This window comes from Pelodiscus sinensis, chromosome 7, assembly GCF_049634645.1.
Source record: "Pelodiscus sinensis isolate JC-2024 chromosome 7, ASM4963464v1, whole genome shotgun sequence".
NCBI lineage: Eukaryota > Metazoa > Chordata > Testudines > Trionychidae > Pelodiscus > Pelodiscus sinensis.
The window spans coordinates 41,070,796-41,314,588 of NC_134717.1; the positions used below are offsets into that span (position 1 = coordinate 41,070,796).

General features: G+C 43.7%; 3 protein-coding genes across 11 annotated transcripts; 2 read left to right on the forward strand and 1 right to left on the reverse strand.

Annotated features, from left to right (window-relative positions):
• Positions 1-36,382: 36,382 nt before the first annotated feature.
• METTL8 (methyltransferase 8, tRNA N3-cytidine) lies at positions 36,383-241,810 on the reverse strand. 8 transcript variants are annotated; one of them, XM_075933621.1, is made up of 12 exons: positions 241,687-241,810; positions 74,016-74,125; positions 70,379-70,423; positions 69,059-69,223; positions 58,504-58,595; positions 52,992-53,389; positions 52,207-52,256; positions 45,054-45,117; positions 44,580-44,719; positions 41,037-41,143; positions 40,864-40,929; positions 36,383-36,761 (listed from the first exon to the last, which is right to left on the reverse strand). In XM_075933621.1, exons 4-12 carry the CDS (start codon positions 69,214-69,216, stop codon positions 36,598-36,600), a joined length of 1,239 nt encoding a protein of 412 aa, XP_075789736.1. In that variant the 5' UTR covers positions 69,217-69,223; positions 70,379-70,423; positions 74,016-74,125; positions 241,687-241,810; the 3' UTR covers positions 36,383-36,597. The 8 variants fall into 8 exon arrangements, with proteins under 8 accessions (XP_075789736.1, XP_075789735.1, XP_014436997.2 ...); XM_075933620.1 differs by lacking the exon at positions 241,687-241,810 and adding an exon at positions 81,614-81,834; XM_014581511.3 differs by lacking the exon at positions 241,687-241,810 and adding an exon at positions 81,474-81,834.
• DCAF17 (DDB1 and CUL4 associated factor 17) lies at positions 81,901-131,708 on the forward strand. Of its 2 annotated transcripts, none has more exons than XM_075933616.1 (15): positions 81,901-82,056; positions 82,345-82,577; positions 85,967-86,070; positions 88,384-88,474; positions 101,633-101,769; positions 103,573-103,651; positions 104,065-104,154; positions 106,036-106,143; positions 106,663-106,768; positions 116,859-117,001; positions 117,885-117,994; positions 120,504-120,591; positions 122,733-122,816; positions 128,551-128,706; positions 129,854-131,708. In XM_075933616.1, the coding sequence occupies exons 2-15, from the start codon at positions 82,371-82,373 to the stop codon at positions 130,049-130,051; spliced, it is 1,701 nt and encodes a 566-aa protein (XP_075789731.1). In that variant the 5' UTR covers positions 81,901-82,056; positions 82,345-82,370; the 3' UTR covers positions 130,052-131,708. The 2 variants fall into 2 exon arrangements, with proteins under 2 accessions (XP_075789731.1, XP_006139041.2); XM_006138979.4 differs by lacking the exon at positions 81,901-82,056 and adding an exon at positions 82,063-82,202.
• CYBRD1 (cytochrome b reductase 1) lies at positions 170,327-189,636 on the forward strand. Its single transcript, XM_006138978.4, has 4 exons — positions 170,327-170,694; positions 181,465-181,673; positions 184,175-184,329; positions 184,530-189,636. The coding sequence occupies exons 1-4, from the start codon at positions 170,508-170,510 to the stop codon at positions 184,831-184,833; spliced, it is 855 nt and encodes a 284-aa protein (XP_006139040.1). The 5' UTR covers positions 170,327-170,507; the 3' UTR covers positions 184,834-189,636.
• Positions 241,811-243,793: the final 1,983 nt, after the last annotated feature.

A 243,793-nucleotide genomic window follows, 5' to 3' on the forward strand; every position in this document is an offset into this window, starting at 1 on the left:
CGGGAACTTTGCCGGCTGTTGAAGATTCGACGACTACAGACTTCCGTCTACCACCCTCAGACGGACGGATTGGTCGAAAGATTTAACCAAACGTTAAAAGGGATGCTGCGACGATTCGTGCAGGACGAACCCCGAGGATGGGACCAGCTGCTCCCGGGCCTCCTGTTCGCGAAGTCCCCCAGTCGTCAACGGGCTTTTCACCCTTCGAGCTCCTCTACGGGCGTCACCCCAGGGGGATTCTAGACTTGCTGCGTGAGGGATGGGAGAGCCAGGCCACCTCGGGAAGGGGGACCGTCCAATACATTACCGAACTGCGGGAAAGACTAAGCCGACTCGGAGAATACGCCCGATTAAACCTGGAAGACACCCAGAGGCGGCAGACCCAGTATTATGATGCCAAGGCACGGCTGAGGGAGTTCCAACCGGGGGACCGGGTGATGCTCCTACTGCTGACAAAGGAATCCAAACTACTGGCCCAGTGGCAGGGACCCTTCGAGGTGGTGAAAAGAGTGGGAGAAGTGGATTACGAGATCAGGTTGGCGGGGAGCCGGCGGGGCACCCAGGTCTTCCACGTAAACCTGTTGAAAAAGTGGGTCCCCCACGAGGCCCTGATGATTGCCACGCCATCCGAAGGAGAAGACCTCGGGCCTTGGGGCGGGGAGGGAGAACTGGAAGGAGAGGGCGCGATAGGAGCGGAGTTGACGAACCCTCAGCGGGAACAACTACGGGACGTCCTCCGGAGACACCAAAAGACACTCACCACCCGACCCGGACGCACGACCCTAGGGACACACCGGATAGAAACCGAAGACGGGAAGGTCGTCCGAGAACCCCTCCGTCCGTTGCCCCGAAAGGTATGGGACACCGTCGCCCGGGAAATCCAGCAGATGCTGCAGTGGGGCGTGATAGAGGAGTCCAGGAGCGAGTGGCGGAGCCCGATTGTCCTGGTCCCGAAGCCAGACGGGTCGACGAGGTTCTGTATCGACTTCAGAAAAGTCAACTCCATCTCCCGCTTCGACGCGTACCCTATGCCCCGGGTGGACGAACTCCTCGAGCGACTAGGCCAAGCCGCGTACATATCAACATTGGACCTCTCCAAGGGGTACTGGCAGATCCCGCTAGACCCCGAAGCCAGGGAAAAGACAGCCTTTTCGACCCCAGTGGGACTACTCCACTTTATAACCATGCCTTTCGGACTACATGGGGCGGCGGCCACCTTTCAGAGGGTGATGGACCGCATGCTGACCCCCCACCAGAAGTACTCCGCTGCCTATATAGACGACATCGTCGTCTACAGCCAGACGTGGGAAGAACATCTAAAACATTTGGAAAAAATACTAACGGCCCTCAGCCAGGCCGGTCTCACGGCCAACCCAAAAAAGTGCCGCTTCGCACAGCGCGAGGTGTCGTACTTGGGGTACACAGTCGGGAGGGGGAAACTGAAGCCAATTTTCAGTAAAATCCAAGCGCTCCGCGACTACCCGAGGCCAACAACAAAGAGCCAGGTACGACAGTTTTTGGGGCTCGCGGGTTACTATAGACGGTTCGTACCTCAATTTGCCACCCTCGCGGCGCCCCTGACGGAGATGGTAAAGAACACCGAACCAACGCGGGTGAGGTGGACCCTGCTAGCAGACTGGACATTAAAGGACAAACTGTCAGACGCCCCCGTGCTGACCCAACCCGATTTTAACAGACCTTTCTTCCTGTACACAGATGCCTCAGAGGTGGGCCTCGGGGCGGTACTAGCCCAGGAACGACAGGGAGAAGAACACCCCATTCTATACCTCAGCAGAAAGCTCCTGACCAGAGAAAGAAGTTACGCCACCGTGGAAAAGGAGGCCCTGGCGGTGAGGTGGGCGATTGACGCCCTGAGATATTACTTATGGGGAAATAAATTCAAACTGGTAACTGATCATGCCCCCCTTGTGTGGCTAAATACAATGAAAGATACGAACGCCCGCATTATGCACTGGTATCTAGCGCTACAACCCTACTGTTTCGAAGTGGTACACCGGCCGGGGGCCACCCACAAAAACGCGGACTTCTTTTCGCGGATAGGAGAAACCGCGAACCCCCCGAGGGAGTCCCTCCCAAGGGAGGAGGTGTGTGACGGACCGCTGCAGGTCTGCACTAGAACGGGGGCCACTGACGCCCCCTGGAGGCCGCCGGACGGTCCGGCAGGCAGCCCTGAGAGCAGGGGAGAGCAGGCCAGGGAGGAAACCCCGCAGGGGGAGGGGCGCCTAACTCCCCGGCGTGCAAGGAGGGGCCAGGGACAGCCCCAGCTGAGGGGCGAGGAGCCCGAACCGCGTTCCGCACGGCCAGAGCCGCGCGGAACCAGCGTCAGGCCGGGATGCCCCGGCCGTGACGTCAGCGGACGCCAGGACACCCGGGGGGGCGGAACGGGCGCCCCTGACGTCATCACCCGGGCCGTTTGAAAAGCGGCCCGGTGGAGCAGGACGGGGCGGCACTCGGGAGAGCTGCCGCCACCACCGCCGACCTAGCCGCCGAGGGGAACCCCCGCCGCACTGGAGGAGACGAGGGAGCGACCCTGAACCCTCACGACGGCCGCAGGACGAGACCGGCGCCTCGGGCGGGGTAAGTGACTGCGGGACTCCCCCCCGCCGGGGAGGAGGGGAGCGGAGAGTGGAAGCAGCCCGGGGCGGGGGCCTTTTGGCGCCCGTGGACAGGCGCGTTACGGGGATAAACCCCGCCTGTCGTGGGAGGAACGTACGCTTCGTTCTCCCCCCACTTAGGGCCCCGGGCTGGGACCCGGTGGAAAGGGCGGGCCCGGGTCCCCCACATCCCCCCTCCCTACCACAAGACCCCAACCCACAGAACCCCGCTAGGGTGACTAGATAAAAGGGCGAGGACCCTGTCACTTTGACTGTCCCGACGGGGACCCGACTTACGGGCAGGCCGCCGGAGGCGACCCCGTCCCCTCGCCGGGACCCCGGGCGGACTGGTACCCCGTGCCAGACCCGAGGAAAAGGAACCCCGAGTTCGCTGATCCCCGGTCCGGACTCGCGGCCGGGTGATCGCACTCAAGCGGCCAGACGGCGGGTCCGCTGAACCCCCCTTCTCCCGCTGGAAGGGGGCGCTCGCACCCACACGGGCCGTCACACTGAGGCTGCCTGGGGAAAGCTAGCTCCAGCCCTACCCCTTCTGCTTGAAGTCCCACCCCTTCCAAGGGGGTGTCTGTGCACAGCCGAGCCCCCTATGCCCAGCCATGCTCAGGGAGTCTGTTGAACCCGCTGACTACAGACCATCTAACCATGAAGAAGAGGGCAATAAGGTTTTATTTAAACAACAAAATCATCCAAAGCACTGGACTTGGTGGTGGTGGTGGTGGGGAATTCAGCTACCTACATATCTGTTAGGAAAATAACACAGTAGGGCACAGATTATCCAGCAAGTTATTGGAATGCACTGGAGACCATTTTTTATTTCAGAAGGTTAAGAAAGCTACTGGGGGAGGCTGTTTTAGATTTGATTTTGACAAATAGGGAAGAACTGGTTGAGAATCTGAAAGTGGAAGGCAGCTTTGAGTTCATGATTCTAAGGAATGGTAGGAAGGAGAAGAGCAAAATAAAGACAACGGATTTCAAGAAGGTAGACTTTAGCAAACTCAGGGAGTTGGTAGGTAAGATCTCAAGGAAAGCTAGTCTACGAGGAAAAATGAGGACAGTTGGCAGTTTTTCAGAGAGACAATATTAAAGACACAAGAACTATCTATTCTACTGAATAGGAAAGATAGGAAGTATGGCAGGAGACCTTCCTGCTTAACATGGAGATCTTGAATGATCTAAAAATTAAACGGGAGTCCTTTACAAAGTGGAAACTAGGTCAAATTACAACAAGAAGTATGTAGGGTCACAGCTAGAAAGGCCAAGGCACAAAATGAGCTCTAATTAGCTAACAGATATGAAGAGGAACAAGAAAAATATTCTACAATACATTAGAAGCAAATGAAGATTAAGTACAGGAGTATGGCCATTACTCAATGAAGAAAGAAAAACAATAGCAAAAAATGTGTAAATGGCAGAGGTACTTAATGACTTTGTTCACGTGTTTCCAGTTTTGCAAGGATTCTTTTTTCATTTTTCTAAGCCATTTCCTTTCTGTAATAACCCATGTTTTCTGTCATCCGGTCTCAAAATTTTACTCCTTGGTCTTCATCTGATGCAGGGTATCAAAAGAACTAAGGAGGTCTGTGTGGGTAATGAGGAAGAAAGGGCCATTAAGAGACCACCATGTCTTAGTAATTGGTAACATTCACCAGATCCTAGACTTCTTGGATCATGAAAGCAATTTTACTTATATTAAAAACCTCCATAAAGACAACAGAGTTAGTACAGTGTTCAATTACTATGTACAAATCTGAGCCTACTGATATCACCTCATTGGTAAAACATTCTACCTTTTTCTTCTCCACAAGAACTAACTTATGACCCTCTTACTTGCACTGGTGAGCAGTTACTCATATGAGTAATCTCATTAACGTTTCTGATCACCATTCTGAGTAAGGGAATTCACAGTTTGATTTTTGTTTGTTTGTTTTATGATGGATATATTTGTGTACTGAGGCCTGTAAACTACATTGTCATTTTATGTGTTTGAAGGTAATATTTTTACATAAATCATTGGTAAAGTTTTAGTCACATACTTGATCCATCTTTGATTTCAAATTATTTTTATATTATATATAAAATGCCCTGAATATTTCCCAAAGCAGCTGTGAATAGATTCCTGACACTTAACAGTTTCAGTCACCTATTGATGTTCTGTCCTGGATCCATACTGACATACTAACACATTCATAACAGGAGCACACAGAAGTGCTGAAATTAAAAAAGGACTGAAACAGACATATTCAACATAGCTTGTATATTCAGGTAACTAGATTTTTTCTCATATTGCTGCCAAATATATACATTTCTATCTTAATTATAAGGGCAATACTTTCCATGACTATTATCTACAAGAATGTTCTGCCAGATCACATCGCCCACTGTATAAAAATAATAAGATTAGTCTCCATTTTGATCATCCTATCTAGCTTCTAAACATATTCATTTTCAAAATCTTTGTTCAGTAATACAGGAGTCTGGTTATGACAAAAGAGTGACTATGAAATGATGGAGATCTCTGCTATTCAAAAGGCCTGCCTTTTGTTTAATTCCTAAACTGGATGAAAGGTACTCAGGAGTGAATATTATTACAGTATTAAGTAAATACCATGCCATTCCATCATAACAAACAACTAAAATAGGAGCTCACAAAGTGTTCTGAATAGGAGCATACTACTAGCCACAGGAGCTGTATTACATTATGGAACTCCTAATGTGCCAAAATCCCAGCCAATCGAGTTATTGTTAAAGCTGCTCCTGAATGGCCAAGAGAGTTTGTATCATTTATTTCCAAGTCCTTCACAACCTCAGTTAGACTAAACACAACTGTAACACAGCCAAACTGATTTCCAAGGGCTAGTCTTTCATTTAGGCAAAGCACTGGAGATGCAACTTCTGCGCAGTAGTAGTGGATTCAACAAACTAGCTGCACAGGAAAGGCACAGATTGTCAACATGCAAGTTATTCGGGTAGCGAATGAATTTCTTAAGGAACCAAAGAGCAACCTTCTCTTGGTCTAATAAATGAGAACACAGAACAGTTTAGTTTCTTCTTTAAAGAATGCTTAACTCATCTTGCTGCTTCTATAATTGATCTTCTGTATAAGTGCAGCTCTGAGATGCTTCTGCCCTTTATGTAATCTGAACACCAAAATTAACCTTGAACTAAGGCTCTTGTAAGAAGTTAAAAGCTAGTTATAAGTGATGATAATATAAGTATTAGAAACATTAGCTGATATTCTAGTAGTGCAAATGTTTTAATTCCCCCCTTTAATTTATCTGAAGGATCTCATGTTCTCATCGCTGTAAAAGTTAAATCAGAAATACCTAAAAAGATACAGAAGAGCAGCTCAATATTCATTGTCTCAATAAACCAGATGCAAATGTCTAAGGCTCAGCATGAGCAACAACACATAATGGCAATAGGGTTGAGTACTCGGTCAACTATTCTCCAAACCCTGGCCTACACTGAGGAGTTATTTCAAAATAACCCCCTTTATTTCAAAATAAGTGGACCATACATACTACCAAGTCCATTATTTCAAAATAAAGGGCAGGTTATTTCGAAATCTGTACTCGTGCTTTCCTTGGGGAATAATGCTTATTTTGAAATAGTTATTTCGAAATAGCATTAGCGTGGACATTCTACTGCTGCTAAGTACTCGTCAGAGTAATTTGAAGTAATTACTCCCCAGGGCTTCCTGGGGCTTTAGGTTAAGTTGGCATGTCCACAATAACAGAGCCTACCTCGGACTAATATCGAGGCTCCCCCATAGTGGGGACATGCTATTTTGATTTTGTTATTTTGGGAGTTATTAAATTGATTTTAGTTATTTTGAAATAATTTCCTAGTGTAGACATGCACCAAAGATGTAATCCTGCTTTGACAGAGCCAACATTTCACCTTGAATATAAAATTATTTCTTTTTTTGCACAGTGCTTTGGGATCATAACATCATTAGGAAAGGTGTTACATAAAAACAAATTTGTTCAGCTCCTCTGTAATGTGCATAACTTCCTGAGTCAGTCCTGTACAATAGTGTCATCTGTCATCGTAAGTGCTAATAGTTAGATTCTAGGATGCTATTGTGGACCTTTTTGGCAATGGCTTGTCGACTGGAATAAATTTCAAGAATATTTATTACAATAAGCATAGTTAAAGCTATTCTCATCACTACACTCAAAAGGGCACCTTCAGATCTAATATTAATGATCATTTCTTGGGATGTAAGACCTAACACAAGAGAGAAGGTGGTAAAATGGAAAAAAACGGAAACAAGAATTCAAATGGGAATAGCGTGCATCTAAGTACCTGATTGGTGGGATAGCAGTGGGATTTGCCCTGCTCTAGAAAAATATGCAGGTCTCATCATATGATGATCTCATAAGCAATTCTCATATAGGCACTTTCCCTCAATTTCCCGGAATGCAAATGGTGGTGGCCTTAGACCTTCCTATTCTCCATGGTCTAAAACATTCTAACTAGTTGTTATGGGAATTATTTTAAAGTCTTAAATGGTGTTTTATAGTCAAAGCAGGAAAGAAAAGGTATAAATTCTATGATAAACAGTCTAATGCAGGGATGCCAAACACCTGGACACCAAGGCATTTTGCAAGTTTGCCAAGTCTAAGTTTCCATTTTCAACAATGTATATTTCTAGCCCTCAAAAAATTGAAAAGGAAATCTTCCAAATGCAACTTGAACATCACTGATCCTGGAATATCTTCCTGGCTATGCAGACATCTGGAACCAATGCATTTCAGAAGTGTGATTTCTCCCTACTATTTTCCACTAACAATTAGGGATGTAAAATCCTGTTTAATTGGTTAATCATTTAAACATATTGTTTAACCAACTAACAGATATGGGGAGTTGGGTAAGAGGGCCTCTCCAGCCCATGTGTAGCAGCCCCTGTCTGCTGCAGGCCAGGATGCCCCACAGGCAGGGGCTGCTCCGGCATCCCAGTCAGAGCAGGCTCTGTCTGTAAGGCATCCAGGCCTGCCATAGACAAAGGCTGCTATGGCCAGGATGCTGGAGTAGCCCCTTCCTGTGGCAGGCCAGAGCACCCCGTAGGCAGGGGTTGCTCCGGTGTCCTGGACAGAGCAGCCCCTGTCAACAGTGGGACTCTCCATGGCAAGTGGAGAGCTGCTCCAGTCCCCACTGGTTAAGCTTAACAGGTAAGCCTCACCCATTAAGGGTAAGACCAGTTAACCATTTAAACATTCACATCCCTACTAATAATTATAGTTATTATTTGTATTACATAATGCCTATAAGCCGTTCTCCAGAACCAGGACCTCCTAATCTCACTAGGGTATTAACTTTAAAGTTTGGTGATGACTTTACTTAAGTAACTGCTGCTCATTTTGGCAAATGAGGATAGGATCAAAACCCATGGGAGCTAAAAATGGAGAGTAACTGCAGGGAAAAAAATTCAGATGGGAGTCAGAGTAGAGACAGGAAAGAGGGAGAGAAACAAAGTAAGCAATTTTCCTACTAAGTGATGCTGAATGGAATAACAAGGTATTGAACGCATAATAAATAACAAAAAGTTTAGCTACTACATGATGGTCATACTCTACCTTAGATCTCATGCAAGCCAATCAGTGACATCAGTGGGAATTCTGCTGTGGACTGAGTGTAGAATGGAGCCCAAAACCTATCTCTGCAGAATAAAGTCCATAATCAAAACCGGCATTCAATCTTCTCCACAAAATGAGTTTGGCTGCCCTACACAAAATCATTGGCTAATGTGTGTAGCACGTTCCTCATGTGGAAGAAATCAGAACTGCTGAGCTGCATGTGACAGTCCCTATACATCTAGAGCAGCCAGCAGAAGTGCTTTTAGGCCATGTGTTGGGACCTAATCTTTCAGAGCCTGGAAATCTGAATTCTATCCTCGTGTGACTGTAAGGTTCTAAAAGGCAAATGTGTAAAGCAAAGCAACAAAATCTAGGCTAGAAACAGATTTATTACAATATATTGTGGTAGCAGTGGAAGTGGAATCAATAAAATGATCTGTCCAGTTTAACCAGAAACATGATGGAGATAGATCAGGATCACGTTCCTCTGAAAAATGAGCAGCTCCCTTTTCTGGCCTTGTGACAGAGAGAACAGACACACATTCTTCAAGATTTACTTAGCAAAACAAGACAAAAGTTGGCTCCTAATAGGAGCAAATATGGGTTGGACGCAACTATGAGGTGGTAGAAACTGTTTCCAATCAGCTAAACATTCTGGCAAGCCAATCATATTTTTACAAGATTTCAGTCTCAATCTCCATAGCTGTTGTGCCGACTTCTGTTTTTACCTCATGTTAGTGTCTGCCATAAAGATTTGAAAAATCATTTTATTATTAACTATTTGCTCCATGAACCACTCTTCTGCTTTGAGGTTATTGTCCACATTCTTAATATACATGCAAACTGTGCACTCAAAGTTCAAAAATGAGCTGAGTTCTTCCATGTGCTCTAAACAATAGCATCAGTACCATATTGGCTTTACCATTTAAGATTAGCATCATATAAGTTTATCTACATGATATTTCCCACCCTCTAATCTACATTAATATTATAACCACCTGCTGATGGTTTAAAAAAAGTCCTCTCAGCCTCTAATTAAAGGGTTGTTGAATATTGTACAATATACATATTTTCTCCCCAGAGATTCTTAGGCATTTGAGCTAAAGGGGTACTTATGAAAATAAACTGTGCCCTGCCTAGATATCATGTCTGTTGCTTTGCTTCACATGTTGCCCCTTCAGAACTTCACAGCCACATGAGGATAGAATTCAGATTCCCAGGTTTTGAAAGATTAGGCCCCAACATATGACTTAAGAGCACTTCTGCTGGCTGCTCTAGATGGATAAGGACTATAGCACACAGCTCAGTAGTTCTCATTTCTTCCACGTGAGGAATGTGCTACATACATAAGCCAATAATTTAGGGCAGTGGAGCCAGTTAAGATTTAATCTTTGGCCCCATTTCTTATTTTCATACACCTAAATGACTAGCAAGGAATCTACTTTTACCTTGAAAATTGTCCTGATTAGTCTTAGTCTAGAGGAGTGAGCATGTGAAAGTTTTCCAATTTAAAAACAGACCAGACTTTATTTCACAGTTTGATAATCATCACATTGTATTCATTGAGCCTACTCATATCAACTCTTGAACAATGATGAGATACTTGATTTATCTGGAATAAAATTATTATTGTGTTTGTCACAGTTTTCATTTCAAATCATTTCATTTCATGCTAACTGGCCAAACAAAGTCTCAGCACCTCATACTTTGTTGACACACACTTTGGCTGTTAAATCACAGAAACACAGAGAGAATGAGCCCATGTCTTCATTTGCTGGAGGAGCAACACTCTGGCAGTTGATCTTCCAGAGTTTGATTTAACAGGTCTAGTAAAGACCCACTAAATCAAATGCTGAAGGTGCCCCTGTGAGCACTGGTACTCCTTGCTGTTGTGATGAGTAAGGGAAGTTGACAGAAGCATTTCTCCCATCGACCTCCTGCTGTGGGGCTGCCCCTGAAAATCAGTGCAAGGTACAACAACATGCATATGACATTTTGGAATGTCCAAACAATAACCTGGACTCCATCTTGGCTGCCCTTCTCCTTCCACTCCTGAGGACACCTTCCCACTCTTTTGGCGGGAAACTAGGCAGGCATGTGACCTGGGTTCTGCCTGGTAACAACAGGTGATTTAAGGGCTGCCTTACCAGTTCTAAGAGACTGCCCTTCCGAGTGGAGATGTCTGGAACTGCTTAGGAGTGCATGCCAGCACCACGCATATAGATCTGGTTGTAGGAAGGTGAGCTTGCCTGCACACAAGGGGTGTGTTACCAGCTGCCACCCCTAGTCACTGAGGACATAAACACACCCATGATGATGCAGGGAGGGACAGTAGGCCGACCATCGCCGGAGCAGAGCTGACATTGCCATCTGGAGATAGGATCTGGAGCTGTCACATCGCCATGAGGGTCCTCAAGCTTTAGGACATGGTAGAGATTTCCTAATTATCCATTTGCTTACCTGGGTCTTGTCCTGGAAGAGGGAACTCACCTGAGTTTCTGTCAGCACACCACTTCTTGCTATTTACATTTAGTTGTGGGGGTCCTTGTTATACCTAGATTCTTAATCCTTTGGTTTACCTTTCATTTACCTTGTTTGAAACTGTTAAATAAATACCCAGATTGTTTGCACCCACATTCTAGTTGGTTTTATTTCTCCTAAGGTGCTGAGACAAACCTTGATGACAAAAGCAGGTAGGGAGACGTACTTTTAGGCTTGTAGGCTTCACTTGGAGTTACACCTACTTATTCCAAAGATTAATGTGATACGTCCCGAGTGATCATAGGAGTTTCCTTCCATTATTTATTTTTATTCTATTTGGCTATTCATGTTAAACTAAACTCTGTTCTTTTGCTTTTTAAAGAAAAAATGTAAAAGGGACTCAAGTATTTTTCACTCACAATGGTCATTTGGAAACAAAACCAACTTACAAACCAATTATAATAGAAAACTTTTTCATGAAATGGTTTGGTCAGCTCAGGGTTTCCATGCTGCGATGTGCATGCACTTACAGTGATCATCATAACTTGGACTCAACTCCATCATGCTCTCGTGATATACACAGGCACTGCAAGTTCCAGACATGGATTTTTAAAATCCCCGAGAAAATTCACTGCTACAACTTTCTAAAACTAAAACAAGGATTTTCCCCTATATTAACTTAGAATTTTATTTTCATAATAAAGAAAATATATGAGAAAACACCTAAGCTATATCTAGACTGCCCCCTCTTGTGCAAAACAATATGCAAATGAGGCGAAGCATGGAATATCATTGCACCTCATTTGCATAATTAATGAGGCTCCGTTCTGCACAAAAAAACCCTCTTGCGCAAGAGCTTTTCTCCCTGAACAAATGAGGAAAAACACTCTTGCACAAGAGGGGGGTTTTGCGCAAAACGGAGCCTCATTAATTATGCAAATGAGATTGCAGCTATATTCCACGCTTTACTTCATTTGCATATTTTTTGTGCAGGAGGGGGGCAGTCTGAACATAGCCCTAGATAATCCAAGACCTTGATCCCTTTTATCCTAATCCTATTACTTTCTAGGCTATTTTCAATCTCTTACTCTCAACCCACACCTTGAATCACTAAGGTCTCTCTCTCACTGTAAGAGGTGTTGTAATTGAGGGACCAAGGAAGATAATTAAAACAGTTTGAGTTTGCAGTGTAGGTGGGTCTGAATGAAGCTTGTCCCTCGCTAAAACCTGAGTACTGTAGCATGGCTTGAGAACGTGATTTAATCATGGTCCAGTAATATATACCTGCAGAAGCTGAACCACAGGCGAGGCTAGAGGGCTGCATGTTGTAACTAAGGACCCTGAACTCCCACAGGTTGTTTTTTAGTATAAAAGGAAGCCAAGATATGCACATCAGATGTCCCTATAAAAAACAGACAGAACCACCTCACAAACAAGTTCCTGGTTGTTCAAGAGACTCAGGTTTGTTCCTAATCTCAGATAGGCCCTCATCCCACACACACATAGCAACTCTCATGATTCTCTCAGAATATTTGACATTGTTTCTTAAAGCCCTAGCTTATAGAGACAAGTGACTAACAGAATCTCAGTTTTAACTTTTATAAAAGTACGTTTCTTGTGATGATTGCAGAGAAAAATCTCAAAACATGACCTGAGGGAAGCTACAGCTCAGAAACAACAGGGCAAACTAAAAGAACCATACTTTTTCCTTCTCATAATTTTGTTGCCAGTCTCATGATTTTGGGAGGCATGACTCATGATTTTTGAATGCCCATGGTTGACAATACTGCATACTTAACTTTAACAGTGGGAGTAGTATTTCCACTCATTCCCTGCAATGGGAAATAAGCCTGGGTAAATCCTCAAAGCTGTGGAGAGAACTGTTCACCTTATCAGTGATCTCACATGTTAATAATGTGAAAGAAGAGTTCATACTGAATAACACCAATAATCACAGAATGTGCCATTCACAGCCGACACATCTATTTCCCACTTATATTTTCTCCAGAGCTAACATTATATACCATAATCATTCTATGGATTCCATATGTTATCTTTTTTCCGAGATAATTTCATAACATTATTTTTACATCTACAAAAGCCACACCACATGAAAATAAGTTTCTATTATTATTAAGAACAGCGATGGGCCTGAACAAGAATCTTCACACCAAACATCCCTGAACTCTGAAATGGGTACAGGCAGTCCCCGGGTTACATGGATCCGACTTACATCAGATCCCTACTTACAAACGGGGTGAGGCAACCCCGCACTAGCTGCTTCCCCCCAGCACACCAGGGAGACGCGGAGCGGCTTTTCTCAGCAGACACCTCAGCTTGAGAATAAAGCACTGAAGGAAGTGAGGTGTGGCAAATAAAACTGAGCTCTGGAGAAATGTTTGGCTAGAGTTTCCCCTACAATATGTACCAGTTCCGACATACATACAAATTCAACTTAAGAACAAACCTACAGTCCCTATCTTGTACGTAACCCGGGGACTGACTGTATTCAGGAAATATGTATCTGAAAGTCAAACAATTAGATCCTATCCAGAATCCCAACTCTCGACTCTGCCAAACACAGAGAGGTTTGAAGCTTCAGGGGTAGCCCAGTGAGGGTATGTCTACACTACAATGTTAGTTCGAACTAACAGACGTTAGTTCGAACTAACATTCATAGGCGCTACACTAGCGCTCCGCTAGTTCGAATTTAAATCGAACTAGTGGAGCGCTTAGTTCGAACTAGGTAAACCTCATTTTACGAGGATTAAGCCTAGTTCGAACTTACTAGTTCGAATTAAGGGCTGTGTAGCCCCTTAATTTGAACTAGTGGGAGGCTAGCCCTCCCCAGGTTTCCCTGGTGGCCACTCTGGCCAACACCAGGGAAACTCTATTGCCCCTCTCCTGGCCCCGGACCCCTTAAAGGGGCACGGGCTGGCTACGGTGCCCGTGCCAGGTGCAAGCCTGCCAGCACCCAGCCAGCAGACCCTGCACCTGGCACGGCACAGAGCCACCCACCCGATGTCCCCCAGCCCACCCCCTCTTCCCGGGACCAGGCTGGCGGCTCCCGGGAGCTTGCCCGGGACTGCAAGAGGCGGGCACCTTCCTGGGCTAGTGCAGACATCGTGGACCTCGTCCACGATCTCCGCACTAGGCAGAGGAAAGTGGCCGTCTAGGGCAGGAGAGCTGCCAGCCTGGCCACCCAGGAGCAGGTTGGCATGAAAATCAAGGGGGTCCACTGAGACCCCCGACCCTGAGCCCTGAGCTTACAATGGCCGTACTGGGTCAGACCAAAGGTCCATCTAGCTCAGTAGCCTGTCTGCCGACAGCGGCCAACCCTAGGGACCCTGGAGGGGATGGACCGAAGACAGTGACCAAGCCGTCAGGGACACCACTCCTACCCCCTGGCTAAGACTACTCCATGGACCCAACCTCCATGACTTGATCTCACTTCCCTTTAAACTCTGTTCTAGTTGTAGCCTTCACAGCCTCCTGCAGCAAGGAGTTCCACAGGTTAACTATTTGCTTTGTCAAGAACAACTTTCTCTTACTAGTTTCAAGCCTGATACCCATTCCTTTCCTTTGGTGTCCTCTAGTCCTTCTTTATGGGAACTCATGAAGAACTTTTATGAATGCACCCTCTCCACCCAACCCCTGCTTTTAGAGACCTCTATCCTGTCCCCACTCCATCTCCTCTTTTCTAAGCTGAACAGTCCCAGTCTCTTTAGCCTCTCTTCATCTGGGACCTGTTCCCAACCCCTGATCATGTTAGTTGCCCTCCCCTCTCCCAGCCTTTCTCTTCCCCTCTCCCACCTCCTTTTCCCAGTCTCCCCCAGTTTTGTTCAAGAAAGACAGAGTCAATGTTGGAAGAAACGTTATCTTTATTTTGTACATCAGGAAGGGGGGCTAGGGAAGGGTAAGTGGAAGGAGGTGAGGAAGGAATGGGGTACGAGCCCCCGATGGGGAGGACTGGGCTGGCTCTGCGGGCTTCTGGGGGTGGAAGCTCTCCTGCAGCCCCCCAATTGCCTCCTCTCCCCAGATGGCAGCCTGCGGCAAGTGCAGCCGGGCTGATGGCCGAGTGCTGTGATGTGCCCAGTGTGGGCACTCCGGGCACTCCAAGCCAGGATTGGTTTTCAAGCGGGGCACCCCTGAGAACTGTCTGTCCGGGGTGGGGGTCGGGTCCCTTTAAGCGCAGCCCCCGGCTAGCCTGAGACAGCATCTCCACGCTCTAAGTCCTCCTCTGATGCCCTGCCGGCACTGCTTCCAGCCATCCTTAAGCCCTGTTCAGGGTCCACTCAATGTGGACATGCTAGTTCGAATTAGCAAAACGCTAATTCGAACTAGTTTTTAGTTCTAGATGCGTTAGTTCGAATTAGCTTAGTTCGAATTAACTAATTCGAACTAAGTTAGTTCGAACTAACTCTGTAGTGTAGACATACCCCGAGTCTGTACAGGATAACCTTAAAAAACAACAAATGGTCTGGTAGCACTTTAAAGACTAACAAAACATGTAGATGGTATCATGAGCTTTCGTGGGCACAGCTCACTTCTTCAGACGAAAGCTCATGATACCATCTACATGTTTTGTTAGTCTTTAAAGTGCTACTTGACTATTTTTTTTAAGTTTACAGGGAGTTTTGACATTTGGACCCTAACACATCAGATTTTTGCAGACAGACCCTCTCTCTATAATGCAGGGGTGACGAACCTCAGGCCTGGGGGCTGGATGCAGCCCCCAACGTGCTTGGATCTGGCCCCCCGAGAGTAGGGATCCCCCCCACATTGGGGATCCCACAGTGGCACTCCAGCTCTTCTGCCTCCCACCCACAAGGCTGGAGCATATAAAATCTATTAGCCCTCCCACCCCTGCCCCCAGGCTCTGTTGTGCAAGGGGAATGTGAGGAGTGTCTTTTTCCTTCTTAGTCAGGGGTGTCTCACTTGGTTTCTCACTTGTGTGCGATCCCTGACTGATTTTTCTGTGGGTCAGTGGCCCCTGACCCAAAAAAGGTTTCTCTCCCATGTTATAATTGGATGAACCAGAATCCAAACAGCTCCAATTTGCAGAGGCTGGAGTTGAAATCCAGATCAATTTTAGCAGAAGCGTTCACCTCTAGTTCAGAATAAAGACAGCCTTTTGTAAAATGGTGTCACCCAAGTGTGAGCATAAAGGTGATCTTTCTAATTGAGAGTCCCTGGCACTTTCTTTCCACCTTCTCACCCACATTACTTCCTTATTTATGTCAACCACAATCAAAATCTGAAGATACTGAATTGGCTGATTCTCTAGAATGGCATCTAAATATTATGATCAGTAGGACAGTGCTAATAAATAAACACAACTATGACATCATTGGTATCACAAAGACTTGGTGGGATAATACATACGATTGGATTATTGGTATAGAAAGGTACAGCTTATTCAGGAAGGATAGGTGGGGAAAAAAGGGAGGAAGTGTTGCCTTATATATTAAAAATGTACACACTTGGACCAAGGTGGAAATGGACATAGGAGACAGACTTGTTGAGAGTCTCTGGGTTAAGATAAAAAGGGGTAAAATCAAAAGTGATGTCATGCTAGGGGTCTACTGCAGACCACCTTCCCGGGTAGAAGCGGTGGATGAGGTTTTTTTAAACAACTAACAAAATAATCTAAAGCACAGGATTTGGTGGTGATGGGGGACTTTTACTATCCAGACATATGTTGGGAAACTAACACAACAGGAGCACAGACTATCCAATAAGTTCTTGGACTGCACTGAAAATAACATTTCAGAAGGTTGAAAAAGCTACCGGGGGGAAGCTGTTCTAGATTTGATTTTAACAAATAGGGAAGAACCGATTGATAATTTGAAAGTGGAAGGCAGGTTGGGTGAAAGTGATCATGAAATCATCGAGTTCATGATTCTAAGGAACTGTAAAAGGGAGAACAGCAAAATAGAGACAATGGATTTCAGGAAGGCAGATTTTGGTAAGCTCAGAGAGCTGGTAGATAAGGTCCCATGGGAAGCAAGACCACGGGAAGAGGAAAAACTGAAGAGAGTTGGCAGTTTTTCAAAGGGACATTATTAAGAGCCCAAAAGCAAACTATTCCGCTGCATAGGAAAGATAGAAAGTATGGAAAAAGACTACATTGTTTTAACCAGGAGATCTTGCATGATCTCAAAATAAAAAAGAGTCATATAAAAAGTGGAAACAAGGACTAATTACAAAAGATGAATATAAGCAAGCAATACAGGTATGCAGGGGAAAGATTAGAAAGGCAAAGTACAAAACGAGCTTAAACTAGTTACAGACATAAAGGGAAACAAGAAGACTTTCTATAAATATATTACAAGCAAGAGGAAGAATAAGGACAGGGTAGAATCACTGCTCAGTGAGGAGGGAGAAACAGTAACAGGAAACTTGGAAATGGCAGAGGTGCTTATTTACTTCTTTGTTTCGGTCTTCACCAAGAAGTCTGATAATGAAGGAATGTCTAACAGTGAAAACTACTGGGAATGGAGTAGGTTTACAAGATAGAACAAATTAAAAATTACTTAGAAAAGATAGATGTCTGCAAGTTGATGAAATGCATCCTAGAATACTCAAGGAGCTGATAGAGGAGGTATCTCAGCCTTTAGCTATCATCTTTGGAAAATCATGGAAGACAGGAGAGATTCCAGAAGACTGGAAAAGGGCAAATATAATGCTCATCTATAAAACGGGAAATAAGAACAACCCAGGAAACTATGGACCAGTCAGTTTAATTTCTTTGCTAGGAAAGATTACTGGACCAAGTAATTAAGGAATTCATTTGCAAATATCTGGAAGATAATAAGGTGATAGGTAACAGCCAGCATGGATTTTTAAAGAACAGATCATGTCAAACCAATCTGATAGCTTTGTCTGATAGGATAACGAGTCTTGTGGATAAGGGAGAAGTGGTGGATGTGGTTTACCTAGACTTTAGTAAGGCATTTGAGATGGTCTCGCATGATCATCTTATCAATAAAGTAGGCAAATACAACCTAGGTGGGGCTACTATAAGGTGGGTGCATAACTGGCTGGATGACTGTTCTCAGAGAGTAGTTAGTAACAGTTCACAATCCCACTGGAAAGGCAAATCAAGTGGTGTTCCACAGGGGTCTGTTTTGGGACCGGTTCTGTTCAGTATCTTCATCAACGATTTAGATATTGGGCATAGAAAGTCCTTTTATTAAGTTTGCAGATGATACCAAGCTGGGAGGGGTTGTAAGTGCTTTGGAGGACAGGGTCATAATTCAAAATGATTGGGACAAATTAGATGTCTGAGGTAAATAGGATGAAGTTTAATAAGGACAAATGCAAAGTGCTCCACTTAGGAAGGAACAATCTGTGTCACACAAAGAATGGGAAGTGACGGTCTACAAAGGAGTTCTGCAGAAAGAGATCTAGGGATCATAATGGACCACAAGCTAAATATGTCAACAGTGTGATGCTGTTGCAAAAAAAGTAAACATGATTCTGGGATGCATTAACATAAGAAGTCATTCTTCTGCTCTACTCTGTGCTAATTAGGCCTCAACTGGAGTACTGTAACCAGTTCTGGGCACCACATTTAAGGAAAGATGTGGAGAAATTGGAGAAGGTCCAGAGAAAAGCACCAAGAATGATTAAAGGTCTAGAGAACATGACCTATGAAGGAAGACTGAAAGAACTGGGCTTGTTTAGTTTGGAAAGGAGAAGACTGAGAGGGGACCGGATAGTGGTTTTCAGCTATCTAAAAGGGTGTCACAAGGAGGAGGGAAAAAAATTGTTCTCCTTGGCCTCTGAGGATAGGACAAGAAGCAATGGGTTTCAACTGCAGCAAGGGAGGTTTAGGTTGGACATTAGCAGGGCTCGCCACGCAGAAGCGCACGCTGCGCATGCGCAGACCGCGCTGCACAGCCCCACCAGCTTAAAATCTACTCGCCACGGGCGAGATCGTGCCTAGTGCGGAGATCGTGGACTTTGGAGGCCTCCCCCCAAATCTCGATGAGGTCCACGATCTCCGCACTAGACCAGGCGGGCGCCTGCCTCTTGCGGCCCCGGGCAGGCTCCTGGGAGTCGCCAGCCTGGTCCTGGGAAGAGGTGGAGGGCTGGGTGGCAGCAGGTGGCTGGCTCATGCTGTGCCAGGTGCAGGGTCTGCTGTCTGGGTGCTGGCAGGCTTGCAACTGGCACAAGCACTGTAGCCAGACCGTGGCTCCGGGGCCGGGAGGGGGGCAGAAGAGTTTCCCTGGTTTGGCCCAGAGTGGCCACCAGGGCAACCTGGGAAGGGCTAGCCTCCAGCTAGTTAGAATTAAGTGGCTACAGAACCTTTAATTCGAACTACTTAATTCGAACTAGGCATTACTCCTCGTAGAATGAGGCTTTCCTAGTTCAAATTAAGTGCTCCGCTATTTCAAATTAAATTCGAAATAGTGGTTTGCATGTATAACCGCTATTAAAGTTAATTCAAATTAACGCCTGTTAGTTTGAATTAACTTTGTAGTGTAGACATACCCATAGAGTTTAAGGCCAGAAGGGATCACTGTATTTTGTTTGACCTCCTGTATACCACAGGCTACCAATATCCCCACCACCACCACCACTACTGACACATAAAACCGAACAACTGAAATGACACCAAAGTACTCCAGCCCACAAGAGGCTGAACTATTATGTACCAGAGCCAGAGAACAGGAGAATCTGACATGCAATGGTGCCCAAGGCCCATGCAAGACAAATTATTAAGTGAGATATACCCATATAATCCTGGTGACTTGTACTCCACATGCTGCAGAATATGGCAAAAACTACCATAGGTCACTGCCAACTTGACCTGAGGGAAAACTGCTTCTTAATTCTACATATGATAAATACAGACAATGGATTTCAAGCAAGCAAATTTTAGCAAACTCAAAATGTTGGTAGGCAAGATCCCATGTGAAGCAAGTCTAAGGGAAAAAACTGTTCAAGGAAGTTGGTAGTTTTTCAAAGAAAAATTATTAAGGGCTCAAGAGCAAACTATCCCACTGCATAGGAAAGATAGGAAATATAGCAAGAGATTACCGTGTCTTAACCATGAAATCTTCAATGATCTGAAACTCAGAAAAGAGATCTACAAAAAGTGGAAACTAGGTCAGATTATGAAGCATGAATGTAAACAAATAACACAAGTATGTGGGGGAATAAACAGAAAGGCCAAGGCACAAAACAACACTCAACTAGAGACATAAAGGGTAACAAGAAAACATTTATCAAATACATTAGAAGCAGGAGTAAGAACGAGGACAGGATAGGCCTCATTGGGAGATGGGGGAACAGTAAAAGAAATGTTTAAATGGCAAAAGTGCTAAATTATTTTCTGTTTTGGTTTTCATCAAAAAGTAGCCACCGGCCATCTTACACAATGAATGTCAGTGAAAATGAGGTAGGATCAGAGGTTAAAATAGGGAAAACACAGGTTAAAAATTACTTAGACAAGTTAGATGTCTTCAAGTCAAGAGGGCCTGATGAAATGCATCCTAGAATACCCAAGAGCTGACTGAGGAGATACCTGAGACATTAGTGATCATCTTCAACAAGTCACAGAAGATGAGAGAGGTCCCAGAAGAGTGGCAGAGAGCAAACATAGGGTGAACCTACAAAAAGGGAAATAAGGACTACCTGGGATATTAATTATAGACAGCTTAACTAAGTACCCAAAAAATAACAGAACAAATAATTAATCAATTTGAAACACCTAGGATACAATAAGGTGATCAATAACAGTCAGCATGGATTTATCGAGAGCAAATGAGGTTAAACAAACATAATAGCTTTCTTTGACAGGGTTACGAGCCTTGAGGATGGGGGGGAAGCAGCAGATCTGGTATATCTTGACTTTAATAATGTTTTTGATATGGTCTCACATGACCTTCTCATAAACAAACTAGGAAAATACAACTTTGGAGCTACTATAAGGTGTCTACATAACTAGTTGAAAAACTATTCCCAGAGAGTAGCCGCCAGTGGTTTGCAGTTAAGCTGGAAGAGCATATTGAATGGAGTCTTGCAGGGATAGGTTCTACTCAATATTGTCAGCAATTATTTAGATAATGGCACAAAGAGAACAATAATAAAGTTAGTGAATGATACCAACCTGGGAGACGTGACAAGTACTTTGGAGAATAAGGTTAAAATTCAAAGTGATCTGGACCAACTGGAGAAATGGTCTGAAGTAAATAAGATGAAATTCAGTAAGGACAAATGTAAAGTACCCCACTTAAGAAAGAACAATCAGTTGCACATGCAAAATAGGAAATTACTGCCCGTGATAAAACTGTAGAAAAGGATCTGGGAGTTACACTGGATCACAGGTTAATAGGATGTAGGGGTTATATTGGATCACAAGTTAAACATGAGTCAACTGTATAACCCTCTTGAAAGAAAAGGAAACATTATTCTGAGATGTATTAGTAAACCTGTTATAAGCAAAACATGAGAAGAAATTCTTCTGCTCTACTTCATGCTGATGAGACTGGAGTATTGTGTCCAGTTCCGGGCTACACATTTCAGGAAAGATGAACCACCTGTAGAAACTCCAGAGAACAACAGAAATGATTAAAGGCCTAGAAAACATCACCTGTGAAGGAAGACTGAAAAAACTGGGGCTGTTTAGTCTGGATAAGAAGGGACATGATAACTATTTTCAAGTACATAAAAGATTGTTACAAGAAAGAGGAAGAAAATTGTTCTCCTCAACTCTGAAAATAGGATAAGAAGCAATGGTATTAAGTTCAGCAAGGGCAGTTGAGGTTGGACATTTGGAAAAAAACTTTGTATATTGATGGTTAAGCCCTGGAATAAATTGCCTAGGGAAATCGTGGAATCTGAATCATTGGAGGTTTTTTTTAGGTTAGACAAGCACATGTTGGGGTGGTCTAGAAAATACTTAGTCCTTGCCATGAATGCAGGGCATGGAGAGCTCAAGGCTCCTTTCAGTCTTATGATTCTTTGATTATCAGTTAGACCTTGAGTATGAGATCAAGAACCAAAGTCCGTTTGCTTGATCTCATACAACATAACAGCACAGTGAGTCCAAAGATGCAACTCACCTATTTTAACAGTACTTGCTGTTTGGAAGGAAACAGATCAGAGAAAGTCTGACAGGAGAGAGAGAGAAAAAAATGTCTGCCTGCACATTTCAATCATCCAACACAGGCAGCTTCAATGAGGCATAATTAATAAATTTCACATACATTTAACAAATCAACTTTCTTTTTTATTTCCTCCATTTTTGAGTAGTCTAAATACCTCTTTATGGTGACACTGTGATGAGTCACAGGAGAATGAAGCTGACATTTATGTTCCTCTTTTCTGCACTGTACTGAATTTGTCAACTTGCACATATTACTGCTATATAGACTACCTGTTGCAATATAGATGAGTTCATATCCTTTTTTTTTTTTTTAATGGTGCTTTCCCTTCTACCTGGTTTCAATAAAGCTTGCTTAACAATTACCCTATAGTATTTGGTCAGTGGTATATCCTATCTCAAATACTTCAGAGACAGGTGCAAGAAAACTTGTAGTAGAAAATGATGTAATAATCCTGTCCATCGGAGAAGTTTCTTTTCAAACCCAACAGTTAGTGGTTGGTTTAGGAGCCAAAGAATAAAAGTTTATGTTCCTAATTATTTTTAGCCTAAATAATGTAAATTCACATTTTTTCATTCTCCATATACACACAGAGTCAATTTTTAAAATCCATCTGAGCTCCTAGCACCAGTGACAATGAATTTCTTGGGATAATTATATACGACTTAAAAAAAATTCCTTTTATTAGTTTAAGATCATTGCTTGTCAATTTGATTGAATTAATCCCTTGTTTTTGTATTATATGAAAGGATAACTAGAAACACTCAGCTGACTTCTACATTATGCATGACTTTATACACCTCTATTGTGTTCCTGCTTATTCATCTCCTTTTTAAATTAAATAGTTCTAATCTTTTCTGTGTCTTCGGATAATATCTTGTCATGCCTCTAATAATTTTCACCATCTATTTCTGCTATATTGTTTTTGTAATTGGGAGACCTAAACAGAAAACAGTTTTCCAAAGGAGCCCTGCCCCAAATTTACATAATAGCAACACACTATTTTCAGTATTGTTTTTATCCCATTCTTTATACATCTTAACATTTTGTTTGCTTTTCTAACTGCCAACATACATGGAGCAGTGGTTTTCATTGGGCTGTTCATAAAAATATCTAAGTTTTTTTCCCTGTTTGGTCACAGTTAATTTAGAATGTAGCAATGTGTATAAGTAGCTCACATTTTTTTGCAATATTCACTACCTTATATTTGTCAACAATGAATTTAATTTGCTCCAAACTGCCCATTTCACCTAGCTTCTCTAGACCATGGCCCTTTAAGGGCTCTGGGGCCAGGAGGGGGGCAGAAGAGTTTCCCTGGTTGTGCCCAGAGTGGCCATCAGGGCAAGCTGGGAAGGGCTAGCCTCCCACTAGTTTGAATTAAGTGGCTACACAGCCCTTAATTTGAACTACAGGCAGACCCCGAGTTACATAAGTATATCCTATCTTGGGGTGGCGGGACCGCCCAGACACGCCGCGGTCCCACCGCCTGCGTCCTCCGGGGCGAGAAAAGTGTCTCCACGTCTCCCTGGTCTGCTGCAACTAGTGCGCCCCCCCTCCCCCCCCCAAGCAGACCAGGCTTTTCTCGCCGACGCCTGTGGTAGAGCAGCTGGGGCGCTGCCGGGTTGGTTCTGCAGCACCGCTCCTCGGTGCTACTGGACCAACCCGGAAGCACCCCAGCTGCTCTGCCCCAGGCGTCTTGATTCAGCTGCTGCTGGTCAGTTTCAGCAGCGGCTGAATCAGGACGCCTGGGGCAGAGCAGCTGAGGTGCTGCTAGGTTGGTCCAGTAGTGCCGAGGAGCGGCGCTACTGGACCAACCCAGCAGCACCCCAGCTGCTCTGCCCTAGGCGCCCCCAAGTCAGCCGCTGCTGAAACTGACCAGCAACTGACTACAGGAAGCCCGAGGCAGAGTTGCTCTGCCCCGGGCTTCCTGGAATCAGCCGCTGATCAGTTTCAGCAGCAGCTGACTTGGGGACACCTGGGGTAGAGCAGCTGGGGTGCTGCCGGATTGGTCCAGTTGGTCTGCCTCGGGCTTCGTGTAGTCAGCTGATGGTCAGTTTCAGCAGTGGCTGAATCTGGACGCCAGTTCCGACTTACGTACAAATTCAACTTAAGAACAAACCTACAGTCCCTATCTTGTACGTAACCCGGGGACTGCCTGTACTTAATTCGAACTAGGTGTTAATCCTCGTAGAATGAGGTTTACCTAGTTCAAATTAAGCGCTCTGCTAGTTCGAATTAAGTTCGAACTAGCAATTTGCATGTGTATCGCCTATTAAAGTTAATTCAAAATAACGGCTGTTAGTTCAAATTAACTTTGTAGTGTAGACATACCCTTAGTGAGTTAAATGACGCAAAAGACACATGGCTTTTTTACAAAGGCATTAGGTTTAATACTCCTGAGGGATCCTGAGAAGTAAGGCCCTTTGGATGTGTCTCTCATTAAGTGAATTTTTCTGTTTGGGTTGGCTGCTGTTTTCTAAAAATAAAAATGTTGAAGAAATGTTCCTGCCATAGACAACTGTGTTAGAATCCCACATACGGCTCAAGGACTACCCAGCTGTAGTTCTTTTTAAACAATATTTTTAGTTTATATACATGCACCAAAGTTCTGTGGTACAATTGCAAGTGTAACTGAAACTAGGATTAAGAGTAATTTCAAGGTGCTAATCTGGACACACTGTACTGATTTAAATGGAAAAACACACAGTGAATTTAGTTATTCTACCTTAATTGAATAAACATAATCCGTGTATACAGACTTGTGGTTTCTTTCTTTCTTTTTGCACTAGTGTCATAGGAGGTGAGCATTTTAGCTTCTGCAACTTCATCATTCTGCTTGAAAGAAGGAAAAACATTTTAAGCAGGTATATTATAGGCCTTCCTGCAGTGTTATGAACACATACAATTGGCACATAAACTACAACAAATAAAATATTCAATATAGTGAAATATATTGTATTACATAGGGACTAAAAGGAAAATATTACAGTATTTAACCTTAAAAGTCACAAGATAATACAAGTTGGATCTCTCTGGTCCAGAACCCTCGGGATCTGACTAGTCCCAGATGAGGGATTTTGCTGGACAAGGGGAGGTAATTTCTGGCCCCCTTGCTGCCGGCCCCACCCCCTGCTCTGCTCCCCCGAGTGAGCTTCCTGGTACCCCTGAGCAGCCCACCTGGGTTGTGTGTTGGGCTTCCTGCCCACCCCTCTCCTCATGTAGCCCAGCTGAACCTACTGCCCACCCCCAGTCAAGCTGAGCTATATACCCAGCTTCCTGGCTCCTGACCTTTCTCCCATGCAGTTCAGCTGAGCCACATCCCAACCTCCACCATATCACACCGGGCTTTCTCCCCCCACCCCGCCCCGCCCCGCCGCACCGGGGCTCTCCAATTCGGGAACATCTGTGGTACAATGTTGCCAGACCAGAAAGTTCTGGTTTATAGAGGTGCAACCTTTCAATGCCCAAGGGGGAATATGCTTTGGAGCTGAGTCAATTTTTTTGGTATTAGGTTTAGATAATAGCTCTCTGCTCTAGTTAGTACTAGATTTACCCAGTGTTGTGTGGGTCCTTCAGAGAAGGGAGCTGGAGGTGTGGGGTTTTGCAGAAGTCAGGGTTGGAGGGGGGTAAGGGACTCAGGGCAGAAATATGGTACATATAGGAGGCAGGACAGGAAGTTAGGTGTCGGGGAGCTCAGAACAGGGGTGTGCTTTAAGTTATAATATTAAGCAGCTGTATACCGAATCTGGTGGTCCTAACTCTTACTGTTTAGGAGGAATTCTTGAACAAATGGACTAACAGACAGACGGACACATAGAAAGACAAAGACAGATGCACAAACTCTCAAATATACAGTAGATTAAAATTAATGTTTTCTTTCTTTACACACACACACACACACACACACACACACACACACACACAAAGCCAAAAAATTAAGGTTGCAGAGTTAGGTGCTCAAAAGTTAGGATATTCTAGGATTAGGGCTGTCCATACAACCTTAATCTGACTCCCTTGTGCATATGCATTATGGTATAGTCTTCAATTACCTGTTCTCTCTCACCACTTTTTCCACAGGACAGTTTTCACACACAGCAGGAAATGGTTTTTCTTGTGTTATTGGACTCCGTGTCACACCATTTGGCATAGGAGCTTCGTCTACACTGCTAGTTTTGCCGGCAGTGAATATGCAAATGAGGTACAGATTACCATATGGTCATGACTCATTTGCATAATTTATGTAAGCCATTTTTGCGCAAAGGGTTTTTGCAGGAAAAATAGTAGTATGGAAGGGGTTTTTTTGCGAAAAATCCCCGTTTTCCACAAGATCCTTATGCCCCCCCGGAGCACACAAGTGAGAAGCAAAAAAACTCCTCCACAACCCCCCAACTCTCACTGATGTGGCCCCAACTGAGACACCTCACTCCTCTAGTGCCACAACTTCACGGGGTGAGGGGAAGGAAAGGGGGAAACTGAGGTTCAGGGCTTCCTATAGATCAGATTTACTTTTCCGGGGTTCTGGAGTTTGTGGATTTTATGGACCTCCTTAGGCTCTAGGATAGGAACAAAAATGAGGGTTATAGTGTGTGAGACATGACTGCCAGCAACTAGGATAGGGATGGGGTGCAGGATCTGGGAGGGAGGTGGGGTGCAGAAGCAGGCTGGGAGTAGAGTGTCTGGCCAGGTGGAGGAAGCAGGAACAAGGGAGGGTGCAGTGCATGGTCAGGACAGAGGGTGAAAGAACAAAGAAGGGTTTCGGAGCAAGCTGCGGGTGCTAGGTATTGGTAGGGGAGAGAAATGACAGGACTTGGGTGGGGTGGGGAGGTCTGGACATGAGCGGGAACCTTACCTAGCTTCATGCTCCCTTGCAGCAATGGCTGCAGCCATGAGGTCCCAGTAGCCCCAGAGGGAGGCCCTGTTGCTGTGGCCAAACAGTCCCGGAGGCCGGAGACACTGCTGCCGTAGCCACGTGATCCAAGGCTGGCCCTGAGGCACCATGGCCACAGGCCGCTCTGGAGGCCAGAGGTGCTGTTGCTGCAGCCATGCAGCTGACCCCAAAGCACTGTGGACACAGGCCACCTGTGAGGCTGGAGGTACCTCTGCCACAGCCTGGGGCTGGCCTCAGTGGTGCTGCGGCCTGGGGCCAACACTGCTGCAGCTACATGGCTTGGAGCAGTCCCCAGAGACGCCACAGCCACAGGCCACTCCCAGAGGTGCCGTGGCTCTGGAGGCACCGCTACCACATGGCCCAGGGTCAGCCCCGGAGGCACCATTACCGTAGCCTTGCAACCCTGGGCTGCCCCCAGAGGCGGCGTGGCAGTGGTGCCTCCAGCCTCTGGAGCTAGCCCGACTACATGGCTGCGGAAGCAGCCCCATTGAGGAGCCTCAGCCCCAGCGCTGCCTCCTCTCCAGCAGCAGCGTGGGGGATGGAGGGTCCGGGCTGAGCTCCTTCCCCCCCCAGCATGGCCTATAATTAGGGTGCGGGGCCTGTAATTGCCTCGTGAGCTGGATGAAAGCCCAAGGTGGGCCAGATCCAGGCCACTGAGAGGCTTTTGCCCACCCTTGTCCTAGAAAGAAGTTTCCTTTAGTGCAACAGTGTCACACTACTGACTTGCATTTAGCTTGTTGCCCACTATGTACATTACACTCCCTTGTCCCTGTAAACTAATTATAAACCACTCTCAGGGTTTCACATTTCCCTATAGTTCTCTCTGTGATTTCTTTCTGCCACCTATTGCAGCCACTACATTAAGCATCCCCTTTTGGCAAAACTGGAGGCATCTGCTCTCCGTAACAACATCACAGTATTTGCAAATACTTTCAGATCACATACTCGATGGATACTTTTTTAAAAGAAAGTTAAATTTCATAAAGCTAAGACACAAAATGCAATATAGTTAGAGTCTACAGTTCACATCTGAACAGAACATCTGCCTTCTCCCATCCCTCCGATTATCAATTTTTAAAATATTTCAGACTGCTCTGATAATATGTTTTTCTATTAGAGTAATTACATTGCTATACTTACTAGTCTATCCTATGGCTTCTGAAGTGGACACTATTCAACACTCTAACTGCCACTCCTGGAGGAGAAACAGCCAATAAGTTCCAGGCCTTAGGAGAATTCAATTAGTCAATCAAGCACAAAACGCAAGCTTTTTGTTTTATTGGTGCCAAATATTTGTAAAAACTAGTCAGTCAGTCAGTCAGTCAGTCAGTCTCTCTCTCTCTCTCTCTCACACTCACACTCACACACACACACTCCATTATCAGCATATCATTCTAAGTTAGAGTGAGTGGGTTTTTGTTAGTCTCAGCCTAAAGACTGTAACATCCTCTGGAGTTTAACAATGATCATTCCCATCATCGCTTAGAAGCTTCCACAACTGAAAATGCATTTTGTTTCAGCCAGCATAAAACTAGCAACATAGTGTAGCTAGTTAATATAATGTATTTGCAGATGTGTATTTCAATGTATTCTTTCTTAAACTATACAGATTGAATAACTGCCTAAAACCCATAGCCAAATTTAGGGCCTAGAGGAAGACAGCAAAGCTTTAATCTTGGACTTGATTTATACTTCAGTTTTGTTACAGTTCTGAAACATGCCTTAAATTAGATATTGCTTACTTGAAAGAAAAACACACAGCTGCTTTACTTTAGAACATAACATCTGATAACAATGGGAGTTTTGAATACACAAGGTATGCAGGATTAGGATTTACTGGGGATTCCTCTGATCTGCAAGGTATATGATTTTCTTAAACATAAGCAGGTCCTCAGCATTGCCACAAGTAATAAAGATCCTGACACTTCTAAACTTTGCTCTATCACCAAGCAGGTGAACAGCTATTTTGCTGTTTTAGAAGATAGTGAATTTCTCTTTGTTTCATAGTCAATATCTGACAGAAAAACCATGGTAAGACTGCACCATGTGCACCTGTCAGACAAAATCAAAAGGGAGAAAGAAAAGACCTTGGGGACTCCACTGGTTGAATGGTATTCAAAGTTACATGTGTTCAAAATCCTTTTAAAATAGCACTGATGTTTGCTTACTCATTCACCTGCTTCTTGTCCACTCTCACTGAATATTAAGTGACTGTAAGGATTGGTGTCCATTGCTTCAAATACTAGCTTAAGTGGTCATACCTCATGATCTGGCTTTGAAAAGAAACACCTGCCTCTCAGGTAATTTTTTTTCTTTTTAAAACCACTTAAAATGTTTGTGCTCTGTGGATCTTATTTGCATCTCTCTGGATTGCAGATCATATTGCCTTTTGTCAGGTTTTTAAGCCATTGGGTAAGGGCTCAGAAACCCCTCTCTTCTGTGACTAATGACACGATATCTTGGATGTGTCCATTATACTAGCTTTACTGTTGTTTACATTATGTTGTTATAACATGTCATACAATGGCTTTCTCTATTCTGCATCCCTCAGCTGGTCCTAGACTGTATTTCTGATTCAGATCAGGAGAAATAAGCAATTTGGCTGCAATATGCTCCCCTCCATCCACATAAATGGGGGACTGCTTCTTTTTGGCATCCCTTTCTTATGTGAATTTCGGATCTCCACCTAAAGAGCTTTAAATATATTGTATACATAAGTTTTTATTCTATCTTTATGAGACTTATGATCCATCCTGTGCATGATGACCTGTAATTACCATTAGGCTCTTTGGTTTTTAAAAGCTATCAAGAAAAAAAATTGTTTTGTTTTGAAACTAAACAAATGTCATTAATACATCAAAGATATAATTTGTTGCCTTATAAATAACAGATAATTTGGAGCGGAAGACATCTTATGCATCAATATGATATATTGGTAATGGTTACATTAGCGCTGGATATGTCTGAAGACATATGGAAAAGACTTTTCTGCACTGCCATCTAGTAAACTGAATGTTAACAGGACTTGTGGTGCAGAGTTCCTCCATCTCTCATTCAAGGATGTTAACAGAACACTTAGAAGGAGTCAGCTGAGTATTTGTCCTTACCAGACTGAATCCAAAATATCAGAGGGAAGGCAAGCTGAAAAACCACTGAAACGGACTAAAGTATTTGGTCACCATGAGTGGTCTGTTAGGTCTGAAAAATGGAAGTATAAAGATTAGATACTAAATCACTGATTACAGTTTAAAGATAGAGCACATGATCTATCATCTATTTAAAGTGCAAAATACTGCTTTGAACTGCATTTTATTATCAATCTAAATTTTAAAGATTATTAGATCATTTTGTTTATTTCACTGTTAATGATTCAACTAAAGGCTACTTTTCCATGCATATTTAAAAAAATATCATGCACTAACAAGTGGACTGCTCATTCCTCCAAGAATAAGATCAATAAACTTGCCTGGCCAAAATAACATTCATATTAATATTATATTGTTGCATTTTTTAACCAATTTGTCTTTTGTATGAGGTATCTGGAGGTGCTGAGCTCTCTGATCAGGAAAGATCTCATCATTTTTTCAGAGGGAGAGATGTCCTCCTTTTGTCCTTGTTAAATTTCAACTAGAGGTAATTACATTCTGTCTCCTGAAGATTCCCATTATAGTTCACAATAAAAGTGATCATCTCTTCTTGTGGTGTAATGTATCTGTGCAGTTAGAGAACTACCATATTTCACCCTACAGGTGGCTAAGCTTCAATGGTGGATAAATGATTTAATGTCAGACATTGCACACAAAATTCCCATTGACTTCCACAGGAACTACATGTTGATAAGAAATGCAGGATCAGGTACATAAAATTATTCTGTGTGAAATACAGAAACATAAGTAATTGTTTTCTACAATCTAGCCCAGATACTAACAAGGGTCTAGAAATTTAACATTTTATATGCCCAAGAAGGAAAATGGTTTAGATAATCTAGGTCTTTCCATCTATAACTCCTGTGATTTAAAATGCTACTAGTCTAAAATGATCATGACATATAAAAAGAGACACTTCATTTTAGTGTTAAAGATAATGAAAGAGATGAAGAATGAGTGATCATTGTTTCTTACTTTCTGCCATGCTCTTTGCCCTGAGTAGGAGGGGGAAGCTCAGATTTTTACCACGTTTAAAATCACTTACCTGTAGAGAATATATTAAAAACTTTACAGAAATATTTTGACAAATTATGAACATTTCACATCTACCATAGTAGAAGGAAACATGGAAATGAAGGGCTGGCAGGATTAAGTATACCTAGACCATCCCTGGCAGACATGTGTCAGATTCCATAGCCCTACTAAATTGCCTGCTCCAGACCTTAACAATCCTTATAGTTAGAAAGATTTTCCTAATATCTAAACTAAATATCCCTTGCTGAAACTAAACCAATTTACTTCTTGTCCTACCTTTGGTGGGTGGACAAGGAGAATAATTGGTCACCATTCTCTTCATGACAGCTCTTTATATATTTTACGGCTCCCTCTGAGCCTTCTCTTCTCTAGAGTACATATCCTGAGTTCTTTCAACCTTTTCTCATCAGACATGTTTTTGAAACCCTTTGGCATTTTTGTTGTTCTCCTCTGGAGTCTCTCCAATTTGTCCACATCTTTCTTACACTGTGGTCACAGTACTCCTACTACCTTTTCTAGAATTTAATCTTGCTTATTTTTTCAGCACCCAGAAATAGGTCATGTAGCTTCACACTACTAACAAACAAGGTGGCAGCTGCTTACACTTAAAGCAAACAAACAAATACATACAAAAGCTTAGTTATACCAGACAAACAACAAAAGAAAACTAAAAGCATGATGGGAAGTTTGTATGTGTAATGCCTAGCCCCAAATTATTTTATGCGCCACTGAGACTTAACCACCAGTATGGCACAATATGCAGTTATATAACATTTTGACTGAAACACCACCAATGTTTAAATAAAAGACTCTGGGTAATATTTACTTAATCTTTTAATAAGGCTCTCTGTAAGCCAATACTGCTGATTAAGGAGATATGTAATTATCAGAATAAGTGTGCCTGTGAACTGCTAACAAATTGATTTGGTGATGATGGTCTATATTTATCTATCCATCTATTAAGATTCCAGCTCTTTTTGGACAGAATATCAACAAGGTTGAAGCATCCATGGGTTTTGTGGTCTGTTGTCCAGTTTTTAAGAACAGAGTCATTTTGACTTTACAAATTATAGCTGTGCAGCCACAGTGTCTATGGCAAATGCCAAGAATCCTATACCAGTGTGATATCAGAGATAATTCAACCAGTCATCTTCTTACTCTACAGCTAATCTGCATGCAACAACCTGACTGGTTGTATAAGGGAGACCACACAGATGGTGGATTACTTGGCCCAAAGGCCATACCTGTGTGACATACCACATCCCAAAATCAACATTACTCTCCAATATGGTTCCCCCCCCCAAAAAAATGAACCCAACCACTCCATACCATAATAACTAGCATAAGATCCCCAAACAGGTACATCCCTTTATTGCAGCATACACCCATTCACCACCTACACAAATGTGCTAGCACAGTGCTCCCAAACATAAATCAACACAACCAGCATACACAATAACTCCAAATACGCATAGCCCTTCACGGTAGAAACCCCCCTCCCCCCCCCACACACACTTCCGCTATTCTTATAAATCAACACTACTCTCCCAGCAAACACAACCCCACACAAATCAACAGTCACCCACACAACCACCCCATACATCAAACTGATGCTTAGACTATCTTTGAAGTGAGGGAAACAGCTGCAGCAAGGTTCAGAGCCCTTTTTAGCTTAGCATAGCTGTGAGATTTGTGGTCTGTGACCGTCCAATTTTTAAGTCCTCAGCCATTTTCCACTCTTTTCCACATGACTTTACAAATTAATACCCACATGACAGCATGGACTTTCAGCTACTAGTCTAGAATATACTGCTGACATTCTTCATTGTATGCAGACTATTTAGATTAACTTGAGAATGCTTCCTGTTTATTATCATATAATGAACTAAATGAACCTGACGATATTCCTACAGAAAATGAGGCCAGAATCCACAGACTGTGTTAGCACAGGGAAGTTATGATTGAGTTAATAGGACATAGCCTCACAAGAATACACTGAAACATGATACTCATCCCCTGACTTTGGCCTTCTCTTTAACCCCTATTTCTTGCACATGTGGGTATGTCTACATTTGCTCCCTAGTTTGGACTAGGGATGCAAATGCAGACGAGCGAAGTAGCTAATGAAGCCGGGATTTAAATATCCTGCGCTCCATTAGCATGATCTCTCTGGTGCGCTAGTTTGAATCACAGCTGATTTGAACCAGGAAGTGCATGCCGGGACGCATTAGTTCGAACCAAAGCCCTTGGTTCGAATTAACGTTATTCCTCATTTATTGAGTAACATTTATTGAGGAGAAAGGTTAGTTCAAACCAAGGGCTTTGGTTTGAACTAACGCGTCCCGGCATGCACTTCCTGGTTCAAATCAGCTGTGATTCAAACTAGCGCGCCAGAGAGATCATGCTAATGGAGCACGGGATATTTAAATCCTGGCTTCGTTAGCTACTTTGCTCGTCTGCATTTGCATCCCTAGTCCGAATTAGGGAGCAAATGTAGACGTACCCTGTGTTCTGATGGGCTACTGCCCTTGGAATCCTTAGATTTATCTCTGCAATGACCCACTATGACCCGTCAGAGCATGACTCTTCCAGCCAGGGTCTCTACTGATAGGCCTGCTGTCTCTTGCAAGGTCTAGTAGTGGTGCTTTCGACCTCTGGCCAAGGCACACTTCAGTCTTGTTCCATCCAGGGTATTAGGTTTATAAGAAATCAGAAAACACCACAAGTCAAAACACTGATCATCCAATGAACCTGCAGTGCTCATTTTGGGTCAGATTTCAGCTAGTCTCCCAGTGTCTGATCATCCCTTCCACCAAGACGCAAGGGGGAGGAAAGGCTATCTCAACCTCAATCTCTGGCTGCAACCCAGCCTTCTCTCCTATCAGGAGAAGCCAAGCTCTGCTCTCCTTCCTGGCCAGTTTTGAATTGGGTTAGGTCTCCTCTTTTTAGATCCCCTCTACAGGCCTGACATCTATTGCTGTTATAGCAGGGCAGGGCCAATTGGGTCCGCAGACTCTCATTAGCCCTCTTCCGCCCCACTACAGTCCCCAACAAACATGACTGCCTCAACTTCTGCCTCCTTCACCCAGGGCCGGACCCAGCCATTCCAGTGCCCCGGGCAGACAGGTTAATTGCGCCCTGGGTTGGGGGAGGGTGCATGCATGGCCCTGCCCCTGCCTGGCACGTGGGGAAGGGTGCGTGGAGCTGGTGGCAGCAGGACGTACGTACCTGCCTCGGCCCAGCCTGGCTACCGCCACTGGCGAGCCGAGCCTGGCTGTGCAGGGCCCTGCGGCTGCAGGGGGAAGGGTGCTGCTGGCTGGCACTGTGGGGGTTAACGCAGCCCCCACCCCAGGCAGCCGCTGCAGGGTGGCCGCTGGGAGCTGCTGCAGCCCGCGATCCGGAAGCCCTGCCTTCACCTAACTCATCTCAATCTTCTCAATAAACTTCCATCCCCTACTGCTACTTAGGAAATGGAAAAGGCTTAGCTTGCTCATCTAATTGAATACAACACTTTTTAGCTTCATTATGCTGAATTTAACACTTCCTTTTAGGTGAGATAACTAGATAGGGAGGGAATAAGAAGCTGAAGTTGGCATATTAGCTGTAGGCCCTTAGCTGGGGAGTGAAATTTTGAGACATGCAGCCAATCAGAATGTAGGAACTGAAGGATGAAAGACTTTGAAGAATTTGGCTAAAGTCCCTCAGAGGATGGACTGGCTACTGTTTGTAAGAAATAACAAGTCTTTATGCAAATCAGAAAGGAACGAAGGGACAAACTCCACCAGAGAAACCCATCTTCAGACCAGGGAATAGAAGGCATATACACAAAGACAGTTCCTCCAAGAGATGAGAATACAGGCAGTCCCTGGGTTACGTACAAGATAGGGACTGTAGGTTTGTTCTTAAGTTGAATCTGTATGTAAGTCGGAACTGGCGTCCAGATTCAGCCGCTGCTGAAACTGACCGCCAGTTCTGACTTACATACAGATTCAACTTAAGAACCCCAAGTCAGCTGCTGCTGAAACTGATCAGCGCTGATTCCAGGAAGCCGGGGCAGAGCAACTGTGCCTCGGGCTTCCTGTAGTCAGCGCTGGTCAGTTTCAGCAACGGCTGACTTGGGGATGCCTGGGGCAGAGCAGCTGGGGTGCTGCTGGGTTGCTCCAGTAGCACGGCTCCTTGGCGCTACTGGACCAACCCAGCAGCACCCCAGCTGCTCTGCCCCAGGCGTCCTGATTCAGCCGCTGCTGAAACTGACCAGCAGCGGCTGAATCAGGACGCCTGGGGTGCTGCCGGGTTGGTCCAGTAGTGCCCAGAGCGGCGCTGCGGGACCAACCGGCAGCGCCCCAGCTGCTCTGCCCCAGGGTCCACAACAAAAGCCTGGTCTGCTGGGGGCGGGGCAAACTAGCTGCGCCCCCCCCCCCCCCCCCCCCAGCAGACCAGGGACACGGGGAGCAAAGCCGCAGCGGCGGGGTGCCTCGCCTCTGAGGCTTTGCTCTGGCGGGGGACCCGCTTTGCTCCCGGTGCCCCTGGTCTGCTGGAGACGGTCCCCAGCAGACCAGGGACACCGCGAGCAAACCCACAGCAGCGGCGCGTTTGCTCCCGGTGCCCCTGGTCTGCTGGAGACGGTCCCCAGCAGACCAGGGGCACCGGGAGCAGCTTTTCTCGCCCCGGAGGTCAAGGTGGCTGACCGCTGCCTGTGAGCTCCGGGGCAAGAAAGCCCCGTTCGTAAGTGCGGATCCGACATAAGTCGGATCCGCGTAAGACGGGGACTGCCTGTACACTTGTGAAATGCACAAAGGTGATGGTGCAGAGCCTTTCAACCAGGGGAACATGTACCCCTGGAGGTATCCAGTGGTCTTCCAGGGGTACATCAATTCATCTAGATATTTGTCTAGTTTTACAAGTTACATAAAAAGCACTACTGAAGCTAGTACACATATTTCATATTATGTCCTGTTATACTACTTTATATAATATACACTTACATGTAAGTACAATATTTGTATTTCAATTAATTTATAATTACATGGGAAAAAGAGGGAAAGTAAGCAATTTTTTCAATAATACTTTACTGTCACTGTTGTATTTTTGTGTCTGATTTTGTAAGCAAGCAGTTTTTAAGTGAGGGGAAACTTAGGGGTATGCAAGGCAAATCATTTGGAAATGTTGAGAGCCATGGTTGTAGGGGATTTCTCAGAGTATGTCAGACATTGCAATAAAACATTTGGGATTAGCCCAAGTTAGCTGAGTCAGGCTCCTTGCAATGTAGATGTTTGGGTTTGAGTTTGCAATGGAGTCCAGGCGCTGGGGCCCTGCAAGAAGGGTCGGAGCAGCAATAACTACGAGAACTGACATTGCTCTGCTCAAACCATCTAACAACTCCATATCAGTCTAAAACTCTTTTAACAAATTATGGAAGTTACAGCAGCAAGTTGACTGGTCCTATTTTAATAATATGTTTTGATTACAGAAACCAAATAACGAGAGGTCACTGAGATGTGAATAGGTTAGAGCACAGCCATTTTTATTATTTATACAAGCAAGGATAGGAGACATTTTTCCACATCACTTCTTACCAAAAAAATACATTTAATAAAACAGTAAGAAAATGCTTTTGATTCAACATTTCCCCGACTTTTCAGCAGTTATCACAGGAAATATAGGTGCATGTACTTCTTTTGGTCTCTGGGAATACTATATATTTAGCTATTAATTTGCCTATTGGTGGCTATTTTGAGGTTGTTGAAATGGTTTTTGGAACTTGCCTTGTATCCAAACTCGCTGCATTTTCACTTTTTTCTTCCTGTTGACTTGTAATCTTCGATCAACTAGATTCTGCACTTCAATTAACCCAGCCTGGGTAAACATGTTGTGGACCTCATCTGTTCCACAAATAAGAAGTAGAATTACTATAATTAAAAAAACAAACTGAAACAGCCAATTAAAGAATTTATGGATTGAATACATATAATTCATCTGAGCAGGAATCATCTCTGCTTTGTCATCTGCTAGCCCAAAAACAGCCTACGAGAAATCCTTCTGTAAAAGAGACCACCTTTGTGGCATCACTGATTTCTCATAGTTTATATCAACCTTTCATCAGAGATCTAAATTACACTGGATTCAAGGAAGGCAAATATATGACATTTTGATCGTTCTGGGTATGTCTACACTACAACCAAAAACTTTCAGCACCACATTTGAGTTTGACAGCAGGGAGACAGCAAAGAAAAGCCCCACTGCCATGAAAGGCTCCAATAGCAAGGAAAGGCTTTTTGCCGAGGCATGTTACTACATGCCACAAGCAGTGAGGTACAGGTTACATGAAGCCCCACAGCACAGATATGCTGCCTAGCACCCTACCCTGTTAATTATATGGGACAGAATCTAATACATTAAAACTCCTTTATACTTAACATAGCTTACAAGAGAGTACAGCCCATACAAAACAGCAAACACCACATACCCTGCATTAATTTCCTTCCCACTACAGGGCATTCTTTGCACTGGGATTAGAGTCCATTGGGTTGACCAGTTTTTAGGACCATATGAGCTCAATGATGTAGATATTGGGATAGAGAGTACGCTTATTAAGTTTGCAGATGATACCAAACTGGGTGGGGTTGCGACTTCTTTGGAGGATAGGGACATAATTCAAAATGACCTTAGCAAGTTAGACAAATGGTCAGAGGTAAACAGGATGAGGTTTAATAAAGAGAAATGCAAAGTGCTCCACTTAGGAAAGAACAATCAGTTCCATACATACAAGATGGGAAGCGACTGTCTAGTAAGGAGCATGGCGGAAAGGGATCTAGGGGTCATAGTGGACCACAAGTTGAATATGAGTCAACAGTGTGATGCTGTTGCAAAAAAAGCAAATATGATTCTAGGTTGTATCAACAGGTGTGTTGTAAGCAAAACTCGTGAAGTCATTCTGCCGCTCTACTCTGCACTAGTTAGGCCTCAGCTGGAGTACTGTGTCCAGTTCTGGGCACCACATTTCAAGAAAGATGTGGAGAAATTGGAAAGGGTACAGAGAAGAGCGACAAGAATGATTAAAGGTTTAGAGAACACGACCTATGAAGCCAGGCTTCATGAACTGGGCTTGTTTAGTTTGGAAAAAAGAAGATTAAGGGGGGACATGATAGCGGTTTTCAAATATCTAAAAGGGTGTCACAAGGAGGAAGGAGAAAATTTGTTCCTCTTGGTTTCTGAGGACAGGACAAGGAGCAATGGGCTTAAAGTGCAGCAGGGGAGGTTTAGATTGGACATTAGGAAAAAATTCCTAACTGTCAGGGTGGTCAAATATTGGAATAAATTGCCAAGGGAGGTGGTGGAATCTCCCTCTCTGGAGATATTTAAGAACAGGTTAGATAGACATCTGTCAGGGATGGTGTAGACGGAGCTTGGTCCTGTCTTGAGGGCGGGGGGCTGGACTCGATGACCTCTTGAGGTCCCTTCCAGTCCTATTATTCTATGATTCATAGAAGTAGGAATGCCCCCAGGAAGCTGCTATGTGCTGGGTGACCTTGATCCCTCCTGTCTCATGCTCTCTTTCCCTATCTGGACCTCTCTGTTCCTGTGTGGCTTGGTATTCTACCCACTCCACAGCTTCCTCTGTTCTGTCCTTCAGGTAACTTTTCACTGCTGCCACTTTCAAGGGGAAGCTAAAACTGGTTTTCTATGGATGCAACTAAACCTAGAATAACCCCTGTGTGGTCTAAGTGCCATCATTAACATTAAATATTCCCCAGTTTTGCTCTCTCATGTGTACCGGCTACAGGATCTGTCAGTAATGGTGGATCCATATACAAATAGGCAGAGCAGGTTTTAATAATACAATTTCACAATAGCAACCAGATTTCAGAAGCTGTACAGACTATGCCTGAATTTATCCCAATAAGCTCTCCCCATTTTCTGTAATGATCAAGAGATCTCATCGCATGTTACAAATTCTCTTTGCCCCCACTGCTAAAATCTTAATTCCTCCTACTCTGATCCCCAGTCGCATATTACACAGATGTCAGGCCAGATCTTTGGCTCCAGTTGAACTGAATACAGTGAGGGCCAGGGAGGCAGAAGCAGCATAAAACTTCCCTTTAGGTTCCCCAAACCCTTGCTGCTGGTATAGGGCCTGTCTTCCTGTGCCAGGTTTTCCTGGTTGCTAACAGCTCCAAGAGGCTAACAGTCATCCATAATCAGAGCTGTGGGACATTCTTCTCAAGCAATAGGTGCCTGCCAGCGACAGTCAGGAGCTGCCAGGAGTGGAGCACCAGCACATTCTCTCCAGTCCATTATGTGGCCCAACATTTTTACTTCAAGCATAAAAGATATTTAAAATGTATCATTCACAGTAGGAAGGATCTTTAAGTATTAGAGGAGAGACTCTTCAATGGACTCAAAATGCAGTAAAACCTGCTGGAGGGAGAACATCCACATACCCAGACTGCTCTAAGTATTGGTCATGGGAACACAACCAGCTTCTAAGAGTGACTGTTTAGCTGCATAATGGCATTTCTTCAAGAAATCTGATTTTGAATCTTATGCCCTCATTAATCAGGAGCTACCACTATGCAACTCAGAATTATACCTGTGTAACACTGCAGCTGCTATTAGAAGTAGGTAGAAGGTTGTGACCCCAAAAAACCCTCAGTGCCAACTGACAAGGGAGTTACAGGAATATCCCAATTCTGGTATGTACATTCTGGTTCGCTAAAGAATATCATGTGAAGCCGGGTCATTAATATCATTATGCAAGTTACATACAAATGCTGAGTAAGGAGTTTTGTGTGTATACTAAAAATATGGCCCTTCAGTCAGTATTAAGGCAGTTGACACATAGGATTATGTCAGACAAAGGATGTTTATTCTGCCTCTATCAGTCTGTATGCAAATTAAACATTATATGTTAACTCAACAGAAAGTCATTTACCTACCAAGTCAGAGGGGATATGTGAAGTCAGCAAGAAGGCAGCACACCAGAGAATAACCTACAATAGGGACTGGCCTGAGGTACAAGCAATGAACTTAAGGGTATATCAGGTGAAGGCAAGGAAGACACCTTTTATTCTACATGTAGGAGGTCATCAGGCAGTGCAAATGCATTCAAGAAAATGGATCACAACCAAGTTTGGCTGACACAGCGCAAAGGACATTTGGTTGAGAGAGACACAGACTGAAGATTAGCTTGTTAACTTCAGTCTCTGTGCACTGTATTATGATTTTGTTTTATATAACCATCTGTTTCCATTATTCTTACTCACTACCTCTTAAATCTTGATTGCTGGTAATAAACTTATTGTTTTCAGTATAAATAAATATCTGTGCTGTGGGGTTGAACAAGGAGACCACCTCAAGTTGAATCATTCAAGCTAGTGTGCTCACTGTTCCTTTTTGCGCAAAAGCATCCGTGGCCAGTATAGATGCAATTTTGCGCAAGAAAGCTCCGATGGCCATTTTAGCCATAGGGCTTTCTTGCGCAAAAAATTAAGGTGCCTGTCTACACTGGCCCTCTTGTGCACGTATTTTTGTGCAAGAGGGCTTATCCCTGAGCAGGAGCGGGAAAGTATTTGTGCAAGAAGCACTGATTTTGTACATTACAAAGTCAGTGCTCTTGCACAAATTCAAGTGGCCAGTGCAGACAGCTGGCAAGTTTTTGCGCAAAAGCAGCTGCTTTTGCACAAAATCTTGCCAGTCTAGGCGCACCCATAGGGTAAAGAGGCACTCAAACTACAGTTTAATTAAAATAACCGAAATATAATAATTTCAGTTTCAATGACACAGCTGAGGAAGGGAATGAAAGTATCTGCTGTAAAAGAAAAGAGCTTCCACAAAAATGAGTTTCACATTTTTGAAAAACAGAGAGTTAAAGGGCTATGAAAATGACTTACATGGCTTTTTAAGAGGCTTTGTAGCCCATGTCATCTAAAGAGGCATTCAGAACTTTACTATAAAACTGAACTTTGATTTTACAGCTATTCATACCTTCTGTAAAGAAATAAACTCTGGTTCCGTCTCCTCGTACATAAAAATTCTCTGACAAACAGTGACCTAAAAGATAATAATTGTGAATAGAAAGTCTGTGCTGTTCCCTTAAAAATATGCAAAGTGAAAAATAAATTCTAGAAACAAAACAAAAAAAGTCTCTTATGAAATACCTTTTTTGAAACGAAGCTGCGATGTATCATACCTTCCATAGTCTCGAAATAACAACATTCCTCCAGGTTTCAATAATTTGGCCAATCTATTTACAACTGTTTGCATCCTTAAAAAATAAAATGTGAAATGGATGTAAATCCAAACATTGCTTTTCTCTTTCCACTAGGTCCAATATGTAGCGTTTTGGCGGGTTTTTTTGGGAGGGGGGGAGGGTGTCTATCTTCAATCATGTAAAAATTCCAGACACTAACAAACAGCTTCAGTAGGAAGAACAAAAAATGTTTACAAAGATGTAAAAGGACAAAAATGCAAAATGAACTTTCACTAAATAATATAAAATACAGGGAGAGGCAACGAGTCTTTTACTCCTTTTTAGCAAAATACCAAGGATGGATTAAAATAAGATTCCTGAGTTCCAATCCCCCATCATCAGAGGAAGCCTGGACCTACAGTGAGTTGCAGGTAAAGCAGCAGGTAATTGCATGGCATACAGCTGAGTGAACAGCCAGTTACCCGCCAAGACAGGGTGGGTTGGGCTACCTGCCAAGATGGGGTGGGTTGAACTGTCTCCCTTGGCATGAAGATGAAAAACTCAGGAGTAGGAGTCAGAGAAGCAGCTCCCTCTCTCTAATCCAGTTATCCATCTAGGTATTTATACTGCACACACAACAGTAGCCTGTGAGCACCTATGCTAGGAGAACAGAAGGAAGAGATTGAGATCTGTCAATAAAGGGAAATTTGGTAAGAGAAACCAGTCTGAAGATACTGGCAGGAAGCAGGGAGCGGAAAAGTTTAGCATCCTCTGAAGTCCTGAAATTTTGGTAGATCTGGGCCATGTCTAGAATTAATCTACCTTATCAAAGATCACTCAAACTATTTGCATTTACTGTAGGATTAAATGGCACACTTCTGAAAAGGTTCTTTGTTCCATCTCCCCTTTCTTTGGCCAGTATAACTTGTTTTTTTCCCACATGTTATCCTGTTAGGACCACCTTATTTATGTGCGTCTTATAAAAGGACTGTGTGTAATCTGATGTGCAACCTAACAAGAGTTTAAAATTGAAAACCTCAGATTAAAATGTAAAACACTCACCATTTAGGGCTCAACTGTGCACTAGTATTCCACAGCTGTACAGAAGAAATTTACTCCTATAGGATACTATCTGTATTCTTTTTTTAGTCTCTAAGGTACTACAGGACCACTCTTTTTTTAAGGTTTTTTTTTAATTCTACAGAAGGTCAAGTTACCCAATAGAGCTACAAAAGACTCTCTCATTATAGCTCCTGACATGGGAGCAGGGCAGCAGCTGCATGCCTGACACTCCCCTCCATCCCACAAGCAAGTGGATGGGTCGTGTAGAAGCTGTAGCTCTGTTCCTCCTATTAGCCAGCCAGTGGGTCTATCTGGGTGATAAGTGGAGGAAGAGTGAGTATGCTATACCCTGAAAAGAGCTGTTGTAAAATATGTCATCCTCAAACTCAAGGTGTGAATATAGAGGCACTTCACCTCCCAGGGGTGCCTTCTGGGCTCCTCTAGCTCAAACACTGGCCTTTGCTTCAGGCTAGCTGTAAAAGCACATTTTAGCAAAAGAGCAGAAACCCAGTCTTGATCTTAATGACTTTGAGGGTGAAGGCTCAGGCCCTAACTCAGCAGAAAAGGAGAATTATGAGCCAAGAGAAACTGTACAATAAGGAAAACATGCACTTTCAAAGGAAATCCTGTGCTAAAATTAAGAAACAGAGGAAGACAAACATTGTAAGGGCCTCTGTTTGGTTCACACACAAAATTTGCACGTTTCTGCCCAACCAAAAAATGAGCAGCTACCTGTACAAAAGAGCATGAGACTCCTCAGAACTGGTAGGTGGGCACAGAGTTACAAATTGTGCATATGAAAATGTGCATTCTGTGCACTGACATGGGGACATTGACATTCTACACACATGTGAAATAGGAACCCTTTGAAAATTTGGCCCAGTATAACCACCACGTGGCATGCAGAAAAGTTAATGGCTTGCAAATGATCTTGTTTTTGAGAACACCATAATTTCAAAAGGGGGCTACTAGCAGAAAAGTGTAGCTTTATAAAGAAAAAGAATAGCAACTGTCAAAATGAAAACACGGTAGCTCACAAAATCAATATACCATCAAGTAACAAAGAAGCTGAATGAGAATGTATACATCTGAGCAACTTACATTTCCCAGGGACCCACGTATCTTTATTTCAGACACTGCATTATCATTCTATTGGTTTTCCTTGTCATTTCTTATATTTCAAGCTGTTAGACTACTGTTATAAAAAGCAACAAAGGTATAGATGACAGGTTTTTATGCAACCACTTTATTTCTAGGGGATACTGTAATGAAGCAAGTATCTTTTAGTACTTTAACTTTTGGCAGTTGGGTTATACTGCATAGGAATCTACACACAGAAATCTATATGCATATACAGATATAAATGCCCATATCAGCCTTCATTAGCTAATCTGGAAGGTGGGGGGAGGGAAGGAATTATACTCTTAAGGGAAAAACATCTTCAGAAATTTTGTTTGTGAACATTTTATCATTGCTTCCATGGACAAAAGGTGTGATAAAAATATATTTTGCCTGGTATCCTGCATTGCTGCACTTACACAGATTTCAATCTACTCTTTGATTTATGTTTGGAATCTACATACAGGTTTAGCAAAACACTCTTCTGCACATGACTCATATGCTCATCTTTGCACAAACAGGAAGGAGAGATATGCTTTCTGGGAAAGATTGTCTTTCTGCAAAAGCTAATGATTAATAACTCCTCAGCCATTCAGGCAAGAAAACAGTTCTCAGATGATTCAGGTGAGTACTGTTGTAATATTTGCTGAGCATGGATGATCATTTTTAATGCAGTTCTTGAAACAACACACTTACTAGTATATGGACAATAACCTTTTTGTACAGTCTGGTTAAAGGAGGAGTTGAGTAGAAAGCAAGAATAGTATACATGGGAAAGAATATTCTTTCAAAATTTGTCACTGTTACTTGCTTCATTAGATATTGAGAATTGCTCCAGTAATAAATATAATAGCTCCCAACCCAATATAGTGCATGGAAATTAGTTAAATGGCCTAATCCAAATAAGAAAGATATTCTAAGTAATCTTCATATGAGGTCAATATGTATGCAGTTGTGTGCAACTAAATGAATCAGTAGCCTGGGATATTTGTTTTTGATCACCAAGAATAATTCCTCTCTGGAAGACTATATGGCTGTTTCAGAATTTGTAACTTCTTGAAGCACTGTCACTTTTAATAGGTATGTGTCTTGTAAAAAGAGGTTCATTTCATTTTTATGATGACAGGAAGCTCACTAATGAAGTAGTTTGACCAGCTTCTCTTTCAGATTCTGAAAAGAGGAAAGTGGCATTTAAAATGTCCTGTATTATACATAATGTAGCTTGCTAAATAATAAATTCAAGATTCATCATCTCACTTTGATATTCTTGAAAACCACAAGTGATAAAAGAGCTTTAACACATTTGCTTTGCCCTTTAGTCTTCATTTACCTGTCAGGATGAATGGCAGAGAGCACAAAGACAAGGAGAATGACATCCAGAATCTCATCTGGAAAAGGGTAGGGTAAGGCATCATCACACACATCATGAACAAAGGCAGAACACCAGGCTGAATTATAGGACAAGTGTGACTGTAATGATAAAGATTAAGAGAAACATAGAGAGCACAGTAGTAGTTAGTCCATTTAGCATGACCCAAGAAACGTTTTTTTGATTATTCAGTTTTGTAAAACATTTCACAAAGCTGATTCTGTTCTGGGATCTTGTTCAGCCTGAGATAGGCCCACTGGCAGCATTCATTCCTCTCTTAACAGAGAAGGTCTTTGTTCTCTGAAGTATAAAAAAATCCAGTTCAAAGTTGTCAAAGCCATTGTGCTCCATTTCACAAAAATGGCCTCCTTGCAGCCTTCTGAATTACAGGTTCATGGGGCAAACCGCGCTTTCTAAAATGAACACTTGAAATACCTTTACTAGCTCCACTGCTTCTGACGCAAAATCACAGCAGTACAGAAAGGCCCCAGGAGTATTGCTATGAAACAAAACAAACACCAATTAAATCATTGCTATTATACTAATCACTCTTTGGGAATCTCCATGGGTTTGATCAAAATCCATTTCACTGGTCTCAGCAACAAGCCTTATATTGTCTAGCACTAAGCAAACAGGCCAGAGCTGCAGGCATTTTTGCCAAGACTTTATGGGGTAGGATTTGGGAGGGGAGACACCAAGCAAGGAGGAAAGTGGAAGTGAAAAGGAAGAGAAGGAAGACACCACTGGATGGAGTCACATATACAGCCATCAAATACTTGTGACAATGCCCAGGTTGCATTGCATTAAATAAGATAATGGGTCACAATTTCACTCTACAGTCGTTTTGTGCCTTTCTGAAACTCTATTCAGAGATTTTCCAACACTGGCCTATGCATATAATTTAATTACAACCTGAAAAATATTTATTTCAGCATCAACTGAGGAAATTATTTAACAGTTATTAACTGTTCTGAATACATTTGGATTTCCAGGTGCCACTTGTGCTGGTTGTGATCAGATTTTGTGGTTTTGATTGTTTCCTTCCATTACCCTGTCCCTAGGCCTTTTTCATCAAAACGCAAGTTGGTTTCCTGTAGTGCTAGTTTCCCTTCCCCTCATATTCACTGAAAAACCAGTTGCAAACTTCCCTCATATCAAATCATCAGATGTCAGGAACCCAGCGTAAGATTTTTTCAACTCTTCAGCAATCAACATAAGTGAAGGCAAGATGAGCAGCAGACTTCCTGATTAAGGAACAGGATTAGCCTTCAGAAAATCCCTCTCTCCTAAAGTGCTGGAGATTTTGGAAAGGGAGTCTCACCAAAGAAAAAATGTGTCCAGCAATATACCCAGACCAGCAGACCATATCTCTAAAGGGGCTCAGCAGGAGAACCCTCTTGGACCAAAAGCAACCCATGCTGATCTCGCTACTGAGTAGGGTTGCCAGATGGTTTAACCAAAAATACTGATTCCCCCCCCGGCCAAAAAAAAAAAAAAACTGGGAAAAAAATTGAGAAAAAAAAGGGGGAGACCAAAGTTGTTGAGAGGAAAAAAAAAGGGATCCCAACAGCAGTTAAGCAAAAACTTAAAAAATAAAAAAATTAAAAAATCAGCATGGCCCCTTTAAGAGGAGGCTTTTTTTTTGCTGGCAGCCATTACATTTTTCTGTTTCAGCCACAAGACAAGTCCCTGCGGAACCAGGGAAGTGGGGTAGGGGGTGGAGGTCCGGGGGCTGGAGGTCCGGAGGCTGGGCCCGTTTGCTGAGTGTGTCATAAGGTTGCCAGGTGCCTGGTATTTTCGCCTCCTGGCAGTGAAAAAAAAAAAAATCAGAAAATACCAGACATTTTAGGTGTCCGATATTTTCTGAATTTTTTTACCGGACAGGAGGTGAAAATACCGGACTGTCCGGGTTAATACCGGACACCTGGCAACCCTACTACTGAGCAAAATCTTCATCAGTTCTGTGAATAGTAAAGAGATGTATTCACATAAACAGTGGAGTTACAGGTCCCAAACAGGATATATCCAGCAAAGTCCTGTGGAGCCTGGAGCCCCTAGCACATGGGTGGGCAAAAGGGCCTCTGCGGGCCGCATCCAGCCCACCAAGCAGGTGGATCCGGCTTGCGGAGGCCCTGCTGCTCTCCCGCTCCCAAGCCAATTAGGGCCTGGGGGCGGGGGAGCAGCCAAAGCTTTCTCCGCTCTGCCCCCATTCTGCGAGCAACGCATGGTGCTCCAATCAGGGCCTGCGGGTGGGGGAAAATGCAAAGCCTCCTCCCGCCCTGCCAGGAGCACGTGGTGCTTTGAAGCTGCTTGCAGGGCAGGGCAGGGCAGGGCAGGGGAGAGAAGAGTGGAGGAGGCTTCGTGTGCTCTCCCGCCCCCAGGCCATTCAGGATCTGGGGGCAGGGGAGCTGCATGAAGCTTCCTTTGCTGACCCCGCGGCACTTCAAAGTGCCACGTGCTCCTTGCAGGGCGGGAGGAGGCTTCGCACGGTCTCCCACCCCCAGGCCCTGGTTGGCCTGGGTGTGGGGGAATGTGCCAAGCCTCCTCCAGGGCATGGGTTCCTAGAGGGAAGGGGGGGCAAAGGGGCTCCCCCACCCCCAAACCAATCATAGTCTGGGGGTGGGGGAGCCCCACCCCTTCCCATTTAAGCCCCGCCCCCTTCTGGGGTAGCTTGGTGCTACTTCAAAAATTTTTGAAGTGGCCCCCGGGCAAAAATTATTGCCCAGCCCTGCCATAGCATGACTGAGGGGAAGCAGCTGGGTTTTTGACTGACTTAATGCTGCTTATCCAATTGATTCACTAAGGTGTATAAACAGCTGTTCTCTTCTCAGAAAGTGGGAAGCAAGCTGCATGAAAAGCCTCTGTCAAACAACAGGAATAGTTCTGGTCTGTTCAGTTATTTTACTGCTGGTGTGCGTTAAAAAGAACTGTGTAAAGAACCATCCCTTTTTATTGTTAAGTTTGGATCATTAAAAAAATAAATAATATTTCACAAAAAGGGGAAGGTTTTCTTTCAAGCATTGTGTGACTCTACATTGTATTACTATTCTTTTGTGCAGACAAAAGGCAATTTTACATTGCCAAATATAGTGTGAATTGTACTTAAGATATAAGATGTGCCTTCTAATAGATAAGGGATGTTTCCATCAATTCAAAGATTAAATCAATGCATATTCTTAACTTCAATCTATTCTTAACTGCAACTAGACTTCAGTTGCACCTGTTTTAAATGACAAATACTACATAGCTAATGCACCTATCTGGTCACGTTCAGGATTTGCCTATAAACTGAGATCACGGAGAAAAACAGTAATTAATAATAGGACTCTTAACTAAAACAAGTTTTGCAGTATGAATAATGTCACCTGCATAATACACACCAGATTGAGTTTTTTCCCTGTATACACATCTAATAATGTCTTTTCTCCCTCAACACTACTTTCTGTTTTCATGGATAATGTGGGTTACTCCATTCACAGTATAATCTGAGAAGGATTGTTTCAGGGTTAAGGCCTTGAGGTTTTGAGACTGGATTCTATTGCTAACATTGAAACATACTTCCTATGTGATCTTGGCACCCCATTTAGACTATGGTGCTTTCCCATGTGGGTGGGCAGATCGAGAAGAGCCAGTGTGTGTCTAACTAGGACAGAGCATGGTGACAGCTTGGGCTAGCTACCCTCGTATGTACCCAGTGTATCTGCTGGTTTGTATTCAGGCAGCTAGCCTGAGCCACCACCTGTGCCACTGTGGCCACACTGTTATTTTTAACATGCTAACTAGAGCAGAGCTAGTGTGTGTATGTCTGTCTGGGCTGGGAGGCCTGCTCCCTCTACTGTGTACACATACCCTGAATCTCTCTGAATCACAATTCCCATATCTGTGAAAGGTACACAACAGTGCTTACTTATACCACAGGAATACAGTGGCTAACAATGTTTGTGAAATGGACTGAAGTCCACAAGAAAAGTGCACATTAGTAGTACTGGTCTACAGAATATGGATATAAGCAAGTAGACGACTATTCAACTACTCGCGGTTCCCCCACCCCTTGCTGCCTCTGTATCAGAGGCAGCGGGGGCAAGGTGGGGAGAAACAGGAGCTAGTGCTGGGGTGAGCCAGCTCAAAAGCAGCCAGGCTCCCTGCCGGGACTGCCTGCAGACAGGGGCTGCTGGACCTGGCTTGAGCCAGGACTGAGCAAGCCCAGCTCATTTTCGGCTTGCAGTGCAGTGCAGAGCCACAGTGGGAGGTAGCTCCTAAACTTAGCGCAAGCCAGAACTGAGCGCTTCCTCCCTCAGGGTATGTCTACACTACAGCGCTAATTCAAACTAACGTAGTTCGAATTAGTTAATTCGAACTAAGCTAATTCGAACTAACGCATCCAGACTAAAAAACTAGTTCGAATTAGCATTTTGCTAATTCGAACTAGCATGTCCACATTAAGTGGACCCTGAACCGGGGTTAAGGATGGCCGGAAGCAGTGCCGGCAGGGCATCAGATGAGGACTTAGAGCGTGGAGATGCTGTCTCAGGCTAGCCGAGGGCTGTGCTTAAAGGGACCCGCCCCCCGCCCCCACCCCAGACAGACAGTTCACAGGGGTGCCCCCGCTTGCAAAGCAGTCTTGGCTTGGAGTGCCCTGAGTGCCCACACTGGGCACATCACAGCACTCGGCCATCAGACCGGCTGCACTTGCCGCAGGCTGCCATCTGGGGAGAGGGGGCAATTGGGGGGCTGCAGGAGAGCTTCCACCCCCAGAAGCCCGCAGAGCCAGCCCAGTCCTCCCCATTGGGGGCTCGTACCCCATTCCTCCCTCACCTTCTTCCACTTACCCTTCCCTAGCCCCCCTTCCTGATGTACAAAATAAAGAAAACATGTGGTCAAAAACAGAATCTCTCTTTATTGAACAAAACTTGGGGAGACTGGGAAAAGGAGGTGGGAGAGGGGAAGAGAGAGGGTGGGAGAGGGGAGGGCAACTACAATGATCAGAGGTTTGGAACAGGTCCCATATGAAGAGAGGCTAAAGAGACTGGGACTTTTCAGTTTAGAAAAGAGGAGACTGAGGGGGGATAGGATAGAGGTCTATAAAAGCATGAGTGGGGTGGAGAGGGTGCATAAAGAAAAGTTCTTCATTCGTTCCCATAATAGAAGGACTAGAGGACACCAAAGGAAAGGAATGGGTAGCAGGCTTCAAACTAGTAACAGAAAGTTGTTCTTCACAGAGCAAAGAGTCCACCTGTGGAACTCCTTGCTGCAGGAGGCTGTGAAGGCTAGAACTAGAACAGAGTTTAAAGAGAAGTGAGATAAAGTCATGGAGGTTGGGTCCATGGAGTGGTATTAGCCAGGGGGTAGGAGTGATGTCCCTGCCCAAAGTTTGTGGAAGGCTGGAGAGGGCTAGCCTCCCACTAGTTCGAATTAAGGGGCTACACAGCCCTTAATTCGAACTAGTAAGTTAGAACTAGGCTTAGTCCTCGTACAATGAGGTTTACCTAGTTCGAACTAAGCGCTCCGCTAGTTCGAATTAAGTTCGAACTAGCGGAGCACTAGTGTAGTGCCTATCAAAGTTAATTCGAACTAACGTTCGTTAGTTCGAATTAACTTTGTAGTGTAGACATACTTAGTGACTAATCACGTAGTTGTTAGAAATTCTATTGACTACACATTTATCTAATTACTCACTTCCTAACATCCCTACTGCAGAAGAACAATTTGTGTGTTGCACACAAGCTTCAGAGATAAAAGCAGAAGAGAGTCCATCCCTTCCCCGACGTGCGGACATTGTTTTTAGTGAAAGCGAAGCATGTGCACGGGAAGGAGAACGTTCTCTCACAGCACTTCCTTCCAAAGACAAAAGCTAAGTGGATGGAATGGACTGGAGATTTGGGGGATTTGTCTCTCTGTGTCATTAAAACTCAAGCTACTTTGATTGATAATATGGGCCAAATTCAGAAGTGACGTAAGTAAGATCCTATCAAATTCAAAGCCATGAAAAATGCATTAAGACCATGAAATCTGATCTCCTCTCTGAAATTTGGTGTGATTTTAACCTACACTATAAATAATTCATGGAGGAGAACAGTGTTTCTCAAATTGAGGGTCCTGACCCAAAATGGACTTGCAGGGGGTCACAAGTTTATTTTAGGGGGAAGGGTTGCAATATTGCCACTCTTACTTCTGCCTTAAGAGCTGGGCAGCCAGGGAACAGTGGCAGCCAGGGTGGTAATACCATGCCATGCTATCCTTACTTCTGTGCTGCTCCTAAGGATGGCATGGTACAGTACAGTATTGCCATGCTGACTTCTGCCTTCAGAGCTGAGTGGATGGAGAATGGCGGCTGCTGACTGAGGGTCCAGCTCTGCAGGCAGCAGTGGAGAAGTAAAGGTGGCAATACCACACCATGCCATCCTTTCTCTGCGCTGGTGCTAGTAATGGCTCTGCCTTCAGAACCGGCCTCCCAGCCAGTAGCCTCCACTCTCCAGCTGCCCAGCTCTGAAAACAGTGCTGCTGCCCACAGCAGTGCAGAAGAAAGAAAAGCAGTACTGCAACTCCCCCTACAATGGCCTTAATACCCCCCACAGCTCCTTTTTGGGGCAGGAGCTCTACAATTACAACACGGTGACATTTTAGATTTAAATACCTGAAATTTTGTAATTTACTATTTTAAATACCCTATTGCCATGAAATTAACTAAAGTAGACCATGAACATGGTAGGGCCCTAGACATAAGGAGTCAAAGACAGTACTCACAACTTCTTGCCACTGTGGTTAATATTCACTATCATTTCTATTGCCTCTGAATTTGGATATTATGTGATGGCAATTCAGTCATCTATATGACAAGTATTGGTGATCTCAGTCCAGTCCCCATTGGACTGCTGTAAACACCCAAGCTAACACCACAAGTGACAGACACATTGGTGTGCATGAGCCTGATGACTCACCTACCACCTCAACACCAGGGCTACGTCTACACTACATCCCTTTTTCGTAAAAGGGATGTAAATTAGACATATCGCAATTGCTAATGAAGCGGGGATTTAAATCTCCCCCGCTTCATTAGCATAAAAATGGCTGCCGCTTTTTTTCGGCACGGAGCTTTGCCGGAGAAAAGCACCAGTCTAGACACTGATCTTGCGGAAAATAAAGCCTTTTCCGAAAGATCCCTTATCCCTCTTGAAATAAGGGATCTTTCGGAAAAGGCTTTATTTTCCGCAAAATCAGAGTCTAGACTGGTGCTTTTTTCCAGCAAAGCTCTGTGTGGGGAAAAAAAGTGGCAGCCATTTTTATGCTAATGAAGCGGGGGAGATTTAAATCCCCGCTTCATTAGCAATTGCGATACATCTAATTTACATCCCTTTTACGAAAAAGGGATGTAGTAGACATAGCCCAGAGGTCTTCCTTTCTAAAATCGAAGCTCTGGCTCAGAAGCACGGGGAGCAACTTGTACGACTGCTACTGCCCATATTGGCCCTGTTCTGTGGGTCACTAGAAGGCTCTGGTGTCCAACACTGTCAATCCAGCATTTCCCACAGTATAAGACCAGTTTAATTTTTTTCATTAATATTGGGCATGTGGGGCTGTCATTGCTTACCACATAACTTTCAAAATAGGAAAAGCACTGTTTCCAGCACCACAACCAACCTGGAATTAAAACAGAAACAAAAATGAACACTAAGCCTTCAGATAAAGGCTATATCTCAGAGGGTTAGTCCCAAATTAACTGAAACTTTTACAATTGTTAAAGAGGCAAAAAGGAGTAAAATTACTTTGTTGCTCCTTAAACCACAACTCTCAGAAGCACTAACTCTTCTGCTATTCTCATGGGCCAGGATTTGGTTCTACAATCTCTCCCATGAAAAGATTCTTCTCCCAGAGGCAGTTGCACAGGAAATTGTACAGTTTTGTTGTATAATTTTGCTATTCTGTCACAAAGCACTGGTTTAGAGTGAAAAAATATTTTGACTGGGATTTTCAGACAGGCCTAAGGGAATTAGGTGCAACATTCTCTGTAAGCTGTGTGGTTGGGAGCCACCGAGGAGAGATTCAAATGCCACCCAGCGAATTACCAGAGCACCTACAGCCAACAGCATGACTTTCTTTTGATGGTGCACATCTGCATGCGTGCACATAACAAAATGTATTCTGCAACTGGATGGAAAAAAATTACAGGGAACATTGCTTAGGAGCACAGCTCCCAACAACTTTCAATGGGAACTGGGCATCTTTCTTGGGTGCCTCTGAAAATTTCAGGTACAAGTCAAAAGTACTGTTATGAGCTCTGAATACCTGTTACCTTGATCATTACTAAGCAACCACTATATTTGAAGCCATCATTTGGCGTTGTAAATTATGCGTTGAATATCTGCAGTAAAGTACCTCTAGTATTCTGTAAGTAGCACCACTGCCAGGAAAGGATTCTTGCTTCACAGGTTCTTGTTCACAATTCTTAATGTGTTTGTTGTCAGCAACAGGTTCTGCTTGGTTTTTGTTGTATGCAAGTCCTTGTATAGAAGTTAAATCATCCACCAAATTATTCTGGCAATAGTCTTTGCCAACTTCAAACATTCTAGGAAAGCTCATATTTGTGCAATTGTTTGTAGCATTCAGTTTTGCATGGTCCCAAAATTTTTCCTCTGTATTCATCTGATCTTTTCTTCCTTTTGGAAGAATTTCGGGAAACTCCAGAAACAACCAATTACGATCCCTGAAAAAATTATTTTTATGAATCTTGTAAAATTCATTCCAGTATTTACTAGCTTCTCTTTCATATTTGTCTGGAATTAAAAAGAGAGAAGATGGGCACTTAACTGACATAATAAAACAATATGACAATTAAAAATTAAACTAGATAATAGCCGAGATAAAAGTTAAGAAATCTGATGCTCTCCACATGGTGTTTAAATGAAATATCAAGACTTCTAACCCCGTTCTTTTGTCTTTCTTCAAGGAAACTCTTACAGGATTTTAAAAAGGATTTTACCTGCATAAAGACTGAAGGATGCTTTCTGCATCATTCATTCTATTTTTGTTTAGTCATGCCCAAGGAGAATGTCACCAAAATGCAAAATAACCTGCTTACCTCAGTTGTATTTCATATAAACCAACTCCTAAAACTTCCATTTTTATAAATAAGAGATACATTAATTTACATCAACTATAAGGAAGGATATATAGAAATCTCGAAATGGGTTTGTAAAATATACATGCGCAGCAAAATATTAGTTTGCAATTCTCTCTCTATTATGTTATTACAAATCCACTCCTTCAAAGCCATATTTACCAATCACTATTATTGCATGTGGTCAACAGCAGCACACACTCTTTTAACCAGACCTTTGATGTGCTACCTAAAATGATAACATGTACAGGAGTAGGAGGAATGCTTGCTTACTTTGTAAAACTTTTAAAGAGATCTGCTAAAAATTGGCCATTCACGTTCAAGAATTCTGATTTCTGTCAATGTATGTAGTATTTAGTACATGATTTAACAACACAAATTCAGGGCCACTAATGCTGTATCACATTTTCCTGTCATTTTCCTTTGTATTTTAAAACAAAATTGCCCACAATCACTCCCACTTTTCAAAGTTAAATAAAGCTCAGAGGAACTAGTACAGGTGCTTGGATTAGGAGAGGTAGTAAGACATGTCAATGGGCTGAAGGAATACCTTGTACTAGAAATCTGCATAATTCAATACTAAAGAGCAAGATCCACTCATGCTTAGTAACAGTGCAGAGTTGTTTTACACTGTAAGTACAGAGTTAAATGAGGTAATATGTATTGGATTCAAAAGTCTGTCTTGCACTTGTATCCACATGATGATAAAAATGCAAAGCCAAGTCTCCTGCTCAAAAAAGTCTTAAATTAAATATCTTTGTTAGATTCACAAGTTTTCCTAAATATCTGACCAAAACACAGTTAAAAACCCTTGCATTTAACTTCCATGAAAGATTTCTAGATTTGATAGCTTGTTTAATACAGGAGCACAATGCTTAATATTAAAACCTTTTCATTCAAGTTCATTATTAACACTAGTTTGCTGGTCAGTCTTATGGGTTTTTTTGTTTTAATTCATCCTTCACTGTGTTGTGTCATTGCCAATTAGTTTCCTATCAATATGACAAAACCCATCATTATTAAATTAGTTCATTTAACAATTTCTTTATACTTCGATTGGAAAAGAGTGTATTACTCATCAAATTCAACCCACAGTGCTCCTGCGCAACTGTTCAATTTTGTGGTTCAGGCATAGAGTCAAGTAATGTGGTTTCCCATCTAACGAAATTATTAACTTTCCTTTCTTAATACCTGAAAGTTTCATAAGTAAGACGTGTCAGTCTATCTCCTGAATCATGTTTTTACTAGCTTCTCTTTATTCTGCCCAATTGTAGCACTTTCCAAAACCTGGGAAAGCACACAGTTTAGTGGTGCACTGAGCTTCTCAAATTAAGACCATGAAGAAATTTGTTACTTTGCCTAATTTTTAAAAATACACTCTTCAGTGCAGTTACGCTGCCACAGCCTGTAGCCATAGGTGCAGGAACTAGAAGTATGGGGGGTGCTGCCCACCCCTACCACCTTGTGCAGCAGGCGCTCTGCTGCCAACCCCATGTGCTGGCATTTTGCTGCCAGCCCCATGTGCTGGCATTTTGGTTCGAGTCCACAGGCTGGGGGGCCTCTGCTGCTGGCCCGGGGCTTTGCTCCCAATCAAAGCTGGGGTGCGGGTTGACAGCCATTAGGGGGCTCATCACCCTCACTTCTAAAAATGTTCTCGCGTTACTGCTGGTAGCCCGGCTTGAGAAAAAGCTGAACGTGCTAATGAACAAACCAAATGCCCCCATGTGGTGGTATCAGTCCATTCAGTTTTGCATTTCCTGCTTGTATTGAGGCTTGTCACCACTGATATTACAGTGGTGTGGAAAAAAAATCATTTTTTCTTACTGCAGTGTCCAAGGTACCAAAATACCTGCTTCTTAGCTTTAGTCTAGTTCATTGGTAATAGAAATAAGCCAAAATGTGCTACCACTTACAGAACCAATCTGGAGTTTTTAAGACAATATTACTGGCAATGCTCACCTAATTCAAGTTTTAAATAGAGCAGTATTTTTAAAAAATTTCCTTGGATTCTTACATTTCTTGGCAATAAACAAATGAGTGCTTATTAATTTCTATCAAGTGCTAACTACATTATAATTTACTTTAGATGAGGAGTAAGAATTTCACATTAGCCACCTGTGCATACAGTTAGTTTTTCGGCCGGGGCTCATTTTCCTCTGTTTTCAATGAACAGATGAAAATATTAGATATAACGTTTCTCTTTTAAACTTTGAATTTGTGGATTTAGATAAACAATGAGAGGATGGAAAGAATGTAAAAGAGCAGGATACACAAAAGCATCTGAATAGGTTCATTTTTCAGTTAGTTGTACAGAGTCACTCCCATTAATCATGCTGGGAAATGCATGTCCTGTTCTCAGGGTACTATGCTATAAAGAAATACGTGTTAGAAAAAAATCCCTCAGTCCAAGTTGTTAAAAGCAACGAAAATTCAAACATACTCCAACATGTGTATCAACTAGGGATGTCAACATGCAGTCGACTACAAGATTAATCAATAAGCCTAGGTTTATCACTCCCCTCCCTTCCTGCCTCTGTATTAGGGAGGTTAAATTTAGATTAATTAACTAATCAAATAGTTGATGAGATTTCCATTGACTATTTGATTACTCAATAAGGGTGCCTCTGCCCCCCAGGGAGCATGAGGTCTATGCGGAGCTCCCTGCAGGGCTTCTGCTTTTGAAATGTACAAGAGCCCCACTGGGCTCGCTCTCTCTCTGATAGAGGGAGGAACGGGGGGAAGCGACTAGTTGCATCACTACCATAATTTAGCGAATATACCCCGTGGGTTTTAGCTGTTTGAGTAAAAAAAAAAAAAACCTTGTATACCCCGTGCATGAGTATAACCTGCAAGGTATACGAGATTTTTCTGTGCCGGGGGTATATTTGTTAATTTATGGGGTGGGGGGGAGGGGAAATTAGCCTCCCCGGTTCCTGCGCAGCCACCAGCCTCTGGGCGGGGGAGCACTCATCCCTCGGTTCCTCTGCAGCCGCAAGAAGAGGCGGGGGAGCAGGAACCAACAGCCGTTGGGCGGGAGAGCACTCCTTCACCCCCCCACCCCCCCCGCCCTGTTCCTGCGTAGCTCTAGGAACCACCAGCCTCCGGGCGGGGGAGCGCTCACTGCCCAGAGAGTTGCTGGTGAGTAAAAAAAAACCCCTCTATATAACCTGCGCACAACTACAGCCCGCGCGGGGGGGGGGGGGGGGGGGGAGGAGGAGAACGCGGGGTTTGTAAAAAAGAATATAACTTATGGGTTATCTTCACTAAATTATGGTAGTCAACTATCCGATAAGCTTTTGGTGATTGCTACTCTGTATCAGAGGCAATGGGGAAGAAGGGGAGTGGAAGCTAGAGCCTGTGAAGAGCTGGCTTTAAGCAGGCGCCCCACAATCACCAAATCTGCCTGTCACCTGTGCTGTTACCTCTGATAGAAAGGCAGCAGCGTGAGGTGGCAGGGGGCTCCCAGGGAGTTGGTCCAGGAGTACACTGACTGCTGACCCTGTTCCCGGGGACTATCAAATAGCCATGTAACAGCTAAGATTTCATGTGGTTACATGACTATTCAATTACATGACATCTAACATCCCTAGTATCAATGTGTGTAGGCTCATAATGACAGTCTAGTTTGACGAAGTTCAAGTCCTGCCATCCCCATTGATACCCCTATACACACAAAATCACTGTTTTCAGAATATCTTCCTAATAATAGAAAGATTATCAGCCTCCAAGATTAATGCTGCAATAGATTTAATGCCTGAATTCTGGGAATGTACAAAAACCAAATAGAACAAACCGAGGATTCTGCATTTCTTGCACATGGAGATCTCCTTCCCATTCCTACAAAGAACACTATTCATGGAATAAAGAGCTGCAATATTCTATATTGCTGATTTTTCATTGAAATATGCAGTATAACCTGCCTTACTCGCCTCCTTCATTCCAGTAGCTCAGAAATTCTGCAGTACGTGCACGTGTGGAGGCAAGTGCTGATTTTCAATTGTGGGTAACTGAGTCATTCGGGATATGAATTCAGTGAGATCTAACTGTGAGCAGAAATTCTACTGTGAAAATGCCTCCAGTGCATGTATGCTTTCACTTCTGTAAGAAGGTATTCTACAGACAAGGCAAAGCCATGAAAATTTTAATTCCTTTTCTTCCCATATCCACCATCCTTCTGAAGAGGGAATTTACAGCCAGACAAGGAAACAACTCAGTTCACATGAGTCACTTCTGAATTATAAGAAAAAACATTTTCTGCCTAGGGATTGAGCACTATGTCTCTAAAGCACATCTAGCACAAAATGTCTAGGGCATAACCTGGGACCAGAAATCCATCTTAGATCTCCTGGGAGACAGCACTATGCACATCTACTGGCTCATTAAGCTGATCTGCAATCAAACAAAAAACAAATGTGAAAATCTTCATGAGAACTTAAGGTTTCATTACCCCAAATGACTGGAAATGCACTCCTTTTCACTATGGTGACAGTATAAGCAACAATGTGGGGTTAATGTGAAGCATTGTAAAGGTGAGGATTCACAACTCTGGAAATCATAATTTGTAGATTTCATCATATTAGGCTGAGGCCTGTTGCCCTGGAGAGAGGTAAAATATTTTAAAAGGATAACTGAATAGCTAAGTAAAGGTGAATGTTTTTGGACAAGTTTATTGTGGTTAATAAGACAAAGATAAATACGATGAAAAGGTGGATTTAATCAAGGAAAAATATAAATAAATAGAGAGCATTCTTTGGAATTATGGTTAATTACCTTGATCTTCGGGGTCAACTCGCACAAACGAGTTCTCTGTAGCTTTTTCCCTGGCCCTTTCTTCTTCTTCTTGGGTCCACTGCATGTGGTCCCTGCAAAAAGACAGTTACAGAACACATTTTAATATGATTTCTCTATAGCCTTTTTTGGGGGGGGGAGGAAGAAGTGGGAACTGCTTACATATTAACTACATTGTATGTTCCAGGGTCATATAAATACTTTCTAGTGCAAGATAATTCTTTAGCTCATCTGGATGCAACCTGGAACTCCTACAGTTCTTAAGTTTAATTATTTTGCTTTGTTCTGTGTTCCAGCAGCCTCTGTACTGGCAGCTAATATAAAGTGCTCGCCTAACAGAGCACCCTACAAGCTGATTATTTGAATGAATCTGTGGCATGTTGTCTTTTGTTGCTCTCTCTGTGAGACGTTCTGTAGCTATCCCTTTACTCTATGATTTGTTCTCACACTGGCCATGATGGAAATCATAGTGCTGCTTTTTTATATTTTTGTAATTTTTTAAAAAAGTCATTCGACTTACCTTGCATTTCTCTATGTTGTTTTGTTCTTGCATAAAGCTGAATCATTAAGTTGAAGCAATATATTGTATATTACATTCCAACCTCCCTCCCCAAGTGCATCACCTTAACTTTTCCTCTGTGCGTTTACAGTTATACAATCTGGTATCCCACTATGTCCTACAGAACTGTAATTTTAGAAACATATACAAAAATTTAATACAAAAATATTATTCAATGGTTTGATGAAAGACATTTGCCATTTCTATGTTTGCTTATGGACTACAAATCATGGATACAGCATCCAGAAGGATGGTGCTTTGAAGCAATTAATAACCAAGCATGAACAATCAGACAGGAATAAAGATTCAGATCTCTTGGCCAATTAATAACTTGTAAATGTCTACCAGACTGGAGTTAATGAATACTGGAGCCAATGCCCTAAAATCACACTATGCCTGTGTCTCCAAAGCACACTTCAATTTTTTGCAATGTGAGCAAATTCCCAGGACTGGCACAGATTCAAAACTGTGAGCTTGTTGGAGTTGAAAATCTAAGCTTTTGTGTGTTACAGAAAACGATGAATCACCAGTGACATAAATCTCAATCAGTAAAATGATTAAACATAGATGTCCAACTGCAAATAGGGCAAAATAACTGGCATTTTGTTTTCTTCACTGGATTTAGCATGCACCTTGTCAGTTAACTCTGTTTATATGCATTTATTTTGTATCTCATGTTAGTTGCATCTTGATTCAGTTTAGCGGACCTGTTAGCACAGCTTCTGATCCAAAGAATACACTTGTTAGTAATATTTATCATGTGAAGGGCCAAAGTTCAATTAAATAGGAAAATATTCATTGCTAAGACAGGGAAACACTTTTATCCACAAATTCTTATCCAGCCTAAATGGAAGAAGGAAGACCAATCAGTAGAGCCCTGCATAGTTACAAAGTTTATATCCGCATCCATATCAGCAAAAATGAGCCATGGATATCTGCATCCACCTGTGGATTTAAAGCAGATATCCACAGATTTGCAGGGCTCTACCAACCAGTTTCTTAAAAAGGTGAGATATGCTGCAATGCTTTGTGGTTCCAGAACACATTACTGTGCCATGTAAAACTGTTCATCTTGATCATACAACAAATTCATATAATAAGTGGAACAAAATAAGGCTCCGACCCAGGCTAGTGCTGAACTCCTGAAATTCCTATTCAAAGGTAACTCTCAGATCATGCCCTAAAGACCTACTCCTGATCCCATCAGAGTCACTGGCAAAAACTCATTTACTTCAGCATAAGCAGTATTGGGACCTAACTGGTTTACTTTAACTTCTTCTTAAGATTGTTTGAAAACTATAAGCTTTGGGAGTAGCATCTTTCTCTTCGCTTCCTAGCAAATTTTGGGTACTGCTATAATAATCATCTCAAATCCATACTAGCGATAAAGGTTAAATTTATTTTATCTTGTAAATTAAATTTGAATAGAACTGAATTCTTCTGCTTTAAAATGCACCAGACGCTTTTTTTGAGCATATTACTAACCATGCTATACTGATTTTCAAATAGGGTCAAGTATCATTCAAGACTCCCCCAGTTAAGTTATTCCTGAAATCATCAGCTTGTGCTATGTTCTTCACAATTGAAAATAAAATTCTTACATCATGAAGAAGGGGCTATGTGACCTGAAATGCGGAGCAGGGAGATAGAAACAAGTCAAGCCAATTCTTGAATGTGAAACATAAAAACTAAAAAATACAAAAAGCCTTCTGAAAGTTAAACAGCAAATAGATATGGCAAACAGACATTGATGTTGTCAGCATTACATAAGGAAGTTTACACATAAAGATGATCAGAGACTAAGATGTGGACAAGCCTGCTTTCCATAACAATTAGGGTATGTCTACACTACACTGTTATTTCAAAATATCTTATTTCAAAATAGTTATTTCGAAATAGCTTATTTCGAAATAACGCGTCTACACACAAAATGCATTTTGAAATAGCATTTTGCTATTTCGAAATAGCATGTCCACACTGAGTGGACTCTGAATTGCATTAAGGCTGGCTGGAACCAGTTCCGGCAGGGCACCAGGTTAGGACTTACTGTGTGGGGCTGCTGCCTGAGCCTATCTGAGGTTTGTGCTTAAAGGGAGCCCCCCCGACAGCCAGTTCTCAGGTTTCCCTGCTTGCTTGTCTACTTCAATGAGGGACAGTAAAGCATTTTGTCTCTGCGTGCTCTGCTTGCCCTCACTCGGGACACCACAGCACTCTGCAACATGTAGCCAGAGCTGCCCCTGGGCACTCTGGTGCTTCTCACGGACACGTTGCTGTGAGCCTGGCTGCACTTTCTGCAGGCTGCCATCCGGGAGGTCCATCGGGGGCCGTCAGTATTCAGGAGGCCCTGCAGTAGAGCTTCCACCCTGAGGAGCACTAAGAGCCTCCCTGGTCTGCCCCACTGGGGGCTTGTGCCTCATTCCTCCCTCACATCCTTCCATTTACCCCTCGCTAATACCCTTTCTGATGTCAAATAAAATAAATGTATTTTCATGAACACACCCACTCTTTATTTAATAAAACTGGGGGGGGGGGAACGAAACTCTGGTGAGAGTGGGAAAAGGAGGCGGAAGAGGGGAGAAGAGAGGGTGCGAGAGGGGAGGTGGAAACCTGAGAGGAGGGTGCTGGAAGGGGGAAGCAAGGGGGAGGGGAAGCTCAGGGTCTTGCTGGACCAACTTGCTTGTCATGCAAACCTGCTCCTGGGTTTGTATGTGGCCTTTGGTGGCCAGGCTGGCAGCTATCCTGCCATAGACGGCCGCGTTCCTCCATCTAGTGCGGAGATCATGGATGTTGGAGGCATCCCCCCCAAAACCTGAATAAGTTCCATTATCTCTACCCTGAACCAGGAAGGCTCCTGGGAGCTGGCAGACTGCTCCTGGAGAGTAATGGAGGGCTGGCTGCCAGTGGCTTGCTGGCTCATGTTTTGGGGTCACTGGGTCAGGGGCAGTGACTACTGGCTCTGGGCTGGCAGGCTTGGAGCTGGCACAGGCACTGTGGCCAGAGTCTACCCCTTTAAGGGCTCCAGGAAGGGGGGAAGGGAGAGAAGTGTTCTTGGTTGGGGCTGGAGTGGCCACCAGGGCACCCTGGGAAGACTGGAGGCCCCCTATTTCAAAATAAATGTCTACACAGCACTTATTTCTAAATAGCTATTTCGAATTTGGCGTTATTCCTCGTAGTATGAGGTTTACCAAATTCGAAATAAGCGCTCTGATGTTTATTTCGAAATAGCGGTTCGGCTGTGTAGACGCTAGGAAAGTTATTTCAAAATAAGGACTGTTATTTCGAAATAACTTTGCTGTGTAGACATACCCTTATATATTTTTTCTCTCTTCAGATGCATGCTTTCTTTAACAAGTCTTTGTTATGGGTAAAGCAAGGAAAATCGCACCTATGTCTGATTTTGCTGTGTTTCTCTTAGTCAATGATGTAAGAGAGTAGGGGTGGGAAACCTCAGGCTCGGCTTGCCTAGATCTGGTCCCCGAGGCTCAGGGCACCCCCAGCATTGGGGAGCCCACGCTGTCGCTCCAGCTGCTTCCCCAACCCCTGGGGCTGGAGCATACAAAGTCTATTAGGCTGGGCCCCTATAGGCTCTTGTGTGCAATCGACACTCTCTGCATTCCTTTCTCTTCTGTTAGGGGCCACAGTAAGGATCCCCTCCCCCCCCCACTTCTCACTTGTGTGCGGCCCCCAACCGATTTTTCTGTGGGTCAGCAGCCCCCAACCCGAAAAGGTTCCCCACCCCTATAATAGAGCATGTTCCACACCCATTTGCAAAATGTGGTATCCTTATACCACAGTTTGGACACTGAGGTTCAAGACTGATGGTAGGTAAACATATAGAGTGTGACCCTAACCATGGAGGACAGGAAGACCCAATATGAGAACAACAGCATAAGTAGCACACAAGTAAGGTATGACTGTTTGGCGGTAATCCTTCCATGTGCTCAGAAAGCCAGTAGTTCCTATGCAATACAAACTAAACTCTGCTCTCAGTGACATGGGTGTAACTGTTATTGACTGGAGCAGGAATTACACATATGTAACTGAGAACAAAATTTGGTATGAAATATAAAAGGAAACTTTGTCTTATAAGCCACGAATAATGTCTGCAGTCCCCTAATAAAATGGAAAACAAGAATCCCTTTGCCAACATTAATTGAAATCGATGCTTAAATGTGCAACTGGCTATTCAATTCCCAACCATACAAGTGAATCTCATTCTGTATTTTGAGGGGGTTGTTAATTAATTTAATTCAGCCAGTTTACTCAAGCTGCTGTTCACAAGACACAGAGGAAGGATAAGAGATAAACCTGTAAAATAAAATAACAAAAATAATCAAATCTGGAGTCCTGAAGGAAGCCAGTTAGTCAGCACATGTATTACAAAGGGAAAAGGAAACTAAAGAGCTCTGGTCGCTCTTAAAAGACAAGGAAGTCTTGATAACCAAGGAATTTTTTTCATTTTCTAATACCTTACTTAACATAAGGAACAGCATTCCCTGACTATCCCACAGGGATATGCCTCATGCTATGATAATGTGCTTCAGGTATCATGGTGGCCTGAAATTTTCATTCTCAATTTATGACTTGTAGATTTTGTTCCAATTATATTTTCATTAAGGGGAACAAAAACTCTTGTTTTTTCCTGAAAGTCTGTATCAGATGGGTGACATGTCTCTCACATTGTAAGACTAGAATTTGGATGCTTTAAAGGAAACTGCTTGTCCTTTCCTACAGGCCAACTAGAATTATGATAAAACTTACAGAAATACTTTAAACACTTCTTTCAATAGTGCTCCCTACAGGGGCCCTACGAGTTATCCATCTCAACTCCATAAGGATAATATTCACTTGAGTATGTCTGATGTAAGATCCAACAATTCTACCTTCAGTTTTCCCACTTTCCACTAACTTTCCTATTAACATGGGGCCAAACTGCCCCCACATGAAAATCCAGCAGATTTCTGGCCTGATCAGAGAGCATGAATGGAAGCAGACATTTTCTGCACTGTTTTGCATAATTTTTCACTTCTTTAAATGATGAAAGATCATGCAACAAGAATCTACAGAAACATGCCAAAGCATAGAAGCCAAAAGGAAAGGATACAGGATTCCATGTAAGCAAAGCCCCATCTAATTACTTGACAGCACTCCCAATAAATCCTACATGGGTTTAACTGGGAAACCAAGATTAAATAAACCTATTAAACCTGTTAAATAATAGTACACCACCACCACATTAACCAGGAGAGAAAAAATTCTGCAAACCAGCAAATTATCTAATGAGCATCTTAATTACGCAGATTCTTCTTCTAAGATGTACACTCTCCTATGAATATGTAGGTAACTAAAAACAAAACTTGGAAACAAAGCTTGGACTGGCCCTTTTTATGCTTAGCTGTGGCTTGTTTTAAACAGTATTCCTCAAAGTGTTCCATGGGCCCGTTTTGGGAAAGCTACTAACAGGCCCACACGGCCGTATTTACCTAAAATGTCCATAACCATGGAGCCCTGCAGCTCCCATTGGCTATAGTTCGCTGTTTCCAGCCAATGGGAGCCATGGGGCTCCATGGCTACAGACTTTTGAATGCTAGTATAAGGATAGAGACATTCCCAAGGCCCCTTACTGGACAAATCCCAATAGAGAGGAAAGTGGGTGGGTCATGACATAGACATGTGCAACATTTATGAAGAACAATTGTTATAGAAAAGTAAGTAACTGTTTTTTCTTCTTTGAGTACTTGCACATATCCAAGCCACTGCAGGTATTCACGAGCAGACAAACATAGAGATGGGCTTGGTGTGCGCCTGACCTGTACTAAGAAAACCTACTGAAAACTGGAATTGTCCCTGGATTGGCATAATTGGCAGAAACGGCATAATTTAAAACAAAAGTGTGCACACATGATCAAGTTGCCACTTCACAAATGTCTATGACAGGTACTTGTGCCAAGAAAGACGTAGATGTTGCCTATGTTCTAATAAAATGTGCCAATACCTACCTGGTAAGGTTATATTAGCCAAACAGTAGCATAAACAAATGCATGAAGAGATCAAGGAAGAAATCCTCTGAGTAGCCATTGATCTGTCTTTAGCTCTGTTCACATTTGCAATGAACAACAGAGGTCTAAAGGACTTAGTATGTTCCAGACAGAAAGCAAGAATCCTTCTCATATCCAGTGAATGCAGTCTCTTGGGGGGAGAGGGGGGTTGAGGAGGAGAGGGAGAAAGAAAAAAAGGGGAAAATAAGAAAACAAAAGAAAGAAGACAAATAGACTGTCTGGTTAATGTGAAAATTAGAGACTACCTATGTGAGAAATTTTGGATGAGGGAGAATATAAATCTTATCTCTATGGCAAATTATGTAAGGAGGGCCTGTTACTATAGCTTTTAATTCTCTCACTATTCTGGCCACGGTAATGGTCCCAAGAAATGTTGCCTTAATACACAGGTGCAGCAGAGAGCAGGCTGCACAGTGCTCAAGAGCTGGTTCCATGAATTTTCTTATAATCACAGAATTCTAGAACTGGAAGGGACCTCGAGAGAGCATTAAGTCCAATCCACTGCCCTCATAGCAGAACCAAACACCTTCTAAGACCATCCCTGAAAGATGTCTATCCAAACTGCTCTTAAATATCTCTATTCAGGAGATATTGGCTGCTCCTGGGAGTGGTACGTGGCCAGGGAAGGCAGGGAGTCTGCCTGAGCAGCAGCCCTGCTACACCACCAAAGAACAGCAGAGACTGGGAGAGTCCCCAGGATAGACCAGTCAATTGCGATTGACTGGTTAGTGACCACTGTGTTAGCCTGTCACGTTACTGGATTTTAGGTGAGCAGCCAGGTCACTGCTGTGCCCATGGGGGGGTGTTTGCCTGAAAAGTTGGTACAAAAGTGGCCATGTGAGGTGTCAAACAAAAGCTTATTGTCTACAGATTCTGTATATGCTTTTCATATACCTGTATAATGTCTGTGTATGAAGTTATAAATATGTACTCTGTGTTGATGCTGAAAGATTCTCTGTCTGAGGCAGAGCAATGGGCCGGGAATGTTTGCCCATAGACATGCTAATGAGCAAAGCCCCAGGGAACAATGGACCTCTGGAGACCAAAGACACACCTGGCCACTGGCCATGTGATTCACTCCAGCTTGGAAGAAGCCAAGAGGGGATATAAATAGGCCAGGTGGCCGACTCCATCTTGGTGCTCAGCTCAGCTCTTCATCCCAGAGGCAAGAGTGCAGGGATCGAGGAGCCAGAATGAACAGTGGACCAATCTGACATAGGATGTACACCAAAGACTTTTAAGCCAGCAGTTATAACATCTCTGCTGCAAGCCTGCATCAAGAACTGGGAGATTCAATGCATGTAATGTATGATAATTTAACAACCTTACTCTCGTGCTTTTCTTTCTGGTAGTAATAAACCTTTAGATGTTAGATTTAAAGGACTGGCTCAGCGTGGTCTTGTGGGTAAGATCCAGAGGGTAAACTGACCTGGTTGGTTTCTTGGAACCGGACAGAACTTGTTCGGGGTAGATGAGATTGGGTCTTAAAACCCCTCACCTGTGGGAAAGCCCGGGGCTGTTTGGGGCACGGAGAGAGCTGGGCTATCAGAGGGGTTTTGCTCGTGAGGCTTCACGCTGGCCAGGCAGGCAGCTGAAGTGCTCTGTGGGAGTGGTTTGTGGCCTATTTGGGAAGGTCTCCAGTCTAGGGGCTGTAAGGAATCCCTAGTTTGAGCAATTCGCCGTGAGCGGACGCCCTCAGCGGTGCCCAGACCCGGCCCGGTCTGTCACATAGCCCATCAGCTGAGCAGGTCCTTTTCCAATCACCATAACTAGCTGAACTTGTCAGGACCAAGTTCAGATCCCAAGGAGGTATGGGATTTTGCATGTGTGGGTACAATCTGACCAAACCGTTTAGAGGTCTGGTGGTAATGGGTTTGGAGAAAAGGGATCTACTATCCACTGAAACGTGGAAGGCTGAACTGCCCTGCCAAATGCACTCTTATAGAACTAACAAACAAACTTGTAGATATAGAATACAATCCACTATGAAGTTCTGGGAGCCCACCCTGGAGATGTGCCTTTCTGATGGTACCAACACATGGAAATGCCAGGTAAGTGTTCCTAGTTGAGGGTTTTTTGCTATTTAGAAGAACTTTCTGAATGTCCCTTGAACCGGATCTCTCAAATGGTGCTAACTATGAAGTACCTACACTATAAAATTAAGGTCTCAGAGGCTAGGACAGTGGGTGCCTGTGGACCAGAGAAATGATGTCTGGATCTAACAGGAGAGACAGTGGAGGCTCGAATAGATGAAGCCATGCTAGTGCTATAAGGATGAGGCAAGCATGATCTCATTTGACTTCCAATAAAAACCAGGGTAACAAAGGAACTGGAGGAAAGGTATAGAGGAAAGAATTCTTCCAGAACAGAAGAAAAGCACCTGTCAGTGAGCCTGGGCTGAGACCTCCCAGGGCACAAAGCTGATGTCATTTTCTGTTTGGTTTTGTTGTAAACAGACCACTTGGGGAGTTCCCCAAAGCCGGAAGATGGATTTGCCCATGTCTGGGAATACCCTTTCTCAGTGATGAGCGCTTCTTTCCTGAACAAGGGGAGGGATAGCTCAGTGGTTTGAGCATTGGCCTTCTATACCCAAAGTTGTGAGCTCAGCCCTTGAGGGAGCCATTTAGGGATCTGAGTCAAATCTGTCAGGGATGGTACTTGGTCCTGCCGTAAAGGCAAGGGACTTGACTCGATGACCTCTCAAGGTCCCTTTCAGCTATATGAGATAGATATGCTAGGCAGAGCCTCTAACTTCACTTGACTTCAGTACCAGCACACTCAATAGAAGATCTAACTTGAGGAAGGCCCAAGGTTTTTTCTTTGGCATCAGCAAATGGCTGATGGGTTTATGAAGTGGATAGTTTGATGAGGTAACATGATCTTGGCAATTAACTGACCTTTCACTATCAGGGTAAATAGGCCAATGGTGGGAAGATAGGAGTTACTATAGAGAACTTTTTTCTGGGTGTCTGGTTGGTGAGTCCTGTCCATATGCTCAGGGTTCAGCTGATTGCCATATTTGGGGTTGGGAAGGAATTTTCCTTCAGGGTAGATTGGCAGAGGACCTGGAGGTTTTTCACCTTCCTCAGTAGCATGGGGCACGGGGCACTTGCAGGAAGATTTTCTGCAGTGGGTGGGTGAGATTCTGTGGCCTGCATTGTGTAGGGGGTCAGACTAGATGATCATAATGGTCCCTTCTGACTTTAAAGTCTATGAGGCATCAAGCAGCTACAGACATCTCTGCTGGGCTGCTCCATACCAAAGCTGATGTAAATGGGCTGCTTTTCCCATGTGATGACCCTGAAGAAGGGCAAAGCAACTCCTCCATAGGAAAGTACCCAAGTTTTGCTGCTCTGTCTTTTTGCAAGCAGGGCTTGAATCCTTTACAAACGTGATATTAGTAAATAATGTGGGATTCCTTCTAACATCTGAAGCAGGCTGGGGTTTCTGACTGGCAGAAGCTTAGTGGAAGTCCAGCAGGCGTAAACGCTGGTGTTCCAGTACTGATCCTGGTATTGCAAGATAAAGACTGGCCAAAATAGACCTAAAATGAAATCGAGCACTAAAAACTAGCTAAAACTAACATTGAACAACAACAGGATATAAAATATACACAAAAGGAGTGAGGGAAATACTTTTTACAAGTCTGGACTCATTCTGATAACTATCACAGGTATCAAGAAGGAACAGGGAGGGGAGGCGGGCTAACTCTGTCCTCTTATACAGTATGTAGTGGCAACAGAGGGCACTCAGACCACAATGACAGGTTCTTCTGACAGTACCAGTTGTTGATATTTCTCCATCAACTGTGCACAATGTATGCATGTGCCTACTGTGCAGTGGACATGCGCAACATCTGAAAGAAGATTAAAAGTGTTATGAATCAGTATCAAAGATCAAGCTTGAAGAATCAACTCACCACATGTTATGTTCAAAAACTTTAGTAGGATCAGTTAAAATCCGTGACCCAAGTGGAGCAATTGGTCGTCTGCTACTTTGGCATCTCTTTTCCTCTGGCATCATCTTACTTTTCCTCAGATATGATGCAGATAGCCTTTTAATGACATTCATTTTCATTACAGACCTGTAAAAACACAATCCACTGAAATGATAGCTCTGCTAGAACTTATTTGTATATGCCACTTACAAGAGACTTTGGCCAAGTTGTCAAGCTGCATATGGCTTTAACGATCCAGCATTTTTTAGTCAATTAAAATATTTTTTTTAAATTTTGACATCTTTTAAGAGTGCTGGAAACCCAAATAACCCAAAATGTGCTACTGCTACATAGGGGGTAGGAGGTAAAACTTGTCAATTTCTACTTGCAAAGTCCAATCAGACAGTGATAAAAAGTCACACACACACTGGTGAATAAGTATTTTGTTTTTCCATTTGAAAAATGTAAAATGTTATTAGTAATCAAATCAACAAAATTATTTTTGGATTATTTTGTTTTTATCTTGATGCTGTCTCTTTAAAAAATAATCAAAAACTGATCTGAGAGCAAACTATTTGTTCTAGTGGAAACATATTGTTATTCTGCTTGACATTTTTCACCTCACTCAGTAGGTTACAGTCTTCAAAGGATTTCATTCTAAAGCGGTTACCGTGGTTTCACTCTTTAAAATAGAAAGTGAAAGATTCAGAAATGTATTATATACAGTATAAATATGACACATTTCAAAAATGTCTACTGCATAATGTAGTAATCTGTATTCACTGCCTCATGTGAACTGAATGTTTTTAGATGTTAATGCTACATCCACATGAATTATAAAGTGCTTGAGATTTTTCTATTAAACATGTAATTCTAACTTTACACCACTGTATTTCTATATTATATATACTCAAAAATGTTAACTCTAAATCCGTTAAAACAAGTCTAATGAGCAAAGATGAGAAGTATGCTGCAGTTAGTACCAGAATTCTGTCTTGGTAGGGCTTTGTTTTGGAGGGGTTCTTTTTGTTTTGTTTTTGTTGCTGTTGTTTTGTTTATTTGTTTGTTTGTTTTTGTTTTGGTTATGTCCCAGTTAATGCAAGCTCTTTTTTTAGGAGAGGAATAAAAATTAAATGGTCCTCCTCCTATTTTTACTCTGATGTCTCTTTGTTCTTTTCTCCTTCAAGTACTCTGCATATAACAAAAAAAATGCTAAGTGTCATTATTTTAGAGTGCTCTCTCTGTATACAGCATGCATGTAAATCTAAGTCATGTAGCACTGAGAACACAAAATGTACTTACAAAGAAGCAGGCACTATTAAAATGCAAACATTCTCTGTGAGCTGGCTAAAAAATGAAGATTTTTATCTTAAGGAAAAAAATCAGTAATGATTGACCACGAGTCTTGCAAGGTGAACAAAAAAAGATTCATTAACATGAACATGTCTACACAAAGTTTTGTAAAGGAATCAGTTAAATAATTTAAACAATTCCTCAATTAAGGTATGCTTGTGAATAATTAATCATTTAGAAATGCTATTGTTTATTCATTTTAAGCCTTTAAGAAAAACAATATTAACATGTACTTGTACTTGTCTGAAGAGTTAAAAACAGTTGTTGTTTTCCTGTGTCAAATACAGTGGTACATCAGGGCTGCTGTACCTTCTCTCTAAAAGCTCCTTTATCAATAGATAGGTGCCCCCTTATTGCAACGTATGATTTCACAGGGTGAAGATATAGTACGTAATCATATAACACCTAATTTTTTTTTATCAAAACCACTCCCAATTTGATCAATTAACTTTGTCTGGTGGCAACATATTTGGGTAACTAAAATGATCACTCTAATTTACTAGCGGGCTGAGCCCTATGCTCGCTACGCTTGCCAACCCCCCTCACTCTGGCCGCTTTCTGGCCCTTTCAGAGGGTGAGAGCATGATGATGTCATTCTGTCACCCAGCAGGAAAAACTTTTTTTTAAATGTATAGAGACAATTAAACCGCTGCAAGAAAATCAGTTAGACTGTGATTCTGTAAAAACTTACACATCCATGATTTAATAGTCTATTCATTGGGACTAGGACTACCCGTGTATAAAGTTAAGCATGGATCAGGCCTTAGGTAGTTTATGTAGGATCAGGCCTTAGGTAGTTTATTTTATTTACAATAAAACAACAGATTCATATCCTGATAAAACTTACATATAGATTGCACAAAAAAGTTATTAGAAATGCTTCTGTACAGTTGCTAGGATTAAAAATTAATATACTCACTGCTTCATAATGTGAAATTTATATTATGGTAAAATTAATATTATTCAAAAATTCAAAAAACAAATCAAATCCCAAAACCAAACTGTGACCTCAAATTATTAACAGATTATACAGGTGCTTGGAGGCAAATTACATTATTACATTACATACTGTTTCAAAATCAGTTCCTTCTTCATTTTCTTGTCAAGGCCCGAATTCATGCCCTGAATTTTCTTTGCTACAGTTGATATTCAATACCGAATAATTATTCAGAGACTAGGCTAGTGACATAATTTTGGTTGGCTCTCTATCTCATTAAGAACATGAAAAGATGCACAGATGGGAAATACAGACAGGTGGCTAATATGATTTGGCATAAGTAACAGGTGAAACATTGGAATTTGTATGAGAATTTGACCTTTGTAGGAGAATTTGTAGCTGACTAATTGCGAAGCCTGCAATATTCAAAACACTGAAAGGATATAGAGGAAAAACAAGTGAACTATGGAAGCTAGAATTGATAAGAATGCAGAAGAAAGCCATGCTTAGCACTGACTCACTGATGGATCAACTGATCATGTGATTAATGGACAGTGCAGCCACTAAGAATAAAATTTCAAAAAGTACCTAAGTGACTTAGGTGTCTGAATCCCATTTTCAAAGGTGATTCATCACTCAATTGCTTCTTTAATTCATTAAAGGTCTATTGAAAGGGGTAACTACCACTTTGCCAGATATCTGCACACTGTGGCTATGTCTAGAATGCAAGCCTCTTTCGAAAGAGGCTTTTTCGAAAGATACTTTCGAAAAAGCCTCTTTCGAAAAAGAGCGTCTAGACTGCAAGCGGAATTTTCGAAAAAGCAAGCCGCTTTTTCGAAAGAAAGCAGCGAGTGAGTCTGGATGCTCTCTTTCTAAAAAGCCCTGTTGGCATTCAAGAATGCCTTTTCTCGAAAGAGCACTTTCGAAAAAAGGCGTTCTTCCTCGTGAAATGAGGTTTACCGCCGTCGAAAGAAAAGCCGCATTCTTTCTATTTAATTTCAAAAGAACGCGGCTGCAGTCTAGACGCAGGTGAAGTTTTTTCGAAAAAAGGCTACTTTTTTCGAAAAAAAACCCTGAGTCTGGACACAGCCTGTGGAATTGACATCAGGGAATGTTTTAATGTGTTGGTTATTTGATATAGAGCCACAGCCAGTAATAAGCAAAATGACTGTACACTTGATCATAATAGCAATAATAATCAAGCCTCCATTTAAAAACCCTTCATCTTCCCAGAAATTACCACCCACAAGATTTACATACAAAATTACCAACCACAGGAAGCAGCGCCATTCACCCATCAAAAACACACTAGAAAAGGAGTAGAAATTGTCCTTCCTGTGAAGTAATGTGTTTAAGCTTTTAGAGGTTATCAGTCAGATGTTCTCCTTCTGACTATAATCTTGAAGACCACAGACTCTGCCTCAGCTGAGCTAATGGAGGAGATTCTTAAAAAGAAAAGAAAAAAAGCTACAAACTCAGTGCAGCTTACTCAAAGTGCAAACACAGAGAAGCTGTTATGTGTAACTGTCAGTTGAACTGGAAAATACTATTTTTTAAAACTGAAGTTGGCATTTGAGTTTCCCAAGATAGTCTCCACCCTACTGGAACCTCACATTTGTAAAACTGGCAGGATGGGGAAAGAAGAGTTGTTTCCATTCTACTGTAAATAGCAAGGTCAAATTTTCTTCTGGATTGGAACAACAGATCAACACCAAGCCATACTGCAAATGGAGGAATAAAGCCTAGAGGAGTATCAGCTCTGAAACAGGAATCAGACAAAAATAAAGAAAATAATTTTGCTACTTGAAAATCAGTTTTCAATAAACTCTGACAACCACCATTTGTGGATTGATAGATCTCTGGACTACAAAGCTATTGATTCATTCTACTTGCAACCATTGAACCTACTTTTGTTGCCACAAATAAATTTATAAGAGGACTAACGAGACTACATTTGTAATAATTTGGGTCACTCAAATTACCTTCTTATGAAATAAGATATGCTAAAAAAGTTGAACTTCATGTTACTACTCAGTGCTCACAAAGCTGGTTGTACAAACATTGAGAACTCTCCTGCAAAGCAGGTACCGTACTAATCTGTTTTATTATTAGAATGCTACTAAGGCTCAAAAGACCATTACAAGAGATAAGAGGCATCTATGAACAGAAGGTGGAAGAGTCAGTCTGAAGAAGACCTTACAGAACAGAATACTGAGTTGGTGGTGGATAAATTATCTAATACTTGAACACTGATGTTTTTAAAGTCCAAGTATAAGTGGATAATACCCAAAACCAACCAACAATAATGGACTATTAAATACCAGAAGTTTCAGAGGGTAGCTGAGTTAGTCTGTCTCAGAAAAAACAACAACAAATGGTCTGGTAGCACTTATAGACTAACAAAACAGGTAAATGGTATCATGAGCTTTCGTGGGCACAGCCCACTTCTTCAGATGACCGCAGTTATGAGTTTAGGATGTGTCCATCCTAAACTCATAACTCCAGTCATATGAAGAAGTGGGCTGTGCCCACGAAAGCTCATGATACCATCTACGTATTTTGTTAGTCTATAAAGTGCTACCAGACCATTTGTTGTTTTATTAAATACCAGTAATTCTCCATAGCTTACACCTTGCAGCAAAAAGATACTATTGGTCTTGCCTTGAGCTGTGTGAAGAAGCAGATATTACAGCCTCTCAATCTTCTTTGCCACAACAGGGACAATATGATGAAGGCATCATCCTCTTGGGAAAATAAAGCTGCAAAAGAATTCACAGAAATTTATGGGTTAGTGAGTGGGAAACAATGCAGAAAATTACATAAAGAAGCTAGAAAAAACTAAACGGATTATTTGGAAGGAAAGCGAAGGCTTTGCAGCTGGTGTAATAAAGAACAGGAATTTGGGAGAGAAAAGTGGAGATGCTGAAAAACCACCCAAGATGAAATGGGTGATTTCTGAGAATCCTTCAAGGTGAGAAGTGAGTACACTCAATGGGCTTCAAGTGGAAAGTTATGTCATCAATGTACAATAATGGAAAAGATCTGATTTATGTTAAGTGCCTTTATAAAAAAAAAAGCCCTTCTCAGGCACTATAGTACAGGTTGAACCTCCTTCATCTGGCACCATACGGACCTGACCAGTCCCAAACAAGGAGATTTGCCAGAACTGGGGAGGTCCCTCCCCTCATGGACTGTTCTGACCCACTGCCCCTAGTTAGGGCTCCAGCCCCTCCCCTCTGCTGCCTGGCCAGCCATGGCTCCCCAGGCTGGAGCTCTCTATCTACCCCAGCCCTGTTGCTGCTGGGGACCAGAGCTCCCTGGCTGCCGCTGGGGCTGGAGCCCTGTGGCTGGAGCTCCACAGCCAATGGTGGTCCCCCTCTACTGCCCGGCCACTGGAGCCAGAACTCCCCACTGTGCTGTTCATCACCCACCCTTGACACCAGGCTCCTGGCTGAGTCGCTGGTCCCCACTGCTGCACTCCTGCCCCGTGACCAGACCCTCCCTACACCTGGGCTCTGGGGTCCAGGAACATCTGTGGTCCTATTGGACCACAGATGTTGCCAGATCAGATGGTCCCAACTGGAGTTACAACTTGTATTGTCAGACAAAACTGAAAAGGACACAGTTTAATTCTACTTTGTGATTCTTCTCTGAAAAGTCACACTAAACATAGCATTGTGAGGTTGCATATTCATTTTCTCGCAATGGGATAAGATAGTCAATTTGTAAGTAAAATGATATTTTTCTAGATGTCAATCCCACCAACAATATGTAATCAGAGATTCAAACCTAGTACTTTCCTTCTTGTGAACTTTCACTGGTGATGATGCAGGCCAACTCAGGCCCATAGTGACTTCTGTGAAGTCTCACTGTCTTCAGAGGATTTGCATAGATGTAACTATGGGAAAACATAGGGTACGTCTAGACTACATGCCTCTGTCGCCAGAGGCATGTAGATTAGGCTACCCGACAGAGTAAAATGAAGCGGCGATTTAAATAATCGCTGCTTCATTTAAATTTACATGGCTGCCGCATTGAGCCGACAAACAGCTGGCATACCTGGGTTGTCGACAACTCCCTTTGATGTCGGCAGGGAAGCGTCCAGACTATCGCGCTGAGCCGACAAACAGCTGATCAGCTGTTTGTCGGCTCAACGCGGCAGCCATGTAAATTTAAATGAAGCGGCGATTATTTAAATCGCCGCTTCATTTTACTCTGTCGGGTAGCCTAATCTACATGCCTCTGGCGACAGAGGCATGTAGTCTAGACGTACCCTTAGTCAATGATTTTCTTGGTGTACAAGAAGGAATAGAATCCAAGCCTTTTTGCTCAGCACCACTGGATCAGTACAGCTAACAGAAGTAATAGAGACTTATTTTTGCCACTGAGGTCAAGAAACTGTGAATACACACAAGCAGGAGATCAGCTGGATTTAAGAAAGCACCATTTTAAAAATCAGATTTCAGAGTAGAACTGGTCTTTAAAAGTAGTTAGGAAAAGAGGAAATGTTCTGGACAATGGCAAAGAGAGTTTATATTTTTCTGACCATATCTCTTTAACCAAGTGTTGTAGAAAGGAAACAGTTGTATAAAAAAGCCTTTCTGGAAGCAAAGATTTGGTAAAGCCATCTGACATTCAGCAAATCAGCAGCTGAACTATGAAGAATACATTCTTTTGGGTAAAAATTCTGCAGCTATTCTTGGCTCCTGAAAAAGCAAGACAACAGGCAGCACACCACTAATGTGGAAGGAGTGGTGAATTAAAAATGTCTAATATTACAGAACAGACATACTAAAATTGGAAAAAACAATCTTAACCTATTTTGGAATTTTTGGAGATTTATTCCCCAGTCATTGTTCCCTCTCTGGAGACTCCTGTTAAAATTATTCTGCTAGATAACTCAAGTCTGTGATGAAGTGCAAAGCTATAGGAGAAAAACAGTGAGTTATCAATATTTCTTTGCTAAGAAATAATTATACTACTACCAAAAGAGAAAACTATTTATCTGATAATGCATGTGACTTGGAGTGTGAATGGTATGTTACATTTTTAAGAGAACACTGAGGGTATCTACTGTGTTAATATGTTTTTAATCTAAAAAACACTGCAGTTAAAAGTAAAATGTAAATGCAAGTCAAGCTGAGCTAATGTCAAATACAAGAACAAAGAGACACAAATGGATTGACAGGTAGGAAGAAGTATGTACCTTAGATATTATTTATTTAGAAAATCTTTAATTATGTAATACAAATGCAGTGAGAGAGAAACAACTAAAAGAAACAGTTTGAAAAGAAATCATGCAAAGAAAATTGCATATGGCTGCCAACCAAAAGCAAGGACAGACCAGATAAAAGGCTGCTTGGACTCATTCCATCTAAAACAACTAGTACCCTTAATTTTATCTTTTTACTAATTAAAGCTGTCACCTTCCTGATGATTCTGTCTCTTTTCTGTATGGATGTCTAAAAAGCAATCCCATTCCAGGCACATCCCATTTTCCTGGCACAGCCAGACTTAACTCTATCCATGAGTAGTCACATTGGTAAGCATTTTCATTTTCTGGGATTTAGAGATACATATTTACTGTCCTCCAAAAGGCTGAAAAAACCCTCTCCCACTTCTTTCCCATTTTGATATGTCTACACAGTATTTTGGAGTGAGACTCCCAGACTGGTATGAGAAACTAGGGCTGATGTGGTGCACTTTAGTGCTCCATTTGTGACTCTAAAAATTGTTAAAAGTGACAGTCAGTTTAGAATTTGAAAATAAAGATTTGAATGCTGTACAATATTAATTTAAATTACTATAAAGCTAAAACTACATTCACATAATTGTCAATAGTTAAAATAGCTCATTTTAACTAGGAGTCCAGCTCTTGATTTGCAACTTAAATGTTCTTAAATGTTCATTTAATAAAATAAGATTAAATCTCTTGATTAGATATGTTAGTTGTTTAACTGGTTACTTTGTTTTATAAAACAGACATTATAAAAGGAATAGTTTGTCTGGTAAAGATTCTAAACATGTAGGTAACCTAACTAAATACACAGGCTCTGAAACATTACCTGATTAACGGAGGGAGAAGAAGGGAAATAGTAGTTTTCTCTTATTGATTTTAAAATATTATTTTCAAATTAACTAAAGCAGCCAAAACCAACATCTGTGAGCAAAACTACTTAACAGCATCCCTTTCACAAGACATATTCTCTTCAGTTATTTCTTTTAGCTATCCTTTATATTTATTATAATATGATGAGTTGATGTATTTATTTTGTTTAAAATGTTGCATGTTCACAGAAAGCTTGACAGACATAGCACTAAAAGATAAATAGCCTTAACACAAAATAAACTTTACCTAAACTTTACTTTTACTGTACCTAAAACATTAACAAAGATTAACAGAATAACTCATCACTAACATGAAAATCATAAATTACCTTTGATTTATATTTAAGAAACCCACTGTTGGCCACTACAAATCTAGCTGCACAAGAGACCCTCGAGACTGTAAACAAGCCTTATCCATGTACGTATAGCATATCCTGAAAGCAGAGGTAAAAGGAACTTAAGTTTCTTGCAGGTACTGTCATGCTGCATTCCCTTTTCAGGTGGAGGCCCCTCAAGGCAGAGAGATGGGGTGCGATATGACAATACCTGCAACAAATATAAGTGTGGAGGGGGTCAGTGCAGATGGAGAATGGGGGTGTACCAGAAGTAAGGGCAAGAACTTGGGGGAAGAGGAGAAGCTCAGGGCAGAGGCCTGGGGGTGTAGGAGTCAAAGTTGGAGGGTATGAGGAGGGGCTTAGGGAAGGAGTCAAGATTGGAGGGTGTAGGGTGCAGGAATCAGAGCAGAGAGTGTGAGGGACTCAGAGCAGGGAAGATGTGACAGGTGCAAGAGTCAGGGCTGGGGTTGTGGGAAGATGTAGTAGTCAGGGTTGGAGATATGAGGAGTGGCTCAGGGCAGAGGGTTGAGGTGTGGGATGGGAGAGTGTGGGGGGGGGAGCTCAGAGCAGGCAGGATATGGGGGTGTGCAAGATTCAGGGAAGGGAACTGGTGTGTTTAGTGGTGAGTGTGGGAACAGCAAGGGCACCATTTCAGGGGGCAAGAGGGCTGCAGTCGCACATACCAGGTCACTGTTGCTATTCCTGCTCCCTCTGACAAGGGACTGAGGAGAAAGTGCAGAGGCTGCTGAGTTGCTCTCCCTCCCAACTAGCCAAGAAAAGGGAAGAGCAGGAATGTAAATCAACAAAAAAACTCAGTCCTCACAAAGATTCTAATGACCCTTTTAATCTTCTGTATCTCTTCTACAAAATAAATAAATAAATATCAGTCTCTATAGTTTTAAGACCAGCAACTTTTCCATCCCCAAATTTATACTTAAAAAACAAATGACCACTATCATCACTGGCTTCTCACTAATTCACATGACTACACAAAGAATGGTGATTATTACCGTTTCAGTGAGCTGCACAGTATAATTGCCCCACTGATACTGTCAAATATTATTGGAAAGCAAGAGAGCCTGGCATAAGCAGACCTAAATTATCTTGTTTTTCTTAATCATCAATAAATGCTATAAATTTATTCCCCGTTTTGGTTTTTTTTTTAAATAAATGCAAGATAAAATGCCTTCATTTAGGAGGGATTTTTAAAAATGTGACATTATTTTTGCCAGATATAAGGAACCTCAAGCAAGGAAATCCTTATAATGCCCTAATTTTGCAAAGATTTGCCCATATGCTTAACTCTTGTGCACACAGAAAAACTTAAATAACAATGAATAGTTTAGTAGCACCTTAAAGCTTTTGTGGGCATAACCCACTTCTTCAGATGACTGGAGTATTAAAAGTCCAGATACAAGAATAAATAAAGGGGGAGTGGAAAAAAGGAGAAAAAAGTCAGTGAATAGATTGTTCAAGTTACAAAAGGCCAATCAGAACAATTAGCACCTCCATTGGTTGGTTAAGTCATTAGGATGTGGAAGGTAGTGTGTGAGCCAGATGACATCTCTGTTCATTCTAATCTATTAAGAATTAAATTTGTAAATGAAGTTACTTGGAGACCCATTAATCAGTGTCCAGACAGATTAAGTGTTCTCCAATAGATTTCTGTATGTTGCCTTTTCGAATATCTGATTTGTGTCCACTAATTCTTTCCCACAGAGACTGTCAAGTTTGGCCAATATACACTGCAGTGGGGCATCTGATGGCATAGATCACATTAGGGTAGCCTTCCCAAACTATGGGCAGTGGCCCGATACCAGGCCGCAGGAAAAAAATACCGGGCCTCTGCATGGTTGCTGGGGTGTTCTGGGCTCCCGGAGTGCCTGTGTGACACCGGGTCCGCCAAGCCCTTGGCCAGCCTGAGCATAACCTGCAGCCCAATGTTCCGGATCCCGGCAGAGGAGTAGCTAGGGGAGGTCAGGAGTGGGGGGGAGGGGAGAGACCAGGGGAGGAGGAGGAGGAAGGGAGAGCCGGCCACCAGAAGCAGCACTGGACAGGGGAATTGGGACAGGCTTTGGAGATTTGGGGTAGGGGGCAGCCCGCGGAAGCAGGGCTTGATTGGGAGGAGGTGTAGGGGAGAAGCAGGTGCCGGAAGCAGGGCTTGCCTGAGGCATCGGAACTGGCCGGGAGAGATTTGAGGGGCTGGCGGAAGCAGGGCTGCCGGGGGTAGGGAGATGGCCAGGGAAGATGGCGGGGGGGGGGGGGGGAAAGAGAACCGGCAGCCAGAAGCAGGGCTGGATGCGGGCAGCTGGTCTGGCCAAGGGAGATTGGGAGGAGAAGCAGGGGAGAACTAGCTGTCTGGGAGGGGGTTGGGGGAAGTGGGGCTGGACAGAGGTGCAGCGGGACTGACCCAGTCACATAGCTCTCGGGGCACTGCCCCCCCCCCACACAAAGCATGAGTGAGTCCGACCTGGGGATTCTATTGTGACCCCACCCCCACGAGTAGTTGCGAACTGGCTGGCTGGTAGACACACTCATGCAGTCTGAGCACATTTAGCAGCCAGGCAGTTTGAAACTACAAACTGATACATCTAGTAATAATAAAATGCACCGAATGAGAAAATACCAGACGTTATATGTCTGGTATTTTCTCAGTTTGTTCTTTATGTGTTTATATTTTTAGTCTGCAAAAAACAGTACTGAAAAAAAAGGGTTCCAACTAAAGTAAAAAGTTGGGGAAACCCTGGTCTAACCAGCTTTCTGTCTGTCTTCCACTCCATTTTTCCAATCCATATTCTTTAACTTGATGGCAAGAATGTTGTGGGTGACCATATCAAAAGCTTTTTTAAAGCTGGCACTGGGGGCTTTGGGAGGACCAGAAACAACTTATTTGAATATTCATCATTTGATAAATGAATATACAAATGAATGTTACCGGTCCTTCAAAAGTTCGTGAATGGATTTACTGGTCCCCGTGTCAAAAAGTTTGGGAACCCCTGCATTAGGGGATGTGCCAGGGCAGGTTAAAGTGTTCTTAACCTTAACACTTTAACCTGATGGAGATCCATTAATGAGTGCTCAAAGTCACCATCTTGTTTCAGGCCAATTCCAGGAGCCAAATGCACAGGGAAAGGTTGGAACTTAACTTCACCTACAAGGTTAATTCTTCCACATCCTAGTGACTTAACCAAAAAAACAAACAAGGAGGTGATAATTGTTCTTATCAGACTCTTGTAAGTACTTGAATAATCTATTCACTGTCTTTTTCCCTCCCTCCCCCCCCTTCTTTATTCTTGGATCTGTACTTTTAATACTCTAGTCATCTGAAGAAGTGAGTTATGCCCACGAAAGCACATGCTACCATCAACATGTTTTGTTAGTCTTTAAGTGCTACAACACTATTTGTTGTTTTTTAAATTTTTCTAGTTACAGACTACCTCGGCTACCCCTCTGAAGCTCTTCTGCACCTTGCTGATTTCACTGAGTCCACTCTCCTGTATATAAGTCTTTGCAGGTTCAGGGATGAAATGTGTGTACTTCACCTCTTCTCGTTTACACCCACAGTGTAAATTTTCATGATCTTTAAAAAGACATTTTGCTAGTGCTGAATACCTGATTTGCTGAACAGAGCCAGTAACATTTGAATTAACACCCCAACACATACCTTCCAAATGCTCTAGTTTATAGAGTAAATCCTTTAAAATAATCACGGGCCATTTGGCTACTATCTTCCCCGGGGCTGCCTCTCTGTGTACGCTTAAGGGGACAGGGTACCAAGTGCGTAGCACGCTGCCCCGGGCTCACCGCATCAGCTCCATCCCACTCAGGCGCTGCAACCTTTCTACATGCAGCGTCCGCCCCGCGAGCGGCTGAGACAGCAACGCCTGTAACGGAACGCGCTGTTCGCCCCGCGCCTGTAGCTGAGGGAAGCCGCTCGGCGAGCTGGAAACATGCCCCCGGAAGGCCGGCAGGCGCCGCGTGGGAGGAGCGGCACAGAGAGCGAAGAGCAATGGATTTGGGGCGTTGTAGTTTTGTCGCGTCATTGGAAAGCGTCTGAAAAAAACTCCCCGGCGCTGAGCGAGGCCGGGGGGGGGGGAATCTCTTGCAGCAGGGACAGCTGGGAAGTTGTGTTACTCTCTCCAGCCCCCGCCATTGGCTTCTGCTCTTTGCATGTCTCGATGTCAGCCCCGGGGAACGGGCCTGCTGCAAACGTGACCGAGTCAGACACATAAACAGCAGCAGCCCGGGTGAGTTGCCACCGCCAACAGGCAGAGCACCGAGACGTGGGGGAACGGGCCCCGACTCCAGCCTGCAGCGCCGAGCCCGGGAGGCTGCTGCTCAGGCAGGAGGAGTACGTTTGCATGCAGGCTGGAGCGTAGCGGGGACTGTGCAGGTAGCCCTTTCCCGGCTTATTTCACCCTGTGCTCACAGGAGTCCAGGGTTTGGGGGAGGGAAGGGTCAGCAAGTGGGTCCATGCTTGTGGCATTGAAAGATGAAGCGGTGTATGTGCCTTGTTGTCTCCTTGTGTCGCACAGCCCCGCGCTTGCTGGCTGAGCCAGGAATGAGAAGGAATTCGAGCTTTTCCCCCAAAATAAAAATGTTTCCAGATTCAACCACTTCCTCCTCAGCCAGGAGACTCCCCTCCAATGCTTTTAAAATACACAGTGTCTGCCGCCTTCTAACCAGAAGATCTCATGGATTTTACACAAAAGATGCGGGTATCGCTCACAGAAAAAACATGGGAATCCTAAGACAGCTAGTGTGTCAGGTAACTGCTTCTAACATTTTCCAGGAATGAATGAATCCTTGTTCAGAATATATGGACTAAAGAAATCAGATTCTAAACTCCAGTCTAGTGCAGGAATTTGGGTAACCTCTGGATTACATGCAAAACAGGAGAAGTGTGTGAGAGGGCAAACTGGCTGAGTTCTTGATTAAGAATGAGTTAGCAATACTATTAAACTTACCTCAGAAAAAAATCTGGAAGAGATGCAACATCTTTACCGGTCAAACCTGACAAATATTTTATGGCAGAAAAAATGACAATGCCATGTGTAAATCACTTTTACTCTGCAATATAACCGTGTTACTCTTTCTAAGACCATTCACTCAGATTACTTGAATCTGGGTGGCTACTGTAAATAATGAATACCATAACTTTAATATTATATCAATTTAAAGGGCACCACCAACTTTAAATTTTACTTCAAAACTCATAGGTTTTGCCTATTTGTGCAGGCTGCCCTAAGGGAATTCTGTGCTAAAAAAAAAAAAAAAAAAAAAAAAATCTGCACTAAAATAACAATTCTGCACATCTATTTTTTAAAAATTTGAAAAAAGTCATATTTTATTTGTCAAAATAACTCAATATAATCATTCTAACATCAATTATTTTGGTAAGTTATTTCAAAATACCAGTCAGCAGGTTCAGGATTTTTTTTAACTAATACATTTCTTACTGGGCATATTACTACAGAACTTTGAGCAATTTATTTAAACTTCAATACAGAACTGCATTTCCTGTTCCCCTCAGAAGCAGTGCAAAGATTTGGGGTAGGCAAAGGTAATGCGGGAGCTGAGGGAGAAAAAAGGAGCATGGGAGTGAACCTGGAGAATTGTTGGATGTGGCTGGGAGAAATATGGAACAGCAATTTTTGGCAAATAGGGGAATTATTTGGGAATAAAAGACCCTCTTCCATGCTGCCCCTGGCTGGTCCCATGTGGCACTGCAGGGGTGCTGGCATGCCCCTACTTTTAACCAGCCATAAGGGGGAGTGACAGGGGCATAGGGCCACAGTTCAGATGCTTCCACCACTCATGCCTTACTGTTCGGCCCCTCTCTCAGTGCTGTCACCCCACTAGTCCTTCTGAATAGCAGTCTGTGACCACCCCATCCCCCTTGTGCCACTTTATCCCCTCCAGATCCCAGAACTCTTTAACTGGGCTCCATGAACAGGGCCCTGTAAGAAACACAACCAGCTGCTGGCTTTTGCTACTGATCAGATAACTGCTGGGTGTTTTGGCACCACAGTGGCCCCTGGTGAATAAAAGGCAGAACTGCAGAGCCTCTCCAAGACAATTTTCTGCAGAGACATGAATTCTGCATGTGTGCAGTAATGCAGAATTCTCTCAGGAGTAACTATCGCACTTCAGTAAAGCCTCTAGTACACTAACAAGAGAGCCTCTCCCAGTGGTATAGTTAATCCAACTACATAAGACATATTAGCTGGTGAGAGAAGTTCTGTCAATATAGTGCTGACTAGTTGGTGGCTAGATTGGTATAAACAGGCCCATGGATAGGCATGGGGGAGAGGGAAATTACCCTGGGACATGTAGATTCAAAGAAGCCTGAACTCCCATCTGCTGCTACTACTGCTTTTGCAGCTGGAGTCTTGGACCCCTTTGAATGCTGCCAGAGGGTGGCTCCATGTAGCTCTGAGGGCTCGGGGGGGGGGGGGGGGGAGCCCATAGCACTAAAAGGTGTCTGTTCCAGGCTCCATCTCTTCTGGGGGCAGAGTCACCCCCCCCCCCCCACACACACACAACTTGCCCCTGGGCTCACAGTGGCTGTCAGCCCCATTCGGTATAAGTTAGGGATTTTTCACAACCCTTGGTGACATAGTTATACCAGTGTAAATTTGTGGTATAGAGCTAAACTAAGTGCAACAGAATGACTTCCACAATTTAAAAAACCAGGAGTTGTCTTTAAACAAATAAACATGGCTCTGAAGTGGAAACCAAACATTGCAGCAATAGGAAACTGAAGTTGAAGATGACTATAAATCAAAGTGAAACGGATTTAAAAAATAATTGCCCAAGCTGAGAAAAATGTACAAATAGCTCAAATAAGGATAAGTAAATTAGTATATATAAATCACTTCAGTTTTAACAATCTAAGGGCTTCTGCCTTATTCATGCAGCCAGATGTGTGAAAGGGAATTCCTGCACCCAGATGAGGCTCCCTGAAGCTAATGGGACTTTGTCTGACCATAACTTGACTACATACTTCTCATTAAAGGACTGGGGTCTTAATTAATACAGATAAAATTATTTACAACCCCATATCCTGATATCATTAATGTACAAGTAATTTTTTTTATGCATGTGAGTAATTCAAGTGAAGTCATTAACATCTTGGCTACGTCTAGACTGGCATGATTTTGCGGAAATACTTTTAACGGAAAAGTTTTTCCGTTAAAAGTATTTCTGCAAAAGAGCGTCTAGATTGGCAAGGATGCTTTTGCGCAAAAGCATCCGTGCCAATTTAGACGTGCTTTTGCGCAAGAAAGCTCCGATGGCCATTTTAGCCATCAGGCTTTCTTGTGCAAAAAATTAAGGAGCCTGTCTACACTGGCCCTCTTGCGCAAGAGGGCTTATGCCTGAGCGGGAGCGTGAAAGTATTTGTGCAAGAAGCACTGATTTTGTACATTACAAAGTCAGTGCTCTTGCGCAAATTCAAGCAGCCAGTGTAGACAGCTGGCAAGTTTTTGCGCAAAATCTTGCCAGTCTAGATGTACCCCTTGAGTTCCTTATGCAAACTACTGTGTATATTCTCTTCTATGCCTTCTTCTAAGAACCAAGAGTAGGCTGGATCCCAAAACTCCACTAATTCAGCGGGACTACTCACATATGTATGGATATTCATGCATATTTGCAACATAAGAGCCTATCATTAAGCTGAAAGACTTCCATGAAAATTTTATTGACAATTTTATTTTTAACCTATCAGTTAATAATAAACATTTATTTCCCTTAGTGCCCGGATCTAGTAAAGCATCTCTTTTCTTTTGTTATTGTTGTTTGTTCTCTTATAAAAGCCCATACATAAATGTTATTACATTTTCCTCTACCCTACCCCCATCCCACCTCTTCTAGACTTTCTCTTCAAATATTTTTTAAATCAAAATCTCGATTGCCTTATTTCAGTGACTACTGTATTCACAACTGGGTCCATCTAGTGCGCAATTATAGAAAGAATAAAATAATTTTTAAAATAACTATATAACTTCAGGAAACTTTATTATTTATTAAAACAGTCCTTTATGCGTTCAACGGACTATGTTCAGCTAACATAAGCTATTAAGTAGTAGGGGCAAGTGAAATACTTTCCAAAGCCGCAGCTTGTCATAAAAGCCTTCTATTCATTGATTATTTCAGGAAAATACTAAATTCAAGAATGTTTGGACAACTCATTCCACATCTCCTATTGTGTATGAGCAGGGAAGAATTTATTTTGACAATTATCGGTGCTGCGTGAGCAGGTAATTATTTGACTGCTAAAAATTGCAATTATTTTGAATTTTATTGCACAGGCTCTGATCTTAGAAACTCCCATGAGTAATTCCACTGAGTTGAATGGGATCACTTGTGTAAATGTAAATAGCCATATGCCTATTGTTCCCAGGATTGGACCCTTATTTTATTATCTCTAAGTGTTAGACAATAACTGTAGCATTAAATATTGCATTGCTTTTGGCAAAGTAAGGCTTGACCCTGAGAGATGCTGCCAATGTTCAACTATTATTGGTCTTTAAAGGGAATTGAAGATGTTCAGCACAGCACAGAATTCAAATTAAACAGACTGAACACAAGTTTTATTTCTTGTAGTTGTCACCATACCTCTGTGGGTCACATCTGAGGATGACAGATTCAGGACAAACTCCTGGGAAATAGGGCAGTCTTACCATAAATTGGTGGTTATTCTATCATTAGATTATAACAAGCCAGTAACAGAAATAAACTTCACTCTTACCACATTGATTAATAAGAAGTCAAAGGTGTAGTCTCTTAAGACATTAGAGTCCTTGTCTCACCTTGCAGACACTAGACTCTATGATGAGTCTTAACCAAAAAACAGTTGCATCAAACATAGGATTCTTCTAATTCCATGAGATCAGAACATAGCCAGATAAATGTATGTGTCAGGTATTACCCAATAATCATGCTGATGCCAATCCTTTAGTAATTATAAACTAAAAGATTAATAATAATAAAAAAAGAATAAAAAAGTTAATAATAGTTAATAGATCAAAGATGTACAAATACTTGCAGAGTTCTTATATCAGGTTCATAGCAATGATGGGATAAACTGTTAGCTTATAAGTTGCTCAGGTGACTTCCTGAAGATTGGAATCCACAGTCCAGAGAATCAGGGCAGGAAAGAGATAAAGAGGAGATATCTCATGGGTCTTTATCCTCTGCGATGTGCCTGGAAATTTACTGTCTCAAAACAAAGCTCACAGCCCAATTTGTGGAAAGTTTCCAGCAGGTAAAACGCTTCGAGAAGGATGTCATATAATAAGTCCAAAGAAGACAGAACTAGAGACAGAGTTCATTTTAGGAAACATTTGTTACTATTTTTAAACCATACAAGAATTCTCAATTTCTGGCACCTACGCCATGAAAGGTACAACAGTCTGATACAGTGGAAGAGATTCCTCCTGATAACATTTAATGGATCAAATTCTGCTGGCAGCTACACAGTACAAGTCAGTTAAGTGACTCTGCATTTACATAGGTGTAACTCAGAAGAATTTAGCACAATAACATGTTATAAACTGATAGCTCCCCCTTAGCCCAAGTTCAAATCTATATAGGTTCTTATATCACCACATCACTGTAGAATCTGAGTACCTTCTAGTCATGCAATAAGCAACATGACTAACATCTGTCATGTGTTCCTCATTCTTTTTCTTCTCTCATGAGGCAGGGGGAATTGTGCATTCTGTGAAGAATTTTGGTTGGGGGGGGAGAGAGAGAGAGAGAGAGAAAATGCTGCTATAAATTTGCATTAGAGAAAGCAAGGTGGAAGAAGTGTGTCATGCACTTGTAGCTGCAAGTGATGAAGTTTTTGATGGTCTTTTGTTCCTGAGTTAATTTTCTTATTTCCTGTTTAATTCTTTTAAAAATTATGTTACTAAAATAAGAACATTACTGGTACATCTTGACTTTTCACCTAGCTAAACATTTTAGACATCTTTTTAATGGCATATTATCTTGGGAGGGTGCGCATCTTACTCAAATTCTGAGATTACTACAGAGAAACAGTGGCCAAAATAAGAATAGTCCTGAATGCTGACTGCATGAGGAGAAAGTAATGATTTAACTGACCTGTTAACAGATGAGCTACGTCTAGACTGGCATGATTTTCCGGAAATGCTTTTAACGGAAAAGTTTTCCGTTAAAAGCATTTTCGGAAAAGAGTGTCTAGATTGGCACAGATGCTTTTCCGCAAAATCTAGACGCGCTGTTCCGCAAAAAAGCCCCGATTGCCATTTTTGGGATCGGGGCTTTTTTGCGGAAAACAAAGCTGAGCTGTCTACACTGGCCCTTTTGCACAAAAGTTTTGCGCAAAAGGACTTTTGCCTGAATGGGAGCAGCATAGTATTTCCGCAAAAACACTGACAATCTTACATGAGATCATCAGTGCTTTTGCGGAAATTCAGGCGGCCAGTGTAGACAGCTGGCAAGTTTTTCGGGAAAAGCGGCTGATTTTCCGGAAAAACTGGCCAGTCTAGACACAGCCATGTAGTTTATATGTAGTAGACTGACTGTTTGTAATCCTTTCTTCTTAGCATTGCACAAGAGCCAAGAATACTTTATCAATTGCCATCATGTTCTAAATCAGAAAAAATAGAGGATGCATTATTATTGGAATGCCCATTGGTAAGGTTACTTTTTTACTGAGTACATTTTGAAACATAGTAACTGTTTTAGCTGTGGAAGAACAGTTCACTGATAATGTAGACAAAATTGAAACCAAACATTTCATAAAATGGGGATGATGTTTCTTATTAAATTATAGCCAATTTCTGTCTTCAGATGCCTGCAGAAGGCTTCCATTGAAGTTGGTTGGAGCTTTGCTGTTATTTCATGGAAGAAGCCAAGTATTTAGAGACCTATCTGCTCCCCTCAAACATTTTCAGTTAACCTAAATATCTTTTTCAAAACATTATACATTAATACATTATGTTATTTGCTTGGAGCAATTACAGGCAGTCCCCGACTTACGTCGGATCCGCAGTTACGAACACGGACTGCGGGACCTCGTGGTCCCGCAGCCCGTGTACTCCCGGGCAAGAAAAGCTGCTCTGCGTCTCCCTGGTCTGCAGACCAGGAAGACGCGGAGCAAAGCCGCGGAGGGGCTCTGGCAGCGGAGCAGCCCAGGTGCGCCTGGGCTGCTCCACTGCCCGAGCCCCTCCGCGGCTTTGCAAAACTGCGGGGGAAGCCGGCAGGGGGCAGCCCAGGCGCGCCTGGGCTGCTCCGCTGCCTGATCCCCTCCGCGGCTTTGCAAAGCCTCGGGGGAAGCCGGCAGGGGGGCAGCCCAGGCACGCCTGGGCTGCTCCGCTGCCAGGGCCCCTCCGCGGGGCCGGCTTTGCAAAGCCGCGGGGGAAGCCGGCAGCGGGGCAGCCCAGACGCGCTGCGGCTGTCCCGCTGCTGGCGTCCTCAGAGGCTTTGCTCCCGGTCTCCCTGGTCTGCTGGTCTCCAGCAGACCAGGGAGACTGGGAGCAAAGCCACGGAGGACCCGGGCGGCGGGACCGCGGTGCGTCTCGGTCCACTACCCGGGTCTTCCTGGTCTGCTGGGGGGGGTTACGTACAAGATAGGGACTGTAGGTTTGTTCTTAAGTTGAATCTGTATGTAAGTCAGAACTGGCATCCAGATTCAGCCGCTGCTGAAACTGACCAGCGGCTGACTACAGGAATCCCGAGGCAGAGTTGCTCTGCTCCGGGCTTCCTGGAATCAGCCGCTGATTAGTTTCAACAGGCTGAATCTGGACGCCAGTTCCGATTTACATACAGATTCAACTTAAGAACCCCAGGCGTCCCCAAGTCAGCTGCTGCTGAAACTGATCAGCGGCTGATTCCAGGAAGCCCGGGGCAGAGCAACTCTGCCTCGGGCTTCCTGTAGTCAGCGCTGGTCAGTTTCAGCAGCGGCTGACTTGGGGATACCTGGGGCAGAGCAGCTGGGGTGCTGCTGGGTTGCACCAGTAGCGCCACTCCTCGGCGCTACTGGACCAACCCAGCAGCATCTCAGCTGCTCTGCCCCAGGCGTCCGCAAGTCAGCCACTGCTGAAACTGACCAGCAGCGGCTGAATCAGGACGCCTGGGTCAGAGCAGCTGGGGTGCTGCTGGGTTGGTCCAGTAGCGCCCAGAGCGGCACTGCGGGACCAACCGGCAGCGCCCCAGCTGCTCTACCACAGGCGTCCGGAGGAAAGCCTGGTCTGCTGGGGGGGAGGGCGGGACGCACTAGCTGCGCCCTCCCGCCCCCCCCCCCAGCAGACCAGGGAGACGCGGGCGGCGGACCGAGACGCACCACGGTCCCGCTGCCCGGGTCCTCCGCAGCTTTGCTCCTCGTCTCCCTGGTCTGCTGGTCTCCAGCAGACCAGGGAGACACGGAGCAAAGCCGCGGAGTACGCGGGCAGTGGGACAGCCCAGACGTGCCGCGGCTGTCCCACTGCCGGCGTCCTCAGAGGCTTTGCTCTCCGTCTCCCTGGTCTGCTGGTCTCCAGCAGACCAGGGAGACGCGGAGCAAACCCCGTTCGTAACTGCGGATCCGACATAAGTCGGATCCGCATAACTCGGGGACTGCCTGTAATTTCCTTCTTTGACAGGATTACTTAACTAATGGATTGATGATGGGGAAGAGGAGAGAAATCTGTACACATAATATATCTTGCTTTTTGCTTAGGCTTTTGACACAGTTGCACATGACATTCTCAATCAAACTAGGAAAATGTGCTATAGAAAAAATTACTGTAAGGCAAAATGGTTGAAAGACTGTACTCAAAGAATAGTTATTACTGGTTCTCTATCAAACTTGGGGATATATCAGAGGGAACACCCGAGGGGTCTGTCTTGGGTCCAGTACTCCTCGATATTTTCATTTGATGACTTTAACAATGGAGTGGAGAACATGCTTATAGAATTTGCTGATGACACCAAGCTTGGAATGGTTGCAGCTACTTTGGAAGGCAGCATTAGAATTCAAAACAACCTTGACAGATTTAGTCTGCAGAGATTTAGTCTGAAAACAAAAAGATGAAATTCTGAAAGACAAGTGCAAAGTAGGGATGTTAAATTTCAATTAATCAGCTAATGGAGTAGTTGATGGAATTTCTGTCAACTACTCGATTAGTCATTAAGAGGGGGCGCTCGCTAATCCAGCTGCACGTCAGCCTTTTAAATGTAGTAAGAGCCCCACGGGGGCGCAAGCTTACAGAGTCTGTGCTTAAATCTTCAATTGTAGTACAGGCAGTCCCCAAGTTACGCGGATCCGACTTACGTTGGATCCGCAGTTACGAACGGGGCACTTCCTCTCCCTGGTCTCGAGCAGACCAGGGAGAGGAAGCAAAGCGGCGGCGGAACACGCGGCCAGCTGACAGCCCAGACGCGTCTGGGCTGTCAGCTGGCCGCGCGCTCCGCTCTGCTCCCCCCCCCCCCGTCTGCAGACCAGCGGGAGGGGGAGCAGAGCGGAGCGGAGCAGAGCAGAGCGGCGGAACGCGCAGCCAGCTGACAGCCCAGACGCGTCTGGGCTGTCAGCTGGCCGCGCGTTCTGCCGCTCTGCTCTGCTCCGCTCTGCTCCCCCTGGTCTGCAGACCAGGGGGAGGGGGAGCAGAGCGGAGCACGCGGCCAGCTGACAGCCCAGACGCGTCTGGGCTGTCAGCTGGCCGCGCGTTCCGCCGCTCTGCTGTGCTCCGCTCTGCTCCCCCTCCCCCTGATCTGCAAACCATGGGGGGGGGGGGGAAGCAGAGCGGAGCACGCGGCCAGCTGACAGCCCAGACGCGTCTGGGCTGTCAGCTGGCCGCGCGTTCCGCCGCTCGGCTCTACTCTGCTCCCCCTCCCCCTGGTCTGCAGACCTGGGGGACGGGGAGCAGAGCAGAGCAAAGCCGTGGAGCCCGAGGGCAGCAGGATAGCCACAGCGCGTCTGGGCTGTCCCACTGCCCCCGTGCTCCGCGGCTTTGCTCCGGACGCCTGTGGTACAGCAGCTGGGGCGCTGCCGGTTGGTCCCGTAGCGCCACTCTGGGTGCCACTGGACCAACCCAGCAGCACCCCAGCTGCTCTGCCCCAGGTGTCCCCTAGTCAGCAGCTGCTGAAAATGACCAGTGGCTGACTACAGGAAGCCCCTGCCCCGGGCTTCCTGGAATCAGCCGCTGATCAGTTTCAGCAGCAGCTGACTTGGGGATGCCTGGGGTTCTTAAGTTGAATCTGTATGTAAGTCAGAACTGGCGTCCAGATTCAGCCACTGTTGAAACTGATCAGTTTCAGCAGCGGCTGAATCTGGACGCCAGTTCCGACTTACATACAGATTCAACTTAAGAACAAACCTACAGTCCCTATCTTGTACGTAACCCGGGGACTGCCTGTACTAGTTTTTAAATAATTATTAGTGCCCTACAAAGGATGTTAAAATGAGTTTATCTTACTAATTGAATAGTTGATAGAATTTTTATCGACTACTCAATTTGTCAGTGGCAGCCATGCTTAATTCCTAATGGCTGGAAGGTAGCCGCAGTGGGGTTTGGTCCCGGACTTGGTGCAAGCAGGGACTGACTTGGGCTGCTTGCCCTGCCAACCCAGCTCCTAAATACAGCAGCCCCTTTCCGTGGAAGCTGACTGCGGACAGGGCTTGCTTCGCAGCAGCAGCTCCTGTTTGTGAAAGGTCCCAACTCCCCACTGGGATCCCCCATGGGCAGGTGCTGCTGCCGGAACAGCCTTCCCTGGCCCACCCTTGCTGCTGCCTGTAAGAGAGGGACCAGCACAAGGGCAGGGGAGGCAAGCTGCACTGCAGAGATGGTGCTGGGGGTTAACCAGCTTTTAAGCTGGCTCTCCCAGCACCAGCTCCTGCTTCCTGCCCCTTTGCTGCCTCTGATATAGAGGCAGCAAGGGTGGGGAGAAATGTGAGTAGTCGACTTGATTATCTGATAAGCCTAGGCTTATCAAGTAGTCAACTAATCAACTACTCTTTTACATCCCTATGCCCTACTGAGCTAAAAATGCTCAGATTTATTCTGCCTCCAGATAACATCAAGTAGGTTTAAGATTGCATGTTTAGTCTGTAACACAATTTCATTATATTATACATGGGTATAGGAGGATTCTAGGAACATACAGGTTAAGTTAGTGCCTACTGAATCACAGCACCACTATTTGTCTCACTTATTTGAACAGTGCATCCTTCAGATGAGTTTTTTTGAAACAACGATCCAAGTAACAGTGTGGAGCACTGGCTAAAATGTGTTTCCATTGGTTAGCAGAGAGAAATTGACCTAGTACCTCCTCCAATTTATTTGTTAGAGAATCCATGTTTAGTTCAAATTTGCTAGCCAAGAGTGCAGATAGTGTTGCTGTAGGTCTTGGCAATCTGGGTAACATTTGAGAAATGAATGTAGTTCAGTTAGGTCGGAGCAGTACAGGCATCGGGAACAACAGGTAGGAGATGACCCATTTAAGTTGGACATATTACAGCTCCTTAGTCTATAGATTAAACCTTTCTTTGAATATTGTAAAAAGTTGGATGGTATAATTTTCAATAAATTGAGTAATAGTCAAAGATGGAAGGAAGTAAGGGTATGTCTACACTACCACCCTAGTTCGAACTAGGGTGGTAATGTAGGCAACCGGAGTTACAAATGAAGCCCGGGATTTGAATTTCCTGGGCTTCATTTGCATCTTGCCGGGCGCCGCCATTTTTAAATGTTCGCTAGTGAGGACTCCGTGCCGACTAGGTAGTTCGGAATAGGGCTTCATTTGCAACTCCGGTTGCTTACATTACCACCCTAGTTCGAACTAGGGTGGTAGTGTAGACATACCCTAAGCTATTGCACCAGTAAGAGACTGGCCAGTTGGGGCTGGGCTTTGGATGTTGCCAGTACCCTGGGCTGCACAGCCACAGATCAAACAGGCTCCAACCCCGTGCTCGGGCAGCATAGGCAATGTGATCTCTGGCCAGCCCTAGTACTTAGATGTCTGAGCAGCACGGTCCCCAACACTCCCGCCAGCCCCAGTGTTTGGGCAGCTCGGCAGTGTGGTCCCTGCCGCCCTGGGGATCAGGTGTCCGGGCAGTGCAGTGGCCACACTCCCAGCCTTGAGCCCTCTCTACCTTGACTCATGCACCCCCATTCCCCACCCTGGACTGTTCTTGTAAGAATTTAAGTTACTTTCTGATGGTCAGAAAATCTTTCCTAATTCAATCTGGCCAAATGATGAAATTGTCAGCTATATAAAGTTTCAAGTTACCCCAATAGAGAGTTCTTGGTATGTAGAAGAGGGCAATTTTTAAATTTAGTAGACATAGTATGCCAAGTGTTTCTGGCTGCCACAATAGCTGGTAATTGCTCTTTAGGGGAATCAGTAGAAATCCAAGTGCAGCACATTGGAAAGGGGGGAAAGAAGCAACCAATTCTGCTTCCAGCTGGAAACAGTCTGAGTTTCTACAGCATGAAGGAATGGGCCACTATGCCAGTGACTTAAGAATTATTGCTTGATGGTAAAATTTACATTTGGGATAGCTAAAACTTGTTTTGACAGGCAGTGTGGTCTTTGTATGGGGATTCTGGGTTTGTTACTAGTGCCTGACAAAAGAGTCCAAAACATATTTTCATATTTGGTAAAAATAAAAGGGAAAAATATGGATGGAGAAGGAATTCAGAGTAAAAAGAATGCTCAGAATGGAATTCATGTTAATTGTTTATTTTTGCCCAAAGGGAGAGAGTTAGTGTCTGTCATCTAAGTATACAGTTTGCTAACTGCATGATTAATGGGGTGAGGGTAACTTTGACTGTGCTTTTAATTTCCTTAGGGAAAAGGATGCCAAAATATCTGAGTTTTGTCTTGCCATCTAAATAGCCTTATACAAGGAGAACCACTTCCATCTAAAACCAATGAGATTTTTATTGTTTCAAATTTATTTCAATATATCTTGTAGCCAGAGAATTCACCAGTTTTCTGTTGTTTTTAGAATATTTAGAATAGATTGATCTGAATTTTTAATCAATAGGAGGATTTTATCTGCACATAGAAACATTTGTCTCTTGAGTTTCTGTTCCCTTGAATATTTTCATGTTCACTAATTTGTATTGCAAGCAGTTCTAATGTTAAATTGAATAGGAGAGAGGACTTTCCTGTCTTGTTCCCTGAAACAGATGAAAGGGGCAGGGGAGATAATTGTGGTATTTGTTATATTCCAGTCACAACTCTAGGATCCTAAAATTTTTATCCATTAAATGAATATTTTCCCAACCTACATTTATCCAGGATCTGAAACATATATTGCCAGTTCACTCCATTGAAGACTTCTCTGCATTGAGTGAAACAGTTGCATGGGAATTTTACTCCTGGGGAAATGTTGCATGTCTGTACATGCACAGAATTACTGTCCCATGTAGATTTTTTTGCTTTCCCACAGAAAAAATTACTTCTCATGGGGAAGCAAATGGAAGTTGCAAGAATGATCACATGTCCCTAACTGGAAAGTTGTTTTGGGTACCCAGAGCAGCTAGCAGAGATGTAAATCACTGGGGATGTGCCATCCTGTCGCAGGCTCTATCCCCTTAGGCAGAGCAGATTGCAGCAGACTGCCTGGTTAGTGAATTGTTCCAATTGTCTTTGTGAATTCCCCTATGACTATACAATAGATATAAAAGTTTTAAAGCTTCTTTACAGTGCCAGAGTTGTGCAAAGAACAATATGGTCTTATAAATGCTTATGGTACTTTAGAGCTGGTCTTATTTTTTTGACTGAAATTACAGGCAGTCCCCGACTTACGTGGATCCGACTTACGTCGGATCCCTAGATACGAACGGGGTGAGGCAACTCCCGCACATGCGCAGCAGCATTCCCGGGGCTCGCTCACCTGGGTCCTAGGATCCTCCTCCTCCTCGGGCCGGCTCCGACTGGGGTCCCGTAGAGCTGCCGGGCAGAGGAAAAGTGCCACCCCCACGCCCGCTGCCCCCCCCCACCCCCCTGCCAGCAACAGGCTGCCCCCTCCCCTGAGCAACAGGCTGCCGAACAGCAGACAAAAGCAGCCTCTCTGCCCCTCCTCCCCTCTATACATGCCTGCCGGGCTCCCGGAGCCCAGCAGCGTCCCCGGGGCTCGCTCACCTGGGTCCTAGAATCCACCTCCTCCTCCTCTTCGGCCGGCTCCAACTGGCCTCTGCCTGCAGCAGCTGGCCACAGGGACAGGGATCCCGCAGAGCTGCCGGGCAGAGGAAAAGTGCCTCCCCACGCCCGCTGCCCCCCCCCACCCCGCGGCCTCGCATCCTGCACGCCTCCCCCCTCCCCTCCTGCCAGCAACAGGCTGCCCCCTCCCCTGAGCAACAGGTTGCCGAACAGCAGACAAAAGCAGCCTCTCTGCCCCTCCTCCCCCTATACATGCTGGGCTCCCTGGGCAAACAAAGACTCCACCAAAACAAACAAAGTGCTGGCCTCATTGTGTTAGCAAAAAAAGGACCCTCCTCCTAGAACCCTGGGTGGTGTGTGGAAATAAAGCTATTAGCTCAAAGCATGGTGCAGAGCTGTTTGGTATTTGATGAGTTACTCCTTTAGTCCTGAGTTTGTCACAGGGACAGAAATAGATGTGAAATCTTCTGAACAGGGGAACAGACAGCAAAACAAACATTAGAGGGGAGTTAACCTTTCCCTATGCTATCCAAAACTAAAAAAAATGTTTGGCTAGAGTTTCCCCTACAATATGTACCAGTTCCAACTTACATACAAATTCAACTTAAGAACAAACCTACAGTCCCTATCTTGTACGTAACCCGGGGACTGCCTGTATTTCCTATGAAAAGGTACTCCCTGAGCTGTTTGCTACTGACCTTTCTGGAGATGATCAGTAGCCCATATAAATTTTGAATTTGATTTCCTAGCTTTCTCATGCTCCTCAGTTACCTATGATGTAGCACTGAGCATATGGTTGCACATACTTGTTGACTAATAACTAGAAATAAGGGATCAAACCTAGCTACATTACTGTTAGGCAGTGTGGTTTGGGGATTTTGTCTAATGCTCCCAACTCCCATTCTCCATCCATTGTATTGTAGTTAAATAAATTATTGAAATAATTGAATCCAGAATGATTATATTGTATTATTTTGACAAAATATTTGGAAGTTTGCAGAATTTGAAAATACTGTGCACAGAATTTTTAATTTTCTGGCACAGAACTCCCCGGGGTAGAATTTCTGAAGTGCTGATGAAATTACATAATATTATCAACCAGTGTGTAAGCTGAACTTTGCCCTTTTTAATTAATTCTACTTGTTAAGAATTAACCATTTCCCTCATTACTTTTTCCAGTGTATTTGCTGTCTCTCTTATTAGAGGAAGCAGTGTGAGGTGGTAGGGAGGAGCCGGTCTTGTGAGGGGAGCCAGTTTAAAAAACAGCTTCCTGAGCAGACCAGATCCCACCTGCCGTTCTACACTGCTACCTCTGATACAGAGGCAGCAGTGCAGGGTGGCAGCAGTCCATGTTCACTGGGGTCTGAGCTCCCCGTGGATAGAGGCTGCTCTGTAGCAGCAGATCCTATCCGTCGGGAGCTCAGACCCTCCATGGATGGGGGCTGTGGGTTGACAGAGCAGCCCCTCTCCATGGGGCGCTTGTACTCCCTGCAGACAGAGTCCCCACCGCTGCAGGAGGCACCACAGAGCTGGTGATGGGGGGAACTGGCTCTTAAGATGGCTCCCCCCAGCACCAGCTGCTGCCTACCCCCCACTGGCACTGTAGGAGGCAGCAAATAGGAGGAAGACAGGTCTGCAGAGCCAGCGTGCATGGGGAGCCTGCTTGAAAACCAGCTCCCTGTGTGTATAGGGTCCCACCTGCCCTCCTCACCCTCCACACTGCTGCCTGTCTATTAGGAGCAGGTGGATTAGGTGCTTGTGGGGAGCCAGCCTTTAAGCCAGCTCCTCACAGGCACCGGGTCCCACTGCTCTCACCCCCTTGCTGTCTCTGATACAGAAGCAGAAAGTGGAGAGAGAGTGCATGTAGTTGACAAGATTAACTGATAAGTCCAGGCTTATCGGTTAATCGTGTAGTTGTCAACACACTGACATCCCTAATGAACTCCATAGTCACATAACCAATGAAAATCAGCATAACATTTATTTCAATTCTAACAAAAATAAAAACTAAAGAAAAAACAGAACTAATATTACTAAAAAATCAGACAGCTATAACTACACTGCATACAGCATTGTCATAATAATACATTATCAGTCATTTGGTGAAACCAAACAGCAATAATAGTAATAATGCTCGAATAGGCTATTAGGAGATCAGATTTCTTTGTGTTTGAGGAACTAAAACAGTTCATCATTCAACTACACTACTTAGATCTGCTATCTCTTTTAAGTGTACATTTAGGGCCAATGTATTGAGCATTTCAAGATTTACTACAAATCCAAAATCTAGGAAATTAGATGGGCATGAAACAAAATTATCAAGGATGAGGAAAGGGGAGGAAGATTTTAAAAATAAAAAAGGCGGGGAGAGGTCGGAAAAGATATCAGGAACAAGAGTGCCTCAGGCAGAAAACAAAATCACACGTCTCTGTTGATCTTTACTCATCCACAGGCCGAGGTAAGCAGTTTGGTTACAGCGAGGGTCTTGAATGTGCTCCCAGTACACTGTATTAATGAGGGGTGGGATAGAGTGGATGCAAGTGTGTCCATATTGTCAGGGCTCGACGATCGTGGTGAAAACTGCTTGCCAGCCCCGCACTGCGCATGTGCGAACCGCCGGTGAACGGGGCAACCAGCTGAAATCTACTCGCCACAGGCAAGTAGATAAGCGGATTTGTCGAGCCCTGCATATTGTAACAGTCCAGCATAATCACAGCAGCAGCTGGAGCACATAGCTGCTGCTTGACTTTACATGGAGGGTCAAAATTAAAATCGGAGATGAAATCCTTCTTCCCAGCCAGCTCCCTCTGCTGATGAACCAGGGAAGTTCAAAGCAATGAAAACTAAAGGGACAAAATGGTGGACTTGTCCTCTACAATTGTTTTGTTAGTCTGATAACTAAATTCCACCACTTGTGCAGTGAGATGATTCACTTTTCAACTTATTTTGTCATAAAACCATCTTGCTTACCTTTTTAACTTTGAAAGTAGCAGGGAAGGAAATTAAATAGTCCAAACTCAGTCCTGTGGCTATGGCTCTTGATCTGTTGAATTTAGTTCACTTCCTTGATTTAATCTGGGAAAGACACCAGCCCAGGTCCCTTCCATGTTAGGTTTTTAAGGTTGCAACTTTTTTTTTTTCAGAATGATTTCCTTAAAACTGTATTTTGAAAATCTTAAAATTATCACCTAGGACTTGTATTTGGAGTGGGTTTTTTCATAAATGAGCAATGCGTTATCTCAATTTTAATGGGGGAGAGAGGGAGGAGACAAAAAAGCTGGCAACATAGTACATTAAAAATTCCATAAACTTCCCTTTTTCCAGCTCCTCCTGGAGACCCTCAATTCTCAGATATTCTTCTCCTTGATCCTCCCTCAAGATCATTAACCTTCTTCTGCAGTGTGTTAGTAGTCTTTTCCTAAAAAAGCCAACAAGGAGTCTGGTGGCACTTTAAAGACAAACACATTTATTAGGGCATTAGGGCATGAGCTTTCATGAGATACAATTCACTTCCTCAGATGCTGAAGAGAAAAAGACAGACAGACAGAAGGGGAGAGAGAAGGATTCAGAAACGGGAGTATGACGACAGTGCTAATTAAATCAGAATGGATGTGGCTAATCTCTAAGGGTATGTCTATACAGCAAAGTTATTTCAAAATAACAGCCGTTATTTCGAAATAACCTTACTAGCGTCTACACAGCCAAACCGCTATTTTGAAATTAATTCGAAATAGCGGAGCGCTTATTTTGAATTTGATAAACCTCATTCCATGAGGAATAATGCCAAATTCGGAATAGCTAAATCGAAATAAGTGCTGTGTAGACACTTATTTCAAAATAGGGGGCCTCCAACCTTCCCAGGGTCCCCTGGTGGACACTCCAGCCTCAACCAAGAACACTCCTCTCCCTCCCCCCATCCCCAGAGCCCTTAAAGGGGTTAACTCTGGCCTCAGTGCCTGTTCCAGCTCCAAGCCTGCCAGCCCAGAGCCAGCAGTCACTGCCCCAGACCCAGCAGCCCCAAAACATGAGCCAGCAAGCCACTGGCAGCCAGCCCTCCACCACTCCCCAGGAGCAGTCTGCCAGCTCCCAGAAGCCTGCCAGGGCCCAGAGAAGGCGGGTGCATTTCTGGTCCAGGGTGGAGATCATGGACCTTGTTCAGGTTTGGCGGGGGATGCCCCCAACATCCATGATATCTGCACTAGATGGAGGAATGCGGCCGTCTATGGCAGGATAGCTGCCAGCCTGGCCACCAATGTTCTGGGGAAGTGCCTCTCAGAGCTGACCCCAGGCTCCACTGCCCTTTTGAAATGCCGTACTCCAGCCTGCCACTTTGAAGTACTCCTTTCCCCCCCCCCCTTTGCTACCTCTATCTTATAGAGGAGGGGGAAATCGACTTGTCAAAATGAATGAGCCTTTGATGGTATAGCTGATGTGATGGTCCTGTTGCTCTGAGGTTATGTTCATAGTACTCATTATGTCTTCTAGAGAGGAGATTTCGTTTTCAGCTTTCTGTAATTTTGATGTTGAATCTTGCAAATTGGCTTGATGTGTACTAGTAACAGTTTTGATTTCAATAACATCTTCAGATATTTTTCTCAAGATTGTTCACTTGAGGTTTGTTTTAGCCATTCTGTAATTTCATCTAGTCTCAGGGGAACAGCCTCTTCCTTAATAACCATCCAGCTGCAACAGGGCTGTCTGATACCTTCTGCTTTTTAGGGTTTTGTAGTAAGTCTGGAGATGGAGCAGCTTGCATAATGGTATTAAATTAAAAGAAAGTTATAGATGGGGAAGGTGGGAAAGTGAATCAGTTGCTGGTGTTTGTAGATTTTTGGAGGTGGCAAAGGTAGCTATAAAACTATGCATCCACCTTCCCTCTAGTGGGTCCTAAAAGTCCTATTACCTATTTTAAAACTGTTGCAGTCTTGTGTCTGTATGTTTCATTTTTTGTAGGACATTTTAATTGTATCTGTGTTTTAGTGAGGTATGAAAATGCTGTCCATCACTAAAACATACTGATTTTGAGTTTGGCATCTACTCCCATCTTTTTTGCATCTGCAGTTTTGTAAGCACAATTAGCATGACACCCAGCTGCTTAATATCAAGCAGTTATACCTCTAAGACCTTGTCTGCATGGGGGAAATTGACCAGCATAGCAGTTCTGGAATAACTAGATATTCTGATATAATGTATTTATTCAGTAATATCTACTTGGGTGGATTCTCTATTTATTCTGGAATAATTACTTCACTCGCAAAGTATATCCACATAGGGAACTATTCTGTTGTAGCTTGATCATTGTCAACTATTCTGTTGTAGCTTCAGACAAATCACTTGATCGTTGTCTTCGGTCCACCCTGTGTGGGGCACTTGGCATTGTCCACAGACAGGCTACTGGGCTAGATGGACCTTTGGTCTGACCCAATACGGCCATTCTTATGTTCTTAGCTTATTCTGCATAACTTTGCCTGTCAATTTCTCCATGTAGATTCAGCCTAAGTGGAATCACTTGCACCTGCAAACAATTGTGCCTACAGTTATTTCTGCCTACAAACTGAGTGTTAAAAGGGAGGATGATGGTTAAAAATCTGGCTCCTAATCTCAATCTAGGACAGGTAGTTTGCTTTGAAAACTACAGAAAGTAGGCAATATGGCTTTCCTCATGTACACGTGCAAACTTTTTACTCATAATTTCTTTTTGTATAGGGAGAAATGCTTCCCAACCCATCAGACTATAAATCTTCGCTTGCAGTTTTGACTGCTCATAACTGGCTCCTTCGTCTTTCTGCTAATACTGGAGCAATACTGGAAAAAATATACCTCCCACCCTACTGCAAATTCAGGTATTAAACAGTGGCTGGGCTTTATACAAGTTATGTTTTAAATATTTACTATCTTAACAGTACTGGAGGGAGAAAATCACTTAATTTGTAATATATTAAAGCTATTTTGTTCCTCTGCATTAACAATGTTTTCATATTCATAAATACAGTGTTTAACATAAGGATGTTAAAATGCGGTTAATTGACTAGAAATTCCATCAGCTAGTTGACTGGTCAATAGGCACTTCCACATTCCTCCTTTGAAATGTACAAGAGCCCCTACTGGGGCTCTTGTACATTTCAAAGGAGGAATGTAGAACTCTGTGTACAGCCCAGGGCCAGTGGGAAGTCCCGCTGATTCCGGGCTGCAGGCGGCATGCCTGCTTTGAAATGCACAAGAGTCCCTAGCGGGGGCTCTTGTGCATTTCAAAGCCATGGAGCCCGGGGTCACTGGGGGACTCTCAGTCCCCCACTGATCCCAGGCTCCATGCTACACTGCATGCTGCTGGGAGCCCAGGATCAGCTGGGGAGTCCCCAGCTGACCCCAGGCTCCACAGTTGCCCCTTTGAAAGGCGCAGAGGCAGCAGTTTCAAAGGGGAAGCCGCCATGCAGCTGATCCGCGGGTCAGCTGTGCAGCTGCTGCCTTGGAGTTTCAAAGTGGCAGCGCCGCTATGCAGCACTGCCACTTTGAAGAACTGCTTCACCCCCTTTGTGGCAGCAAAGAGGGGGGAGATATTGACTAGTCAGAATACTATCCAATAAGCAAATGCTTATCAGATAGTCAACTAGTCTTTTACATACTTAGTTTAACAATCTATCACTTTGTAAGGGCAGAATCCATATTTAGCCAGAGGTATGTAAATTCATTTTTATGGATGGGATTTCTCTCAAATTCTAGGCAGGAAAAGGGTGAAGCCCAAAATTCATCAGCAAATAGCACCCTTCTTTTCAGATTCTGTGGAGGTGCAAGTGGTTGAATAAGCACTGAGTTGCACTACCCTCCAGATCCGAATGAAGGCACATTGTTGGCACAATGAATGGCAGCTTACTGTGTTGGGGAACTCTGTGCCTGCTCTATAGGTTATTTTAAGGATCTCAAGCAGATATTTTTCATAAGTACAGTTCCTACACAGAATTTACTTTTAGAAACATTTTTAACTTCAAGTAACATAAATGTTAGGAACTTGAATTTACACTTACATTTCCAGTTAACTCATCTGGAAAAGCAAGAAAACCACAACATCCAGCTATCACTTGCTTTTCTCTGCCAATTTTGCAACTTGTAATATTGCAGTAACAGCATATCAGAATGTACCTTTTAAGATATGCAAAAGCAAACATCGCATAAAATGAGGAAAATATTATCAATTCAGAAATAGGCAATTTTAACTTACTTTATGCAAAGGAACATTAATATCTATTTTGCCATTTAAGAGAAGGGAAATTATTGTTACTGAAGAACTGCAAGTTTTTCTTTCAATTCCCAGAAGAAATTAACCTTTTTGTGCACAGAATAAAAAAATGTGTTTATGAAGGGAAGGGGAAAAGTGGATTGACCAGTCTTGATATATAAAGAGCTTACAACAGTGCTTGTCTCATGTCCCTGATAAAAAGAGCCAGATCTTAGCCCCCATCTCCATTATTGCTGTGCTACTCCAGGTTTCCAAAAACATTCTACCCTACATCATGCTCTAAGCATCCACATGATCTGACTTGTGTTATAACCTGTAATACAAAAAGGGTTTTGTATGAAATGGGGCATTTGCCTTAGGAAAGTCTAAAAAAAATTACTACATTTAAAAACGTATTCTTATTTCCCAATAGATATCTGAGCTGGGACACTCCTCAAGAGATGATGGTTGTAAAGTCAGCTCAGCATAAGTTTCCAGCAACAGCACCTCAGGTAGCTTTACTCAAACATTCTGAGAGGGGAGGTGAGATATACATAGCCAAATTATTTATAGGATAGGTACAGAGGTTTCGAGAGAAATCTTCATGGGCTGCTCCTGCGGCATTACTTAATGCAGGTATGGGAACACTCTCCTTTTTTATATTAATAGAAGAGAGAGCATGACTGATTTCATGATTAGAGTACAAAACTGGGTCAAGAGATCCTTCGCTCCCCGTATAGATTTGGTTATGACTACAGATTCTCTGAGCCTCAGTCTCACCTAATGAAAGAAGATGATAATCCTAACTCAAAGATGTGAAGCTCTGAACAACATAGAACATAATTTCATTTTATTAGATGCATGTCCCAGCATGTAATATTGACTGAAATACAACAACTTAGTTCACTGTTACGTTTTTCCCCAGGCAAGCAGCCAACAATCTGTGCTATTCTTTCTTGCTGTATTCCGAGTTCTACCTCTCAAATTTATTGGAATGCTGGAGATAAACAAAAAAGTGAGTTCCTTTCCATATTTACTATGGTCCAAAGTGTGATAATTTAAAAAAGCATTGTGTTGCCTCATTGCACATCTCCATAATGCAAGACTAATTCCTATAACCTTTAGAAATATTGCAGTGGCTTATTTTCCTCGTGACTGTGGCAGTATCCCACTTTCCTTGGACAGAAATGATTACAGAGTGATTCTTCACACAAGTGACCTGCTGGGAAAATACCAAGTGCACAAGGTCTTTTATGTAGGTGCTAGGGACTGATTTTTTGAAATGGGTTTCTCTTAATAGGAACAAGAGAGTTGGAAATTAATAGGTATTTGTGGGTTTTTAAGGAAGTTACCTGTGAGCATATCCCCATCCACCATTAGTGATGTAATCGGTAAATACTGCATATAGTAAGAGAGGTTTTAAGTTGCATTGACATTAAGCTGGAAAGATACTACAAAACTAATAAAAATGTGAGCCTTTCTGTTCCAGTCAAGAGGAAACATGTTCCATTTGAAACTTGTTTGTAATAGCATGTGCATTAGAAGGCTATTTGCTACGTGTAAATCACTTAAGTGGGGTTATTTTATTGCAAAACTATAAATTACTCTTATGTTTTTGTTTAAAGTTTACCACAAAGCCTGAATTTGACATAATTTAAAATAAACCCATGAAGGGAATTTAATTAAGAAATTTCAACTGTAAGGGTTAAATTTATGATTAAATTGTATGTGCCAAAAACACTTGTAAGGAACCACTGGTACACTCTGCTTACAGGCTCCATTCTACACTACTGAAATCATTAGGAGAGTTTGCTATTTGATTGTACTAGGTGTAGAATCAAAGATTAATGCAACCTAGCAAATTAGCATCAGAAACTGGTGAAGTGCTGATCCACTGGTGCAGATGAGAATCCTTTTGCCATTTCAGACCTCTAGCTGGAGTTGAGGGGAACTGGAACCTCTGGGGCAGAGGGCTTGGAAACATGGCCCCTCTGGCCATGTGTTTCTAAGACAGCCAGAATCTGCCAGCATGCTTTTGGTATGTGATTCCTGAGATGTGCTGTGGATCCAAGTGGTTTGGATTTTTTGTCCTACATGTGGGCCAAGGAACATCTGAATTTGATGCTTGTTTTTGGCTTTTTGCCCATCACCATTTTAACCACATTTCAATAATATATATCTGATTAGCACAAAGAACACTTTACTCTTTATAAATGTAGGAAGAAATGCAGCTTGGAAGTGCAAGTGTGGCCTGTTAAATATTAAGAAAAAAGCTAATCTGTTTAAATCCAACAAATGTTTCTTTTGTTTTTTTATTGTTTTTCTTAGTGGAGATGCATGAGGCACTCTGGACAAAATGAATACTGCAATATCATTAAGAGCTATAAGCACCTCTTCATGTATCTATCTAAACTGGGTTGAAGTTCAGAGCTTAAATGCATTAGCAACATAGTTAACTTTTCAGCTATATGCAGTCCTGGACTTTTGAGCAGCATGAACATTTGCCTCCAGTTATAGAAGAGCAGTGAACCAGGAATCAGGATTAAAAGATTCTCTTTACAGCTCTGCTATTAACTTGTCATTTGCCCTTAAACAACTTCATCCCTGTGTGCATCTGTAAAAACAGGGTAACAAGTTACGTATGAAAGAGGCATGTTGAGAATGAATGTCAGTAATGATTATCTGACTTCAGATGCTACAGAATTGCAAAGTATTATTATTGAAGTGTAAAAGAACAGCTGATTTGCTAAACCATTTAAAATAAAACATCTGTCAGCAATTCTGGAGAACAGTATAGCAGCAAATGAGACTGTAAAACAAAGCAAGTCAGTTAATATTTACATTTTCTTTCTAATGATCTCTTTCCTGATGGAATATTTTCTTTTCCTTGAGCCAGATATTTGGAAACAATGTGACAGATGTTGCAGTTTCTCATGGAATGCTGATTGTAATGTATAGTGTGGGTCTGATCAGACTCTATAGCTTCCAGACAATCTCTGAGCAGGTAATTTGACACATAACCTATCCTACTTTGAGGAAACTGATTATTATTATTATTATTATTATTATTATTATTAATTAGGCACTGTGTATGACCATGGCAATTTATAATAGGAGACATGCACCAATCAAAGATAGAATCCATGCTTTAAGAAAATTACAGTTGAAGGTATGAATGGGCACACTACCATACCAAACAACTCTTAACAGCATTATTCTCAAATAGTAAAGTGTAGATACGGTGGGTACTGACATAAATAGAGATCTTACTCAGACACTACGGTAGAGACAGCTAACCAAAACAAGTATTTAAAGACTGCTACATCTAGGAATAATATTCTCAGATGTAAATAAAAACATTATTTATAGAGCTGGAAGTGAATTTAAATTCTGTCAGTCCAAAAAAACCTACTAATACTTAGAAAACAAGGTTTTTGGTTCAAATAAACCATTTGAGTAATGCAGTAAAACTGAACAGCAAATGTGTACGTCAGTAAAACCAATCTGTTTTTCATTATTTTAGTTCACAGAGCAGCAATTTGATTTGGGATGCAAATGCAACTGGAATGGTAAAGTTGGAATTGTAGGAAAGTATCCATTTGGCCTTCCCTGTAACATAAAAATAACAGGTATTTTATCTTTGCATTCTCAAGATTGATGGTTGTTATGTTTTATCTGTGGATCTTTCACTGTTGGCAAGAACATTTAAAACTATTGTGTCTCATATTGTGTTGTAGTGTACCTCTATTGTTAGTGCAGTACTCAGCTATAACTCATAATGTTCTCTTTTATACTTTCAAACCCAAGACTTTACTTAATAGGACTTATACAGAAAGTTAGAACAGGAACAATACTACTTCAGAAACTTAAAAGCTACATAAAGAGGAATCCTTTTATCTACCAGTATATTGCAGCCACTTCTGGGGTGGAATATGATAGCTGTAAAATCACATACAAAAAAGCTACACAATGAGTAGGACCCCACCAAATTCACAATCCATTTTGGTTAATTTTATGAGCCTGACTCAAAAAGGATTTGTGGGGAGACATTACAAGGTTATTGCAGGGGGATTGCAATACTGCTACCCTTACTTCTGTGCTGCTGCTGGGGACAGTACTGCCTTGAGAGCTGGGCGGCTAGAGAGTGGTAGCTACTGGCCAGGATCCCTGCTCTGAAGGCAGAGCCACTGCCAGCCTTACTTCTGCACTGCTGTCTGCAGATATGAGCCTTCAGCCAGCAGCCACCACTGTCTGACCAGCCAGCTATAGGTGGCAACAGTGCAAAAGTAGGGATGGCATGGTACTTCTGCCCTGCTGCTGGTAGGGTGCTGCCTTCAGCATTGGGCAGCTGGAGAGCAGCAGCTGTTGCTGGGCACCCAGCTCAGAAGGAAGAACAGAAATAGGGGTGGCAATACTAAAATCCCCTTAACATAATCCTGCCACCCCGCCCTGCAACTCCCTTTTGGGTCAGGACCCCCAATTTGAGAAATGCTGGTCTTCCCCGTGAAATCTGTGAATTAGGGATGTAAACGAGCAGTTGACTACTCAACTATTTGCATTTCTCACACCCACATCCCCACCTTGCTGCCTCTGTATCAGAGGCAGCAATTTGGGGAAGCAGGAGCCAGTGCTGGAGGGACCCAGCTCAAAAGCCGGCTTCCTGCAGCACCATCTCTGCAGTGCCATCTGCCCCATCTCCCCTATTAGAGGCAGCAGTGTGGGATGGAGGCAGGGAGGCTGCTGCGAAGCTGGGTCCCTCGTGGACAGGAGCTACTGGACCTCAGCACGAGCAAGCCCAACTTAGTCGTGGCTCACACCAGGTCTGGAAGCTACCCCCGCTACAGCTCTACGTTTCAAATGTAGAACCACAGTGGTTCTGGACCTGGTGCGAGTCAGGACTGAGCCAGGCTTGCTCAGTCCTGGCTCGCACTGGGTCTGGGACCTACCCCTGCTTCGACTCTGCAACTTGATTGTAGGAGGAGCTAGGCTGCCTGTGTACCCAGCTTCTATTACATTTAAATTGCAGAGCTGCAGCAATGGTCACCTCTGGATCCAGAATGAGCTGAGACTGGCTAATTGTATAGTCTACACCAGGGGTCTCCAAACTTTTCAGCCCGAGGGCCGCATTAACTATCAAACAGCAGTTCGGGGGCCGACTACACACTTGAGGTCCAAATAAAAAACAATCAAAACATGGATGTTGTTTTTAATTATTTATTTAATATTATTTTATTCAGTTATTATTTAATAACACATTCATACACTACACATGAACACCTGTATTAGTGTGAATGGTGAAATTGTTTCCTGGATGCCAAAATAGCAGACATTTCTGGCTTTAGATTTGTTGTCCCTAACATCAACAGTGACCTGAGATTATCATCGGACAAGTTTGTTCTCAAATTGTTCTTCACGTATTTCATTCTTGAAAATGTTTGTTCACACAGGTATGTTGTTCCAAAGATTGAAAGGTACCTTGATGCAAAAGTTTTGACATTAGGAAAGTCTTCCTTGGGCAAAAACTGGTAAAAACCCAGCAGTCCTATTTTGAACTTGTCCCTAAGGAGGTCATTTGCTTGCAACTCAATGACTTCCAGCTGCAGTTCATCTGGGCAACTGGCCACATCTGCTTCAAATGGGTTTTGAAACAATCTCACTTCTTCTGCCTTTGAATCCAAAAAGGTCTCCACGGGCCGGATGAGAGAGCCTCGCGGGCCGCATCCGGCCCCCGGGCCGTAGTTTGGAGACCCCTGGTCTACACTATTAGTCAATAAGCAAAAGCACTCAATTACCTGCATCTTAACATCTTTACTGTGAATTTGGTAGGGCCCTACCAATGGTATACCATAGGAAGTGAGAAACAGATTAATATATCTAATCTAAACTGCAGGGAGAACTTAAGAGGACAGAATGTAATTTATTCAAATTGCAGTTTGACCATTCTAGCTGTTTGTCGGTCACATTGAGCTTAATGCTCAGCGAATAACTGACCTATTTTGTTTAGACACTAAGCAAATAACTCTTACACCTAGAACTGTAAGTTTATAATCAGGATGTTCTATACAGTTATTTTGTATGTATGTAAAGGTCTCAAATACAACAGGCTTCTTTGCACCAGTTCATCTCAGCTCAGAATCTGGCCTTAAGAACTTCAAGGTGGATCCCAAGCCCAGGATTTCCCCAATTTCAGCACATGGGTTTTTTTTCCTCATTAAAAAGAAAATATATTTTTTTATCCCCTTCCCTAGAAAAAATACATTAATATTTAGGCACAGATGTGCTAAGTAGTTACCAGCTCCCACTGCTGTCAAATATGCACGTAGAATACCAAATTTAGACTCCCTTTTTGAAAATAAATCTTGGGCCTTTTGTAGTTGATATTTTAACAAAGCATTTTCAATATGAAAAGTGCATTTCATAATGTAATGTTAATTTTTTTAAAGATTTTCACATTGATAGCAGACAAAACAAGCCAGATACTTCAGCCTAATACAAGTAATACACAAAGATACAACGTAGAACTAGATAGTAATCTAAAACCTTATTACATAACTAGCCAATTAGCCCGTCATAAGACGGGATTTTCAGGTCTCTCCTCCACGTCCGTCTTCTCTCCTGAGCCCCCGGTCTCTCGCTCCATCTCTCTCTCTCTCTCTCTCTCCCCCTCTCCTCCTCCTCCTCCTACTGCCTCTCCCTCTCTTAGCTCTCCTCCACCTTCTGCCTCTCTCTCCATCTCTCTCTTTCTCTTCTCCCCCTTCTGCCTCTCACTCTCTCTCTGCCGGGGATGCATGCTCATCCAGGCCCGGCCCCCTGGGCATGTACGTCACCGCCCTGCCCCCCTTTGCCTCCCGCCATGGCGCTCAGCTGACTTCTGCGCCGCTCAGCCAGGCCACCGCGCAAACGGCCTCTCTCTCTCTTCTCCTCCTACTGCCTCACCCTCTCTCTCTCTCAGCTCTCGTCCACCTCCTGCCTCTCTGTCTCTCTCTCTTCCTCTTCTCCCCCTCCCATCTCTCACTCTGTGTTTCTCTTCTCCTTCTCCTGCTGTGTTTCTCTCACTCTCTCTCTCTCTCTCTCTCTCTCGCTGTCCTCTGCCTCCTCCGTTCTCCTCTCTGTCTCCTCCACGTCCTCTGTATCTGCTCAGCTTTCTTCCTTTTGAATCTAGTGCCCTTGCCTCACGTCAGAGACGCATGCTCGTCCAGGCCCCACCCCCTGGCAGTTTCCTCTGGGTGGCGCTGTTGCCTCCCGCCATGGCGCTCGGCTGACTTCTGCACCGCTCAGCCGAGCTGTCGCACGGAAGCAAGCAGCGCAAGTGGCCGTTTGGGCCTCGCGCTTCCCATGCACCGCCCAGAGGGAACAGCCAGCATTTCAGCGTTACAGGCATTGGGCTACTATATATATGATGTCTATTATAAAAACAAGAAATGAGACCGTACAATGATCCCTGGATCAAGTTCTACAAAGGACAGAGAGTTTAGGAAATCTCTTTTCAGTTTCCTCTCTGACTTGGTATCCTAAACCATGATTTAGTGTTGGAGGCCCTGTTGAGAATAGGCCTGTTTTGAAAGGCAGCTTATAATAGATACATTTTTCATGGCTTGTGAATCATTAGAGTTTTGGGTCATGACTTTTAAACACAAAAGAAATTTTTTGATCTTGAACTTTATTTAAGAACAGTTTGTGGTTAGGACATTTTTAGTTTCTGATGAACTTTGACTATAGCTGCTGTTTGGAGATAGTTTCATTCCTGTGATTTTTGGATCACAGGCAGCCAGGAGTGGGAGCAGAAGCAGGTACTGGGGTGAGCAAGCTTAAAAGCAGGATTCCCCCAGCTGCATCTCCATGGGAGGGCAGGGGGGGCAGAAGTGCAGCGAGGGACCTGGCGTAAGCTGAGACTGAGGAGTCCCAGCTTGCACTGGGTCCCAGACATTGCGCCTTTGCTTTTTAACTGTAGTAAAAGCCAGGTTGCGGTGGGTCCCAGATGCTGTGGCTCTGCTTTTTAAAAATGTAGTAAGAGTGCCAGTGTCAGCTTGTGCCTAGTTCCAGACTGCTGTGGCTTTGCTTTTTAAATGTAGTAAGAGCCATGAGGTCTGCCAACAGTGACCAATTCCAGATACCCCAGAGGGAGTGAACACAACAGGTAATCACACTTGATCCCTCTCCTGTCATCCATTTCCAAACAAACAGAGCCTAGGGACACCATTCCTACCCATCCTGGCTAATAGCCATTGATGGACCTAACCTCCATGAATCTATCTAGCTCTTTCTTGAACCCTGTTAAAGTCCTAGGCTTCACAACGTCATCTGGCAAGGAGTTCCACAGGTTGACTGTGCGCTGAGGGTGTGTCTAGACTACATGGCTCTGTCGCCAGAGTGATGTAGATTAGTTTACTAGACATACTCAAATGGAGCTGCAATTTAAATAATCACGGCTTCATTTAAATTAAAATCGCTGCCGCGCTGTGCCGATCAGCTGTTTGTAGGCTCAGCATTGTAATATGGATGCTTCGCGGTTGACATCAAAGGCATTTGTTGACCTTCCCGGTATGCTTCGTGGGATGAGGTTTACCAGGGAGGTCAACAAATGCCTGTCATGTCGACCGCGGAGCATCCAGACTACAGCGCTGAGCCAACAAACAGCTGATCGGCACAGCGCGGCAGCCATTTAAATTTAAATGAAGTCGTGATTATTTAAATCGCAGCTTCATTTGGGTATGTCTAGTAAACTAATCTACATAGCTCTGGCGACAGAGACATGTAGTCTAGACATACTCTGAGTGAAGAAAAACTTCCTTTTGTTTGTTTTAAACCTGCTGCCTATTAATTTCATTTGGTGACCCCTAGTTCTTTTATTGTGGGAACAAGTAAATAACTTTTCCTTATTCACTTTTGACACCAGTCATGATTTTATAGACATCTATCATATCCTCCCTCAACTTCCCCCCTCCCTCCACCGCCTTAGTCTCCTCTTTTCTAAGCCGAAAAGTCCAAGTCTTTTTAATCTTTCTTCATATAGGACCCATTACAAACCCCAGTCATTTTTGTTGCCCTTTTCTGAAACTTTTCCAATGCCAATATATCTTTTTTGAGATGAGGAGACCACATCTGTATGCAGTATTCAAGATGTGGGCGTACCATGGCTTTATATAGAGGCAATAAGGTATTCTCTGTCTTATTTTCTATCCCTTTTTTAGTGATTCCTAACATTGTTTGCTTTGACTGCCGCTGCACACTGAGTGGCTGTTTTCAGAAAAATATCCACAGTAACTCCAAGATCTCTCTCTTGAGTAGTTGTAGCAAAATTAGTCCCCATCATATTATGTGTATAGTTGAGATTATTTTTTCCAATATGCATTACATTACATTTATCAACTTCAAATTTCATTTGCCATTTTGTTGGCCAATCACTTAGTTTGGTGAGATCTTTTTGAAGCTCTTCACAGTCTGATTTGGTCTTAACTTGAGCAGTTTGATATCATCTGCAAACTTTGCCACCTGTTTACTCCTTTCTCCAAATCATTTATAAATAAGTTGAATAGGATTGGTCCCAGGACAGACCTTTGGGGGACACCACTAGTTACCTCTCTCCATTCTGAAAACGTACATTTAAAAAGCAGAGCTGCAGCAAGGCCCATTATTGACAACTCGATTAGCTTACTAACTGCTATTTAACATCCCTAGTTTTTTAGTTGTCTTATGAGTGAGATGGCTGATTTTAACCTATGTGGTGGCTTTTAGTGTTTTTGTGAAGAAGAAATGGACCTTTTGAAGATTGTGGAGTCTAAACCTTGTGCTTGTTGAAACTTAACTGTTTGGGATGCTTTGTGGAAGACTTGGAAGCCATAGGGACTCGAAATCTTGACTTTTTTTAATCTCTATTTTTTGATAGCGTAGTCTCCATGATTATTCACTACTTGGCTTCTCTGCCAAGACTGACAACAAAGGTGCCAGTTATTGTGAAGGTTTTGTGATGCGGACAACTATTCAAGAGGCACTGCACAGACATTAATAAGTCGGTGTCCATTGGTCACTACATAGCTGTTGGCTGGTAATGATTTTCATTTACTGCTGACCATGGCCAAATTTGAAAGAGGCAAAAGGCATCTATAAACGTTCATAATTTAGGGATGTTAGCGTATAATCATTTAAACAATTAACTGAGAAGCCTGGGATTATCAGAGGCAGCAAGAGGAGAGGAGGCAGGAGCTGGCTTCCCACATATGCTAGTTCCTGTGGAGCTGTTCCCCCCTCTGCTGTTTCCCATAGAGGCAGCAGTGTGGGGGGCAGGTGGCAGCTGGAGTTTAGGGAGAGCTTGCTTAAAAGCCAACTCCCCATGAGCATCAGCTCCTTGGAGACATCTGCTCACACCCTGGTACTGCTGTCTCTGATAGAGAGGTAGCAACACAGAGAGTGAAAGGGGCAGGCTGGAGCTGGTATACGTGGGAATCTGGCATTCAAGCTGGCTCCCCACATGTATTGGATAACCTGGAGTCACCTCTCCCTCCCCCCCCCCCCCACTATGCTGCTGCCTCTCTCTCAGAGGCATCAGTGCAGGAGGGATGCAGGCAGGAGTCAATATGCATAGGGAGCCAGCTTCTAAGACAGCTCTCTGCATATGCAGGCTCTATGGAGCCGTTTGCCCCCTCCTACCTTGCTGCCTCCCACGTAGGCAGCAGTAGGGGCAGGCAGGAGTTGCCTTCCCCCCTCACCTGCACTGCTGCCACTGTATCAGAGGCAGCAGCACAGGGGAGGGGCACCATCTGCAGGGAGCTCAGGCCCCCTGTGGACAGGGACTGCTGCTGCGGAGCAGCCTCTGTCCATGACGGGCCCAGGCTTGCCGCGACAGGGGCTGCTGCAACCCTATACTTTTGCCTCTGTATCAGAGGCAGCAGTGCAGGATGGCAGAGGGTTCTCCCGGAGTGGGGTCGGAAGCACACTGGCTACCAGTCCTGCCTCTCGGGAGTATTTTAGTAACTGTGTAACTGGTAAAAATGTTTGTAGTTATATGATTACTAGAATAAACATTATCTAACATCCCTATCATAAATCCACTATGTAAAAAGTCCAGAACTTTAAAATGCTGTCTCCTGTTTAAAAAAACAACATTTATCCTGAGAGGATTTGGTAGTTCCATAATAATGAAGAAGAAGATACCTCATTCATTATTTTTCCACATTTAGAATAAATATACCAGTACTGCCAGGAGCAACTTGGGCTTTGCTTTTAGATGATTTTAGAGTATTTTGTGGAAATGAAATAAAAAGGCTCAAAGAGTTATTGAAAATTGTTATTTCTAGGGGGAGCGTTTAAGAACAATGACAGCATTCTACCTAAAAGTGGAATGCCGGGTAATGGGAACAAGTGATATATAAGAAAGAAAAGAGAAGTGGGAAATAGTGACAGAGGTTGTTGTGTTTTGGGGGGGGTCTGGTCTTTAAAATTATTGGCAAAAGACAACATACGTGTAAAAAGAGAGACCTGAGAAGTCTTTAAATGTTGTCTTTAATGAAGTCTTCCTAAAGTAGTTATGGTATAAATGGACTCAGAGGGTGCATCCACATTGCACCATTATTTTGAGATAACTAGCATTATTTCAAAATAACAATGTTCAAAATAACACAGCCATTCCATTATATCGAAATAATTTTGAAATAAGGGATGGCTTATTTTGAAATCTGTAAACCTCATTCTACGAGGAATGATGCCTATTCCAAAATAGCCGTTTCAAAATAAGCATGTGTAGATGCTCCACTGCTGCTATTTCAAAATAGAATAAGTTATTCCTCTTCAGTGCCTCCCAGGGCTCTAAATTAAGATAGCACCTCTATCCAGAATATCTTATTTCAAAATAGCTGTGCAGTGTAGATGTACCCAGAGTTAGTAATTTAATCCATCTCCCTGAACTTTTTCAGGATTCTTTTAGAAAAGCCTGTCAGATAATGAGGTTTCATGAGGTTTTCCTTCCATTTTTTTAACCAACTTTATTTACTATCAACCCTCTCTGCCTGTGGTTCTAGTCTACTAGATACTGCACTTCCGTTTCCCCAAAAACATTATTTATTATTAACCATACCTTATTAAATATTAGATATAAAACCATACCTTAGAATCTCCCAGTTTACTAAACGTTAGATCAGATAGAGTTGTCTTCACTTCCTGTCCTAACCTACAGGCTGCAACTAAATGGCTGCCACTTTCCATCTCAGAGGTGACTTCATTTTCATGACAGATAAAGCGACTCCTCTCAGAATATCTGACTGGGCACTTTAGGATCTTGAGGTGGTGGGGTGGAGCACTAGCTAAATGTAAGTTCTGCTTGCAGTCATACAACTTCCAATTCTAATTTTCTTCAGTCTCACCAGTTAAGCAGCATAAAATGATGTTAGAATTTAACTGAGACATCTAGGGAAAGAAAGAAGAAGTGTTGCTGATTCAGTTGGTGGCATTTTCCCCCTAAAGCAGCACTGAGCTAATGCCCCAACACAGCACAAGAGGGCACTTAACTGCTGTAAATTCAGTCTTTCAAAGGAGGTTATCAACTGAAGTCATAACCAGATGTTGTCGTTAAAAGTACCACAGCATATTTTACAAAAGCCAAGATGTGAACCTTATTGCTCTAGCCAAACTCCAAGATAGGTAATTACATTCTACCTGTTTCAGTTCCCCTGGTAATTTCTAAAATCTTTTCTTCCTGTCAGATTGTTTTGTAGTATCACAATGTGCTGATATGTAGGACTGTTTTTTCAGATCCAAAGCTGTATTCATATTATTGGCTGTAGAAATTATTTGTAGAATACTAGGTAGTAAAGATTTGTAAAATTTTCTGGTATCCATTTAGATACAGGTTGCTATGCAAATACTTCTCCCATAGCATAGAGGATTTATGAGAATAGTTATATTAGTGCTGAATGTAACTTACTCCATGGGCTGTGTCTACACTGGCATGAATTTCCGGAAAGGCTTAAAACGGAATACTATTCCGCTTTCAGTTTTTCCGGAAAAGGAGCGTCTACATTGGCAGGCTGCTTTTCCAGAAAAGCCCTTTTCCCAGAAAAGCATCTGTGGCCAATGTAGACGTGCTTTTCCGGAAAAGAGCCCCAATCACCATTTTCGCGATCGGGGCTTTTTTCCGGAAAAAACTACTGGGCTGTCTACACTGGCCCTTTTCCGGAACAGTGTTCCGGAATAAGGACTTATGCCCGAGCGGGAGCAGAATAGTTTTTCCGGAATAGCAGCTGATTTTGTACAGTAGAGCATCGTTGCTTTTCCGGAAATTCAAGGGCCAGTGTAGACAGCTCGCAGCTTATTCCGGAAAAGCAGCTGATTTTCCGGAATAAGTGGCCCAGTGTAGACACAGCCCTTGTGAGCTGAAAGGAGAACTAGATTCCGTTTGCCATTTATTGCACTGAATCCTAAGATTTTCCATTTGTATAATTTATTAACTAAACTGCAGATTACATTTATTGTGATTCCTTTCCTGTTTTCCTTGCATTATAGAAAGATAGTGGGAGTTCAGACTTTTTTTGTACATAGGCAATTGACTTCTGCCTAGCATAGTGGCATTATCTGCACTGTATTTCTTTATGCACAATGCCTTCACACACTGTGCTGAGCTTTTAGAAATTCTCAAGAATGTATAATTTTCTGGGAATTTAGAATTCTACAGGCCAATGGAATTATGAGGCTGTTAATAATGATCCTAACATTACACAATGTTTACAGATACCCCACCTTTGCTATTTGAAGTGTCTTCCCTGGAGAACTCATTTCAAATTGGAGGATACCCTTGGCATTACATCATCACTCCTAACAAGAAAAAGCACAAAGGAGTCTTCCATATTTGTGCTCTGAAAGACAATTCTTTGGTAATATATCTATATAGTAGCCTCATTCGTCCTATTATCTGATTAATGCTTGGAACAATAACGATTTTCCTATTCTCCCCTACAATGCCCTCTTAATATGCTGATTGTCCCCCTATTTAATGGGCTTTATCCAGTGTTCCCTATAATCTGTGCACTTGTGTGGCCACGCAGAGATTCAGATACTGTCCAGTTGGTTAGCAGAGCGTCCACAGATAGGTCTTTATTTCAACTGGTACACATAAAACACATTTGCATGTGCCTTGGTACACATAAAACATTTATTCCATACATAGATGAGAAAAATCTGCACATGGGTGGAAGATTAGAGGGAACATTGGCTGCATCTATAGCCCTGCAATGCTGCTTCTAAAATTGTCAGAAGAATCAACACAAAACAATGGAAATATTTAATAGTGCAGAAAAGCAGTAGGAAGAGGGGATGATCGAGTAGGCGAGGGTGCTACCCGATAAACTCCTGCTTATTGGGTAATCAACTACTCGATTACTCATTCACATCCTTAATAAAAGCTTCTCATGGATCTCATTTCAAGTCAAAGCTCACTTTGTTTTGAATTACTAAAAGTATCTGAAGGCGAGGTTTTTAATTTTCAGTGTGTAGTTTCAGGAGAAGTAGGAACAGGTCTAATCATGTTAAAGGCATTGTTCATTATATACTAAACAATTTTACAACCCACTGTGATGGAATTTCTTTAAATCTTGGTGTTCCATAAGGGTTTGTATATTCCCCTGACTCAACTCCACTACTGCTTCAACTTTTTGTAGTATCTATATGGTTCTACCTAGTACTGTAACCACTCAGATGTTAATGGGTGGGAGCTGAAGTTTTCCAGTTTAATCGGATCTAAGTCTTCTCTTCCTTCAGGCAAAAAATGGTATACAGGAAATGAAGTGCTGTTCATTAGAACCAGACTGGATATATTTCCATCCAGATACTTCAGGCAGAATAATCCATGTGGGACCAAATTTGATAAAGTAAGTATGAGAACTAATTTTTTAAGGGCTTGTTTTTTCAGAGACTACGAGGTAACATCTATAGAGCATCCTGGTTTTGGGAGACAACTTAAGAGTTAGACAGGGTAATGATGGGGTTCCAGTAGTAATGCTATTGTTAATATGTGTGTAGAGTCAGAAAAGCAACTGTGTAAAAATGACATCATGACTTTTTTTACAAATGACCGCTACAGAAACTTGGACAGTAAATAATTAACATTATAGATGGTTATGGAAGGGCAAGCTGAATCCTGTGTGATACATGGGGTAGAACAGAACCCAGCTTACTCTTCCATGAGAGAGTGCATGTATATGTTACATAAAATGTATAGTCAGCCTGCTAAAAAATGTACACACGTTCCCACCCTCCAGCCAGTAGTCTATAGCATTAACCTATAAGCTTTTGCTTACTGGTTAATTGACTACTCTATTATATCCCTAGTCTAGAGCACTATCTAGAGGGCAATCTGCAAGAAAAGAAGCATGCTGGGAAAGACACCTGTATAAAGGATGAACCTATAGTTGCATTTAATAGTGCTGTTTAGAGAGAACAAGCTTAACTCTTGTGTGAAAATAGTTCTAGAAAAAATAATAAAAATAGCTGTTATTTTGCTTATTTAGGAAAATTTGTTAAATTATATTTTGCCAATGTGTGTAACAATCTAGACGCTTCTTAAGAATTCCAATTTCCACCATTACAAGGTCATCCACTTCCTTTAAGGATAAACCTTTGAAATCCTTAACCCCTTTTTGGAGGCATTAGCCTTGATCAACTTACGCTGTGCATTTTCTGTTTCCTACCAGCAGATTTAACCTGTTAAAATAAATCATCTCTAACTTTCTGATTATTGACCTTTCTCTACTGTCGTGCAGTCCTCATTTACCCATTCCTTTTCAACAATTTCCTCTTTGTACTTCACCCCTGTCAGGGCTGTTCCCCACTCTGCATGCAGAAGGTGGGGGCCCATAAGAGACCTTAATAATAGCTTGCATTTATAGGCTTTGCTTACAAAAACTCCCCAGAGTCACAGATTCCTGACCCTGGGAGATAGGCTGCCACAATCAAGTGAATTAAATAAAACCCTGAAAACCAGGAAGAAACACTTGAATATCTTCTCAAGTGGTACCCCAAGTTCTTTTGCCACAAGAGAGCTTGAAAAAAGAAATAAACCACAGAAAACCAACTGTGTCTCTGATTGCTGACCTCTCAATGTAGGCAGGCACACACACAGGCCTCCTCTTACCTTCCAGGACACAACAATCAAATCATTGCTTTAAAAAAGGTGATTTTATTAACAAAACAAAAAGATATACTTGACAATGCATACTTGGTTGCTAGGTGTTACAGAGCAACTGAGGAAAGAGCACATTAAAACACATTACAAAATGGTAGCTCTGGGCACAGCTTAGGTATAGTGAAAGAGGGGAGGGAGGCAGATGGATTTCACACACAGAAGTTTAACCAAAGAGCAAAATAAAGAAAAATAACCAGATCATGACTAAATACACATTTTCCCTCTACTCACGATCCATACGGTTCTATACTTCAAGGGTCCATTCCCATGTCCAATATTTCTTGAAGGTATGTTAATTCTGTTTGAAATTATTTATCTTGCTTCCTCCAGCTGCTAACTTAGAACTCTAACAAAGGAAGAGCAACCAGGAATCTATATTCAATTTAAATTTCAACAGTCTTACCATTGGCTTTCCTGACTTTCTGCCAACACCCCTTAGCTACCTGAATTTGACCCTTTAATCACCAAGTGCTGGCCAACACTCCTCCTATCCAATCCCAAAGTTCATTTATGGAAATTTAATTCCAAAGTTTGCATATTTTATGGTTTTTCACTCTTAAACATAAGCAGAAAAATAACACCTGAGGGAGCCAAGTAAGCAATCAAGTAAGATTTGCTCTTCAGATGCCATCTGACAAGAGTAGAACCAGGCCAGATATTATCCCCTCCACTACTTTTACAATGATATTCAAATGAGCCCAGCATATCTGCCAGTCATTTTAGTTCCTCTTCCAGACCCATCAATTAACATTTTGTACACCCGGGAATGTCAACTCTAGAATATGAACATTTTGATTTGAAGGTCTCAGTCCTCCCCTACACAACTCCAATTTAAGCTGAGAAGTACTAGACCAAGGAATTACGAGCAACCTATAGGAACTGGAGAATTTGTAAACCAGACAGTATCCAGAATTCTAGAAGAAATTTCTGCAGGCTACCACGTGGTGGATGTGAACAACAGTATAATTTAATAAGGAAACGTACTGTATATTCTAGAACGGATGTGCTAATCAGATATATTAAAACAGCACAGATAAATGTGTTATATATAGTAATAGCATTATTTAAATGTGGTATCCTGTACTGTATTTGAAAGAATTTATGATTAACTTATCTTTGCTATTTTGGAACATCTGATTTTTAGAAATCACAACATTTAAAATTTTAACATGACTCATTTTATATCTTCTTTTAAGAGTCTTGAAGCTGAGAGAAACTGAAAATAATAAATACCAGCAGGAAATTACAGAAGATTTTGTCATAATGGCCAACAGGCAGAACAATGTGAGACTATAGCAGGAAATTTTTAATAAAAACAATGTATTTTACTTTTGCTTGATTACATAGCATATACAGGTGGTTTATGTGTATATGTTTATCAGTGTATTATGTGGGATTGATCCAAAGCTCAGTCCCAGCTTGCACCAGGTCCAGAAGCCTCCTCCACAGACCATGAGCACAGGCTACTCTGGAGGCAACCCTGTCCATGGAGGAGTCTCAGCTCCCAGCTGGGACTGTGGAGCAGCGCATGCCCGTGGTGAGCCTTTGCCCACCATGGACAGAGGCTGGCAGCCTCCCCTGTCTCCCCCCGCTGCTGCCTGTGTTAGCCTTTTAAGCCGACTCCCCCAGCAGTGGCTCCTGCTTCCCTTCTCCCCCTACTTACTCCTTCTGATACAGCAGGGGGGGGGAGGGAGATGCAAGTAGTTGAGTAGTGGACTCAACTAACTGATAAGCCTGGGCAGTACCTTCTTTGCATCTGGTCTGTATGAGAGAAATTTCAAAGATAATTATATTTTCAGGTTATATTACTGAAATTTTCTTTCACTTTTTAGGTTCTTGGCATCTATTGTGGTGAACAATACAAATAGTTGCCTTGGGTGTAAACCTTAAGCAGCATACAGTGATAGATTTCCTTGGCAAGGAGGTATCGCTGACTTAAATCATAATTCTATGCAGATTTGATAGCAATGAAGCTTTAAAGCTGATAGGTCAAATGGCTGAAAAATATCAAGCCTGGTGAAACACAAATTTTGTGAAAGCAAACCACAAAAACCAAATGAGAATGCTTCAGAGGGAATTAACAGAACAGGCAATTAGAGCTTCTGGCAATCAGAGGCTAAGGGACACTCAGATGATGGGGTTGCATCCCATGGGATGTTTTATTGGAAGTCTCATTTTACTTATCAGTGTACCTATTTGCTAAATTAAAGGTTTTCCATTTAAGAGATCCTTATGAGTTGGATTGCTGCCTGGTTATTTTTATTTTAATTTCCTAAATATTAGATTATTGATGTAGGCAGGAGCGGTCCGAGGCTGGCTGCGGCAGCTGGCGCCCCAGGCAGAAGGCACGATTGGTGCCCCCGCCTGCATAGCTGTCAATGGATGTGACGTAATCACAGGGCGCTCCGGCGCCCCGTGACGTCATCATCAGGCACCTGGGTCAGTGGCGCCCTAGGCAACTGCCTAGTTTGCCTAGGCTCACGAGCCGCCCCTGGATGTAGGCTACATTGACACAACCCAATTGACTTTAAATTTGTTGTGCATAGCCAGGTGCAGTTCTGGGACCAAAATTGCTGGCTTGACTTTGGTATTTCTAACTAACCCCATTTTTCTGTGGAAACTATAATTACCTCAAGTCACCAAAAATACTGCAATCGACAAAAATAATCAATAATATCACACATAAATGGTAGCAGCCAGCCTGGGCACAGCATAATAATACAGTCAGTCCCCGGGTTACGTACAAGATAGGGACTGTAGGTTTGTTCTTAAGTTGAATTTGTATGTAAGTCGGAACTGGTACATATTGTAGGGGAAACTCTAGCCAAACATTTCTCCAGAGCTCAGTTTTATTCTCCCACACCTCACTTCCCTCAGTCCTTTATTCTCAAGCTGAGGTGTCTGCTGAGAAAAGCCGCTCCACGTCTCCCTGGTCTGCTGAGGGGGGGGGGGCACTAGCTTCGCGTCTCCCTGGTATGCTGGGGGGAAGCAGCTAGTGCGGGGTTGCCTCACCCCGTTTGTAAGTAGGGATCCGATGTAAGTCGGATCCATGTAACCCGGGGACTGCCTGTATAACAAATGTAGGGGAAGTCTGGCTGAAGGGCACTAGGGCAAGGATATCCTGCTCTTAAAAAAGTGCTATGGAGTCTTCACTGTCCTCTCATGTCAGGCTTTTTAGGAGATCTATAAAAAATCTCAGATAAAACAATAAATGATGCTTAATAAAATTATTTATTTGCTCCTCTACTGATTGTCTGTACTTTCAGTTTACTAAAGATAGTACTGCCTTTTAGTCTTTCTAAAAGCTTTACCATATTTCAAATAAAATGAATATATTGATAAAAAGAATGTACATCCTATATTACCACCTGCTGTGCAGATTTACTTCTCTCTCTCTTTCTCTCTCTTTAAATTATGTGTCTAAGGTGAACAACTCAGTAACTGTAACCGCTTCTGGCCGAGTGGTGAAAAAGCGTTTTAACTTGCTGGATGATGACCCAGAACAAGAGGTAATTGTGGTACAGTGAGCTAAAAAGGGCAAAAAGATTGGTCAAGGAGTCGAACCATCAAGGCATATCTCTCATAAGTGCAGACTCTGGAACTTTAAGCTCTATATTCATTCTTTATCATCCTCCTTCTGCTGCCTTACTTCCTACCGTCCCTTTGCTTTTCTTCTCCATTCTTTATCTCTTTCTTTTTCTTTGCTGCTATTTGTGCCTGAAAGGATACGTCTACACAGCAGTGATATTTCTGATGTTATTCCAAAATAACATAGTTTACATCTACACTACAAGCAGTTATTTTGACATAATGTCAAAATAATGTCAAGTTAGAGGACTTCTTACTCCGACTCCTGTAACTCTCATCTTTCTCGGACTTCCTGCTGTGTAGACAGTGCCAAAAGTCAAAATAAGCTATTTCGACTTAAGTTATGCAATTGATGTAGGTTAAATTGTGTAGTGGCCTTTCAATGTAGACATACTCAAAGAGTCTTCCTCATTTAAGGACTGATATTACTTCTGTTGAAGTCAATGGAAAAACAGTGAGTGACTTAAGTGATATGAGATGAAGCCCTTAATGGGAGAAACTACAACCATTCTCTCTATATAGATCTCTCCTTAAAACATTTTCACCAACAAACTTTTCAACAGTAAATCCAAAGAAACAAAATTGTAAATAATGACATTGGATTGTCTACTTTCCAGATACTGGTGTGGTTTGTGTGAAGAACAATGTCTCTCCCCTTTACTATAGTATTTAAACTCAAGCCAGGGACTCTCTCTTCTTCTACTCTGTACTAAGGATGTTATGTAACTGTTAATTAACTAGTTGAGGAATCAATGGAATTTCCATCGAGCAGTCGATAGGCACTTCCATATTCCTCCTTTGAGGAGGGCTCTTGTACATTTCGAAGGAGGAATGTGGAACTCCCACATACTCTGGAGGCTGCACATGGTGCGCCAGCTTTGAAATGTACTAGAGTCCCCAGAGGGGGCTCTTGTGCATTTCAAAGCGGCAGTGCAACATGGAGCCCGGGGTCAGCGGGGGACTTAGGAATCCATGCTGCGCTACTGATTTGAAATGCCACTCGGAGCTGGGTTCAGTTGGGGATTCCCCAGCTGACCGTGGGTTCCGTGCAGCATTTCCCCAGAACTGGGGGTCACCTGGGGACTCCCCAGCTGATCCTGGATTCTGCGGAAATGCCACACTGAAGCCCAGGCTCAGCGGAGTGTCCCCAGCTGACCCCGGGCTCCATGCGCAGCAGCGCCACACAGCTGAGCCGGGGATCAGCTCTGCGATGTTGCCCCATTGAACACTGCCTCCACGTTTCAAAGTGGCAGCACAGCACAGCTGAGCCCGGGATCAGCAGTGCGGCACTGCTGCTTTGGAGTACCTCCTCTTTCCCCCCTTTGCTGCCTCTATCTCAGGGGTTCCCAAACTTTTTGACACGGGGACCAGTAAATCCATTCACAAACTTTTGGAGGACCAGTAATGTTCATTTGCATATTCATTAATCAAATGATGAATATTCAAATAAGTTGTTTCTGGTCCTCCCAAATCTCCCAGTGCCAGCTTTAGCAAAGCTTTTGATATGGTCACCCACAATATTCTTGCCAGCAAGTTAAAGAATATGGATTGGATAAATGGGCTGTAAGACAGTCAGAAAGCTGGTTAGACCAGGGTTTCCCAAATTTTTTACTTTAATTGGAACCCTTTTTTTTCAGTTCTGCTCTTTGCAGCCCAAAAATATAAACACATGAAAAACAAACTGAAAAAATACCAGACATATAACATGTCTGGTATTTTCTCAGTAGGTAAGTTGTATTATTACTAGATGTATCAGTTTGTAGTTTCGAACTGCCTGGCTGGTAAATGTGCTCATGCTGCCTGAGTGTGTCTACCAGCCAGATAGTTCGCAACTACTCGAGGGGTGTGAGGGGAGGGGCAAAGGGGGACAGTAGAACTAACTCGTGCTTTGTGGGTGGGGGGAAGGCGGGAACGGGGTCGGGTCAGTCCCACTCCCTGCAGGCCGATTCATTCCTCCCCCCTGCTCCCCTTGCTGCGCCTCTGGCCAGCCCCACTTCCCCCAAACCCCTCCTGGGCAGCCAGTTCTCCCCCGCTTCTCCTCCCAATCTCCCTTGGCCAGCCCCACTGCCTGCGTCCAGCCCTCCTTCCAGAGGCCGCTTCTCTCACCCCGCCCACATCTTCCCCAGCCAGCTCCCTGCCCCCAACCTCACACCCCCGGCAGCCCTGCTTCCACCAGCCCCCCAATCTCCCCAGCCTGCCCTGATTCCCCCGTCCAGTTCTGCTTCCGGTGGCCAGCTCTCCCCTCCTCCTCACCCCAGAATCCCCTGGCACCTGCACCTTCCCTTAGCCCTGCACCCTCCTGGTGCCTCCCTTTGCCCTCTTTTTCCCTAATACCCACCCCCTCACCAGTCTCTGCCCCATTCCCCTCCTGCCCCTCTGTGCCCTCACACACGATTTGCTCCATTCTGACCTTCCTCATGCCCACCCCTTCTTTCAAGCCTTCTCCCAGCACCTCCCTCTCTAGCCCCCAGTGCCCCTCTCCTTTCCTCTCCCAGCATCACCCTGTGCCCCTCCCACTGACACCTCTCCTCCTGCCCTTTCCCTCATGGTCTGCACTTGGCCCCCTGGCATTTGTCTCTCCTGCACCCTGTCCCTTGGTGCCTTCCCCTCCCCGGCCCAAGCCCCTTCTCTCCCCCCCCCCCCCGTCTCTCCTCTCCTCCGCTGCCGTATGAGCCGGTTCCCCACCTTCTCCTTCCATGTTGCGGGGCCGGAGTCTGCACTCAGGCCCCGGAGACGGAACCCGGAGCCAGCCAGGCCCCGCAACGTGCCTCCCGCGGGTTTCAAAACCCTGGGCCATGACGTCACGTCACGCCCAAGCATCCTCCCCGCCCATGTGCAACACCGCGCATGGGTGGCAGGTGGCGAGGAGGAGCTGCGCGCAGCAGGGACATCCGGGGCCATGGGAAACACTCTGGGGGAGGGGTGGGAGGATGTGCGGGGGGGGGGGTATCCAGGGCCCGCTCCAGGCAGAGCGAGGGAGAGACTCAGCTCCACATAGTGCTGGAGCAGGGCACCAGCTCTTAACTCGCCGGCACTTCCAGGTGCAGGGGCATGGGGCCCGATTCAACCAAATGGGTCAAATCGGCCTAAGGGCCGGCAGCCACCAGGCACGCTGAGGCCCGGCATTTTTTGGGAAACGCTGCTCTATCTGATAGGGGGTGGGGAGTCGACTAGTCAACTGACTATCGAATTAACATTTGGTTATCGGATAGTCGACTAGTCCTTAACACCGCTACCCCTAACACACAACTAGCCCTTAACACCCGTAGCACTGAGCAAACTCTGATAATATTATTGATTGTGAACAAAAATACAAATACACTGTCACAAGTCACTCGTGACATTTTTCTTTCAATAAAACTGAAGAATTTTAAAAAAGTGGGGGTGGGGAGAACTCCCATGACATCACAGTTCAGATTTAAGCTGCAATGTGGCTATGTAGAATTATAGGGCTGGAAGGGCCTCAAAAGGTTATACAGATAAGTCCCCTGCATTCGTGGCAGGACTAAGTATGTTCTAGACCAGGGATGGCCAAACCTATTGACCCTGTGATCTGCATGTAATAAACTTAGTAAGTTTGAGAGCTAGGCACATCTGCTGGAGCTTGTGGCTTCAGCCCTACTCCTACGGAAGTCCAGAGCCTTGGCAGGTGCCTCCTATGGGGCTGAAGCCACTAGCCCCATCACTCTGCCACAGGGCAGAAGCCCTGAGCTCCCTCTGCCCCAATCTGGTAGATGGAGAATGCGGGGGATGAGTGTCAATCCACAAGCCATACTTTAACTGTAAAAGAGATGTGTATGGCTCACAAGCCGCAGTTTGACAAGCTCTGATCTAGACCATCCCTGACAGGTGCTTGTCTAACTTACTCATAAAAATCTCCAATGATGGAGATTCCACAACCTCCCTATATAATTTATTCTAATACTTAACTGGAATATAGTTAATATGTGAGAATGACCCATTTCCTCAGCTTAATCATGATTCATCCCTCCAGCTCGCTAATCTCTTTCCAGTTTTAGTTTTTCTGTGTTTCATTATTCAGTATTTACATTTTGTTTAAACTTGTACAAAAAACAAGTATTGAAATTACTAGTTCACCAAGCTGGAGCTTACCCCATGCTTATAGTCTGGAAGTGCAGAAAAAAGGTGAAAATCTTCAAGTAGTCTTCCTTTTCATTTTGTTTATATTCATTTTATTTTGCTCTGGATATAATTACATTATAGGCTTGAAGACTACAAAAAATGTTCAAGCCTTTTGTGGCTTTGCCACTCTTAAGTTATGCAGCCATCAAAAACAGGTGGGTGGAAGTGAAAGGAGTGTGAAACTGAATCCTCCAGGAGCAGTATCACTGTATGACTTTCCTAGATCATTCTACCTAACATCTCTCTTCTCTCTAGTCTTCTCTTCCCATCTCCACAAAGGTAACTATGTAATGAGCTAGAAGGCTTTCTCTAGTTATCTGATCAGCACTTTTCTAAAATAGGACTGTTATATTCACTGTTAAAAACAGGACCCTGACATTCCCCTTGTTAGATAACGTGGGCTGTCACATTTATAACATTTGGATAGTGTAGGCTACGCTGTTATGAAAAAAGGTCTGAGGCAGCTAATTGACCAATGATTGTTCTGAGTGTTTGGGCACCTGTGTAACTGCATAGTTCATTATTCTTTGGTCTGTTTAGCCTAAGCCTAGTTTACAGGGGTTAGTCAGCCATCTTGCTAAATTGCAAGGAAAATATTTAAGGGGTTTTTTTTAATTGAATATTTTCAAAGTAAAAACACTAGAGAACTGAGGACTCCAGTTGCTGAGATAGTCAGACAGTATTTGAAAAACATTTTTAGGATTCAGCTGAAATTCACACTGACATGAAAATTCTAATTCCTCAATTTCTGGCAGCATTTCCACTCTTGTTTCCATAGAAATGGATACCAGCTCATTGAAAACAGGATTAATTTTTTACATGGGCCTTAAAGCTTGGAGTTAATTTATATTAATTTAAAATTAACAGAATAAAAATTACAAAGATGACACTTCAGTAGTCAGAACTTCACAGATTTTGTTCATTTTCTTGGATTTAGACAGGAGACAAGCAAAATAAGTCATATAGGGTATGTTTTCACTGCATTTGGGAGCAAGCCACTCAGCCCGGTCCACAGACTTGCGCTAGCACATTGAAAATAGTGCTAAAGATGTTTCTTTTCTAAAACAGTCTGGAGCTGTTGATTATGTATATATGTAGGAGTATATACATCTAAAGAGAGGATACTGGCATTTTTGTGACTTGTGTTACCCTTGTAATTTTTTCAAATCTCACGGCATAGATGTTGACAATAGGACAAGTCGTATTGCTGTTAATGTTATTTACACTATCAGGGTATATACAATCTTTACACTCATACACACTGGGGCAGTACAGGATGTTCTTTTCTCTTCCGGCGGCTCTGCTGAAATGCACTGAAAAGCCTGTGGTTGGAAAGATGCTTACAGCTTATTACCTGGATGGCAAAGATTTTCCCAATGAATGATGATAGACCTGTGAACAGGAACTTTTTCTTTCCTTTCCACGTCCCAACAAACATGTAAAATTCTTTTAAAAATAACTGTAAACATCTATTTATTAATTGGTCACCTTGAGATTTTGTGTTTTCATAAGACTTTCAAAATTGTGGACTATGAAGATGAGCTGGATTTGTTATCCGTTGTGGCGGTTACTCAGATAGGAGCTGATGGGAGAGCACACCTTGACTTTCACTGTAATGAACATGGGATTCTACTTAAGAGTATTCCATTAGTGGAGTCTTGGGATGTGGTGAGTATACTCCACTAAATTAAGTTTACATTAACATTCCCCTGTACCCACTTGCCATACTGCTTTGCATCCAAGTGCAGTAAACTTCCGATAATCCGGCACCTTTAGGACCCAGGGGGTGCCGGATTATCAGATATGCCGGACTATCGGAAGGGGGGGCTATGAGGAGTCTGGGTGGGATGGAGGGATGGGGGAAGCGGCAGCGCTGCGGGACCAACCCGGCAGCACCCCAGCTGCTCTGCCCCAGGCGTCCCCAAGTCAGCCGCTGCTGAAACTACCAGTGGCTGGCTTGGGGAAGCCCGGGACAGAGCAGCTGGGGTGCTGCCAGGTTGATCCCGTAGCGCTGCCCCTCGTCACTGCGGGACCAACCCGGCAGCACCCAAGCTGCTCTGCCCCAGACTTCTCCAAGTCAACCGCTGCTGAAACTGACTAGTGGCTGACTCTGGGAAGCCCGGGGCTCCAATTGTCTGGCTGCCTGGAGCACTTCCGGGTTCCAGGTGGTGCCGGATCACTGGATGCCGGACAACTGGAGTTTTACTGTAACTGTTTTATTCATATTTTCGAGTCAGATATACAATATAAACCCCACTGGAAATTCCCATGTAAAGTATCTGTAGCAAAAGTTAATCAGCTGGACTTGCAAGTATTCTGTGATACAGTAGTTCATTTATCTGAAAATCCACAGAGTCTTAAATTAGGATTTCGCTCATATTTTTTAAGGCAATCGATACACGTTCTTTTGACAATCATAAAATACTTAACCTAATCTTTGTTCCTACAAACACATGTGTGTATGCTTAACTTTACAACTTTTGAGCGTTCTGACCGAGAGCAGTGGAACCTTTCAGGTGCAAAATTAAGTATAGGCCTGCCTGTGTGGGAATTTAAATATTTAGATATCTAACTCCCCATTGATTTCAATGGGGATTTAGGTACCTAACTATCTTTGAAGATCTGAACTGTGATTCTTAAACACTTGCTTTATCTGAAAGACCGTTTATCTACATACGCTTTTTGTCATGTGTAGGAAAATGAACAGTATTTTGCTGTAATTTTCTAATCAGTTTTAGGGAAGTCTTATTTATATGGTACTGACATGAGCATCTGGGAAATGAAGCTATCATTCAAAATTATTTTCTTATTGCAGACTTACAATCACCAAGTTTACTTTGATAGAGACATTGTGTTACATATAGAACAAAAGCCTAACAGGATCTTCAGCTGTTATCTGTACCAAATGGTCTGTGGTAGTGCAGAGGAAGATGAACATTCAAGCCTTGAAAAAGTGAAAAAAGTCTTTTGTAAAAAGGGGGAGAGAATTTTTGAATATTTTAAGAGAGAATGAGCTTCCACTGAGGCTTCACACTACATGGACATTGTCTCCTTAGACTAGTCAAATATTATGTACTAAACATTGTGTTAAAATGTGTATTTTGAGCTTGAATATTTTATTATGGAGTATTTTGCACATAAAGATGGTCATTGTATGTATTTTCATAGACTATAATTTAACTTCATTTACCTTTTACAGTTGCTACTGGCTACTGATTATGATATTGTAACACAAATAATGATCTCATTTATTGCTCTTGTCCACCAACTACTGGTAATCTGATTGAAATACTGAATATCAGGCCCAAAGACTTACTGATATCCATACTGTACTATATTTTGTTTTACTTACACTTAGATCTTCTCTTGCAACTTTATTTTAAATTGTCTATACTGTAATAATGTTTTTAGGATAAAATTTTATATAGAATAAAAGTGCCAGAGTTGTTATCAAGTCATTTAGACATGAGGGAACTGTGTCCTTCTGTAAATTCCTCTTGACTGTGTAGAAACACTTTCTTTAAAAAAACCAAGTGTTTAGTAATTAACTAATTATTCTTTCTTCTTTGTGGTACCCACTAATTTGTTGTTCTCTTCCTATGTTACAGTCCAGAAATTCATAAATCTGAGCTGGGGTGTCAAACACTAAACCAGTTTGATGCATTTGTATATTCCCTATGACATACTGAGTTTTTGCAGACTACAAACATTGATTTCTAAAAATCAGAAAATGTCTAGACCTCCTGACTGGAACAAAAGCTTTCCAAATATGAGCCATAAACACCCTAAATCGCCCCTCCCCTAATTCATCTCTTACAAGTGTTAATTCTCAATCTGTTTAATTATATTTCAAATGTATACTTTACATTATCTGTTCTATTGATGATTATTTTAGCAGATGGAATGAGGAAGGGCTTGAGTGTAAAGCCAGTTGAGGGTGGACAGTGGGAGTCACTACAAAAAATGGACTGCAGATGTGGAGGATGAGGAACAGGGAAGAAATAGCAGTGGTATTAAACATTTTTTCCCTCTCATAATAAATGTTAGAATAAGACACTGAACCAATGATAACTAAGGATGAGATTTTTGTCACAATTATTTTTAGTAAGACAAGGTCATGGGCAATAAACAAAAATCTATAGAAGCCTGTTACCTATCTCTGACTTTTACTCAGGTAGGCAATAAAATAACAGCAGCCTGCAGAGTTAGTTCTTGGCAGGCCACCACCTCTGCAGGTATCAGCAGATCGCAGCTCTCATTGGCCACGAATCACTGCTCATGGCCAATGCGAGGGGTGGGAAGTATCGCCAACTGGGACACTGCTTCCCGCCGCACACATTGGCTGTGAACAGTAATTCACAGCCAATGAGAGGTGCAATTGTCCGATACCTGTGGAGGTGCAGGTAAACGTGGAGGTGGGGGGCCCGCCAGGGATTAATTCTGTGGGCCAGATTTGGCCTGCAGCCTGGAATTTGCCCACTCCTGCTTTTACTAAAAATAACAGGGGGACTGACAGCTCCAGTCTCTGCTGTCGCTAGAGGCTGACAACCCTGGGATCCAGGGGCAGCTGATAGCTCTGGAGATATTTAAGAATAGGTTAGATCATGGATTCCCAAACTGGGGGACGTGAAAAAATTCCGGGAGGGGGGGAGGATGCAACCCAGCTCCCCCTTTACATCCTCCTCCCCCCCCAAGTTTTGCTGCTATTTTTGTTTTTCCACCCCAGTCAGGTTTTTTTTTTTTTTTTTTTTTGGCTCAACAAGTTTTGCTTATGAGGGAGCATGGGGGTTTTTCAAAAATCAAATGGGGGCATGATGCCAAAAGGTTTGGGAACCACTGGGTTAGATAAATGTCTATTAGGGATGGTCTAGACCTGTGGTCATGAACCTGTCAATCACGAGGGCTCAACCAGTTGATCACGAGGTGTTTGGGGCCCCCCCAATTTCCCCCACTCCCCAAGAAACCCCACTACCTACCTCCATCAACAATGGAGGTAATGCCGGCTTCCTGTGTGGTGAAAGGAAGTTCAGCAGCTGCGTGCCACTTCCAGGGTTTCAGAAAGTGCGCTGGCTGCTCCCCCTCCCCCAAACAGCCGGTGCGGTACCACAACCCAGGTCTGTGGCATGCCAGGGACTTGCTGAACAGTGGGAGCAGGGGGGCGGGGTAGGAGTCCCCAGAGGAGACGTGCGCCGGGGCTTCCCTCCTGTGGGGGGGGGGGGGGAGGGAGTAGGAGTCCCGGGAGGAGGCTCGTGTTGGGGACTCCCTGTCCCCTCTCCCCACCAAAACCCTGTTCCCTGCCACAGAACCCTGTCCCCTACCCCCACTGGCACTCTGTACCCTGCCCCAGCAACCCGCTAGCATCCTTCCCCAGTATTATGTCCCCTGCTCCCGCCAACACAGTTGGGGCCACATTAGTGAGGCTTGGGGGGTTTTGGAGGAGTTATTTTTTTGCATCTCACTTGTGTGGCCCCAACTGACTTTTCTGTGGGTCAGTGACCCCCTGACTCAAAACAGGTTCCCCGCCCTTCTCATAAGACCATGCTGAAACATTTTGTGTTTGACATATTTTATTTAAAAATTAAGCGTGGTCAACAAACCCCCAATTGGGGCCAAGCTCCCATCTGGCTGCAGTGTCATAACACTCCTGCACCCGCCCCAGACCCTAGATCTGAGCCTATCATGCACTGGAACCCTCTTTCCTGAGCTTCTCACATCCCCAAACTACTGCACCCCCACATCCTCAGTCTTCTGCCACAACACTCCCGCACCATCCACACACCGCAAATCTGCGTCCTGAGCCCATCATACTACCTGCCCTGAGCCCCTCACATACCCCAACCCAAACTCCTGCATCCTCACATCCACAAGCCTGTGGCTTACTCAGCACCCCAACTCTCCACCTGACTCCAACACTCCCCAGCCTGGAGCCCCCTCCCTGAGCCAGTATCTCCTTCTCCACCTCCTCCTGCATTCAAATTCCCTCCTACAGTTTGCACATCTCACCCCTTCCCACACCCAAATCCCTTATTCCCATCCCAGGTCCCACACATCCTGTCTCAACCCAGTGAGGGTAGGGCTAGACTGCAAAGGTTTTTCTGGGATTCCAGAGGTATCCCGGAAAAACTCTTCCGCATCCAGGAATGCATTTGTTCTTCCGCTTTCTTTCCAAAGAAGGGGGTTTTCTGACATTTGACCCAGTCTAGAAAGGCCAGATGTTGGAGAAACCTCTTCCTACAGAAGAATCGAAAAGAAAAAGTGGCAATGTCTCAGGACTGGGGATAGCAAGTGATGGAGAGGAGGAGAACAGTGAGGGCAGGGCTTCAAGGAAGCGGTGGGGTCTTGGGGGAAGGATGGGGCGGTAGAGCTTGGCTTGTTCTGACATTTAAAAAGTGATCTTGGGCATAAAAAGGTTGGAAACCACTGGTCTAGACAGTGCTGGGTCCTGCCATGAGGGCAGGGGACTGGACTTGATGACCTCTCAAGGTCTCTTCCAGTCCTAGTATTCTATGATTCTATGATAAGCCAAAACTACAAAAATATTTTGTAGGCAATAGACTAATCTCACAAAGAGAATTTAAAAACCCCAAAATGTTGTCTCTTTCCCCTTCCAAGTTTTAGAAGTGATTAGCAAAGGACTATTTGAGCATCAAAAGGGCATACTACACATTCCATTACTCTTCTATAACAGAAGCTCCATGCAACCCTGAACAACTAGATTTGGCAGGAAGCAATAACAGCAGAGACACACAGGTTGCCAATTGGGCAAAGCTGGTATTGAATCTGTCTCTGGCAATATTATGGAAGATAAGCAGAGTTGCTATTGTAAGTATCATTCACTAATCTCAAAAAGAGGACCTGAAATATATTTCACTCCCATCTTCAATTAGCACCAAAAACTGTACAACAGTAATAATTCAGATTTCCTGTCTTTCCAAAGAAATAGTACCCATCTGTCTCAGAATCTCAGAACTGCTTTCTATGAGGACTGTGAGGACAGAGACAGGAACTATTGTTGATTAACAAGAAGGAAACAGAACTTTTGCATTTGTATTTATCAATTGGGATCAATTTATAGTTTCAAAAGTGTTATTGTGACTTAACAGCATACTAATACCAAAGGACAAGGGGCTTACTGGTATCAAGTAGTGAGTTTCAGCTAGTGTAATCAGTTGAATGTACCCCAATTCACAGATGTTATAACCTGTACGTAAAAGCTGTCATGTAAGATATCAACACTTATAACAGACTGATCATTAATATTATTGTGTGGTGCACACAGGACAAATTCAAAATGTCAAATGTACTGAAAGTTATCATAGAATACTAGAACAGGAAGGGACCTCAAGAGCTCATTGAGTCCACTCTTCTGAATATAAGAACATAAGAACAGCCATACTGGGTCAGACCAAAGGTCCATCTAGCCCAGTATCCTGTCTGCCAACAGTGGGCAATACCAGATGCTGCAGAGGGAGGGAACACAACAGGTAATCCTCACATGATCCCTCTGCTGTCACCCTCATGGCAGGACTAAGCACTGTCTAGATCAGGGATGGGCAATAATTTTGAGCAGGGGCCACCCTGGTTGAGGTCCGTCCTGGAAGAGGCAGGGCCTTGGGCATAAGGGGCAGAGCTTCGGGCAGCAAGGGTGAAGCCTTTAAATAGCAGAGTTGCTCACGCCTCCCCTGTGGATCCTAGGCATCACGTTAGTTGGAGATGGGAGCTGTGAGCCCTTCCAATTCCTGCTATTTAAAGGGCTCGCTGCTCCCAGCCTCGCTGCTAGCGTGTTGCCTGGGAGCCGGGGACATGCGAACCCTTTCAACTGCTTCTACTTAAAGGTCCTGCGCTTACCGGGTTGCTGCCCAGCAATGCAGCCATGCAGGAGGCATAAGCCCTTTAAATAGAATCAGTTAAAAGGGCTCATGCATGGCTTCTTCAGTCTTCCTTCATAGATCATGTTTTCTAGACCTTTAATCATTTTTGTTGCTCTTCTCTGGACCTTCTTCAATTTCTTCACATCTTTCTTGAAATGTGGTGCCCAGAACTGGACACAATACTCCAATTGAGGCCTAATCAGCACAGAGCAAAGCAGAAGAATTACTTTTGTGAAACTGATTGTTCCTTCCTAAGTGAAGTATTTTTCATTTCCTTAACACTACAGTACAATTAAATGTTGGGCAAATTTCTACCACCTTATACCGGAAATCTACTGACCGTTACACTTACCTACATGCCTCTAGCTTCCATCCAAGATACATTTCCCAATCAACCGTTTACAGCCAGGCCCTAAGATACAACTGGATTTACGCCAATTTCACAGAGACAAAAACACCTACAGGATCTGTGTCAAGCATTCTTAAAACTTAAATACTCACCCTGAGATGTGAAAATACAGATTGACAGAGCCAAACAAGTACCGAGACATCAGCTTCTTCAAGATAGGTCCAACAAAGAAAACAACAGGACACCACTAGTCATCTCCTATAGCCCCCAATTTAAACTCTTCTAGCACATTTATAACAATCTGCAACCCATCCTGGAAAATGATCCCTCACTCTCAGAAGCCTTCGGGGACAGGCCAATCCTCACCTACGGACAATCCTCTAACCTCAAACAAATTCTTTCCAGCAACTATGCAGCACATCTCCATCAAACTCACCCAGGAGCCCACCCCTGCAATCAACTCCGGTGCCAACAGTGTCCACACATCTATACAAGCGACATCATCACAGGACTTAACCACATAAGCCACAACATCAGAGGCTCATACAACTGCACTTCCACCAATATGATCTGTGCCAGCAATGCTCCTCTACCATGTATATTGGCCAAGCTGGACGGTCCCTGCGACAAGGGATTAATGGACACAAATCAGATATTTGAAATGGTAACACATGGAAACCTGTTAGGAAACATTTTAACTTGCCCAGGCACTCGCTAATGGATCTAAAAGTGACTACACTATTATAAAGACATTTCAAAACCATCAGAACTTGGTTTCATTTACAAGTTCGACACCTGTAATCAAGGTCTGAACAAAAACCTGACCTGGATGGGCCGCTACATTCCACACTTTAATAACATAAAAAATCTAAGCACCGGGTACTTACAGACCACTCTATTAGCCTCATTTAGCATGGACACTCTGATAATATTTTCCCCCATTTTTTCCTTGTCTTTCCATCCCCATCCCCTCTCTTTGCTATTTATTTAGACCCTGGACCTCTTACTCCATTCACCTGAAGAACTGGGTTATGTCCACAGAAGCTCATGATACTATCTACATTTTTGTTAGTCTCTAAGATGCTGCAGAACTATTTGATGTTTTTAAAGTTACTTTGCATTTGTCCTTATTAAATTTCATCCTGTTTACTTCAGACCATGTCTCCAGTTTGTCCAGATCATTTTGGATTATGACCCTATTCTCCAAAGCACTTGCAACCCCTTCTAGTTTGGTATCATCTGCAAACTTAATAAGCGTACTCCCTATGCCAGTACATAAATGGTACAGTAAACCCTGCCCTATCCGGAACTTAAGCATCTGGAAAACTGTAGAAACCAGCAAATTTTTGATGCTGGGAAAAGCAAAAAAAACAAAAACAAACAAAAAAAAACCCCAACAACAAAAAAGAAAACTGGCTCTTTAAGTGCTCCTCAGACGAGTGTGCAGCATGTATCTGGGGGAGGGGAAAACAGCAGCCGAAAGTAAGCATCTTGGCTTCCCCCATGGCTCCTGGCACCCCCAGCAAGCCAGCCCCCCTGCAGCTCCTGTGCCCTCCCCCCCAGCAGGCCGCCCCCACCATCCACACCCCTCACCAGACCACATCCCGCCCCCCCTGCAGCTCATGGCCCCCCCGAGCAGGCCACATTCCGGCCCCTGCACAGCTCCTGTGCCCCCCTCCCGACTTCTCCCCCCCCCCAGATAACCAGAAATTTAAAGTTACCGGCACACCCTAATCCCCGGGCATGACGGATAACAGGTTTTACTGTACATAGAAGATAAAACAGGGCCATCAAGCTAACAGGGGAAGATGCTGCAGGAATCCTCAGATCAATTTGCAATTTAGCAAACACCAGTGAATAAGAAACCATCAAGGAACTTTCACCATCAGACTATGTTGCCATCTTGACATCTTGAATGAACATTACTTTAAAGCAGTGGTCTCCAACCTTTTTACACACAAGATCACTTTTTAAATGTCAGGGCAAGCCAAGATCTACCCCATCCTTTCCCCAAGACCCTACATCCTCTGTTCCCCATCTCTCCATCATTTGCTGTCCCCAGTCCTTACTCACTCTCACTGGGTTGAGACAGGAGGTGCAGGCTCTGGGGTGGGAATAAGGGATTTGGGTGTGGGAAGGGGTAAGAAGTGCAAACTCTGGGAGGGAATTTGAATGCAGGAGGAGGTGGAGAAGGGGATGATGACTCAGGGAGGGAGCTCCAGGCTGGGGATTGTTGGGGTCAGGTGGGGGTTGGGATGCTGAGCAAGCCACAGTCTTTCGGATGTGAGGGTGCAGGAGTTTGGTTTGGAGTGTATAGGGGCTCAGGGCAGGGAGGCTGGGAGTATGATGGCCTCAGGACACAGATCTGTGGTGTGTGGTTGGTGCAGGAGTGTTGTGGCAGGAGACTGAGGACGCGGGGGTGCAGGAGTTTGGGGATGTGAAAGGGTCAGGACAGGGGGTACTGGTGTATGGATCGGCTCAAGATTGGGATCGGGGGTGTGTGTGCAGGAATGTTATGATGCTGCAGCCAGATGGGGTGGTGGCCCCAATTGGGGGCTTGTTGGCCAGGCTTCATGTTTAAATAAAATATTATGTCCAACACAAAATGTTTCAGGATTGTCTTTATTTATGAGGGACGGGGAACCTGTTTTGGATCAGAGGTCACTGACCTACAAAAAAAAAATCAGTCAGAGACCACACAAGTGAGATGCAAAAAAACCAACCCCTCCAAACTCCCCCCAAGCCTCACTGATGTGGCCCCAACCGAGACATCTCACTCCTCTGGCACTCCAGCCCCGTGGGGAGGAGGTGGGGGGGAGGGGGGAGAGGGGAGGTAGGACTGACATTCAAGGCCTCAGGCCAAATTAACTCTTCTGTGGTTCCAGGGTTAGTGGAATTTGCGGGACCCTCTACACTCTGAAGTGGAGCCAAAAATGAGAGATCCAGTTGCGGGACAAGGTTGCCAGGGAGTGGGATAGGGAGGGGGGGTGCAGAATCTGGGTGGAAAACAGGGTACAGGAGCAAGCTGGGGGTATCTGACCAGGAGTTAGGGGACAGGCACAGGGTGCTGGTGGGTTTCTAGCCATGAGGCAGGGGCAGGATGGTGTCTTAGCAGAGTGCTGGATGGGGTCTGGCCAGGTGGCAGGGGCAGGGTGGTGTCTGGCCAGTGGGTAGGAGCAAGGTGCTGTGGGTGTCTGGCCAGGGGGCAGGGTGCTGGTGGAGTTTTGGGCAGGGGGGCCTTGGCAGAATACTTGTGGGGGTCTGGGCAGGGAGCTGTTGGAGGGTCTTGCCAGGTTGCTGTTGGAGGGTCTGACCAGGGACAGGGATAGCTTGTCAGTACCTGGGGATCCCGCAGCACGCACTGCTCCCCCCATCCCCAAAACAGCTGGTATGCTTCCTAAGAAGTCAGCTCTGGTGCACAGCCGGGGACTTCCTTCCCCATGCTACCTGCTTTCCTTCCTTCCTGCATGGAGGGGGAGGAGGGATCCCTTAACTGCGCGCCAGCTCTGACTTCTCAGGAAGCATGTGCACTGCTCCTCCCCTCCCCACAACAGCTGGCGTGCTTCCTGAGAATTCGGAGCTGGTAACCAGCAGAGGACTTCTCTCTCCACCCTCAGGCACAGGAAGGAAGTCCCCAGCTACGCGCCAGAGCCGGCGTCTCAGGAAGAGTGCCAGTTGTTTTGGGAAGGGGAGAAGCAGCACGTGTGCTTTCTGAGATGCCGGATCTGGCGCACAGCCAAAGACTCCCCCCTCCCCTCCCACCCATGCTGCAGGAAGCTGGTGCTACCTCCATTTTCCCAGGAGGTAGCACCAGCACAGGCTCTTTCTTGAGGGTGGGGGAATAAGGGGTGGGCTGGAACACCTTGCAATCAACTGGTTGTGCCCCCAAAATTGACCAGTCGATCGCAATGATGAATTGGTGACCATGGCTTTAGAGGGATAATCTTCAGATGAATCTATTTTAAAGGTTCACTGGACTGAAAGGAAAGGGGCAAAGAATTCCAATTTTTATTTCATCTAAGACGACAACGGAACTAAGCAACCCTGGACATTGTGGGAGATACTGACCAGACCAGAGGGGTTAGTCAGCCATCTTGCTAGCAGGTAGTAAGATGAGAATCTGTTAAGTCAGCCTCTAAGAAGTGGTTTTTCACTTTTATTGCTTATATCTATTTCCAACTCTGTCCTTTATACTTAAACTCACTTGGCAGCGATCTCCTTTTGTTAATAAAACAATTTTGTTTTACATTTAATAAACCAACTCAGTGCTGTGTATGATTTAAAGTGAATGTTTACTACAGTGAATGTGGCAAGCTTCTAGGTGTTGTATGTTAAAAGAAAAAACAGATATCACTGTGAAAAAGAGGGCTGGACATTGACAGCAGATGGTTTTGGGAAATTCTGGAACTGGGGGCAGTTGGGGTCATCTTGACAGGTGTAGCCAGTACTAGTGCACTGCAGAATGTGACTGGGGTGCAACAAACAGGTTGCTGGAATCAGAGCTGCAGAACACACAGACGCTCAAACATGATTATACGATGGCTGGGAGCATCCAGACAAGGGAACTACAGCAGCAAAGCATTTTAAGGCATTCAAGGTTACAGGGTAAGTAGTGACACAATCTCCCATTAGCCTGGATTGCACCCCATTTATCCATTACAGTTTTATTAAAACATGTTCTGCCATAGAACTTGCCTTCATATAACTTCACTTCATTATACATGATAGAATAGTATAAAATCAGACTAAAACAAGGCAGACTAGGGATGTAATAGTATAGCTGCTTAACCGATAAGCAAAAACGTCTAGGTTAATACTACAGACTACATGCATTTCCCCTCCCACCCCTTTACCAGTAAATGTTTTAGCAGGCTGGCCAGCAGACCAGCTCAGTCCCGGCTTGCGCCAGATCTGGGACCTACGCCTGCTATGGCTCTGCATTTAAAGTGTATTAGGAGTCAGGAAGGCGCACAGCCCAACTCAGTTCCAGCTTGTGCTGGATTTGGGAGCTCAGACCTCCCTCCCCTGCCCCTGGACAGGAGCTACTGCCACCTTGCATTGCTGCCTCTGTATCAGAGGCAACAGCACAGAGTGATAGGCAGTCGGTCCACGAGGGAAGCCGATTTTTTAAACCATCTCCCCTTGTGGACCAGCTCCCACCTAGCACGCCACGTTCTGCCTCTAATACAGAGGCAGCAGCACAGAGTGGCAGGAGGGTCCTCAGGAGTGGGGCCAGAGAGCACTGGCTGCCAGCCCCACCCTCGGGAACTAGAGAATAGTTGAGTAACCAATAAGAATTCATGAGGTGAATTGAGTATTCAGTTAACTGATATTTAACATCCCTAAGTCAGACTCTAAGACTATATTATAGAAGCACAGAGACTTGGATAGTCCTATTCTCTTCTGCTCCCTCCCCTTCTTAGTGTTCATCTGAGTAAAATGCTTGCACAGAGCAGTCCTTACTATGCTCAGCTGCACTGTGATCACTCAGCATACTAGTCACGTAGCTCACAGTGACCTGGGGACACAAGCAATGTCAGGTCTTAATACCACTGTGTGTTCATGCAAAGCTCTGTCCCCTATTCACATGTTAGGGAATACACACAGAAAGCAGCAACTTGCAGTGATATACTTTGGGTCTTTGTCATTTTGCTTCAATAGGCATTTCTACTGCCTCTTCAGTCTCCCAAAAACACACACAGCCACCAGTTTGACATGACAGAGGCAGTCGTCAAATTATCATTTGTTAAGAGCCTCATAATTTCCTTAGCCAGAGTAACAAGTGGCGTGCAGGCTCCTTGTTAAACATAGTTGGCACTGAGATCTCTCCAGTGTAAGGAAAAGGTATTCTTGCACATCCCATCCTGTACAAGGTTCATATAATATTCTAGCAACATGAACCTTGCTAAGCCATCTTGTGTTTACATCCATGAAATGTCCTCTGTAGCGCACCACAGCCTGCCCAATTACTGAGTAGTGAGACATTCAGTTTTAGAATTCGGAGTCTGATTAGGGTAGCAAATAATTGGAAAATTAGTCCCTTGAGTGACTCCAGTACAGTTTAGGAACCTTTGGCATTGTTCAAAGCCATCCATTATTTCAAGATCACTCATAACCTTGATCACACAAGTCTACAGCATTTGCTACATTGTACTCCACTCCTCCGGCCCAATGTGGTCTTCTACATGCCAAAGAGCATGTGTTTGGAGCTAGTTCCCAGACACCTATGACACCTCTCATCACCTGGGACAAAAGCTTGTGAAATGGGCTGGATGCATGATGTAAGCTAAGCCTTTATAAAGAATATCAACTACAGCTTTCTCAATTAGTCACCATCAGTCTAGGAGTCACAATATTGCCCTACCCGTGAATAAAGCTAGCCTGATCTGATTCAGAGTCTGCCCGCCTCACAATTCAGTTTACAGACCTGTACGCAGGAGGAGCACGAGGGGTGCAAACACACACTCCCCAACATCCTCTAGGGTCCCCCCAAACATAAGGGGGAGAATCAGCCTCTCTCTGTCAAATTCACTGCTTAGAGTTGTGCATGCTCACTGGAATGGAGCATGCTCAGTAAGCGCTGCTGTGGCTGCTACACTCACATGGATTCTTACACTGTTCCTGGCTTTAGTTAAAAAGAGGTTCAGGGCAAATCGCAGCAAGGGGGACGGGCAGGGTATGAGCAGGGTGCACAAATTAACTGGTGTGGGAGGGGGAGATCAAGCAACTTTAGGGTAAGGTAGAAGAAGGGATGGAAGGGAAGAATCAGGTGAAAGGAGGGTAGGAGCTGAGGTTTGGCTTGGGGGGAGGGAGATGCTGTCAGCCCCTGTGCAGTGGTTTTGACCCTATATAGGCAGTGGGTATAATAGTTACCCAGGGAGGTGAGGCAAAGGTGTGAGGAACAGAGAGGGGTTTTTATTTCCCCTCTCAGGGCAAAACTTCAGAGGACCTGAGTACAGAGCAGCTATAACTGTGCTCTTAAAGGCACAGCTGCCCTAATGCCTTGGCTCTGACTGCTAGCCCCCAGAGCCTCTCTCTCTCTCTCTGCACTGCTACAGCTAAGGGGACTGAAAGATCCCACATGCAGCATGTCAGGGAGCGTGTAACACATTTTGAGGATTTAAAAGTCTCTTATCAGTTTATATGTCAATGTAAAGTCTCATAAGAGTTCATAATTAGTCTTATCAGCTGATGCGAGTCCTTGAATTGCACTCAGTCCATGTAACCTATTTTAATTACAGTTTTGCTCCTTTGCAAACGCTATTTCTATTATGTTTATTACTCTGCAATGCATGTCACTGTACTATTTGTTTTTATTTTAATAGCTAATGCTTAAAATCGTTAACTAGTAGTTACTGGTTTTAGCAAATCCATCTGTGTTTCTATGATAGCACTTGCTGTGGGTTTTGTACTTTGATTTGTACCCTGGGAGTTTATTTTACTTTTATTTCTTTGTATAGCACAAGTTTTATTCTGTTGGCTCTATTACTACCAGCTCTGTGTTCTTGGAGAATAAAAGCATAGTATCTAGCCTATCAGACTCATGAAAGATCCCTCCGCCCATCTGTGCTTAAATCAAATAAGAGGCTGCTTCGTGGCAGCCTCCCATGCTTCTGCCCCTCCCCCCCACTGCTGCCTTTGATAGGAGGGGATAGGAGGGTGAACAGGCAGCACTGCAGAGATGGTGCTGAGGAGAACTGGCTTTTAAGCCGGCTCCCATCAGCACTGGCTCCTGCTTCCGCCCTAACTATCTAGCCTAACTGTTCATATCTATCCAATGGTACTTATGGGAATCCAGCTAACAAAAAATTTAATTATGTATTCCAGTGATCATCATTCCTGGGCATATAAAGAAAACCAACCATGGAAAACCACTGACGTGTTTCAGTATGTGGCCCATGAAAGTTTGGGATATGTGTGTGGCGATCAAAACTTACAAGAAAGGGATGAATGTTTCTATGTAAAAGACAAAGGAACTCAAAGATGTATATTTGGTATATCAGGCCTGTACACAGGGTGTGTACACGAAGGGTGCAAATGCACCCCTATGGTCCCCCAAGAAGCGTGCTCCGGCTGGTCGGAGAAGGCAGGAGCGGCGCACTGCCAGAGCCTCCCTCCCCCATGCTCTGGTCAGCCGGGGGAAGACTGGGGCAGATTTCCCCCTCTCTTCCAGGAGTGAGACCGGGACTGGGCCTTGTTCTTTGAGGGGGGGGGAGAGGGGAGGAGGAATCCGCTCCGGCCAGCCAGAGCACACTTATTTGGGGAACCATGGGGGAGGAGTGCATTCACACCCTTGTGGTCCACATTTATATAAAAAAAGCACACCCTCCCCACAAAAATTCATGCCTACCGGCCTGGTTCAACACATAGATAAACCCAAATCTATATATATATATCTTTGTTTTCTTTTCAGCTACCACCACAGAATGCTCTGGATATTGTTACAGTTTCTGCTCTGCTCTTCTTCAGTATGTCATGCATCACAATTCAAAACAGAAAGGTCTTTGATACCAAATGACCACTGTGACTCCCTTGGAAGAAGATTATGGGCTTTATATAATAAATCTTATAATCCTAGGTGGAGTCTGAAACACCACTAGAAAAAAAGCAGCATGCATTGAAACACTGTCATTGAGCCCAGTTTTGTTCTGCATTCAGTCCTGGTCCATTTTACTTTCCAGCAGACTCAATATAAAAAGCACTAAAGCATTTCCTTGGTTGCTGTTGTTCATAGGCCAAACTGCTATGCAATCTCAAACTATTGTGAAGTTTGAATAGATATATGAAATCAGGACACATCTAGCCTATGGGCCAGGAGTGTGATAGACCCATATACCAGCGTGAGACTGTGGAGCATTTATCTTTCTCTTTGATATAACCAGTGTAAAACAGATACTTCAAAATCACTTATGTTATCTGAATTATTCAATATGCTAAAAAGTAAGAAATAAGAGTAAAGTGAAAAAATTCTAAAGATTTCCATATGGTTCCCATTGCAATGAAAAAAAACATTTGATGTCCACATGCTCAGCATAATTGTCTCTTTCAACATCAAAGTGTGGCACTGGCACAAAAAAGGAGGAAGGAAATACCTCTGAAAATTGTGTGTAGCTTTCCAATGCATGTAAAATGAAGAGGAATCTTGTATTATTTTTTCAGTGTTCATTTGAAACTAAAATCTACATTTTCTTTCCAATAGAGTTCAGCGATTTAAGATCAGGACAGTTTAAGCCCTGAACTGCCTGGACTTATAGAGTGTAATGCCAAACACCATTAATTTCTGTTGATTTCAGTGGGAGCTCTGGGTGTTCAGGTTCTTACAGGACTAGACCCTAACTTCTATCATTTTGGGATATATTCAAATAACATTCAGACTTCCAAGAATGAGAGTAAGGACTGAGGTACACTGGCAGAAAAGTTTGCACTGCCAGTCTTTGTGTTATATGTACAGTAAACTTCTGATAATCCGGCACCTTTAGGACCCAGGGGGTGCCGGATTATCAGATATGCCGGACTATCAGAAGGGGGGGCTATGAGGAGTCTGGGGTGAAGGGGGATGCGACCCTAGACCCCTCATAGCCCCCCCTTCCGTTAGTCCGGCTCTGCCCCATGGGTCCCCGATTCAGCTTCTGCTCGTCAGTTTCAGCAGCGGCTGAATCGGGGACACCTGCGGAAGAGCAGCTGGGGTGCTGCCAGGTTGGTCCGGTAGCGCCGCCCCTCGGCGCTGTGAGACCAACCCGGCAGCACCCCAGCTGCTCTGCCCCCGGCTTCCCCGATTCAGCTGCTGGTCAGTTTCAGCAGCGGCTGAATCGGGGAAGCTGGGTGCAGAGCAGCTCCAATCCAGCTGCCCGGAGCACTTCTGGGTTCCCGATAGTGCCGGACCATCAGAAGTGCCGGAGCATTGGATGCCAGACCAATGGAGTTTTACTGTATAAGTATGTGACTTTTCACAAGCTCTACATTCAATGAGAACATAATATATAATACTCAAAATTGTTAAAACTTAAAAAACAACGAATAGTCTAGTAGCATCTTAAAGACTAACAAAGGGTATGTCTACACTACCCCGCTAGTTTGAACTAGCGGGGTAATGTAGGCATACCGCACTTGCTAATGAAGCCCGGGATTTGAATTTCCCGGGCTTCATTAGCATAAGCGGGGAGCCGCCATTTTTAAATCCCCGCTGCTTCGAACCCCGTGCAGCGCGGCTACACGGGGCTCAAACTAGGTAGTTCGGACTAGGTTCCTATTCCGAACTACCGTTACTCCTCGTGAAATGAGGTGTACCGGTAGTTCGGAATAGGCACCCTAGTCCGAGCTATCTAGTTCGAGCCCCGTGTAGCCGCGCTGCACGGGGTTTGAAGCAGCGGGGATTTAAAAATGGCGGCTCCCCGCTTATGCTAATGAAGCCCGGGAAATTCAAATCCCGGGCTTCATTAGCAAGTGCGGTATGCATACATTACCCTCCTAGTTCGAACTAGGAGGGTAGTGTAGACATACCCAAAACATGTAGATGGTATAATGTGCTTTTTGTGGGCAAAACCTACTTCTTCAGATGACTGGAGTATTAAAAGTCCAGATCCAAAAATAAATAAAGGAGGGGGGAAGAGGAGAGAGGAAAAAAGGAGAAAAAAAGACAGTGAATAGATTTTTCAAGTTACAAAAGGCTGATAAGAACAGTTAGCACCTTCAGTGTTTGGTTAGTTGGTTAAGTCATTAGAATGTAGAAGGTGAGATTAAAGGTATTCTCCAGCAGGTTTCTGTGTGTTGCCTTTTCGGATATCTGATTTGTTAAACATGTATCACAAAAATAAAACTGGCAGGGCAATACAGGCAGTCCCCGGGTTACATACAAGATAGGGACAATAGGTTTGTTCTTAAGTTGAATTTGTATGTAAGTCGGAACTGGCTCCAGATTCCTGGGACAGAACAGCTGGGGCGCTGCCCGGTAGGTTCCCACAGGACCAACCCAGCAGCACCCCAGCTGCTCTACCCGAGGCGTCCTGCAACAAAAGGCTGGTCTGCTGGGGGGGGGCGCACTAGCTGCGCCCCCTCCCCCCCCAGCAGACCAGGGAGACCCGAGCAAAGCCGCCCAGGCGGTGGGACTCCCGCCGCCTGGGCAGCTTTGCTCCTGTCCCCCTGGTCTGCTGGGGGAGTCCAGCGGCTTTTCTGGACCCCCCCAGCAGACCAGGGGGACAGGAGCAAAGCCGCCCAGGCGGCGGGGGTCCCGCTGCCTGGGTGGCTTTGCTCCTGGGCAAACGAGCAAAGCCACCCAGGCGGCGGCTTTGCTCGGGTGTCCCTGGTCTGCTGGGGGGGTCCAGCGGCTTTGCTGGACCCCCCCAGCAGACCAGGGAGACTGGGAGAAGCTTTTCTCGCCCCGGAGGACACGGGTGGCGACCCACCACCCGTGAGCTCCGGGGCGAGAAAAGCCCCGTTCGTAAGTGCGGATCCGACATAAGTCGGATCCGTGTAAGTCGGGGACTGCCTGTACTCACGCACCACTATGCCACTTAACCTTGTAGTTCTATGACACCCAAATATTATATAGTATTTTGTTAGTCCATCTTTTTTATCTTTGCCCTTTCTATTAAAACAGCTTCTTTCCTTATTTCTCTTATTCGCTGTTCTCCTCCATCCCTCTTCCTGTTCCTAAGTAAAATGATGCTTATGTGATGCTAATTACTTCAATTACAAACAAAATGGCACCATGACAGCAATATCTTCTGAGAGTTATCTTTCTAGGAAAGGATATAACATGATACAGTATTTTGTATTAGTCCTTGTTTTGTTAATAATAATCACATATCATGCCTGCATGTGATGAATCCTTTTTCCTATATCCCAGTGTTTCTCAACCAGTGGTACAAGTACCCTTAGGGCAGTGGTCTCAAACCTTTTTACACCCAAGATCACTTTTTAAATCTCAGAACAGGCGAAGATCTACTGCCCCGCCCCTTCCTTGAAGCCCCGCCCCTTCCTTGAAGCTCTGCCCTCTCTATTCTCCTCCTGTCCATCACTTGCTATCCCCAGCCCTTACTTAAACACTCTGATAAACAGTTTATTTTTAAATTATGCGATACATACAATTTAAATCACGTGTTTATAGTTATGAAATAAATGGTCTGTTTTTTATTCATGCTATTTAAATCTAAAATAAAGCATTTATAATTATACATTTTGTGGGGACAGAGTACTGCGGCTGGGGGCAGGGGAGAGGGAACAGGGTGCTGGGAGGGCAGAGGACAGGGTTCTGCAGCAGAGGACAGAGTGCCAGTGGGGACAGGTTTCTGCAGCTGGGGACAGGGTGCCAGTGGGGACAGAGTTCGGGGAGTGGGGACGGGAATAGGGACAGAGTTCTGTGGCTGGGGCTAGGGGAGTGGGGACAGCGTCCTGTAGCTGGGGAGTGGGGACAGCGTCCTGTAGCTGGGGAGTGGGGACAGCGTCCTGTAGCTGGGGAGTGGGGGCTGCGGAGTGGGGTGCCAGTGGAGGCAGAGAGTCCCCTGCATCTCCCTCCTCCCAGCATTCTCCCCCCGCCCCCAGGGAAACCAGCGCGCACCTGCCCAGGGGGCCGACCCCCCCACCCGCGCAGGGAAGCCCTGAACATGCTTGTCCCCGCGCCTCAAAAGTATGTGCAGCTCTGGGAAAAATACAGATAAGTTTACCGGCTCATTTATATGGAATGAGGATATGACCTTAGGAAAGTATTTTGTATGCATGCAAAGGGTGACCTTCTCCATACAGAATATTGTAAAAGGTGGGTCAGCCATGAGTGCTGTCATATCTCCCACACAGCAAGCAGATGTGATGGCAACCAGCAACATGACATTCATGATAAAAAGAGCAAGAGGTGAGAGACCTAAAGGGTGGTCTGGGTAAGGCTTGAAGCACTAGACCGAGGTCCCACGGAGGTACAGGTTTTGTGTGATGTCCAGATGAAGGAGGCAGCTCTTTTAGGAATCTTTTGGGTGTAAGGTGTGTAAAAATGGACCACCCCTCAATATTGTGTTTGAAGGCTCTGATGACCGCTAGATGTACCTTGATGGAACTGAAGGAAAGTGATGATTGCTTGAGAATAAGGAGGTAGTGCAGGATAAAAGACAGAGGCACTGATATTCGAGGTACACCATGTTGAAAAGTGCTTCAACTTGTAGATGTAGGAGGCGCGGGTGGAATCCTTATGGGCTCTGGATAAGGATTGTGTGTATTTGCTCCAAAAGCCCTCGTTTGGAGTGGGAGAGCCATGGAGGAGCCAGGCTGTTAGATGAAGTTTGTGTAGCTTCAGGTAGGTTTGTGTTGTCTGACCCAGAGTGGTGAGATTGAGCTGGAGATGAAGAACAATTGGCGTGCCAATTGACATTCTGAGTAGGAAGGGATACCACGGTTGTCTTGGCCAGGTGAAGGCTATTAGTATGACCCTGGCCCCATCTGTCCTGATCTTCTGAACAACCATGGTGAGAAGTGGTATCGGGGGAAATGCGTAATAGAGCTTGTGATTCCATGGAACAAGGAAAGCATCTCCAGGTGATTCCCTCCCAATGCCCACTCTGGAGCAAAACTGTGTACATTTGGTGTTGTAAGGTGTTGCAAACAGGTCTACTAATGGGCGACCACTTCTGCAGAATAAGGAGCATACCACCGAGGCTCCCATTTGTGGTTCAGGGGAAAATGTCTGCTGAGAGTGTCAGCCATTATGTTGCTGAAGCCTGATATGTGAACCTATGAGAGGTGAATTTTGCGGGTGATGCAAAAATTCCAGTTTTATGGCCTCAGTGCACAGGTATCAAGACCTGGCTCCCCCGGCCTGTTGGTATAAAATATGCAGGCAATGTTGTCTGTAAGAACATGGGCAAGGACACATATTTGTCGGCAATGTAGGACAATAAATTCCAGCAAGCATTGCACACACTGCACAGTTCCAAAATGTTTATGTACAAAGTAATCTCAAGGAGATTGAAGGCCCTGAATGGTCTGTTCGTGAAGATGAGCTCCCCAGCCCGTGCATAAAGCATCTGTAGTGATTGTGCATTACGGAGGATGTGGGAAGAATAGAATTCCCATGCAAAGACTGGATTGTTTGGTCCACTGGAGGAGTGATGCCTTGACCTTGTGAAGTATGGTAAGTGGGAGCGACATGGGGTGTCTTGGAGGCTTGTATACTGTGGAGAACCAAATCTGTAAGCAGTGCATGTGGAGTCAGGCATGTGATACCATGTAGGTTGTAACTGCCATGTGACTGAGAAGCTGCAAGCAGTCTTTGGCTGTAGTCTGTGTAGAAAAATAAAGAGTTGTGACCAGAGCTTGGATGGTGAGGAACCTGTTGTGAAGTAGATAGACTCATGCTGATGTGCAGTCCAGACAGGCCGCAATAAACTGTACGATCTGAGAGGGATGGATAGATGACTTTTCCCAGTTTTTTTGGAGGCCAAGCTTCTGAAAGTACTGAATGGTTATTGTAATCATGTGGTCTGCGATGTGGCCGTGAGAAGGCAGTCATTGAGATAAGGGAATATAATTATTCCCACTGAATGAAGAAACACTGTAACTACAGCAAGCACTCTGAAAAAAACTCAAGTAGCCATAGACAGACGGAAAGGTAGGACTTGATATCGGTAATGTTCCAGGCCTACCATGAACCTTAGAAACCTCCTGTGAGTAGGATGTATTTGAACATGAAAATAAGCATCCTAGAGGTCAAGGGCTGTAAACCACTCCCCTTGTTGTAATGCAGGGATAATGGTAGATAAAGTGACCATGTGAAAGTGTTGAGTCTTAAAGAATTTGTTCAGAATGAGCAAGTCCAGAATGGGTCTCCAGTCTTATGACTTCTTTTGAGTTAGAAAGTAATGAGAGTAGAACACTCTGCCCCTGTGCGGTCTTTGGGCTGGTTCCCAGATCTAGCTGGTGGAGCACCTCCTCTTGCAGCAGTGACTTGTAGGAGGGGTCCCTGAAGAGGGATGGAGAGGAGGGGAGAAAGGTCTTGGAGAGGAATGGCATGGTGTAACCAGAAAGAATGATGTCAAGCACTCATCTATCTGAGATAATAGCTACCCATTGATAGTAAAACAGGTGGAGGCAGTTTTGGAAGGTGCACACGGTCACAGTCAGCATTAAAACTTGTAGGGGGTTTTCCAGGCCCTCAACTAAGGCCTCAAATTTGCTTACTGGCTGGTGGCAGCTGAGAGGTCGAGACTGAGGATTGCCAACATCTTTGAGGGAGGGTTCAGTTCCTGGTGAGATTGCTGTCCGGCCACAGATTCAGATAGGCCGGCTAGCATGACCATTGATAGGGCTGATATCGGTACTGCCTACGTCTATCCACAGGGGTATGGATGCTTGTGATGGGGTGTGCATACCCCACACTGAAGCAGGTGAGCATGCTCCAAATGCTGGGGCAGCATAGAAGACAGCAGAGCAGCTCAGTCTGGGCTGGCCACTGAAGAAGGACCTTCAACCAGAGCTCCAGGGCTTTACCAGACAGTGGGAGACAGAGCCCCAGGAGACCACTGCCACGTAGCCCCACAGCAACCCCAGGGAGAAGCAGCTGCCAAGGACCCAGCAGACCCAACCATTTTATGGGATTCGTTCCACCAGCACCTGTAGGAAGTGATCCAGAGAGGGTGCAGGAGCGGCTTCTCTCACCCAGGTAAACTTGGTGTCTTTCAGCTGGTTTCCCTGCCGAAAGAGTAGAAGACCGCTCTGCTGCTCATAGGGCCCTGGGTCAGGATCTGGGGGAGTAGGGTGGGCCTGTGTTCCGCTATCGGAGTGACTGGCCCCAACCCCCCAACTTATTGACTTTGGCTACCAAGTTGTGCTGCCCTGATTTAAAGGGCCGATCCCTATTGACTTTGGCTACTAGAGCGGGCTGCCTTGAGTTAGAAGGCTACCTCTCATTGACTCTAGCAATTAGGTCATACTACCCTGGACCAAGGGTTGGCGTTCTCAGACTGTGAGAGAGACTGCCAAAGATTCAACAGCTGACCAGGCAGCATCCATACCCCTGTGTATCCTCCCCCACAAGAGTCAAGGTGTGCATATGTCCCAACAATGCCCAGGGTGTGAAGGGTGGCACAAGAGTCCTTCATGGCACTGAGGATTTAATGAGCTTTGCCAGCAAACAACTTCTCTCCCTCAAAGGGCAAATCTTCAACCATGGATTGTATTTCACAAGAGAATGGGACTGAGGAGAACCAGGAGGCCCTGCACATCACAATAGCGGTTGCCATGGTCCTAGCCACTGTGACTGAAGCATCAAATGTGGCCTGGAGGGTAGCACAGGAAATAACCTGGCCTTCTGCCAGTATAGCGGTAAATTGTGGTCTCTTTGCCTCCAGAATGTCATCAGCAAAGTCCATAAGCTTGGTGTAATTCTTAAAATCGTACTTTGCCAGCAAAGCAAAGTAGTTTGAGATCCTTAACTGTAAGTCAGGGATGTGTAGGCCTTGCAACCAAAGAGATTGAGCCTTTTACTTATCCTTATGTGGTGGAGTAGTGTGAAAGTGATGTTGTTTTGCATGGTGGCGTCAGATGGGTAAGAGGAACTCCGAGCCATTAGCAGGTACATACTATTCTTTATCAGCCCTCTTGCACATAGATGGTATAGAGACGAGAGTTTGCCAAATCATGTAGTCAGGATCCAGAATGGATGGTCTGATAGCGAGGGCTATTTTAGATGATGATGGGGCTTGGAGGATGCCTGTAAACTTGTGCTGAGGTTCGGACACTTCATCCATAGTGATTTTGAGCTCAGCAGCTATCCTCTTAAAGAGCTCATGGAAGTGCACAAAATCATCTGCAGCCAAAGGTGGAGGCAGCATCACAGCCTCATTAGGTGAAGACAACGAGTTTGTCAGGGGTGATGCATCCAGAAACAGAGCCTCTGTAGTGAGAGACTGTTGCACGGATGAAACTGTGCGTGGCGTATAAAAACTAGCCTGCTTGTAGGGGCTAGGTTGCACACTGTGGTGTCTCCTATAGGAACCCCATGGGCTCCAATAAGACTATTGTAGGCATCCAGTGATGTCCATACCACAAGGGGACTCCCCGTAAGTCATAACGCAGCTTGTAGAACTGCATTGGAGAACTATGACGCAGAGAAAAGAAGGCCTGTAAGCCTGTCCTCTTTGTCACTGGAGAATTATGATGGCACTGGGGGTATCACTTTAGAAGTTATGGGTCTAGGGGATGCATCAGTGCCAAAAAGCAGTGACTGGGAAAGATGTCACCGCCAAATCTGCCTGCCACATATATGGCAATAATGCCGCAAGTATCAGTGCCGGAGACTGTTGGTCTGTACAGTGCCGATAGAGACCATTGATATGTTGGCAGTACAGAGTATATGATTGGAGCCACTAATTTGGTCGGTGCTGACAGTACTGTTGAGTGTATGGGTGCTGTTGGTGCTGTGACACTCACAGGTGCCATCGGACGTGTCGACAGTGCCATAGGTTTCAGTGCCGAAGTCTTTGTTGATACTGATGATGTGGACAGTGGCACCGATGTAGTCCTTGGTACAATAGTGTTTACCGGTGCCTCTTTAGGGCATTGTCTGGATCCTTTCGGAGGTGAAACGAGGTGTACCGGTAGTTCGGAATAGGCACCCTAGTCCGAACTACCTAGTTCGAGCCCCGTGTAGCCGCACTACACGGGGTTCGAAGCAGCGGGGATTTAAAAATGGCGGCTCCCCGCTTATGCTAATGAAGCCCGGGAAATTCAAATCCCGGGCTTCATTAGCAAGTGCGGTATGCATACATTACCCTCCTAGTTCGAACTAGCGGGGTAGTGTAGACATACCCCCAGATAGTGGGAAAAGTTGGAATGGAGCTGAACACATTTTGGCACATGTGGGTGGATGCTGAGGCAGGGGGGTGCTGAATAAGAGCTGTAAAAGAGCAGGGAGCTAGAGCTGCAGGAAAGCTAGGTGGGCAGTGGCTAAAGGAAGCTGGGGTTGCAGAGCTGTCTGGGTGAAAGAGGGTAAAACTAGGAAGTAGCTGCAGGGAGCTAGTGGGCTGAGTTTGTGGGGAAAGACAGGAAAATGATGAATGGCCAGGAGCAGGGTGCAGTTTGGGTGTATGGGGCTGGCTAGGGAGTTCCTTGGGAAAATTGGGTGATGTCTCATGTTATGCCAATAGTAGGGTTACTGGAGAGAGGGTCTGGGTTCATGACAACAGTGGGGGACACTCCCCTCACTCACCTCTGCTCCCTCCCAAACTGGTATCACTTGCCTGCTCCTTCCTCTTGTTGCCTCGCCCAGATCCAGCAGGGGGAGTAGCAGTGCTTGGCAGCCTACCACTGCACACTCTGGTGGCCATGCCAGCAATGGCTGCTCATTCCTGCATCTCAGCGGTGTATGACATGCTGCCTGGCCTAAGGAATTTGCCTGTGAGTATCCGCGAGATATTTGGCAGATCTGAAGGTGAATGTGTAGGGACTTCCCGAGAACGGAGGGAGCAAGCTGTCTGGGATATCAATTCTTACTGAAATGAATGAGAGCTGAGGAAGGGCATTCAGCACTATGCAAGATCTCAATATTATTATTTTAAGCCACTCATGCTTTTTTAGGGTTTCTGACTTAGCATTTTATTATGGATTCGGGTTTACAATACATAATATTATTATAATTATTTGTATTACCATAGCACTTAAGAGCCCTTGTCATAGGCACACAGTGCTAGGTGGTACTTATGTGAATTATTTTCCTTTTGTGTTTGTGCTTCTGATTATACAGTACAGAATGTACACTGTGTAAAAAATTACAGGCATACATTTGGGATGGCTTGCATCTCCAGTGATCAAGAGTTTGTGATAATGTGCAATTCCTGCAAGTTTAGTCATGAGTAAATTCATCCCTAACATATGCCAATAAAGCCTTATGCCACATTAAATCACCATACTCACTGGCTGCGTCTAGACTGGCAAGTTTTTCCGCAAAAGCAATTGCTTTTGCAGAAAAACTTGCCAGCTGTCTACACTGGCCCCTTGAATTTGCGCAAAAACACTGACGATCTAATATAAGATTGTTAGTGTTCTTGCCCAAATAGTATGCTGCTCCCATTCGGGAAAAAGCCCTCTTGCACAAACGTATTTGCGCAAGTGGGCCAGTGTAGACAGCTAAAAACTGTTTTGAGCTAAAAGCCCCGATGGCGAAAATTGCGATCGGGGTTTTCTTGCGCAAAACCGTGCCTAGATTGGCACGGACGCTTTTCCGCAAAAAGTGCTTTTGTGCAAAAGCGTCCATGCCAATCTAGAAGCTCTTTTCCGCAAATGCTTTTAACGGAAAAACTTTTCCGTTAAAAGCATTTGCAGAAAATCATGCCAGTCTAGATGCAGCCACTTTGTTTACTACTGTTTCTCAAATGTTTGAAAGTTCAGTGCTCCTTCAGAAAAATAAAGTTGCATCCTCTTTCAACCAGGACTACCCATTTTTGGGAATGTCAATAAAATGAAACAGTAATTTAAAATATGTTCTTAACTTTTCACTCCAGAAATTATGTATATTTAATATTGGATGTTATGAAATGTTTGGGTAGATGTTATTTCATTATTTAAAATTGAAACAAAATACTTTTCTCACCTTCATAACATCATCTCAAGCATTGGCACCCTTGCAACAGGATTATCTGGCTATATTGACTCTCTCCTCAGACCCTATGGTACTAGCACTCCTAGCTATCTTTGAAATACCACTAACTTCCTGAGGAAACTACAAAACATCAGTAATCTTCCTGAAAACACCATCCTGGCCACCATGGACATAGAAGCTCTTTAACCAACATTCCACATGAAGACGGATTTACAAGCTATCAGAAACACCATCCCTGATGACAGCACTACACATCTGGTTACAGAGCTCTGTGACTTTGTCCTCACCCACAACTACTTCTGATTTGGAGACAATTTGTATCTTCAAGTCATATGGACCCACGGGAAAGAGACCCTTGAAGAAGTTAATAGGGATTTCAACAACTTCCACTTCACCATCAACCTCAGCCTGGATCAGTCCACACGAGAAATCCACTACCTTGACACTACAGTATAATTAAATAATGAACAAATTTCCACCTCCCTATACCGGAAACCTATCGACCACTACACTTATCTTCATGCTTGTAGCTTCCATCCCAGACACATTTCTCAATCTATTGTATACAGCCAAGCCCTTAGATACAACCGGATTTGCTCCATTCCCACAGACAGAGAAAAACACCTACAGGATCTATATAGAGCAGTCTTAAAACTGAAATACCCACCCAGAGAAGTGAAAAAACAGATCGACAGAGCCAAAAGAGTACCCAGACATGAACTACTTCAAGACAGGCCCAAAAGAGAAAACAACAGAATCACCTACAGTCCACAACTTAAACCCCTCCAATGCATTATCAACAATCTACAACCTATCCTGGAAAATAACCCCTCACTCTCAGAGGCCTTGTGGGAAAGGCCAATCCCCACTTACAGACAATCGCCTAACCTCAAATTCTTTCCAGTAACCACCTAACAGACTTCCATCATAATCATCCAGGAATCCCCCCCTGCAATCATCCCCGGTGCCAACTTTGCCCATACATCTACACTAGCAATTTCAACACTGGACCTAACCACATCAGCCACTAAATCCGAGGCTTATTTAACCGTACATCCACTATTGTGATCTATGCCATCAAATGCCAACAATGCCCCACTGCCATGTATATTGGCCAAACCGGACAGTCTCTACGGGAAAGAATTAATAAACATAAATCAGATATCCGAAAAGGCAATACACAAAAACTTGTTGGAGAACACTTTAATCCAGTACTTTTTAAGACTGAGGAACACCAAACAATAATTTTTTTTATGGGGAACACCAAGGATTTTTTTTGTCACGCTAAAAAAAAAACCCACCGGACCAGGAGGGAGGGTAGAGGAGGGGACTTGGGCAAGGAGGGTGCACGAGGAGACTTGGGGCAGGGTGTCAGAGCAAGCTGGGAATGCGGAGTCTTGGCAGAGGGATGGGAGTGAAGGGGGTTTTGGGTGCGGGGTCTGGGCATGAGGGGGACACTTACCTGGCTTGGCACCCTGCTGCAGCAGGGAGAGCCTCCAGGGATCATGTTCTTGTTCCGTGGGGGGTGGAGAGCTCAGTTCCCACCGCCTCCGCCCATGCAGTGGGGAAGCCAACGCAGCTGCAGCACCAGGTCAGGATTCCCACTGGCAGCGCGGGAGGGAGGGGCGTAGAGTAGAAACCCTGACCATCCCCGCCAGATTAAACTCTGCCACTTCTCCAGCAGGCTGGGAGGGGCACAGGGGAGAGAGAGCAGCAGCACATGGGGGGCAGCAGAGTCCAAGCGTGCCCCAGGTGGCGGGGGAGGGGGAGCGGGGAGGGAAAAGCAGCAGTTTTAAAACGTCGAAGTTCAGGAGCAGTTCCTCAGCTTCAGCCATCCCGCCCCCTCCCAGCAGCAGCAGTCTCTGTAAAAGCTGCTGCCTACACACGTGGAGGAGGAGGAGGCTGCACAGCAGCGGAGGCCCCGTGGGACAGGGGCCGTCCTGTGGGCTGGGGGGAAGGAGGGCAGCCACAGTGGGAGCTGTCTATGGACTCTGCAGGGGGCGGGGGAGCAGAATTTTTTCTGTTTTCTCCGCAGCACACCTCTGACTGCCTCGCGGCACACCAGTGTGCTACGGAACACAGTTTAAGAAATGCTGCTTTAATCTGCCTGGACACTCATTAGTGGATCTCCAAATCACCGTGTTGTTTCAGGCCAATTCCACAAGCCAAATACACAGGGAAGGATTGGAACTTAGCTTCATTTACAAGTTTAATTCTTATGCAAATGGTATGGACAGGGACATGGGCTCCCACACTACTTTCCACATCCTAATGACTTAACCAACCAACCAACCAAACAATGGAGTTGCTAATTGTTCTTATCAGCCTCTTATAACTACTTGAACCATCTACTCACTGTCTCTCTCTCTCTCCCCCCTCCCCTCCTTTTTTCTTTTTTTTCCCCTCTTCCCCTCACTCCATCTTCCTTATTTATTCTTGGATCTGGACGTCTAATACTTCAGTCATCTAAAGAAGTGGGTTTTGTCCACGAAAGCTCATGATACCATCTACATGTTTTGTTAGTCTTTAAGATGGTACTAGACCAGTCATGTCAAACATGCAGCCCCTGGGCCACATGCAGCCAGACAGAATTTTATTGCGGCCCACGGCTACATTTTTATAAAGGACCTAAGCGCAGCCTGCCGGCTGCTCTGTGCATGCCCGGCGCCTGCTCACAGCCCGCCACTCTGAGCATGGCGTCCCAGTGCCTGCTCATAGCCGGCTGCTCTGCGCATGCAACCCAGCATCTGGAGGGAGAAGCGCGTGGCGGTGGTGGCTCCGGGACCTAGGCATTAGGTTAGAGCCGGTGGGGGGGCAGGGCTCTAGAGGAGTGGTGGGGCATTGGGTTAGAGTGAGGGTTGGGCCTAGGAGTGTGTGCACATATGTCCTCAAGAAACTATAGTGGACAGCTATCCCTGGATAGGGACTGTTTCTTCTTCACTCCCATCAGTTTGTGGCTGGCTTATGACCTGAAACATGAGTGGATTTTAATCTGTTTTTTATTTTAGATGTTTTCATTATCAATAAGCCTTCATCCTTTTAAAATCTTACAAATGTTTGAGCTCACTGCTATTTAATGGCATTGAGTTCCACAGATGAATTGGGTAAAAAAAAAAGTTTCCTTTTATCAATTTTCAATTTGTTGTCATTTAAGTAAATGTAAAAAGATATTCAATAAAGCCAGGTGAGGGCACACCATTGATTTTCGTAATGGTATTACAATACTTTCAGTGTTATGGATTTCACCCAATCGCACAAATAATTATATGTTTATGCAAAATACGAAACTTACAAAGTATCTCAAATTTTTACAGAAGCCTGTTCTATTTGATTAACCACTCTCTATACTTGCTTTTATTTCAACAAAACAAGTTATATCATATAACTTAAATTTATATTTAAATTAAAAATTATTATATATGAGCAAATAACAGTTTTACACAAGACATTATTGTATTATATTCAAACAAGACCTGAAAAATATAAAATATACCCAAAACATAATCTATAATAATAAATAATTATGACTTTCCGATAGAAGTACAATTTCTTTGGTGGCCCTGAAAGCTATCAGTTTTCGTTTGTGCGGCCTTCAGTAGGCTTTGAGTTTGACATATCTGTACTAGACTATTCGTTGTTTTTAAAGTTTTTCCTGTTACAGACTAACTCGGCTACCCCTCTGAAGTATTATTTAAGTGGCATATAGCTGTTACTGCTAAGTGGCAATGTTAATTTCCTCTAAGAAAACATCTCACATCCATAACCTCTTCTGGGGCTTTCAGGTTTAACCTCCCTTCACCAGGGTTCAGATATCTCATTCAGGGAAAAAAAGTTAGTGACCATATCTCCCAAGTGAAGGGTTACCAGGTAGTCATAAAAAAAAATACCGGACTCGCTTCATGAGGGAAGGGGGGGAGGGACCAGCCAGGAGGGGAGCGGTGCTGTCTGGAAGGTGGGGAGGAGCGGGAAACAAAGCTAACGGGGGAAGGGGACAACGGGGCTGGCTGGGGAAAATGGGGGGGCCGACGGGAAGCAGGGCGGGTCAGTGGGGGAGGGCCAGGTAGAATGGGGCTGGCCGCAGGATATCGGGGGGGGGGGAAGGCAGCCAGCAGGGGTGGAGCTGGCGGGAGGAGCTCAGGAGGAGGATGAGGGGAGAACTGGCCGCCGGAAGCAGGGCTGGTGGGGGGGGTGCAGCAGGGCTGGCTGGGGAAAATCCGGAGCAGGAACCAGCCAGCGGGAGGCAGAGGTGGTGGCAGCAGTGGGGGGGGGGGGGGGGGCGGAAAACTGGCCAAGGAAAACCGGGATGAGAAGTCAGGGAGAATCAACCAACCGGCCGGCTAGGAGGGTGCAGGGGAGCAAATCAGCTGGCGGGGAGCAGGACTGACCTGGGCTGTGCAGATCTCAGATTGCTCCCGTCCCGCGTGAGGCAGTCTGGCTGCGGCTCCACCATGCGGTTGACCAGCGCTCGGAAGCATGAACCGGGCTGCCCCTCCTCCACCTCACATGCAACCAGAGCTGAGGCCCCAAAAAGCGGACACCTGGCAACCCTACCCAAGTGCACCCAATGTTGGTACCAAAATGACCACAGTTTGTATAAATCTTCATCCTTTCCTATATGCTTTAAGCAGTGAAATAATTAATACTGACATTTAAAATATCATTGTCACCTTAGTTATCATTGACTAAAATGATGGGACAGTTCATATCTCACAAACTATTGTTTCAGTCTCCCGCTGACATCTGCAAGGAGGAAAAAATATTCTATGTCCTCATTCCCATCTGACGGTTTTCTTGCTGCTTCTCTGATGCTTTGCCCCTCCCCTTATTTCTGAATCATCCTCATTCAGAAATAACCCTCATTCATTAGAACTCTAATGAAAAGCTCTAGTGCATACTGATGCTGTTGCTCAGAGCTTTCCCAAATTAAGGATGTTAAGTATCGGGTAACTGACTAATCGAATAGTCGATGCAAAATGCATCAACATTAGTCGATAGAGTGCCTCCGACTTTGAAGTGTAGCAACAGCCTTAGGGCTGAAGCTACACTTCAAACACAAAAACACCATGTGGAGCCAGGGGTCAGCTGGGGACTCCCCTGCTGACCCTGGCCTCTGTGCCAGGGGGCATTTCAAAGCAGCAGAACCACATGGAGACTGGGTTCAGTGGGAGAGTCCCCAGCTAATCCCGGGCTCCCCCTGGCACTGCCTCTTTGAAATGCCGTGTGCAGCATGGGGACACCCCAGCTTGCCCTAGGCTGCATGCAGCTTTTCAAAGCTGCAGCAACATATGAAGCCCAGGGTCTGGCTCCACGCTTCAAGTGGTTCTGCCACTTTGAAGTACCCCCTCTTCTTCCTGCCCCCCTTGCTGCCTCTATCTGATAGAGGCAGCAAGAAGGGGGCAGAAAGTGACTAGTCAACTATCCTGTCGACTAGTCCTTCACATCCCTATCCCAAACAGCAGTAGCAGAGTGAAAACGATTTAATTCTTCTCAGATTCACTGTTTCCATAGTTTAATCATCAGTAAAAGCTATAAAAACATTGTTCAGTTTGTGTTTGAGGCAGCTTGGTAAAGGAATGAGCAGATGCAAAAACACAGAAGAAAACTGCAGACTCAGGAAGATGATGCATAGATTTACAATGTGTTCATGTTTGGAAGGTAATTTTCACAGCCACAAAAGCTAGAAACTAGATTTTTTTAAATTAAAGCTCGGATTTTTCAGAAGTTAATATCACTTATGCAGGAAAACTGACTGTTCACCACCAGTGAATGAGTAACTGGAGTTTTCAAGTCCTGCACATAGTAAATGAAGGTTTCTACACTGATCTCTCAGGGACAAAAACAGTATTCATAATTTTTCAACATTAAAAAAAAATCTTAAATTAGATTTTATATCCTGGAAATCAAGATGATGCAGATTTTAAGATCTGGTCCCTCTTCACACAGTAGGTGTAGATATTAATGCTTCAGACTACTGGAAAGTTGGGAACTTCAGATCTGTAACTATAAACAGCAATCTTTTAGCTTTTATTATGGTCTACTTCTTAACTGAGCCTTTTTAAGAGAGGTTACTCATGTAAGATTCAAATTTAATTCTGTTCTACAGTGAAGTGTTCTCATGTCTACTATTGTAAACTATTTACTTTGGGAATGCACTCTAATGAAAATGAGGTTACTGAAATAGTGTGTATGCCAAATGAATGAATTCCATATATTAAGCTTCCTAAATGCATTATTATTTTGTGCCTATCATTTCAGTCTTGGTCAGCAGAGATGTTGGTATGACTGTTTAGAAGACAATGAACCTTAAAACTGTCACTGATCTAGACTGTATATAGCTATGCAATTTTCAATCCCTTCCCTACTTATTGAGGCTACTACTACCAATGGAGAGAAAGCATAAAAGGTTGTGGCATGCTCTTCTGAAAAATGAAGCTGTGAGAAAACTACTTGACTTGACAGGAATGGTAGAAGCTGTCCTGGTTGAGTCAGATTAATGGGAGCAGTTCAAACGAGAATATCAAAGGTGCAAAATAAATGCATTCCATGGTTATTATGACAATATGTGAGCTATAAACTGTAAATACATGATGGTAGGATGCACTGAAAAGTTTTAGCATGAAATTAGGATGATCACATTATTATGGGTAACAAAACTATAAACCCAAGGAGTTCCAGACAGCTTTTATGCTATACCTCACCATACTGCATTCTGCCTATCCCAAATATTGTATAGCAAAACTATTCTATAAATCTTTAGGATAATTTTTAAAACTATATTTGAAGCATTTTTTCTTGTAAAAGACAAGTGCCTTTGTATCACAAATCTCCCTGTCCTGGTCCTCGAGAAAGAAAAAAATAAACGTAATACATTTTAAACAATTCTAAAAATAACTTAAAATAGTTGTTTCATACATTAAAATGTCATGATGCCAAAGCCAAATCTTTCCAGACATTACAGTACTAGCATGTCCCAGTGGGAAACTCCCCCTTTTTAATTATATAAAACCCACCTTTCTAGTTTTGTAGAGCCATAAGATAAAGTATCAGACATTAATTCTATTATTGGTGCAGGACTGAATATTGCCTGTGATGGTCTTTAGTGTGGTGGAATTCTGTAGGGAAATGCCATTTTTGAGGCAATGCAGGAATATTCTCTGGGAATTTTTTGAAGAAAGATTGACCAGTGACTAAGGCAATAGCCTAGGAGTTGGGAAAATTAGGAACAAGTCTGTACTCTGCTCCATACCTTCAATATGACCTTGGGTAAGTCACATAGTTCCTCATCTGTAAAAATGAGGGCAATAAGCACTTCCCTACATCACAGCTACTATGATGCTAGTGGTTCTATAAGTACGTTAAAGAGAATTAATTTGAGGAGGGGGCTATTAATGGTATCTGCATAAAGATGCTCAGAAATTCATAATGAGTTGATTCCAAAGGAATAGCAATTAGTGTAACAAAGTAAGTCGGGAGATCAAAGATCCATGAAAACTGTACTTTACCACATGGACTTCACTCCAATACGTGAGGTAATTAATCATATGCCTTCTTTAAAAGTACTCAGTGAAAGGCAGAAACAGCAGTTTTAATCAGGAGAATGCCCTTATGCAAGGGAACATTTAAACTTAATGCTGCAATTACACACTAATGGTTAGATCCTAATCAATGCTGGACACTCTCATTCTTATTCTTAGCGACTAATCCCCTGCTTTGTAAATAGTCACAATAGTTTCACTGTAAGGATGGCAACTGCTGCATTCTTCTCTAGGCACCCCAGCTTGCCAGCTACACTTCTAGCTCCCCTTACTACTTGGCCACCATCTTCATCCCACCAATCCACTGCTTGCTGGTTCTGAAAACATCACCTCAATATTGCAGCAGTAGTCAAAAAAGCAAACAGAATGTTAGGAATCACTAAAAAAAAAGATAGAGAATAAGACGGAGAATATCTATACAAATCCATGGTACACCCACATTGTCAAAACTGCATGTGGATGTAGTTGCCTCATCTCAAAAAAGATATGTTGGCATTGGAAAAAGTTCAGAAAAGGGCGACAAAAATTATTAGGGTTTTGGAACAGCTGCCATATGAAGCTAGATTAATAAGATTGGCACTTTCAGCTTAGTAAAGACTAAGGGTGATATAATAGAGGTCTATAAAATCGTGGCTGGTGAAGAGAAAGTGAATGAGGAAAAGTTATTTACTTGCTCCCATAACACAAAACTAGAGGTCACCAAATGAAATTAATAGGCATCAGGTTTAAAACAAATATTTCTTCACATAATGCACAATCAACCTGTGGAACTCCTTGCCAGAGGATGTTTTGAAGACTGGGATTTTAACAGAGTTCAAAAAAGAACTAGATACATTCATGGAAGACAGGTTTATCAATGGCTATTAGCCAGAATAGACAGGAATGGTGTTCCTTGCCTCTGTTTGTCAGAAGCTGGGAATGGACAACAGGAGATGGATCACTTGATGATCACCTGTTTTGTTCTGGGGCACCTGGTACTGGCCATTGTTGGAAGACAGGATATTGGGCTAGATGGACCTTTGTTCTGACCCAGCATGGCCATTTTTGTGTTCCTGTGTTCATGGAGAAGCCCAACGAACACCTTATTCTGATCAACTATATTTCACAGAATCAGCTGAAAATCAAGAAGAAGCTGCAAACAGGTTCCTGAAGAGCAGGAAGACAGAACACAGATTGTTAGGCCTCTGATGGCAGCAAAATAGCAAATTCCATGGCAGAAATGTTGAATTCTTTGGTACTGTGAGAAAAGGCCATATTCTATGCTAGGTTCATAGAATTCCTGGTGCCTTGACTCATAGGAATGATACATTTCATATTGTTTCAGGCTCTCAGCGGACTCAAGAAAGAAACAAAGCAACACTATATTGACTTACACTCAAGTAAGATCTAGCCTACTGTCTTCTGCTGTCTGTTCTTATGCCAGTCCCAGGTGTGGAGAAATGTGATCCTTAACCAGGGCCAGTTCTAGATGTTTTATCATATGGGTACACAACATTTTTGGGACCCCCAAGCATACAAATAAAACAAACAAACAAACTACTGGGCAGTGGACCTGCCAATCTATTCTGCCATTACAAACTTCATTTGTGAAGAGCGTTTTATTAAAACAATACAAAGCACAATACTGCCAAAATAGCTGTGTGCACACTGCGCTAGGTCTACACTCGTGGCTTCTTGCGCAAGAAATATGCAAATGAGGCTAAGCGTGGAATATCGCCGAGCCTCATCTGCATACCGAATGAGCCGCCATTTTTTCAGAAGAGGCTCTTGCGCCAAAAGGAGCTGTCTACACGGCCCTTTCTTGCTCAAGAAAAACCCTGTTGTGCAATGCCGCTACGCCGATTATTTTCAGGAATAACGGCATTGCGCAAGAGGGTTTTTCTTGCACCAGAAGGGGCAGTGTAGACAGCTCCTTCTGGTGCAAGAGCCTCTTCTGCAAAAATGGCGGCCCATTAGGTATGCAAATGAGGCTTGGCGATATTCCACGCTTGGCCTCATTTGCATATTTCTTGTGCAGGAAGCTGCAAGTGCAGACATAACCTAGGAGTACTTTGCTGATATATCAGTGTTCCTATAGCAGTAGACATAGCCTCATTTTCAAGGTTATCTTGCAATGGTAAGGGCTAGAAATATAATCTTTTAAAGTGAAAAGGCAGGTCTGGACTACAAAAAGTTGCATTTTAACTAATAGTGTGATTTTTAAATCACTTCAGTTCAGTGCAATTTTCTCAGTGGATACTATTAAATCAATGTGTCTTAAAATAAGTTTAGCTTAAGCTGGGCAGGGAGGTTGCACTGATTTAATCAAGACACTTTCAAACTGATGTAGTTAAATAAGGGAACAAACTATAGATAAGTGCTCATGTTCTAGAGCACAATACTGCAGCTAAGCATGACACAGCAGATTCCATGGAAACTATATAATCCTGAGAGTAGATATGTTTTCATATATTCTAAAAAAATATAGCACATCCATTCCTACAGCATAATTTGTTAAAGGTCTAGTTTGCAGGAGATCTCAGGCCTGCCTTTAGTGGTGAATATTGGTATGTACCAGTGGGCAACTACCAACCTGCAGGACAGATGCTGTTACCAAGATTAGCCCTGGCAGGCCACCACCATTGTATTTACCTCCATCTCCACAGGTGGGAGTACTTGCAGTTCCTGCTGGCCACGAATTACCTTTCCAAGCCAAATGATGCTGCGAGAAGCAGTGTACCTGTCTGCACTGCTTCCCATAGCTCCCATTGACAGGGGATGGCAATTTGCGGCCAACAGGAGCTGCAAACACCCGTACCTGCAGAGGCTCAGCTGCATACAGTGGTGGCAGCCTGCTAGGGGCAAACGCTGGCAAACTGCCTCCATTTTATTTCCCACTTCTGGTATATACCATAGTTTAGTTCTTTATTTCCGAAAGGAAAAAAAAGGGGGGGAGGGGATTTTTGGTTTGTTTTTCTTTTGGTTCTTCATCCAACCTCCTTTTAACAGACTGGTGGAGACCTTGGTGAACAGCCACTGTACTGTGATAATAATAGTATCTTACATTTACATAGTGCTTTCACCATATTTAACTCCCACTCCTCAATTAAAGGACTACTAGAATCACAATTACTAGCGTGTGTCCCACTTCCTCCCATGACCTTGGCTTGAAGTGAAGCCAAGAAAAAGCTAATGTGCTTAGACATTGAGAACAGATAGTCTGTCCTTACCCCTGCTATAGGACCTGGAGGTCATGCAGTCCACAAAAGCTTTACCTCCTGGGTTTGGGAGAAGGGACCCATGTGCCATCATCACTTACAGCTCTACTCTCCAACTGCAGCATGAATGTGTGATTCCATATGGATTCCAAGCAAGTGAAAAAAATACATGCAGACCCATTATTATGCAGCACACTTCTGCTAGAATGCAAAGCAAGCATTTGTGAACTCCAGTTTAAAAAAAACACACAAAAACGCACAATTAGGAAACAACAGAAAGAAACAATAAGTGCATATTTAGTAGTGTGACTCCTACCACAATAGCAGTAGCTTTGCCACATTTCAAGTGGTAGCTTACATTTGAAAAGATACCAGAGTTGCTGAAAAGTAGTCTACTGCTTTGCCAACCCCATTCTCAGCACAACAGAAGCACAATTCAGGTCTCTGATTATTTTCCCCCTTTCTCTATATGTTCCTCCAAGCCCAGGATGCCAGAACACAAGACACTCTTTATTTCCCTAGCTCTCCTGCACCAACCCCACAGCTGGTACATATTCTGGGTGCTTTAATTTAGCTAGATCAGATACTGATTAGGGATGTAATACTGTAGGCAATTAACCAATAAGCAAATGCTTATAGGTAAATGCTATAGACCAGAGGGTTCTCAAACTTGTGATACCTCAGCCCCCCTCTCAGTTGCTTGTGACCCCCCTCTCCATTGCTGCAACCAGCCTCTCAGTTGCTCGTGACCCCCTCTAAGTTGTTTGTGATCTCCCTCTAAGTTGCTCACAACGCCCTGGGGGGTCCCCTAATACTGATAGCAGTGAAATATCAGTATGCTGATAGCTTCAGCACCAATTTTTTAGAAGTCATCTGTTTCAGAGATAAAATGTGCTATTTATTATGTATTTTGATGTGCTGAATTCAGATATGACAATTAAAACAACTGATTGGCTACTGTTTCCAAGATATTTCAGTTTTTACATTTTACGTCTATGTATATTGTGTAGATAGTAGAGTTTTAATCATAAATCGTAAACCTAGGTCTTATGATTGCTTTACATGATAATATTTCACCTGTCCTGTTTATGTAACACTTTAAAAATCAGCAAAAAGGTTATATAAATAAAATTTATTATGAAACAAAAGGCAAAAAACTATTATGTACATAGTTTAGTCCTATTCAGTGTCTACTCGGCGCTTCTTGGCTTGTCTCTTGTATTCATTAAATGGAGCATCTCTTGTCACTGTCCAGCAATAGTCTGCAAGCATTGATGGGCTCCATTTGCCCTGACAGCGTTTCTCCATTGTTGCAATGTCCTGGTGAAATCGCTCGCCGTGCTCGTCGCTCACTGCTCCGCAGTTGATGGAAAAAAATCTAGATGAGAGTGCAAAAAATGTATCTTTAGTGACATGTTGCAACCAAGGCTTTTCTATGCCTTGAGGAGATTTTCCACCAACCACCTGTAGTTGTTTGCCTTGTTGTTTCTGAGACAATTTATTGCCACTAACTGGAAGGCTTTCCATGCCGTCTTTTCCTTGCCACGCAGTACATGGTCAAATGCATCATCTCGAAGAAGTTCATGAATCTGAGGACCAACAAAGACACCTTCCTTTATCTTAGCTTCACTTAACCTTGGAAATTTTCCATGGAGGTACTTGAAAGCTGCTTGTGTTTTGTCCATGGCCTTGACAAAGTTCTTGATCAGACCCAGCTTGATGGGTAAGGGTGGTAATAAAATCTTCCTTGATTCAACAAGTGATGGATGCTGAACACTTTTCCTCCCAGGCTCCAATGACTGTCGGAGTGGCCAATCTATCTTGATGTAGTGGGAATCTCTTGCATGACTATCCCATTCGCAGAGAAAACAGAAGTACTTTGTGTATCCAGTCTGCAGACCAAGCAAGAGAGCAACAACCTTCAAATCGCCACAAAGCTGCCACTGATGTTGGTCATAGTTTATGCACCTCAAAAGTTGTTTCATGTTGTCATAGGTTTCCTTCATATGGACTGCATGACCAACTGGAATTGATGGCAAAACATTGCCATTATGCAGCAAAACAGCTTTAACATTCGTCTTCGATTAATCAATGAACAGTCTCCACTCATCTGGATCGTGAATGATGTAGAGGGCTGCCATCACACCATCGATGTTGTTGCAGGCTACAAGATCACCTTCCATGAAGAAGAATGGGACAAGATCCTTTTGACGGTCACGGAACATGGAAACCCTAACATCACCTGCCAGGAGATTCTACTGCTGTAATCTGGAGCCCAACAGCTCTGCCTTACTCTTGGGTAATTCCAAATCTCTGACAAGGTCATTCAGTTCACCTTGTGTTATGAGGTGTGGTTCAGAGGAGGAGGATGGGAGAAAATGTGGGTCCTGTGACATTGATGGTTCAGGACCAGAAGTTTCATCCTCTTCCTCTTCCTCGTCTGACTCAAGTGAGAATGATTCTGGTGCATCAGGAACCGGCAGTCCTTCTCCGTGGGGTACTGGGCGAATAGCTGATGGAATGTATGGATAATGCACAGTCCACTTTTTCTTCTTTGACACACCTTTCCCAACTGGAGGCACCATGCAGAAGTAACAATTGCTGGTATGATCTGTTGGCTCTCTCCAAATCATTGGCACTGCAAAAGGCATAGATTTCCTTTTCCTGTTCAACCACTGGCGAAGTTTTGTTGCAGCATATGTGTGGGGCCCACCTCTTGTCCTGATCTCAAATTTTGCAGCCAAAATAAAGGTGATAGGCTTTCTTAACCATAGTGGTTATACTGTGCTTTTGTGATGCAAAAGTCACTTCACCACAAACATAGCAGACGTTATCTGCACTGTTCACACAAGTACAAGGCATCTCTGCTCACTTTGGCTAAACATCTTTGCAAAATCAAACACTGACAAATAAGAGAGCACGACACTGTATGATTTCTAGAGCTGGTATAGGGCAATTTGTTCAGCAAAGTGATGTAAGCTTCATTATGACTGTATCATCCATGACTTCTAGGAATAACATGATGCAATTCATATCATGTACGATGCAATACCACCTGCAGATTGCATCATTCATTGTTTTGCCTAAAAAGCAAGTACTGTCCAAACCCAGTCATAGATTTGTTCATAGATCCAGTCAAAGATGTATTTTAGTCATTTCTGGTTTAAATTGAGATCCCTTCCCTTTATAACTCACTTATCCTCCGCCATTCGCAAGTCAAAGGTCGTATGTACTGACCCAATAGCATATCTTGAAAACTAGAGCCAGTCAACAATTTTAAGCATCATTTTCGTTCTCAGTGACTCAGAATTAGTAAAGTTTGACTACATTTATTTCAGAAGCATTTTGGCTGTAGAGCAGTGTTATACAACCCTGCCTGGAATGCTCAGTAATTATCTGGGCAGGTAGACCATACTGAAGCCTGTGCTGCCACATCTTAATACCAGTAGCCAAACTAGCACAAAAGCAGCAATCACACCCCATGACTGCCAGGTAGGCATATACTTAAGCATGTCTACACCGCACATTAGGCCTGGGCTTCAGGTTTGAGCCCAAGCCTCCCTTCCATGCACACACAAATCAGTCTGACTCAGATCAGCAGGCACAGAAGACCTAGGTCCTAGGACCAGTGTTCCCTCTAATTTCTTCCATCCATGTGCAGGAAAATTTTTGTTATGTGCATCAAGGCTTGTGTATAAGTGTACTACTAGTAGCAACACATGTTGATGACTGGGGGGGGGCTATGGACTAATCAGCTGGGCAGCATTTAAATCTCTCCTGGGCCGCTGCCCAACACTCAAGTTTACAATGAATATTGCCTGGGATCCTGAAGTGTAGTAAGTCAGTCTGAGCCCCCATGCTGTGACTCAGGTCCAAGACCTGTCATTTCACAGTGCAGAGGCAGCTCAAGCCACGGACCCAAGTCAGAAGATATGCATGGTGCAGTAATGACACAATAGCACAGCTGTGAGACCCAAGTCAGTCCAGCAATTAGGCTTGGAAACATCAAGTACACAGGCTAAGACTCCACAGACCCTGGCTTAGAGTGCATAGACGTACTCTGTCTCTACAGCTCTAAGTATATTTCTGTGCTGTATTTTTGTATGTGTTTGTTAGTTTGTAGTATTCTGAGTCTATTTTGTGATTTTGGCTCTATTTGTCTGTAATTTGTATCTGAATCTTTGTCATTTGCTTCACTATATGCATCTGCCACACCAGCAGATTACCTCACTACAACGAACGGTATAACAATATTGTTACCAAATACAAAATCAGCAACTTTGAACTAGCAATGCAAATGGAGATAGAAAAAGCACCAAAATCCGGAGGACAATGCCAGCTATTTTAAAGAGGAGAGACTGAGGCAGGAAAAACACATGATTTTCCGCTGTCCAAAATTGAGGGATTGAAAGAGCAGCAAAGAGAGGCAAAGTCTCAAACATGAGGCAACTTTTCACCACAAAGCACCACAAAACAGCTGTGTGTAACCGTGGGGGAAGGAAAATTTCAGTGATAGCAAACTAGCAGCTCAGAAAGAGACACAAATGAAAGGGATAACCCATTCCCAGACAGTGTTAAACCTCTAGGTGGGGCAAACGGTATGTAATGCTGTCAGTCACCTGTGGGTACATCTTGGACAAGACGTGTTTACCTTGCCACGCTGAGGGCTTGCTGAGGTGCGGGAGAGCCACACAGCCACAGAGAATGTGTGTGTGTGTCTGTCTTCCGGGGCGGGGGGAGAAGGGGTGTACGCCTCTCTCAGCGAGGGTAGGCGCGGTGCCTCCCTCTGGCAGCAACTCTGCCCCCTTCTCACTTCCTCTCCCCCCTGGCGCTTGGGCCGGAGAGAGGGCGAGGCGCTCCCGCTCGGCCCTACGGAAGGGGATCAGTGCTAGTGCCTGCCCCTCTCGCTGCAGCCGGAGTCTGTGCGGGGCGCCGAACATGGAGGGCTACAGGCTCTTCCTCGTGCTGCTGGTGTCGGCGCTGCTGTTTGGCTTCCTCTCCGTGCTCTTCGCCCTCGTCTGGGTCTTTCATTACCGGGAGGGGCTCGGCTGGGACGGGGGCTCGGCGGAGTTCAACTGGCACCCGGTTCTCATCACCACTGGCTTCATCTTCATCCAGGGAATTGGTGCGTGAGGGGCGCCTGCACACTACGAGCCAGGGAGGGCCCAGAGGGACCCCGCTGGGACCGGGCAGAGGAAGCGTAGGGGGCTAGGAGGAGGAGGGGCAGGGAGTGCATGGGTGGGGGACTCGCACGGGGCAGGTGGGACAGGCCAGCGAATTTACTCATGTCGATGTTGACAGGAGTAAACTAGAGACTCGCGTTCTCTGTTGAAAGCAACCCAGGGAGCGCCCCAAGCCCTGCAGAGACGGGACAGCGGAGCTTTCGTAACACGCCGAAGTTGTTGGATGTGTTATGCTTTGGGGGCACCTATGTACCTTGGCCTGGCATTTCTTTGCGCTGTGTTGGTAGGCAGGCAGAGTGGCTGCCGCGTTACTCTGCTCCTCTTCCTCTTTTTCCGTTGGGTTGCTGAGGCCCCGTGAGCAAGCAAATCAGAAAAGAGAAGGGAGGTTTGCCACTACTGTACTGACACTAAGCCCAGGGAAGTTTTGCCAGAGCAAACAGCATCATTAATACCATTTTAAGAGCCCGACTTTAGCGCAAGTTACCCCGTCAGCCTTCTACTCATTTTAATTTTAACGCTGCAGCCAAAGTATTGCGAAGTAGCCAAGGAAGGAGGGAGCTGCTCAATGACTTCGTATTTTTGAGTGCGTAGTCTTCAAAAGTCTGGCTTTCGAGAGCTTCCTATTAAACCAATGCACCCCTAATATTAACTATTTTCATAACATACCATTAATCCTGGAAGCACTGTTCTCAGTGCAAAGGTTATTCAGAATGGGCTAATCGTTACTTTCCATTTTGGACTGTGACTTACATTTCATCACTTCGAAGGTACATACAATTGTGCCGTGCCACTATGTATCTTTATATAATATGGAGAAGAGGGAACCTTGCAATGTTTTAGTAGGCTTTAAACAAGAGAGAAAGTGCTAAGAAAGCTGTGGGTGACTAAAATAAGTGATATTAATCTATCAAATCTACAACTAGGTCTAAATTGAGACAAAAAAACGCAAAAACAAAGGCTTTCATTAGATGCACCAGAAAATATTGAAGTGTTGAGTGAAAATGAAAGGGATAGAATAACAGAGGAAATGGATACAGTAGAATAATAGAAAGGGTTCCAAGAATCTGCTCCTCTGAAACTGGCAAAATTCTTGCTGGCTTCAACAGGAGTAGAAGAAAATCCTTGTATTAACAATGCCCAGGTGCAGTGGGGGGGGGGGGGGGGAGTAAAATACCAGATTATTTTATCACTTTCTTTCTTTCTGTACAGCATTTAAGCTTTTTTGGGGGAGGGAAGGGAATCATTTCTAGAGCTTATGTTTGCATGTTTTCACTTTTTGTAGTAGTGATTAATTTAGATGGGGTGGTTTTTGTTTGGTAGTTTAAAGCCTCTCCCCCTAAAAAACTCCCAATGTGTTTGTTTGGTTTACTGCTGAATGACATACACCAGATTCATCCAGCAATTTCACTAGTTCAAAACATCTTGATATTTCTCATGAAACTGCTGCATGCACATTCCTGCAGCAGTAAAGTCAAGCTGTAGCTACACTAGGATATGTCAGCTATGTCCTCTTGTGTAGACATTGCCTACATGGATGGAAGAAGTTTTTCTGTCAGTGGGAACACCACCTAACCAAATAATATTAGCTATACCAGGGCTGTGTCTACATTGGTGCGATCTTGTGCCAAAGCGGCCACTTTTGCGCAAAAACATGCTGCCTGTCTAAACTGGCGGGGAGTTCTTGCGCAAGAACACTGACGTTCTAATGTGTGAAATCAGTGCTTCCTGCACAAGAGCTATGATGCTCCCACTCAGGAATAAGCCCTTTTGCGCAACTGTTCTTGCACAAGAGGTCAGTGTAGACAGGCAACATGAATTTCTTGCACAAGAAAGCCCAATGGCTATAATGGCCATCGGAGCTTTCTTGCACAAAAGAGCGTCTACACTGGCATGGATGCTCTTGCGCAAAAGCACATCTCTTGCGCAAAGGCACATGCCAGTGTAGACGTTCTCTTGTGCAAATACTTTAACGCAAGAACTCTTGCGTTAAAGAGTATTTGCGCAAGATCATGCCAATTTAGACGTAGCCCAGGGCTACTCAACTTTGGAAGCTGCGGGGGCCACAATGATACTCACAGCACATCCCGAGGGACACAACTTAAGTGTGGTTGCATATACATGCAAATATATATGCAAATAGCTTATTTCACACTGACTGGGTTGGGGGGGGAAGAATAAATACAAAGCACTTTCCACAATGCCCCAGCGCTCCCAGCACCTCCTCCCTGGGGGCTAGAAATGCTGACACCCTGTACTAGGTCTGTTCCAGGCAACCCATCCACTTGTGTCTTTCAGTGCTCACCCCACCTGGAAAACGCCTCACCACTGTGAAGTGCATTCCCAGTGGAAGCCATGTTCAAAGGATCACACCCTTGGGCTGCGTGTTTAGCCCTGTGTAAACCCAAACTGCACTGTGGGTCGCAAACAAACGAGCCGTGGGCTGCATGTGGCCCATGGGCCACATGTTGGGTAGCCTTGAGCTACACTGAAGGCTGTGTCTACACTGGGCCACTTATTCCGGAAAATCAGCCGCTTTTCCGGAATAAGCTGTGAGCTGTCTACACTGGCCCTTGAATTTCCGGAAAAGCAACAATGCTCTACTGTACAAAATCAGCCGCTATTCCGGAAAAACTATTCTGCTCCCACTCGGGCATAAGTCCTTATTCCGGAACACTGTTCCGGAAAAGGGCCAGTGTAGACAGCCCAGTAGTCTTTTCCGGAAAAACCCCCTGATCGCGAAAATGGCGATCAGGGCTCTTTTCCGGAAAAGTGCATCTACAGTGGCCACAGATGCTTTTCCGGAAAAGCAGCCTGCCAATGTAGACGCTCCTTTTCTGGAAAAACTGAAAACGGAATAGTATTCTGTTTTAAGCATTTCCGAAATTCATGCCAGTGTAGACAAAGCCTGATGGATCAGCTCTTCCATCAGTGTAGCTTCATCTCACTGAAAGTTGTTAGCCCTGACTGACAGAGCTGATGTAATTTTTTCAGAGTAGATATAACCTCAGATTTAAAGTAAAACGTAAGGATGTAGGTGGCTTGGACAGGGAATTCCTTCAGTGGGGGAATAGTCCCAGTTTGGTAGCTTACAGTAACAATATTTCTTTTTTGTCCATTTCTAATAGGTTCAGTAGATCACAAGAAGTGCAGTTTTAGGGCCTGATTACACTTCCAATGGAGCAGTGGTAAAACTTCTACTGACTTCAGCAGGAGATAGATCACTCCTGTGACAGCTGGAATTAAACCTCGCAGGTGAGGAAGGGGCCAGAGAGGACTAGCCCCACCTTCTCACCCGCACAATAGGGAGGAGGGCTGAAAGGGAGGAAACTGCAGTAAATAAAGGGCAAAGAGCAGGCTTGCCATAGACCAGTGGCTGTTAACTTTTCGAGACTGCTGCACTATTTTCAGGAGTCTGATTTGTCTTGTATACCCCCAAGTTTCATTTCACTTAAAAACTATGTGCTTACAAAATCAGACACAAACACAGATGTGTCATAGCACATTATTACTGAAAATTGGCTTGCTTTCTCATTTTTACCATACTTAAATCAGCGGTAATGTAAATATTATACTTACATTACAGTGTATAGAATATAGAGCAGTATAAATAAATCACTGTATGAAATTTGTACTGACTTTGCTAGTGCTTTTTATGTAGTCTATTGTGAAAACAAGCAAATATCTAGATGAGCTGATGTACCCTCCTGAACAAGGATGATGCGTGAGAGTGAGCCAAGGGGACAGGTGACACCCCAAACATTGTGGGTGGGAGAAGCAAGGGGCCAGAGCCTCTGAGCAGCCCAAGGAACTATGTTGAGGAGGGGGGCTGGCACCCACAGCGGGGGTCAGTTACCCCCTCCCTCACCAGCACCAGCAGGAGAGCAATGTTGCTCTGCTTCCCCAGCTGCTGGCTGTGTCATTTGGGGGAGGGACAGGGCCACCCCCCACCCTCACCAGCAGGAAGTGGAGCGACATGGCCAGTAGTTGGAGGAGTGGAACAGCATTGCTCTGCTTTTCCCTGCTGCCATTTACAAGTGCAGGGCCCCCTGACCCTTGTTGCTAGTACCAGTCTCCCACTAATCCCCCAGGCCACATTGCGGGGGAGGGAGAGAAGAGACATTAGGTGGGGTGGAGCAGGGGTGGGACAGAGGAAGGAAGAGACAGGGCCTGGGGCAGAGGGAATCCCAGCCCTCTCCCAGGGTAGAGGTGGTACAGGGAGGAGTCAAATGGGGGATGGTCAAGTGGCTGTTGACACCCCTGCCTCCCCAATGTTTTCCAGGGCAGGGGCAACTGTTGAGGAAGGACTTTGGCATACCCACAGTTGAGAATCACTACCCTAGGCACCAGGCTACAGGAATGACTATGAGTACAGAGTAAATTCCTAGGTAGGAGACCATTACTGAGGAGCATACTACAGACTCCCAGGGTAAGACAGATAAGCCAAATCTGCCAGAGAGACCTAACTAAAATTATTTGGGACTGGATTGTTCACAGCACTGTAGATTCACCAGCTTCCCCTCCACCCCAATCCCTTTTTCTGGGACCTCACGGAGAAAGCACCCTGGTATATGTGTGTGAGAGAGAGAGATTTCCAATTTGATCTCTCAGCTAGAGAAACTTAAGCAGGCCCACAAAGGGCAGACCATTACCTGCAAATAATATGAAAGGTGGCTGATGTTGTAGCCATCCATGTAGATAACTGGGTTTGATCTGGTTCCCCCACCCCATGAGGGAGGAACCACCAAGGACTCTGTTAGAAGGTCCTTAATCAGTCTACATCAAATTGATACCTTTTATTTACAAGCAGAGGAAATTCTTTTTGCAAAAAGTAGACAAGATTCTCTCTACAGACCTCTCTTGAGATTTGGTTTGCCCTTCTGCTGTAACCACGAGTTTTGTTTACAGCAATATATGCATAAGCGATTTTTTTAAAGTAAATAAAAGATTATCACCACTCAAATGACAGAGTGTAAAAAGTTATTGACAAAAGAGTTATCTGTAATATCAAACTCTGAGTACAGTTAATATCAAATAACAGGAAAAGCAAATATGGAGAATGAAAAGAAATTGTGCAAGAGATTAAAATTAACACAAGATTAAGAAGACACCAACAAAATTATGGATCTGATCTAAACTTCATTGAGCTGAGTTCAACTGAAAGTCTGCCATTGACTTCAAAGGCATTTGGAATTGGATTAGGCATTAAAAAAAGACAGTGAAAAGTTATTGCTCACAGACAGTGAAAAGTAAACTTTCAAAATAACCAATATTGTATTAGAATGGGCTTTCTAATTAAACTTAACTGTGGGATAGGAATGGGTGACCAGATCAGCACAAACTGAGAACAGAATGCACATACACAGTTATTTAAGGGTTGGAAGGAGACAGAAGGGTGGAAAGTTATGTATCGGCTCTGTGAAGAATTATAAGTTCTAGCTTAAGTTGGGCCTCTATAAACTTTGTTTAATGCTAAATGAAATTATTTTTATTAATTGAAAAAGCATCTTATGCTTATGTAACCACCAAGGGGCAGATTTGAACCTGGGATTTCTGAAGCAGAGTATAGTTGCCTCTACCTTCTAAGCTAAAAGCCAGCTTGCTCGCAGCCCGGTGTAGAGGCCTCTTGGTCTTAACTGTTGCTGTGGTCTCGGTACCACTTGCATTGTTTAGTAACCACACTAGATGTGTGGGTTACACTTAGGTTAGCATTTATTAGGAAAGTTATGTACTGATTTCTCAACAGACAATTGAGGAACTGAAGTACATTCCTAACTATGTTAAGAAATGCTGAGAATGAGGGGATGTGATAGATGTGGGATTGTTGATCAAACTATGTTATTTTTATCAAGAGAGAATTCTTGCTGAACATTCTATCTTAAAACTCAAAACAGAGGTACACCAGTCTTTTCCAGCATTGATCAAAATAGTTTCCTCCTGAACCTACATCAGTGGTCCCCAATCTTTCGTGGCTGCTGGGCACCCAGGGGCGGGGCTGCTTACGTGCCGGGTGTCCGGGGGCGGGGCCGCTCATGCGCCATGCTTCTGGGGGTGGGGCCACGCATGCACCGCGCACCCAGGGCAGGGACTGCCCACGCACCCTGTGGCCGGGGCTGGCACTGCGCATGTGCCATGCGCCAGGGGTAGGGGCTGCCCACGCGCCCTGAGCCCAGGGCCGGCACCATGCATGTGCTGTGCACCTGGGGCAGGGGCCGCTCATGTGCCACACACCCGGGGCCAGCACCACGCATGTGCCGCACACTGGGGGGCGGGGCCAGCCCAGATGTTCCGGTGGGCGCCATAGCGCCCACAGGCACTGCGTTGGGGACCACTGGCCTACATGTTTCTAGAACATCTGTATACCCGAGGACATTCAGTTAGAATTTTCCATCTGATGAAGTAAGGCTTATAAACTGCTTACTGGAAAAATCACTGAACTATTATTATTTTATCCAGAATATCTGGATACACTTAATTGGCTCTGATGCAACAAAAGTAGTCATTGATATGGAATAAAGGGAAACTTACCCTATACAATATAAGACTATGTAATACGCAGAAAGAAAGTGCTATCTCTTGATGCAACACATCCCTTGCTTCTCTTGAAACACATGGGTGATCAGTGATGCCAACCTTGACTCATGGATGCCGCCATTCTTTAAATTATGAGCTATGATGATAGTGCCACTCAACAACTACCACATGAAGAATATTGGGCAAAGTTCTTTTGGTAAATAAATTATGACCAAAAGTGCACTTTTGGGGCACCAAACTATTTGCTAATTCAGGTCAAATATGGTGATTAGTTTCAGCCAAAATAAAATGGAGTTTTTCTGAATAAGTAAAAACCATTGATTTTTGACCATTTTGAAATAAAACATTTGGACTAATTATTGGGGGGAAACAGTGAAAAATAGTAGGAACCATACAATAAAACCACCGTGGATTGAAAAACACCCCAAAATCTAAATAAAGTCTCCTCTTCGAGTAGTTTTGTTTTATTTTTGTATTGTTTGGGGTGTTTTTTAATCAATTTGGTTTGTTTCATATTTTATCAAGAAACAAAAAAAAATCCACCACCTATTTTAATTTGAAATTATTTTTTTTCCTGGTTTGACTCCCAAACAATCCTTCCTCCCCACAAAAAACTGTTATTCACTCAGCTCTTCATGTGAGTTAAAGATAATAAGAAATGAAGAAAGGTAAAGCTTTTTAGCTGTTTATCATTTAGTTCACAGGGACGTCTCAAAGCTCCTGTCCTCTGACTGTGTGAATAAATATAGTTTATACATAACACCACCTTTAACAGTCTCCTGTATTCTAAATAAAATCCAGCTATCCTTCAATTAGCCAATACCTCCATAGAGTTAAGAAGTAATGTTCTGGATCTGGCTTAAAACTTTATAGCTCTTAGTCGTTTTTCAAAATATTTCAAATGTAGGGGGAAAATGAACATATCAGGGATGTTAGTGTATATTTGTTGAAACCCTAGGTTTATCTGTTAATCCAAAAGACTACACGCATCAGCCCTCTTGCTGTCTTTGTGTCAAAGGAAGCAAAGGATGGGAGAGGTGGTAGCCGGTGCCCTTTGCGTGCTCTTTCCCGCAGAGCTCCCTCCTCCCCATGCCCCACTGCCTCCCACAGAGGCAGTAGTGTGAGGGGACAGGTGGGAGCCTGTGCTCAGGGGGAGTTGGCTTAAAAGAGCATCGGCTCCGCAGACCCACCTCGCCCCTCCCCGCCCCCATGCTACTGCCTCTGTATTAGAGGCAGCAGTGCGGGATGGCTACCTGTGGGGAGCTCAGGCCTTCTGCAAACAGGGGCTGCTGCTGCAGAGCAGCCTCTGTCCAGGGCAGGCCTGGGCTCGCCATGGACTGAGACTGCTCTGTGGGATGCTAGAGCAGCCTCTTCCCACAGGGAGCTCGGTCCCACTTCAGACAGGAGCTGCTGTTACCCTGCACTCTTCCTTGCCACCCTGCCTCTGTATCAGAAGCAGCAGAGCAGGACAGCAGGGGGGAGCTGGTCTGTGCACAGAGCCGATTTTTAAACTGGCTCCCATCATAGACCAGCCTGCCTGCCACCCCACACTACTGCCTCTGATACAGAGGGGACTCCCCAGAAGTGGGGTCAGAGCCGGGAACACACTGGCAGCTGGTCCCGCTCTCAGGGAGCATTTTACTAACAATGTAACTGATTTTTTTTTTTTTTGCGGCTACATAATGTTTATTTTAGTAATCATCTAATATTTCTCAATTTTGTAAAGATTATTGATTAGTTTGTAAAATATAAAAGACCAAATACTGCCCTTGGGTATGCATTAATAATAGAAATTGCATTTGTGTACCTGAGGGCAGAATTATGCCTACGTTATTTTTGGAAAATTTTGGAATAACTACATTTAAAATCTTGAAGTTTTTACAGTTGTGCTACTTAGCTTCATTCATAGTAGGACAAGGCAAGGCATTTTCCTTCTTGTTAGACAGTAATCATGAGACTGACATTTTGACTGTTGCAGTCTTTGCTATTTCATGTGGTTTGATTCATGTCAAGCTACCTGAAAATGCGGCTGCCTTCTTTTTTTTAGTTTAAATATCACATGCTTTATTTGTATCCCATTCTTAAACACAAACTCAAATACCTAAATGCTGTATGCAGTTATATTAACAGGACTTGTTCCATTCCTATGCTATGCTTCCCACATATGCAGTAATTTACATTGATCTGAGACCTGCTCATATTCAAGAACATTCCATTTGTGAACAGAGTTATCTTTTTTGTGAATAGTGTAGTTGAAATTCTGTAATTTTTGGCATGCACTGTACCCAAATAAAAACACAAATGCATAAGTAGTACCTTAAAGCAATTTCCCATTAATTATTATTCATCCAAACACACAATACGTATTTCTTTTTGGGATTTCTATTTTGTATAATTTCATTAATAATGCTAAGATTGTATACCAGTATTGAATGGAAAGCATGAGAGCTGTTTCTTTTGCTAAGTAATGATTTTATCCTTCTATTACTGGGGAAAAGTCAAGAAATACATTCCGCTACCCCACACTTAATAATGCATTCATTCTCCCTCAGAGCGGGAACACCTTTTATAACTAGGAATACAGTACTCTCATTCTTTTGTTTTCAGCACAGTTAACTATATATGCTCATCTTGATCCTAGCACATCTGAATGCCAGTTTGCAGACAAAAAACAACATGAAGATTTTTCTCAATTAACTCATTGTTAAGAAACTGTTAATTTATTTATTGTGAAGGGGCTGTCCCCTGCAACCATTAAATTATTTTTGTATTTTTTTCATTACGGTGGTAAATTTTTGCCTCTCTTCACTCAGTTACTTTTCTTCCCTTCATTGATATTTCCTGGGAAGGGAAGGCCCCATATTTATAGTCTGGCTTTTTCTTATGGGTGAGCAGTTAAAACCCTACTATTTCACCTCCAATCCACAGTCAGATGCAGCCTTTCCTTTCTGTAACTAATACAGTTTAAGGGGTGACAGCTGTGTAAAAGGAGTCAGTGCTAAAAAGACAGGAATTCTGTAGAAACAGTGGATTCTGAATTAGTAATAACAATTGCACAATGATTCATTCTGCAAATTTTCTCAAGAAGGAGCATGTAGTAACTAAAAAATCAGTACCTGACAGAAGTAATGTTTTCAGACTGAGACAGAATGTATAATTTGCTAGCATTCTTTTGTATTATGCATATAATAGAAACTATATAGATACAAGATTACATTTTTGCTGAACCCCTTAAGTCTTAAGGGTCAGATTTTTATTCCCTTATTCTCACTAAGTAGTATTTTAGAGTACAACTTCACTTGCCATGGTGGAGATCAAAGTTCTGGCATTCAGTTTTGTGCAGTGGTTCTTAAGCTGTGGTGCACACACCCCCTGGGGGTGGGGGGGAGGCATGCCAGATTTTTATGATATATCTTAGGTTTAAAGAACTGACCTACTTCAATGATTTTTAATAAGGGGTGCGAGAGCATATTTTGAGAAACAAAGGAGTGCAGGCTGCATGCAGTAAGGTTAAGAACCACTGATTTAGTGGGTCTAGTATAGACTCGTAAATCGAACGCTGAGGGCAGCTTCCAGACAGTGCCTGTATTCCTCGCAGTCGCAGGGAGTAAAGGAAGCCGATGACAGCGTTTCTACATAGCTCGAGTTGCGTAACTTAAGCCAGCCTTCCAGTTCTAATATAGACCTGGCCTTAACTCCACACATAGTTTCATGGGAGAAATGGAAATACTTGTGGAATCAGGTGCTATTTATAGTGAGTAAAGGCATCTGAATACATTTTTCCAATATATGATATCATGAATTAATTAGGCTGCGATTCTGCAATCTTATCTGCAAAAGAGGACCCATATGCCCCAGAGGATCCCACAGATATCAGGCTTCAGAATTGGGGCCTATTATGTGTTTTTACAAATTAAAGTTGTTTGCTGTTATTTTTTAACCCAGTCAGTCAAAACTTCTATTAAAAAATTAGAAGAAAGTTTCTCTCTAGAGGTTATACACTGGCCTGAATTCTGTGCTGGAAACTAATGATTACATGTAGCATTGTGAAGTGGGAGGGGAGAAAAGTCTGAGTCCTCTTCTGTAGTTTACATTGGAATGATTTGAATTATGCATGATTATCAAAATACTTACAGAAAGGAGATATTTCCTATTAAATCTTGCTTTTATTCCCTCCTCAGCTATTATTGTGTACAGATTGCCCTGGACCTGGAAATGCAGCAAACTCCTGATTAAATTCATCCATGCTGGGTTAAATACCATAGCAATGATTCTTGCAATTGTTTCTCTGGTAGCTGTTTTTGATTTCCACAATGCCAAGAACATTCCCAACATGTACAGTCTGCACAGCTGGATTGGACTGACTGCTGTTATATTTTATTCTCTGCAGGTCAGAATTTAACTATGGTATTTATAAATAAGATATAAAGCTGAAAAATATGTGTTCTATAATTAATTAAAGTACAGTAGAACCTAACTAATTTACTTCAAGTACTGGGAGACCTATTTTGATTTATTGACTTTTATAAATAAACACACAAATAATTTTAAAAAGTCAAGAATAATGTATCTCAAAATATATTTTATTCATTGTTTTTAATGTAAAAATAGTAGCATTGCCACAGTAGCATGGACAACGGTGGCAATGGTGTGAGCTAATGGCCCTGAGGATGTACTTATGGGGCTTGGGTAGGTTTGTAGTACTATCACATCTGCATTACTATCTTTAGTATGTTAGCTCAGATGACAAACTGGGATTCATACCCTAGAGTGTTATATAGACATGCCCTACAAGTCTGGTTTAGTGATTCTGCATTTTGAGCTGAAACCTGTGCAATAAAAACAGGTTTTGGTTCCCTAGGGTCAAGAGGAAGCAGAAAATGACCACCCAAGTGCTTGAATTTGGGTCCTAATCTTTATCTCTCGCTCCCCAGTCTGGCAAGATCAGAGAATCCTGTGGAGACAGTGTGTTCTTATACTGTAAAGGGGAAGCATTTCATACTGCTGACTAAAAAAATCAACGGTTACTGGCTAATGAGAGGACTACTGAAATATATAAAGTGTTAGTCTCATTAATAGACTTCCATCATTTCCCACCAGGTGACATTTCTGTAGAGAAGCAGTAGTGCATAAAGAAGAAAGTGTCAATATTAGTCAAACAACTATATGAAAAAGAAGTTTTTACAAATTAATACACTGAATAATTATTTTCAAGTAGATTTCCTGAGACAACGCTCATATACAGCAGAATAGTAATAGAAATGTAGCTGTGTTAGTCTGGTGTAGCTGAAGTAAAATGCAGGACTATGTAGCACCTTAAAGACTTAACAAGATGGTTTATTAGATGATGAGCTTTCGTGGGCCAGACCCACTTCCTCAGATCAAATAGTGGAAGAAAATAGTCACAACCATATATACCAAAGGATACAATTAAAAAAAATGAACACATATGAAAAGGACAAATCACATTTCAGAACAGGAGGGGGAGGGGGGAAGGAAGGAAGGTAAGTATCTGTGAGTTAATGATATTAGAGGTGGAGAAAGTTAGATGTCTGTGAGCTAATGGTATTAGAGGTGATAATTGGGGAAGCTATCCTGGTAATGGGTAAGATAGTTGGGGTCTTTGTTCAATCCGCCCCCCCGGAGAATGTCGAATTTTAACATGAATGACAGTTCAGAGGATTCCCTTTCAAGTGCAGATGTAAAAGGTCTTTGTAGAAGAACGCAGGTGGTGAAGTCGTTGAGACAGTGTCCTTTCTGATTGAAATGGCAAGAAATAGTTTTTTCTTTGTGATCTTGTCTGACATCTGTTTTGTGGGCATTAATCCTTTGGCGAAGTGTCTGAGACGTTTGTCCAATGTACATAGCAGATGGACACTTTCGGCACATGATAGCATAAATTATATTTCTGGATGCGCAGGAATATGTGTTCTTGATCTTATAACTCACTTGGTTAGGGCTAGCAAAAATAACTTGCAGTGGGAGATTAAAGAGCTTAACCTGTTTAGTTTATCAGAAAGAAATTTGAGAGGTAACTTCATTATGGTGTAAAATATGTTTTAGACAAACACATGTTACTTGGCTCCGGGGGAGCTGGCAGCCTGTGCGAGCCCCTAGGCAAGATGTGTTGGGACCTCAAGTAGAAAATGTGAGGCTTCTGGTGGAAGGGGTAGGGCTGGGGCAGCCAGCCCTCTGCTTCACACGTGACACAGCACTCCGGCAGCAATTTAAAGGGCCTGAGGTTCCGGTGGGAGTAGCAGCAGTGGAGGCTGGGGACCCCAGGCCTTTTTGAACACACACACCCTGCCATCGGCAGGCTTCATTGACTCAATACAGGGGAATTCAGATGAAATTCTGTGCCTGTCAAACTCATTGATTTAGTAGTCACTTCTAGCCTCAACTGATGAATGAATCTGTGCAGTAGTGGGAAGGGGCAGAAATCATAATTAAAGGGAATATTGTTAAAATAAGTCATTTTCAGTATATGCAGTATTAATGCTATAGTTACTGAAAATTAAAACTTTGTTGTGGGAAGACAGGATACAGGTCTAGATGGACTTTGGTCTGACTTAGTCTAGCTGTTCTTACGTAATTTAAAATAGTGTTTTTCACTATGCAGTTTAATTACTTTTTACTATTTCCACATAGTTGGACAGTGGTAACAGACTAGTTTGTTTATAATCCGTTTTATGGACTGTTTCTTAGGTACTAGCACAATATTGTCTTTGGGTTTAACGCTGCATGGAAACATGCTTTAAAATATATTCCTGATCCAATTAGGTTTGAACCACAGATACTTTAAAAATGAACCTTTATGGGTGGTTTCCGTTTTCATTTAAAAGTGCAAATTCCTTTCACAGTTTTAATGCTGAATCTCTATTCCGTGTTTAGCTTGTCTTAGGTTTTGCTGTCTTCCTGCTGCCCTTTGCTCCAGCTTCTCTTCGTGCATCTCTCATGCCAATACATATTTATTCTGGCCTCCTCATCTTTGCAACAGTGATTGCAACAGCTCTCATGGGATTCACAGAGAAACTTATTTTTGCTCTGTAAGTACTATATTTTTAATTTCACTCTTTCACCTGTTTGCTCATTAAATTCTACCACTGAAAACTGTCATCAAGTTTGTATCAAACAACATATTCTAGTATTGATCCACTGTTTTTTAACAACATGAATAGCAGTCTTTTTTTAGGCACCTATACGATAAAATTGTCCTTAAAACAGTTATTTTTATTTTCCCTGTAAGGAAAAATCCTGCATATAGCACATCTCCACCAGAGGCGATTCTTGTCAACACTCTTGGTTTTTTGGTTTTAATCTTTGGTGCTCTTATTTTGTGGATGGCAACAAGACCCCACTGGAAGCGCCCACCAGAACAGAATTCTAAAATCCAGCAACCAAATGGAGGGACACCTGAAGGTACAGAAGAAGAATCCACTATGACAGACTGCAGCAATACAGATAAATCTGATGTGGAGTTCAATAGTGAAGCAGCAGCCAGAAAACGAAACCTCAAATTAGATGAGGTAGGACAACGATCTACAATGTAAAGGGAGTACACAGAATTGCTGTGGTCTTGCATTTAAATAAAGTTATTCATATCCAGCTACTGATTACATTTAAACAGAATTTCTATCAGGCTTGCTTAATGCAGTTCAATTTTTCACATATCTAGTATGAGCTGAAAAGGTCTCTAAAATTCAGTAAAATCTACATTTGTCATGTCATTCCTTAATGTATCTCTGTTTAAAAGAATTGAGGACTGGAATGAAAAAAACATGGTGAGAAATTTAAGAAAAATGTAGTATGTTTGCAGTAACTATGGAGTTTAAAAAAGCATCTAAGATAAGGTGTAAAAATTATTTTCCCATTAAATTATCAGTTATTTCTATGCTGTTCACCAGTTTCCTTAGCTAGTTATTATAACTGGCATGAAATGCTGCCCTGAGTTATGCTGTGAATAGGCATGGATGAGCATTGTATATGCACAACAGAGCACAGAATTTATCCATTAGCACAAGCCTATTCTGTTATTGTTTCACTTTGTTAAGGGCCCGATTGCTCAAAATGATGAGCATTCTCAATTTCCACTGAAGTCCACGAGAGCTGAGGTCACTCACTATATTTCAGAATCCCTCTGTATACGTTTTTTGCCAACATTTTGAAATTAGGAAAGAAACAAAACAGAATTTTTATTGAAATTTTCATTAAAATGTTATGGTTTTGACCAACTTTTCCCATTTATTATTTTAATGAGAATTCATCAACAGTTTGAATTTGTTCTAAACCAGCTCTAGTATATGTATAGATTTGTAGCTATCATCCACTCTTGGATACACGGGATTGCTACTGAAATCCATGGGAGCTACAAGTAAATATCTAAGGACAGCTTTTAACCTGTCTTGAAATGTATGCAGTTTTTGCATTCACTTCGTTATAGAATTACAAAAACTGTTGAGTCATTAAATTCATCCCTTTTTCTTGCCCTCAGGAAGGAGCAGAATATTGCTCTTTGATGCATTATTACTACAAAAAGTAGTCAATATAATGGTCTTCTGTTGATACAGTTTTTAGTAGTTAAATTCCTGGACTGTCATTGCTCATTAAAAGTGCTGTCATATGGGTGGAAGTTGGGTAAATATTGCATTTTATTAATATCTGCAGAACTGACTTAAATGGGGCCTGTGTCTTTTGTAGTCTTACCTTAATCTTTGTATTCATGTCCATCAGTGTGAAAGAAGCTATTTGCAGATATTTGCATGTATACTTGCATGTATATGCAACCACACTTAAATTGCGGCCCTCAGCATGTGCTATGAGTATCATTGTGGCCCCCTTGGCTTCCAAAGTTGAGTAGCCCTGGTCTAGAAGAATAAGACAAGGAAAGCAATGTCTAATGGTTTAAACGGGAGTAAAAATTGGGACATAAAGGCTGTGTCTGCATTGCAGTCAGAAACCAGTGGTTAGTCTGTGCCAGTTGACTTAGGTTAGCAGGGCCTGTGCTAAGGGACTGTTTAAGTGTGGGGCAGACTGTTGGCATGGCCTAGCAACAGGTTTTTAATTACGGTGTTGACATACATAGATTCTGTACCCAGTGCTATCACTGGCTCCTTCTAATTTTAGGCAAACCATATAACTTCTGTCTTACTTTCCTCATTTGCAAACTGAACATTTACATAATGCTTAACTTAGACAATTAATTTAATGTTAGTAAGGTTCTATAGCGCCTTCTGACAATCAGTATTAATGCATTACTTTCATCTAAATTCTCTCCCAGATATAAAAATAGACATTGCTTTTGCTTACTTTAATCACTCTAGAAGAATGGAAAACTACTCTCATAGAAATATAATTATAGTGGATGGCTTTATATGATTTTGAGTGTCTAAAGTGATTAGCATTTCTCTTGTAAATTCGTCAACTCTTATAAGTGGATTACTTTTGCAATGCAAGTTTCTAGACCTAAAATCATTTTGATAAGTGGCATAACTACTTCATGTTTGCCACTATTCATGTTGCAAAGAGCTCTGGACTAGTGCTTTGGGAACTACATGACTTTCTATTTCTTCTGAAGACTATTTTCATTTTGATTTATTTTTCTGCTTCTCACATATATTTAAACATATTACGATCCCATGAATATTCTAATCTTTCTTGCTCACAGTGATGCATTGCTATACATAGTTTTGATTACTTATTGTTATTTTAGGTTTCTTTGGGTCATGAGTGTGAGCCTGTAATTACATTTAATCATTTGAATACAAGAAAAGCTAGAATATTAATTCTTAGGAAAAGTTCTTTATAGTTATGTTTTGGTAAACAAGTATATCTTAAGTTTCCATATCACTTACATACATGTGTGACATGGTCAGATCACCCATCCTATTCTTTGTAAAAGAGAAGGCTTGGTGTATGTGTGGGGTATAGGGGTCTGGGACTGTGAGGAGTGGCTCAGGACAGGGGTGGACTCACAGTATGCCGCTAGGAGCCTGGCATCAGCTGGGGAGTCCCCATCTGACCCCAGGTTCTGCACGGAACTTCCCCGCAAACCAGGGAACTCCCCAGCTGATCCTGGGTTCTGGGGAAAATGCCGCGGGGAGCCCAGCCTCCACAGAAGTTGCCCTTTGAAATGTGTGGCAGTGACGTTTTAAAGGGGCAGCGACTGCACAGCTGATCCGCCTCTGATATTGCAAAGGGGCCGCTGCCGTGGAGCCCAGGGTCAGCTGGGAACTCCCAGCTGACCCTGGACTCCCCGCGGCATTTCCCCAGAACCTGGAATCAGCTGGGGACCCCGCTGACCCCAGGCTCCATGGCTGCCCCTTTGAAATGCGCAGAGGTGGTGTTTTAAAGGGGCAGCCTGCCGCATAGCTGATCCACGGATCAGCTGTGCAGCGGCCACCTTGGAGTTTCAAAGTGTGGATCAGCTGTGCGGTGCTGCCACTTTGAAGTATTCCTTTCCCTCCCTTTGCTGCCTCTATCTCATAGAGGTAGCATGCGGGGGGGAGGATATCGACTAGTCAATTAGTCAAAAGACTATCCGATAAGCAAATGCTTATTGGATAATCGACTAGTCAACTAGTCTTTAACATCCCTAGACTGAAGCAGTGCCAGACTAGTGGGGGGGTGCACCCCCTGCTGGCCCCCTTAGCCTTTCTGGCTGTTTGCTGCTTAGTTTGACAACCTGCAGGAGAGCCCCAGGAGCCCAGCTGGAAGCACACCACACTTCAATCTGCAACTGAATGCCCCAGCTAGCTGTCTCCTCCTTGTCAGAGCAGCACATTGGGCTACACCAACTTACTTTCACCTCTGGTTATGATGAGAGAAAAATTGAGGAAAAGTGGCACAGCACTTGTGAAAGTTCACTGTGACCAATTTACATGTCCTTGAAGTAACTGCATCCTATTATGACTGTAGAAATTACACAATAGAAAGGAACGATAAGGGTAACTTACACAATGTGTTTTCTGACTTTTTTCATAATCTGATAAATCTACAATGTTTTTGAAGGATTGATTCAGTGAGCAATTATAAGGCCCTTAATTAAACAAAACAAAAACATCAAGATACTTTAGTGCTTATGAAAGGTGCCATCTTAATAACTTTGGAGGCTATATTCCTATTGAACAAGTACAGTACAGGGAGCAGCAGTTTAAATGTCTACAAACTTGCCTATTATTGTGTCTCAATCACTTGTGGAGATATGCAAGACATTATTAATATCCATTTAATCCTTTGTATGCTGTTGAGACTGCTAATAAATGTGGGTGTTTTTTAGCAATATGGACACCAGTCCAAGAATTGGTCTGAAATAGGCTAATTTAATGTGGAACATAGCAGCGTAACTCCTTTATCACTTCTAACTTGAGCTTTGGTGGAATCAGAAACTTGTAGGGAAAAAGTTGTGCATCCTGTTAACGGTGCTTTGAGTTATACTAGTCACTATGCCTTTTATTTTCTATTTACTACCTACACTATCTAAGAGTAATTTGAAATTAGTTGTAACAATACTATTTAAAGGGGCAGTGTTACTTTTTTCCCTTCCAATGAATGAATTTCCCTCCCCACTGTAATTTTTTTCATTCTAAACTGATAACATTTCTATCCCAATTCAAAATGCTTTTTAGTTCTGTTCTGGAAAAAAATGTCTCTAAAATAAAGTTGCTTTAAGAACTGAAGAAAAAATGTTCACCTTGTAGAAATTAATTAAAAGACATTGAAAACCACACATCCTGATTTAAATTATTACACTATATGTGGAGCAGGCTAGCTTACTTCTCATAACTGGGAATAATTGGGTATTTCTTTGAGCAATTTATCAAGAAATATGCATGAACAGACACATTGAATCTTCCATCAGATAAATAATCTGCACATATCATTGTTCTATATGCAAATTGTTGCAAATATGTAACTTGTATTACCTGTAGTAAAATGTGATATGAAAAAACAAGTTTATCTTGGAGCAATGTGGAACCCAATGGTCATTTTCAAAGGCACAGAAGGGAGTTAAAGACTACAGCTGCCACTAACTTTCAACAGGATGCCCAACTGCACATTTGAAATTGTCCCTCAAACGATAAGGCTTTTAAATAGAGATTATCACAGAGTTTACACACCAACTTTGGATTTGTGTCAAAATACATACAAGGGAGAGAGGAGACTACAAAACCTAAATTAAACAAGTATTTTCTTTAAAACTGAATGAGAACAAAATAACTTCTAATGTATTTAAACACTTTCCTACAACACTTATTCACTCTCCTGAGTAAAATGCCATCAATAAACTGCATAAAGGGCTGAAAATGAGATTTAAAAATAATTTCTGTTTTGAATATTTAAAGTGGTGGCAATGATTTTTAAACTAAAATGGAATTTGAATAAAACCAAATAATTGACTGCACGGTAACTACACATAATTTTCTCTGCCACAGGTAATGAAGATTATATATGATATTGTAAATAAGGATTAACATTGTACATGGAAGTTACAACCTGAGGTTTTAGTGAAACTGTAAAATAATATTATTACCAAAATATATTCTATTTCATAAGATTTCTTTACTCTGTTCCAGTCTATTTATAAGGAATTGAAATAACAAAATGATTATCATTTACAGTGCTTATTTGTAGAGGAAAAGAAATATGTTTTATTACAATGTATATTTCCTTATTCTTTTTTATATGTGAATAAAAAGTATTTTTGAAGCTTGCAATAGGCTGGAGTTGTCGTCTAATACTAAATCTCAAGTGTTTGAATTTGGTGGGAATTCAAATTTGGGTTTTAATTACAGTGTATACAGTATTTTGTTATAGTGAAGAGTGGTAAGAAAATTCAATAACTGAAGATGTAAATATTCCCTATAAGTTTTGGGCCAGATATTATGCATAATACAACATTAAAATGTTTGATTACAGTCACTATATATTACAGGAAAAAATTGCATATTCACCACCTAAAGATTTTGGTGGAAGCTGTATATATATCGAAGAAAATAATATGCCCACAAAGCTGGCATATTCTTGAAAGCTATTACTCTCTCTCTCCTCCCTTCCCCCATCATGATCTTTACCAGCTGTTCTGTAACACTGCCACCTTTCTCACTTGGCATTTAGGCAGATCATGACCATAAGAATAATGGCCACCAGTAGCCCCACTTAAGTCAGATATCCAGTTCAGTTTTGCCTAAATTCTAGTAGTCTTTATTTGCAGTTTTACAGAGAGATTGTAAAACAAGTGACTATAGGTAACCTTTTACAAACTCTCTGTGACAAGGTAAACTAACACTGCACTGGGCTGGAAGCAGTCAGGCTGAAAGAACCCCACCCTCACAGCCCTGCTGGGCATGCTCCTACTGGAGGACCAGTATAAAGGCCTGTGGAGCAGCTCACTCAAGACTGGCCACTACAGGGAAAGGAACTGCTGCTAGAACTTGGGAGGAGGAAGCAGAGGAGAAGCAGACAGATGCTGTGGCAGAGTACAGCCAGCAGAGACTGTCTGGAGAAGCAACCAGCTAGGAGGATGCAGATGGGGAAAAGGCTGGCAATCCTGAATAAGATAGGAAGTAGCCCAGGGCAGGGAACTAGAACTCCTCGGAAGCTCAGTGTGTTTTGGGCAGATTCCCCGCTGAGCTAGTGGTGGGACATGCCCACCACTGACAGGGCTGGGGCTGGGAGCCGATGGAGAGGGAGGGCCTGCATCCTCCTACCCTGCCCCATTAGCCCCCAAAGGGGGCATAACACTTAAACTATTGACTTGGGCCAGTAGGCCCTTACTGTCCTGCAATAAGGTGCACTCGCTACTGACTTTGCCTTTGGGCCCTATTGCCCCACTGATGGGGGGGGGGGGGGAAGGAGCTGCTACTGACTCAGCCTTTGGGGCCCTATTGCCCTGCTGATGGGGGCTGCTATTAACTAGAACAGCTAAGCCAGACTGTGACCACTGTGGGGTGGAGGACACCAGTGGGGACTGGTAGGCTCAACACCCTGCTTCCAAGAGGGCCGGGTTTATCACTCCCTAAATCCCTTTCAAAGTCACAAAAGTATTTAAGAGCCTTAATCTCATTGAAAGTCTAAGGAATGAGGCTCAATAAAATCATCAAAGTGATTTTAAATTTTATCCCATATTCACACCTACATGAATAATAGGAAAGTGCTGTCAGACTTAAATTTACAGAGTATAACAAATTAGATTAGTGTGAAAAAAATCGTCTGGTCTCTTCCTGCCTGGGAAGCAGAAAATACAGTTTTCCTTGCAGAAATTCCTCCAGAGAGAAGTATGAGCTTTCATTTAGCACTTCTATGCACCCTGCGCACCTGTCTCAGTATCAATTTTCTACACACTTGCAGGGAGCAAGGTTTCTCTGTGGCCCACTAATCTGTCTCAATATGGACCTCACTCACATGCTCAACTGCCTCAGTATAGGGATATGCCAGTAAAAATAATGAAAACAGAAGTAATGTTTTTTCCCCAAAGATATATTCCTTCTCTTATAGGCATGGAACCTTTATTTCTACAGCTTGACGAAAAAGCAGGAAAACTTCAAACATGGTAGTTCTGTGAACTAATTAGGCCTACATCTCCAAAGACTCCACAAACTTCCTCTTATAGTAGCAGTGGTATTGTTGCCCTATTTGTTGAATCCAAACAGCCTAAGGATGTGGAAATGTATGTGTCAGATGTGAATAGAGCCTACAGAAGAATAAAGGTGAATATAGTAGAGACAGTCAAAACCTCAAGTAGAAATCCTTTTATTACTCTATCAGGGAAAAGAGTAGCAATTTTGTGGGTGGAATGATCTCTCACTTTCTGAGGAGGTCTGTACCAAAGTTTCCAAAGCTGAAAAATATTACCTTTCTAAAAGTGCTATTCAACTCAAATCATTTGCAGCAGCTAGGATTTCCTGTAGGAACACTCTCTTCCCTTTTCAAACTACTTAACAAGTGAGCAATAGCCAGATAAAAACTCTGGATATAATGCAGTCTTCTGAAGGAGGGTCACACTGTCTGACATGGAGGGTCAGAAAATGAAAATTTGCAACACAGAATTTACCTTTCTCAGTCCCCTTCATGTCAGACAGTCTTTGTAATGGAATGCAGAAGGTAGTACATTATACCTAGGAAAGGAACTTAAGGATTACTGGGGTCCCTTGTTCTGTAACACACTTCAATCAAATGTGTATCAGCAGGAGTGAAGATGTCTAGTTTTAGGAGTGGGCTAGCAGAGGCGTTGCTTGGCTGCTCATAAGGTGTGGGCACTGAAAACATTTTCTGTCCTGGCCAGCAAAATGGGTCATTCCTGTCTACAACATATTCCATTCACTCTCTCAGATACTATAGAGTGAGTGTTCTCGCTCCTGCTGATATAGTCCCTCAAAATCTACTGTCCCTGGGCCCCCAGAAGAGTCAATCTGGCCTGGGAGTAAGTGTGTGGCGCTGGAGCACGAGTGAGGTAAGTATCTTGGGGTTTTGCTGCTTCTGAGTTGGGGGCTACATCAGTGAGGTGATGGGTTTTGGTTTTCTTTTTGCTTTTCTCGTGGGTGTGTGGCCCCCAGAGGTGAAAGGAAGCGGGTGCACCCTGGTGCAGAGCTCTGGCAAGGGCTGTCTGAGCTGCAGCAAAAGCCAGAAGGGAACTATTTAAAGATCTGACAGGGACCTGGGTTGCAATAGGACAGTACCTGTAAGAAATTTTGAGTTACTTTTACTACTGGTGGCCCCAACTAATTTTTTTGTGGGTCAGTGCCTCCCCACTCAAAAAAGGTTCCCCAGCCTCAATGTAAGCTATCACTTTTGGTCTTTGCAATACAATCACATCTCTGATCTTTTTTTCTTCATATCTAATCTGTACAGCTATACAATATGGTAATTCTCCCTGTGTAGAACCACTATAGAACTCCTGCTATAGACTATGCATATGTAGAGCCTACCAATATATAGTCACAATCAAGTCCTGTCAGCGATACATAATCTATGCCAGGAGTGGGCAAATACTGGCCTACGGTCAAGATCCACCAGGATTAGCCCAACACCGTCATGTTTACCTGCGCCTCAGCAGGTACAGGGAATCACAGCTCCCATTGGCCGCAGACTGCCATTCCCAACCAATGGGAGCTGGGATGACTCATACCTGTGGAGGTGCAAATAAATATAAAGGCAGCGGCCCATCAGTAACCTTTGTGAACTACTGCCATTCTACTGCCCACCCCTGGTGTATGCATTCTGTGAAAGTTGAGGGGAAGTTCCCTACCAAACTAGCTGCATAGCTGCTGTAACTAGTACAACTGATGTAGTAAGTACTCAGCAACAGTCTCAGCTACTCTTGTCTCTATGGCTGTTTCCCCTCTGGTGGTTGCACAAAATGGTAGCTACACTGACCACATCCCTACCCTAAGTCTCACTGCCATAGCAAAGAGGGAGCCATTACAGAGGATCCTCGACCCCATGTAGTGGAATCATGCCTATTCCAATGAAAATAGGGACTTCTGTTTCTGCAAAAAGTGAGACAGAATTTACCTCTCCATGAGGTTGCAAGTGTGTATCTGACAGCAGCATTTGGTTTTGCTTTCCCTGTCTTCCCCTTCAGGAGTCCTCTTCCTCATAGACTCTTGTGATCACCTCTACACTGCAGACTTCTTGCGCAAGAACTGTTTTGCACAAGAGATGTGTTTTGCGCAAGAGCGTCCATGGCAGTGTGGACACTCTCTTGCGCAAGAAAGCTCTAATAGCCATTTTAGCCATAGGGCTTTCTTGCGCAAGAAAATCATGTTGCCTGTACACTGCCTTCTTGTGGAAGAGCTCTTGCATAAGAGGGCTTATTCCTCGTGGGGAGAGGAATAACTCTTCGGAAAAAGTACTGTTTTCTGACGCTCTACTTTAAATTTACTTGTGCAAGAATGTGCGTGCAGTGTAGATACCCGGCAAGTTTTTGCGCAACAGCAGCTGTTCTTGCACAAAAAGCCTGCAGTGTAGACATAGCCTGAGAGTTTCTAATCCTTGCTTTGGTGTTACAAACTCAAAAAGGGACACAAAATATACAAAATATTGCATTGGATCAGCTATACACATTAAGCAGAGATCTAAATTGAGCAGGCTGCAGTAACAACAATAACTCTTTCCCGAGTTAGGGTTAATTTACAACTCTGTAGGTAAGTGAATAGTTCAAATTCCTCCCTTCCCCCAATGTACATTACTTTGCATTTATCAACATTAAACTTAATCTGCCTTGTGTTGCCCATTCACCTAGGTTATGTTTCTCTGAAGTTTCTCAGTCTTCTCAGGTCCTACCTAACCTAATTAACTGCGTGTCATTACACATTCTTTTATTATCTCCATTTCCAGATCATTAATAAATATATTGCATAACATCAGAACCAGGGTTGGGGGAGGAGGTGAGAGCTGTGGGAGGGGCTGGTGGTTGGCCCCACCACCCCGGCTCTGTGGCTCAGCCCTGCCCACAGCCTCTCTCCTGGGTGAGAAAGGGGAGAATCAGCTCCAGCCAGAGCATGGGGGAGGGAGGCTAGAGCAATGCACCACTCCTGTCTTCCTTAGGTCGGTTGGAATTGGACCCATGGTGGGTGCATTCTAACCCTATGCACCCCCTTTCATACAGACCTGAGAACTAATAAAGTACCTCGAGGCACTCTGCTGTTAACCCTTTTCCATGGGCTTTTTCATCCAGCACATACATACATCTCTTTATCATAAGACAAACAGTCATACCCAGCCAGTCTTCTGAAGGATTCAGTGTGACAATTGTATTCCATGTTTGGGGAGTGATTTTGGTTTTGGTTTTTTTTTTTCCTACTTTCTTTGAGGAATCAGAGATGGCCATGGCTGGAGATATGATCCTGGATGAGGTGATGCACTGAGGGAGTACTGAGAATTCTCTCTCAGGTGCTTGGCTGACAGGTGTTGCTCATGTGCTCCAAGATGTGACTGGCTGCCATATTTGAGACCGGGCTTAGAATAGTTTTGTCTTCTGAGGCCTGTAATAAGTACTTTAATCTAATTCTAGTTGTTAGTCTCTGTCTGCTATACAGAAAGTTGTAGGAGATGATTAGTTTGTTCTGGTCTTAAACTCTGACTCTAAACTAGGTAACACCCACCCTGGCAGCATGCAACTGGTATTCTACCTCCTTAGTTAAAGTGTTTATGTGCTCCATGTAATCACTTAAGAACCTCTAATTATTTAGTTTAATAATCTATGAACAATTGCATTTAGAAGCCTACTCCCCTTCAGAGCTAAACTCCCACATAGTTCAAACACCCTGTGCTTACTTCATCTGTTTTCTTCAGTCTGTAGCCCCTCTTCACTGAGGAACACTGCACTGTAAACATATTTCTGCATCACAATATTCTTTATAATTTCCATAGGTATTGTAAGATTAGCTTTCAAGCTATTGTTTGTGGCTTACTGTAGATGATTAAACACCACACAGGTCTGCATTATAAGCAAAAATATTTTCCTCTATTTTATCATTCAGAGCATGTAATCCAAAACCGAAAAACACAAAAAAGACCATATGCATGACAACAAATTGCAGAAATTACTATAATGATGCTCAGTTCTATAGTGACTCTTTTCTCTTCAAGGAAGAACCCTGCATGCAAGCCAAAGCTCCATCTGGCAAATTCTAATGGCGATCTTTCTTATTTATGCATACGTTACACAATGCAACATGGTTGGCTTTAAATAAAAACACTGTGCCACTTCCATTATGTACTGGCAACTGGTACAAATGGAGCTATGCTAAAATACAGTTTCTTTGCTAATCTCAGACCCTGGCTCCAAGCCCACAGCTATCCTGACTTTTATTAGTTGCAGCAGAATCTAAAATAGAGGCTGAATAAAATAATTGAACAGGAATATAGTTCCAGATAATATTGCCTGTGTGCCTCACTCTCTCATTCCCTTTTTGCCTCTCCCTAGGGGGAAAGCAGTTATTCTTCTTCATGCTAAATCCAGTTGCACCCCACAGCAATCATGTAAATCTTTGCATCTGTCACACAGCAGAATGAAAAGTCAATTCAGCAGGAATCTTTCACATGAGAACAACAGGAAGCCATGGGGAGAGGGAGGAGAAATATCCTCTCAAACTGTTCCACTTTTCTCCTAAGAGTCAGTTTAGTCGTTAAAAACTTCCAAATATTCTACTGATTTAAAAAAATACTAAGGTAATGCACATTAAAAGAATAACAGCTCATGGTTCAGAAAACTTTCCATCCTTTTATTTCAAATTACCTCTGCATAAACAAATCTGTAAAGGGAACAAATTGAAGTCTCTGACTTCCATTGTATTTTGCATATAGGCTATACAATCTATCTTTATCAAAATGGTTATGACCTCAAATTATTGATCAAATGACTAAAAATTATGAGGATTAGGTTTGAGAGACATATTCTATATCTTTTACACCAAGATGGAATCTATAGCCAGAAAAATATTTTGAATGCACAATTCAACAGATTAATCCAGATAATCAAAAGCCCTGTTCTTTAAAAAGTATTACATGTTCAAACAATTTGTCTAGTGATTCAGTTTTAAGTAGTTTTCTAACATTCAGAGATATGGAAAGAGAATGATACTGGTATAAGTAAGTGTGGCGGGGTAGCCCCGCCCCTCCCTAGAACCCCGGTGTCTCCGCAGGGACAGGGAAGCGGGGCCGGCAACTTGCCAGGGCGGAAAACCGCGCGGAGCCCCCGGCGGGGAGCAGGGGTGCCTCAGCGAGGCCACAACGTGGGGGAGCACACCAGCGGGAGCGGAAGGTCAGCCGGGATGGTGTCAGCCGTGACGTCACCGGCACGACGCCCAGGGGCGCCGCCGGGTGATGACGCTGGGGGAAGCGTAATCCTCCCACGTCCGGCAGGAAATTTAAAAGGGAACTACGGACCAGAGGAGAGGGGAGAGCCCCGCAGAGGAGGAGCGTCACAGCCAGGACCTCACGGACCCGACTATTGGAGACCCTGGGTGAGTCTTAACCCGGGGCCCCCAGGCTAGCGGCAGCTCACTGCTGGGGAAGAAGTGACCCAGGGCAGGGGCGTGGACCCCGAGAGCGGGGTAGTTTAGGGGTTTTCAACCCCCTCCGCTAGGCAGGAACGCGGGTCCTGACTTTAGGGTCCTGGGTCGGGGTCCGGAGCGAGGGTGGGCCCGGACCCCCTTCCCCAGCGAGCAGGGGGCAACCGGGCGCATCTTGCGAATTGTCAAAGCGCCTAATTCAATAAACTAACCCAATACGCAAAAGAGGGTGTTACTTGGTGGTTGGGGGGGCGCAGACTCAGGTAGTCCCCTACAGTAAGATATATATAATCTCAACAACATTATGGTAAATCTGTAAGAGCTGCAGTGGTTTCTGGTGTCATCTAAATACTGCTTTATTCCTTGTTCTTCTCTCATTTATTTTCCATATCTGATGGACTGCACATAATATCTTTAATCAGAAACATTTTTTAATTACAATCATATTCAAAATGTCTCTATCCTACTGTAAGTTTATTTTTATTTTTTGGGAAATTCTGTTAGGTGAACTAGGCCTTTAAGATGGCTGGAGCTTAAAGTTTTCTGTGCCAGGTGTCTGTCTCCTCAGGTTGGAGGCAATGAGTCACATGGCAGGAGAGAACATGACTAAGAAACAGGCCTGCTGGCAGTGATAAAGCTAATCTACAGTGAGTCAAAAGAGAAACTTTATTTAGGGAGTGATAGAAATGTAGCTGTGTTAGTCTGATGTAGCTGAAACAAAATACAGGACTATGTAGCACTTTAAAGACTAACAAGATGGTTTATTAGATGATGAGCTTTCGTGGGCCAGACTATTTGATCTGAGGAAATGGGTCTGGCCCACGAAAGCTCATCATCTAATAAACCATCTTGTTAGTCTTTAAAGTGCTACATAGTCCTGTATTTTTGTTTTATTTAGGGAGAGCAGAGTTGGAAACAGGTGGTGTTTTAGATTAGGAGAATAGCAGGAAAAACTAGGGAAGAGCTGTAAGCTAATATTTGCATGCTTATCTGAGCACACCAAGTCCTTCTTTCACAAGATTGGGTGATCTTCCCTCTACTAACAGACTTCCTTATGCGGTTGGTTTTCTATTTAGGATAGGAGTGGGAAATAAAACAATGGCAGCTTGCTAGGATTAGTCCCTGATAGGCCACCACCTGCACCTCCACAGGTATTGGACAATCACAGCTCTCATTGGCTAGGGATCTCTGATAGGCCCACCAGGGACTAACCCTGAGAACTGAATTCGACCCATGGGCCAGAATTTGCCCACCCTGATCTAGGGGAAGTCTAATGATCTGCTATCTCTTTGTCAACTTGTGTAGACTCATGGCGCAGACTTGTTCCCTACAGTAGTATGTTTAGAAGTTATCTTTTGTTTTCCCAGAGCAAGAGTTTGGGAATTCTTACTGTTGGAATTGGGAATACTTGGGACTTTTCCCCACTCTCTCAAACTCTCCTCACTTTCCTTTGTCTGGTCTCCAAGGGAAGAACTGGGCAATCCTCACATCTCTCTCCTCCTCCTTCCTGTCCTCTCCTCCCCTCCCCCCTTGAGTGATTAGATTTCGAAAGTGGAAAAAAAACAGGACACCTGTCTCAGGAAGACACAATCATAGATTCTAAGTCTGAGGGTATGTCTACACTACAGAGTTTTTTGGGGAAAACAGCCATCTTTCTGAAAAAACTTCAATTACGTCCACACTACAATCACATTCTTTCAAAAGAACGGAGGGTTTTTTTCCAACATTGGTAAACCTCTTTCTACACGGAAGAAGCCTTCCTTGTGTGTGGACGGGGAAGAGGGAGTTCTTTCTCAAGAACAGGAATAAGCACAGGTGCTCTGGTGGCCATTCCGCCCATGGTAAAAACAGCTTACATGCAAGATAATGTCCATTCAGTCTGGATGCTATCTTTCATAAAAGCAGATCGGTTTTTGATGTGCTTTGGAGGTGTGGACACTCCCTTTCGGAAGAAGTTTTTTTGGAAGATCTCTTCAGGAAAATTTTCTTCCAAAAGAAGCCTGCAGTCTAGACATAGCCTGAGAAGTACCATTATGATTCCTAGTCTGATCCTGCATAATACAGGCCATAGAATTTCACCTACTAATTCCTGCATCAAACTTATAACATCTTTTAGAAAGACATCACTCTGGATTTTAAAACTTCAAGTATAATATTCCCATCTGTATTATTCCTATAGTCAATTACCCTCACTGTCAAATTTTCATTTAATTTCTATTCTGAATTTGTCTAGCTTCAGCTTTCAGTAATTGGATCTTATACTTTTGTCCAACTTAAAGAACCCTCTTTTATCAGTTCTTCTCACTCATGTAGGTAATTACAGACCATGAGAAAGTTCCCCTTTAATCTTCTCTGTAACAAATATATTACATAGGGCAAATGAGTATCAAAAAGGTATGCCCAAGACCAGCATTTATGGGGGGCTAAGGAGATAGTAGCCCCCCCCAAATTTGGAATCCCTGGATTTCATACTTAAGGTCTTCTTAAAGCCCAAGCCCATTCCAGAGGCAGTTCTTAAATGCAACAGAATTTGAACTGCTTGCAGCTTTGCCTTTGAGGCAGGGAATTTGTTATAAAAAGGGGGAGGTGATTAAGAATTACAAAAGGCTGGGCATTCAAGTAATTGAAGGATTGTTAGATCATCATGAAAACGTTGTCCGGTATTATACTTAAAAGGTGTGTTGGGGCGGGGGGAGTAAGAATGAGTGTTGTGCTACTGGGATTTGCATTTGGATCACTACTGTGAAACTTATATGTTCTTGAAAAAGGGGTGAACAGTGACTAATCCAAAGCTGACTGCAAAAAGTTACATGGGGATCTCACAAAAATGAGTGATAGGTCAACACAAGGGCGGATGGAATTCAGTGTTAAGTGCACATGGCAAAAATATTATCTTAATATGATGTGGAGTACCAATCCCGCGCTGGCCAGAGGGGTGGTGGACAGGCTTATTGAGTGGAAAAGGCCCCTCTCCCACAGCCCTGTTGGGCATGCTCCAGAGAATCAGGTCAGTTAGGGCTAGCCACCAGGGAGGAGGGAGCTCCTGCACAAACCCAGGAGCAGCACCCGGAGGAGCCGCAACCTGAGGAGCAGCAGCCTGAGCCCAAGAAAAACCCTTTGCAGCCAGACAGGGGTAGGAAGTAGCCCAACAGCAGAGAGCCTCTTAGCAACCTGGTGAGCTTGGCGTGTTTCGGAGGGATTCCCCGATGAGCTGATGGTTGGGGGAATGCCCATGACCAACAGGGCCCTGGACTGGGGCCCAGTGGAGAGAGTGGGCCTGAGCCTCCTTACCCCCCCCCCCCACACCTGTGACCCCAAGGAAGGGGGAGGACAAACTATTATATGGACTAGGCTGCTAGGCCTGACCCTGAATGGCTAGGCTGAGGAGCTCAACTGCCCTGAGAGAGGGAGTTATTGTCTGGGCCACAGGACTAGACTGCCCCAGAGGCTGGGGCTGGATGATGGACTAAGCCCCTGGGGACTACTGGTGAGGGGACAGTTTACGGGGTGTCACCCATCGGAAGAGGCATGGGGCTGGAGGCCCCGCCACACCTAACTATGTATACAAAAATGATGGGCTCTAAAATAGCTGTTCCACTCAAGAAAGATCTTGGAATCATTGCAGATAGTTCCCTGAAAACATCTGTTCAATGTGCAATGACAATCTAAAAACTAAAAAGCTAATAGAATATTGGGAATCGTTAGCAAGATAAGACAAAATACCATATTGCCACTATGTAAAGTCATTGAATACCCACATCTGGAATACTGTTTGCAGAACTGATCTAGAAAAAGATATATTGGATTTGGAAAGGATACAGAAAGGGAAACAGAGATGATTAGGGGTAAGTAACAGCTTCCATATGAGGAGAGATTAACAAGACTGGGACTTTTCAGCTTGGAAAAGAAATGACTAAAGGGTGGGGGGGATATTTTAGAGGTCTAGGAAATCATGAATGGTGTGGAAAAATAGAATAAGGACATTCCTTCACTAACATAACACAAGAAACTGACCTAATTAAATAGACATCAGATTTAAAACAAACAAAATAAATTGTTTTTTCATAGTCAACTTGTGGAACTCTTTGACAGGAGATGGTGGAAAGGCCCAAACCATAATAAGGTTCCAATAAGAACAAAAGTTTTAAGGAGACTAGGTCCATCAATGGCTACTAGCCAGGATGGGCAAGAATGGTGTCCCTAGCTTCTCTTTGCCAGAAGCTGGGAATGCACAAGAGAAGTAGATCATTTGATGAATGTCTCTTCTGTTCATGCCTTCTGAAGCACCTGGCATTGACCATTGCTGGAAGACAGGATACTGGGCTTGATGAACCACTGGTCTGACCCAGTATGGCCATTCTGATGTTCTTATATAAAGCTGAAATGTATCTGCCCCCTTGCAGTGACCCACTAGACCCCACTCCCCTTCCAAACCTAAGATAGAGCTCAGGAGTTCTGATGGAGGTCTGTCTCTCTTCACAGAGTTAGTAACAAAGTAAGAATATACATTACAATTTTAAGGCTAACCAGAGCCCCTTAAGTGACTAGCCACAAGATGTCAGAATATGTTAGTGTTAGAGCTGAGTGGGTCTAATGTTTGTTTATTTTTTCTTTTATATAGGAATTGGATACAGTGCTCCTGTCAGTTACCAGCTAAGTTGTCTGCCAAAAACATAGTTTTCCAATACCTTAGTAGACCCTGCGTAGAGATGATATGTGTGCGGGGGAAGGTGGATTGGATTGGTTCCCCTTCCCCCCACATTTGGTGCTTGGCTTGTACTGAGCATGCTCAATAACACTGATGAAGCCTCAGTCCACCTGCTCCATGCTCTCCCCAATCTCTCAGGCCAAACTCTCAGCTCTGATTGGCTAGCTGTTTCCAGTCCATAGGAGCTAAGAGATTGGCTGAGGTCAGTTCTTATTAGCCAGTTGTTTCTGGCCAATAGGAGCTGAGGACTGGGCTGGGGGCAGGGAGATCTCATGAAGCCTCCCCCTCCCTGCAGAACAGAGAACCACAGGGACTGTGTTTTAAACCACAGCAATTGCATGTGCCTGAGGGTCCCCGCAGGGTGGTCTGCGGGCCAGATCCGCTGGCTTGGTGTGCCAGATCCAGCCCCCGGGCTGTATTTTGCCCAGCCCTGTTTTAGATCCACTCTGTAATGGATGAGACAGAGTGGCTATATCATAACGAAAAGAGCATTGTCATCAGTTTCCTACCTCCCCCAGCACAGCAATACATACTGATGAGATGTACTAAAGCAAACACACCCACACACTTCTATCCAGGAGTCTGGCTGATGAAACAAACACCTGTGCTATTATTTTGTACTGCTATTAAAAAAAAAAACCCCACACAGGCTCAGGGTACATCTACACTACAGCGTTATTTCAAAATATCTTATTTTGAAATAACGCATCTACACACAAAATGCATTTTGAAATAGCGTGTCCACACTGATTGGATGCTGAATCGCATTTAAGACTCGAAATAGCGGTTGGCTTGTGTAGACACTAGTAAATTATTTCGAAATAACAGCTATTATTTCGAAATAACTTTGCTGTGTAGACATACCCTCAGTGAAAAGGGAACAGTTGGCAAACAGAACTCTGTGTGTAATGCGCACGCACTACAGATGTAAAATCCTATTTAATTGGCTAGTCAGTTAAACATATTGTTTAACTGGTTAACCGATAAAGGGGGTTGAGTGGGGGAGGTTGGAGCAGCCTCTGTCCACAGCAGGCCCCCTACAGGGCTGGAGCAGCCTCCTACTCACAGCAGGCAGGGAGCTACTCCAGCCCCACTGGTTAATCTTAACTGGTAAGATCACATCCCTAGAGCACACACACACCCTCAGAAGGAACCCTCTATCAATATGTTGAAACATTTTCTCAACAGTGAGATTCAAAACAATTCCAAAGTCTTAATTATATGTGCAACATAATCCTTATTTGCGACTTCTTCTCAGCATTCCAGATTGCCAATTCAATTAATGAATGCAGATGAACAATTCCCTGGCAGATTACATTTGCAAAATGAACAGCTTGTTTCTAGAACCCTGTAAACAAAATACAAACTGATATATATTGTTGGGGTATTCTTTATAGAATATTAGCATGTGGTTTCAACCATGGCATTGGTGTGAGAAATGTAAGGCAAAGCTGAGTGTATTACGGTACATGCTGCCTCCCTTCTTCCCCCTCTGAGCCTCGTCTTTCAGATCACATACCCTGTAGCTCCTGTCAACATTCGAGAAATTGATTATTTAACCACAGAGTGTGGTCATCCCGCATCAGTTTAATGACACCTTTTTTGCTTTGCATCACTTGTGTATTCTGCCTCTGAAGTCAGATCATCTTTTGGGGTTTTTGTTCCCAATTACACACCAGTTCCAGGCTACTAAGATCTATCTAAGGCCAGGTCTACATGAGGGGCAATGTTGAACTTAGATGCGCAACTCCATCTGTGTGAATAGAATAGCTAGAGTCAATGTTAGGGATGTTGGATAGCGGTCCGTGGGATGCCAGAGCAGCCTCTGTCCATGAGGAGCTTGGATCCCCCACAGAGAGGGGCTACAGACCAGCCTCTGTCCACAGCAAGCCTCCCCTGCACTCCACACTGCTGCTGCTGCCTCTGTGTAGGCTGCAGGCCGGTAGCAGCACAGAGCTGGTGCTGGCTTCTGCCTGCCCCCCGCATCTGTAGGAGGCAGCAAGGGGGAAGCAGGTGGGTCCGCAACGCTGGCATGCACGGGGAGCCTGTTTGAAATCTGGCTCCCCATGCGTATCAACTTCCACCTGCCCCCTCATCCTCCACACACTGCTGACTTTCTATCAGCAGCAGTGCGGGGACAGAGGCAGGTGGATCCGGTGTTCGTGGGGAGTTGGCTTTTAAGCCAGCTCCTCACGGACACTGGCTCCCATTCCCCGCCTTGCTGCCTCTGATATGGGAGAGGGGGAGAGTGCAAGTAGTCAACAAGATTAACCAATAAGTCTAGGCTTATCAGTTAATTGTGTAATCATCTACACATTGACATCCCTAGTCAACGTGCCTTAATTCGAGTTCCCGCAGCGTCTCCACAGCAGGGAATCAACTGGAGAAACTCTCTCCCAGGAGATCCATCCCCACAAAGCCAGTTTCCCAGTAAGTGTAGACAAGGCCTTATTCTCATCTTCTTCCTTCTGGCTCTCTTCTTCACCCAGACAATGAGTCCTGGCATTATCTACTGCTAGGTCAGATGGCTGGATTCTTACTGAGGATTCCATCCAAGTCCAGGTAGAATGGACATATAGTAACAGGCAATGCATACATACTATTGTGACCTTTGGTAGTTGGTTGTTTTCACATGTTTCACGTACTTTCCTCTTTGCAAACATTGTGCTTCGGAGTGGGCAAACAGCTGCTAAGTCAAACACTGATGCGTATCAGTGTCAGTTTTTCCTCTAATTTTTCCCACCTCTGAGCAGAATGAATTTTGTTACATACACTAATATGGAGCTGATGTGTGATGTGGTGCTGGGAATAAGGGGCTTAGGGCTGGAACAGAGGGTTGAAATGTGGGCTGTGGTTGGGGGGTATGGGGCTGTGGGGTGAGGCCAGGGATGAAGTGCTCAGGATTGGCTCTTTGTAACAGCCATTAACATATTTGAAGACTTATCAGGTTCCCCATTAATCTTCTTTTCTCAAAATTAATGTGCCTGTTTTTTAAACTTTTCTTCACACATCTCTTCTCATTTTTGTTGCTTTCTTTTCCATGTGTCCACATCTTTCTTAACATATAGTGCCCACAACTGGAGATAGTACTCTAGCTATAAGGCCTCACTAGTTACAAGTAGCGTGGGAAAATGACCTCCAATGTATTATATACGACACACACAACTGCATCACACTCTTGACTTGTATTCAAGTTGTGATCCATTAACTCCCAGAAATGTTTCAATAGTACTGCTACCTAACTAGTTGTTCCCCATTTTGTAGCGGTGAATTTGATTTTTCCTTCCTCTGTGAAGTACTTTGCACCTATTTTTATTGAATATCATTATCTTGATCTCAGACCAATTTTCTAATTTGTCAAGGTTGGTTTGAATTCTAATCTTGTCCTCTGAAGTGCTTTCAATGTCTCCCAACTAGGTGCCATCTGCATATTTTATAAGCTCTCTTTCTCTCTACTCCATTATCCAAATCATTAATGAAAATATTGAATAGTATTGGAACCAGAACAGACCACAGTAAAACCACACTAGATACTTCCTCCCAGACTGACAGCTAACCATTCATAACGTCTCTCTTTCAACTAGTTATGCATCCATCTTATGCTTGGGAAGTGTCACAGACCGTGCTAAAGGATGTTAAAAAATACACTTATATATTCTGGGCCCTTCAGTGGCTACATTGGACATCAGGCTTACTGATGTAGATGAACAGAACCACAGTTATATCAACTTTATTGTGCAGCAGTGGAACATGGATGCAGAGGAAGAATGAAGGGCATCAGACATTCTCAAGTCTCATCATCTTCATGAGCTGTTCCTTGTAAGCAGCAGCGCAAGATCACTAATGATATTTATGGTCAAACCTACAAACCATCTCCATCAGCAGTGCTGAGGTTGTGGCAGTTTTCTTAATACTGATATATTAGGAGGGCAGACCAAGAAATGGTGCCACATGGTTGGCAATTATATGGGTGCTAAAATCTTTGGTGGCATGATGAGATCAGCTATGATGGACACTCACTGAATATCCAGGCAGATCATCTTAAGGATCTAAATAGAGACTGACCTGGGGAGCACTCAATCTGCAAGAAAGTTACATCCCTTGAGCATTTGCCATGATGATGGTCACGAGGAGATAAATACCAGTTCTCAGAAACTCTACCTACAAAAACTTTTATGTCAGAATATTGAGCGGCAACATGCTCAACCAATGAAAAAAACCAAAGTGAACAGAAGGTTTTCACTGAGTTGAACATAACTTAATAGTAGGATATTCACACAGCAATATACTTAAAAGGGATGATCCTGATAATTTGAGGGACATTGGTACCTAGTAACTACTTACATGGCCAATACAAAATTTGGCTTAATACACTCTGAAATTAATCTTTCATGTTGCAGTTCAATATAGCTGTTTCTTTTTGGATTCTTCTGTACTTAAAGCTTTTCTAATTATGTAATATAAAAATATAAAAGACCAAATTCTGAGCCTAAGTATCTGAAATCAAATGGAGTTACTCCAAACTTACACTTGTGTAACTGAGGGCAAAATTTTCTCCTCTAGCTTCTTGACTGTGGGGAAATGCGTTGCTCTTTTTTCCGCTTACCCATCATATTATGCTCCTAGTTTTTGCTGAAGCAGTATAATTAGCTTTTCTCTACACATCAACAAAAATATTTCCATTGGCCCACATCACTCCTTTTGGACCTAGAAGACTTCCAGCATTTTGGTAATTTAGCGATGTTGCAATAATAACATTTTTGAAAGTCAAAATAGGACTGTTTTGTATTGAGTGAAATGTTTGCATTCCTGAGGTTTTTCTCTGGAATGGATTCAGCTCCCACATGTACTTTGGAGCCTGCAAAGTCATTAGATACAAGAATAAGTTTTTCCACATTTTTTCCTCTTTAAATGATATAAACATTTGAAAAGCAATAAAATGATTTCTCTTAGCATTTATCCTCTTGTAGTATTAATATTTTGCATTGCTAGTTTGATTATTGCTTAAGCATGGTAATGTTTAAACAGACAACTAAGAATTAATTTTAGGTCTCTATTTTAAAGAATTTTAATTTTTATGCCTACAATCAGCACCAAGTCAAGCATGGAACTATTTCCATCTAGACTAAGTTTGGACATATTTTAGAGTGAAAGATTCCCATTCCTCTCCTTCCCCTCACCAAAAAAGAATCCTGCTCTTCTTAGGCCTAAACAAAACTACAATATTTCCTTCAACCTATATTTGAGGAGTGGTGAGATAACTGTCTGTGCTCTTTGCTGTAGCTGCTAGCTATTTTGGAGAAAAAGAGCATAACACGCTCTGTAGGCTGCTTTTGAAAATCGGCTTCTGATTTTGTGGACTCGTTTAACTGCAGGTGCAAATGCTGGTATCATGGCTAGTGTACTCAGAAATCAGACAGTCAGATAATATCATTCAGTATTTCTATTGTGGGAGCACCTGGAGGTAATGAGACTAGGATCTTAATGTACTAAGTACCAGATACACATACATTGAATAGACAATCAGACTCCTGCCGCAAGGAGTCTCCAATCTAAGATCTCTAAATGCTAGCATCTATTCCTATAGCTTGTTGAAAGTGCAAAATTGGTGGATGCACTTAAGCTACTTTAAAAATGTGGCTGTAGGAACTGAATGTGTTAAATTAGCTTTTATCTTAGCTGGATGTGTTATAACATCTTTTCTTAGTCTATTAAATATAAAAGCTGGATGTTTCAAACATCACCTCCAATTACATAAGGAGCACAATGTCTACCTAGTTACCTTCCTTTAATATTTAAAATGTTCTACTTCCTTTCTAGGAGGCAGCAGGAGAAGCTGTATTTCTATTATATGATCCTGCTGATTGGTAGCTATTATATAAATTGTCCAGAAATGTCATTCCTATGGAGATTGAATGTATTTCTAGAACATAAGCCCCTGATTACGGAACGATATATAAATTATAAAAACCTTTGTCCACTGAAGTCTGTGGTATTTTGCCACCAACTAAGATAGAACCAGGATTTTGGCCATTAGTCTTTTAACATTTCCAAATAAAAGGCACACAGGGAAGGAGGAGCTGTGTTCAGAGTCCAGTACTCCATTACTGAATACACCTTCATATTGTCCATTGCAGTGGATCCAGCAAGGGTTCTTATGCCAATTAACAGTGATGCTCTATTTAGTTCATGTTCTCTCTTTTCACCCAATATATGGCCAGTATTCCCCTGGGACCCAAATCAGATACAGGCTACCCCCGACTTGCAATGCAATCGGTTTCTGGGATAGTGTCGCAAGTCAGGGGCATTGTAACTCGAGACCGCATTTACAACAGGTGTTGTACACTGTCGTAAATGTGGAGCCAAGGACATAAGTCGGGGGATTTTGGCCCCTTCCACGCTTACAGAAAAGGACGTAAGTGCAGGGGGTCGTAAATCAGGCTGTTGTAAAGCAGGGGCCTCCTGTGTTTCTTTCATATCTGGGGGCTCAGTGGCAATTTTAGGTGCAAGTAGTGGAGGATCTCAACCTTGAACTTTACCCATGCAAGGTACAGTATGCATTGTCCCCATTAATTATAATTACTACAGATGTCAAATTTTTGAGTTACCATAGGACAATACTGAACAGATGAAAAACGTACATGCTTTATTTCAATCATTATATTTTTTTAAATGAAGGCAGAAGTGAGGGTTTGGGGATAAAGAGGCAGGATATGGCTTAGGGCAGAGAGCTGGGAGCTGTGCGGGGGGGCTCAAGCCAAGGAAGGTGTAAAGCGCGGGACTCAGGGCAGTGGGAAGGAGGTTGGACGGCTCAGGGGGAAGGAGCTGGCGCTGCAGAAGTCAAGGGAGTAGGAGGTGCAGGACTCAAGGCAGGGGTCTCAGACATAGGGCTGGGAGGTTGAGGGGGGGAGGCTAACAAGGGTGGTGGTGCTACTCTAGTGGTGGCTCCTCCCAGGAGTCCACAGCAGTGCTACCAGCCAATGGCTCCTCCCAAGCGGCCATGGCTGCGCTCCCCAAAAGGTGGCTCCTCCTGGGAGAGAAGATCTGGATCTGCACACTTTTGGAGACTGGGATTCTGCAGGCTGGCCTGGCCACCAGCTACTCCCCCAGTCTGCAGCCTTTTTTTGGGGGGGGGGACAGCCCCCAGTCTGCTACTGAAACCCACCCCCAGCCTGCAGCTGCTCCAGGACGGACCTTGCTCAGGGTAGTGGTCCTTTTATCCTTCAGTTTGTGGGGAGGGAGTAGCACTTTGCAGGCTGGCTTCAGCTGCTCCCCCCAGGTAGCTCATCTGGGTGGGCAGAATTTTGGGGGCTACCCCTGGCCTCCAGTGGCCCCCTCCATCCCGCATCCTCCAGTGGACTGGCCAGGCTCTATGGGCTGTCTCCAGCATTCAGGGTCCCTCCCTGTGAACTGCAGGCAGTTGGGGGTGGGGGGAAGGGTCCTAGGCTCTGGGAGCTTCCCCCAGCGGCCCCCTGCAAGCTGTGGTGGAGTGAGGCTCTGGGGGCTGTCCGCTTCTCTAGTGCCCCCCCCCCACATCCTGTAGGCTGTTGGAGGGGCAGTCTCCAGGAGCTCCCCCAGCCTCCAGCTCTCCCCACTACCATGGTTTGCAGGCTGTCGGGGGGGGGGGGGGGGAGGCAAGGTTCTGGAAGCTGCCCCCTAATTCAGCAGGTCCCCCCAAGTTCTGCAGGCTGTTTGGGAAAGGGCTAGGCTCTGGGGTCTGCTCCTCCATTCAGCTCTCCACACCCATAACCTGCAGGCTGTCTGCGGCAAGCAGGCTCTGGAGACTTCTTCCCCCATAGCTGTTGGGGGGGCAGGCTCCAGGGGCTATTCCTCCATGGCCTGCAGGCTGTCTGGGGAGGGGGCCAGGCTCTAGGAGCTCCCCCCTCCTCCAGTGGCCCCCTCCTGCAGCCTGCAGGCTCTATGTGGGAGGAAGGCTTCAGGTTAGGGGCAGGGTGGCTCTTTATCTGGTTTGGTGGCAGGAAAGATGGAAGAGCCCCCCAGCCCAGCTGGCTACTCTCTTCGTCAGGCCTGCACAACTCGGAAAGCAGCGAGGGCCATATTACTCCAAAGAAATCAGCGGCAGGCCACAAGTAGGGATGCTCCCCCAAAAAATACTGAACACATGGGCTAAAAATTTTTGTCAAGCAAAAAAAAAAAAAATCCACACGTGTCTCCACTTGGCCTTTGTACCCTGCTCCTTGGTGCCTTCCCCTTTCTCCTGGCCTGCCTCCCCTTCCCTCAACACAAGTCCCTTCCCCTCCCCTATCTGGCTTCTGCCTTCTAGGTTGCGGGGCTGCTGGAGCCTTTTTTAATCCAGCGTCCTGGCGTCTGCCAGCATCCCGTCCTCTGGCTTGCGCCCCGCCTCCTTGCGCCGGAGCTGTATGCAGGCAGCCCGGCAGCGAAAATCGCTGCACTTCCCCCTCCCTGGCCAGATCAGATGGGGCCGTGCTGCCTGTAGTCACATGGGCCGCATGCAGCCCTCGGGCCTTATGTTGTGCAGGCCTGCTCTTGGTGCTTCAGCTGCTCTCAGTGGCCACTCTCAGTATCACATCCCTCCTCTCTGTGCCCCCTCCCTTTTGCATTCCTCTTCTCTTTGCCCTCTCCCTTTCCATGTTATGGAAAATAGTCCCATTCCTGTTGCTTCCCATTTTCCAGGTACAACAAAACCCTGACCTTGGTTTAGGTTAGGGTAAGAGGAAGCTGCATACCAAATGTGATGATCTTAGCTCTTACAGTTTAGGAAGAGTTCTTGAACAAACGGACGCACAGACACACTCTATAATATATAGAGAACTTTGCCTATGGACATTCAGATTCAGTGTGTGCTCTAGTCTAATCAATACATCCTATAATTGAAAATCAGTTAAAAAAAGAGTCTATTGCTATTCAAGAGAGAGAACAGAATTCAACTAGCATGCTCTTAGTTTTGTTGGTTTTGAGGACACGGGGACTCAGGAAACTTAAGGGAAATCAACTAATAGGGTGAAGTCAATGTATATAAGTTATAGTAGGCATGACAAGCTTTATCAACCCTGCACTGAAGCTGACAGAGTTACCTTGGCCTAGCTGCCTCAGAGGGCAGTGTTCCCTCTTACATTTTCTATGCTTGGGGGGGGAGATTTGAAATGTTTTATGTGCCACACCAATATTGAGGTAGTGTATGGACATGCACAAATACAAGCAAAAAACTATATATACGTATGTGTGTATATATGCACACACAAAATAAATAACATTCCATATGTGTGGAAGAAAATATATTAAAATAAGGGATATTTAACAAGGAGCAATGCTTGAGATATTTAATATGAAATAATTAAAAAGAAAATGAACACTACCTTTGGAGTACATATATCATCATCTTTTTTAACAATTCAAACTAGTAAACACACCAAAATGCATATTATCCAAAAATAACTCAACTTTAACATGCTAAACAAATCTAGGAGTCAACTAGAAATAGTATTTGCAAGGAGAACATGACTAATACAATATTTACTGACACTGGAAAGGAGAGTAAAAGGCATACACTAAGGCTTATACAGTTTCTCTGGGGAATGTTTAGGATCCATGTTTTCTTGCACAAGAAGCCTGAAGTGTAGACGTAGCCACAGCAGGGCCAGATTAAGGCATGGGCTATCCGGGCAGCTGCTCGGGGCACCAACCTATAGGAGGCACCTGATGGCAGCTGTAAGGGGTTCACAGAGCCCCTTACAGCTGCCATCAGGTGCTGTGCACCCAGCTCCCGGATCGCGGGCTGCAGCAGCTCTCAGCGGCCACCCTGCAGCAGTCGCCCGGGGTGGGGGCCTTGTTAACCCCCGCAGCGCCAGCTAGCAGTGTCCTTCCCCCCGCGGCCACGGGGCCCTGCATGGCCAGGCTCAGCCCGCCCCGGGCAGTCCCGGGCTGTGCGCCAGCGGCGGTAGCTGGGCTGGGCCGGGCCGGGCAAGGCCGGGCCAGGCACATGTGTCCTGCCGCCGCCAGTTCCATGCGCCCTCCCCCACATGCCGGGTAGGGGCGGGGCCGCGCATGCGCCCTCCCCCAACCCAGGGCACAATTCAACTGTCTGTCCAGAGTGCCGGAATGACTCGGTCTGGCCCTGAGCCACAGTGAACTTAGTGAGAAGGCTCCACCTCCACAGCTCTGCTAGGCATGATCCCACTGGAGACGGACTATAAAGGCTTCTGGAGCAGCTCAGTCTGGGCTGATTGCTGAAGGGAAAGGAGGCGCTGAGAAAGGAAGCCCAGTTGGACCAAGCAGCAGCAGCTGGGCTGAGAGGGGCTACAAGAGAAGCTGCACGACTTGAGTCTGAGGATAGAAGGGACTTCTGACCAGAGCCAGTACGATGTAACCCAGGGCAGGGAATTGCTCCCCAAGCACTGAGCATGTTGCGGTATGATTCCCTGCTGAGCAAGCAGTGAACTGTGCCACTGCCAACAGGGCCCTGGGCTAGGACCCAGTGGAAAGTGAGAGCCCAGGTTCCCCCCACCCCTCCTTAGATATTTATTCATTTAAAATATTTTTACCCCGCCTCTCTATTTAAAATATTCGAGGCGGCTTACAAACATTTTTAAAACGCAATATAAATATATATCAAAAATTAAAATATGAGACCCCAGAGGGACATAAAACCTTCTAAGACATCTCAAGAGGAGGGACACACCTACCCACAGATTCAAACATTAATAAAAGTATGAGTAAAAAGGGTGGCTTTAGTCTGACACCGAAATAATGCTAATGTTGGTGCCATTATCTCAGGGAAGAGGGAGCTTTTCCTATGTATATTGACTGAGGCCACCGGCTGTAATACCCTGAATACAAAGGCATTTATATTGACTGAAACCGCTGGGCCATAGAACCGTGGATATAGGGGGCAGACATATTGACTGAGGCCACTGGGCCGTTCTGTGGACAGCCTAGGTGGCTGTTGGGACACTCAGTCAAGAGGGTAAGTTCTAGGGACCTCCAAGGGGATGTTGCCCCTTGACAGTTGGTTACAGCCATATGTGCATGCTCTCACTCAGGAGTAAAGTTGTATTAATTTGATGTTACTTAACCCAAGACAGAAGAAAAATAGTATAAAATTTAGTCATGCCTATATTGTGATGTTACAGTGATGTAATTTGTTTGCTCTAAGATGTAGCGATTTAACTGTAGTGAACAGAACTGCAACCACAGCATGTATTACAATGTATTTTCTTTGTTAATCATAAAGTTCACACAGTTCTGCCTTAGTTCAAATTTACTGCTCTTCCTTCTTGGAGATCTCACAGTGTACTTTTCTAACACTCTGCTTTCTGTTCTAGGTTTTTTCTCATGGCCCGTCTGATGAATGCTTAAATTCCAGGAATACTAGGACTTGGTGTTAAAATAACAGTCCAGTGATTCCTCTCCTGCTATTCATCCATTTTGCTGGTTCCATTTTCCAGCTGGCATCAGGCATGGAAGACCCAGTGCTGAACACTATGATCATGGTAGTCATAGATATGAAGAGGATGATATATGTGAATTCTGAGTCATGTGGTAGGCAATGGGTTTGGTTCTGTGTTTTCATAGGGATGTTGTTGTTGTGGCAGTGTCATGATTATGAGGGTTAGCCAGCAGCCTGGGGATTAAGGGGTTAACTACACCTAGCCAGGTGGAGTGACCAATAAGAATGTAGGTGGGACTTTTCAAACTGGGACAAAGGAATTTGGGCTTTTTTCTTTTTTTCTCCCTTTTGGCTCTCTGAATGAGTTCTCTGCAGCTACAGAGAGGGACAAGCATGTCTCTCTCTCTCTCCAAGACACCATTCTTCATTTTCTGTAAGTAGGGTAAAGTTTAGGCAGTTTCGTTAGGTTTTATTGTTTTAAGGATTGGGTAGGGGATCTGAGATCTGGCACTGTTTAAAAGATGTTTTGGCTTTTCTTTGTAACTAAGTTCTAGGCCCATGGAGTTTCTCCATGAGTATATTTTGTTACCTCCCTATCTAGTCATTATGTTTGCAACAGGAATATTGTTGTAATAATAAAGGTTCTTTCTTTTCTTTTTATTAACCTGGCAGTGGTTAATTGTGTGCCTTGATTTTTATTTTAGGGGTAAGATTTCCCAAATGATCTTTCCCCTGATTTCTTTATCAACATTTGGGTGGTGGCAGCGGAAGTTTTATTCCCAAGATCTAGGTTTTTAAGATCTTGGGGGGAAGTTTTATACCAAAGCCTGGTAGATAAGGCTTTGGGGTACACTTGCTGGCCCCCACTTCTGCATTTATCATGCCAGAGTGGGGAAGGAGCCATGACAGGCAGTACAGCCAGGGCTGGACCGAGCCATTCCTGAGCCCCGGGCAGACAGTTTAATTGCACCCCCCGGGTTGGGGGAGGGTGCATGCTGGGCCAACTAGCATTTACTCATGAGAGAGGGTAGTGATGGAATCGAGGGATGGCCAGCATTGATGGCAGAACTTTAGGATGAGAAAAGCAACTTTCTTAAAAATGTATGCAGCATTAACCCCAGACCTACAATAGCAGAAGACTAACATAAGATTACCCTTCTGTGTGAAGAAACATGTTGCCATCACTATCTGGAAGCTCACCATAGATGATTTCTATTAGTCAGTAACTAGCCAGTTTGGTGTTGGTGGATCAATTGTCAGGGCTATTGTCCGGAAGGTCTGCAATGCTATGAGGAGGGTGCCATTGAGCCATTTCATAAAGCTTGGCAATCCATGGGAGTTCCCAAACCATATACAAACTATTCCATGCACCCAACCAGAACAGAGACTCTATCAAAAGGAAGGGGTATTACTCCATGGAACAGCAAGGCATGCTTGATTATTGTGGAAGATCAATTAGTAGTAATGTGCTGTGGCCTGGAAAGGTCAATGATGCAAGTATGGCTAGAAATAGTGTCTGTTTGCTGGAATGAGAAAAGAAACATTTGCTCTTCAAAACACTGGACATGGAATTAAAATTTCTCCATTCATTCTGGGAGATGTAACATACTTTCGGATTCCTTGACTTATGAAGCCTTATACCACATGCTTGTACAAGAAGAAAGAGAGATTTAACTTTAGCCTGAGCAACTGCAGAATGTCAGAGGAATGTGCTTCTGGAAAGCGGTGACGGAGATAGCAGTATCTGGTGAAAAGACTGGATATTTCTCATTGTACTGTGCCCTGACTTCATTTGACATTGGATTAGGCCACCATTTTTGGAACTGCTATTGAGGTGAATGAGAGTTTTATGCCTAGAGGACTTCTGGGATTGGGTTCATAAGTGTCTACAATGGAAGTAAAAATTCCTGCATGTGATTCTTAAGGCAGAAATACAAATAAAGTAGAATCCCATTTATTGGGCTCTCCATATTAACCAAACAACCTGTGTAGACCGGTCCAAAACCTGGTGATCTCTCCTGTAACCACTAGATGGTGGTGCAGCCTCGCATTTTCCCATCCTTCACTTTATCAGCATTATGATCTGGCCCCAATTGGATTGGATAAACAGGGTTTTGCTGTACCTTTTACTGAGATGATCTCTCATTCACAGATCATTACAGAAAACAAAAATAAAATTAAAAACCTTGTATAGGTCTGATTGGGTCCAAAAGCACTGTAAATGATGTGCTGTGACTCATTACCAATTTACTGGAAATACATGCAGTCTAAACATGCAGTTTCCTCTCTTGATATTAGGGATGTTAAAAGGAGGTTATGTTACTAATCGAGTAGCTGATAGAATTTGTATCAACTACTTGATTAGTGGATAGAGGAAGGTATCTGGCTCAGCCCCAGCTCGTAATGGGACCAAACCGTGCTGCGGCTCTGCCAGGGGACAGAATGCCTGGCTCCTACTGCCTTTTAAATTGCAGAGCCACAGTGGGATTTAGTCACAGCCCGGAACTAAGCTGGCTATCTCCCCAGCTGACAGCAGCCCTTGACCATGGGGGGGTCTCAGTGCAGAGTTGGAACCCCCTGCGGACTGGGGCTGCTGCCAGAGCAGCCTCACCTACCCCCCATCATGCTGCTGCCTCTGATAGAGGCAGCAGGAAAGCAGGGAGTGGGTGAGTGGTACTGTGGAGATGGGGCTGGGGGGAACCAGCTCATCACCAGCTCCTGCTTCCCCCTTTCTGCCTCTGATATAGAGACAGTAAGGGAGGGGGGAAATGAGGGTAGTCGACTCAACTAGTCAATAAGTCTAGGCTTATCGGGTAGTTGACTACTCCATTACTTTCCTACTTGATATATAATCAAATCACATAAGATTTGATTCTAAAAGGCTTAACTAATTAGTTTTGATCCTCTTGAACTTATGTTTACATTTCTTAAGCTATTGTTACAAGTTTAAGGTCAGTATTTTTCAGTAAAGGTTGTCAAAAGCACTTCTTCCTGTCTTTTCAGAATTATTTTGCATAATTTTGTGCTTCGGCTTTAAGTAGATAGTCTACCAAAGGACTTGGTTCATCCAGAAGCTTCAAATAGGCTAGTCCACACACAATGTAATTCACTGACTTAAAGTTCAGTTGTTCCAATAAAAGGTATTACCTCACCCCACTTTGTTTCATTAAACCAGTGGAAGTGAATCTATCATAAGTGTCTGCACCAGCTCAACTAAATAATTTTAAAAGCAATTTAGTTAAACCTGTTAACCCTGAGCAGTGCACCATATGGAAAATATAACATCTATAGATAACAGATTCAAAATGGAGTTTGTGGACTGAGGGACAATTCAAAATGGGAACCTGAAAAGCTTTTGCCGCCAAAATTACCATCTGCACACGGCACATGGCTGTGCACACTGCACCACAGTGCTGCACACAGTGCGAAAGTTTGCACCCGACTCTAGTTTTGCACTCAGCACTACACCCTGCTTTGCACTAGAGACGCTTAGAGTTTTCCTACCTCGAACTTTATAAAACCCAGAATCCCGAGGAAATCGGGTCAGCAGTTTATCGCACCATCTTGGAGGAGGAGACGTCCTGTCACAAGAGAAGACCGTGGTGAAGGCCCAGTCTAGCTGACAGACCTACCTGATTCCATTCCTGCCACCCTCAGGGTGCTTCGGTCCACACTGTGGCGATTGCCCAATAATAGTGAGCAGAGCTCACCAAACCGCGGTGAGCCCTGCTCGCCAGCCACGCTATCCGGTGATCTGCACATGCATAGATCACCCGAACCTGGCTCTTCCAGGTTGCAATCTACTCGCCACGGGCGAATAGATTGTATTATTTGTCGAGCCCTGATAGTGAGCTACCTGATTGCTACCTACATCATCAGGACTCACAGAGCATCAACATAGTTCAGCACTTGCTGTGGTGAAGGTCCTCACGGAGCCTAGAACCACTCTGATATCACCCGCATACTGTGCGTCCATCCATGGTACCAGCAGTGGTAACATCTAACTGAGCGTCTCTCCACACCCTCAAGGACGCCTCAGTGTTCCTTCCCTGACAGCTGCCTTAAGCTAAAGGGTAGAAAGTCCTGACCATCAAAGCTTCCTCTGATGGACTAAGTATATCATTCTGCTTTCAGTCATCTCTCCTATAATTCTTTTATTTCAGAGGGTGAGGGGCTGGATTATCAGTTTGGTGTTGTGTTGTTATTTGCCTTTTGTATTTCAATATACCTTTAAAATTTAAATCTGATACATGTCCGTGTTTATTCAGCGGGACTGGGGATAAATCCGCTGGTGACAGATTCGGTGGTTTCCAGGCCGGACCTCCTTCTGGGGACAAAGGCATTTTAACATCTAATCAGAGCAGGCCCCATTAAATTTCATTTACTAGTGCGCATTTGCTGGTAACAAATTAGTGCACTTTTCTAGCCTAAATGTTGATAAGTCTAGGAAAGGATGGTTAGATAAGAACTTACTTTGTGTGTGGACAAAATGTGTTAAGGCGTGACACTTTTAGAGACAATCAATGTGATTGTTGTGTCATGTGATTACTCATTCATTTTTTTCCGCAATAATTAATATTCATACATACATACAAAATAGAGGTCTAATAAATGGCAATTACTTCCAACATTTTGGCTGCTAAGGTACCTTTTGGAAGTTATTATAAACAGAATGACAACAATACATAGGTACATTTAAGGTGCATCTACACTGCACCTGGAGCTCAAAATAAGCTACACAATTTGAGCTATGCAAATTGCACAGCTTATTTTGAGTTTATTTCAAAATTTGGCGCTGTCTCTATAGCACTTATTTCAAAATAAATTGCTATTCTGAAATGTCCCTTACTCCTTGTGGAGTGAGGTTTGCGTGGACTGAGCCGTCAATCGATGGATCTCATCTTCTATGACTCCGTTGATGAGCGACTAAACCAATCCTTGATCGGCAGAGCCCATTATAGATGTCACACAGAAAATCGCCAACTGCAGGTATAATACATTCTTTTCGGATCCGCTTTTCCTGTAATGCCTGGATACACTGACTCTCAAAGCAGTTAAGAGCCTGTGCAGTGGTTTGCCACCAGGACAATCTCTCCTGAACTAGAGTTTCCAGATCATTGGGAGATATGACGCGTGACTTCACGTTGGCCTTCAAGATGTCTTTATAGCACCTATACTAACCACCTATAAAGCACTTTCCACGAGCAAGCTGGCAATAGAAAACCATCTTCGGTATCCATATATCATCCATTCTCATAACATGACCAATCCAGCGAAACTGTTTGTTCATAATCATTGCTTCCATGCCCATGACACCACACAGCTTAAGAACCTCCATGTAAGGAATTCTGTCCCACCAATTTGTGTGGGCAATCTTCCTCAGACAACGCATATGGAACTGACTGAGCTTCAAAACATGGTGACGATATATTGTCCATGACTCCGAGCCATACAGCAGGATATTCAGGACAACTGCCTCATAAACCGTTGCCTTGGTATGGAGTTTGATATGATGGTCATTCCACAGGCGTTTGGTCAATTTTCCAAAGGCAATGCTGGCTTTGGCCAATCAAGCAGATAGTTCATGATCCATGTCTATGCTAGAAGACAGTATAGGTAGCAGAACTTGTCAACAGCCTTAAGGACTGTACCAGCAGCAATGATCACTTGAGTGCTGGGCTCTTTCCAAACAGACTGAGGCATAACTTCTGTCTCTTGAGGTTCACTGTGAGTCCAAAGTGGTGAACAGAAGTAACAAAGGGTATGTCTACACTACCACCCTAGTTCGAACTAGGGTGGTTAATGTAGGCAACCGAAGTTGCAAATGAAGCCCGGGATTTGAATTTCCCGGGCTTCATTTGCATCTTGCCGGGCGCCGCCATTTTTAAATGTCCGCTAGTTCGGACTCCGTGCCCGCGGCTACACGCGGCACGGACTAGGTAGTTCGGATTAGGCTTCCTATTCCGAACTACCGGTACACCTCGTTCCACGAGGAGTAACGGTAGTTCGGAATAGGAAGCCTAATCCGAACTACCTAGTCCGTGCCGCGTGTAGCCGCGGGCACGGAGTCCGAACTAGCGGACATTTAAAAATGGCGGCGCCCGGCAAGATGCAAATGAAGCCCGGGAAATTCAAATCCCGGGCTTCATTTGCAACTTCGGTTGCCTACATTAACCACCCTAGTTCGAACTAGGGTGGTAGTGTAGACATACCCAAAGCGATTAAAAAGCTCCTGTGCATGCTCCACCGAATGAGCCAACAGTGCACAATCATCAGCAAACAGAAGGTCACGGGTAGTTATAGTAACTACTTTGGTGCAAGCCTGAAGTCTCCAGAGATTGAAAATACTGCCATCAGTTCGGAACTGAATAGGTATGCCCAACTTGCAGTCCTTAAAAGCAACTAACAGCATCATTGAAAAGTAGATGTTGACTAGGAGAGGAGCAAGGACACATCTTTGCTTTGTACCAATTGATATTTCAAAAGGTGCTGATATCTCTCCATTATTAAGGATGCAACCAAGCATGCCATCATGAAATGACCAAACAATGTTGATAAACTTTTCAGGACAGCCAATTCGCCCAAGTATTTTCCAGAGCCCATTTCTGTAGACCGTGTCAAATGCCTTGGTCAGGTCGATGAAAATCACTAGAGGTCCTGATGTCGCTCTCTACATTTCTCTTGTATCTGCCTGGCTGTAAATATCATATCAGCAGTGCCTCAACCGGCACAAAATCAGTACTGGCTTTCAGGAATAAAGCCATTTTTTAACACATGTAGTGAAAGCCAGTTGTAAAGGATGCAGGCCATGATCTTACCAGCTACAGAGAGCAGAGAGATGCCCCAATGGTCATCACAAAACGCACAGTCACCGTTTCCCTTGTATATGTGTACAATGAGGTCATCTTTGAAGTCCTGGGGGACTAGCTCCCTCTCCCAAATGGTGCTAAATAAATGAGTGAGATGGTACATCAGCTGGCCATCAGCAGCTTTATAAATTAATGGTGGAATTACATCAATACCAGATGCCTTTCCAGATTTCATCTGATTAACAGCTTTTTGTACCTCATCAAGAGTTGGTGGTATGTCCAGCTATAAATCATTAGCCCACTGAGGAATCTCTTCAGGAACACTGCTGTCAAAAGTTGAGGTCTGTTTCAATACTTTGTGAAAATGTTCAGCTCAGTGGTCAAGGATTTTAGCACTATCTGTGATCAAAGTAAGGCCATCAGCAGAGCGCACTGGTGTACAGCCAACAATGTGCGGCCCATAGACTGCCCTCAGCTGGTCATAAAATGATTTAAAGTCATGTCTATCAGCTGCATCTTGGAATTTAACTGCTTGATATTTCCACCAGTCCTCTTTCATTTGCCATAATTTGACTTGTGCCTCCTGTTTAGCTCGAATATACAGGCAGTCCCCGGGTTACGTACAAGATAGGGACTGTAGGTTTGTTCTTAAGTTGAATCTGTATGTAAGTCGGAACTGGCGTCAGCCACTGCTGAAACTGATCAGTTTCAACCGCGGCTGAATCTGGACGCCAGTTCTGACTTACATACAGATTCAACTTAAGAAACCCAGGCGTCCCCAAATCAGCTGCTGCTGAAACTGATCAGCGGCTGATTCCAGGAAGCCTGGGGCAGAGCAACTCTGCCTCGGGCTTCCTGTAGTCAGCCGCTGGTCAGTTTCAGCAGCGACTGACTTGGGGACGCCTGGGGCAGAGCAGCTGGGGTGCTGCTGGGTTGCTCCAGTAGCGCGGCTCCTCAGCACTACTGGAGCAACCCAGCAGCACCCCCGCTGCTCTGCCCCAGGCGTCCTGATTCAGCCGCTGCTGAAACTGACCAGCAGTGGCTGAATCAGGATGCATGGGGCAGAGCAGCTGGGGTGCTTCCGGGTTGGTCCGGAGCGGCGCTGCGGGACCAACCCGGCAGCCCCCAGCTGCTCTACCCCAGGGGTAGGCAAGAAAAGTTTGGTCTGCTGGGGGGGGGGCACTAGCTGCACCCCCCCAGCAGACCAGGGAGACGGGGGTGACGGGACCGCCCAAGTCCTCCACGGCTTTGCGCCGTCTCCCTGGTCTGCTGACCTGGGAGACGCGGAGCAAAGCCTCAGAGCACGCGGGCAGCGGGACAGTCCAGGCGCGCCGCGGCTGTCCCACTGCTGGCATGCTCCGAGGCTTTGCTCCCCATCTCCCTGGTCTGCTGGTCGGGAGACGGGGAGCAAAGCCGCGGAGCACGCCCGCAGGGGGACAGCCCAAGCGCGCCTGGGCTGTCCCACTGCGGGCGTGCTCCAAGGCTTTGCTCCCCGTCTCCCTGCAGACCAGGGAGACGGGGAGCAGCTTTTCTCGCCCTGGAGGACGGGGGCGGCGGACCACGGCGCATCTGGGCGTCCCGCCGCTCCTGTCCTCCGGGGCGAGAAAATCCCCGTTCGTAACTGCGGATCCGACATAAGTCAGATCCGCGTAACTCGGGGACTGCCTGTATGCCGATTTCCTGGAGGCATTCTCTTTATCATTGATCCAAGCAAGATGTGTCACATGCATCTTAGCAAGAAGAGCTTGGGCATCTCTGTCCTTGTCATCAAACCAGTCCTTGTGCCTGCGTTTTTGGAAACCGAGGATCTCAACAGCAGTTCTGTAGGTTGTTTCTTTGTTGTCAATGCAGTCATCCTCCATAGTGGGTGATCATTGAGGACATTCTTTACTGATGACTGTGTTGAAACAGCACTTGTGTCTGAGGTATTTCAAGTTTACCTACATCCAACTTTTTTCAGTATACAGTAGAATGATGACGTTTTGGTGGACAAAGGTTCAAGGAGACAACACTGTGTACCATGCAGTGGTTGGACCAGGAGCCAGTGCCATACATTGCACGAGTCAACTTGACATAAAAAAGTTTTCTTTGTTTTGTGATGAAACAGTCAATCGTACGCCAATGCTTAAATTGAGGGTGCATCCAAGTTACTTTGTACTTGTTTGCTTGTTGGAAGAATGTGCTTGTGATAGCAAGCTCATGCTGCGCACAAGTTTGAAGACGAGTACTATTTGAGTTCTCACTTCCAATACCGTGAGTATTGCTCAGACTGCAGCCCAGGTATAAAGACCTGGAGGGAGGCTCAGTCTGGGCTGACTGCCAGGGAAGAAGGCACTCCGCAGGGAGCTCCGGACCAGCATCAGCCAGCCAATCAGAGGGCAGACGGCAGTGACCCAAGCACCAGTTGGGACGTCCCCCCTGCAGCTTATGAGGGAGAAGTGGGCCCCTAGGGAAGGTGTGGATCTGGCGAGCTCGTGGGACGCTATCTCACAGGATCCGGTAGGAAGTGGCCCAAGGTGGGGACAGGAGCTTCCTCACCCACCCCAGGGACCTCAGCGCATTTCGGACGGACTCCCCGCTGAGGGAGTGGTGAGTCCGCCTACCACTCACAGGGCCCTGGGACGGGACCCAGTGGAGTAGGGTGGGCCCAGGTTCCCCTACCGGGGGCGTGGGAAGCCCCGTCCCATGACTTGCCGCCACTGGCCGGTGGCCACTGCCTTAAAGGACCAGCTATTGACTTGTGTTATGGATTTTGGCCAGTGGGCCGGCAGGCCCTGCCTTAAAGGGCCAGCGAGCTTTTCTGAGTGACCAGTTCGGGTTGAGCTGCCCATCAGGCCCTCGTGTTGGGTGCAGGCCCCCGCTGTGAGTAGAGGTCACAAGGCTGGCCATAGACCCAGGAGGGGGGAAAGAGAACCCGTCCCGGGACAAGGAGTCAGAGTAAGAAGCCCTCCAGCTCAACATCATTTTGACATTATATCAAAATAACTACTTGTAGTGTAGGCGCAGAAGTACGGACATAGCTTGAGAGATATTTAAACATTATGTTTCATGCATTATCTTTACATGGGGATGTCCTTGATGCTATCAATAACTTTCTCAAGATTCCACATACAAAACTATTCATATAGCAAAACCACATAATGGATCATGACTCCCTACAGTGAGTTGTCTTTTAATCTGGTGGAAAACTTTACTTTGATTTTCATCACTATTCACTCCCCCAAAAAGTTTCTGCCAAAATTTTTGCTCTCTCATTATCAGAACTTCTAACTATGTTGTCAGTACCCATAAGACTGGGATGTGGCTACTCTTGATCTATAATCCATTCATTCTTCTAATTTTACCTGTATATTTCTATTATTTTGGTATCCTTATTTATTCACCCACAGTACACCTTCCAAATTTCTTTTTGTTTTTTTAAATAATTCATTTACTATTGCCTTAGTTCTTTTATACTTCATTAGATCTTCATTATTCATTAGATCTTCATTTTCTCTCTTTTAATGTTTTGTTCCTTTCTTTAATTGCTATTTTACATAGCATATTCCACAACAGAAGTGAATTTTTACTTATGGGGGACTTCAATATCCTAAATATGGCACAGTAGCTGTTGCTATTAATCTCTTTATTTCATTATAATTGAAATTCTCTGAGTCATTACTCTCACAGTCACAAATTCAGTACAGTTACTTGCAAACAGTTCCCAGTTAGCTTTCTTAAAATTCCATATAGGAAATCTTCTGTTCTCTTCAATTTTACCTTGTCCTTGAAAAATAATAAGTATAGTGAAATTAACATCCCCCTTTCCTTATAAATTTCCCATTTGGCTGTAATATCTGTTGTTATAATTCCTAGGTGTTGCTAGAAATACCACCATCGGATGCATTAAATTTATTTAGTGTGTCATTTAAACCATCAGATTATTTTCATAAATGAATTTTTCTAAACAGGAGGCATTTTTAGGGCTTTCAATCAGTGAGCGTTAATGCCTGCAATTAACACAGGGCAGAATTAACACATTAAAAAAATTAACTTGCATTAATCGCAGGGGTCATCAAATCAGCATGAGCTGTTTCAGAGACCATCTCTGGTAAGGCACAGTAATGCAAACTGCCACCAAAGAGCACATGGAAAAAAGAAGCAGCGAGAAAGGGGAAAAAAAACCCTGAAGCCATCCCAACTCCAACAGAGAAATAAACAAGAAACAAAGACCCTGACACCCATCCCTCTCCCCTCACAGGTGACCATATTTTTTAAAATAAAACAGCCGGGGGGAGGAGGGGCTTGTCAAAACTGTCCCTTTCCCCTCTTCCCCCCTGGCAGGGCTCACCCGAGCCACCCTCTCTTTGCCTCCTGGGGTTGGGACTGACCCACCCCCCACATCTGATTCTGGGGCTGAGTCCCCCTTCTCGAACTCTGCACTGCCCACGGCAGAGTCTATCACCCTCTGGACCTGTGCTGCTCGCAGCTGGGACTGAGCTAAAAAGAACTCTTTTGAATAGGACGCAAATATATTGATTATATGGAAGAATTTAAGTTCAGCTTTCATGATAGAATTTACACTACAATACTTCAGGGAGGTGAACAGAACTTTTTTTACAGTGTAAATGTTTTGTATAAAAATAAATATAAAGTGAGCACTATACACTTTGTATTCTGCATTGTAATTGAAATCAATATATTAGATGTAGAAAACATCCAAAATATTTAAATAGATAGTATTCTTATTATTGTTTTACAGTTCGATTAATCACTATTAATTTTTTTAATTGCACAATTAATTGCGATAATTTTTTTTAATCTCTTGATATCCCTAGCCATTTTTAATCAGTTGTTTTACTTCCCCTTAATTTTTAATGAATACTTGGGTCACCAATATATAAATATATGGTCTTTTAGCATTATTCACTATTCCTTGCAGCTTCAAACTTTCTAGTTTCCCAAATGGGTTACGGAGAGTATAAATCCTTAAAGAAATATTTCTCTTCTTCACTGGGATCTTAACAACATTATATTGTAGGCTTACTTCCTTGTTCTCTGTTGCTATCTTATTTAATCTTTCCCTTATGAAATACAAATGCTGCCTCTTCTTATTTATTTATTTTAGGGTATGTAATCTTACTTAAAGACTACATACCTTGACATTTTAATAGCAAGCTTTTCAACCAACCATGTTTCCTAGATTCATATATCTGCTTTAGTTTTCATTGCCAGGATATTCTTTTAGTTCTTGACCATGTACTATCAAAATGTGCGCTTTTCAACAAAAGCTTGAGGTCTCCATAATAATCATATTTCACCACTAATCTCAGTCAAAATAACTTCAAGATATTCCACTAACAAATTGCAAACATACATGTATTTTTCCATTGTCCTGGCTACAATTTTCATTTTTTTCTGGTTTCTTTCTAGTTTGTGAGAGACAGTTTATCACTTCTATCATAAATGCAACAAACATTTCTTTTTTCACTTCTCATATATATTTGCTATTACTTCAACAGTGTTTATCATATTGTTTATAAAATAAGGCTGTGTTTGCTGTTTGCCTTTTCCTATACTGATTGTCTCTTCCTTCTCTGCCTTTTGAGTCTCCTAAAACCTTTTCCATAAGCTATGTTAAATCATTTTTGTCTCAGATATCCCTTTGTCTTACCATGATACATATTCTCTATATTGGACTATAATTACCATTGCAGTTACTACATTTGGCCTCTCTCCCTCTTATACAATTTTCATGGAAATGCTCTTCTCTGCATTTACCACATCTCGATTTCCCTGAGCAAAGTTACTACATGCCCATACCATTGATACATATAACACCTTCAGGGAGAAATATACAGGGCTTGGATCTGAATCCCTAGTGTTACTTGCTCAGATAGAATCCTTCCAATAAACCTAATCAGTGCAGCTGTTTATTGCTTGCTTTCTCCTCATCATTTATTAACTACAGGCTGGACTTCCCTGGCCCAACACCTTCGGGGCCTGACCAGTCCTGAAGAAGGGGACTTGCCGGATCGGGGGTGGTCTCTCTCCTCCTGGCCCCTGTTAAACTGCTGCCCGCGCTTCCCCCACTTTGGGCTCCAGCCCACCCTGCTGCCTGGTTGATCCCTGGACCAGAGCTTTCTCGTTCCTGCAAGCCCCGCTGCTGCTGGGGCTGGAGCCACCTGTCCACTGCCGGGGCCAGAGCTGTGTGGCTAGGGCTGGAGCTGCGTGCCCAGAGACAGAGCTCCCTAGCTGCCGCTGGGGCCAAAACTTTCTGGCTGCCACGGGGGCCAAAGCTGCATGGCCACTACTGGCCCCCTGCTACTGCCACCAGGGCCAGATTTCCTTGATGCGCAGCCTGCCCCCTGCCACAGGGCTTCTGGCTGAGTCACCAACTTCCCTGCTGCATTCCTGCCCCATGGCCAGATCTCCCTACACCTGGACTCTGTGGTCCTGCCAGACCATGAATGTTGCTGGACCAGAGAGTCCCAGTGGAGGGAGGTACAACCTGTAGTAGCTTTCCCCTGTGTTTTTGGTTCTCTCATCATTGGTCAGCTCTAATGACATGCCATACATTGCTCCCCTTTAGCTCAAATTCTTCGGTAGCTGACAATTTGTTTTAAATATTCGTAACATTTTAATGTTGTCAATTTATCAGCTAGATCTTTGGTTTATATTCAACTAAAAAGATCACCATTTTGCAGCCTCTTAGCTCTTATAATGTCTCCAGTTAGCTTCTTCCATGGTGTGAACATCACCTAATCTTATTTCTTTGGCAAGGGATCTTAAGAGTTATAACATTTTGGTTTATTTCCTCTCTCAGCTTTACTTTTGTGCTGATGTCCTCTGATTCTGTCCGTGCTCTTTTCTCTTTCTCCTGCCCCCACTTTGTATTCATTCTCTATCTCTTAGTTCAAGAACATCTTTAGTTTTAAATACCAGAAAAATATACACTTACATATTTGCAATGAACATATAATCTAAAGACTATATAGCCTTAATATTACTACAAAAAGGTACACTTCAGAATCTAGACCATCAGATGTAGCTAGACAGATTACAGGTTTTCAAATTTGCTTTCTCTCTCTCAGTTTGACTGTTAAATGAAATGAATAATTAATTAAATAAGTTGATTCTGTCCCTATGCATGTTCTTTACAGCATATTATCATTTTGTCTTAAACTGCTTGCCCATTTTAGGACATGGTAATTATATTAAGTCATTAGTCTCATTTGATCAGAAACTTGTTCAGGCTGTGATTGTTTATTTGAACAAATTACCTTGACCTGGAAATTAAATATTGATTGTTTATATTACAAAAAAAATCAGTGAGTAACATATGACTGAGCCAGTGCAATCTGGGAATAACTGACACCACACATGAGCACAGGCCACCCCTCCTGCAAAAAAAATCAGAATAAATATGGGAGATGGAATTCCCAGTTCCCAGTCCCACGGCAATTTGCCTGCCATAACAAAGCACCTCTGCATCTATTACTCCCACCTGCAAAGTGAACTACAGGTTGTAGCTCCCTAAACTGGGATTATCTGATCCAACAACATCCGTGGTCTGGCAGGACCAAGGATGTTCCTGGACCAGAGAGCCCAGAGCCAGGCAGGTCTGGCGGTGTGGCCAAGAGCCCTGTGGCGGGGAGGCAGGGGGCTTGCAGTGCAGCCGGGAACCTCATGGCAAGGCAGGCCATTGGTGCAGCTGGGAACCTCGCAGTGCAGCTGGGAACCCTGTGACAAGAGAGGCTAGTGCCCCATCTGGGGACCTTCCCTGAGGAGGCCTGGCCAGGCTGACAGCAGGGAGGCCAGGGCCAGAGCCCAAGCTCAGCAGAAGCAACTGAAGGCCGATGGTAGTAAGGCCAGGACTGGAGTCCAGCGGCAGTGAGGATGGAGTCTGACCCTGCTGGCAGTGAGGCTAGGGCCCGAGCCAGAAGGAGCCAGCAGCATGGAGGGCTGGCAAGTTGGTCCAGCAAATTCCCTTGTTCAGTACCAGTCAGGTCCTGAGGGTGCTGAATCAGGGAGATCCAACCTGTACTACTATCACTCCACATATTACACATGAACATAAGGAAGCCAGATCTGTGTAGTTACAGATCTAATGTTTCTTCCGTAACCCCGTCCATACTCTCTCTCACAGTAGAATTTTGAGGTCAATGCTAAACCTTCTTCCATACAAGGGCTGTAGAAACACTCTGTGCCACTTCTCCTTTCTCAAATTTAAAATTCTGCAAAGAGCCTGGCAGAGGTGTTTATATTTGTGGGTAAATGACAACTGACCAGTTATATGTAATATTAGCATTGTAGAAGTATTGGAAACTACATTGTTGGTTATGAAGGTATTGGAAAAATTGTGGAAGATACTGGGGAACATTTTGGAGAAACAGAACGATTTAAGAACAGAGAAAATGAAAGATTTCCTATGGGTCCTTTATAGTATTAGAGGGAGGGAAGGAGTGGCCAGAGAAGAACTTTTTAACTAGAGAAAACACAAGTATGACTTGCTATGTAGGAAAATGATGTCAGCTATCAGGTAACTGAATAGTCACGTAACCACATGAAATCTTTGCAGTTACATGACTATTTGATAGTCCCTGGGGATGGGGCCAGCAGCCAGTGTGCTCCTGGCCCCACTCCCGGAGAGCTCCATGCCCAGGTCTCCTTGTGGACTGGCTGCCTGCCATCCCATGCTCAGACCCCTCCGCAGACACAGGCTAATACTGTGAAGCAGTCTCTGTCCACGGTGGGCCCAGGCTCATTGCGGATAGAAGCTGCTGTGGGAGACAGAGGCTGCTCCCTAGTGTAGGCCAGGGCATAGGACAGAAACATCTGCCCTAACATCAGAGTGTTTCTGAATATGAAAAAAGTTTTATCCATTAAGAAAATTGAGTAATAATAATAATAATAATAATGTAAGCAAATAACTGTACTGGCTGTGATCTTAAACCTCAAGTTTGGTCTATAAAATATGCAATGCTGAATGAGGAATATGCATTTTGCCTTGTCTATTTAAAAAAACAGAAATCTTTAAAGTTCCAAGGAGTGCATTAATATGCTTATGATTTAAGTTTACATCAAAGCACAATAATGACAGGTGCAAATTTATGCATGTGATTACATCACTGTTATAGCTGCCACTGAAGAATGAAGCATGGTCTGGTCCTAGCTATCTTCCAGAAGAGAGATTTCTAGGTCTTTTATTGGCTTTGTCCTGTCTCAACTCCTACTTTCTGGACACCTTTATTATTATTGTTGGTAATTTGTTTTTACATGGAACCTAGTAACTCTAAATCAGGGATCAGAGCCCTCTTTGCCAGGCACTAGACATACATGAATAATGAACTATGATTTAGTGATGGGCATTTTTAATAAAAGTCATGAAGAGGTCACAGGCAATAAATAAAAATTCACAGCTCATGACCTGTATGTGACATATAAATATTTCATACTAAATCTTGGGGAGGGTACTACTTGGAGAGGTGAAGACAGCAGTACCAGCTGCTTCAGGCAAGCACATGCTGCTTTAGCCACCCCTGGTACCGTTGCTCAGGCAGCCCTGGGATCAGTCACACTGGCCACTGCAGAAGTCATGGAGATCAAGGAAAATTTCAGTGACAGACACGTAGCCCTATCCATGAAGCAAGGAACTAGGTAAGCATATCAAGCTACACTATTTTCAGTGTGCACTTAGAATCATAGAATCATGAATCATAGAATAATAGGACTGGAAGGGACCTCGAGAGGTCATCGAGTCCAGCCCCCCACCCTCAAGGCAGGACCACGCTCCATCTACACCATCCCTGACAGATGTCTATCTAACCTGTTCTTAAATATCTCCAGAGAGGGAGATTCCACCACCTCCCTTGGCAATTTATTCCAATATTTGACCACCCTGACAGTTAGGAATTTTTTCCTAATGTCCAATCTAAACCTCCCCTGCTGCACTTTAAGCCCATTACTCCTTGTCCTGTCCTCAGAAACCAAGAGGAACAAATTTTGAGAAAGAACTTGATCAGTTCTTTCTCCTTCCATGGTCCTGAAAGTTTGGCACTCTCTTCTATCTCTATACTTTATCCCTGGGTAACTTCACTTATGTAGCTACAACTACCAATACAGTGCTCAGGTCTCAAATCTCTCTTTCATGGCCATCTTGTCTCTTGAAATCCATTCCCACATACCCAAGGGTCTTTATCATGTTTTGTATGGCTTGCTGCCAACTCAAGCTAAATATGAATAACTGAACTTATTATTTCTCTTAGAAACTTTCAACTTCCCCCTTTCCTGTTAACATCACTACCATTGCAAGTCTTCAAACTTGATGAAATCTCAGACTCTCTTAATCCTCTCCTTTCACTGACCCAATTATATTATCATCAAATTGTGCTTCTTTTTCTTCCGTAATATTTAGAAAGTCAGACCTTTCTTTTGTGTCCAATGCAGTACCTCAACACATCTAGCCAATTGTTTTTAAAGCTCAGAAAGGCAAAGCTATTTACTTTGATGGAAGACCGTGTTACCCCGGGTATATTGGTCGGTGTTATTAGGGTATGTAAAATGGAGTCTGTATTGCTTCCATTTTGTGATAGGAATAGAATTCAGTTATAAAACACAGGCTTCCGGCTTCCCACCAAAAGTCAGCATTGCACATAGCCCTTATCTGTGCACCCCTCTCAAAACATTGTGCACTTGGCACTATAATGCTGCACTCATCCCTCAAGGCCACACACACCCTGCTGAACAGCTGTACACAACCCTGATTTAATGCACCCAGCACGCAAATCCCTTTTCCCGCTTAAGAGCCAATAAAAGCCTTTGAGGAAGGCTCTGGTTCTTCGGCTTTCCTCCTTTTCTGTTCCTGGGTTCTGAGTTCTATTGACATCTATGGACATTGTAGTATATGTGGATCCTGTTGTGATTAACTTACGTGCCACCTGCGTGCGGAGATATCCTGCATGAGGGGAGTAGGCCGGAGTTAACAGCAGGCGGACTCTTATCAACTTTTCACAATTCTTCCGGACCAGGTGACCTTACTGAAGGGTTGGTCACCACCATGTCCAGAGAAGAGCTACTGTCCATACGGTTGAGGATCACCTGACAGCCATATGTCAAAAGACTGGGATCACTGCTTTGAGGGATCTCCTCGCCGGTCCTCCGCAGAGGCTTCAAAATAGCCAAGGAGCTATAGGTCACACGCTCTGACCGTGAGATTGTAATGTATATCCTATTTGTCTACCATTCTTTTCTATCTTCTTCTATATCTAGGGATATGGTGGATTGTATTTGAAGTTGTTCCTGTGTTTGCTGTTCCAAATTCTTTTAAATACATGGTTTGGCCCTAAAAGTTGTGTTTGCCTGTTATTGGATCGATAGATCACTGGTGATAGAGATACAGGATCTGCCAGGGGTACCTCGCTTCTTGATTCACGGACATTATATCTTTAGTCAGAGTGAGCCCTATTTCAAATTCATTTCATAACTGTTACAGCATTCCCTGTGTAACAACCCCAACATAAAAATATTGAAGAAACTGCTCTTTTGTGCATTATAGTTCAGTTCACAGATCTCAATCAGGACTAAAGCTGAGAGAAACTACAGATTATCTTTTAGTGCTATCGAATTTAGACACAGAAGTCCTCAGCTCAATCTCCTACTGGCCTGGATTCTTCACAAATAAAGATTATCTTTCATTTGATATATATTAACTTGGATCCCTTTCTATGTTATGCACTGTTCACATCAGACTTTGCAATTTTTATTTATTCTTGCCAGTATGCATTTATGCATTGACTGATTTTATTACCATTAAATTGTTGAAATGGCCATTTCATTCTATAGCCATTTCAACCATACTTACATATTTGTAACATACTTACAATAACTTTCAAAAATAATTTTCTTTGCACTCATACATCTTATATTTGTTCTCATTCTAATTTTAAAAAAAGAAGAATGTATTTGGTAGCTTTTGTCGGTCAGACAATCATGGATATACTGATGTGTTTTTACTAAACGTATTATTCCACTATTTTTCTTTTCAATTTTGTAACTATTTTCTTGGTTTTTATTTTTTACGACAATAAATGAGTCAATTAGACTAGTAATGAAAAAAACATGCCTCATTTTAAAATAACAAAAATAGTTATTCCCTCTTCTGATCTCTCCGATGCATCCTGTTCACGGTGTGTCTGTCATGTTTAAATTGTAAGCCATTTGATGAAAGGACTTGTTCTCTGTGCTTATTAAATAATGTTAATAAAAATACTGTTTTGACTTTTTTGGTAAAAATAAACTTAAACCATCATGTCTTCCTGCTCCAGCCCAGACAGCTCCCCTGCGGAACCAGGTAAGCACCCGGAATTTTTGCCTCCTGGCCAAGAAAAAAAAAAAATCAGAAAATACCAGACATTTTAGGTGTCCAGTATTTACTGAACTTTTTTACCGGTCAGGAGGCGAAAATACCAAACTGTCCAGGTCAATACTGGACACCTGGCAACCCTAGGCTCCCTCCAGGTCAGTGGACAGCCACTCCACCCTAATACTGACGGTGCTAAATAAACCCCCAGTTCAGTAGCCCAGGCCTGGGTCTTGGACGGGCCAATAACAAAGTGAGGCAAATCAGTAGTAAAGTGGCCCAGGCCTTAGTCCAAGGCGGGCAATAATGAACAGAGGCAGATCAGTAGTCAAGTAGCCTGGGCCTTAGTCCAAGGCAGGCAATAACAAACCAAGGTAAATCAGTAGGCCAGGCTTTTATGCAAGGCGGTGCACATATCTGGGCTTCAGATTGGTCTCCCAGGGGGTTGCGGGTTGTCAGGTCCAGCTGGGGTTTGGGTGGTCCAGGCCAATCCTCGGCCCCTTGCAGGTCCAATGGTCCCAGCCAGTCCTCCAGTGCAAGCTGGCACAGGCGGTCAAGTCAGTCCTTCGGGTCAGGCACAGCTGAGGGTCCAGGCCAGCATGGGGCTTCAGGCCCATCCTCAGGGTCAAGCACACCTGGTGGTCCAGGCTAGACCACAGCACCCCAGGCAGGGAGTGCCTGGTGACCACCTGGAAATGTTTTCCAAGAGGGTGACTGAAACTATAAAAAGGAAGGGACAAATACTCAAGGCACTCCTGTCTTTCTTTCTATCATATTTCCATAGCTCATGAAGTGACAAGGGTAGCATTTGTTGGGATTCTGGAAGATGGGGTTCTGACCCATAAGGTAAAAATCGCTGAAAGCATATTGTGAGAAATTCTGCTTGAATCTCATACAGTTTGTTAAATTTGAGATTAGTAAATGTCTTATCTTTATTTTTCTTGTAATCATTTCTGATTTTCATGCCATGTTATACTCACTTAAAATCTCCCTTTGCAGCTAATAAACCTGTTTTACTGTTTTATCTAATCCAATATGTTTAAATTGAAGTGCCTAGGTAACTTTATTTGGAGTGACAAATTATGTGCATATTGTTCCCTTAAAAGAATATTGAACTCATACCATTTGTATTGTCCAACAGAGGGCTGGGCAGTATAACACATATATTTCTGGAATGAAATTCTGAGACTAGGGCTACGCCAGGGCTACTCAACTTTGGAAGCCCCGGGGCCCACAATAATACTCTCAGCACATGCCGAGGGCCGCAACTTAAGTGTTGTTGTATATATATGCAAATAGCTTCTTCCACACTGACGGACATCAATACAAAGATTAAGCCTTAAGCCACAGTGCCGGACTCAAACGTGGCCAGGGTAAGACAGTCAGCACCTCTTAGGCTCTGCCCACAAGGCTAAACAGCCAGCACTTCCCACAATGCCCCAGTGCTCCCTGCACCTCCTCCCTATGGGCTAGAAATGCCGACACCCTGTACCCGTCTGTTCCAGCCATCCCATCGGCTTGCATCTTTCAATGCTCACTCCCACCTGGGAGACGCCTCGGTGTTGTGAAGTGTGTTCCCAATGGAGGCCATATTCAAAGGACCCCACCTGCGGGCCGCATGTTGAGCTCCACGTAAACCCAAACTGCTATGAAGGCTGAAAACAAATGGCCTGCGGGCCACATGTGGTCCACGGGCCGTGTTGAATAGCCGTGTCCTACAGTATAACCAAGACTAAAGGGATCCAGAGTGTAACCCAGGGGTGGGCAAAAGGGCCTCTGCGGGCTGGATTTGGATCCAGCCCATGGAGGCCCTGCTGCTCCTCTGCTCCCAGGCCAATTAGGGCCTGGTGTGGGGGGAGTGTGCAAAGCCTTCTCCTCTCTGCCCCCGCGCATGGCGCTTTTAAGCATCGCACATTGCGAGCAGGGGAGGGGGGAAAAGGGAAGGAGGCTTTGCGTACTCCCCCAACCCCAGGCCCTAAGTGGCCTTGGGGCAAGGGAGCGCACAAAGCCTCTTCCCGCCCTGCCATGAGCACGTGGCATCTTGAAGCGCCGAGCGCTGCTAACAGGGCAGGGAGGAAAGCAGAGGACGCTTTGCGCGCTTCCCCGCCCCCAGGCTCTAATTGGCGTTGGGGCAGGGGAGCAAGGGAAGTCTCCTCCCATGCCAGGGACATGGGCACCTTCGGGGAACTTGGGGTGGGGACAAAGGCATTCCTGCACCTCCCAGACTAATCATTATCTGGGGGTGGGGAACTGGAAATATATTGGCCCCGCCCCTTTCTGCTCAATGCCCTGACCCTGTTGCTCAATGCACCACCCCCTCCTGTGTGGCCCAGGGCCACTCCAAAAATTTCCAAAGTGGCCCCCAGCAAAAAATTATTGCCCACCCTTGGTGTAATCCAACAGAGGTCAGCAGGCTGCAGTTATGCACAGACACTGTAGCATGCATGATGAGAGGCCCCTTGTGAGTAGCTCTCGTGGAAATTACTTCAGCAAGGCAACCAAGGTTTCAGAGTAGAATCTGTTAGTCTGAATTGTACACTGGTATGTCACAATGATCATATGGCCAATGTGATATAATATTCAGCAATTTAATTATCTAAATTACCTAAAACACTCTAAATTCAAGTGTGCAAGCAGAATCTGGCCCTAGAGCCTGTGCCACTTGCTTCCTGCTTTCTGTACTGGAGTATCACTGGAGCAAAGGAAGAAATTCTGTACCCTGCTGATCCAAGATATTTTTTTTGACTGGACTGGCACAGATTTACTCGAGGATTTGAGAAGTGCAAAAATGTCACCTTTCCATCATCCCATATCCCAACTTGCACTGTGTATTTCCCAGCCACAGCTGAACATCTGGCCCATTATATAGTTAAATGTTGGTTGGTGGGGGATTCAAAATGACTATCCAGATCAGAGTTTGCAATTCCACCTTTTACTATGAGAGCCGTTTATTTTCCATTCAGTTATATTTTTAGTAACTGCTGATAATTGCACTGACAAATTTCATGAAAATCTAAATTCAATGTGTATGAAGGAATCTAATTTAAAGCAGTGTCAACATTTTCTTTATAGACATTACACCAGAATTTTCCATCTCTATAGCCCCTATGTAAAATACTCATTTTAAAATGCATTTCAGTCCAGTGCAGCCACATTCATAACAGTAATTTCACATCTCTCACCCTTCTAGCCCTAGTTGTATGCCTGACAGTACAGAAACAATTCAAATACAAAAAAAGAGCACATCAAAATTCCTTGAGGCCAGAGATGTTTCAACAAACAAAAGAAGATTTTCCAGTGCTAGACGTGGCATTGTTTTGCAGTAACAAGAAACCTATATTCTACATGAATCTGTAGGGTTTATTTAATAAAACAAGCAGGTTAACCCTTTAGGCTACAATATAAAAAGATTAATTTCCCTATATTTATTTCGTGGGAGGTTTTCAAATACCCAAATGACAGTTAGGCACATCATTCCCATTAACTTTCAATGGGAGTTAGGGGCTTAATCCTGTTTTCATTTAAATTAATGATGAAACTCCCACTGATTTCAATGGAACCAGACCAAGCTTAGGCCCCTAACTGCTATTTGTTGCCCAGTCAATAAGCCTCTTTATTAGCTAAGGGTTTGATCCTGCTTTTATTAAGACAATGGCAATTATACTAATGATATCAGAGGGTACAAAACTGGATCCTTACCAAATGTAGTTGTAAAATCACCATTCCATATATTACAATTGAAAATAATATGATCAATGCACTCAATCCTGCTCTGATTTGACTATTTTGGGAGGAAAACTTATGACGTCAAAAGGAGAGGAATTAATAGAATACGCACACACACACACACACAGATAATTATAATCATATATGTCATTACTGGTATTTATCAAAGTCTAACAGTGGTAGGCACTCAAATCCCACTGAGTATAAGATGAGTTGGGCACCTACTTGCCTTAGGCCCCTTTGAAGATCCCAGCTTATATGCACAATCTCTTTGCATTTACACCAAAAATCTACACAACTTTTTTTTGTGTAGTCAAACTGCAACACACATATTTTTGAATGTAAACAAAAGATGGCAAAATGTTGATTTTATACATACAGTCAGTAGAATTTATCTTGTTGTATCAAAAAATAATAAACCACATTTGCAAGTAAGTTTACTGGCCATTTTACAGTTTGTTGATGTTTTGTAGTATTATGGGCTGGGTGAAATCTTGTTATGGATTGAGTTAAAACTCCACTGAGATTGATAGACCCTAAATTTACCCCCTTCAATTAACATAACAGAATCATAGGCTAAAAGGATTTTCCCAGACATGACTTCTTTTTTGGTCCAAGGATCTCCGTTTGGGCAGAATTAAGGAATAAGAGGAAATGTCCAGGATTTTTCCTTGCAAAGCAGACACTGCAGTTCAGAAGGAGCTATGTCCATACACCAGTTGGTCCTCTGACTGCATCTGCTGGATCCCACCTGTCCTAGCCCAACTTGCCAGGTAAGCAGAACTACCAAGAATCTCTCGGCTGGTCTGCCTGACTGCCACAGAGCCCCACTAGGCAGGGTAACAGGGCTAAGTGGGGTGACAGGGCCAGGCCCCCAGAGACGCTTTGACTAATGGGCTGGGCCTGCATCCTAGGCCTACTATCATAACAGGGAACGCAACACTACTCCCCACCTCGAGTGTGAGGTCATAGGTACCTCCTCCAGCATGTTCCAAATACCCTATCTTCTTCCAGCATCTCTCCCAGCACACATATGTGCCTCCAGCACTCCACACTACCTCCTCCCTGTACACACAGGTCCCTTCAGCACCCCACACTACCCTCCAAGTTCCCCTTCCTCCTCCTCCCTGCAGTATCCTCTACTTGGGAACTTGAAATGCTGTAGCCTAACCAAAAGAAGAATATGAACTTGGGATGTTAGATATCATGTAATTGAACAGTCGTGTAACCACGTGGAATCTCAGAGGTTACATGACTATTCAAAAGTCCACAGGGGCAGGGTTCTGGCCCCACTCCCAGGAAGCTCCCTGCCACCCGTGCTGCTGCCTCTGTATCAGAGGCACCACGGTGAGGTGGCAGGTGGGAGCAGGTCCACTAGGGGAGCCAGTTTAAAAAAACAGCTCCCCGTACAGACCGGCTGTCTGCTGCCCTGTGGTAAAAGTCCCTGTCTGTGAGGGTCTGAGTGCCCTGAGGACAGAGGCTCGGTCCCCTTCCCCCCCCCCTCCACGGACAGGGGTTGCTGCCATGGACCAGCCTCTGTCTGCCGCAGGCCCAGAGGCAGCAGCACAGAGGGGGCAGGCAGTACCAGCTCCTGCATACCTCCCCTCACTGCCGCTGTACCTGCCTTGATACAGCGGCAGCAAGGGCTGGGGGGGTACTACATGTAGTCAACTATACATTGACATCCTTAATTTGAACTTGCCTAAAACAAAAGGAGCTTTTCCTGAGCTTTCCTTGGGTGGCAGAGTAGGCATATGGCATGTGTGTGTGCCAAAGCTGACAAAAAAAAACCAAGAAAAGACAAGGGTATGTCTACACTTGCCCCATAGTTTAGACTAGGGAGGCAAATGAAGCATACCGAAGTTGCTAATGAAGCACGGGATTTAAATATCCCGCGCTTGATTAGCATATTCGCAGCCAGTCGCCATTTTAAAATCCCAGTCGCCCGATTTAACTTGCCGCGTGTAGACGCGGTAGTCCGATTCAAAAACTTTCCCTTGAATTAACTGTTACTCCTTATTGCAGGAGGAGTGACAGTTAATTCGAGGGAAGGGTTTTGGATCGGACTACCGCGTCTACATGCGGCCTCAGGCGACCGGCCGCGAATATGCTAATCAAGCACGGGATAGTTAAATCCCGCGCTTCATTAGCAACTTCGGTATGCTTCATTTGCCTCCCTGGTCCGAACTAGGGGGCAAGTGTAGACATGCCCAAAGTGAGTGAGAGAGAGAGAGAGAGAAAAAACACATGTGTAGCCTGAAGGAGCTATTGAAAGCATGGTGGCTGACCCTGACAAAAATGTGAAGAGAGGTTTTTGGAACAGAGTCAGGCTGAAAGAGTGTTTTTGATGTTACAAGCAGTAAAAGTGGTTTCCTGTTATTTTATTTCTTCTGCATTTGGAGATGCAGACTTTGTACAGTCTTTGTAAATAAACAAAACTGCATCAAAGAAATACCTGACTGTCACCAATTTCTCTCACAATTGGAATAACCTACTAGACCCCACATTTTTGCCTATTCATTCAGGTCAAAAGGGGCAACATTTGATAATGTGGGTTTTATGGTACTTCTCTTATTTAAGTCAATTAGACTGTTTCTGAGAATAAGATGAGCAGGATGGTGTGCATGAATTCTATACATTGTTTTAAAAAGGTTCAATATCCTGAATATTTATTTATAGGACCATATACTAGTGCAGAACTGAGGAAAATTATATCAATTATACATGTGTATGGAGAATATCTGGTTATATTTTTCTATTAAAGAAATCAACTAAATATTTAAAATCTATTAAAATCAAGGTGTAATTAGCTACAGAGGGAATAGCTGCCCTGAAATTGGCAGTCACTTTATAGTTAAGTGCACAATTCAAACACAGGTAGTAGCTCTATTACTCAATATTCATTTAGATGAAACAATAAGATAATTTTGTCTAAAAATTCACTATCTTATACTCAACACAGTATAGGATCAATTTAATCTGAAGGTGAATAGAGTATATACCACATCATCTGATCCAAAGCAGTGACCTACTTGATTCAAATGCAAAATGCCTATTCCTGTTGCAGATGAAATTCACCAGGACAAAATGTTCAACAAAAAGATTACATTTCCAGTGGGGCAGAAAGATATTTGCCAGTATCTCATTATAGCTTTGATACAAATATCCTGGATTTCAATCAGCATTGAGGTAGAATGGCAATAATCCAGTAGTAAGACTCTAGCCAAAGCTTTGTTTCCTGCAGCATTATGCAGGGTGGTTTTTTAATCTACAACAAAATTTTGAAAGATTTCCCAGAGAAAAGAAATAGAAGGAAATAACCTTCTAGTCATTTTAATGTCAGATATATGATGCATTTAGTGATGACTGCCTGATAACTTTGCACCAGGAGGAAAAGGTGACATCATTTACATTTTTTCCAGAATAAATGAAAAGCATTGAATTCCTTGAACTGTAAGTGTCCCATCAATTCTTCTACCCTCACTGCCCCACCTCCTATCATTAACATAACATACCCACTCTATCCGATGCATTTGATCCTTTCCTAAGAGAAGTAATTTGCCTTCTTAATGGAAATGTATGAAATTTGCTTTAGCAGATTTTATAAGTTTAAACTAAAGGTCCGTTGAACATTTCTATCTTGAAAGAGGTAACCTTTTAGCAGCAGGAAACATGACAAATTTCAGTTATTTAAAGGTTTATGTCTACGTATTATTTTTAATTATGAGAAGCAATGTGGTCTTGTGGTTAGACCATGGAACCTAAGTTTTGGATTCGACTACTGGTTCTACCTCTTGAGTGGCTCTTTGACCAGGGGCAACTTATCTAAGACCTCTGTGCTTAAACTGTCCTTATCATTTACCTCATAGGGTTGTTGTAAGGCTTATTCCATTAGTTTACTAAAAACGCTGAGAGGTGGGATCCTTGAATAGAAAGCTACATATATGTAAAATATGATTACTTTATTGATTTCTCTGTTAAGGAAAGCTCTTATACTGTATGCAGCATGGATCGAATTTTAATAACAACAATAATGTTTTATATTTACTGTATATAGTGCTTTCCATCAAAGAGCTCAACAGGTTATAGCAATAATAATGAATTTAGCCTTACCTGTGAAAGAGTATTATCACCCCCATTTTAAGGAAAATGGAGACTTAGAGAGACTAAGGACCTGATTCTGCTTCCACAGAAATCACAAACAAAACTCCTTTTGACATCAGTGTGAAGAGGATTAGGCCCTGACTCATTTGCTCAGAAAAGGAAATAAAAGATATATACTAGATATGGGAAAATATTTTCATTTTGTGTTCTGCGTACTATCACAACGCTGTCTTCCCTCCCATGAAAGTGAGTTCTAAAAAAACATTCAATTTACCAACACAGAATGTAAAAATAATCATAATAATTACTTAATTGTGACACTCCATTTCTGTACTCAATTCACCTTTACACTACTGTAAGTGCACTCATAAAATATATAATTTAAAAATATATAATTAAAAATACTAATAGTCAAACAAAGTATGTCCTTGAAATTAAAAGAACAATATAAATAATATAATGGGTAGAGGGCTTGAGTTTGAATTATGGACCAGGAACGTTTTTGCTTTAATGACTTAAAACCAAGATATGGCTCTTCACCTATACTTCAGTCCCTTTCCACCTCAATTTTACATTAATTAACAGTAAAAAAAAAAAGTGAATTTGGACTAAAGGTGAATCATATTATAGAATATGTAGATCATTACAGAACTAATGTATGTATTACTAGCTTAGAATATTTGTTTGCACATCTTCCATTTTCTCAAATATTGGGGCAAATTCAGCTCAATCATAAATATGCGAGCAGGCATAATTTCCACTCGCCCCATCAGAAGCTGACTCCATTTATGGCAGGACATAATTTGGTGCCCTGTTTTCCATGGGCAAAATACATTTGCAACCAAAGCCTTATACTCAGGCTACTGTTATGGAGGCTCTCTATGAAGATTTACATAGCAATCCATCAATATTCTGATACATAGCATCAATGTACATATCCAAGTTGAGCAAAAGTAGCACTGGGTACTACCTCCAGGCTGTTAAATTGGTCCATCTCTAATGATGGCTCTTTGTTCTGATAAAACTGAGACTGGATATGATTGCAATAGAAATACAGTCAAATTCTCAATTCAGATGATTGCATTAAAATCAAAGCATCCTAAATTCTTTACTTTCTGGGAAGAATTCATACCCTGACAGCCAACTTCATAATGAGATATGCGGAAGTCTCCTTAAACATCAGGATAATTCCTTTCTGATTTTTTCTTGCCTCTTCTTCCTGTGCTAATGTGAATCACAACATAAATTCAAAATACTAATCCACATTGTATTCTCTCCAGAAAGGGACCTCTGAGTAAAGATCTCCCACATACAATATAGAAATAGGCTTATCTACCTCTGGAGCAATGTTCCGCCTCTTCTCAGCCTCGAAGACCTTCTTTGTGGGTCTAGGTGATAGTGGAAGTGGGTAGGAATGGTGGGAATGCACATTATCTTCATTCTAATCTTAAGGAGAATTCCAAGAAGAGATAATACAGTCTTAGGTCCCATGAGTACAAGGGAAAAAATGCTGTCAGGGAATTGCACATTAAGAAGCCATTATGCCAAGTACTGCAGTTGTTATGAAGGCACAGGGCCATACATGTATTCCTTGGGATCTGCATGAAACCATGGAAATCAACCATGTTTACAGGTAGGTCTCTTGATCTTTTTCAGGAGCTGGCAGGATGGGAAAGACCACAAATGCCCCTCTTTCTGTGGTATTATGTTGGGGGAAACTGCAAGGGAATCACTTCAGAGATTTTTCTCTCCAATCACCCACTCTTACATGTTTTTCTATGGGAAAGGTTCAACTGGCTATTTTATTTTGGTTAAATGAGTTTTAAAGTCACTGATCAGCATGTCTCTTGATTGGATATTCTGTTAAGAGGGATTATTTATAATGATTTTAACAGTGCTTGTATATTTTAACTTTCACTCCAAGAATCCAAAGCTCTTTCAAACTTTTGCCCTGATCCTGCAAATACTATGAATGTACTTAAATTTAAGCTTCTGAATAATTCCACTTAAAATCAATGGGACTGCTTATATAAATAAAATTAAGCATGTGACTATATGAGGGCTGGCCTTACCAAGAGGCGAACTGAGGTGGCCGCCTCAGGTACCAGACTGCGGGGGGGTGCCACTAGGACCCAGAATGTAGAAAATTGTGTCTGCTGCTGGTGCATATGTATTCTCTCTGCTCTACAGGTACAGAGATAGCAGTGTCATGAGAGGAGTAGAACAGGAGGAAGGCAGAATTGAGACCTTTCAAAGTTTTGGCCCAAGCGAGGGGGCTGCAGGCGTCATTTGAGCTCCCCGCCTCAGGTGCCAAAATGTTGTTGGCCGGCCCTGGAGTACATATTTGAAATACATGAGAGAATGTATTTCCAATACATTTATTTATCTAGTCAAAGTATTTGGAAAATAATATATTGTTCCCACATGTAATGAAGCTATATGTAAAATTTATGCAAATTATAAATATTTACTTTGTGTGGACAAGCAGAATTTTAATTATAAAATACTAGAACTGTACAGGAATTGGACATTTAAAGGGATATTGTGCAATTTCAACATTCAATTTTGTCCTGAATCAGAACAAAATGATAACTATTTCGAAATTTACCACAAAATAAAACAAAATAAGTTTTGATTTTGACTTAAAAATTATATGATACATTTTTAAATGAAAAATAATTTTGAAATTAAAAATGTAAACGTTCTGTTTGGAAAATAATCAAAATGGACCATTGCAGCAATATGCTTCAAAATGCTTCACTTCAATTTTTTAGCTAATTGACATTTAATCAAAATGACATGTTCTTGTGGAAAACTTTGACTTAATCAAAACCACAGTGGATAAAAATCAATGATTTTTTTAAAAAAGTTAAAAAATCATTGATTTTTATCCACTCTAGGAAACTTGATTTGAATCAATGTGGGTTTTTTTTGGTGATTTAAATCAAGGTGATTTAAATCACCAAAAAAAAAAAAAAACACATTGATTCAAATCAAGTTTCCTAGAGTGGATAAAAATCAATCTCCCCTAATCAAAATTGCATTTTCCACTAGAAAGCTGTTCTATTAGAAAATTTTTAATGAGTTCTATAAAAAACATTTTAATTTGTCATTAATTAGGGAATTCATTGTTATGAATAAAGGAACAGCATACTATATTACAAACAATAGAACATAGATGTTGGGAAGAAATCAGAAACCTGAGCAATGTATAAGACATTATTTACAATCCAAGAGTTTTTAAGAGCTAATCTCTTAGAAGTATTATAAGGATTTCGTAGTAGCATTTCTTGGTTTTAGACAGGCAAGTAAGGATGACTATCCTATGGATGACGACAACCCAGTCACTATCCTAGTCCAATCTATTTTATTTTAAAGTCTATTTTATAGTCCTTTGCTTAAGAAGCTACCAAATATGCATTAAAAAAAAACAACACATGTAT

What these genes read in the sequence shown, in the direction of transcription:
- DCAF17 (XM_075933616.1), top strand. Translation starts at nt 82,371, where the DNA reads ATGAGAAGGAATTCGAGCTTTTCCCCCAAAATAAAAATGTTTCCAGAT. An exon ending in CCACCCTACTGCAAATTCAG is followed by an intron (nt 101,770 to 103,572) that starts GTATTAAACAGT and finishes ATTTCCCAATAG; the next exon opens with ATATCTGAGCTGGGACACTC. An exon ending in CTCTGAAAGACAATTCTTTG is followed by an intron (nt 117,002 to 117,884) that starts GTAATATATCTA and finishes CTCTTCCTTCAG; the next exon opens with GCAAAAAATGGTATACAGGA.
- CYBRD1 (XM_006138978.4), top strand. Translation starts at nt 170,508, where the DNA reads ATGGAGGGCTACAGGCTCTTCCTCGTGCTGCTGGTGTCGGCGCTGCTG. An exon ending in CATCTTCATCCAGGGAATTG is followed by an intron (nt 170,695 to 181,464) that starts GTGCGTGAGGGG and finishes TTCCCTCCTCAG; the next exon opens with CTATTATTGTGTACAGATTG. An exon ending in TTATATTTTATTCTCTGCAG is followed by an intron (nt 181,674 to 184,174) that starts GTCAGAATTTAA and finishes TTCCGTGTTTAG; the next exon opens with CTTGTCTTAGGTTTTGCTGT.
- METTL8 (XM_075933619.1), bottom strand. Translation starts at nt 69,216, where the DNA reads ATGAAAATGAATGTCATTAAAAGGCTATCTGCATCATATCTGAGGAAA. An exon ending in GCAGCTTCGTTTCAAAAAAG is followed by an intron (nt 40,930 to 41,036) that starts GTATTTCATAAG and finishes ATTATCTTTTAG; the next exon opens with GTCACTGTTTGTCAGAGAAT. An exon ending in AGTTTATTTCTTTACAGAAG is followed by an intron (nt 36,762 to 40,863) that starts GTATGAATAGCT and finishes TTTGTGGAACAG; the next exon opens with ATGAGGTCCACAACATGTTT.